At 45.2% G+C, this 223,048-nt stretch overlaps 4 protein-coding genes and 1 pseudogene across 7 annotated transcripts; 4 read left to right on the forward strand and 1 right to left on the reverse strand.

Moving 5' to 3' along the window:
* Nucleotides 1-58,066: 58,066 nt before the first annotated feature.
* Nucleotides 58,067-59,928, forward strand: HTR1D (5-hydroxytryptamine receptor 1D). The gene has a single exon (XM_037135937.2). It carries the CDS (start codon nucleotides 58,087-58,089, stop codon nucleotides 59,218-59,220), a length of 1,134 nt encoding a protein of 377 aa, XP_036991832.1. The 5' UTR covers nucleotides 58,067-58,086; the 3' UTR covers nucleotides 59,221-59,928.
* A 16,488-nt stretch (nucleotides 59,929-76,416) lies between these two features.
* Nucleotides 76,417-159,787, forward strand: LUZP1 (leucine zipper protein 1). 3 transcript variants are annotated; one of them, XM_037135995.2, is made up of 4 exons: nucleotides 76,417-76,643; nucleotides 135,495-135,600; nucleotides 151,191-154,375; nucleotides 155,953-159,787. In XM_037135995.2, the coding sequence occupies exons 3-4, from the start codon at nucleotides 151,310-151,312 to the stop codon at nucleotides 156,103-156,105; spliced, it is 3,219 nt and encodes a 1,072-aa protein (XP_036991890.2). In that variant the 5' UTR covers nucleotides 76,417-76,643; nucleotides 135,495-135,600; nucleotides 151,191-151,309; the 3' UTR covers nucleotides 156,106-159,787. The 3 variants fall into 3 exon arrangements, with proteins under 3 accessions (XP_036991890.2, XP_036991889.2, XP_053516185.1); XM_037135994.2 differs by lacking the exon at nucleotides 76,417-76,643 and adding an exon at nucleotides 82,084-82,168; XM_053660210.1 differs by lacking the exon at nucleotides 76,417-76,643 and adding an exon at nucleotides 115,019-115,170.
* Nucleotides 159,788-161,031: 1,244 nt separating this feature from the next.
* KDM1A (lysine demethylase 1A) lies at nucleotides 161,032-215,917 on the reverse strand. Of its 2 annotated transcripts, XM_037135996.2 has the most exons (20): nucleotides 215,433-215,917; nucleotides 207,144-207,309; nucleotides 197,022-197,081; nucleotides 192,427-192,560; nucleotides 189,646-189,724; nucleotides 188,935-189,027; nucleotides 187,927-188,033; nucleotides 186,316-186,397; nucleotides 185,368-185,462; nucleotides 176,420-176,562; nucleotides 175,942-176,032; nucleotides 174,248-174,382; nucleotides 173,511-173,584; nucleotides 171,999-172,110; nucleotides 167,380-167,512; nucleotides 165,789-165,976; nucleotides 165,276-165,390; nucleotides 163,197-163,324; nucleotides 162,431-162,577; nucleotides 161,032-161,558 (listed from the first exon to the last, which is right to left on the reverse strand). In XM_037135996.2, exons 1-20 carry the CDS (start codon nucleotides 215,793-215,795, stop codon nucleotides 161,373-161,375), a joined length of 2,631 nt encoding a protein of 876 aa, XP_036991891.2. In that variant the 5' UTR covers nucleotides 215,796-215,917; the 3' UTR covers nucleotides 161,032-161,372. The 2 variants fall into 2 exon arrangements, with proteins under 2 accessions (XP_036991891.2, XP_036991892.2); XM_037135997.2 differs by lacking the exon at nucleotides 197,022-197,081.
* Nucleotides 201,896-203,865, forward strand: LOC119042237 (40S ribosomal protein S20-like; annotated as a pseudogene).
* Nucleotides 215,918-219,687: 3,770 nt separating the features above from the next.
* On the forward strand, nucleotides 219,688-221,774 carry TEX46 (testis expressed 46). Its single transcript, XM_037135799.2, has 2 exons — nucleotides 219,688-219,879; nucleotides 221,577-221,774. Exons 1-2 carry the CDS (start codon nucleotides 219,688-219,690, stop codon nucleotides 221,772-221,774), a joined length of 390 nt encoding a protein of 129 aa, XP_036991694.1.
* Nucleotides 221,775-223,048: the final 1,274 nt, after the last annotated feature.

Consider the following 223,048-nt stretch of genomic DNA (forward strand, 5'->3'; position numbering starts at 1 on the left):
ATTTTGATCTTTTTTCCCACTAGTGTGTATTGGAGCACTCAGACTTGAAGAAGGACATGGGTAAAAAGTATATGGAACATTTTCTGACATTAGGATTATGACATCTCTTTAGTTGCATACTTGCCATATTCAATCTGAAAATTACTTCTAAAGTGGTATAAGTTTTACCAAAACAATATTTTCATTCTGTTTAATTTTATAAACATAGCACTCATTCTTTTAATCCATAAGGTAAAAAAGATGGTTTCATGTTATTAGGAAATACTGAAGACTTGAAAGTATTTCCCCTCTGTGTGAAATCAACTGAATAGCAAATACTAATCTAAAACACATTTCAGCTTTATTAGAATCAGGCTTTACTGCTGCTTGGTCCCAAGTATTTTTTCACCTTCAGTTGGATATAAACTCCACATCATGTCTGTCTCATATCTGAACCAGGTGTGCCAAGTTCAATACTGCATGTCCTTATAGAAGAGCAGAAAGCCTTGGAAGTGACATATTCCTTTATTTGCTTCATAAAGTTGCTTTAAAAATTTTTTATTTTAATAAGCAAGATAAGCCACTTATTTTTAATTTTTGAAGTAGTGACAAAAAATGTTAACATTAATTTCTCTGTCAAGTGTTCTTTGAAAACTAGATTTCTGCATTTTTTTTTATAACTTGGAATTAAAGTTTGCTTAAACTCCATGTACTTGGAATAGAACTTTGTAGTGAATGATTAAAAAAAACTAGGTTCTTCTGCAAAATGAAAGTGAGTAAGAATACAGGTTTCTGCGTATGCATAATATATATTCTTTTTTATTCTGTTTTTAATCATCTTTAAGAGCAGGCTAAGGTGGCAATCTAGAAAATGAATATATTAAAAAATCCTACTTTTACATCTTGATTATAGTAAACTAATTTGGCAAGATCAAATTGGTTTCATTCAAGGTATCAGGTAGAACTATTAGTCCACTGAAGAATTTAATTAAAAAACTAGTGATACATTTGAGGTTTGTTTTTCTCTGATGTTTGGGTTAAAAGTTTATCCCCTTTGATTCATGAAATGCTGCAGCTCCAGTCACTGCACCCCACGTACCTGAGAGAAAGGTGGAGTCACCCCCTTGCAAGCAACCTCCATTTGCTGACAATCTGCCAGTGACCATGATTTCTAAGGTTCACTCTTGGAACCAAAGGCAAGAAGATAGGGGAGAGGGTGCTAATTAAATAACTGTTCACAACCTGCAGGTGATCATTTATATGAAAAATAACATTTTTACTACAAGTCTGCTTCTAGCTTCAACACTGATTTCCCCCCAGCCCTGCAAATTTCCAGAAGCGTAGCTCAGTGTCTTTTTCTAAGAAAGTAAGAGGGGAACGCCCACAGAGGTTGGGAGAAGAGGTTGCCAGAATGGAGTGGGGTCAGCATTAGGGAGGCAGGAGGTGCTATATGTAAATAAGTATTAAGTACTTCGTGGAGTGATTCCTCTGTGGTTCGCTTACAACTAACATGAAATGAGTCTCATCCCTTAAGCATGAGTTTGGGGGAAGAATGGGAAGCCAGCCTAGAGGTACAAATTGCGGCAGATGCTCTAGATCCAGGTAGCAGAAATGGCTGTGATGACCTTCAGTCCAAGAACAGCGGCATCGTCAAAGGACAAAGTCTAAATAATCATGAGTCTGATCCCCTTCACCATCATCAAGCAACTGATGGATAGGATAAGGCTCCATGAAGGACATTTTCATGGTTTTAGGTTGTCAAGAAAGCATATATAGAGAAATGGAATTATGATCAAGAATTTTTTTCTTCCTCCTTATTCTCCCAGTACACATCTCACAACTAAACTTACTTAACACTTTATTACACTCTTTTAAATGCATTTGCACGAGCTGAGGCTGCAGAAATCTCAATCGTGGAGATGGTTTACCCCTGACCCTTTGTTTACTACTATGTCCAGGGTATCACCAATTTGGGAGAGATACCACTTTGAGGTTGGTGGCCATTTTGCACCAGTGTTAAGGCTTAGCCTCCAGGTTCAGTTTTTTTTCTTGGCTTTGTCCCTGAATTGAGAACTGAGTGAAAGTAGGGGACAAAACCAGCAGCGACGCTCAAAAGATACATGAGTCACATGTGTTACCTCCTTTGAAAGCTAGATTATTGAGCTCACCTCAGTCAGGGACACTGAATGCTGAGTTTAAATAAAGCAGTAACATTTTATACTTTGACATTACAAAGAACCATGTAAACACTTAGAGGTGTATATGGATTTGTGGCCAGAGGAATAATGGCTGTTCTCATGAGAGCATATTGCATGTGATTCCTGATTAGCTTTCACACCATTGGAGAAGGACACACGAATAGCTGAAAGTAATTTAACCTGGCGGTGAGGCTACATGTTGATATCTTTGGAGTTGACTTCAAATGAGTGAAGAAAACGAAAACTAGTTAAGGCCTCCACTTTATCTCATGTCTAGTGGTCAACTTTTTATAAATCAGGCATAGAGAGAAACAAAATAATTCTCCAGATTATGAGATGATTCTTTAAACTGGTAGAACAGGTATAATGATGTTTTTCAGAGTTTTCTGCCCTCCACTTCTGATTCTATAAGCTCAGTTCAGATGTCAGTGAATTTGTGATTAAATATGTTAGATGACCTAAAAATTTGAAATACTAACCTCCAGTGTTTTGAAATGTAGGAGTCACAACTGTTCTTGGAGGTAAGATTTACCCTGAAAATTCATAGTGACAGATTGGAGAATGATACGTTTCAAAATACAAATCTTGAAGCTAAGAATTCTTGTTGGCTGTTAAAACAACAAACTGCTACAAACCGAGACACCAAAGAGCAAAAGACTTGCCAGCTCCTGTCTCTTCAATCTAATCCATAAGCATGTCAAGTCCTACAGCAAACACTTTTGCCTAATTTCCAGATACCATTTTAACACTTGTGCTCTTGGCCATGTTGATTAGCTTTCAGCAGTATTTTGGTTAGAAAAACTCAACATTTTGTCTTTATTCCAATATTTCTTTTAAACTGCAAACTAAATAGCCCAGCATTCATACAGCTTGTTCTCAGTCTCAGTTTTAATTAATTTCTCAGGTTTGTTTGTTTTCCAGGTCATTTTAAATGGTGGTTTTTTTTTTCTTAAACTGAATTTTGCTCTGTTATTTATAATGTGAAGAGTAGGTAACATAAGTCCCTCTTGCCCTTTGCTGTCAGAATCTTGGCATTAAAAGTTGTTGCTCTGTCCAAGTTGCATCCATGGATTTTTCTGGGATGGAAGGCATATCTAGTCCAGTGTTTATTTAATTGGACAGTGTAAGTAAGGTCACTGGCTCTGTTTACTGGACACCTAATTATATTTTGCATTCCTTACACTTACAGGATGTCAGTCCAAAAGTTGAAGTGGAGAGGAAAGAGGATACTTTGACCATATTTTGAAAACAAACATTTTGAACCCCCCCCGCCCCCCCCCCCAAAAAAAAAACAACTTTTCAGGACTGGATGTGTTCGTGATACTTTAAAAAAATTGGTTATAGTCACTATGTTCATCACTCATAAATTCGTATTCTGCCCTAGTTCCTGAAGGCAGTTTGATACACTAACTTTTGTTTTGCCTTTCTAGCTGCTAAGATAGATAATGATTATTGCCAAGTGCACATTTTTAAATGGTCTCCAGTGCGGACTGCCGAGCCCAGTGGTGGAGTGAGTACCTTGAGGAAGAATGTGTCATTTGGAGTCCAGGACCATTCAGCAAGGATAACTGCCCGATGATAATGGTCAGGATGCTCAAACTCGTATGGCATGCCGATGCCTTCTCTCCCGTTTCTCAGCGAAGCAAGTTTTCACAGGCTCAGCTCCCCTAATCTGTGTGCCCTCATCTCCATCCCTAATGGAGAGGTCTCTCTGTGCCACTTCTGGGTGTGAAAAGGAGTTGAATGTCAGTGTGTGAGTACAGCAAACCCATGGAATGATTTATGGGAAGCAAATTTGTGTGCTAACTCTTTGAAGTGTAGAAAGCGCTTGCTTTCAGTTTATGATTTTGCAAAGCAGCAATACGTAGTTCAGATTTGACTGGCCAATAGAAAATCAGTGAAAACAATTTGCCATTTTTAGTTTTCTTCATTAAATTTTTTTTCTTTACACATACTGCAGAATAAGTCAAGAATGCAGACTCATACTAAGTTAGTCAACTTGTGTCTGGCTTTTATGGGAATTACATCTTTTTTTCACTCAACATACATTAAAGGAACACAAAATTTTAGGCAATAGCAAACTAGTACCTTTAACTTAACTAGAAGTTGAATTTCATTGAGGAACAGAACTTGCAATTTTCACATGCTTTAAGGTGTGACTCATCCCTGTTAAAGTTGGGAGATTCAGCACTACACCCGGATCACTTAATTTTATGTCCTTCCCTGTTTACTGTGTCTGACCTTCAAGATTTCATGACCGATGCTGAAGTGGAAGCCAACCAATGCTGAAATGTGGGGGAAAATGACTGAAGAATGCGAGGGGAAGTAGGAATTCATTTATAGCGTTCCTAAGCCTGCTTTGTGTGTCAAGTCCGCTGCAGTAAGAGGAAGAGAACCGAGTTCATGGAAATTACCAGCTAAGCCTTGCATCTCTCTGTAATGTTTTTAGAAAACTCCAGGTAAGTGAGATGTCTTTTTTGGAGAAAGACTCTTAGGTATTTTAAATCCAATTGTTTCATATTAGTAAAGATGGACAGCGGCTTTATTCTGAGCCTCAAAAAGCCTTGCCCTTGCTGGGTGCAGTTCTTCCCCTTGTTGGGGAAGTGCAGTTGCTCCAGCCAACAGGGAGCTTTCCATCTGCTCAGCAGTGAGGCTGGAACTTTGAAGCATATAAAGTGCCAATTTTTGTTGTTTTGTGCTCAAAAACTTTGTTAATTATTTTGAGTTTTAATGTTATTCCTCACTATATCTATAGAAAAACTTTAAAAATGCTTCAAAGTTCCTACCAGATTACATTTGCATTATATAGTCAAATAAGAGAAATTATGGGGCTTTATAGGTCTTTACTAACATCACCTTGATTGGTTTTATAGGTAATTTTAAAATTACTTAAGTATTGCACACTTACATAATAGGCACTGTGTGAGGGCCTGGAATACAAAGATGGACTGGCACACAGTTCATGATCTCAGTTTATTTTTATTGACACAATGCAGATGGAATTCTCATTTAGGGAATTATCAAATGAGGCTAATTCCATTTCTCCATCAACAGTTCCTTCTAATTAGCATGTTAATCTGAATATGACTGATTCTGTTGGAAAGACCCTGCACACATGTGCACGTGTGTGTGAGAGATGATTACAAAACACTTCCTGTGTGCCGGTTACTGTTGTAAGCTGTTCACATTTTTAAAATCCTCATAACTACTCTATAAGTGTATTTTCTTTTGAGTCACTGAGACAGAGGAGTTATTAACAGCCCAATTTGCACAACTACAATCCAGGACCAGTATTTGAACCAAAATAAGTTGATTCCAGAGCATGCCCTCTTAATCTGTGTGTGATATTTATACACAGTACCTGTAGGCTATAAGTACCTATAAAACATTCCAAATTCTTAATAAAACTAAGTTTTTAAAAAGTGGTTTTAAAAAAGAAAAGTTTCAATAGCACAAAAAGGCTAAAGATGTAGTAATAAATTTTTCAGAGAACCGAAAATTCCCTTTCTTTGGCTCTAAGAGGCATTTTTCTTGATGACCTCCCCTCTCATAGCCCATCCTCCCAGCCCCCGGCAGATTTGTGTGCACATGAAAATCAGAACTGGGACGGACCAGAGCGGCTCTCAGTTACATTTTGTACTCAGAACCTTTATACTGTGCCCCCAGCTCACCCCTTGTTTCTGGACTGTATGTTTTATCTGCTAAATCATGAGAAAACACAGCTGCTGAGAGTTTTTCTAGGGTTCTTTTTTAAAGAATACATTAGGCTCTGCAGAAATAAAACCTGCTTTGAGAACCTCAGGTAGGTAAATCTGCTTCCTGTTGTATGCATAGTTTATTTGAAGCTTCTGCACCACTGTGCCCTGTTACATACTGTAAATCCATTTGGTCTTTAATAAACTGTTTTCTGAAGTGAGTGGTTTTTTGGTCTCATTTCCCATCTGGTTGTGTATCTTTGGTCACCTTATGTATGTTACTGTCACCCCTTCAAACAGGTTTAATAAGAGCCCTGGCCAGGTGGCTCAGTTAATTGGAGTTAAGGTTAAGGTTGCGGGTGTGATTCCTGGTTGGGACCCACGCAGGAGGCAGCTGATCAGTGTTGAGGACACCTACTATATACCTAGTATTACTGAGGATTAGAAGTATATATTTATGTAATATATAAATATATGAAATATCACATAATATATAAAAACTTGGATCTTAAGCTTAATGAAGGTGCCACCCAGTACTAAAACTTCACAAAATTTTAAAGGAAAAACTAGATGTTATAAAAATCAATGTGAACAGTGGTTGATTGTGTATCTTAGCAGTTGTGATGAGAAATCTACCTTAGTGAAACTGCATTAACTCTTCTGTGAATAGTGGAATAAATGAGAGACAGTTTTTATCATATTCCAGGTCACTGCTTCTCAAACTTTAATATATATGTGAATCACTTGGGGATCTTGCTAGAATTCAGAAGGTCTGGGGTCACCCTGAGAATCTGTATTTCTCTCTTTATCGAAATAACTCACTACTTTAAAGTAGTACAGTTTGACTTCTTTAAAGCAAGCAACTGTTAATGTCTTAATCAGGACATTTTTATCTTGCCACAAGAAACTGCACCCGTCAATAGTCACCCCTGTTCACCACCACCACCCTCAGTCTCTGGCAACCACTAACCTACTTTATGGCTGTCTGGATTTACCTAGTCTGTGCATTTCCTGCACCTGGAATCCATTATGTGGACTTCTGTAGCTGGCTTCTTTATGTTTCTGGGTTCACCCACGTTGTCATGCATGTTAGGTACCTGGTTCCCGTTTGTGGCTGAGGAAGGCTGCCCTGCGTGGACAGGCCGTGTTTTATTCATCAGCTGATGGACATTCGGGTTTTCTGCTTCTTGACGATCATGAATACTGCTGTTAATGAACATTCATGTACAAGGTTTTGTGTGGATGTGTGTTTTTGTTTCTATCAGGAATATACAGAAGAGTGGAACGGTTATATGGTAGCTTTAAAACACTGATGAGGTTTACTTTCTCAACTGGAATTTAACAGTATAATATTAACTTGGCACCATGTTGTACAACGGATCTAGGTCATCAACATTTTGAAGAACTAAATTTCTAAAGTGACTGTAGTATTTGAGTCAGCGTTTCTAATAATCTCCCAAGTAATGCTAGGTAGCAGGCTGTAGATTACAATTGGGTCCCTGTAAAGAAGACTGTGAACTTGGTTCAGTGGGCGATATCTGGCCAGCAGCAAAGGAGTAGGCTCCCACAAGGCCTTTTGCCTCATTCTAGCAATCATTGCACGTTAGTTGAAAGGCAGTTGTACATTGAGAACGCCTGTACAATTGGCAAAATATTAGTAAAGATCTTGGGTAGTTTACACAGTTCTGGGTGGCTCTTCAATATGCTGATGATAGCATTTGGGGGGGGAATGCATGAATGAAGAGCAGAATCTGAAAATCTATGCATTGCCTTCAGTTCAACAAATGTTTTGATGGGAAACACACACATGAATGGAAGTATACACACAAGTGGTTTAGTGCCTCGTGAACATTAGATCAAAGGAGAGCAGATTCAAGGAAGACCCTCAGGAGACTGGGACTCCAAAACCCAGTCCCATTATTCATTCAACTAAGATTTGACTTGCTGTGAAAGATTCAGATTCTGGGCTTTGGTTCACAGTTTGATAGGAAAGTCTAGGTGGGTAAAAAGCAAGTATAGTGCCGTGAAGTGAGAGGAGAAAAATATAGCTTAAAGGTCACTGGTGGTTCAGATGAGGTAGAGATGATTTCACTTTGAAGTAAGCCAGAATTTTAGAAATAGAAGTGTATAAGAAGGATGTATTCTAAGATACAGTTTTGTAGACTGGCCATCAGTTGTGGTCAGCTGCACTCAGTGCGCAGGAAAGTCAAAGGAGTAGGAAATAAGGGTGTAAAGATAAGTTGGTGCCTTTAGTGGAGGTGCAGGGTACTTGGTCTGGCCCTCGATTTTTACAAAGCATGTTACCTAATACACTCTAGGGCCTCACTTGTACACTCCATTGTTGGGAAGTGTCAACTGCCCTACAAACCGATTTATGGAGTACTCTTCAAAGTAACTGCTTTGGACATATTTTCAACCTCTTTGGCTATTTACAAACAAGAGTCTAATTGTCTTCCCATTCCAATAAATACAATTGCAGGACAAAATTACCATAAGTTACAGTAAACGAGTTTTCACATGCCTTGGGAATTCTTTGTGTTATCTATTGCTGCATAACAAATTATCCCCCAAATTTGGTTTATTGACTTAGTCTGTTAATGTAAGTTAAAGTTAACTTTAGGAATAGCTTTGGCATCAATATTCATACTAAAACAAAAAGGCTAAAAATTAACGAGCTGTTGGCCCAACCAAAGAATGAGATATTGATAAAGGTAATGGTGTACTTGTACATTTATACTTCTTGTTTGCAGTATATTTTGTGGCCACTCAGTGCAGAGCTGAAGCTGAGGCATCCTCATGTCAATTATGCTCCTGGGTTCCTTTCAGTGTGAGTTCTCATGTGTCAGTGAAGACAGGACCGCTGACAGTTTTTCCAATGATACACTCAGGAGTTTGATCCAGGGAGGATTTTCACATGTCTAATGCAAGAGGCATCATTAAAAGACTTCCCCTTACTCCTTATGTTCACGAGTTTATTTGCAGTGTGAGTTCTCAGAAGTTTCTGAAGGAATGTGGAAAAAGCAAAGATTTTCCAACACTGATGACATTAAATAGGACTTTACAGAGTCAAATTCTCCTGTCTCTTAAAAACTGAGAGACCGTTCAAAGCTTTCCCATACATGGTCACTACATTCAGGGCATCTCACGGTCATCTGCTCGGTAACACAACTGCTCCTGCTGTAAGATTTCCCACATTCCTCATACGGTGCTGAGACTTAGGGATTTAAAACAAACGCGGAATCACACCAAGGGTGGTGGAGTGGAGTGGTCTGGCTCATGGCTCCAAGAAGCTGCCTTCATGGGAAGGCTTAACTGGGGGTGGAGGATGCGCTTCATTTGCTCACGTGCGTGGCAATTCGTGCCAGTTGTGGGCAGGAAATCTTAGTTCCTAGCCCAGTGGACCTCTTTCTTGGACTGACTTCTCATGACCTGCAGGTACCTCTCACCCCAACATGAGTGAACCACGCAGCGAGCTTCCATTTCTACAACATCCCACTGATCACACAGGTCAACCCTGTTCAGTGTGGGAGGGGACCACCACAAGAGCAAGAATACCAGGAGGGGAGAATCAACTGGGACCCACAACTTGGGATAAGTTTAAGGCCATTTGCGGTCCTATTAAGTCAGGTTTATAAGGCTGGCCCTTGGTATGGTGAACTTAAAAAATGCTTGCTTGTGATTCCTAGTGTTTTTAATACTATATGCAGAGATGTCAAATTCGTTTTCACTGGGGATCACATCGGCCTCATGGTTGCATTCGAAAGACCTAACGTAATTTTAGGGCTGTATAAATGTAACTTCTCCTTAATAGAAGTGAGAGCTCGGCGCTGCCACCAGGTAGAAACAAGGTGCCGGCCGGATTCGGTCCGTGGGCCTTGTGTTTGCCACCTGTGCTCTACAGTGATTTCTCCAAAAGTATTTTGGCCTGAATGCAAATGGTCAGTGTATGTATAGCATTTTTTACAATTGGGTTGGCAGACATTTTTCTAAGATTCATAGGCTGCTTAATATCTACACTGAGGTTAGTTCTAATATGTTTTAAGTGTACATGAGGTGCTAATAAATATTTGTTCAACTGGCCCTGGCTGGTGTAGCTCAGTGGATTGAGCCTGGGCCTGCAAACCAGAGGATTGCGGTTCAATTCCCAGTTGGGGCACATGCCTGGGTTGCAGGCTGGTTCACAGCAGGGGACACATGAGAGGCAAACGTACATTGATATTTCCCTCCCTCTCCTTCCCTTCCCCTCTAAAGATAAATAAATAGAATCTTTAAGAATATATTTGTTCAGCTGAATTGATAAGAGTGAACTCTCTTTTGGGCGTCTTTGATAAGGGAATGGCAGGAATTAAGGATTGATTTAGAGGCAGGGGGAGGAAGAGTCAGGCATGACCACTAGGTTTCTAGTTAGATGATCTGGTAGGTGATAGCTAGGAACAGACCCGGGATCAAGAGGGGTGACAAAGGAATTTGATCACAATTAGTTTAATGTGTCTCTGGAGATACCAAAACGTTCAAACCTGCATAGTTGGGAGCTCAACGCTATAGAGAAACCTCCAGGAGAATTGGGGAACAGGAGCAACACGAAGCCCGAGGGAGAGGAGTTTCACGAAAGGGAATGGTCAGCAGAGAGATGATTGAAGTGTGTGCACAGAAACTCGCAACATGATGTCAGAGGAACAGCGGGGGGAGAGCAAATTTCTCGTGTGTTGAGTAAGTGAGAGATGAGAATGTGGAGTGGTGTAGACTCCTCTTTAACTGAAGGAGAGAAGCAGTAGAGAGGAGGTGATGGAGAAATGAAGCTTTTTTTTTTTTTTTAAGATTGGGAGGGCAGTTGAAAAGAGGAACGTTAAAACTTGTGGGGGGGGGGGTCTGGATGCTTGGTTGGAGCACCTTCCTGAGCCACCAAGGTGGCAGGTCTGTCCCTGACTGGGACACGTGCAGGAGGCAGCCAATGAAATGGGTGCATGGATGGGTGGAACAACAAGTCGACGTCTCTCTCTCGCCTTTCATTCTTCCCTTCCCCTCCCTCTCCACCTCCCTCCTCTCTTCCTCTTCTTCTATCTGTAAAAATCAATACATTTGAAAAATTTTAAATGTAATTGGGAATGGTGACTGCTAAAGCAAGGCTCCAGAGAAGATGGGAGTGAATGGAATGGAACGCCTTGAAGGAGTAGACCTTGGATGAGAAGACATTTCATCCTCTGAGAGTGGAGGGAAGAATATATGTTTGCAAGGTGAGAAGGGGAGATTTGAGAGTTTACCTTATTTGAAACTTGTTTGCTTTAAATACTGAAGTTTTCAGGAATAGCAGTTTCACTTTGTCTTAAAAGCCCACCAGGAGTGGAATGCAGTATTGGTTGCTGTGACCTCATGTGCCTGGAAGCCGCATCGCACTGCCCAGCCCCAAGGCCTCGGGCACACTTTGTAAAGCCCTCTGGGCTGGCCTCATCTACAAACAATGCACTAGGTTCTGTCTAGCTCCTTGTTACTGTGACCAGCCCATCCAAGTCGAGTTTCTCAGTAAATATGCTGTAGGCATTCAATTTGGCTCCCTAACTACTTTTGAGTATGTTTCAGTGATACCTTTAAATTACTCTGTATGGTATCAGGTAAGCCGTGTATGCAGTTTGGACGATGCCCTAATTTCTAGAAACACGAGTCTCAACTCTGTTGTGTGACTAGGGAGATAATCTGAGCTTCTGGTTTCTCTGACGAAAAATGTAAAGTGCGAGTCAATACCTACCTCATTTAATCTTCACTACATGTCTGTTATGTGTGTAAAACACTCACTGTGCTTGGAAACTCTGCAAAAATTTAGTAAATGGTAAGTCCAGAATTTTATATTCCATATCTTTATGTCCAGATATGTGCAAGAGTTCAGAAATTTTTAGATTGAAGAAGCTACTCTGGGGCATAGTCACTTACATATGATGTTTTTTCCCCAGCAGGGTCTGGGGCAGCATTTTCAGTCAAACACATTAATATTTCTGCAAGAAAAACATGATACAAATACAAGTAATTCTACATCAGTTTAGGTTTTTCCTCCAAGTGAATTTTGTACCAAACAGAAGATTTTTTTAGTTTTGCTTTTTTATAACTTTCTAGATTTTAGGATTGCCAATAAGTATTGTGGGCCTGCACTAATGAATCCGCACGTACTTATTAAGCCCTACTCTGTGGCCAGCTCTGCCTAGCACTGTGGGTATTACCTGCGAAAAATAAGCCTTGACACCTGTCTTCCGTCCGCTCTGTGTTGTCTGGACCATATTTAGAATCTCTCAGGTGCAGAGTGGAAAGAAGGGCCTAGGGTAAGTGAATAGGAAACTGGGCAAAAGACTTGAAGTATAACAGAAGATAGTTCAGTGATGACTAAACATGAAAAAGTACTGAACCTCATTTGGAATCGGAGGTGTGTATCAAAACCACAGTGACACACCGGCCACTCCGGTGAGCTGTGGAGAAAAGTCTGCTAATGGCAAATGTTGGGGAGAAACTCACATACACACTGCTGGCAGCAGAGTAAATTAGAAAAACCATTTTATAAAAAAGTTTGTTTCCCTGGCTGGCGTAGCTCAGTGGATTGAGCGTGTGGCCTGTGAACAAAAGGATCGAGGTTTGATTCCCAGTCAGGGCACATGCCTGGGTTGAGGCCCAGGTCCCCAGTGGGGGGGAATAAGAAGCAATCACACACTGATATTTTATTCCCTCTCTTTCTCCTTCCCTTCCCCTCTCTTTAAAACTAAAAATAAAAAACAACAACAGTTTGTCTTGCCTAGTGAATCTGAGGATACAGGCACATGTACCCCATAGCACGATGTTGCCCCTCCTTGAGCTTGTACCCGGGGGCAATGCATCAGGATACATATACAAGAATGTGATGAAAGAGACACAGAAGACTTGTAGGATTTGATTTCTTGGTCTGCATGGTGATTCTGTGGGTATTTGTAAGTATTAATAATCTCATACATTTGTGTTGGTGTTACATTTCTTGATCAAAAGCGTCTTAGAAAACATACAGGCTTTGGAGCTAGATCTGTGTCTAAACTTAGTAACTTTGTGATCTGGAGCAAAATGATTAACATCCTGCAGTATCGTAAGGGTTATTGAGGCTATTACAGTGCCTAATGGTGCTGGTAATGTATTGGGTTGGCGAAAAAGTTCCTTTAGCTTTTTTCCATATGATGGCTCGAGTACCACTTAGTTGTCTTTAACTTCATCCAAAACAATTTTGTTAAATTGTATTGTGACAGCTGTCATATCAGTGTGCATTTAAAAAAAAAACATCAAAATTGGTGAGTTTTGGTGCAACCATTTTAATATTGAAGATGGAAGAAAATATGCAACATTTTAGGCATGTTATGCTTTATTATTTCAAGAAAGGCAAAAATGCAACTGAAATGCAAAAAAAAAAAAAAAGATTTGTGCAGTGTATGGAGAAGGTGCTGTGACTGATTGAATGTATCAAAAATGGTTTGTGGAGTTGTGTACTGGACATTTCTCCCTGGATGAATCTCCATGGTCAGGCAGGCCAGTTGAAGTTGAGAGCAATCAAATCAAGACATTAATTGTGAGCAATGTTATACCACGCAGAAGATAGCTAACATACTCAAAATATCCAAGTCAATAAAATTATTGGTGAAATGAAAAATGTGTCTTTTATGGAAAAAACTAAGTGGACTTTTTGGCCAACTCAGTATTACAATAGCATCTTACTATGTACCAGCATAGTGCTAAGCGCTTTAAATAAATGACCCAATGTTATCTTTCTTCCATCCCTATAAGGTTGATGCTATTATTATTTTTTTTTTGTACACAAAGGCCCAGGGAGGTAATGTCAGGAAACTGGCCAATTTGCTCAATGGCCAACTCACCAAATTTACTTTTACTTCATCCCTAAACTTTATAATAACTCATATTGAAGTCAACAATTTTAATAACTTCTAAAACTATTTCAAGCCAGTTTCACTTGACCAGCTTTCATTTTAGTCAGTGTTTGAAGGCATGTTCCTTTTGTTTCTGCCCGAACTCCCTGCTGTTATAGCGGCTGCTGTATCCTGAGGGAGATGAAGTGGAGAGAAGCCTCTTTGCCCGGGGGAGAAGGCAGGAGGTCGAGCTAGGCCTGGGCTGCTGATCCCAGAGATGGATGTGTATTAGAAGACAAGAAAACATAAGATCCGACAACTCTGTGAAGTAGGGTAGGTAGGTGACAACCAGATAAAGCTGACTCAAAGGCCGTGATTTCCCCAAATGACACAACTAGTGAACTGACAGCAGATATCAGAGCCCAAACCTTTTCACTGAGAAAGTGAAAGTATCACCCCTTTGTGGGCATTCTTCTTTAATCAGAAAGCTGAGCACAGAGAATCTTACCCTAAGAAAGGAATTATTGAATTATTTTAAGGATGAAATTTCCCATGACTTGACCAAAATGACTATAATAAATTGCAACATTGTTACTATCATAGCATTAGCTAACACTTTCATCATGTTACATAATTACCATTTCCTGGGCCCTTTCCCCAAACAAGAAGGAAAAAACAAGAGTTGATAGGAAAGACAATGTTATTCCCCACTTTGACCACCAGGTGGCACTATTTGCACAGATTTTGGTTGCTCTCTGGACGGGAGCTACTGCCACCCATGTGTACAGGGTGCTCATGCAGCTGTCAGTAGCTCACAGAGAATTTGTCCTGAAATTTCAAAAATCTGTTACAAGCTTTGTTTTTCCCTTGGCACTCACTGTTTTGAACTCTGTGTGTCAAGGACTGAGCGTTCCAACTACATACATTTTACACTAGTCTCAGTGCTTGAGCGATACAGGCCCTGCCTGTCATTCAAAACCTTTAGCTTTCACTTTTAGGGATTAATTGGGCTTCCTGGCTAAAAAGACACTTGTTTAATTCTACCCTGCCTTTTATAGATGCTTGTTTTATTTTATATAAACACCTGTTAGGATAACAAAAACCAACTCCATCAAGTGACATTAGTGATTCTGCTTTTTTTTTTTTTTTTTAAGAAATTTCTTTGAGTTCCTTTTGACACCAAGATATATTTCAACAATTTCAACCCAGTTCGGTCCAAATCTTCTGCTTTAAACAGCTCTCAAGGACAGAGGTAAGAAAAGAAGGGAATTAACTTAGGGAGGACACTGAAAATATTCTTTTCTTTTTTTTCCTTTTCTCCCTTTCCCCACTACTTTTTCTTATGCTTTTCTTTTTTCCCTTTCCTTTCTGTCTCATTGTGATGTGTCTTTGAGTTTATTGCTCTGAGAGAGAGAGAAACACCGATTACTTGTTCCACTTACTCACATTCATTGGTTGATTCTTGTATGTGCCCCGACGGGGGATCAAATATGCAACCTTGGTGTGTTGGGGCGACACTCTCACCCACTGAGCTTCCCACCCAGGGCTATTCCAACATTTTATTATGAAACTTTCAAATGTAGGGAAAAGCTGGAAGAAGTTACAGTAACTACTCCAATAGAAAACACCTGGGTTCTCCCATTATTTTACAGTGCTTGCTGTAGTACATATCCGTCCGTCCTCCATCAACCAAGTCATCTTCTGTGACCCGCTTACAGACACCAGTAACTTACAGACATCGGTACACATCTACCAAACAATCAGTGTGTCATAGGCCTTTCAGTCTGCCTGCCAACATAGATCTTTTGGGTTTATGTCTTTTCTATGAAAAATACCGTGTACTTTCAATGAAGTTTAGTGGAAGTTTCTTTCACTTGATGAAAAAGGGTCTTAACTTCTTGCCTTGGTCCTGCCAAGCATCATAGTGTTTCTTGAACTATGAAGACTACTTGTTGGCCAACTTCCTTCCTTTGGGCCCATAGGATGGCCAAGGACTGGCTAGTCATTCACCGGTGACCATGGTAGGTTCATTGTCTTTGGCTAGACAAAGTCCTTAATAACCATCCCCACACTCCACACTCCCTAACTTGGCTTCTTCCACCTGCTGTGAGTTTTTTGAGTGAAGCTCTTGTTCCTTCCCACGTGGATTAGGGAACAATGTCAGTTTCCAGAGCAGAGTGTGTTGCTATGGGAACCTAAAGTTATTTGGAGTTGCAAAGTGATAGCAAGTAATCAGTGACACAACCTGAAACATTCCATAATTGTCCCTGGAGAATAATAAGGTAAAACGTTTTATTCTTAGAGGAGGGAACTTCTGTGCTTTTATGCTTTAGGGAGCTTCAGGGGTACAGTGACGGAGCTGCCAGGGGTTGGGAGTAGGCGGCTTCCGGTGGCTAAGACAGAGTCCTAGTTTTTCCTGGTATGTGTCTCTTACACAAGTTATTTTGTCTTTCTGCGGTACAACTTTCTCTTGAAAATGGGACATCATTTCGGCCTAGAGCTGAAAGGGACCTTGGAGCTCTCTAGAACTGTATGATTCTCTGAAACAGATGCTGCCTGCACAGCACTTACCAACTTTTAACCTCTCATATACCACTTACTTATCTATCATGTCCGTTGTTCACGGTCCGTCTCCCTCTGCTGGGACAGGGATCTCTGGTTTACCAAACACCTACTGTGTGTCTGGCGCATGGGAGGGGCCACGTGTTTGCTGAAAGAATAAAGGAATAAGGTTTGATTATATGGGAAATTAACAATGATGAATGAGTAAAAATTTATTGACTTAGAATCTTGGACCTCTGAATTATTTCAGAGGTTCAGTTAAATTCTTAGAGGTGGTTCGCCAACCCAAGAAAGTGGACTCATACTTTAGAAATATTTTTCATACTCTGGGGTGAAATAAAAGTTGTCTGGCCAGCTATTTTTGTTATATTTTTCTATAATTTCAAAGTTACAGAAAATGTACAAGAATAATGCAAGGGAATCCCTATAACCTCTGTTCAGATTCTTCAACTGCTTATGTTTCTCCCTGTGTGCTTTCTCATCCCCTCTGTGTACGTGTGCTTCTAAAAGTTGGGAGTAAATTGGAGACATTGTGTGCCCATAATCATAAATATTTCATGTGTATCTTTTAAGGCCAAAGACATTCTCTTGCATTACCACAGCTCAGCTATCAAAATCAGGAAATTGAACATTGATGGAATACTATTATCTAATCCACAGCCCATTTGTAAATTTCATCAAATGTCCCAATAACGTTCTTTTTTAAAATTAATTAATTTATTTTTGGAGAGAAGGGAAGGGAGGGAGAGAGGGAAAGAAACATCAATGTGTGGTTACCCTCATGTGACCCCTACTGGGGACCTGGCTTACAACCCAGGCATGTGTCCTAAGTGGGAATCAAACCAGAGATCCTTTGGTTCACAGCTTGGCACTCGATCCACTGAACCACACCAGCCAGGGCCCAGTAACATTCTTTACTGTTTTTACCAATGTGTGATCCTGGCTTGATTTTTACCAGTCAAGCCAGGCTCACACATTGTATCTAGTTGTTCGTCTCCTTTAACCTGAAGTTGTTCCTCAGCCACTCTTTGTGCCATTTTGAAGAGTACGAGCCGATTGTTTTGTAGATCGTCTCTCGATGTGGGCTGATCTGTGTTTCCTTGTGACTGAACTCGGGTCATAGGTGCATATTGAGCAGAAATACTGCAGGAGTGACCTCATGTCCTCAGTGCATCGTAACAGGAGGCTGGTTGGCAGGTCCCAATATCACCGATGTTAACTTGAACCACATGGTCAAGATCGTGTCTGCCAGGTTTCTCCATTGTCAAGTTACTCTTTCTCCCTTAGAAGTTACTGAAGCCCTGGCTGGTGTAGCTCAGTGGATTGAGCACAGGCCTGCAAACCAGAATATCGCGGTTCGATTCCCAGTCAGGGCACATGCCTGGGTTGCAGGCCAGTTCCCAGTGAGGGGACGCACAAGAAGCAACCATACATTGATATTTCTCTCCCTCTCTCCTTCCCTTCCCCTCTAAAGATGGATGAATAAAATCTTATAAAAAAAAAAAGAAGTTACTGAGTACTTTGTGGGGATACTCACTGAAACTACATTCCTCACCAAACTTTCACTCACTAGTTTTAGAATCATTTCTTCTATGTTTATTAGTTATCAGCCTACTATAAGGAAGAACTTTTTCTTCTACCTGTTCATTTATGTGGACTCGCAGGTTCTTATTTTATTCTATGGTTTATAATCCATCACTATCATTCATTATTATTTTTAAATGTTTTTAAAGAGTTTTTTAAATTTAATTTATTCATCTTTAGAGGGGAAGGGAAGGAGAGAGGGAGAGAAATATCAATTTATGGTTGCCTCTCTCGTGGGTCCCCTGCTGGGAACTGGCCTGCGACCCAGGCATGCGCCCTGACTGGGAATTAAACTGCGATCATGTGGTTCACAGTTCAATTCCCACTGAGCTACACCAGTCAGGTCATTCATTACTTTATTGCTCAAATTGTCCCAGATTTCTGGCTGGCCACTTGCCTTGAAAACAATTTTATACAAACCGTAGTTTCCAAGTATGATTTTTAAAGAGGTTTTTAAAGGTAGGAATAATTAAGTAAGAAGAATCACTTTGGGCAATTTTCAGTACCAAAAATCATCCTATGTAATGAAGTATGTTAAAAAATCAGCCCTGGCTGGCATGGTTCAGTGGATTGAGCCCTAGTCTGTGAACCAGAGGGTTGCTGGTTCGATTCCTGGTTGGGGCACATGCCTGGGTTTCGGGCCAGGTCCCCAGTACCAGGGCGCTCAAGAGGCAACCACACATTGATGTTTTTCTCCCTCTCTCCTTCCCTTTTCCTCTCTCTAAAAATCAATAAATAAAATCTTTTTTAAAAAATCAAGCAAGGCCCTGGCTGGGTGGCTCACTGGGCTGCAGCATCACCCCATGCACCAAAAGTTTGCAGGTTCAGTTCCGGTTAGGGGTCAGGGCACGTACCTAGGTTGCGGGTTCCATCCCTGGTCAAGGGGATGCCACGTGCGTTGCAGGGATGGAAAGCTTCTCCCTTCTCCCCTTGTAGGTTTTTCGGCTGGTGTGATAATTAAATTGACATAAGGCAGTTTAACAGGAAAAAAACAAAGTTCATGTATACAGGAGCTCCGTAAAAATATGAGACCCAAAGAAACAATACACTTATGAAGACTCAGCAAGACAAAGAAGTTTGGGCTTGGATGCCCTGGCCGGGTGGCTCAATCGGTTTGACTGGTGTTCCGTACACCAAAAGGCTGTGGGTTCGATTCCTGGTCACAGCACAAACCTAGGTCGTGAGTTCCATCTCCCACATCTGGGAGGCAACTGGTTGATGTTTCTCTCTCATATGGATGTTTCTTTCTCTTCTCTCTCTGTCTCTCAACTGAATAAAAATAAAACATATCCTCAGGTGAGGATTAGAAAAAAGTTTGGGTTTGAGGTAGAAAATTAGTGAAGAAGAGCTAGGTTTGTTCACATAGCCGTCTTGGCCTTAATTTCCTGATCTCTAGTGATAAGGGTGCTTCTACCTTCCCAGTACAGGGGGCACCATTCACACGGGAGACTTACCTCCTGCTTTCAGGGGGACAAAGCGGGGTCAGAGTGTCCCTGCACTGGCTGTTCTTTAGGTAACTTTATTTCAGAAAAATCAACATGGGAAAGTGACATATTTTGGGTTGGCATATTCTGCCGCTTTCAACACCATTTCCATCTGGATTGTGGCTTTGGCGGTGGCTTGGGAATTCGGTTAATTGTCACCTGCTGGTAGAAGTCTGAGAGGCGTTACCAAGTCGTACACCTGTTTTCCTTCCCTAAGGCACCTGGAAGCTGTCCTCCAGGGGGGTGACGGGGAGGGAGGCGTGGCCTCCCGCAGAAAGAAGGGACTGGGGCAGGGCACAGCCTTGAACTCTGGCCCAGCGTAGGTTTTCTCCAAATCAGTCTTTTGAGGGTTCGTGCTTCATTCGTCCTCAGTGCAACAAAGATTAAATGAAAAGCTTTGTCATAGTGTCGTGCTTGGGAGACAAGCCAAGGAATAAGGCAGCCTCAGCAAAGTGAACTGAGTTCTTTTTCCTTTCCCCGAGGGGGGAGGGGAGAACCTCAGGGCAGGGCACCTTTTGATGTTTCCTAATCCTAGGAAGCTTTCTCATGCAATTCGGGGCAAGGACAGGCGGTGGGGGGGCACCTTTGGCGTAATGAGGGCAAGAGCGGAGATATTGTTTCCCAGCAAACAGGACGAACACCAGAGTGCTAGGAGAATACCAATTTCTCATTCAGATTAGAACGGCAGGATCGCCAGGAGGAAATCAATTCTTTCCGCAGAGGCATGTTTGCTTTCAGATATTTATCACACTAGAGCTTCAGCCTGTGGTAGAAGCACCCACAGCTCTTTTCCCTCTCGCCCTTGGCCCTGGACAGGGATGGCCCAATGGGAGCCACCAAGGACAGAGAAGAGAGAAGGGAGAGTGTTAGGGAGCCTGAGCACGTCTGCGTGGGACACCCTCTCTTTGTCACTCTGGTCACATAATTCTAAAAGCTGAACAGTCTACTTTTTGCTTCCCATACTGTCTCCCCAGGGCCAAGAGAGGCAGTGGAAGTGAAAGGCGGCGTCAAATGCCGCCTGGGCGCGTCAGTGACTGGCCCAGGAAGAGGTCGCCGGCCTCTTTCTTCCGGTTTCATCACTCCAGCCCAAGGCTTCTCCACTGAGGCACTATTGGCATTTTGGACTGAATAATCCTCTCTTGAAAACCACTTTTGCTGATGAAGTGGTGGCCTCGGAGCTCCTCACCTGCACCAGCTCCTTGCAAAGGCCCGGGAGACGCTCTAACGTCTTCACAGGGTAAACATGTTCGTAAAATTGGCGGAAACAAGATCTTTTCACAGCAGTTCCTTAAGAGCACTCATGGTTTCCTTTTACTCCAACACTTCAAACCAAAATTTGTTTTTAAAATTCTTTATCCTTTTCTGAAAGATGGTCCCCGATGGGGTTCAGGACATACTGCCCCAAAATGTGGCACCTTGGCATACGAAACATTTTCAGTGGAAGGACTTTGAGACAAAGGCAGGAGCAGGACGGCCACTGCGCCCTCCTCCCCACTGCGCCCTTTGTCTCTGAAACTGGTCACAAAATTCTCATGTGAGAGGGGCCCTCCCTGTCCCTGGAGGAAGGGAGCGTCCTTCTCTCTGAAGGAAAGGGGACACCAGAAGAACCCTCAGGAGCAGGCCCTGGTTGACTATAATGATCTCATGTACCTTAATTTATCACATTTTACGTAACTGCCACCTTCATCAAATCTGCCATAAATAGACGCAGGTCTCTGAGTCTTCATTCAGGTTTCTTCGGGTCTTCATTTCTTTACGAAGCCTCAGTGTCACGTAGAACATATTGAGCAAACACACATGCTTTTCTCCTGCTCACCTGTCTTCTTCAGTTTCAGTTTTTGACCCAGCCTGGACTCTAAGAGGGTCAGGGAAAACGTCTTCCTCCCGGTTACCCTCCCCCACCCCAAACAGCCCATTTCGGGCCCCACATCTGACCCTGGAGTCTGACAACCCGGGGCTCAGATCTTGGCTCTACCCCATCCAGAATTAGTCTGGAGTTTTAAATCTCTTGGAGCCTCAGTTTCCTCATTTGAAAAATGGGTTTATTAATGGTGACCCCTCGTCAGAGTCCTGTAGAAACGAAGTGAGCGAATACAAGTAGCCCTCTGCCCAGGACAACGGAAGCCTCAATAAATGGGAACCATCGTGAAGGTGGTGATGTTTATCCATCCTGTTGGTGGAAATCAAAGGTGGTGACCCCCCCGAGTCAGGGGAAGGACCACCAGCTTCCCAACGATGGGAGACCAAGCGGACGTGGAGGGGCTGGCACACTTGGCCAGACCCACAACCCAGCCGATGGTCCAAGCTCTGCAACGGAGAATTACAGAGGGCAGAGGACCCAGCGCTGCCTTTGCGAGTGTCTTACTCGGAGGAGCCCCCCTTTTGATGAACCCCCAAGTGTTCTCTGGGCACTTACTTCATCTGAAGACCCCTGTTTAAATAAACACAGGGGGAGGGGCTTCACAGGTATCGGTATGGATTCTGTTTCTGAAACTGGAGGGCAGCTTCAGGGATTGCATGATTCTTTAAACACTAAGACACATTATATACATGTCCTTTGTGCGTAGGCTACATTTTGCAATTTTTGTTTAAACTTGAAAAGCATGCTTCTCCCCTGTTCCGGCCCCCGCTTCACCATAATCTCCTGGCCCTCGGTGTTCCCTGAAGTGAGACAGGCCTCTCTAGGACCCTTCTGGTTTTCACAGTGAATGGGAGTCTCCACCAAACTGCAGAGAACATTACGAGCCCTGGCAGCCTGTGTGAACGCCTCCCTGCTCCGCAGCAGAATGCACGTCTGTCTGGGCGTCTAAAATGGAAGCCTGACTGCTGGAAAGGGGGGCTTTCAGAGAGTGAGCGGGGCCTCCGGTGGTAGGAGAGAGTCGGCCTGGCCAGGGGAACTGCGGGGCCCTCAGCAGGCAGTGACAGCAGAGACAACACGTGCCATTCATATAGGACATGCGCTGTGCCCCAGATATTGCCCTGATTGGTCTTGTGCTTTGTCTCCCGTGGCGCTCCTGACAGCCCTGGAGTGGCACCGAGTGACGGGTCTCGTTCACGGAGGACCTTATGTGTGCCAGGCCCCATCCTGGGCATCTGATGTAAAACCTCATTTGGTCCTGACACTCTCTGAGGGAGGTGCCATTGTAATCCCCAGACTGCAGATGAAACAGCTGAGACTCGGTTGCCCAGGTGACAGGGGTCTGGTGCGGTGGAGCTGGAACAAGCCACCTGGCTCCGCGGCCCCTGCTCTCCACCTCTGTGCTCTGCCGTCTCCGGACACCTCCGAAGGAGGCACGGTCATTAGTTCTATTTTATGGACGAAGAAACCGAGGCTCTGAGAGGCGAAGTGACTTCCCTAAGGCTGCACAGCGTGTGAGTGATAGAGCCGGCCTTCAGTCCCAGGTTTCTGTGTGTTCGGAGCCCCACGCTGCCTCTGAAGGAACTTACCAAGGGGCCCCTGTGTGCCCAGCTCTGTGCTCGCCCAGCTGGGGAGACACGCGGTGGGGGGGCGGTGGCAGAAGTCCTGGCAGGCAGAACACACGGTGTCTCACCGTGAGACCTCAGGCAAGTCCTTCTCTGGGCTCCAGAGGAGTCCCATCTGCAAAGCCAAGCTGAGGTGGAGCGCTCTCTCACCGGTGGCAGGAACCGGTGATGTAGGGGAAGGCTGCGTGGGAGACCCGCAGGTGGAAACGTTGAGGGAGAGGCGGGAGGAAGGCAGCACTTCACTTGGTGGGAACCAACCTAAAACTCAGCAGTTTGAAGGAATGGGGAGGCGTGACTACTCCCTCCTCCTCCCTCCTACCTGCTTGCCCCGGAGTTACCCATCCCTGTACAGAACCTGCCGAAGATACTCATCCGACCTGGGTGGAAGCCTGTGACTTCGGAGGACTGCTGTGGCTCTCTTCCCTGCCTCTCTGACCGGAAGCATCTGTGGGAGGCAGAATGACAGGAGCACATGCTTTGGGGCCCAACCCATCTGCGTTCAAATCCCAACTCTGTAACTTCCTAGCTGTGTGGGCAAGTGGCTTTCCCTCCCTGAGTCAAAGCTTCCCCATCTCCGATAAGGGGATAATACTACCCCCCAAGCTTATTCCAGTGATTGACTGGGAGGATGTGGTCAAATCTCCTGGCAGTGAACATGGCGCGGTAAATGCCAGCTGTTACTCTTATTAAGCGGTATGAATGCTTCAATTCCAGCTAGTTAATTGAGCAACCGAAACATTTTCCAAGGCGGCAGACGCCCAGTGGCTGTAAAAACAGTCTGTGTGCTAAATTCTCCGCAGGATGCAATGAGCGTTAAATTAAACTAGACAATTCATGGATGCAGAGTGCTCGGTCCAACGTCTAGCACAGAGCGGGCCGTGTTCCAGAAATGAGACGCTCCTGATGTTTGTAACGCAACCAGCTTTCTTGTGCAGACTTTACACAGTTTCAGCACAGTTGGAATAACCGTGATCTGCAGAGGATTTTTTTTTTCAGGAATTCATCTCATGCTCCCTAGCAAGAGGCCTCTGTCTTGTGCAAGCACTTTATCTCTATCTACAAACCGCATTAGGTTCTATCCTGTACTGTCTTTAAAAAGTTACTTCTTGGCAACCTTGAATTTATAACTGGAAAAGGACTATGATTGCTGTAGAACCAGAGGTCTGGTGTGAGGTTGCCATGGAAACAACGGCACGTAAACTTTAGTTTACAACCCTCCCAGCCAAGTTATTGACCAGGAGGGAAGGGGAAAAGCTAGAAGCAATTTCCTCCAAAAAAGGAAGAGGAAAAAAACGACTAGGGAAATGCTGACAGGAAGAGAGATCTTTTTTTCTGCTCAGGGCAAAGGCAGTAAAAAGGGTCCTGCTTCTGATGAGGGCAGAGACCCTTGGAGCTGTCTTTCTTTTCTGGTTGTTCCTGCTGTGTGTGGATGGACATGGGGGGAGGATAGGTGTAAAGAAGAAGGAAAACCATAAAGCTATTTAGCGATCCCATCTAAAAGTATGTAGCCCTTTTCAAAAGGTCTTATATTTTTACGTTTGTTTTTTAATTTTTTAAAGCTTTTATTTACTTATTTTTAGACAGGGGGAGGGAGAGAGGGAGAGAAACATCAATGTGTGAGAGAGACACACGTCCCCAGCTGGGGACCTGGCCCACAACCCAGGCAGGTGCCCTGACTAGGAATCAAACCGGCAACCTTTCAGTTTGCAGGCTGGCACTCAATCCACTGAGCCACAGCAGCCAGGGCAAAAAGCTTATGGTCTTCACGGCTACGAGGACATCATTGGCCTGTAAGAAAAGCCACGTGTAAGGGCTGTGGTTGTGAAGGTGTCTTTAAGCCCAAAGAGACGTTTAGATATGCATCCTGGGAAGTCTCAGGCAGCTAAGAGATGAAGAGTGAGATAAAAACCTTTTCTGTGTCTAGCCAGAGCCCCACGTCCAGGTTAAGCTCAAGAGTAATAAATAATAGTTAAGAATTAGTGATATCTGGCTACTTACATGAAACTAATTTTTGTAATAATTGTAAATAAGTGTATGTATTTCATGGAATATATTATTACATAGAACATAACATCCTTCTAGTGCTTCGCTGGTTTTCTAAGTGCAAGTTTCCTCTGTTCCCCAGTCACCCCTCCCATCGGAGTCGGCAGCCAGCTGGCAAGTGTTCAGTCAGCGCCCAAGGTTTGCCTGGCCCCTGCTCGGCCTGCGGGTCCAGTCAGCAGAGCCCCTTCCCCCGTGGATTTTATAACCTAGGCAGGGAGGCAAGCAATCAGTGGAAAAATACATAATTGTGTTGTAAGTGTGGGAAATACTGAAAAGGACAAGTCCGGTGAAATGGAAGTATGAGCCTGAAAATCAAGTCCTGGAGTGTCGCTCATTGAGAACTTGAGCCCCAGAACTTCACCGGCTTTCTAAATCTAGCAGCTTTAATTAATTATATATTTTTAGTATTCGTGGTATGAAAGATATAAAATCAAACATGATCCTTGCCCTCGGCAAGCTTGCACGCACAGTAGGGGGACAGGCATGTGTTAGTGACCTGCTCACACAGTAGTTCTGTCATGTGCGAGCAGTTGTTGTGACCTCAGGACAGGGCTCGGCACGAACGTGTATTATCTCATTTAGACCTCCCAACACCCCCATTGTGTTGGTGCTTTCATTACCCCCGTGTTCTTCGTGGGAACGGAGTCACGGGTTGGTGGAGCAGCCAGGTCAAGGCTGCCCAAGGAGGGAGCGGTGGGGTGGGGACTTCAACCCAGGCAGGGAGGTGCCAGAGGCAACTACCGGGTGCTGGCCGCTGCCAGTCAGGGCAAAGCTGCCCTTTGAACCCGTTTTGCACAGAGGCAGTTGGTCGGGAACCTGGAAGTGTCATGCTGTGGAAATGGTGGGAACAGCCAGAATTCAGAAGGGGATCCTCACGATCCATTTCCCGGGGTGGGGGTTCATCTAGTCCCACCTCCTCGCCGCCCGTTGAGCCGCAGTTCCGGCCTGCGGCGGGGAGGCCGGGCATTAAACAAGTCTGAGGGCTGTGGGGGGAGGCCCGGGGTGCCCAGGTTCACGGGGCACGTGCTGGGCCTGTGTTCAGCACTGCAAGCGGAGAGCAAGCACATGTGGCCCTTGGAAATGGTCCTGGAAAAGGGGCGACCACGGGAGACCCTGGGACAGAGGGCAAGGTGGTGACAGCACTGCATTAGGGTCCCCGAAGGTCCTGCTTGTCGGTGACCACGGCGGGGCCTCAGGCAGCCATGCACCACCCGGAGCCTCAGTTTCTTCTCTGGCTTTCCTCTCTGCTGCCACCAGCTGATGTTCCGAACTCCCCGACCAATAGCCCAGGATGAGGAAATGGAGGCAAGGTGTAGAACCCTGCTCAGGGTCACGCGGCTGAGAAGGGCGGAGCCCGGACACCCGCCCAGGCCCTCCCCCCACCACCATGGCCCTCCCCATGCTCAAGGCCCAGCTCCCACGCCGACCAGCCTGCTCTCTGATGGTTTCCTTAAAATAGTCCCATCACACTGAAGTCCCCTCCTCCCCCCTCCCCTGCCCCTCCTTGAGGGCTGGAATAAGGTCCTGTCCCCTCATTCAGCCCAACCCGCCCCTGAGCACTCAGCAGAATGGGTCTGTGATTGATGGGTACAGCTCTCTCCCTGAAAAATAATTAAAACCAACTGGGCACCTGCAACTTCAGCTGCTGGGGTGGCAAGGGCTGCCTTGGTTATTTCTGAACTGACTAATGACTCTGCTTGTCTCAGCTCACTTGAAGTGTGAAGAGCAGGAGAAAGGGGGAGTCCCTGCCCCTGCCTCCCGAGGGACCCGGACCTCCGCGCCTTTGCTGAGCGGGGCCCTCCTTTCCTGCTCTGCAGGCTTCCGGACGGCAGGCGGTCTGCCTGGTTCTGAAGGAACCTGCCAAACGGGACATCCCCCGAAGAAACAGCCCTAGACACGCTTTCCCTCACACGCGGGCACATGCGTTCCCACGTGAGAGCCCCTGTGGGCACCCCTGCCCAGCCACACCCACGAGGGCCCACCGGGCCCACAGCACAGTCAGAGCCAGAGGCACTCGGTCACCCCGCGGTGCCTGAGGCCAGCGGGCAGACGTCGCCTCTGCCCGGAGCCAGGCTCCCCAGCAGCATCACCCCCATTTGCAATGGGGACACTGAGGCTCAGAGAAGGAAAGTCACCTGCCCAGAATGCCGTAGATAGGTCGTTCACGGCAGAGGTGGGACTGAAGACCAAGTCCGTCGGACCCTGGGGCTCTTCACCAGAACATCGGCCCAGGAGAGCCAGCAGCAGTGGAACCGAGCTGGCTGGAAACCCTACAGGGACTAGCCGCTGAGATTCAGCCCAGGCCGTCATGCTAGTGAGAGCACAGCGTTGCTGGGATGCCACTGGGGAGTGACTATCAAAAAGCCGCCAACTACCTCCTTCTCCCAAAATAATGAAAGTGGGACTCTCGGGGCCCGAGCAGCCGTCTGGGGACCACACACCTGGAGAGTCTGCCAGTGTCTCTCACGCCGGGCACTCGGCGGGCCGAGCCCGTGGGTTAAAAAACCCAGAGGACGAAGAAAGCAGTGTCCGTTCTGCCCACACAGACTCAGGACTCCAAGAGAAGTTCTTCCCGCCCGCCTGAGATACCAAGAGTTTGCATGAAAATCTTCCAGACCAGAGTCCTCAGCTTGAATAATTAAGCACTGCAACAAAACAAACATAAAAAAACAAAACTCCCAAAGCAATGGCAATTTATATATTTATTTTAATTAGAAAACTTATGTATGGCCCTGGCTGGTATAACTCAGTGGATTGAGTACTGGCCTGCAAACTGAAAGGCTGCCAGTTCGATTCCCAGTCGGGGGCACAGGCCTGGGTTGCAGGCCAGGTCCCCAGCTGGGGGCGTGTGAGAGGCAACCGTTTGATATACCTCGTACATCCATGTTTCTCTCTCTCAAAATAAATAAATAAAATCTTTAAAAAAAAAAAAGAAAACTTACCTATGGCCATTTATTAAAAAATTCTTTGTGTGTAAACAAATACATGTATGTATAGTGTTAGGACTTTTGTTTCTTCTGCTTTCTTTTTGTACAAAAATATTCTTTATTGTTCTGGAACATAGTTTTTTTTTATTTAACAATGTTTTATGGACACCTTTTGTATTTAGATGTGTCTATTCTCTTTTTAAATCCTCACCTGAAGATATATTGATTGATTTTAGAGAGAGAGGAAGTGGAGAGAGAGAGGAAGAGGAACATTGGTGTGAAAAACATTGACCAGTGGCTATGTGCACCCGACTTGGGACTGGACCCACTCACTACCTGGGGATGCACCCCGGCCGGGTACCAACCCTGCAGCCTCGGTGTGTGGGATGCACCCTGACCGGGTACCAACCCTGCAGCCTCTGGTGTGTGGGATGATGCTCCAACCAATGGAGCCACCTGTCATCCAGGGCTCTGTTCCTTTTAATTAAAGTTTTTTGGTTTTTTTAAAATATATTTTATTGATTATGCTATTACAGTTGTCCCATTTCCCCCTTCATTTCCCCCCATCCTGCATGCCCCCTCCCACCCACATTCCCCCCTTAATTAAAGTTTTAATAAGTAATATATTCACGTGGCTCAAAATTCCAAGAGTAATTCAAAGATGAGCTCACCTCCCACCCCTCTCCTCCAGGTGCCAGTTGATTCCCCAGTGTCAGCCAACATTTCTTTTTTTAAAAAAAGATTTTATTTCTTTATCTTTAGAGGGGAAAGGAAGGAGAGAGGGAGAGAAGTATCAATGTATGGTTGCCTCTCATGCGTCTCCTGCTGGGAATTGGCCTGCAACCCGGGCATGTGCCCTGACTGGGAATCGAACCGTGAACCTTTGGTTCGCAGGCCCGCACTCAATCCACTGAGCTACACCAGCCAGGGCCCAACATTCCTTTCTTGTGCATCCTTCGGGAGCTGCATTAAACATGGAGAAGCAAATGTGTGTGTGCACTGTCCCTCCAGTTTTACCTGCTCTCTGTACCTTGCCGCTTTCACTTAATACCATGTCTAGAGGTCATTCACATCCACATGCAACATTTTATTCTTTTTTAGTAGTTAATAATATCCTATGCTAAGCGGGTAGACTACCTTCTCCCTTCTCCCACTGTTGACCTTCAGCTTGCTTCCCCAGTTTTTTTACTCTTTTGCTGTTACAAAGAGAATGTCAGTGAATCTCCTGCACACCTCTCCCTATATTCTCAAGCTTTTATTCCCATCTGACAGATTGCTAGACGTGGAATTGCTGGCTCAAAAGGAATGCAGGCCTTAAATTTTGGTAAATCGTGCCAGATAATTTCCCAAAGGCTGTAGCAATTTGTAGCTCACTGACACTTCCCCCGTTTTATTCATTGTTAAAATGTTTGCCAATCCATGAGAGAAAAATAGCATCTCCTGGTTCTACATGTGTGTGCCCTCAACTTCCCCATGAGGTTGAACATCTTTTCATAAGGGTTTCAGCCGCTTGCAACCCACTTCTCTGTGTCCTTAGCCCATTTTTCTAGTGGATTCTCTGTTTTCTTCTTACTTACTTCATAGGACCATTTTCACACTGTTGTAGGTAGACATAGTTCCCTCTAATGTGTTATTTTGACTTTGTTTGCAGTGCCATGTGCCAGAGAGAAAAAAGTTTATTTTTTTGTGTGTGCAGTCAGATCTGTCGAGCATGCTAATTATTTTAAGGAAATTTATTTTTATCTTAAAAACATTTTTAATTTAGATGGCACATTTCAACGTGAGTGCTGATTTTGCTTGCTTGCCAGATGCTTTGCCATTGTAAGTAACGTGAAATAAAAAGTAACAGAAGTCCATTGCTACATCAAACCTTCTTACAATGGTTAGCTTCAAAAAACTCCCCCCCACCAGGTGATGATGACAATGTCAGTGATGACGATGACAATGGTGATGATGATGGACGACGATGGTGACGATGGTGAAGTAGCTAAGCAGGTGAGACAGTCACCCGAAGTTACTGGTGGCTGCTTTATTACGTTCGTGGGATGCCTATCGGAGAATGAGGCTAATGTGCTAGAAAAGAGAGCCTGGAGTCAGCTATACCTAAATGGTGCTATTTTTGGATTTTTTTTTTAGTTATGTGAGTCAGTAAGTACCGTCCGCCTGTTTTTTGCATAGCTCAGGAGTCTTCACTTGCATGCAGTACACTCAATAAATAGAAGTTAAACAGATAAATGCTTCTTAGCATTTGTTGCGCTCTTTGGCATACAGTAGGTCTTAATCAATCTTCATCACACGAAGGCCTCCAAGTAAGAGAGAAGAAAGCTTGTCTGCTTGGAAACAGAGCCAGGACGAAGAGAAGTCTAAGATCTTATGACAAATTGGGGGCTGCCTGTTTTCATATATTCAAGCCACCCATGGAAGCCCCCAAGAACCAGAAGGGTCTGGCCCGCCCAGGTGTGACCACCCTGTGTGAGACCACCCATGTCTGACTTCTAGGACAGCTCAGTCTCATGACCAGAGTTAGAGTGGAGGCAGGGGCGTTAACCTGGGTCCGTGGAGCCCCAAGAGACCCACGGGCAGAATTTAGACAGGTTACAGACTTAAGGGAAAAACACATTTGTGTTTTCACTACCTCCTATCTGAAAGTTAGTTAACATCACTTCGGCTGTGAGTGAAGGCAATAAACCACATACTATTAGCAAATCTTGTGGCTTTGGCACCAATAAAAATCATAGGTATTTTGTTATCATATTATGGTTATTTCAGATACCTTAAAATATTGCTTATCATCATCACGACTTTGAAATTGGAGTAGTTAGCAAACCAGACACCAAATCTTGTTATTTAATATGTTAATAAGGAAATACTATTATTAGCACTGGCTGGTGTAGCTCAGTGGATTGAGTGCTGGCCTGCAAACCAAAGGGTTGCCAGTTCAATTCCCAGTCGGAGCACATGCCTGGGTTGCAGGCCAGGTCCCTGATTGGAGGCACATAAGAGGCAGCCACATAGGAACGTTTCTCTCCCTCTCTTTCTCCTTTCTTTCCAAATAAATAAATGAATAAATAAATACTTTAAAATTTTTAATCAAAAGAAATACTATTATTATAATACCATAATACCATGAATTTTAAAGATATATATTTTGACAACTGTATTTCATTATAATTCATTTCCATTGCGATCCTCTGTATTTTTAATGCATTTTTAATTTTTTTATGCATTTAAAAACATGTTCTGAGGTGGAGCCCATAGGTTTCACCAGATTGTGAAAGGGGCCACAGCACACAACAGCCTGAATCCAGTTCTTAGCCTCAGTGAGCCCACAGTCTGCCCATCTGTAAAATGGGAACGTTAACACGTACAAGATTACCATGATATTTAAATGAAATCAGCACAATGTCTAGCCTGCTGCTTCCCGTCTGAAGGGAGATCTGCACGCTTGCTTCCCTTCCTTCCTTCCCGGCAGTTCCCAACGGGTGCGGCACAAAGCCCAGGAACTCGACACCAGGGCTTCCTGGGTTCAAATCCCATTTTTTCTGTTTTATTTGCTGTGTGATCTTAGCTTCTAAATCTGTCTCCTTGTCTTTAAAATGAGGTCATTTCTGTCCAGCAGTGTTACAAGGATGAACGAGTCTATATACGTAAAAGGCCTCACATAGTGCCTGATGCCGAGTAGGTTGCAAAAAATAGAATCTGCTAATCTCCAAGTCCCATCAGTTCCTGCTTGGAACGAGCTGGACACGGCCGAGCGTGTGCCCACGTCCCCCCTTCTTCGCCCGGGAACCACCTTCGTCGCGCTCTTCGGAGCGACGTGCTGGCATCTGGGCATTTCTCCCTGACTCTGCCTCTCCCCACACGACAAGCTCCGGAGCAGCCTGGTGCTGTCACGGTGCATGAAACACTTGATGGTCGCACCCCCCAGACCTTGGGTTGTGAATGGGGAAACTGAGTCCCAACGGCGCGAAGGGACTTAGTCAAGGCTGTGCGCATTTCCCTCAGGGACAGGGGTTGAGTTGCTGTCCTTTCTAGAAGTCGTTTCATCCTTTCTCGCCAGCCTGCCTACCCAAGGAGAACGAGGGAGGGCACCCTCTGTGTGTCAGGAACCGGTGGGTGAATCACAGTGAGAAATGAGCAAGGGCCAATTCTGAAGCACTGAATTGTGCCCGGCCTGCTGTTGGGAGCTGTGTACACATCATCTCACCCCACCCCTCACTTCCATTTAAGGGGGTATTACTATCTCCGTCTTACAGAAGAGGAAGCCCCACTCAGGGCCACATTCTTGTCCAAGGTCGCATCACTGATGCGAGGCATGGCCAGGGTTTGAACCCAGAGCTGTCTGATCCACCACGCCTGCTCTTTCTGCGAGGACATCACAAAGCTCCTCCTGCTTCTCAAGTTCACTGGAGAGCAGTGACGCTGTGATTTTCCGGTCCGGCTCTTGCGTGGGGTTGGCACTGCTCCAGCTGGGAGCCCCCATGCCGGGGACCTCTCCCCAGTACCTCACTGTGTCCTCCACCCCCATGCCACACGCCCATTAAGAGTTTGTGCCCCCCGCCTGCTCCATCTGGAGCCCAGGTTCAAGAGGAGCCCCGGTGCTGTGCCAACCTGCTGCCCACTCCCCGAGAGCCACGGTCACTCTTTCTCAGGTTACAGGGCCCAGAGACCTGCTAATTGTGTTTGTGTTTGGGTTGATTTGTAGTTGTGCTTAGCAGGCATCCACACCCCCCACCACGACAGCAGATGGGCACTTGTGCCTTCCAAAGAAACATAATTAAGGCAATTTAGCATCTTCCTCCAAGGATGCTTTTCCTCCTCCTCCACCAGGGAGGAAATGTCTTTGGAGCTCTTTAGAATGTTTGAGATTTAATTCAGCTTTGCTCACAGCTGGTCCAATCCGGGGGAGGAGGGAGAACTAAGGAGGAAGATGGGGAAGCAATTTTTTGTCCAGGGCATGGGGCAGGTGGGGCGGAGGGACCGGGTGTGGGGGAGGGGCAGCTTCGTGCTTTGTGACTTTCCTTAACAAATTTCACAGGGGATCCTGACTCAAGCCAGGTTGGGAAACCTTTGGTTAAAAAGTATCTTTTGCATTACTGGAAATGTATGTATGTGCTTAGTTAGTTAGTTAGTCTTTGTAGAACTTTAGAGCCAGAAGTTACTTTAGTAATTTCCTTTTTATAATGTGGAGCATAAAGTTTGATGTAAAGTAGCTTGCTCAAAAGCTTCATAACTCACTTTTCTCTTTCTTTATATCTAATCGTACAAGTTACCTGCCTGTAAAAATGCCAACAATGTATTATATGTAAGAGAGTAAAAGGTGATGCTCCCTGTACTTGCCCCATCTCCCCCCACCCCCAGCCCAGCTGACCACTGTTAGCAGAGTTGTGTGATTCCTTCCAGGTTACTTTTCTAGCATTTATGTGCATTTTTATAGTTTTGGGCACATGAATGGGATCACATATGGTTCTGTAACTTGCTTTTTTCCACCCAGAGAGCTTATCGTATCAATACAGAGATCTACTGGGTTTTTCAAAAATGCTCTACAATAGCTCATAATGTAGATATGATAGCTTTTATTTCACCAAAAGGAATGCAAAAAAGCACTTTAGTTCTCTTCACTTTTTTTGCATTATGATAAGTATACATCTGTGTGCATGTGGAAGAGTATTTTTATTTTATTTTATTTATTGATTTTAGAAAGAGAAAGGAAAGGAGGGAGGGAGAGAGAAACATCAATTTGTCGCTCCACTATTGATACATTCATTGGTTGATTCTTATATGTGTCCTGACTGGGGATCGAACCTGCAACCTTGGCGTATGTGGACAACCCTCTAACCAACTGACATACCCAGCCAGGACTTGGGAGAGTATTTTTGTAAGGTGGTACTTAGCAATGGAATTTGTCAAGAATATGCTTCCTTAAACTTTCGATAGTTGCTGCCAAGTTGTCCTCCAAAACAGACTGTCCCGACACGCACGTCTCCCAGTAGTGACTAGGGTGCTGTTCCCCGACATCCAGGCCCAAGCTGGATGCTACCGACCTTTTAAAACTTCTCTAGTCCGATGGGTGAAAATCAGTTCTAATTTTTCAAAATTGTCTTTTGAGTGGATGTCTATTTCTACATGGAATTTGGAGGTTCTTTATGTTTGAAAAGGAACCTCTGAGACTTTAAAAAAAAAGATTTTATTTATTTACTTTTAGAGAGAGGGGATGGGAAGGAGAAAGAGAGGGAGAGAAACATCAATGTGTGGTTGCCTTTTGTGTGCCCCCTACTGGGGACCTGGCCTGCAACCCAGGCATGTGCCCTGACTGGGAATTGAACCAGCAAAACCAGCAACGCTTTGATTTGCAGGCTGGCACTCAACCCATTGAGCCACACCAGCCAGGGCCCTGAGACTTTAAAAGGGTGCTTAGGAACCTCAAATGTGGCTGTCAATTAATTCTCCCCATCAGAAAGTTCCCTTGAGTTTTAACAACTGTCAAACTGTCTTGTCTTTGGAGAGACAAGAGCTGCTCTTCCCACAATACCTGAGGGTTAAATTTGGAAGCAGCATTCGTGTGTTAAGTGTTATTTTTTCCGAGCCACTTTTTAGAATTAGATCTGCCTTCCAGCTTAGTCGGGTCCCAGAGGGAGTGGTCTGATGGACAGTAAAGTCACACAGCTGGCAGCTGCATGGACTGACTTACAGCATCAGCCCGTCTCTCTCTGCTCAGTTCAACACTGAGAAAGAACCCACCACCTCCCAGATTTCTCTCTGTGACTAGAGTTGCACAGAGCGGCAGAACCCTTAGGGAACCAGGGGTCGTAAGCATCAGGGATACAAAGGGGAAAAAGGCAGGGAGGCAACTTTGCGGAGCTATGTTGGGGCCAGGAACACTGCCGGCTCTTCTCTCATCTCTTTGCATCTCGGCTCTGGAGCGGCCATCCCTCACTTCCTATGTTACACTTTTCATAATGCCCCCCCTGTGAATCTCGATCTCGTTGGCTCCCCTCCGTCTTATAAGAGCAGATGTTTCAAGTTCCATCTTATATTTGGAGAAACAGACTCAGGCTGAGTGGCATGGGCCCCAGAGCCAGCTGCCTATGTCGAAGTCCTGGTTTTGCCAAGGTCATTAGCTCTGAGACCCTGGGCAGGTTACCAACCTGTCTGGGCTGCTTCCTCCCCTGCAAAACGGGGATAACAAGTACAGACCGCATGCATCTGTTGGGAGCTTTGTATGGGAAGTGCTCCGCAACGCAGGGCCTGGCACCCAGCAAGCGGCTAGCGGGGGCTCTCATCTTCTCCCAACTCTTCCCACAGAGACCTGGGGAATTATTTTAGTTCCCTGAGCCTCAGAATGTTCACCTGTCAAGTGGGGGTGATAATCCCCTCCCCAAAGGCTGTTCCTCACCACCCTCCTGGCCTCAGCCAACTCTCCATGTTTGATGTGGTCAGAGGGGTGCTGTGCTGGAATGCTCTGTTGCCCCAGGACGAGGACGGGCACGCCCAGCCTGCGGAGGGCCACAGGGTTAGCTGAGGGTGCCTTCTGTGTCCAAGTCGGCCCTGCTCCTCTGAGAGCCATGGGCTTCTCAGAAAAAGTCCTAGTTGTTCTTCTCGCAGCTTCCCCACAGTCACCGCTAGAAATCAGGTTCACACTTCCTGCATCAGGCTCCTGCCTGGTCTTCTCTGGGGTGGACCCTCATCTTCATCCTTCTGACACCCTAGTTCTGGAGCGTTTTCCTCCTCACATACCAAAGGTGCAGTAAACCTTTCAATTCAGCGACTGTCCAAGTACCTGGTTTTTATTGAGCACTCACTGTGCACCTGGCACTGCGCTGAATACCTACAGGCATCATTTCTTTTGTTCCTCGCAATACAGGCAGATGCTTTTATTACGCCCATTGTGCAGACGCGCAGGGAAGGAACCCATCCAAGGTCACATAGCTGGTAAGTGGAGGAGCAGGATGTAAACACTAAAATCCTCACCACAGTCCTGCAAGGTTTTATATAATTTTACCCACCCAAGAAACGCCTACTGTGTGTCTAGCATGTGCAGGCACAAGCCTTGGTGCTGGAACAGAGTGGCAAACAGAAGAGACAATAGTGGGGGAGACGGATGGTAAATAGAATAAAAAGGTAACATCAGTAAAGTGCTAAGAAACACATAGGACAACAGGGTAAGGAGATAGAGCACCACGGTGGGGGGTGCTGGGGAGCACCTCCTCGAGGAAAAGATGGCAGAAAGGAAGAATGAGTGAAGGGAGGGAGAGAGGAAACAGAGGTCAGAGAGGTGACGGTCTGGCTGAGGTCCCCTGGCAAGAATGAAGGGCTGGGCAAATGGGAACTCAGACCGGGGGCCGTGTTCTTTTCTCTGCTTCTTGCAGCCTCTCTTCCTGAGAGATTCCTAGGAATCTCAGCTGGGAGTTGAGATATTGGGTTCAAGGCTCCTCCTGGCCATCTGCAGGCAGAAACATCAAAGTCATTCTCAACGGCTTTGTCACGACTTAAACCGAGACACTAGAGCAGCAGCCCCTCTCAGGGCGTGGGCCTCCGCCCACAAACCACTGCAGCCCTTTCAGCTGAAGTGACTAATTAGACTAAGTTGAATGTTGCCTCAAAAAAAAAAAAAAATCAGAACTGATGAGTGAGTCTGTCCCCATCCCGTCTGTGTTGGTCTTGCTGAGAGTTAGAAGTCAAGGACGATGTGTCCTCCTGGCAAATGGCTGATCCTCCGGCCTGGCCTAAGAAGTCTCAGTGGGCAGAGAGGTAGGGAGTGACGTCAAAGTCCTTCCTGATGAATCCTGGGGATCTGGTGGTGGCGTGTTAGGTGGGTAGGGGAAGGGGGGCTTCAGATTGAACAAACATTTAATGAGCGGCCAGGACCAGGGGGAGGTGTTTCTGTATCTTGTTTCATTCAATTTTCGTAATAACCCATTGATGAGGAAACGGCAGCTCGGAGAAGGGCCACCAGCCCAAGTTTGCACAGCCAGTGAGCGGCCGGCCCTCCTAACTCTCAGACCTTTTCCTTTCCTCTCGCACGCATCGTCTCCCTTCTATTTTCCAGCCCCCAGCTCGTTTATCTCCCCTACCCCCAACATCTGCAGAAAGATGGTACTAATCTCACTGTGCAGGAGGACCATGCGACTGCATTGGCGGAGCTGTCCCATTTTACAGATGATGCTACTGAGGCTGAGGGAGGTGTGGGGCTGGAATTCGCACTCAGGCCCAGGGACTTGCCCCTGCACCCATCAGCCCCAGGGAGACAGTTGGAGTGGTATGAGTGGGGACACTGGGACTATCAAACGTCGCCTATTGCCTCATCTGGCTTAATCGCCTTTAAACTTGCACCACAAAATCTAATCCTTCCCACTTTCTGTAGGGAAAGATTCTTGGCTTGTGGTCAGAGCAAATGTCCCCCGTGAGCTGAACTTCTCTGCTGTAGCTTAAACCCATCACAGGTCAATCCAGTGAAGAGAAGCCCCTCCCGTCCTGGCAGGCACCAGCCTCCGCGCCGCTGTCCCCTCGGATTTCTGTTCCCTGGGCGAAGCAATCGAGCTCTTAATTAAATTCTCTTGTCAGAAGTCAAGCTTGAGGAAAACAAACAGAAAAACCTCTCCTGTGGGACCAGCTTCCTCCCCACTAGCTCGATGCTCGAGAGAGCAGCGAGGCTGCCTGAACACCCACCCGCACGGCACCGCTCCCAGGGAATTTCCGGTCGGTGCGGTCCTTGGCTCAGCCCCACCCCGCCTGGAGCAGAGGAAATTGTGATGGGACGTGTGGGATGTTATCAGCAGCTCCTGCTGTGTTCCAGTCAGGAGTGAGTCTCTGGGCTCCAGTGAAGGAGGAAGAGGAGCAAGGGGAGACTTCAGAGACCAGGAGTAGGGGTGGCAGAAGGCAGCGAGGCCATGTGGGCACTTGTCCCCAAGGACAGCATACACCTGATCATATGTACCAGTACCTCCTCCCCCTAAGTGACTCCCATTCTCCCCTGGTCGTACACTAAAGGACTCAAGGAACCATGGAGAGCTGGAGAGAGCACTGGACTTCGAGTCAGGAAGCCCAGGGTCTAGTTTGGATCTGTTACTAACTCACCGTATGATGGTTAATCGTAAACCAAGCAAACTGTGAGATTACATGTTAAGCGTTATGCTAAGCCCCGTACATGGATGATCTTATTTAATTCTCACAAATTCATCCTTTTCTTTTTCCCAAAGAAACTGAGGCTCAGAGAGGTTACTCGACCAACCCAAAATCACACAGCTGGAAAGTGCTGGAAAGCTGAGATTTAAACCAAGTGGCCTGGCTCCAGGTCCCCAGCCCCTAACCACACTCTCCAGTTAGTTCTTCCTTGCAGGTCTCAGTTTCCCCATCTATAAACAAACAGGATTTATATACTTGAACTCCTGAGACCCTTCCAGGTCTGACAATCTGTGCTTTTGTCAACATTCAGTGTATCGCCGGGCCCTGGGCTGGGGATACAAAGCGCTAAGTAAGGCTTCTTCGCCTCTGTCCTCGAGTTATAAACTCTTCGAGAGAAGAAACCACATCTTCATTATCCTGGCTCACCTCACGCCACTTCCCACAGGCACCTTGCAAAGGGAAGGTGCTCAAAATGTTGTTTGTTGCCTAGACGTGTGATTCACGGGGAGGAGCATGACCTTAGGGAGTTGGGTGCAGCTGAGGTCCCATCCTGTTACCACCCTGGCAAAAGAAAGTCACTTAACTTCTGTGTCCGTTGCTTCATGTAGCGGCAACACACGCGAGGACCTTCTCCCGGGGTCACGGCGAGGACGGAGCACATGGAGCGCGTAGCATAGTGTTCGACGCATGGAAAACTGCTCCGTCAGCGTCAGTTCCTTTCCAGATGAACTCTCTGTCCTCCCCTTCACCCCGTCACTGGCTGGTGAGAGCACATGCTGGATTTGCCATCCCAGCGTCAAAGCTGGGAACCGATTTCTGCAGCTGGGGGCGGGTATCGAACTTACGGGGCTGGGCCCTGCGTGATGAGGAAGAAAGCCGCTTCTCTGGAAAGGCACCCCCTGCAGTCTGGTTCCCGTGCAGGCCCTGCTCCTCCCCGGCACAGATGGCCCCTCCGTCTAGACAGCTCCCCCCAGAAGAAATTGCCAAGCACAGGCTGTCTGGTGACAAAGTGTTCCCCAGACACCGGTCCCATGACACACAGTTCAGTCACCCGGTTCAGAAAAGAACAAGCCTGCCAGCCACTTCCCAAGCGGAGGGGACTCTGAGGGAGCAGGGGTGGCCTGGCAGCTTCTTCTTTCGTTCATCTGTGTATCCAGCCATCCGCCCATCTTTGGTTAAATGCCTACCATGTGCAGGACATGAGCATACCTAGGTGAATAACAACGCCTACCCTTCCCAAACTCATCATGTTGGGAGGTGGACACAAAACAGTTATGGAAGGTTTGGCATCCCAGCTACAGTCAGAGTGACAGGAACTCTCATGGAGGGCTTGCTGTGTGCGGGCCTCAGCGCTGTAGACTTCAGACGCGTGATTTTCTGTGAGCCCCATCCGAACTCCGTGAAGTAAGGACTGTTATTGTGGTCATTTTACACACGAGCCCCCTGAGGCTCACAGAGCTTAGAGAACTTGTCCAGGGTGGCACAGCTACTGGAAAAATCAGGATTCAAACTCAGTTTAATCATTGCATCGACACTTCCAACCCCCACTGTGCCCTCAGACTCCCAAGGAAGGAACCTCCACTCCCCTTCTGGGGAAACAGGAGGGACCCCGCAGAGCAGGGGGTTTGCAGAGCGGGGCCTTGAGGGATGCGTGTTGGTACACCAAAGAAATAGGAAAGATTCTGGAAATGAAGGGGACTCTGACCAATGGAAATGAGGGTCAGAGCTTCTAAACAAAAGGGAAAGCGGCAGCCAGGGCAGGGGGTACAGAGTGGGGACAGACTGGGGAGAGGCTGGAATGCCAGGGTGAGGGAGTTGGGACCTCTTGTGGAGGGAATGGGGAGGGACTGAGATGTCTGGGCAAGGGATCCATGTGCTCTAGGGAGCCTGCTCCAGCGGAGCATGGAAGATGGTTTGGAGGGGAAGGGAAGCTGACCAGGGACTTGCCCCGGGGTTTCTTCATTGTGGTAGCAGGGATGGAGATCGTGATGGGCCTGCCGATTGAAGCCCATATGGGGATATCAGAGTTCAGGGTACCGGGGAGTGTAAACCTGCCCTGTCCCATCATGCTTTACTCAAAGCCCTTCCCTGGCTCCCACGGCTCTCAGGATAAAGCCCCTGGTCCTTCACCTGGCACGGAAGGGTCTTCATGAGCTGGCCCCTTCCTGCCCTCCAGCCTCATCTTGACCCCTTTCCTCCACTCTAGCAACAGCTGCAGACCAAACTCTTCAGCCTCTGTGCCTTTGCACACGCTGTTCCTTCTACCAGGGAACTTCTCTGCTTCCCTTGCCCCTTTTTTGCTCAGATGCCTCCCACCCGCCCCACCGTTCAAGGCCCAGTCCAGGTGTTCACCTTGCCCACCTCCCAGGTGGGGCGTGCTCTCCTCTGCTACCTCTGTCCCTTCTCCCTCACTGGGCTGTGCTTAATTGCATGTGGTTTTTTTCTTCCCTGAACCGTGAGCTTCCTGAGAGTGGAGACTGTGCTGAACACATCCGTTGGCCCAGGGTAAGGGCTGAGAGGCTGAAGTGAACCTTCTCCAGCAGACCCCGCTTTCTGCTTAAACCAACTTCGCAGTGGCATTTACCACCTTGAACGGCTTTTGCTGTCAAATGACGAAAGCTTCTTAGAACGTAGTGAGATGCTGAGCGAGGCCTGCCCTCTCTCCTGTTTGTTCTGCTGCTCATCCCTGGTCGGGGCAGCTTCTGGGGCTGCGGGGTCTTCTCGGTGAGGACACAGACCCAGGGTGCGTCTACATTTGCCCCGCCATGTGCACTTCCCTGCTGCAGGAGCCTGGGCTGGGCCCCTGGCAGCAGCCGCAAACGCGTGGGCTGTGTAACAGGACCCCTGCCCTCTTCCTCCTCTAGGCCTGCTCACCTTGGGGCATCAGCAGCAGTCCCTATTTTGGGACATGCCTGCATTTGGCATCGCTCAATCCCTCCTATGTTTTCTTTGGGAAGAGAGCCCGGGGCCAGTGTAGAGTGAAGAAGGCTGAGGCATGGCTGCTGATAACTCTTGTCTCCTTGCCAGCGATTGATTTGCCTGGGATTTGCACTAAGACAAAAAGAACTTTTGCATTATTCATGATCATTGATCACAGCCTCCCAAAAAAGAGAGAGGCCGACAGAGAGGAAGGCTGCGGGCCAGTCACCCTCGGGTAAACCAGAAGGGTGGTGAGGTGCGGAGCTAGCAGGTCGAGGCCAGGTGGGCGGGGAATTCATGGGGCAGGACGCAGGGACACTGAGGGGCTGCGGAGGTTTGGTGTGCCGAGTGTCGAACAGCTGTGCGGGCAGTGGGTGCCGCTGGCCTCTCCTACACCCAGCTCAGGAGATTCCACAAGAAGTACCGATCACTTCACAATGACAAGAGGGTGGACTCATCAAGAGGACCTAATCTTACTAGCAGGTGCACCTAACTACGAGGCCTCAAAACACATGAAGAACAGGCTGACAGAAAGCCCATAAGGACCGAGAAGGCCAGCTCCACCTGAGCCGCGGGAAATCTGGACACGAGACGCACCCAGCTTGGTGCCTCTTCAGTGGACATTTCTCACTGTTCCTCTTTGTGCTCAAGTCTCTGCATCCTGGTTCTCTGGAGCCAAGCAGGCTCATCCCAGCACCCCCAACACCTGCTGGGACCTGGGGTCTTGCCTCCCGGCTTGGAATCTGCTGTTTGAATGAGGTAGGGAGCTGCCCCTTTCCCTGCCTCCGACCTCAGCTCCTGCCACTCACTCAGCCCCAGAATGCACTGGTCCCTGCCCCCTCAGGGTCTCAGCCTGCTGTCCCTCACTTGGAAGTTGTACCCCCACATTTCCGCAGGGTCCACTCTCACCTACTGTATTTGCTCAGCTGCCACTTTCTCAGCGAGACCCCCTTGACCTCCCTGTTCAGTGAGTCCCCTCCCTGTCCCTCTCCTCCCCCCCCCCCGCTTTCCTTTCCTTCGTACCACTTACCTCTATAAACGTGTCCTAAGTTTTACTTCTTACATTCGTGTAAGCTCCACTGGGTCCTACTTGCTCTGTTCTCTGCTATACCTGCAATGCCCAGAACATACCTGATACACAGTGGACTGAGAGATGCTTGGTAAACGAATTCTTAAAACAACAGCCAGGGATGATCACAGGGGACAGGGTCGGGTGGCAGAGCCTAGGCTTTCCCCAAGGGTCTCTGGGCGTGGCCCACGTCTCACCACCGGCTACTCCAGACCCAGGCCACCCTCCCTCCTACAGATGGGGCGGGGGCGGCCGCGAGGGCGGGGGGTGGGCCCTAGGAGCGCCTGCGGGACTGGGACTGGGACTGGGAGGGGCCGAGCCTCGCTCCAGGCGGGCGGGGGCCCAGTGGCGAAGAAGCGTGGCGAGGGAGGTGCTGGGGGGAGGGGAGCGAGGAGGAGGAAGAGGAGGAGGAGGAAGAGGAGTAGCGGGTGTAGGGAGGGGAGCGTGAGCCGGTGCTGCAGGGCGCTGCGAGGGGTGGAGGGAGTGCGGGAGCGCAGGGCGAGGGCCGGAGAGGGCCGGGGTGGCGGGCAAGGGGAGGGGGGCAGGGGCGGGCGGCGCCTAGGAGCTCGGCCGAGGTGACCGCGGAGATGAGGGGGGTCTCCGGCCGGTGAGACAAGATGCGGCGCGGCGCGAAGAAGCAGGATCCGGGAGGGCGAGCGGGTAAGCGCTCGGAGTCGAGTGCCGCCCGGGTCGGGGCGCGCAGGGGCCCCTCGCGGCTCGGGGTCTGGCCAAAGGAGCCGGGGCTGGGAGAGGGCGCTTGGGCTCGGGCCTCGGCGGCCCAAGGCGTCCCACCTCCCGGAGCCTTCGGATGGGAGGCGCGTGGGGACGAGGGTCCCGGAGGAGTAGCGCAGTCCGAGGGGAGCATCTAGGAGCGTCGTCCAGAGCCCCACGAGGGAGGGTGGGCCGAGGCTGCTCTCGGACGAGCTGCACAGGGGCCTCCTGTGCGCGCTGGGATGCCCCGTGTGGAAGCAGGATCTAGTGGGGTGGGAGGGGCGCCCCCGGGCAGGGGGCTGCGACGCCCCCGCCAGGCCCCTGCGGCCCAGGGACGACGGGGGCTGCCCCCTGCAGGCCAGGTCGGGGTGCGGCCGTGGGACCGCCCTTTTCTTGAGGGGAGTTGAAGGAGCGTCCCATGTGGAGCCAGGGCTTCCAAACCAGAAGCCCGGGGCGGGGGTGGGGGTGGGGGGAGCGGGGCTGACTAGGTCACTGCATCTCTTAGAACCCCAGTTTGCACATCTATCAAACGGAGGGGATACTGCTCCCCCCCGCATGCGGGATCGGGGGGATAAATGAGATGCAGAATGGATGGATGCCTTTTTATAAACTGTAAAGTTCTATGCAAATCCTAGCTAATTACATAAAGTCAGAACTGGAAGGACACTAAGAAATCTGCTTTATTGCAGATGTCGAGAGTGAGAATAAATCTCGTCCAAGGTCACACTGCTTGTAAGAGAATATAAGACTCAAGTTCCCCCACTACCCCAGCCCTGGGGAAGTTCAAGGACTAAGAGCAGGGGCTCTCAGTCAGACTGGCTGCCTTACAAGCGGGGCTTGGCTGTTTTTTAGCTCTGTAACCTTGGGGAAGCCCTTAACCTCTGAGCTTTGATTTCCTGCCATGTGAAGTGGAGATAGATGTGCAAATCAAACGGGGTCGTTGTTCAGCACCGCACCCGTGCAGAACCGGCCGCTCAGTCGTTAGTGGCCGTCCCTGCTCTGGGTGGCAACGGCAACCCTTCAATCCCTTTCAGTCTCTTTCTGGGACTCGACTCCACTGCTTTCTTTTTTTCTTTATTTAGTAATATTTTATTTATTTATTTTTAGAGAGAGGGGGGAAGGAGAGGGAGAGACACATCAATGTGTGGTTACCTATCACGAACTCCCTACTGGGGACCTGGCCCACAACCCAAGTATGTGCCCTGACTGGGAATCAAATCGGTGACCCTTTGGTTTGCAGGCCAGCGCTCAGTCCACTGAGCTGCACCAGCCAGGGCTCCCGTGTTTTCCAATCAGTCGCTCATTGTGGGTCTCTGCTGTTCCTTGGCCTGCACAGCCTCTGGCCAAGGTCTCTGCTCTCCTTCTAAGGACGTTGAGGGACGCTTTACCAACAGAGCAAGCAAGCAAGCAAGGCCACCTGGGCAGATGGGCCTTCTCCAGCCGTTGGTCCTGTCCAGCTGGTGGGGAGAAGTGAGTGGTCTTTGTCATGGAGGCACCCAGGAGAGCCAGGCCCTGGAGGGTCGCATAGGAGTGAGGGAGCTGGCCTGCTGGACATGGCTGGTATGACCTGGTGCCTGCTCTGCTCCCCACGACGCCAGGGCCAGAAGCACAGAGGTGCTTCCTCTGAGTTTGTCACTTACCTTGTGGATGAGTAAGTAGTGAAGGGAGAACTGGGTCACCCCTTCTCTTCCAGGCTGCAGATGGATGACCGTTCTTTTTGGCGGCTGGTGTGTGAATATGTTCAGAATCTCAGGGCCGAGAGTTCCTAGGACCTAAGAAGTTCCTCTCATCGCACAGATGGCCCCTGTCTGAGGCCCACAGAGGGGCGGGGGTCTACCCAGGCCACCAGTGTCCTCCAGGAAGCTGAGTGCAGCAGACACTGTTCGATCTTTAACTTTCTTAGCAGCCACTGACTTGCTGACCATTCCTTTGCTCTGGGAACACTCTCTTCCAGCTCCTGCAACTTAATATTGTCTATTTTGCCAACTGTGCCTCTGTTTTTGCAGGTTCATCCTTTCTACAGCCATTAGCAACTCTGCTCTCCCAGGCCCTCCTCGCTTCTGCTAGTAGACACTCTCCCTGGGTGGTCTCATCCACTGGGCTTGAGTGACTACCTCTGTGTGCACATGACCTCATAAATGTGTGTCTCCAGCCCGAACTCTCCTCAGGCTGGTGGCCGACAGGTGGCAGTGCCAAAATAAGCACGAAGCAGGGGCAACATAATAGAGGATGAGAGCTACTTTATGTTGGTCAAAGCTTCGCCTAAGAGGTGATATTTAAGGGGAGCGCGTGGTAGGAAATGAGGCCAGAGAGGTGGCTGCCTGGGGGGGTGGGGATCCAGCTAACACAGGGCCTAGTGGGCCACGATGAGACTTTGGATTTTATTTAGACAAGGGAGCCAATGGAGACGGGACAGAGAGAGTGCCGTTATTTCTCCAGGGCTTGTTTGAGCCGTGGAGGAGGAGTCGCTCTATATCCAATGTGGCCTACTGAGCTCCTGGCAGGGAGTAGGGAGGAGAACTCCCCAAGGAGCTTCCAGCCACAGGCACAAACCAACCTCCAGTCAGGAGAGGGCATACAGGAGGGAGACTTTGCAGCTGGCTGACTAGGGAAGGCTTCCTGGAGGAGGTGGTTTTTGAGAAGGGCCTCAGAGAACAGAAAGCAGATTGCAGTAGACATGAATGAAGGGGAGTGGGAAGGGTCACTCTGCCAGGCAGAGGGCAAGCCTGTCAACCTGAACCGAGGTACAAATGCCCCAAATGTGTGTAGAGAAGTCGGGGAAAAGAAGACAGGGCCTGTAGGGGAATGAGAGGTCAAGCTAGGGAGGGAGTCCAGTCAGTTCAGAGAGCAAGGCCCTGGCCTTGGCCATGTACTTGCTGTGGGACCCTGAGCTGATCGCATGAGCTTTCTGAGCCTCAGCTTCCTCATTCATTAGAGAAGTGGAATTGGTTAAATGCTGAGTGAGAGAGGTAGGGCTGGGCTGTTGGGAATGGGTCAATAAGCACATCAGGGAGGAAACAAGGGGGGACTGGTGTGGAGGAGGAAGATGGTGGCTCGAGTGAGGTTGGGGCGCCTGTGGGACATCCAGGAGGAATGACCGAAGGACATCTGGGGGCCAGAGGTACAGAGGAAGGTGTCAAAGGTAAATCTGTCAGTGTTCTTTCAGTCATTCTTTGAGTAAATCCTTACCGAACCACTGTAAGTATTAAGCCTAAAACACACAGCCATGAAGGAAACCAGATCTCTGCTCCAGGAATGTACCTTCTTAGGGGTGAGCGCCCCACAGCATAGACGGCAGGCTGTGGAGAGACGTGCATGTTAACCATAAACGCGAAGCGCTTTATGGACAGCGGGGAGGGGCTGACCCTACTTGGCTGGAAGGCGTGGACTCGTTTCAGCCAGGAGGAGACAGTTGAATTAGATCGTGGGGTTGAAGCTGGAACTGGATGGGTGGATGAGGGGGAAGGACACGCTACACGGAGGGCACTGGGCTTCCTAAGACAGGGCACACCCGTCCCTCCTTTCTTCTGGAAATCAAGTCCAACAGGGAGACAGGCAGTCAGCATGTGAGCCAAGTGGAGTGGAGTCCAGTGTTATGCATGATAAGGAGACCAGTGGGGCCCTGGCCAGGTAGCTCAGTTGGTTAGAGTGTCATCCCTATACACCAAGGTTGCAGGTTTGATCCCCAGTCAGGGCACATACAAGAAGCAACCAATGAATGCATAAGTGGAATAACAGATTGATGTTTCTCTCAAATAATAAATAAAAAAAATTTTTAAGGTGACCCACATGGTGAGGAGGAAGGAGTGATTTCTACCATTCCTAGGGTCCAGAGGAACTGCGAGAAGGTTGAAAGAGACAAGAGGAAAGGCATTCCAGCTAGAAGGAACAGCCTGTGCAAAGGCTCAGAGGAGTGAACCCTAGAGTTTTGCAGGAGGAGGTCTTGGCCATGCTGGAGATGGGCTCCTTTGCTGAATGCAGGTGAATAGGCAGATGAGAGGGAAGGGCCGGACTGTGCCATCTCGGGATCGGTAACAGTGGGAAATGAAGAAATAGGATGTGGGGTGCACAGAGGGAGGGGTTCTTCCAGCTTCCTTCCTGTGGAGTAGGGGCCATTGACCCCCATCTCCTCCTCACTTGCTGATTCCGTTTGTGTGCCAGGGCTCTGCTTCAAAGCCACTTTCAGAGGGGGTCTCAGGGTTGCAGCAGGTTACCTGTCCCTCCTACCTTCCCAAGGGCCCCTTTACACTCCTGTGTCACCCTCAATCATGTCTGCGACCCCAGGTCCCGGGAGGGTTTTCCCCAGGGCCACTGTAAGTCTTCCTAGGAGCAGGGTCCACATTTGTTTGCTCTTGCCAACAACACATGGCTTTAAGTAAATCGTGATCAAATGGACGAGGCAATGGCTACTGAAATGGTTGAGGCTCAGAGAGGCTGAGACACTTGCCCAAGGTCACAGAACTAGGAAATGGCCGAGCTGGGAAGCACTCGGCCTACCTGACTCCCAGACTTGTGCGCCTCATCATGGCTGACTGTGCCTCCCAGCAGAAAAAGCAGATGGTGAATAGAGGATTCGGATCCTATAAATGCTAACAAATGCAGCGTTTAATTTCTAGGAAATGAATTCCTGTTGTTAGTACCCTGTTTATCCAGTCCGGAGAAGACAGCCTCTCCTCTGTCGTGAAAATGGTTTCCCTCATCAGCTCAAGTGCTCTCTGGAGACTCAGGCGTGCAGCATCTGGTGGCGAAGGGCAGGAGCCCCAGGCCCGGATACAGCCGTAGAGGCTTCTCGCGGAGTGTGGGGGTCCGCCCTGGCAGCCCGCTCCCGGAATTACTCTGCCGCCAGTGTGGAAACTCGGACGGGAGGGGTGTGTGTGTGTGTATGTGTGTTGCAGATGGAGGCGGATTTCAAAATTCCAACAGCATATGGTGTGAAACGGCCATGAAAGCCCCTGGATACTTCTGTCCTTCACCTCAAGGTCCTCCGCAAACTGGAGGCCGTGGAAGGGGCGCTGATGGTAATCTGGAGACCGGCCCTGCCTGTAACTCCCGGTGTGACCTCGGGCCAGCGTCTCACCCTCTCTGGGTCCCTCTCCCTCTCGGTGCCATGAGGGAGTGGGACTTGTACAGGACCTCTCTGAGATCCTTCTTAAACCGTGGGGTCGCATTACTATTGCCCCCTGTACAAGTAACTCAGTGGGGTCCGCGGGAGCTTGTTAGAAGTACAGGATCTGGGGTCCTGCGGTTTCCCTGCGGCCCCCAGGCGCTGCTGTCTGCGCCTGTTCAGCGCCGGCAACCACGTTCCCTTCTGTGTGGGCGGGGCTGAGTGCGGAACGGAGGTGTCCGCCCACCTTCCCTCGGTAAAAAGAGGCCCTTTCAAGTGGGAGTGACCAAGCCTGGCAAATGACAGGTACCCAGCAAAGATTTTTTGAATATGTGCAGGCATGCGTGGGGCAAATATGTGTGGAACGAGGAAGGGAGTGGAACTGACTTTCCTCAGCGCCTTTTGTGGGTGGTGCGTCGTGGAGTGGAGCAAGGCCAGGTGCCAGTCCTGGCTTTGGGGATTTAGGCGAGCCCTCTCTCCGAGCCTCAGTCCCCTCCCCTGGGAAATGGGAATAATAGCAATGATGGGACTGACTTCAGAAGTCAGACTGAGATGAGCTGATATAGCAGGAGCACTTAAAACAGTGTCGGGTACATAGTAAGCTCTTAATAATGTCGGCCATTACTTTGCAGTCACTACTATTCCAGCCCCTGACGGTGTCGAGCCCTGTGCGGCCTCAACTCCTTTATCTGGATGGCGTCGAATTCCCTGAGAGCAGTCTCGAAATGACCGCTAGAGGGCGATACCACCCCTGTTGAGAAACACTGGTTCTAGAGCAGCGCCATCCAAGAGACATATAATGCAAGCCACAAATAATATTTTATTTAATTTTTTAAATCCTCACTTGAGGACATGCTTATTGATTTTTAGAAGGGAGGGAGAAAGAGGAGGAGAGAAACATCGACGTGAGAGAGAAAAGAAACATCAGTTGGTCGCTTTTCATACGCTCCCCAATGGGGACTGAACCCACAACCTAGGCATGTGCCCTGACAGGGAATTGAACCTGCAACTTTTGTGTTTGCAGGATAACGCCCAACCAACTGAGCCACACCAGCCAGGGTCACAAATATAATTTTAGAAAATTTAGAGATAGCCATGTTAAAAAAGAAAAAGTGAAGTTAATTTCGATTATATATTTTATTCAACATGTCCTGAACATTAACATGTAACATATAAAAACAATTAATGAGATATGGCACATTCGGTTTTGAACTAACGCTTTGAAACTCAGGGGCTTTAGCCCTGGCTGGTGTGGCTCAGTGGACTGAGCGCAGGCCTGCGAATCAGACAATCCCGGTTCGATCCCCAGTCAGGGCACATGCCGGGGCTGCAGGCTGGTTCCCTGCAGGCCAGTTCCCAGCAGGGGACGCACGAAAGGCAACCATACATTGATGTTTCTCCCCCTCTCTCTTTCCCTTTCCTCTAAAGATAAATAAATAAAATCTTTTTTAAAAAAAAGAAACTCAGGGGCTTTTACACTACAGTACACCTCAGTGCCGACATTTCAAGCCTTCAATGGCCACAGGTGGACAGGAATGGCTATTCTAGAGTCTCTCGGCTCTGGCTCGCATCCCAGCCACGCCATGTATTACCTGAGTGGTCTTGGGCTAGTCATTATACCTCTCTGGACCTCAGTTTCTTCATCTGTAAAGTGGGGATAATAACTTTGCTTCCCAGGGGTAGCAGGGGAGAATTCGAACCCTTTGCCCAGGTCCCCACAAGCACGGCCGCACTCTCTTGGCCATGGCTAGTCCATGCTGAGCCCAGAGTGGAGGGCCAAGGACATATACTCCTCCTTGTGGGAGAGGAAGGTGGTGGTGGAGGCAGCACGGGCAGCGGAAGCGCTGAGCCAAGAGGGATGCCGAACTTTGCTCCGTGGTCTCCGCAAGTCACCCACCCCTCTGGCATGAGCAATCTCAGTGGACTGGGTGACATCATTTGAAAAGTTTTTCCTAAATCATGGCTGCCTGGAAGGGGCTGTTAATTATAACTAACTAGAATTCATGGAGCATTTACTACATGGCTGGTGCTTTTTATTGAGCAGTTTGAGGCTGATACTGTTATTGTTGCCGTTTTCTGCTTGAGGAAACTAAGCTCAGAGATGTTAAATGACAAGCCCAGGGTCTCCATTTGACCAGCAAACCTGAGGCCTAAGGTTGTTAGGCCCTTAACCACTCCTTTTCCGGGTAAGCTTTTTACAAAGACAGAAGTGCCCAGACTACAAATGTGCAGGCTGACGCGTTTTCACAGAGAGAGCTCTCCTGGCTGAAGAACAGAGTGTGACTTGCACCCACGAGCCCCCTTATGCTTCTTCCCAGTCCTGCATCCCCTCCCCACAAGGGCTTCCCACTAGTGTGACTTCCGTCAGCACCGGTCAGTTTTTCCTGTTCTCATACGGAGTTTGAATCACACGTGGTGCCATCATGTTGAGCTGCTCACCTTGGCGAGATCTCACTTGTGTGGCTGTGTGTAGCGTGGAGCTGGGTCCCTTCTCAGGGACGGATAGTGTTGTGTCATATGAAGTTGCCCCAGTGGGTTTATCCGTTCTATTGTCAGTGCAGTTTTCGCTATGAGGTTGTTAATAGTGCCGTTGTCAGCGATTCTTGCACAAGTCTTTTGATGGACATACATGTTTTAGTTGGTTTTATAGCTGAGAGTGGAAGTTTTGGGCCAGAGGTTTGGCTACTTTGAATTTCCTACATTTTTCAGATTTTATAATTAGAGAAACTGAGGTGAAAGATTGACTTGCTCAAGATACTGATTAGATTTCCAAACTTGCCCTCAGATATAGATGCATAGATAGATAGATACATATACACACAACCCACCCACGTTAAAACTTTTCAGAGTTCTTCCCACATGTGTTATTTTACTTCACCCTCATGACAATCTCTGGCAGGTAGACGATACCCTGATTTTGCAGAGGAGGCCCTGGGCGGTGGAGAGAAAGATGAAACAGCGGCTGTGGGTGCACTTTATATGATAAGCACAAGAAAGGTTCCCCTGCAGATTTGGGGGAATCTTTCCCTGGGCAGGGCCCGCCGGGCCGGACCACGCGGCTTCCAGAGAAAGCCCAGGCAGACTCGAATTCCCTGGTGGGAGCTATCCCACTGCAGCAAATCTGCATCACAGGGCCTTGGGTTGGGGGCATGTTTATGTTTGTTTCTGTTTTCCTCCAGAAGGATGAGGCTGGCTTCTGAGCATCCATGAAACCCATCCTTCCCCTTTGTTTCTGGCTAAGTTTTATGACTTTGTTCAAGTCCAGGCCCTTTGGAAAGGGGAGCTGACGATCTCCGGGGGTGGGAGGCCTGAGCGAAGTCGGATCAAAAGGACCCCCGCTGTGTGACAGCCACAGCGAGGCCGTGTTCCCTCCTTCACTGAATCCGCACAGCAGTTGGGGAGAAAGGCGCTGCTACCGCAATTTACATCTGAGGAAGAACAGCCCAGGAGGTGAAATGAATTGCTTTGATCCGCAGTGGGCATTGCTTGGTGGGAAGGAATTGAGAATCCTTATTCTGTCTTATTTCTGTTTCTGGAACCCTATTGTGCCCATTTGAACTGGCCGGACTAGGAAAAGCAAGAGCTGGTACCACCGAGGTTTCCTGGGAACCGAGGTCACTCATGGACATCGAAGACTGGGAGGAGTATCCCTGGCCCAAAGGCTCGCTCTCCTTCCTCTCCTTCCTCTCCTAGGGCAGGTGGTTCCCCTCTCTGGCTGCTCCCTTCTCCTGCTTCTTTCTGCAGATCTGTTTCCTTTGTTTATTGGTGGCTTTTCTGCTCCCCCAAAGCCACTCGCTGTGGCTTTGGTCCTGGCTGTGGCTTGGCGACTCCAGCCTCAGGATGCTTAGCTTTCCAGTTGCTCCCCCTCCATCGTCTGTCTGCCCGGCTGCTCTCAGTCCCCATTCTAGATCCCCGAGAGAAAAGCTGCCTGGTGTATCTCGGCTCCCATAGCCATCCCAGTCCAATCAGCTGTGGTCAGAGGTGGCCTGAGGAAGAAGCTGGGGTTGGGACTCAGGTCCGACTGCCTGCTTTTCCCCCTTCATCCCTCTGCAGAGATGCTGCAGCTGAGGGATGCCTGGTGTGGCTGGAGTTCTTGTGATCCGGGTTCCAGGGGTGATGCTGCTGGGCTCAGGGGAGTTTGTGCTGCAGCTGTGATGGGCAGGGGAGAAGCCCCCTGGTATGGCTGATGGGTAGTTCTGACAATGGCCACCATTGCTCACTGGAATGGACAGTGATGCCTCGTTTCTGGTAGTGGAAGAGATCTTGTTGGGGACCTGGATATGACTGGATACATCTTAGAGGAACCTGAGAAGTCATCATTTACTACGCTGGGCATTTGGGTCCATGATCTTACCCCTTCTTTCTCAACTCTTGTGAGGCATGGATTAGCATCTCCACCGCCTGGAGAGCTTGAATGACTTACCCAATGGCCACAGAGAGAAAGTGGAGCCACAGAGATTGGGACCAGAGACTTCCTGACATAAAATGTACGCTTTCGGGCCCTGGCCGGGGAGCTCAGTTGGTTAGAGCATCATCCCAATATGCCAAGGTTGCAGGTTTGATCCTAAGTCAGGGCACATACAAGAGTCAACCAGTGTCCTGGCTGGTCTGGCCCTGCAAACCAAAGGATCACCGGTTTGATTCCCAGTCAGGGCACATATCTGGGTTGCCAACCAGGTCCCCAGTTGGGGGTGTGCAAGAGGCAAGCAATCAATATATCTCTCACACACTGATGTTTCTCTCCCTCTCTTTCTCCCTCCCTTCCTCCCTCTCTAAAAATAAATAAATAAAATCTTTTTTAAAAGGTCAACTACGAATGTATACATGAATGGAACAACCGATAAAAGTGTCTCTCCCTTCCTTCCTTTCTCTCTCAAAAAAGTATGCTTTCAGCCACTGCCCTCCATCTTTGTTACCATTATTACATGTGTTCAGAACTCCACAGTCGACAGCATATCACATACGCGATCTTACTGGAATCACCGAACACCTCTGGGGGGCAGCATAGCCAGGCATGTGTTCCCATTTTACCACGGAAGAAGCCGAAGGTCAAAGAGAAGTTGTGACTTGTCCTCAGCTACCCGGCTCCCCTGCCAGCAGTGGCAAAGCTGAGACCGGAATCCAGATCTTTGGGACTCCAATGTACCAATAAGTATTAATGTGTTACAATGTATCAACGTCATTGCTGGTAGTATGGTTCTTTTTAAATAACGTACAAAATAGTTGAAGAAAAACAACAAATATATCATTCTCTACAATAGATTATACGAGGTCTGCCTGGAAAAAGTCTAGTCATTGTTAATATAACGAGAATGGTTTGTTAATATAATGAGAATGGACGTCGATGTAACATGGCAGCCACGGCGAGTGGACTGGAATGCGCGTGCGTGAACAGTGACGACTTCACTGCCCTAGTCAGTGAGGGTGGTAGACGCTGCTGAGTGAGCATGTGCGCTGTGTGGCCCTTGCATTCCAAATGACTGAGCGAGTAGAGCAACGGATCTGCATCGGATTTTGCGTTAAGCTTGAACATTCCCCCGTAAAACTCTTTGGATGATTCAGAAGGCCACAGCTGTGGGCAACGGGTGATTGGCAGCTTCGTCACGACAATGCATCATGTCTCACAGAGCTTTTTGGCAAATCATCAAATCACCCAGGTGACTCAGCTCCTGTGCAGACCAGATTTGGTGCCCCGAGACTTCTGGCTTTTCCCAAAACTAAAATCACCTTTGAAAGGGAAGAGGTTTCAGATCATTGATGAGATTCAGGAAAATATGACAGGACAGCTGATGGCAATTGAGAGAACAGTGTGAGGTCCCAAGGTGCCTACTTTGAAGGAGACAGAAGCGTCATTGTCCTATGTACAATCTTTATCGTATCTTCTTCAAAAAATGTCTCTATTTTTCATATTACATGACTGGATACCTTCTGGACAGACCTCGTAAATACATATAACACGCGTACTAATTAAAGAGGAAAAATAAATATCCATGTACCTTCCACCAGCTTAAAAAAATACACATTGTCAATATCTTTCAAACTCCTTCACAGTTGTATTCCCACATCCTTTGCTCTCCGGGTTTAATTCTATATTTAACATTTTCTTGCTTTTCCTTATGGTGTTGCCATATGTATTTACATGTCTAAACAGTTTGTTTCTTCTCGCATGGCTTTGACCTTGGCACTCAGCGTGATGTTTGTGAGCATGCGTGCAGCCTGGGTTTACTCAGTTCTGCTTCTCCGCGGCACCGCGTCGTGGGACTAGGCCACACTCCGCTGTTCGGCTGCTGATGGGCGTTTGGTGGTTTCTTGTTGTTTGCTACTCCAGGCAGTGCTACCGTGGCCATTCTTTTTTTTTTTTTTTTGAAGATTTTGTTTCTTTCTTTCTGGAGAGAGGGGAAGGGAGGGAGAAGGAGAGGGAGAAAAACATTGATGTGCGAGAGAAACATTGATCCGTTGTCCCTCACATGCCCCTGCTGGGGACCTGGCCCACAACCCAGGCATATGCCCTGACTGGGAGTCGAACAGGTGACCTTTCAGTTCAAAGGCCAGCACTGAATCCACTGAGCCACACCAGCCAGGGCTACCTCAACCATTCTTGCTGCTGTCGGCTGAGGAGCTCACCCAAGGGTGCTGGACACTCGGACCTAGGAGCGAAACCACCGAGCCATGAGGTCATCACTACATATTTAGCTTTATGAGATAATACCAAAGTGTTTCCTAACCAGGTTTCTCCAACTTCTACTCTCCTGGTGGCAGGTGACAAGTCCCCTTGCTCTACACACCCTAACCAAACGACATGGCATCATCCGATTAAAAACGTCTACCTGCCTGCTGGGTGAGAATGGGCCCTCCCTGTTGTTTGAATTTGCATTTTTTATTTAGTACTCAAAGCGTGATGGGCGGGAGGTGGTTGATTGTAGCACTACAGTCTGTGTCCCCAGAGGTAGCCAGATTGTGGGAAGTGCCCCAACTCCCTTCGGGATGGGGAAGGACAGCAGGCAGGAGAGGAAGGCGGTGGCCGCCGAATGGTGTGGCCTCCTGCAGAGCCACATCCGGACGGAGGCAGTCCATCCTGTCCTTCTTCCCAAGGTGTCACCCACCAGCCTCTCAGGGCTGTCTGAGCCCATGCCTTTCACTGGAATGAGGTCACTGGAATTCCTGGAACCCGAGGAGTGACCGCATGGGTTTGTGGGGCAAGAACACCAGCTTCGCCCGTGAGAAATGACAGTGCCTCACTCGCCCAGACTGTCTGGAAGGAAGAAAATTCCGAACAGTCCAACCCAACTTCACATTTTTCATGTGAACCAAAGTGGGAGGAATCTTTAGCCAGAGGCTTTTGGGGTGGGGCAGGAGAGATCATATTTTCACTTATCACCATGGGATCCCAAGCCAGCTTCGCTGCTGGAGGCCCAGGCCCCTTGCGGCTTTTCTTCCTGAATCGACGCAGTGCAGAGAAGAATGGAAATTTCCACTCGGTTTTCCACTTCCACCTGCGGGACCTTGGGCAGGTGACCTCACCTCTCTGAGCATCGGTTGGCTCTTTGTCAGTAGGGGGCCGTGTTGCCCACTTCCCAGCTCCGGTGAGTCTGAGCTCCAAGGCCAGCCCAGTGCCCAGAACATCCCAACAGCCCCAGTGAGAAGGATTCTAACAATATTCTTCAAACTTTGGGAATATGTTGGAGAAGGTGCCTTAAGACTGGTTTCCTCAAATTGAGACTATTTTCCCTCCTCCAGGCAGATTTTTTTTAAGACGAAGCACCCACAATTTGGGGGAGTGGGAGGAAAGCTACCACATTACAGCTGTAGCTTCTTAATGTTTAAAAATAAATCAACAGACACAGGCAGAACCTTCCCTACAGAGCCCTGAGCCGAGCCGTGGGGAAGGGGAGTGGGATGGCAATGATTCCTGGCACCTCCTGGTACCCGTGGGTGCCAAAGGTTGGCCTTGTGGGAAGCCTCGGAAACTTCACAGCAGCCCTGGCAGCAGGCAGGGCGGCCACTGTTTGGGGGAAGCAATCTGAGACCCCGAAAGAGTAAAGGACTTTCCCAAGGTCATACAGGAAGGCTGCGAGGGAACAGGACCTAGAGCCCAGATTGCCCAGTGGTCCAAGATCAGCTCTGCCCTGGGCCTTGCTGCCTCCCAGCCCTGGCCCCAGCCGCCTCCTGGGCCTTGCCGTCTCCAGTCTCTGCACTCCTGCCCGCTGGTCTCTCTGCCCCTCTCTGACTGCCTTGCACTTTCTGACCCTCCAGGCCTTTGCTGTTGCCTTCTCAGCCACCGGGAATGCCATCTGTCTCAACCTGGACTAATGAAACCCTTGTCCTCAACGTAGCCAACCTGTGGAACAATGTGTAGCCCTTAAGAATGATGTTGTTGGGGTGATTTACAGAACATTGTTCCAAGTTATTAAGTTGAAAAATATGCAAACTACCAGACAAATCTATACGTAAGTGCAATGATCCCCCCCTTTTTTTTCGCTATAGTGCTCTCCCTTTTCTTTTTTTTAAATTTATTTTTATTTGTGTATGAGGGGAAGGGAAGGAGAGAGGAAGAGAAATATCAGTGTATGATTGCCTCTTGTGCACCCTCTGCTGGGAACCGGTCTGCAGCCCAGGCATGTGCCCTGACTGGGACTCGAGCCGCAATCCTCCGGTTCGCAGGCCTGGGCTTAATCCACGGAGCTACACCAGCCAGGGCGCAATGATCCCATTTTTAAGTACATATACATATTCTGCCTTGCCAGCTCCATTTCAGGGTCCAACATGTCTTCTCTAGGCTGTGGATGTGTCCAGGGCAGAACCTGTTTGCTAAGTTGAGCTGGAAGAAAGGAAATGAATTATAGGGTTTCCTGGTGCAGCTGTAGCATTCCACACAAGGCGGGGAGAGGCTCCATGGGAGTGTGGATGGGGCTCAGAGGTCTTGGCATTCCTCTCACTAACCCCGTGCCCCCAGGGGCTGCCTGCCAGGCCCCACGGACTTCAGCTGGGGTCATGCCGGGAATGGGCCTGCGCTGACTACTCTCTGGCTTGCCTCACTCTGGTCAGCAATACCAAGGTCCTCAAGACCCGGCAACCTGCCCAAGTGCGAAATACGGAAACCCAGGTTCAAGACCAGAGGGGAAAAGAAAATGAGTCTTCAAGATTTGCTTGGGACTACATTTGCTGGTTCTATTTGGAAGGCTGAATGTATTTTCTGAATTTGAACTTTCACTATGAAAAATGTTTAGGGATTTCATTTATTGGCTTAACAAGAAGGTATTTTGGGGGGTGGTGGTGAAAAGTCAAGCATGCTTACTCTAGGAAGTTTGGAGAAGTCACATGAAAAGAAGGAAAGTCACTTCCTGACCAATTTCAAGAGGAACTATTGTAACAACTTGGTATCTTTCCTAGCTTTTTTTTTCTGTGCAGTTATTTTGTTTAGTTTCCGTTGAATAAATAGAAGGATTTCTGATTCACAATTTACAGAGCTGATTTCCTGTACTTGTAACAAGGCCGCTGTGATATTTTGCGCCCCCTGGGAGTTGCGGGGGTGGGGCGCATTGCCCTCCCCTGTGTTCTCCTGACACTTCTGAGAATGCCAGCACTAAGCAGTATCTGTTCATCTTAAAATTAATCTGAAGCGTCTAAACTGTCCTGCTAGAACTTAACTCTTTACTTTGTTTCTTTTAAAAACTCTAGAGCTCAGAATACGTGCCTTCCTGGATGAGCTGGCCTTGATCTGTTTGTTTTGCCTTCCCCCAGCTCTCCCATTCTTTGAGTATTGGTAACTGGAATGTTTTTGTCTGTTCAGGCTCAAAACGGTCAGGGGGACAGGAGCCAAAGTTGAGTGCCTCATGATGTGTCAAGATGAACGAGGGAAAACTGCAAGCTGTTGACTGGACTTTCTCTCTGACTCAGCTGGGCATTTCCTTTTGTCTCCAGTTTTAAAAGCTCCCCAGAGCCCCCACCTGAAATCCCCAGTCGTCTCAGAGGAGGATGGGGGAAATTCTGAAGTTTTTGTTAAACACATGTACCTCATAAGCTTTGGAAAAAGCCAGAATGCCCGAGGCATTGCCCACACTGGTAAATGTCTGACACATTCAGCATGTGTCCATTGGGCTTGACCATTTGCTGGGCAGAGTTCCAGAACAGTGAGACATCCTGGGATTCATCCGGTGTAGGAAAGACCTTGAACCACCCGCTGGTAGTGACCTTAGTGCTCAATGGGGCCTCTTTGCTGTGGTCTGCTCTGAGCAATGGGCCCTCCCGTGCGACACAGGATGCCCTTGTTCTGTGGGCAAGACAACTGTGAAAGAGGAAGCCGTGCGTGTCAGGGCTGGTGGGAGAAGACAGCCACCTAGAATGTCCCCACGAAACCACTCAGTGGAAGGCCTTCTCCAGGAGGCCTCCAACAGGTCTCTCAATGCTACAGAAACCCCAGAAGTGTGGGACCCGGGGACACTCCAGGCCCTCCGGATTTCTCTCGTGGTGCTTCTTTCCATCATCACACTGGCCACAGTCCTTTCCAACGCCTTCGTGCTGACCACCATCTTCCTCACCAGGAAGCTCCACACCCCAGCCAACTATCTCATTGGCTCCCTGGCCGTGACTGACCTCCTAGTTTCCGTCTTGGTCATGCCCATCAGCATCGCGTACACCACCACCCGCACCTGGAGCTTCGGCCAAGTCCTGTGTGACATCTGGCTGTCTTCCGACATCACGTGCTGCACGGCCTCCATCCTGCATCTCTGTGTCATCGCTCTGGACAGGTACTGGGCCATCACCGATGCCCTGGAGTACAGCAAGCGCCGGACGGCCCGCCACGCAGCGGCCATGATCGCCGTGGTCTGGGCCATCTCCGTCTGCATCTCCATCCCGCCGCTCTTCTGGCGGCAGGCCAAAGCTCGCGAAGAGATGTCGGACTGCCTGGTGAACACGTCCCAGATCTCCTACACCATCTACTCCACCTGCGGGGCCTTCTACATCCCGTCCGTGCTGCTCGTCATCCTCTACGGCCGCATCTACCTGGCCGCTCGGAAGCGCATCCAGAACCCGCCGTCCCTCCATGGGAAGCGCTTCACCACCGCCCAGCTCATCACGGGCTCGGCGCGCCCCTCGCTCTGCGCGCTCAGCCCCGGCCTGCACGACGCCCACGGCCACTGGGCCGGCTCCGCTCTCTTCTTCAACCACGTGAAAGTCAAGCTGGCGGACAGCGTCCTGGAGCGCAAGAGGCTTTCCGCGGCCCGGGCACGGAGGGCCACTCGGACACTGGGGGTCATCCTGGGGGCCTTTCTGGTCTGCTGGCTGCCCTTCTTCGTGGCATCCTTGGTCCTCCCCATCTGCCGGGACGCGTGCTGGATCCACCCGGCCCTTTTCGACTTCTTCACCTGGCTTGGCTACTTGAACTCCCTCATCAATCCAATCATCTACACTGTGTTTAACAAAGAGTTTCGGCAAGCGTTTCAGAAAGTGGTCCGTTTCCGGAAAGCCTCTTAGTCTTGTTCGGTGGTGGCTCTTGTTGTCTTTCGTGTCCTGTGGCCCCGTCCGAATGGTCTTTTTCTGTTTTTCCAGGGATTTAGGTTCATCCTAGTCTTTTGGGTCCGGGCTCAATCCATAGATTTGTCCCGTGATCCCTTTTTTCTTTTGTCTGCTTGTTTCTGAGCCACCGAAGTCCGGGACTCCATGTGAAGGGGACAGAGACGGTTCGTTTCCCTTCGCGTATCTTCAGGATTCACCTGTCTGGGAAGAAACAGGACCCACAAGTTACCCATTGATGCACTTCTGGTGGAAAATGGACTGTGGGAAGACCCATCGGTCAGGGGCTTTCTGGTCTACCTAAGTGTTGTGTGGAACTCAGAGCTGGGTGGATGAGCTGGACGACTTGAATGGAAGGAGAATTGGGAGTCAGGATGGAGGCGTCTCCATTCCGTGCAGCACCTTAGTTGGAAAATAACACCCAGGGATTTCTTCCTGTGATTTCTCATTAGGTTGAATCTCCCAGTGGTTCATGCGTGGTGAGAACAGTGTGGAGTGGCAGGGGTCAGAAGCTGGGAGCAGGGGAGTGGAGTGTCTGGAACCCCATCAGCCACCCTGTGCCCCTCCCTCTCCGGTATCTCCGCACCCTGTGCCTGATGTTCTGAAGCTACAACGCACCGTCACTCCCCACTGAGGGAGGATGACGGCTGTGTACCCACCAAGCTTTGAGTGGACACCATTCTGAATTTTTTCCTGAATTTTCACATCCAGTTCTCATGAGAGATCTTAAGACGTGAGTCTTGTCAAATAAAAAGCATGAGACCTCATGATCAGCAAAGTCTTTGAGTAATTTTTCTTCCTCCACCTGGACGTAGAAATCTTTCCTTTTGCTTTTGTCTCCAGCGTTTATTGAGCACCTACTACATGCTCGGCCCTCGGCCAGAGCCCTGGCATTTGTCATCGCATGGAAGCTCATGACAGTGAGAGTCGGTGTAAGCCGATGAGTAGAGCCAGGGACCTGGTGCCTCAGTCCACATTGAAGGACTGACTACCAGTTCCTCACTGGGTCAATGCCTTGGACAGGTTTATTAGTCCCTCTTTGCCTCACTTTCCTCAACTGTAAAATGGCAACAATAGTAGGAGTGTCACTATATATTTTCATACAGCGCTTGGCACAAGAGCTCTTACCATTCTAGAGGTGCAGAAACTGGTGTGCCCCAGGTCAGGTGATGTAGAAGGAAGAGCTACTATTTACTGAGGGCCTGCAGTGCTCTTGACTGCATCTTCTCATTTACACCTCTTCCTCATTTCACAGGTGTGGGCGGACACTCGCCTTTAGTTAGGGAAGCTTTCCTAAAGAGATGAGCCTTCAGCAGACCCCCAAGAGATGAGCCCTTGTGGGATGGGAGGCTAAGGAAGGGGAGAGGCGATGAGACCTCTTTCGGGCCAGGGCAAAGGAGGATGGGAAAGATGGCATCGGGTGGAGAGAAGAGCAGGAACAGAGCCCAGGAGGCCTGCAATGCTCCCTGGGGTCTCTGGGCCCAGGGAGGAGGGGAGGCAGGAATATGGGATATCAAGGAGGAGTAGGGAAAAGAAGGATGCCAAGATCAGCGGGGGGACACGCGGAAGGGTCTTGGGCTGACTTTGAAGTTTCTGCAGGACATCTCACGGTGTGGGCCCTGGACCATCTGCATTAGACTCTCCCAGGGAGTTTGTTAACACTGGATTTCTCGTCCCTAACTGAGAGCCACTAAGACAGACTCTCTGGGAGTGGGGCCCAGGAATCTGCATTTAACACCAGCCTTGCTCCTGTGTCCTGCATTAAGTGACTTCTCTGCCTCGAAACTTTGGGAAGCACTGTGTTCGTGTCTTGCTCCCCCTGTGAGGCCCCTCCCCGCACCCAGAACCATTGCTCAGCATCTCACTGCTCTCCTCCACACCCAGCATGCTCTTTCCGGGAAAGATCAGTAATTGAGAGGCTGGACAGGGAGCCACATTCAGTGTGTCTCAGCAGTTAAGGACATAGGCCTTGAAGTCAAACACCTGGAGCTAGATCCCAGGTGTGCCATCTATCAGCTGTGTGGCCTGAGGTAAGTCACCTAACCTCTCTGTGCTCCAGTTTCTTCATCTTTTCTTACAAATATATTTTATTGATTAAGCTATTACAGTTCTCCCAATTTCTCCCTCTTTATCCCGCCTCTGCCCTGCAGCCTCAACCCTCCAGCATTCCCCCCCTTAGTTCATGACCATTGGTTATACATATAAGTTTTTCGAGTTCTCTGTTTCCTATACCTCTCCCTGTCTATTTTATGCCTTCCAATTATGCTTCTTTTTCCCTGTACCTTTCTACCCATTCCTCCCTTCTGCCTCCTCACTGAAATCTCTCCATGTGACGTCCATTGCTCTGATTCTAGTTGTTTGCTTAGGTTTTCTTTTTGTTGTTTGTATTTTCTTTTAGGTTCATTTGTTGATAGTTGTGAGTTTGTTGTCATTTTACTGTTCATATTTTCGATCTTCTTTTTCTTAGATAAGTCTCTTATCTAAGAAATTTCTTATCTAAGTCTCTTAGATAAGAGACATATAATTTCATTATATGAAATTAACATTTTATATAATAAGGGCTTGGTGATGATGAACTTCTTTAACTTGACCTTATCTGGGAAGCACTTTATCTGCCCTTCCATTCTAAATGAAAGCTTTGCTGGATAGAGTCATCTTGGATGTAGGTCCTTGCATATCATGAGTTCAAATACTTCTTCCCAGCCCCTTCTTGCCTGCAAGGTTTCCTTTGAGAAATCAGCTGACAGTCTTATGGGAACTTTTTTGTAGGTAACTGTCTCCTTTTCTCTTGCTGCTTTTAGGATTCTCTCTTTATCTTTAATCTTGGGTAACTTAATGATGACTCACTTTGGTGTGTTCCTCTTGGGGTCCAACTTCTTTGGGACTCTGTGGCTTCCTGGACTTCCTGGAAGTCTATTTCCTTCACCAGATTGGGGAAGTTTTCCTTTATTATTTGTTCCAATAAGTTTTCCATTTGTTTCTCTTCCCCTTCCCCTTCTGGTACCCCTATAATTTGGACATTAGAATGTTTAAAGATGTCCCGGGGGTTCCTAAGCCTCTCCTCATTTCTTTGAATTCTTATTTCTTCATTCTGTTCTGGCCAAATGTTTATTTCTTCCTTCTGCTCCAAAGCATGGATTTAAGTCCTGGTTTCCTTCCTGTCCCTGTTGGTTCCCTGAATATTTCGCTTTATTTCATTTTGGGTATCTTTCATTTGTTTTTTCATTTTTTTGACCAAGCTCAATCAGTTCTGTGAGCATTTTGGTTACCAGGACCTTAAATTCTCCAACAGATACATTGGCTATCGCCTCATTGCTTAGTTCTCTTTCTGAAGCTTTGCTCTGCTCTTTCATTTGAGCCCTATTTCTTTGTCTTGGCTCACTGGTCTGGTTGTTCTGGTTGACTGTTTTTTTGGTTCCTTGGTTGTCAGAGCTCCACGGAGTCTGATGTTCTGGCACTTCTGGTTGTTTATTGATTTTAGATCATCTGTTATCCTCCTTTTGGTTGTGCGAGGAAGCAAAGGGTTCCTACCTACGCCTCCATCTCGGCCGGAACTCCAGTATCTTCGTCTCTTAAATGGGGTTGTCTGTACCTAAGCCAATAGCTGTTTGTGAGGATTAAATGAGGCAACGATTGTAAAATGCTTCACACAGTGCCCGGCACATAAGTGTTCAGTAAAATGCCATCTGTTACTGTCTGAGAGCTCTGAGCCAATTACAAAAGAAACTCAAATGCCTCCTTTTCAGGGGACTTCCCTGATTAGAGCAAAGGTTGGTAAACCTTTTAAAAACAGATTTATTGATGTGCAATTCACACGCTCTACAGTTCACCCATTGAAAGTGGACGATTCAACGCCTTTCAGTGCCCTCAGAGAGCCATGCTCCTCACCACGGACAACTTCCATCGCTCCAGAGAGAAGCCCCGCACCCGCAGCCACCGTTCCCCGCCTCCCTTGCCCAGACGCTCACTCATCTGTTCTGTCTCTGGACTTGCCTATTCTGGGTATTTGGTACAAGTGGAGCCTTGCAGTATGTGGTCCTTTGTGTCTGGCTTCTCTCATTTAGCGTGATGTTCTCACAGTTCATCCTTGTCGTAGCACATTTCACTATTACGTTCCTTTTTATTGCCGGATAATACCCTGTTGCATGACTGCATCGCGCCTCATCTATTCACTGATCCACTGATGGACATGCGGGTTCTCGCCACTTTTCGGCCATTGTGAGGAATGCTGCCATGAACACTCTCGTACAAGCTTTTTCATGAACATCTGTTTTCATTTCTCTTAGGGACGTACTCAGGAATGGACTTGCTGGGTCGCATGTAGTCTGTGTTTACCCTTTTGAGGAGTAGCCAGACTCTTTTCCGAGGTGACGGCGCTGTTTTTCGTTTCCATTCCAATTTGTCCACGTCTTCGCCAGTACTCATTGTCGTCTTTCTGACTATAGTCACTCTAGTGGGTGTGAAATAGCATCTCACTGTGACAGCAAACTTTCGTTTAAGGGCCAGACAGTAAATAGTGTCAGGTTTACAGGTCATATGATCTCCATTGTAACCACTCAACTCTGCCGTTGTGAAAGCGTGAAAGCAGCCGCAGGCAATACATAAATAAACGAGCTTGGCTGTATTCCGGCAAAATTTTGTTGACTAAACTAGATGGCAGCCTGCAGGCTGGAAAGTGCAGAGGCCTCTGATCTGGAAGAGCGCCCCTCCCCCACACTATTTACCTAGCCTTTCTCTATCCCTTCCCTGGCTTTATTTATTTTTTTATTATACATATTACTGGTAATGATATAGATGTATCAATTCTTGCTTTTTGTCTGTCTGCCACTTCTAGAGGGGAAAGCGGGGATCTTATTTGTTAAGGTCGCTGTTTGCTCCCCAGCACATCAGTGTCTGGCATATAGTAGATGCTCAATAAGTATTTGTTGGGGTGACTGACTGAACAGAACACCATGTCCAGGTTTACATATGACTCATTCTCCATGTCTTTGTCTTTAACGTTTTAAGATAAACTGGCTCTGGGGCTAGAATCTCAGAAATCATGAGGTTTGGCGGCAGGTGGGCCCAAAATCAGAGTCAGGGCAGTTCTGTCCTAACTGTAGTGTAGGCAAGACTGATACAGGTTGCAGCCAAGAGGGGGACCCCAAAAATGGATTTGGAATGGGGTCCAGAACTCAAGGTGTCTAGGAATTATTGGAGAGACATATAGGATGTCCTCACCCCTTCCCCCACAGGTGTGAGTTGGGGGAAAGGACACATGGAGCAGGAACATGCGGGGCTGTTTTGTACAGCCACAGCGTCGCAGCTAATCCATGGCATGGTCATTTAACATATCTATAGCATTTGGAGGGTCACTTGGATATGTTAAATGGCTGTGGCCAGGCTTGGAACCAGGGGGATGGAAGTCACTTCCCCCCAGGATGTAACTGGGGGGCAGGTCCTCCGAGTTATAGCACCTGCATGGAAGCTTGGAGAAGATTGGCTCCAGGACATGGGACCACACCTGCCCAGACTCATAGTGGCAGCCTAGTAAACTTGTAATAATACAGGAATGCTGGCAGGTGTAACTGATTGTGGGAGGAGTTGGAAATGGGGGTACAGAGGAAGATTGGCTTGAGGATTTAAACCCAGACACAGCAGCCACTGAAGGGAGAACCACGTGGCTTTGCCAGAGTGGGGACCCCTGCAGCCAAGTGAAGAAGAGAGCCATGTGCTTTTGGCAGAGTGCAGATACCCTCTTGCCCAGGTGAAGGAGAGAACCATGTGGTTTTGGCCAGAGTGCAGACCCCTGCAGCTTTGGTAAAGAGGCCCATGTGGCTTTGGGGTGCTCCCTTTGGCCACGTGGCCTGGGAAGCAGGAGAGACTTTGCCTGGAAAAATGGGTACAAAGAACTCTTGCCAGTGGACCGTGAGAAGGTGCCACAGGACTTTGGATTAATTAGGCATCCTGCCTGGACAGCGACAGAGCCGATGGTGCCAGCGGCCTGGAAACACGGATGTGTGCTCTTTTCCTGAGATACGGTACCCTGAATTAGGGCAGGGGGAGAAGCGAGCGCTGTGTGTGTAGGTGGATATCCTAAAGGACTTTGATATTTTAATGAAGAGTTAGGTCACTACTTTAAGTCTGTATAGCATTAAATAAACATTTCCTTTCCTTTTCACAAATCTCTGGCATTGAGAGATGTCTTTCCATTTGGCAGTGGACAATCGAGCCCAGTAGGTGGTCCGGACAGTATGAGTATACCATCCTCCGGCATCCGGGCTCAGTGTGTCTGTTCTGTAACAAGAGGAGAGTGAGGGAGCTGGTGGACCCCAGTGTCCCCAGTGAGCTGTGGCTGGGGGTGCCCCCTTAGCATGCACTCAGCCACTCTGTCCCTCTGCTCAGACACCCCCTCCTGCACAGTCTGCAGTGACAAAGGATATGGAAGCTTTGGAGAAAGAGCAGCTGTTTTCTGATCTTCATTATTATGAACCAAAAACTGCCCATTTGGATACTGTGCCTGGAGAACTGCACGCTAATTAGGCCATGCGAAGGCCAAATTTAAAATAAACTTGCTATACAAAAATAGAAATAAAAATAAAAATAAAAACTTGTTTTCCCGGATCAGAGAGGAAGGCTCCACTGGGGAAGATTCTCTACCCTCCCCAACCCCCAACATCCTTGGCATGCTGCCAGTTCTTTCACACTTAGTCACACACACCCACACACACACACACACACACACACAGCATGATGGTGACAATATGGAAGCAGCGGGAGTGGAGCCTTGCCGAGGACAGGATTCTGCTCAGTTCTGCTCTATGTGAGTGTGGTGGACACAGCAGGTGCCCACCCCGTGGTCATCCACCTTCCTTGCTTGCAGAACCCAAGATCAGTTCAAATGGCAACATGAATTCTGATTGGTTTAAACCAGGTGGGATATTTCTATTCCTTTTACTAGGGACTGGTCAAGGGATAGACATGGGACCCACTTCTGGACGAAAGTAAGGAGACCACCAGGTCGAATTTGCCAGGGACTAAGGGGCTTCCCAGGACCTGTGCTAACCAGAAAAGTACCAGGCAGACCAGGACAAATTGGTCATGTAAGAAGTAAGGGGAAGTCTGGGGGTTTTGAGAAAACTGGGAAGTTTTGAGAAAGAGACTTCTTACAGGAAAAGAGAGACATGCAAGGGAGACAAAGGGCTTCCTGCTTGGAAGCAGCCCTGGGAGGATAGAAAGGCAGGGCAGCTGCCCTGTGGGTCTGCAAGGAAACACTGCGGATGCCCTGAGGCTGGCAGAGGGGAAAGAGCCAGCCCGGTTTCTTGACCTCGTGAAGTGGATGAGGCTCTGAAGCATCCCTGGGACTGCCTGTCTCAGAGTTCTTGTTAAGTGAGCCACATCCATTCTTACGGTTTAAACTCTGTAGGCTGGGTTTTTCTGTTACTTGCTGCTGAACAGCCTGACATACCAGAAGGGCAATCTCTCTCCTGCTACGTTGCCCTCCTGTAGGTAGGAGGGTGGCAGGGTTCGGCGGCATGGGGCACTCTCAGATTGGCACAGGCTTGAGGCCTTGGGCAGGGAGGTGGGGCCAGCTGAAGGTTGTTACAATGTGATAAGCAGCTCCTGTTCATCAGCTGCTTCGAGAAGCCACCCAGGGATTTCCGAGGCTGTTTTCACACTCCCTGAGGTCTGCAGGTTCCTCTGGCAGTGATGGGGCCCGTGGCTGTGGTTTGAGTCTAGGTCTGTCCCACCCAAAGTGCATGCTCTTTCTCTTCACAGCACTGTCTGGGCTACATCACCAGGAAGGATGCACCTCCTGGAACATTCTTGGTGACAGGGAGATCAGCGCCCACGAGACACCCAGTCCACCTCTGTCCGCACTGACTGCTCCTCCCACTGGGCCCAAATCTGACTTCCAGTACCTTCCTCCTGCGCATCCCGATTCTGCACTTCTGAAAACTGCAGGCTGGGCTGCGCCTCCTCAAACTGAGCTTCCCCACCAGCCTCTCTTCTCTTCACATAACTCAGGAAGGAGTGGCTCTTGAGGTCAAACTCAAAGCACTGAATCTTATATATATACACCCAGTGCTTTGAAGCTGGCCACACGCCCCTGCCCTCTGGCCCCTGATTCTGTGGCTGCACAATTGAACTCAAGGGGAGAACTTTCCACTGATCTACGCTGCATTTCTTTCTAAGCAGCTTTTGAATCCTGATTCCGGCAGCTTCTATGTGTGCTATTCCTCCCGGCTTTGTGGGGTCCTCTTAGTAAATGAATCCCAATCATCAAAGAACTATTCCCTCCTTCGGGGCCAGAGCCAGAGCCCTTGAACGACCCTCTGCAGGCTGGCATTGCCGAACATGGCAAGGACGCCTCCTCTGGCACAGCGAATGCTACCGGTCCCCTACCCCACCCTGACTACAGGGCTCTCTAGAGAAACAGAACCACTAGGATGTGCTTACACAGAGAAAGAGATTTATTTCAAGGGAATGCTTTACACGGTTGTGGAGGCCTAGTGCATCCAAAACCTGAGGGACAGGCTGCTGGGCTGGACATTCAGATGAAAGGGGACACGCGGAGTCCAGAGGCAGTCCGCTGGAGAACGGGGAGGAGCCTGCGCTCCTGACGAAGCCGCCCTCCTGTTCTGTTCAGGCCTCCCACCCAGTGGAACGAGGCCCGCCCAGCTTCTGCAGGGCCGCCTGCTTTACTCAAAGTCTACTGACGTAAATGTGCATCTCATTTACAGAAATATCTAGAATAATGTTTGACTGAATGTCTGAGTGGCCCAGCTATGGTGACACGTCAGATTAACCACCACCCCTCTCCCGCAGCCGGGCTGCCTTCCAGCATGTGCCACTCGGACCTCTGATCTCTCATCAGACTCTGAGCCCTGCAGAGACTCTCATTGATCTTCGTACTCTTAGTACTTGGCACACGGCCAGGGTTCAATTAAGGAGAGTAATAGCTAGCATTTATTGAGCTCTTACTGTGTGCCCTCAGTGTTTTATGAGCATTAACTCATTTAACCCGAATAAAGTTGTTCTTTTTATTATCCTTCAGATAAAGAACTGAAAGTCCTACGAAATTAAGTTATTTGCCTAGTGTCACAACTGCTAGTGTGTGGTGGAGTCGGAACTCAGGCCATATGCAGTTACACCCCAAATTCACAGTATTCACCCCGGTGGGTGTGGCCAGGGCCAAGGTGGCAGGTGGCTCAGCAGGGCAGCGCAAGGGAGTGGCAAAGCAGAGGTTTAGGAGTCAGACAGATGGAGCGCCCTATTCCGGCACTTTCGTTTCCTTGCTTAGTGCCTCTGTGCCCCTTCTGTTGTTGCTCTCCAACAACAATGCCGTGTGGTTGGAGCCTGGCATTGTGGCCTTCAGAACCGCAGAAGATGATTGAATGAGACAGGGCCACAGGTTACTCAAGACGGATTTTTGTTGAGCACCTACTATGTCCCAGGTACTTTACAGGCATTCTCGTGTTGAATCTTCACATCAACCCTGAGAGGAGTCCATGTCTTTTGCCCCCTTGACAGATGGGGACATGGAACTTGGAGCACTAATGAGTCGCCCCAGCAGGTAGAGATTATGCTCCTTTCCCAGGGGGGTCACAAACTTAAGGGCCTGCAGGGGCCATTCATGAGTGAGTGAAGTACACTGGGTGTGATGCAACAGGGAGACGCGGGGACTCTGGTGACCGGAGCTCACGTGCCCTGGCTAGAGGTGCAAGCCACTGCTCACCTCCCTCTGACTCCTGCCGTGCTAGAACGTGCCGGCTTTGCTGATTTTGAAGAGAGTAAGGAATCTGGATTCTCTGTGCCATCTCCTTATTTTCAAATGTTGACAACTAATTAAAAAAAAAAAAGGCCAAACCCAACAAAACCACTGTGCAAGGATGAAGTATGCCAACCACAAAAGAGCCTGCCAGGCAGATCGGGCCCCTGGGCCACCAGCTGGCAACCGCCCTACGCCGTTGGCTACTTTCTGTACCTGCTATGGCAGTTGGATCCTCCATGCAGCTCACAGGTTATCTGGGGACAAAGTGCACAAGCAATCGGAAGGCCAGACAGCCTGTTCTCCGCTGTGCCTGTCCTGTACTCCACCCTGGGCCCGGCCCCCTCAGCTCCCTCAGGTGCCAGCCCAGCCACCTTCCTGCCGCAGGAAGGGCGGCCTGTTGGGGGAGGGGAAGGCACAGTGCCTTGTTTACACTGCCACAGGGAAGGATCAGAGGCTAGCAGTCCCGAGCATCTGGGAGTCTTCTTTTTTTTAAGACCTCATTTTAAAAAATATTTTTAAAAAATGTATTTTTAGAGAGAGGGGAGGGGAGAAAGAAAGGGAGAAAAAACATCAATGTGTGGTTGCCTCTCACATGGCCCCCACTGGGGACCTGGCCTGCAGTCCAGGCATGTGCCCTGGCTGGGAATCAAACCAGCAACTCTTTGGCTCAGTGCTCAGCCCATGCTCCATCCACTGAACTACACCAGCCAGGGCTGCATCTGGGAGTTTTAAAACGACAGTGCATTCATTAATGGGCTTCACCAGGGCCCCCTGCATTTCGCTCCCAAGGGCAGGAGCAGAGATTCCAGACCTGGGGGGTATTAGATGGGAGGGAACCTTCAAGGTCATCCAGGATTACCCCCTCAGGGCACTAGCATTAGAGCAGCTGCTCACACATTTTGATTACTTCACCTCCTGATCTCCCACAGACTCAGTGACATGGGAACTATTATACAATTATCTCCATTTTGCAGATGGCAAGACGGAGGCTCAGAATGGTTGGATAATTTGCCAAGGTCTCACAGCAAATAAATAGTAAGGCCAAGATACAGAGCTAGGCATCGTGACCCAAGAGCCAGTATTCCCCACACCACCATCCTGAGCCACGCTGCCAGCTGTTGCTTGATTCCTCTGCTCACATTTCCCGTGACCTGGTGCTCACCGCCCTCCTGCTTTTTAAGTACAGCTACACTCGCCCAGCCTTAGCCAGGCCCTAAGCTGTGCACTAGGCATTTAAAAAACGCTTTCTATCATGCCACCCTCACCACAGTCCTGAGTGCCCATATTATACCCATTTTATACCTGAGAAAACCAAGGCTTAACATGTTGAAGAAACTTGCCCAAAGTTACAAAACTAGTTAGAGATAGGCTGAGATTCCAATGCAGATCTGTTCTTCAGCTCAGACTGAAAGCTCACTTATGTTTTGGTTTCTGTCCTGAAGAAGCAGCCCTGATTCCTAGTTCTCCCATCTCTCTTCCCCAGAGGTCCTCTTCAGAAGGTGGACGTGCCTTGGCCGAGTGGCTCAGTTGGTTAGAGCAGTGTCCCAATATGCCAAGGTTGTGGGTCTGATTCCCTGTCAAGGCACATACAAGAATCAACAAATGAATGCATAAATAAGTGGAACAACACGTTGATGTTTCTCTCTCTCTAAAATAAACTTAAAAAAAAAAAGCAGACACATTACCCCTTGAGTCTTTTTTATACCAGAGTCAATAGGCTGTTCAATAGTTCCTTCAACTATCCCTCATGAAATGTGGTTTTGTGGTCCCCCCGCCTCACCCCAGCCATAATTTTGTTCATCCTCCTATGAGTGAGTCACACTTTATTCATGTTCCTTTCAGTATCCCGATCCCAAATATAACAGAGGACGGGGGCAGACGTGGACAGGATGGCTACCACCTTCTCCACTGGGCACACAGAGCTATGAATGCAGCCCCAAACCCAACAAAGCGTCTCCTGTGTACCAAGCACTGGCCCCACACACTTGGGATAGAAATCGAACAAGCCAGCAACTTCCCCGTGTTCCTAAAATTTACATTCTGCCCACTGAGATAGGTTCACACATCACTTAGTGAGCTTTGGATAAAGGTCCTGGAACGTCAGAGGTAGAAGACCCAATCTCTATCTGCTCGGTTTCAGAGATGAGGAATCCTGAGCCCAAGAGGTGCAGTGACAGACCCAAGATCCCACAGTGAGACAGAATCAACCTCTGCCTTCCTCTGAACCTCAGGCGCAGGTGAGGCCTGGGGCGGTAGAGGGGGAGGTAGACTGGGACGAAAATGCCACCCTTGAGAATTTTGCTAAATGGATCAAATCTAGGCCTTCTTCCTCAAAGCTGTGGACAGAAATCCCCATATATTCCATATATGACCGCAAGGTGGCGCAGGAGCACCAGTGAAAGGCGCAGAAATCAAGGTGGGTGGGCACGTTCCTCATTCACAGTAATTTTCCTTAGCGAGTGAGAAAGAGGGATGGGCAGCCTGCTCTGGACAGCACGAAGGCGACTGTATGCATTATATGCATTATATGCATACACAGAGGTGGATTCTCCCTCAACCAAGGATGGTCGTTAAAACTTGGACACAGGCCCTGACCCGTGTGGTTCACTTGGTTGGCCGTCAACCAGCAAAGGGAAAAGCGGTCCGTTCAATTCCCATTCAGGGCATACGCCAGAGTTGCCGGTTTGGTCACCAGATGGAGCACACATCAGACGCAACCAATCGATATTTCTCTCCCTTTCTTTCTCCCTCCCTTCCCTTCTCTCTAAAAATAAATAAAATCTTAAAAATAAAAAAAAAAAAGCTTGGACACAGGTATCACACAGACTTGGCCAGAAATCCTGCAGCCACTTAATCACATCACCTCCCTGACACCCAGAGTGGCTGTAAGATAAGGTCCTCCCTTCCCAGGGTTCTCCGAAGAGCCGGGGTTGCTGATGGTCCCCCTTGCGGATGGGCTCCTTTTCCAGGTGGACGGTAGGTAAATCCTCCTTCCTGGCAGAGAAGTCTCCTTCAGGTGGCGGGAAGGTGAGGTTAATGGAATCTGACAGCCTCACAGCCCCGCTCAGGCCCCGCAGCTCGTCCACATCCTTGTTCATCTTACATCACACTGTGAAGGGCAGGGCAGGAAGAGCTCTCAGGCTGGGAACTGGAACGTGTGGGGCAGGGGGGGCCAAGGATGCCTGAGAGGAAGGGGAGGGTTGGAGAAAACGGGTTGGGTGCCAGGGACCACAGCAAGCGATTGACTTTGAACTTTAAACTGGGAGCAGCAGGGAGCTCCTGAAAATGATCCTGCAGGGGAATGACGTGGTTAGACGTGTTGAGAGCAATCACTCTGGCTCTCAAGTGGGGAGGAATGGAAGGAGGAGTGGAGGTGGGGGGCCTTGAGGCAGAGAGACCAACAAGGAGGCTGAATAAATAAGAGCTGCAGGTTGCACTGGGGTGATGGGAGTGGGGTCTGGTTTTCCATCCATTCAAAGCCTCTGATCAGCTAGAGGTACCATTAGTAAAACTTCTGTCTTGCCCTGAGATGGTTCCCATAGGGTAAGGGGCTGCCCTGGGGCCAGGCCAGAGGAGTGGGTGACCCAACATCAAGTGATTCCTAGAGGATCTTTAATGAAAGCAGACAGCCTAGGAAGAGAGAGGTTGGGTAAAGAGAGAGGCAAGATCCTAGGCCAGGTTGGAGGGGGGGCAGTGTAGTCCAATGGTTAGAAACACATAATGACGTCACACATCTCTTTCATGTCCCAGCCCTGCCACTTCTTAGCTATGTGACCAAAGATGGGTCACTTTGCTTCTCTGATCTGCAATTTTTCCAACTGTTAAATGCAATTATGACTAGGGCTCACCCCTTGAAGCTGTTGTGGGGACGGGACAAGGGAGTGTGCATAAAACTCACTCCGGTACTTTCCACCCAACATGTGGAACCCAATGGGGGGGGCTTCCAGTTCTCAATTCCCCCTCCCAGACAGAGCCTTTTGCTGTGGCACCACGGTCATCTTGCTCCAGGCCAGCATGGCTCCAAAGACAGGCCAGCTTCAGCTGCGTAGCACACTGAATTAGGCCAAAGGAGTTCCAGCCAGAAGCAAAGGATAATGATTTGGTCAGCCCCGGGTCACATTCTGGGGGAAATGTACCATTTCTCTTCTATATTTTGAAGCATTAAAAATTAATCTCCTTGCTCTGGGAGTCTCTGGTGAGATTCTGTTTTATTTCGTTGCTTTCTTTCTTATTTTGTGGGTGCTTGTGTAGGGCAATCGCCCCACAGTACCAGTTATTGTGGACAGTGTTTTGTGTGTATTCTTTTCTGTGATCTTTATGGCGACTTTCTTACGCAGGTACTACTCGTTACTGTCTCCACTGTATAAATGAAGAAGCTGTAGCTGGAAAAGATTAACGAATGTACCTGGGTCTGTGTAACTCCAGCCCCTTTGCTCCTCGTTGTGACACTTACCTGCCCTGTGGACAACCAGTGGAAAGGTACCCAGGGCCCTGGGTTATTCCAGCAACTTCTCCCCAGAGTTCTCCAGTGAGTAGGATGCCAAGGCTTACCTAGTCCAAAAACCAATAAGGGAAATAACCACATAACACAGGGCCCAGGAATTGTCATCAAACTCTTGCTGGGACACAGTGCATCAGATTAGTCGTGTGTAGGGGGTTCCTTGTGTATAATACATTTATCTGAGAGTTGAGTGCAGGGAAAAATTTGTCTCTCTGAAATCACTGGCCTGATTCTTCCAATCAGGCTACAGCAGTAGCTAATTTTTACACAGAATTTGCTAAGTGACAGACCTGCTGTAAGAACCGAATATGAGCCCTGGCTGGTATAGCTCAGTGGATTGAGCGTGGGCTTGCATAGCAAAGGATGTCGGTTCGATTCCCAGTCAGGGCACATGCCTGGGTTGCAGGCCAGTTCCCAGCAGGGGACACATGAGAGGCAACCATACACTGATGTTTCTCTAACTCTCTTTCTCCTTCCTTTTCCCTCTTTCTAAAAATAAATAAAATCTTTAAAAAAAAAAGAACTGAATATGCCTTAACTCACTTAATCCTCTCAATGACCCTAAGCTAAGAGAGGGGTGTTTATTATTATATCATCCCCATTTTTCAGATGAAGAAACAGAAGCATAGAGAAGTTATACAACTGCCTGAAGTCACATGATTAGTAAGAGCTGGGCTTCAAAAAACACAGTCCAGCTCCAGGACCTGCGTTTCATCACATGTTTACGACTTCCCATACGATCTGTATCTCATCCTGTTTCCCTCTTTGCTTTGACTGCCGGGAAACTCAGAACCCCGGTTTTTGCTCTGTCACAGCTGCTAATCTGAGAAAACTTAGCCTAGCATTTCTGCTATCATTAGTCAATTTTTCATCTTTCTTCTCTTCTTCTCCACTGGCCTTTGGCCCAGACTTTCATTACTCTTTCATTCGTTCTCTTTAATTATCCATCAAATAGGCTTTGAGGCTGCAATGGAAACCACCTCAAAACCATTTTGGAATAGGCAGGAAACAATGCCCCAGTGAGATGAACAGAGACTATTTCTGACCAGCCGAGCCACCTGGACACGGTCGGTGCCAGACGGATGTCTTTAGAGCATCCCCTGAATGATTGCCACCGAGCTCCATGATGTGGAAGGTAAAACAATGAGCCCACGTTAGTCCCAGTGGTAGTTGAGTTATGCTAACTGCTGTAATAGTGAAAGCCTGAGGTTGCAATACCTAAATCCAATAGAATCTAGTTCAACGTGTGCCCCATTCAGTCAAGTGACTGCATGAGACCCAGACTGACCAGGGCTCTGCCACATTCAACATGTGGTTTCCAAGGTCCCCCTGGGGTTGGCATCCGGTTGGCAGATGGGAGAGAAAAGGGAGAATTTAGAGAAAGCAGACACACTTCTTAACTTGGATTTGGAAGGGAAACATCTTTGTGAACAACTGACTTTGTTTTGACTCACAAGGAACTTAAAATTATTGTGCCACCCACCCTTGGAAAATGTCTAAGGAGACCACACAACATGTTTAGTGGTCTTCCTTCATCTACAGGGAAAACGGAGCGTTTATATTTTAGACCAAATGTATTTATCCAGCAGGGGAATGGGCCGTTATGGGAGAGAGAAAGTTCATCGTGATGGGAAGTATTCAAGCAGAGGCTGACTTTTCACTTGGCTAAAGCTTCTAGAAGAAGTCATGCTAAATACCTCCTATCAGTTATAACTTTGAGCTTCTGAGCTAGGCTCCAAGGTCATCTCTGAACACCTGAGCACCTGTTTTGTGCCAAGCTCTAGCTGGGGCTTTGGTGACCTAGGAACAAATGAGACAAGATGCTGCCCCTTGGGTTGCTCAACTGTAATGAGTTGAAGCAAGATATCCGGGAAGCAGGAGAGTAGAAGGGTCTGAGCTTTGGCAACAGGAGACTGGAGTTTAATTCCTAGCTCTGTTGCCTTGTGGCTGTGTGACATTGGAGAAGCTACTTGGCCTCTCTGGTCCTCAGTTTCCTTATTTATTTTACATATTTTACTTTTTAGAGAGAGGGAAAGGGAAGGGAGAAAGAGAGGGAGAGAAACACTGTGTGTGGTTGTGATTGTCTCTCACACACCCCCTACTGGAGACTTGGCCAACAACCCGGGCAATTACCCTGCCTGGGAATCGAACTGGCAACCCTTTGGTTCGGAGACAGGCACTCAGTCCACTGGGCCACACCAGCCAGGACAGTTTCCTCATTTATCAAATAGGTATAATATTTATCTTCATAGATAAAGGACTCAGTGAGTCCATAGATAAAGGACTCAGATTCTGAGGACTCAGTGATCAAATAGTTTTAGGGCATTTGTAGTACAGGTCTTCCTGGTATGTAGTAAGTACTTTATTTTATTAGCAGTAATATTTGTATGATGACCTTGGGTAAGTCGCTTTACTGTTTAAAGTCTCCGTTTTCTCATCCGTAGGATGGAGTTAATAAACTCACGCCATGGGGTTGGACTCTTGTGGGGTCCGGGCGCGGGGGGGGGGGGAGGGTTCCTGCGGTCTCAGCTTCCTCGTGGGGTAAGTGGGTCGCATCACACCAGCGGTGAGGATCGCAGACCCGCCGCCAGCACCGTTCAGGCACCGAGGAGGAACCGGAGTGAACAAGGACGCGGCTGCCTGGCTGCGCTCCCGGGGAAGGAGGTTTGCGCTGGGTCCCATCCCCCGGCCGGTCCAGCTCAGGAAACGCGGAGAGAAAGCCAGGAACCAGGCCTGCCAGGCCCCGCGGCCCCTCAGCGCCGTCCCTCCTCCCCCGTCCTCGACTGCAGGAAGCCGGCTGGCGGGAACGCCCTGCCGGGTGGGTGGGAAAGGCCGAGAGCTCGCCGCCCCGCCGGCTTCCCAGGCGCGGAGCTGTCACTGCGGCAAACGCGCCGCCCTCCCCCCCGCCGCCCGCCCGCCAGCGCTCCTGGTGCATTCTGCCCAGTAGTATTTCGTGGAAGTGCTGCAGCCCGATCCCTGGGCGGCCGGCCGGAGCGGAGAGCTTGTGTCCTGCAGGCGCCATCGCCCCCCGGCACGGAGCCCACGCCGCTGGGGCTGGGCTGGGGAGGGAGAGGTGTCCAGCCCTCTCTTTTGGGAGATGAGATGCTGAGGCCTGAGGAGGGTTTGTAGGTGAGTGGTCCAAGGTCATGGCTAGAAAACAACAGAGCTAGGATCAACCCGTGCTCTGTCTGGACTCTAAAGTTTGTGCCTGGGGTCTGTGGTCCTGATCCAGCTTCTTGAGGGGTTCAGGGGGGTCAGGTTCTTGCGGAAGTTCAAGAACAGGAGGTCAGAATCTGGGGGCTATTGATGGCCTCCCAGAGGTCGGTAAAGCCCTTGGTTTTGTGTGTAGCACGTTGTGTATTGCATTTTTGCTCAGAGTTTCAGAGGTGCCAGTGAGCCCAAAAGGGTTGAGAGCCACAGCTTTCCAAGGCCTGCAGGTTCTTCCTGCTGTGAGAGGGCCCGAGGCCCCTCCACAGTCAGTGCCATCTTGAGAGTGTCTCTGCAGGGCCCTGCTGTTACTCTGGAGGACTTGGAGTCTCTCCCAGGACCTTTCTCTGGGATCTTGAAATTCTTTCTGTGGGATCCTGGGGTGTGTCTGGGGATTTGAGGTCCCCATGGGGCCCTGGTATCTCTTTCTGAGGCTCTCAGAGTCTCACTCTAAGGAACTATGATCCTCCGTGGTATGAGTTCTAAAGCTGGGCCTCACGATCCCTACGAACCCACCGAAATTGCAGGCTTGACTTCTGTGCATTTTATACATGTAGTTTATGGAGAGGTTTCATGGATTTCACCAGATTCTCAAAGGAGGCTCCTAAACCCCAAAGCTAGGAAAAGCATTGCATTGGAGCATTCAGTGTTAGATAGACTTTGATCCCCACTCACGAACAAGAGTCACGGAAGTGTGAGATGTAAGAGATAAAAGGCAGTGTTGTTTAGTGGGTAGAACATGGGCAATGGAGTCAGGCATTCTGGGTTAAAAATCCAAGCTTTTCCCCTTACCATCTGTGTGGCCTTGAGTAATTTTCTTAACCTCTCTGAGCCTCAAATCCACCTTCTTTAGGAAGACTTCCCTGTGTCCCGGATTGAGTTAGGTCCACACTCTGTATCCCCGAACACCTCATAGCACCTGGCTTGATACTTTGTGGCACTTCATGCAATTGTTATGAAGTAATTAATCATGTTTCATGTTGTCTTGTCTCTCCAGACTTTTCTGTCTTATTGTTGTGCTGTGCCTGGCACATGTTAGGCTCTCAGCCATTTGTTGCGAAGTAAAGGAGTAAAAGGTTGGTGGGTTGCATGGCAGACGCTGCCCTGGGGGCAGAAGGGTCAGAAATGAACAAGCACCATTCCCACGCTTGAGGAGGCCCCAGACAGGTGGGGGGAGTACCATGAGTCCGTGCGAGGAAGACTCTCCTAAATGCTTTAATGGGCATGGGGGTGGGGGTGGGTAAACCCTAACAGGGATACAAGTCATGAGGAAAGCACCAAGAGACCCTAAGATGAGTGAGACTTAGACCTGGAAGAGCTGACCAAAGGACCTTTTGTGTTATGTGTTGCCACTTACAAAGCCCTTAACTTTTATAAAATATCCAGGTATGCCCTCCTTGGACAGAGATGGGGAAATCGCTGCTGAGAAGAGTTCAGTGACTTGCCCAAGGCCACCCAGGCCATCATGGCTGCCTGAATGCACAGTTCACTGGCTTCATAATTCAGCCCACGTTCTTCAGGAATTGGGCTTTGATGTTGTCAAGGTCTTGGTTTGTGTCCACTAGATGTGGCACTTTGAGCAGGTTACTTTATCTCCTTGAGTATTGTTTTCCTAACCTCATAATCTGTATGGGATACTAACTATAAAGTGTCCAGTACGATGCTTGTTTTATAGCAAAGGAGGTATAAGTGTTTGTTGAATGAATGAATGAAAGAGACATTGGTGGGTAGCCTGAAATTGAGTCGACTTAAAATCATGACTTTTGGGGGATCGTAGGGTGAATTTAGGGTGGTTTTATCCCTTTCCACTTTCACTTTCTACAAGTCCTGTGAGCCTTCATATTGGACTCAGTCACAATGTTATATCTTATTGTTTGCAAACCAACAAAAATGAACCAACCCCTTTTCCCTGATGACTAAGTAATAAAACCTCCTTATAAAAAAATTAAATTGCAGCCTTGGCCGGCGTGGCTCAGTTTGTTGGGCATTGTCCCTCAAACCCAAAATTTGCCAGTTCAATTCCCTGCGGGGGCGGGGCAACACACCTGGGCAGCGAGTTCCATCCCCTGGGGGAAGGCAACCAATCAGCGTTTCTTTCTCGCAGCAGTGTTTCTCACCCTCTCTCCCTCCCTTCCCCTCTCTCCAATAAAATAAAATATTTAAAAAATTTACATTGCAGAAAGATATAATGAGGAAAATGAAAGTGCAGATTTAGGCTCAGCAGGCTTGACGCTGACATATCATTATTCTTTGGGAGGTGGGGAAGGCAGGGGACAAGGAGCAAAAAAACTTTCTCCTGCTTAAAAGTATCTTCCACTGGCCTTGCCACGGCTCCTGGGAGTTCTGTTAGGAGTCTTGCCTTCGGCTGTAGCATTGAAGGCTCAAGTGCAGCTCAGGGCTGAGGAGGGGGCAGAAGGTGAGGATTTCTGGATAGCAGCTTTCCCTGCAATGGCATAAAGAGTGAGATGTGGCCTGTGGCACTTGCTGTGACTCAGATGCCCACTGCTGATTGGTCTGGTAGCTGCGTTTTCATCCCCTTCCTTCCCTCCTAGTGTCAAAGTAGAGTCTGTTTGGAAAGTTCCTGCTGCCGAATGGTGTCACCTCAATACATTTGATACAGAGGGGGAAAAAAACAGTTCCTGAGTTTCTGCTACACACACACACATACACAAACACACAGAGAAAAACAACTAAAAAGCAAGAAAGGTGAAAACCTATTTAGTTCGCTATATTTTATGCATGCATTAAGCATATATTAAAGTTATAACCACGGGATCACTTGTAATCTGCAACTTACTCTCGTCATTTAACAATACCCAATAGATACTTTTTCTTTTCTTTAAAAAAATATTTTATTTATTTATTTTTAGAGAGAAGGGAGGGAGGGAGAAGGAGGGAGAGAAACATCGATGTGTGAGAAAAACATCCATCGCATGAATCAGATCAGTTGCCTCGTACCCGCCCCCCAACTGGGGACCTGGCCTGCATCCCAGGTGTGTGCCCTGAGTGGAAGGAATCAAACCTTTGACCTTTGGGGTTTGCGGAATGAGTCTCAACCCATTGAGCCACACCACTCAGGGCTAGATGTATTTTCTTTCCTGTTCTTGAAAATCTACCTCATTCCTTTTACCAGTTGAGCTTCTTGAGCTCAGGACTATTAGTTAGCCCTGCAGCCCAGAGGCCAGCTCATGAGAGGCCTTACTGGGAGGACATCTTGAAATAGTTATAGCAGCCACCATAAACTGTCGCAAACTAGGTGCTGTGCTTTGAACTAAGCTCTTTCACATGTTATTTCATTTAATTCTCATGGCCACCGTATGAGATAGGGACTCTTTTTATTCCCACTTTTCAGATGAGAAACTGAGGCACAGAGACTTGGAAGTCCAAGGTTACAAAGTGGTAAGTGGTGGAGTTGAAATCTGAACCCTGATCTGTCCTGTGACAAAACTTTGGTGTGAATAAATGAATAAGTGGTTGATGCGGTCGTGCATCTTGGGGAGGTAGCTCTGTCTTCAGAACCTCCCCTGAAGTCCTGTGTTCTCTCTTCCATGGGTTTGCAGTGCTTGTAATCAGCATCAGAGCAAAAGGAAGGACTCAGTAAAGTCCCTTTTTCTGTCTGTAGCAATCCTGTGGCCATGCCTGCTTTTCATGGGAAGAAGCATTTTTGAATTTCCTACTCTAAAAATAAGCCTTAATTTGTTCAGGGCCCTTGAGGATCAGCCCAGGCATTTCAGGACAGCCATTTGCCTGTCCGCAGAGCAGGAAATTAATCAGAATCCCAAAGCCCTCTCCCTCTTCCCACAGGCCAGTACTCTGGAAACGCCCAGGGCCTTGCTGCAGTCCTCCTGGAGGATTGCGGAGATGCCAAGGGCAGTTTAACACAGATCCATCACTCTGTAAGGAAAGTGAGAGGAGAAAGGCATGAGGAAGAAAGGGAGAAATGGGTCAGCTCTGCTGCAAAGAATTTGCAGAGAAAACTCGCAGCTGTCCCCACCTTTGAGGAGTGGCAACGACAGAGATACCCTGGGGTGTCAGATGTGACTCTGTAGCATCCCCCTGGGGTCTAGAAACTGGAGCATCGGTTGCCTGTTCCAACCACAACCCTCTGCAGGGCCACTTTCAGGGAGCCTCTTTTTCCCTAGGATTTAGGAGTCTCCTGCTATCTAATGACTAGGAGATTACCACTAGGGGCGCTATGTTGTATTTCATGCTAGAAGAAATATTGATGATGATAAGAATAACAAAAATAAGAATGACAGCTGCATAGTTTGTGGAACATGTGTGGGCTCTGGCATCAAGGGAGGGAGGAAGTGCTAAGAAACAAAAGGAAGATCAATTTGATCCAAGTCGAAAATGTGCTCACAACCGGGTGAGAGTTAAACACAATGCCATGGATATTCAAAGCAGGGAGGGTCAACTTCTGGCTGGGGAAAACTAGGCTATGTTGAGATGAGACAGCAAGGGAAGAGAATGAGCAATGGGGCAGATGTGGGAAAGCAGTGGGTGTGCTAGAGGAAGTTTGGATAAACTCTACAGTGGGTATGTGTGTGTGTGTGTGTGTGTGTGTGTGTGTGTGCGCAAAGGTAGGAAGAGATCAGACCAGGCCAGGGATTTTGGCTTTATTACATAGGCAATAAGGAACTTACACAAGAGATGTCTCAAGAGACCAGCTGTGCTGCTGCAGTCGGAGAGGAAGCAGCCCTCAGAATATCTATGCCCCAGCTTGTGAATACAGCTCTGTGCCAGTACGTGGGAGGGCATCTACCAGGAGTCTCTGGCCCTGTCCTGTACCACGTCGGGTGTGGGTCTTGGGCTACCTTCAAAAGCGCCCCTCCCCATCTCTCTGGGCTCTAGGTACCTTGCGCATAACAGGTCCACAGGAAACGTGTTATAGAATTATTGGAGGGGCTCTTGAGATTATCTGGTTATCACTCCTTTTCATTTTAAAGAAGTTGAAAGTGAGGGATAGGAAAGGACTTGTCTAGGATCACACAATGAATTAATAGCAGAGCTGGGGACTGAAACTCATGCCTCCTTAGTCTAAGCAGAGCTCCTTTTCCACATTTGCTGAGTAATAGAAATAGCATTCGTTGAGCGATTACTCCATACCAGGCCCAGGGCCTTTACGTGGATTATCTCACTTAATCCTCACAACCCCTCAGAGAGTGCCCTTTCTTGCATGCAGGATATCTGGTCTCCCATTTTGATTTCCCACCGCGTTTGCAACTTGGCAGAGTCCAGTCCTGGGAAGGGGATAAAAGAACGGAGGGGGCGGGGCGAACAGGCCAGTCCCACCCCTCACCGAAGGCCCCGCCTTAAAGGACGCTTACGTCACCATTTGGGACCGCCCCTCATTGTCAGTCCCGTGGAGCCAGAGGAGGCGCCGGCCGCTGGGACCGGATCGCCGGAGCCTTCGGCTGGCGGGAGCGTGGGCCGGAGTCGCCAAGGTGAGGGGTTCGTGGTGGGGCGGCGGGAGCGCGGTGCGGGAGGCCAGGGCAGCGGGGCGAGGAGAGAGGTGGGCGCCTGGAGTGGATTGCCTGCCCCGCGGAGGAGTCGGGGCACCCGGGGGCGACGGGGCAGAACCGACGGGCGAACCGGGGGGAGGGCTTGGGGGTGTGCGGACTTGAGGTGGGGGAAGAGTTTGAGTGGAATTCTGGAGGAAGAACTCGGAAGGGGAAATCTTCGTGAGCGAGACCTTGAGAATGTTTTTGGAGTTTTTGAAGGGGGAGGGAAGGTTTTGAGAGACTTCGCGGTGGGAACGAGAATCTGAGGAGAAATGTTTGGAGCAGGGAGCTTAGGGGGGGAGGGCGGAGGAAGAGTTTTAGGGTTGAGTTTGGGATTCGGGTGGAGAGCGCGCCGGGCCGGGTGGGGGCGGGGAGCGGCGCGGCGGGGCGGTGGGCCGGGGCCGCCGGGGAGGGGGCTGCGCGGGGCCGGCGGGCACCCGGGGAGGAAGGAAGTGATCTTACAGGAAGAGCCAGGGAGCTCCCGAGGAGGAGGAGGAGGAGGAGGAGGAGGAGTAGGGAGGTCTGGGAGGGATCGGGCCGGCGTGCGGGACCGGCTGCGGGACCGGGCTGCGGGGGCGCGGGCTGGACGGGGAGGGGTCCCGCCGCCGCCGCAGCTGTCGGCCCGCCTCGCCGGCCCGGGCGTTCGGCGGTCTCACAGCCAGACCGCTGGGCCGGGAAGGAATTTGAGGCATTCGCTTTGTTTAAGTTGCCAGTAGACAGTCCTGAGGACTAATTAATGGTGGAATCTGCAGGGGACGCGGGCGAGCTGGGCCCTGGCGGACCCCCGCCCGCCGCCGCCGCCGCCGCAGCAGCGGTGAACTTTCCGCAGCGCACGCGGCCCGCCTCCTTGCGCTCCCCCACCCCTGCCCGGGCCGGGTAGGAGCCATGGCTTCCCGAAGCGCAAGAATGAAGTGCGGTTTCTGGGGCCGGTGGCTTCGGGCTTCGGAGGCTTCCTGCAGGGAACCCGGAGCCCCGGAGCGGCCCGGAGAGGGGTGCCGAGCCCGGTTTAGCGCTTTGTGAGGTGCCTGCGGTTTCTGTTCATAACCTTGGAGGAGGCTCTGTGAGCCGAGAGAGACTCTCTTGCTTGGGAGCATCTGTTTCTTCATCGTCAGCCCCTTTCCTAACACTGCAGAGCTTGTTGTGGCTTGTTTCGGAAATGCCGAGACTAGTGCTCACACTGGAGGGTGAGAGGGGGGAAGGGAATAGACGCCCCCAAAACGCTGCAGTGCGATTTCCAGAAAGACAGAGACTGCTTGCAGATTCTCCATCGCACCTTCGCTGACATGAATGACCTTGGGGAAAGAATTGTGTTTCCGAGCTCCTGGTGCCTTATCTGTCTCGGTTGAGGAGAAAAATATTCTCTGGACTTCCCTGCCTTTTGAAAATTTTGAGAGGTGCGGTGCAGTGATTTTCACAAATTGCTGCAGTTCTGGCCTAAGGAGCTGGACTAGTGTCAGAACCCGGCGGAATTCATATCATCGAGAAAGATTTTAGCACCTCAGATAAGGAGGGAGGGGTATGGATTTTAGGTGGACATTTCTCTTCTGAGAATCTGTACAGTATGTTCCAGATTGCTTCTGTCACTTTGTGTGCGGGTTTGGTGGCATTTGTGTGGTTAAACTGAGTAACCCCCGTAGAAAATTCACTTGTCAGAAATAATTATTTTGCTCAGAATTCCCCTTGGGGCAGATTAAGGTTTTGCTCGATTTACTCAGAAGAATTTCCCAGGTTTCTAAAATTAAATCACTTTTCTAAACATAGTGACTAAAGTTTGAGACACTGGAAATAGTGGGCTGGGAAGGGAGTCGATTAGAGTATGAACAAGGCAGCAAATACAGGTTCATCGTCCTCTGATTCCTAATAGGGATTGTGGATTAACCTTGATTAACAGGTATTTTCTTACTCTTAAGTAATTTAAGACCAAGAAAGGGAACTAATGTTGTTGAGTCGCATACTCTGTGCCCAGTAGTCGTGCTGGGTGGTGCATAACTCACATGGGCTTCACAATACCGGGAGGTGGTAGCTGGCATCTCTGTTTCACAGATGAGCAGACTGTGAGGATCATAAGGTAAAGTGACTTTTCACAAGTTTATATATGGTAAAAAATGGAGCTGGAATTCAAGCTTAAGTCTGTTTCTGACAGGGTTGTGCAACCTTTTGGTGTCTCTGGGCCACACTGGAAGAAGAAGAGCTGTCTTGGGCCACACATTAAGTATACAAACACTAACGAAAACTGATGAGAAAAAAAAAACGTCTTAGGTAAATTTATGATGTCATGTTGGACTTATTTGTAGTCATTCTGGACCATTTGCGGCCCATGGACCATGGGTTAGACCCCCCTGGAAGGTCCATTATTTCTGAGATTAGGCATACTGAGTTGGAAACCAGAGGGCCTAGATTCTAGGTCTTTGACTCAGCCACTGGGTCACTGTGGACCCTGGGCTAAGTCATTTAAGTCCATTTCTCAATGATGGTGCATTTTCTTCCAGCAGTGTTGTCAGCATGCTTTCGAGATGTTCTAGTTTTCTGGTAGAAAGACAAACATATAAGGCTGTGATAGTGGGATGGCCTAGACGCACTGGGTCCCTAATAAATTTTTTATGGAGTACCTGTTGATCATAGCTCGCATTTATATAATGGAAGATACTGGATAGCTAATGGTTCTTCCACTGTAGAGCCATCATTGAGGTGACATTCACAATCAGAAACTGAATCATTTTTCATGTAATAGGCTCTTTGGGAAGATGTCAGCTTATGAGTAAAGCATGTTATAATACCGGTAGGATCTGCAATGTCAAGCTGAAAAATTTGGTATAAACTTTGATGCATGTGATATTCAGTAAATATTTGTTGAATGAATGTGTGTATATCTTTTTTAAAAAGTCAGTTTTGCTGAGGTATAATTTACCTACAATAAAATTCATCAGTTTTAGCCCTGGTTGCTGTAGCTCAGTGGTTTGAGTGCAGACTGCAAACCAAGGGTCGCTGGTTTGATTCCCAGACGGGGCACATGCCTGGGTTGGGGGCCAGGTCCCCATTGGGGGCCATGGGAGAGACAACCACACATTGATGTTCTCTCTCTCTCCCTCCCTTCCCCTCTCTCTAAAAATAAGTGAATAAAATATTTTTAAAAATTCATCAGTTTTAAGTGTACATTACTATACAGCTGTGTAATCACCACTAATACTCTCATTAAACTGGTTAGTTTCAACAAATTGAAAAGTGATCCCTGGAAAATTCTTTAACTAATATTTAAAAATTTTTATTTATTTTTAGAGAGAGGGGAAGAGAGAGGGGGGAGAGAAATATCAGTGTGTGAGAGATACATTGATTGGTTGCCTCTTGCACACCCGCAATGGGGACCTGGCCTGCAGCCCCATTCAAGTGCTGTGGCTGGGAACTGAACCAGTGACCTTTTCGCTCTCAGGCCAGTGCTCGGTCCGTTGAGCCACAGTAGCCAGGGTGTCAAGTTTCTATATTCAGATTCAATGCTGGTACCATCAGATGAATACTAGAGTGTCTAGGTACCAAATTTGTAGGAAATAGGAAACCTTAGATCTTCAGTGATGAGGTGCATGAGGAGAATAAGAGAGGTGGAGATGGGAGCACTTGTCAAACCGGGAAAGACAGATTGAACAAGGTTACCATTACTTTTAGGATGGGGAATATATTGTGGGGAAAAATTACTCAAAGATTTATTAAAGAGTTGAACTGTTGTTCTTCTTCTTATTAATGTGAAATGGTAGTTCCTGAAATATAAAACATCTTTGACTATCCTTAAGAAGTGCTTACATGTTATGGCTGTTCAAATTCTTAAGGGTGGAGATGCTGTAAAATGATTGAAGGCCTTGCCCTTTCAGCTATGACAGAATATCCTTAGTTTATCTCTAACTTGTTTTAGCTAATATTGAACAAAGGGAATACATTAGGTAGAAATTGTCTTGCCGGAAGTCATAAGATAATTTTTTTTCTTATAATTTCATGCCACTGGACCTGCCCTAATCCGCTTTTATTTAAGTTTCTGTGTTAGGCAAAGCTTGAAACCTGTTCCTGTGCTAAGAAACCCCATTTTTACCTCTTATACCTTCTTGATTCCCTTTGTTCATTCTGTTTCTATATGTTGGCTGTTTTATAATCGTCTTCTCCCATTCATGAAGACTGAGAATGGAAATTTCTCAACCATCAGCCTTCCATATACCATTAGGGAATAATAATTAGATTAAAATACCAGTCTACCAACTCAGAATTTTGGGATATGATAGGGGGAAAATAATAACCATGCGAAGTAGTCATTATCCTCATTTTATGCACGAGGGAGCTGAGCTCCGAGCAGTTACTGCCAGAGCTAGTGAGGGGTACATTGATTTGAACTCAGGTGTGACTGATGCTCAAGTTTGGGATCTTTCTGTTTCATCACACTCTCTGAGGTGTTAGGGCTGCGGAGAGGGGAATGGAGGGCAAGGGAAGTGATTGAAAATACTATATTAAAATATAGGCCAAAACATAGCAGGTATTGTTAACCTATTTAGGCATTGCTGTTTTGACCCATTTCTTTCTTAATTTCTGGAAATGCCTCCTTATGTATAATGCCTTATAAAGTCTAAAGAATTTATAGCTTATCCTTTATTGCAAAATTCCCTTCCCAGATTTGGCATTTGTTCTTTCTTTTTTTAAAGATTTTATTTATTTGTTTTTAGAAAGAGGAGAAGGGAGAGAGAAAGGGAGGGAAAGAAACATCAGTGTGTGGTTGCCTCTTGCCTGCCCCCTGACTGGGGACCTGGCCTGCAACCCAGGCATGTGCCCCGACGGGGAATCAAACCGGCAACCTTTAGTTCACAAGCTGGTGCTCAGTCCACTGAGCCACACCAGCCAGGGCGGCACTTATTCTTTATAAATATGGAATTTTGTGTTCAAATGACTGATTTACTCCTCTTCCTATTTTATGTATATTGTCAGTCAGTCAAGACCCTGTATGTATTTGTAGATGTTCCTCTATTTCTGTTTTATCTAAATGGAGTAATATTTTTAAATGTATATTATATTAAAAACATTATAATTCAAAAACTTATTACAGTGCTTTGTTGACATATATAATGAGTGCGTGATATGTATAGAGAAACATATCGTAAGAATGTCATTTGATGATGTTGCCCTGGCCGGTGTGCCTCAGTTGCTTGGATTGTCATCCCGTTAATAGGTTCAATTCCTGGTCAGTGCACAGGTTGGTTCTCGGTCGGGCATGAGCAGAGAGGCAACCTGCCTAGGTTGCAGGTTCGGTCCCTGGTTGGAGCACGTACCAGAGGCAGCCAGTTCATGTTTCTTTCCCTTTCTCTCCCTCCCTTTCCCTCCCTCTCAAATCAATAAGCATGTGCTCCGGTGAGGATTAAAAAACACTTGGTGGTTTCTTCACAAAGTGAATATAGCCATGTAAGCAGCACCTGGAACAAATAAAATGGCATTACCAGTGTGTGGTAGACCCAATCTAATCTCCTTCCAGTTGCTCCTGCCCTTCCACCCTCCATGGTGACTTCTAACCATGCAGATTACTTTTATTTGTTTTTGTACTTTTGTAAAAATGGAATCATACAGCATATATATGTTCTTTGGGGTCTAGTTCCTTTTATTCAACCGTATGTCTGTGAATATGCAAACACTTTAAAAAATATATTTTATTTATTTATCTTTAGAGGCGAAGGGAAAGAGAAAGGGGTATGGTTGGCCTCTCATGCGTCCCCTGCTGGGAACTGGCCTGCAATCCAGGCATGTGCCCTGACTGGGAATCGAACCATGATCTTTTGGTCTCAGGCCCGTGTTCAATCCACTGAGCTACACCAGTCAGGGCCAAACACTTTTTTAATGGTTTTCTTTTGGGCTTGGAACAAAATATAAATTTGGACATTTTATCTTGGCCTGTAATGCGTGTCTGTAACCTGGCCCCTGCCTACCTCTCTAAGCTCATTGTCCATATGCTTTAGTCGAGGTAGTTTCTTACTTATTTCTCTTTAAACTTAGCAAGTTCTTCCATACCTCTGGGCTTTCATATGGGTGTCTCTCTCTTCTTTCTTGAAGACTCCCCTGCTCTTTGCCTGGCGGCCTTATTTTGCTAGTCCTTTCCCATTATTATTCCCTATTACTTGTGTCTGTTCCCTCCCTTCTTAGCACCTATTACAATTTATAATGATACATCTGCTTGAATGATTCTTATCTGTCTTCCCCACTGGACATCACAGGAGCAGGGAGCTCATTGGTTTTGGTCACCAGCGTATACCTAGTCCCTAACACAGTGACTTGACGTGTAGGTAGTTAATAAATATTTAATGGCCACATGCCCAAATCAGCACCTTTGTTCCCATTTTCTTTTGCCCTTTTCTTCTCGTAGGTTATTTAGCCAATCAGTCTTTTCCCTCCTTCAAGGCTCAGCTCAATTACCCGTCTTTGAAGACTAATAATAAACCTCTCTTTATGAAATTGTGACATGTATTGCTGATACCCCTTATGTTCTTGGTAAATCACACTAGCATGTGTCTTATCTAATTGGATCGAAAACATCTTTCTCAAAAATCTCAAAGCTAGTAATACAACACCCCTCGTACCCTTGGATAACTTGACTAGCTTGTATCTTTACCTAATTTGATCAGAAGCTTAGTGTGTCTTAGCTGGTGCTCCCCTTAGTTCCTTTCATTGAGACTCTCAGTAGAGTTTTTGATGATTGACAATAATGGTGCTTATGTGTAGGTAACACTTAATTTCTCAGGCTTATTAACATGGATTTTTTTATTACTAGAATTCTGCATAGTGTTTTCTCAACAAAGGCTGGGAGTGCCCCAGCTGCTTCAGGTGATATAAGAATAATTAAGGTATGAAAGTACAGGAGTCCAGTCCTGGTGCCACAAAGCCGATCTCCTTTGGAATCTGTCATTGGTAAAGAACGAACTATGCACAGTTCCTTCTTGGAAAGATGCTTCGTCACTGCTTCTCTAATGCTCTCAGATTGGAGTTATCAGCTGAATGAGCTACTAGGTGGTAACCTCATTGAATTATTCTGTTCAGTAACATCTTATTTAGATGTCACTAATGAAAAATTTACCCAATGAAATCTGTTCAAAGTCACCTTCTCTGACTTGCCAGTAAGCTCTCACAATGGTTTTTCTTCCTCTTTTATTAAAGGCAGAAGAATGTATGCACTAATTTTGTGTATGTATACTTTAAGCCGGTTTATTTATTAGAGAAGATTTTATTTATTTATTTTTAGAGAGAGGGGAAGGGAGGGAGAAGGAGAGGGAGAGAAACATTGATGTGTGAGAGATACATCAATTGGTTGCCTCCAGTTGGGGACCTGGCCTGTGACCTAGGCATGTGTCCTGGTTGGCAGTTCAACTGGTGACCTGTTGGTTTGCAGTACAATGCCCAACCCACTTTCTTGTGCGCTCCCTGACCTGGGATCAAACCCTGAACCTTGGCATATCCAGAGGGTGCTCTGACCATCTGAGCTACCTGGCCAGCCCCTTTGTGCGCTTTAGTGGTCATGTGGACTTTTCTGTTTTTTTTTTTTTTAAATACTGGTTGTACTGTTTTTTTTAAAAAATATTTTATTTATTTATTTTTTGAGAGAGGGGAAGGGAAGGAGAAAGAGTGGGAGAGAAACATTAATGTGTGGTTGCCTCTCATGAGTCCCCTGCTGGGAACTGGCCTAGCAACCCAGGCATGTGCCCTGACTGGGAATTGAACCTCGATACTCTGGTTCGCAGGCCCACGCTCAATCCACTGAGCTACGCCAGCCAGGTGGACTTTTCTGATAGAACCATATCAGACGATTTGGGGTAATTTGGTACATTTTTTTTTAATGGAGACATTGGGGCAGAGGTACTGGGAAGTTTCTGAGACACGGAGTAATTTTGTTACCTTTCAATACTATCCTTTTCTTTAACAACCTAGAAATATTTTATGAGATCAGCCTACTTGCTTTTTGACTTGTTACCCTAGGTCAGAATAAAAAGTATAGGTAGAATTAGAAATTTTCTTTTGAAATGTGAAGAGACAAATGATAAACTATGGGGAGTTGATTACACAAAAATTTTTTTTAGAATGGACTACAAAGTTAATACATATTTAGTTCAGTCTCCTGTACTTTATTTTATTTTATTTTTAATAAGATTTTATTTATTTATTTTTAGAAAGAGGGGAAGGGAGGGAGAAAGAAAGGGAGAGAAACATCAATGTGTGGTTGCCTCTTGTTCTTCTCTTACTGGAGACCTGACCTGCATCCCAGGCATGTGTCCTGACTGAGAATCGAACCGGCGACCCTTTGGTTCTCAGGCCAGCACCCAATCCACTGAGCCACACCAGCCAGGGCCCAGTCTCCTATACTTTATACATTAACAGTAGAATTGTTCACAGTGTTGGCCTCTAGGCATCACGAGATCTTGGGTATGTTTCTGAATCACAGATTTTATCCGAGTAAAGCTTTATTAAATGTGGTTTATTGTATTCTGATTCCTTAACAACTGGTTATTCCTTTGTGTCTTATTCTCATTCTTTGATCGTTTTGGTTAAATTACACTTTACCTTAGAAGGTTATTTAAAGCTCTGCAGTTCAGTCCCATAGCCTCAGAAAGCCCCAGTTACTCCATCTTTAATATGGTGATAGTGGTTGTGAAGATTAAATTGTTGAATGTGTAAAAGCACTTAGGTTGTAATGTTGGTACATGGTAAATATTAATCATTATTTCAGTTTTACCCTTCCATTCTTATTGACTCAAAGAACTGATGAAAAGATTCCTCTTTTTATTATTATTATTTATATTTCATAAAAGGAGTAACTTACACAAATTTAAGTTTAACAAATTGAAACAAATTTAAGCCAGGGCCAGTTTCAGTTTTTATCCACAATATCATTTTGCTGTTTCTGTATAGATCTCGTATGCTATTTCAGATTTTCAGTTTCATTGCTATGTAGTTTTATGGTCCTCTCTGAGGAGTATTTGTGAAGTAATATGACTGCTTTTTAAAAAAGATTTATTTATTTATTTATCTTCAGAGGGGAAGGGAAGGAGAGAGGGAGAGAAATATCAATGTATGGTTGCCTCTCATGAGTCCCCTGCTGGGAACTGGCCTGCAACCCAGGCATGTGCCCTGACTGGGAATTGAACTTCGATCCTTTGGTTCAATCTACTGAGCTACACCAGCCAGGGCAAGTAATATGACTGCTTTTAAAAACAAATATTACACTTTACGCCCAGGCTGGTGTGGCTGAGTGGATTGAGTGCTGTCCTGCAAACCAAAAGGCCACTGGTTTGATTCCCAGTCAGGGCACACACCTGGGTTTCTGACCAGGTCTCCAGTTGGGGGCATGTGAGAGGCAACCACACACTGATGTTTCCCTCTCTTTCTCCCTCCCTTCCCCTCTCTCTAAAAATAAATAAATAAATAAAATCTTAAAAAACACCCTCCAAATATTACAGATGTCCAAAATGGGAAGTAGTTATATATTTATTTTAATGAAATTTCAAACTGTAAAATAATTCAAGTATACTTCTCTTGAATTTGTCTTTAGAGCACATTGTACTTTTTTTTTTTCCAAAAAGATTTTAAAATTTCTTTTTAGAGAGACAGGGAAGGGAGGGAGAAAGAGAGGGAGAGGAATATCAACATACGAGATGTGTGAGAGATGCATTGATCAGACAGTTGGGACCCAGCCCACATGGAAGGCATGTGCCCTGACTGGGAATTGAACAAGCGATCTTTTGGTTCGCAGGCTGATGCTCAGTACATTCTTAATCCTGGTAATTCTTGTTTTGGGGCAGTTAGATTTAATATTTGGAGATAAGTCTGTTGAATGAAGTGAATAATCAACAGTGTTTTTGGTCATAAATGAGTTGTAATTTTAATAGGTGGAGACTAGGATTTCTGGGTGTGGAGGCTTGTCTTTGAGAGTCCTACAAATGGAGTTTCCAAAAGGTCTTGAGCGTTGGTGCCATTGGAAGAGTCTTGCTTTCCAAGATGACTTGAATAACAGTACTTGTGTTGAACCTCTATAAATAAAAATCATTGCTTAAGTAGAACTTGTTTAACTTGTGTTATGATTGAGTTGAAATCTCTCTAATAAAAGCATTACCCTGTAATAATGTCAACATAATTTTATTTATATCCTTAAAAGGTTTTGGGGGGTCTAAAAAAGAAAATTTTAAAGGGAACATTTTTAGTTTGCTGAAAGGCAAATCTATATAGGAATAGGTTTTGAATTAATTATTGAAAGGTGAAATGTATTTTCCTGACCCACTTACCAAGGCATTCTTTCTGCAGAGGCTGAAGAGTTTAGGTTGAAAAAATGGTATCATCCATCTTGATCTGACAGCATTTTCCTGTTTCTAAATATAAAGAAATCTCTAGTTTTATCTAGTTTCAAGTTAACTGGAAAAGGTAAATTCTGAGCAAGATAAAAGAAGGTAATTTTTGGTTCTTTAAACTTTGGAACAGCTGTCTTACAAATGTTCTGTCTTCCTCGTTACCTGGGGGTATTTATCTGATTTAGGCCATCTCAGTGATGATTCGTACCTCCTATCAGTGACTAAGCAGGTCAGTTAAGTCTTGAAATTGAAAATTCCATGGCCCTGGCCGGGTAGCTCAGTCAGCTCGAATGTCGTGCTGATGCAGTCAAGGCTGTGGGTTGGGTCCCTGGTTGGGGCACTTACATGACTCAGCCAATGACTTTTTACATGAGGGCAGCAACAAATCGATGTCTCTCTCAAAATCAGTACATTAAAAAGGAAATGAATTTTTTCCTAAGAATTTTAGTCATTGAGGACTAATAATAAAATCTAACGTTTCTTGACTATGTGGCAGCCACTGTACTTAAGCATTTTTCAAGTCTTTATTCACTCTTTCTCTGAACAACCTTGGGGCACATACTGTTATTATCCCCATTCAGAAAATGAAAATCCTTAAGCTGTGAAATGAATTTGCCCAGAGTCAACTTAGCTGGTGAATGTCAAGCTAGGATTTGCTCCTTTTTTAACTTTTTTGTTGAATTTATTAGGGTGACATTGGTTAATGAAATTATATAGGTTTCAGTGTACTGTTCTATAATACCTCATCTATATATTGTATTGTGTGTTCGTCACCCCAAGTCATGTCTCCTTTCATCACCATTTACCCCCCCATGTACCCTCCTCTACCTCCCCGCTGCGCCCATTGCCCTCTGGTAATTACCATGCTATTGGCTCTGTCTTGCTCTTTTTTTTTAAACTAAAAAAGCATATTTATTTTTAGAGAGAGGGGAAGGGAGGGAGAAGACAGGGAGAGAGACATTGGTATGTGAGAGATACATAGATCGATTGCTTGTCTTGAGCACCCCCCCTCCTTGGGACCTGACCCGCATCCCAGGCATGTACCCTGCCTGGGAATTGAACCAGCGACCCTTTGGTTCACAGGCCGGCACTCAATCCACAGAGCCACACCAGCCAGGGCTTTCTCTGTCTTGCTCTTGAACATTGCATTGTTCAAACCCAAACACACGATTTTATGAGCTGCACATCTTTAGGATCATTATTCACAAAGTAAGTGATGTCGACATTGGCTTATGTTCCTTAGGATAGGAAGAATGCCATTTTTGGATCTTAATAAACTTAAAGACAAAGACACATTAAATGTCTTTTAAAAAAGGGAAGACTATTAAAGAGTAAATAGAAGCTGGTTGAATGTAGAAGAGATTACACATATAGTTTGGCTGTTTGTATAATAAAGTACTGGTCCCTGGTAGGTTTATGTCAGGGATACCAGTTTTTATGCCTTCTTCCACAGCTAGCTGTACTGGAGCACAATGTGAGCTATTTGTAATATAATTTGATAGAATTATATACTTTCAAATATATGATATGTTGCAATGTTTTTTTGTAGGAACTTGAGGGCTGATGATTATGTTAGACATCTTTTAAAGACTAGATCGCAGTTCAATTTCAAAGAGACTGTCTGGCTCTTAGAGAAGTATGATGGAAAAATAGATGGGCAGGTAGTGAGGCAGTTCATGGAGCAGGGAGGAATAATAAGGTAACTGCAGGATAAACTTTGGGATCGTAAAGAGAGGTGGGAGGAGTGGGATTCTAGCAGAAGTACTGGTAGGCAGGTGGCTGCTCATTAGGTGGGTGAATGTAGAAGGGTGGGGAGAGTCTTGAGGGAGAAGTGGAAGGGAGACTGGAGCAGTGGCCTCAGTTACACTGTTGGTCAGTTTTACATCAAACCTAAAAGCAAGAATTTTGTTTATTGGGCACTTGTTTTATATGTAATTTAGGTCTAATGTGGAGAAAACAAAAAAGACAAGTGCAATATATAGCCCTTGTTTCTTCAGGAATTTAAAATTCTAATTTGGGAGATAGTACCTAGTTTTTGAGACAGTTTCATAACAATGGTGGGCCATATATAAATGCCAGAATGGTTAGAGCATTGTCCCAGTACTCCAAGGTTGCAGGTTTGAACCCTGCTCAGGGCCTGCCAACTAAGGGATCACGGTTCAATTCCCAGTCAGGGCACATGCCTGGGTTGCAGGCCAGTTCCCAGCAGGGAACACATGAGAGGCAACCACACATTGATATTTCTCTCCCTCTCTCCTTCCCTTCCTCTCTAAAGATAAATGAATAAAATTTAAAAAAAAAAGAATGAATGAATGCATTGGTAACTAAAACAATAAATTGATCTTTCTCTCTCTCTCCTCGCTTCCTCTCCCTCTAAAATCAATAAATAAAAAAATTAAATGCCAAAATGGGGGATGTAGACCCGTGGTTTTAGAGGTTGAGTTTCATAAATGAGTCATATTTCAAAAGAGCTGTTTCCAAGTAGGACATGAATATGAAAAATAACCTTCCCATCTAATAAACTTTTATAAACTATAGAATATTTAAAAACAGATGAGCAAAGGACATCATCTCAGACGAAAGGGTTTTTAAAAAATATTGAATAATTTAGCCTTATGAAAAAATATTTACTTTAGTATCTTTTGGCGAAAATGCCATTGAGTTATGGTATAGCGGTGACCTCTTTACGAGATCGCTTGTTGTGCTATTAACTTGTGTCAAAATGATAGGTTAGTCTGGGCTGAAGTTTGGTCTGTGAGGGCTTCATTCATAGAGGCAGTTTGACCAGAGTTTTACAATAAGATGGATGGATAGGGTTTGAACAGACAGAAAGGAAGAGGGTGGTTTTCTGGGCCAGGGCCAAAGCAAGAGCAAAGCTACTGAGATTGTATTATTGATCAGACCCGAGAGTACTTGTCTATTCCAGTAGAGTTTAGATTATGGGCTAGGGGGAGATAATGTCAGCAAGGTAATGCTCAGTCAGACAGTGAACAGTCTTGAAAGTTATACTGAGGAATTTGGACTTGATCTTTCCGACATTGGGGAATCATTGAAGGATTATAACTAGGGTAGTGACTTGATAAACTTGAAATTATAGACTGATTAATCAGAGAGTTTTATGTAGACTACTGGAAAGGAGACCAGTTAAAGATTTTTTAGAAATTTAGGTGTAAACACACTATCAGGAACTGAATGTAGGGATTAAAAAAACCCCCGAATATGTTGGATAGAAGTTTTGAAGAAGGAAGAAGAGACAGGACTTAATGATGACATGGAGAAAGAAAATAAAGATAACTTCAAGATTAGGAGATTGGTAAAACTAAGGCCCGTTTGTGATTAGTTAACTGAGGCAGGGAAAAGGGGCAAGACAGCATTTGTCTCAGATTTTGGGCTAACTGCTTTACATCCACATGCTTTTATAGCTCCATTCGAGATATGTTGAGAGTTTCTAAAATTGCTCTGGGGTTTGAACTGCGGATTAAAAGGTTTCTTTTATTTTGTAAGCACTCATTTGGGGAAAAAAAAAACAACCCAGTACATTTCAAACCACTAAATGTCCTGTAAGTTCTTGATTATGGAGATTGTAACCCTAATAAATAACATCATCATTAGATGGTAATCTCATTATCTAAGTGCAGAGGAATTTTTGGAATGCATTTGTTACTTCAGGAGTTTTTTGTTTAACTTGTCCTTTGTGTGTGGGGGTGGGGGTGGGGTGAGGAGAGTGAGGAGGGGAGGCTTAAAAGACCAAGTATGGTGTGTGGCTCTAGTTCTTAGTGACATTCACTTTCCTTTTTGGGTAATGTTCCTCATATCCTTTGGTAGAGCTCTCAGTAAATCCTTATTAAAAACAAAGGCCCGTTTCAGAAAACAGACGACAAACTGTTGAGACAGTTCAACAAATTGCTAGTCTTGGCAAATAAAAGTAGAGGAAGTTTCAGGACCTAGCTTTTGGGATTTGAAGATCGTACCACCTGGAAATGTAGTTGTATCTGTAGACTCAATGTCACGATACCTAATGCTGTTTGGGTATGTGCCTCTCTCTGTTCATTCCCCCATCATCTGCAGTCATTACATTTTTTAGCTTTTCACATTTGCAGTTGATGGTTGCTCCAAGCTCTCCCTGCTGCTATCACCTCCATAGTATAAAAGCTCTCAGCCCCACCCCTCTCCACTTCATTCCTGATGTTCCTTGACCAACTGTTTCTACTGGGTCTGGTAGAACCTGTGCACAAATGTGAGCAAAGTCCTGGGTTCTTAATCTTCTCTCCCAGCATTTGCTCTATCTTTTACCTAACCTGTAGCAGAAAACAAGATCTTTGACAAATACTGTTACTCCTGTTTTTGCCCAACCCCTTGGACAGCAGGGAACAATCAATGTATTTCTAGTCCTTTGCTGTGACTTGCAGATCATTGTTTTGCCTTTTTTTTTTTTTTTTGGCATGGCTTCTAATTTTTCACAGTCCCTATCATCTGCACTTTCCATTTCCCTTTTCTTTTTAAAGGTTTAAAAACTATTATTTTAAGTGTATTTATTAATTTTTTTGGAGAAAGGGAGATAGAGATAGATAGAGAAAAAGAAAGAAAGAAAGAAAGATAAAAAAAGATCAGTTTGTTGTCCTCTTATTTATGTATTCCTTGGTTGGTCCTTGTATGTGCCCTAACCCACAATCAAGCCCACAATCTTGGGATGTCAGGACAGTGACATCTAACTGCTCTATCCAACTAAGCTACCGGCCAAGGCTGCTCTCTTCATTTTCATTACTTTTGTCTGGTGACTTTCAGGATCCACGTGGATCACTTTTCTTCTCTGTCCATCTTGTAGTATCCACTTTGTCTTATCAACTATTACTGTTCTGTCTTGCATCTTTACTTCACTCTTTTTTAAAAAAAGATTTTATTTATTTACTTTTAGGGAGAGAAGGGGAGAGAAACAGATAAGTTGCCTCTCGCATGCCCAACAGGGGACCTGGCATGCTTGCAACCCAAGCATGTGCCCTGACCAGGAATTGAACTGGCAACCTTTTGATTCACTGGCTAGCACTCAATCCACTGAGCCACACCAGCCAGGGCTCTTTACTTTATTCTTCGCTGAGGCCTTCCTTTAGAATTGTAAATATACTGAGGTCTTTTCTATCCTAAAACAAATAAATAAAATCCCTCTGCCTTTCATCTCTGAATTATTGTCATTTAAAAAATTTTTACTCTCATTAAACAAAATTATTCTTGATTTGAGAGAGAGGGAAGGAAGGGGAGAAAGAGAGGGAGAGAAGCATCAGCGCAAGAGAGAAACATCATTGGGTTGCCTTTTCATCGTGCCCTGACTGGGGACTGAACCCACAACCCAGGCATGTGTCCTGATGGAGAATTGAACCAGAGACCTTTTCGCTTTGCGGGATGATGCCCGACTGAGGCACACCAGCTGGGTTTTAACTCTTAATTTTTTTTAAAGAAGAGTATTCTGTATGCAGGTTTTTCTTTTACATTCACTCATTCTTTAACACCTTTCCCTTCAAGTGTCTCTCCTTGAGTACTTTACTGTAAATGCCCTTTCAAAAGACTCAGTGCCCATGTATTCAGGCATTTTCATATTCTTTTTCTTCCTTAATCTCTCTACAATCTTTAAGCTATTGATGATCTTCATTGAACCTCTGTTCTTTGCATGAGTTAAAAATACGTGTGTTTAGCTCCATCTAGTCTGGTAAGACCATTTTATGTGGAACTTGGCTGGTTGTTGGACTCTGCTGTTCATCCCGTGGCCTGTCCTGACTAGCAGAGAAGGGGTAGAGCAGGCTGGCACCGTGCATCTTACAGTGCTCTACCATGCGGACTTTTAAGTAAATAATTGATTTCACTTGCCAGTCTTCCTGTTCTTTCTTTCCTCTCTCCTGATCCTGCTGTGGCTTTTGTATAAGATGGTATCTGCCTCATAGTGTTCTGAGAAGTAAATGAGTTCATGCAGAGGGCTTAGAATGGCCCAGAGTAAGCTTACAAATATTAGCTATTGTTATTATAGTATGCTTTTAACTTTTTCAACTACTTTAAATAACATTTCCTTCAAATAACATTCCAATGAGAGACGTAGGGTCTAGAGTCTAGCATATCGAATTCCGTTGTACAGATGAGAAAGCCACGGAGGAGCTGGTGGATTCCGTTCTGGTGTCTCAGGACACCAGAACAGAATTTAATGGAATGAAATTTAAAGGGTTGTTTAACCCTAGTCTGAGAGAAAGAAATGGCTTGGGATGAGTGTCATAACAGTCACTTCTCTTGTGTAAGTAGAACAAATCCGTGGTGTTTGGCATGAAAGTGGAATGAGGAGGAAGAACATTGCCAGTTACTCAGTTCTCGTCCTTGATTATCTTCCTGCTGTTAGGGGGGAGGCGGGGAGGATGTTGCTGTGTCATTCCTCGGCCCCAGTCTAGCCGTCTAGCAAGCTGAGAAACAGCATTTGAAAGGGTGTCAGTTTCGCTGGGAACTGAGAAAACAGCTTACCTTTTCTATGTGGGAAAAAAGGTAAAATGAGCGGGAGACATGAGCTACCTGTATGAGCTGTCGTTATCATGTGAATTGTCTCATGGATTTAACTCTTGAACCGTTTCAGCTGAATTCTGATCTTTTGTCTTGTGCCATTTCCTGCAGCCGTTTAGAGGCATTTTTAGGATCTATGTGCTTCTAGCTCTTTATTTTTTATTTTAATGACCTTATGCGGCTTGATGGCACTCAGCTGTCAGGACCTGATTTTGCTGCAGTGTGTACTGCATGATCTCCGCATCTCTGTAACCAGAACTTGGTCAGACTTGTCCTTTCCATTTCTTTGATGGAAAGTTTTCTTTGCGTCTCTCCCTTAGGCTAGTCTGCTGTAGCATCAGAGGCTCTTCTACCACTTGGGAAATCCTCCAGAGAAAGGAGTGTTGGAGCAGTCACCTCTGGGGGGTTTCTCTTGGTTAGGATTCCTCCATTTGTTAGCCTTCCCTTCAGGCTAGTACTTAGAAACGATGTCTTCGGCCACAGGGTACTTACTGTACCTGTCCGTGCAAGGGACTACTACTACTAGTGAGTGGAAATGCAGAGTTTGAAATCGGAAGCATATTGAATTAGACTGAATAATGATTAAGGGTGATGAAGCAATATAGCGGGTGGAAGAGAGCTTTAGGATTAGACATATCTGGATTTAATTCCCAGTTCTGCCATTTATGACCGGTATGAACCCCTGTTTTCTTTCTTTCTTTTTTTTTTTTTAAGATTTTATTCATTTATTTATTTTCAGAGAGGGGAAAGGATGGAGAAAGAGAGGGAGAGAAACATCAATGTGTGGTTGCCTCTTGTGCACCCCCTACTGGGGTCTTGGCCTGCAACCCAGGCATGTGCCCTGACTGGGAATTGAACCAGTGACCCTTTGGTTCAGAGGCCAGCACTCAATCCACTGAACCACACCAGGCAGGGCCCCCTGTTTTCTTATCTACAAGTGGAAGTACTAATAATACGTAGTTCTTGGTGTTGTTTTAGGGATTAATTGAGTTTGAATTTCTAACACTGAACAGAATGCATAGATACAGTTCTGTTACTAAAATGCATAGATATATACTACAACTTAAATTCTTGTTAAAATTGGATATTACACAAGAAGATTAAATGGATAGAAGAAGAAATAAAGAAAGCACTTGCGAAATCATTCTGGTTGGGGCACATGCTGGGGTTGTGGACCAGGTCCCCAGTTGGGGGGATGGGAGAGGTAATGGATCAGTGTATCTCTCACACATTGGTATTTTTCTCCCTCTCTTTTTTTCTTTCTCCCCTCTCTCTAAAAATAAATAAATAAAATCTTTTAAAAAAAGATAGGTAGTCTGGCATGTAGACTATATGTGCAAAAAAACAACTGAAGCAACTGAAATATAGGCAGTATTTCTTTAGAGGTAACAAATTAAAATGCTACCCAAGTCAACCAACTACAGCAATTCGTCAGTGCTACTTCAGCCCTCTGTTCGGGTGATTCTCGCTATGCTGAGCTAAAATACGTGCATTTCCAATTGTATTTTGCCCATGATTCATTATTTCCTCAGTTTATCTCATGGCCTAGTCTCTCCTTTTGTATACATAATTATGTACTACTCATTCTCAAAGATTAGCTTAAATTTCACTCTAAAGCTTTTTAATGACATTGTGACACTTGGTGTGTACTGATAACCTTTTTGCTCCCATTATGTGCTTGGAGAGAACTTCTGTTAATTCTTTAAAATCTAGTTTAAGGATTCTAAACACGCCTTTGCCTCTCTGAAACCTTTCCTGACTCCATAATAAATCATCTCCTTCTGTACTTTGTATATCTTTTGTCATTGCACTTATATTGTGTTATAATCATTTGCTTATCTTTGTCTACCTACAAAAGATTATAAATAGCATAAGAATAAAGTATCTCTGTATTCCAGAGTTATAGCACATACCTTGCTCAATAAATACTGAATTGAGACTTTGATACATTAACCTTGTATTAGTATTTTCTTCTTCCCAAGAGAGCATGAGTGGTGAGTTAACTTTCCACTCACACCAGCCAGGGCTGTCTGTTGATTTTTAAAGAGAGAGGAAGGGAGAGAGAGTGAGAGAGAAACATTGATTGGTTGCGCCTCTCTGTGTGCCCAACCTCTTCCCGACCTCTCCCTAACCAGGGATCAACCTTCAACACAAGGTGTATGTGCCCTGACTGGGGATCAAACCTGCAGCCTTTTGGTGCCTGGGATGATGCTCCAGCCAACTGATCCACTTGGCCAAGGCCATAGTTTTAATTTGTAATCATCTTTCCTTCAGGGACCAATTTTTAGCCTTAGGGAGTTATATTCAATCCAATACTATTGGTGTTACATTGCCCAACCCAGGTTCTCCGTGGTCACTTTGACTCTCAATGAAAATGATTTGTACTGGCACTGTGCCCATTTCTAACCACCTATTCTATTAATGTGGTTTTTCCAAATCTTGAGTTGAATGTGCAACTACCTTGGAATCACAAATAAAGCTTTCTCGAAAATTTCAAAAGATTCCACCTAAACCCCTACCCCATAAATAGGTACTAGTGTAGGCTGATGAAATGATATGAATAGTAGTGTATCGTATTCCCAAAGAGTCCATAGTCTTTTATATGCAATTTCATTTTTTATTTTTTAATCCTCACCTGAGGGATATTGATTTCAGAGAGGAAGGGTTGCGGGGAGAGAGAGACACATCGATCACTTTCCTCCCCTACACGCCCTGACTGGGGGTGGGGCCCTGCAACCTGGGTATATGCCCTGGCTGTGAATCGAACCCACAGTCTTTTTCAGTGCATGGGATGACGCTCCAACTAACTGAGCCACTCGACCAGGGCTTTAGATGCAGTTTCAAAAACCCAGAAGCACTTGAAAATGAAAAACATAACTTATTTCATGGCAAAACTTGATGTGAACTAAAGTGAGCCTATTTATAATTTTATTTATTCTACTTGATATGATTACTCATATATTTAACCATATTAATGTGTTTGCCTACTGGGTGCTGCCTTAGTCCCTATTATATTGTCTTTCCAAAATCTAAAAAACGTTGAATTCCAAAGTACATTTAGCTCAAAACAAGGAACTGTGGATCTGTATGCATTTTGTTGACAATAGTTCCTTGTCTCATGAATTCTTCAACTAAACTCCAGGGAGTGGAGTTTTTTTTATTAGACCTTCATTAATTAGTAATACCTGATAGCTAATTTCCACCACTGTTCTTTGTTTTCAGAAGAACATTGCTGTACCATATATTCATTAATATTGGGGAAGATCTTTTCTCTTGCGCTCTTTAAAATAGTTGAGAATTTCTTATAAATTCCCCCCTTTTTTGGGGGGGGAATTCTAAACCAACTAAACATTTGAGTGAATAGTATTATGAACACTCACATACTTCTCACCTACTGTATTTTTGAACTATAAAGACACCCCCCCCCCCAAATTTGGGAGGAATAATGGTTGTAAATGCTGCTGTTGAGTTCTGTTTACATTTACAGTGGTGAAATGTTATTTATGTTATTAAATATTCTACCAAATTTTTTGCTTCAAAAATTTTCCCCCTCTAAAATCTAGGTGTGTCTTATGGTGTGAAAAATATGGCATATCATTGATTCTCAAAGAGTTTATTCACAGATTCATGGGGGTCCCCAAGACCCCCTTTTTAAAAGAGTTTTTTTAAAGATCTTATTTATTTTTATTTTTAAAAAGATTTTAGATATTTTTAGACAGGGAGAGGGAGGTAGAGAGTTAGAGAAACATCAGTGTGTGGTTGCCTTCTACATGGTCCCCACTGGGGACCTGGCCTGCAACCCAGGCATGTGCCCTGACTGGGAATCAAACTGTGACCCTTTGGTTAACAGCCTGCACTCAATCCACTGAGATAACCAGCCAGGGAAGATCTTATTTATTTTTAGAGAGGGGAGGGGAGGGACAGAAACATCAGGGTGTGGATGTTTCTAATGTGCGCCCTCCCCTCCCCCAACCGGGGACTTGGCCCACATCCTAGGCGTGTGCCCTGACTGGGAATTGAACCAGTGACCCTTTGGTTCACAGGCCAGCAATCAATCTACTGAGCTACACATGCTAGGGCCCCAAGACCTTTTAAAGGAGATCTGTAAGGTCAAAACTATTTTCATGATAATACTAAGACCTCATTTGCCTTATTCACCGTAGGGACCTTTGTACCGATGATGCAAAAGCAATCAATGGTGGATAAAAAGGTGCTGATGCCTTAGCAAAAATCAAGGTAGAGGTGTCAGATTGCATTAGTAATAATTATGTTTGCAACACACTTTTCAGTAAAAAGTAAAAAATGTCAGCTTCACTTTCACTTAAGAGTGTCCTTGATTAAACAGGAAAAATTCTCAATTTTATTGAATCATGACCCTTGAGTCTACATGTTTTAATATATTATGTGATGAATGGGAAGTTGTATGAAGCACCTCTGTATATCAAGGTACAATGGTTTTTTGAGGAAAAACACTATTATAATTAAGTTGCAAGCTAAACTAAGCTTTTCTTATGAAATATCATTTGAGTATTTGACAGATATTTTTATTGGAAATGAATGAAATGAAATATGTTACTTCAAGGAAAATAACTGACAGTATGTATTGCCAGTGATAGAATTTGAAATTTTAAGGAAAGATTTTAGAATTTTGCCTATTATTTATCTGCCTCTGTGAGCTTGGGAGCTTCTTATTACATAAAGCTTTTAAAAATTATTTATTTTCTTTTATTTTTAAATTTTAATTGTTCAAGTACAGTTTTCTGCCTTTTACTCTCATCCCAGCCCCCCCCCCCCCCCCATAAGGTCTTTTTTGATGAGCTAGGTGGTGATATTAGCAAAAGTGATTTTTTGATATTGGACAATGAAATGTGTCAACATTTAGAAGATGTGCATATCTGTCAGCTTATCAGTATTTTCCAAATGATCAATGTATGATTTTATAAAATCATGCTTGGGTAAAGGATCATTCAAAGGGCAAAGTAGACTAATGGATTCTAATGTAACAGAATATGAAAAGTTCAAGTATATGGCTTCAGATTCCACATTGGAACTAACCTATAAGAAACTGCCACTTGTTGAGTTATGGTGTAGTGCCAGAGAATATCTCTCGTCATCTTAAAAGGCTATTAAAATACTCCCTTTTCAAGTACATATTGTCTGAAGTTGGATTATTCTCATATACTTCAAACAAAATATCATATAATGCTTGAATGCAGAAACACATATGCCTCAGCAGATGTTAAAGAGATTTGCCAGAGTGTAGAACCAGTGTCACTCTTCTCGTTAAATGTCTTGTTTTTGGAAATATAGTTACTTGTCGTAAAAGTATGTTAAGTTAATGAGCTTGTCATTTTAAATTCGATACATATTTAAAATTTTTTACATGGCAAATATTAGTAGATAGATATAACTAATAAACAAAAGCCCTTGGGGTCTTCATTAATTTTTAAAGGTGTAAAGTAGTTCTCAGATCAAGTTTGAGAATCGCTGACCCAGATTCACAAGTGTTAATATTTTGTCACATTTGCTTTATCTATTTGTCCAATTTTCCTGGAACATTTGAAAGCCTGTTGCATACATCATGGCATGTAACTCCTAAATGTTTCCACATTCGACATTGATACAACAATGTCTAATACTCATACATAATATCCCAGTTCTGTAAATGTTCTTAATAGCTTTCCCTCCCCTTTAGAATCCACTTTGGGATTTGTTGTTATATTTGGTGGTTACGTTTCTTTTAATCTAGAGCAGGGTTTGCAAACTTTTGTAAAGGACCAAATAGTAAATGTTTTTGGCTTTGTGGGCTCCTCTGACTCTTACAAGGGAAAATAAGCCATAAACAGTATGTAAATGGATAGACATGGCTGAACTCCAATAAAACTATAGTTTGAGGACTGCTGATTTAGAACAGCTCCACTTTTAACATTTTGTATGTGCCTTTAAATATTTTTTATTTTTTTACATTAAAAGATTATTTATTTACTTTTACAGGGGAAGGGAGGGAGAAAGAGAGGGAGACAAACAATTCATGTGTGATTAGTTGCCTCTTGCACAGCCACTACTTGGGGACCTGGCCCAGAACCCAGGCATATGCCCTGATTGGGAATCAAACTGGCCACCCTTTGGTTCATAGGGTGTGTGTGTGTGTGTGTGTGTGTGTGTGTGTGTGTGTGTTAGTTAGACATGTCAGTCTGTCCATTGATGTTAAGTTCTCTTTCTTCAGTGTAAAGGTGTACTTACTGTCCTTTGTAAGCAATCTGCAGGGTGTCTTTTAGACAATGTTACTATGCTATTCTCCTACTAAATGCTTTAGCATCCACCAGTGATGCCTGCTTGAGCCAGTTATACTTTGATGGTTGTGATTGTAGTTTATTTTTATTTTTTTCTATTGTAGTCAAGGCCCTGCCCTAAGTATTTTTTTTTAATTTCATTTATTTATCTTTAGAGGGGAAGGGAAGGAGAGAGGGAGAGAAACATCAATGTATGGTTGCCTTTCATGAGTCCTCTGCTGGGAATTGGCCTGCAGGGAACCAGCGTGCAACCCAGGCATGTGCCCTGACTGGGAATTGAACTGCGATTGTCTGGTTCGCAGGCCCATGCTCAATCCACTGAGCTACAACAGCCAGGGCTGTGATTGTAGTTTTTAACGTTTACTTTAATATATCAGCAATAAAAACCGAATTGTATTTTCACAATACTTATGAACTTAGAAAGCTCTGTTCACCTATGTTGTCACTGCAATTCTGTAGTGTAGTTTCCCTACGTAGACTGTCTCCCTGGGAGGGTGAGGCCGAAAGATCGGGTCTGCATGTGTTGACCCGACAGCTGTTTTCTGGAAGCCGTGTCCCAGAATATGGTGTCTGCGTCTTCTGAGCCCAAAGCTACTTAAGAAGAAAGGACATGCGTGGCCTAGTCTAGCCTGGAAGTTGTCTTTGCCTCGGGAAATTTTTTCTATTTCTTACCTTTTTTGTTGATATTTCTGGTGTTTTAGTGTTTCGGTTTGTGGATCCTATAATACATTCAGGGTGCTTGTGTCTAATTATATGTTAATGCTTGTATTGCAAATCAAATAACTAGTTACAGCTTAGAGAAATGCACATATTAATCTTTTAAGAGAAACTTTTCCCCTACCAAATTATGAAGAATTTCAAACTTACAGAAGAGCTAATGCAACCCTGGCTGGTGTGGCTTAGTGGATGGAGTGCTGGCCTGTGAACCAAAGGGTCACCGGATTGATTTCTGGTCAGGGCACATGCCTGGGTTGCTGGCCAGGTGCCCAGTAGGGGGCACTCAAGAGGCAACCATACATTGATGTTTCTCTTCTCCCTCCCTTCCGCCTTCTCTAAAAATAAATAAATAAAGTTAAAAAAAGAGCTAATGCAGTAGTCTAATAAATACTCTTACCTTTCACTTGGATTCAGTAATTGTTAACTGTTTACTTTGTACTTGTGTAGCTATAAATATTTGTATACCTGTATCCATTTTTCTTACTATTTGATAACCTGCAGATGTGTGACCCCTAGAATATGGGCACTCTGCTACATAAACACCACACCATTATCACGCCTTAAAAATTATTGTTGGCCCTGGCTGGTGTAGCTCAGGGGATTGAGTTTGGGCCTTCGAACTAAGGGATTGTGGTTCAGTTCCCAGTTGGGGCACATGCCTGGGTTGCAGGCCAGTTCCTGGTGGGGGATACACGAGAGGCAACCATACATTGATGTTTCTCTCCCTCTCTCCTTCCCTTCCCTTCTAAAGATAAATGAATAAAATCTTTTAAAAAATATTTTTGTAGTATATAATACTGGTCTCCAGACACCTCAAGGATTTCTTTTACATTTAAAAAATTTTTTTGAGAAATAGTCTTTTAAAGGACAATACTAGGTGAGAGACTGACATACAGAATGAGGCAAAAGTAGGTTTACAGTTTTGTATACACAAAACACAGTTTATTCTTGTATTATTTATTAATGATTGCATTATTTTCCATACAAACAGCTGTAAACCTACATTCAGCCCACGCTGTATAATTAAACAGTGAAGTGCTCTGTGAAGTCTCTGACATGAAAAATAACCACTAAGTTTGTGTGGTTGCCTTGCAGGTAACTGCGTTCAGTTCCATTTCATAGGTCGATAAAATGAGGCCATCTGACTTGGGAGAGGTTTCAGGGCTTTTTCTTCTACTTCTTTTATTTTTATTTTTAAAGATTTTATTTATTTACTTTTAGAGAGGGGGAAGGGAGGGAGAAAGAGAAGGAGAGAAACATCAGTGCAAGAGAGAAACATCGGTTGGTTACCTCTCGTAAGTGCCTGAGTGGAGACTGAACCTGCAACGTGCTCTGGACAGAAATTGATTTGGCGACCCTTCGCTTTGTGGGATGACGCTCAAAAAACTGAGCCACTCTGGTCAGGGGTTCGGGGTTTTTAGTTTATGATCAAGTGTTGGACTCTTCAGAATGTCAGTGGTGAACATGATAAATTGAAAAGTAAGAAAATTAGAATAATACCGAGCCTAGTGCCTGAATCATATTAGTTACTTAAAAAACATTTTTCACTTAGCCCTGGCTGGTGTGGCTCAGTGGATTAAATGCTGGCTTGCAAACAGAGAGTCTCTGGCTCGATTCCTGATCAGGGCACATGCCTGGGTTGGGGGCTGGCTCCCTAGTTGGGGGCGTGTGAGAGGCAGCTGCTTCCCTCTCACACAAGGAAGTTCCTCTCCCTCTCTGTCGCCTTCCCTTTCCCTCCTCTCCCTAAAAATAAATCAATAAAATCTTAATAAAATATTTTTTACTTAATTAAAGCCATAACTGAAAGGATGTTCCAGAAAAGACCATAACTGAGCAGTTACTGAATTATTCTAGTGGTTACTCTTTAGACGATGTGGGAGATGAAGCAGTAGAACACGATACTTATTCTCTCGAAGAGAACTCTAGTATTAGCTTAGAGCAAACACACCCTTTTCTTTTTGTTGTTCATGTTTACTGACTGTCTTCTGCTTGCCAGGTAATGTTACAGGCACTGGGATACAGTGATGAACCAGGTGACAAAATCCTTGCCTTCATGGGGCTGACGTACTAGTTGGGAGAGGCAAGCAGTAAAACGATCAGCGGGATAGTTGACATAGATGAAAATAAAGCAGTTTGATACAGTGGGGCAAAGGTGTCCCACGGAGGGGTATGTGCTCAGGAAATAAGGAGCAGATCATCCTGCCCAGAGAAGGAAGAAGGTAACGGTCGGTGTGCCGGGGCCCGAGTGGCAGGCTGAGGAATTCAGACTTCGGTCTGTAGTTGCAGTTGGTACTGCTCATAAATCTTACTTGTATGTTGGCCACTTGTAATCTAAATCTGTATATTCCCCTCATTTTTGTTGTCCACCATGTACACTTGTATTCTTTGAAATTCCGACAGGCCCGATCACCTGCAGATGCAAAATTGAATTGTGATTCTGGTACATGGTTTGTAGACAGGCAGAGAAATAAATGCAGAAAAGGAATGAACCAGGGAAAACAGTGTTTTAAAATTTTTATTTCTTTATCTTCAGAGGGGAAGGGAAGGAGAGAGGGAGAGAAATATCAGTGTATGGTTGCCTCTCTTGTGTTGCCTGCTGGGAACTGGCCTGCAACCCAGGCAATGTGCCCTGACTGGGAATCGAACCGCGATCCTTTGGTACGCAAGCCTGCGCTCAATCCGCTGAGCTACACCAGCCAGGGCCAACAATTTTTTTAAGTAATCTTATTTCCTTAGTATTTGATGGGGTGGGATTTGTATGTTTAGTAGATGGTGAGTAGTTGGAGGATTTTGGTGTTGAGTGAGGGTTTGGGGGGATGTTGGAACTATCAGAAAGAAAGCTCTGCTGGTGTGAAAATGTGTTGCAAGGTTCCAAACCTCATTGTCACCCTTATAATCTGGATTTTGATGGGACAATGCTCATTTATATTTGAGGGCTAAAAATAATGGTGAGACTAATGATGAGATTTCCTTATCTTGATTATTATTGAAAAAACAACCACATATACATATACACAATCCCAGTAGCTCCTTAACTAACTAGCTAACTCGTAAGTCATTCAGTCACTCACTGTCTCTCACCTACCCAAACCCTACTGGCTTTAAAAAGATTTTATCATTCCTTACCAATCTCATTCATAAAGTGCACTTTATGGCATTAATTAGGACCAATGCTATATATAGTCTTTTAAAATATATATATATATATTTTTAAAATTTATTTGCAGAGAGGATGTAAGAGAGGGAGACAAACATCGATGCTGGAGAGATACATCTGTTGGTTGCCTCTCACACCCCCCAACTGGGGCCCTGGCCCCCAACCCAGGCACATGCCCTGACTGGGGATTGAACTGCTGGCAGCCTTTTTGCTTTGTGGGATGATACCCAGTAAGTTGAGCCATACCAGTCAGGGCTGGATTAAAAAAATTTTTTTAAAGATTTTATTTATTTATTTTTAGACAGAGGGTAAAGGAGAGAGAGAAACATCAATGTGTGGTTGCCTCTTGTGCTCCCCTCACTGGGGACCTGGCTGGCAACCCAGGCATATGCCCTGACTGGGAATCGAACTGGCAACCCTTTTGTTTGTAGGGTGGCGCTGAATCCACTGAGCCACACCAGGGCTGAGTTTTTGTTTTTAAAACTAAACATGGACTGAGGAATTTGATCTTAGGCAGATTCTTGAGTTTGAATGAACATATCCTGTGTAATTCTCATGAAATCAAACATTTATCAGATGTCCAAGGTGTGGCAGTTGTAGCACAGAGGGTAGGAGATGCGAGGGGGAGTCTTAGAAATAAAAGTGTTACAGTGAAAAAGGCGAGAATTAAACTCAAGGAGACCTGAATTTGAATCCCAGCCTGCTACTTATTTATTAGTTACAAATTATTGGGTTGACCAAAAAGTCCATTTAGATTTTTCCATAGAATAAAAGACACATTTTTTATTTTCACCAATAACTTTTATTGGTTTGGGTATTTTGAGTGTGTCAGCTCTCTCCCGCTGTTGGCTCCTAGTGGGTATAGGCCCTGGGTGCTGCTCAGCATCGTCTGATAGGTAAGACAGCTCCACAGCAAAGAATTAATTACTTGGCCAAATGTCAGTAGTACCAAGAAACTTCACGAACCACCACTTTTGACACATTTGATCAGTCATAGTATCTTCTCCATACACTGCACAAATCTTTTTTTGCATCCTAGTTGTGTTTTTACCTTTTTTGAAATAATAAAGCATAATATACTGAAAATGCTGTGTATTTTCTTCCATCTTCAATATTAAAATGGCTGGACAAAAATTTATGAATTGTGATAAGTTTATTTTAAATGCATCCTGATATGACAGCTGTCGTAATCTGGCAAAATTGTTTAGAAAGGAGTTAAAAACACTAAGTACTACTAGAGCCATCGTATGGAAAAAAACATAAACATTTTGGCCAACCCAGTGCTTACAACTTCTTGGGGCTTCAAATTCTTCATCTATAAAATGGTGATAATGATACCTATTTTGTCGGTAGTATTTTGAGGATTGGGGTGATGTATATAAAGCATAGTATGTGCTTTATGAGATATTACTGTGCGTAGGCAAATACATAGACAAATGCGTGTGGTGGGAGGTAGCTGAGCATTGACAGGTGTCTGGCTGACTGATGCAGAAGAGTGAGGTGATACTGGCTGCCAGCACACTGTGTCTGCTTTTGTTGAAACTTGCAGCTCTCACACCAGTGTTTGCCAACATTGCATTCGACTCCTCACATAGTAGAAGCCTAGTCATTCCTATAAAGTATATGTCATTTGGAAACATCCGTAGGATGGACCTTTAACCTCTGTTGCTGTTTAGTGGGGAGGAAGAATCGAGTTACCACAGACTAGTGAAAGTCAAGTGGCAGGGTGCCGCTCTGGGTTGGCACCTAGATTTAGTTTCCTGCATATCGTAACCATCAAAAGGAAGAATTGCCACCCAGGGTGAAACCTTCGGCGACGGTGAGTATGGCAGAGGAACTGAATAGGATGAGAGACCAAGAACTTATTTTTCTGAAATAGCGCTTTATTCATCTGTAAACATTTATCAAGCACCACTGCATGCTGTGTACTGTTCTGATGCCAGGAACACAGTGGCAATGATGGGAAAGCCTTTTTTCTAATACTGCAGAGTTTATGTTCTAGTGAGGGAAAGTGTAAATAAATATAAAACACCATGAACCTCAGGGAATACTCACTAATGCCGTGGGAGAAATAAAACAGGAGAAGCAAGTAGCAAGTTCGAGAAGGGGTGCTTATTTCTAGATAGGATCTCACTTTTAGATAGGATGATACAGCAGACTCCTCTGAGAAGTAGCCAATGAACAGAGCCCAGCATAAAGCCAGTGAGTGACCTTCTAAGAAAAGGAGCCCCAAAGATGTGTTTTAGGAACCCTTAGAAGGGTCTTTGGAGGTGTGGAGGTAGCACTGACTTTAGAAGTTGTTTTCAGAGGTGGAAGGGAGGTTTGCCTTGTTAAATGATTGAAATTAGCCCCTATTAATTCTCAAGTGTCTGCTGTAGGGACAGTGGGTCTGTGCAGTTGAAAATTGGCCTGCGTGCCATCTTTCGAATGTACGCTGGAGGTTACACCACTCCAGGTGTCCAGGAGACCTGACAGTTGTCCCCCATCACAGTATATTTAACAGTAGTATAGTCTTTGGACTATTTCCACCAGTATATAAATGCAAATCTGTCAGTTCCACATGTCTGAGGACGGTATCTGGCAATCTGGAGTTTTAACAAGTTGTTCCCTATCCATTCTGAGGTTTGAAAATGACTGTTTGTAATCTTGTTGATAGAAATCATATTTATCCCAGGCTTAGTGGGTGGGCAGGCAAGTACCTGCTTATTTAAGAATCATTACTGACATGTAAATTACATTCATAATTTACATTGTAGCTTGCATTTCCTTTTGCTCGGTTTAATTTTTGGCTTTAATTTCTGATATACTGTAGCCCCCATATTAAGATATATTGATGAGACAGCAGAAAATGAAACTTTTGTCCTCTTTTGCTTACGTTATTCTGCATTTGCACCGTCAGCCTCATCCCTGGGAAGGAGCAGCCTCTGAAAGGAGGCCGGATCGGCTACGTAGTGCAGGCTGATGTGTTTTAGAAAAGAGCTCGCTTACATGCAGTAGTTTTTTGTTGCCTGTCAGTTGAAAATTCTAGTTATTGTGTTTAGATTTTTTAGTTTTTCATGGGTCTTCAAATTTGTAAAATGCAAAATGCTAAATGAAAGGGAAAACAGAGAGTGAGGATATTGAGAAGGTATTTAATCTTTTTAGTACCAGACAATGAATAAATACTAATTTGATTCAGGCAGGGGATGGCAAATTCAAATCATCTGTAGAGGATCCAACCAGATCCTTAAAGGTGTTACCGTCAACATTTTAGTTGTCACACTGTTGGGGAAAGTATGCATGTTTCCCCTGTGTTTAATTTTAGTGGTACCGCTGGTCATTGTCAGGTTCTGGGGAGACTAGTAAGCTTTCTGGCCTATCTGCCAGGACTCATCCCCCGGCCAGTGGCCAAGCTTACTTAAGACTTTTATGCCTTGGCTTTTTGGGTGCTGCTTGGACTACTGTCTTCCTTTCTTGGAAGAGGTTGAACCTTTTAGAACTTGAAAGGGCCTTAGAATGATTGAAAGACTATACTTTTAATGTTACTGTTAAAGAAACCAAGATTCACAGAATTGAAGTTTTCTTCAAGGCCTTGATACTGGAATATGAAGAAGCCCGGTAATGTGGTTTCCTTCAATGGGCGTGCAGTTGAGTCATCTTTGAAGCATGCGTCCCTTTCTCCCAAAAGGTTGTTATCTTTTCCGTTCCAGGGTTTCTTACAGTCATTCCATCCTGTCAGTGATTGGAAGGCCATATTAGGGTGTGAGTGGCAATTTATATCTTGCTTTTAGTAAAAATTATGTATAAATTAAGGTAAAAACTCTTGAAATGAAGGCATGTGGCGAGCAGTGACCGTTTCTGAGTCACACAGCAGAGCAGCAGGGGAGGAGAGTTCACAAGGCGTTGGCCTCTTTTCTTGGTACCACGTACAGGGTGGGGCAGAGGTTGGTTTACAGTTGTTTGTATGGAAGGTAATATAATTAACAAATAATACAAGAAAAAACGGGTTTGCGGACTCACAACTGTAAGCCTACTTTTGCCCACCCTTTACTTTCTTTTCCCTCCCTTTCCTTAGCCACTTCGCTCAGGTAAACTTAGTCATATGTGAGGTACAGTGTGGCATAAGAGGCGTGTTGGGAGTTTGGATTCTTAGGTCCAGCCTTGCTCCAAACCTCCATCTCCTCTCTTTGGGCCTTATTTCCGCCATCTTTAAAATGCAAGGCTGGACGGGGTAATCAACCCCCAAGGATCTATCTCTCCAGCTCGATACTCTGGTTTCATGAATCCTGGATTGGCCACCGCTTGCAGTTTGCTCTGACACACAGAATCGATTCTGCATTGGAAAGTTTACCACAACATACCTTGGGTGGTCTTATGTTTTTCCCCCAGTGGAATGTTTCTGAGAGTATGGACTTTATAAATAAGCCAGTTTTTATTTTTGTCTTAAAGAGACAGTAAAAGGTCAAAAGTAAGGGTGGTAGAAGACTTGAAAGTTGTGAGAAGTACAGTAGTGTGTATCCCAAGTAACTGTTCTAGAATAGCAAATGCTTTGTTAGATCTATGTAGGGCAGCAGTTTTCAGCTGGTGTGCCACAAGAGTTTTTAAAGCATGCAGTACCTGACTATTTCATAAGGGGCAACGACCTCTTTTCTGTTAGATTGTCAAGTAAGAAACAGCTACACATATCAATAGCCATTCATTACGAATGAATCAAAATTATACCTATTTTTTTTGTTTTATGGGCAAAGATATGTATTTTAATAAGTAGTTTATGTGTGCCATGTGATGAAAAAGGTTAAAAATTGCTGATATAGGGCGGCACCCTATTGTGGATTCCCCTGATGCTATTGCAAAGAACAAGGGGCTATAAAGAAGTTCAAAGTCCATAGTTAGTTTTCACCTTTGGGAGAAGGAGTGCTGGCTTACCCCAGGGCATGAGAGCAGGGAGAGCTACTGAGGACAGGATTTCTAACTTCTTTGGAACCCGCCGGTATGATTTGAGCCCCTCTTGGCTCTTTGTGACTAGAAGGGTTTGTTTCCCTTGAAATTGTCACTTCTATTCGGGAATAGACTAATGATGCTTGTAGGGTGTTCACAGCCCTTTGATTATGAATCTGTTCCCTGAGCACGCTTGCTGGCTGTATTGTAAGGTGGTAAAGTACAGTCTGGCTCTGTCCCTGCTGGAAACCGTTCACCCATGTGCTCTTTTCTTCGAAGTGGGTGGGGTTCCTTCCATTCCTGCCTGAATGAAAAGCATTTAGCTGACTTCCCGATCATGCCCTGACTTGTCCTTCATTTTTTCTTCGCTTTTCGTTATTCTTTGCTGCAGCTCAGCCCATGTCCCAGTTGTGTGGCTCTACGCAAGGCAAGAGCCACAAAGCTTTGTACATGTTTGTTATTGGAAAAGCAACTTTGTAAGCTCGAGTTAGTAAAGGGGTTTAGGTCTCTTGCTCTGTCTGTAGGATTAGGGTGAGGAGTGGGGAAGCTCTGGGGGCCTGGGCATACTTGGGTCTAATAAAGCACTGTAGATAAGAATTTGAGGAAATGGAACTTTGGGTTGCTGACAGAACAAAAATATTTGAGGAATGCCCTTGATTAGATAAATAGGTTATTTTTAGTTTGTACAAAAAGAGTAGTTTCATCAGCGCAGTGGAATCTTGCAGTTATGTTTGTAACCTAAACTAATCGGTTTAGGCTTGTGCCAGAAGAGTGTCAGGTGGCACGCTAATTTCCTCCTAACTTTTAGTATTTACTGCCTGGCTTAACTCCTGCAGTCCTGTGCCCGGGCCTCCCAGTGCATGGACTGGCAGTGTGGAACAAAAGGCGTGAGCTGCTGCTGCCTCAGATGCTCCTGGAGGAGGGAGAAGCTGTGATAGATCCCTGCCTTAGTGCCTGCTCGTGGGCTGTAGATCGCTGGTGTGGGTATGTTGCGCTGCTTAAATCCAGTGTCCCCTTTGGGACACCAGGCAGTACTTTGTGTAGAGCTGCCTTAGAATCTGATTGGCTGTTTTTCCCATTCACTTGGCATTCTCTACCCATCTCTCGCTTCTCAGTTGCATTACTCTGCCTTAAGGGATTTGTATTGGACCTTGTATTGGATCTATTTGTATTGGATTCGTATTGGATCTCGGTTATCATTCATTCAGCACACCTTTATTGAGTGCCCACCCAAAGGTGTGCCTGGCATTTTGGTGGGTGCTAGGTGTCCTTTGGTGTTTGTTTCTTAGAGACTAGATTTTATATGGGTTCATTCGGTTGAAGAATGCCAACTTGTTGATTACTTAAAGTACTATAATTTTTAATTTTGGGGAAGTTGGTTCGTATAAATTACTAGGTTGGTAAAACGTGTTTAGTGGTCAATTCTGGTTTGGGTGCTATATGCTCATTAAAGGGAGATAGACCTTCCTAAGATGTGACCTTTGCAGAATTTGCAGTGGAGTGGGGAAAACAAGAGACAGTATAAATCTTTGAAGAAAAAAATAAAACCAAGTAAAGACTAAGTCAGCTATACATAACTAATTACCTGAGTGCTACTTGGTCAGAAGATTTACAGCTCTTTGCTGGAGCAAGTTTTGCTTTTATTTCTTTAGCTTTATACACAAGGACATGAGCCAGCAGCTGTGAGTGTGGCTGTTCCGAGTTTTGGGATTTTTCTCCTCGGGCCTTAGTTTGTGCTTGAAGAACCTGGGCTGAGAACAAGGAAAACTGAATGGGTAGTCAGCTAAAGCAAAGCAGCGAGTGACCGGTCCTTCTCATTTGGGAAGGCCAGGGGGATGCGGTGGTGATGTTCACGTTTCTCCTCCTGGGCACTGAAGAAAGAGGCTGTACATGAAAGTCCTCCTTTAGTTCTTTCGGCACGCCTTAGGTCAGCACATCATTTAAAATGTGAACCTCTGGCCCTGGCTGCTGTAGCTCAGTGGATTGAGCACGGGCCTGTGAACCAGAGGATCATGGTTTGATTCCCAGTCAGGGTGCCTGGGTTGCAGGCCAGTTCCCAGCAGGGGATGCACAAGAGGCAACTATACATTGATATTTCTCTCCCTCTCTCCTTCCCTTCCCCTCTAAAGATAAATAAATAAATAAATAAATAAACAAATAAATAAAATAAAATAAAATGTGAACCTCTGTTTCTCCACCTATAAAATGGATTTAATAATACCTTCTCATAGAGTTGTGAGGATTGATTGAGATTATGGTGATGAAAGCACTTTGTATAATGAAATAATACTATATAGACAGTAGTTATTATTACTAGGAGGCATATTATTAAGGGTGAGGAGGCCTGGACTTTTGAGGCCTCTGGGAGGACATCTCTGAGGAGCCTTCTGATGATTCTCGGTGCCCTAGAACTTTGACTTCCTTTAGTTGGTGTTAATAAGGAAAGTAACAATATTCACTATTAATAAGGAAAATAATAATGTTCACTATTATTTGTAAGGGGTGTACATGTGGGAGATGAATTATTTTTTGATATAGATCTACGTATTTATACTTATAAGAACATAAATAAGGCATTCATAATGTTCAGCCATTTGCCATTGAACATTTGCTGAACCGTTTATTACTGTGTGCCACCTTCTATGCATGTGCTTGGATTCACGGGTGAAATACCTAATCCTGGCCTTTTAAGAGCTCAAGGTTCATGGGGAGAGATAAACAAGTAGGTAATTATGATACCGAATGATAAGTGCTGTGCTAGAGGTAAACCGAGAGTCTTTCCAAAGGACCTGTTCTTACTTGATTCCTTTCAACTTCCTTGCCAGACTTTGTTTACACGCGGGGAGGTCTGGTTTACCAGCTGTGAGGCCTGGAGGAATGAAGAGTTTGCCTGACATTGGGGCCATAGCTAGTCAGTGATAAAGCTGGAACTGACTAGCTTTACCGTCTCTTTCAGCTGTGTTGTCAGCATCAACTTGACTTTCCTCCCTCACCGGGATCCTTAACATTTCAGAAGTGCCTCTGTCCCTGCTTCACCACCTTTTCAAGCTTCTGTTCTTATTACTTTGTCTCACAGTTGCTATTGGAAGAATGGAAGTAGGAAGACCTGGGAGTCTTAAGATTGTACTTGTTGAGGTAGAAGAATGGTTCTTAGCATTGGTTGTAAAATTGAATTGTTTATAGTGCTTTTATAAAATAATGATACCTGAGATTCTGATTTTTTTCTTCCATATATGTTTATACATTATACACACAATTTTCCGAGATACTCAGTGAATTTTTATATATACAGTCATGTGATAACTACTCACATCAAGATAATGCATGAGCCCTTGACCAGTGTCACTCAGCTGGCTACGTGTCATCTTGCAAAGTGAGAGGTTGCCAGTTTGATTTCAGGTCAGGGCACATGCCTAGGGTTTGGTCCCCAAGAGTTAGCTGACTCATGTTTCTCTCCCTCTTGTTTTCACTTCCTTCCCCTCTCTCTAGGAAGGAAGGAAGGAAGGAAGGGAGGGAAAGGCATGAGATCAAGAACATTTCCCAAACTTCTAGAAGCCTCCCTCGTGCTACTTCCTCATTAATACTGGCTGCTCAAGTAACCACTTACTCTGACTTCTATCTCCAGTCATTAGTTTACCTGTTCTTGAATTTCATATAAATAGAATCAAATAGAATAGCATGTGCTCCTTTGGGTCTGGAGTTTTTTGCTCATCACCATATCTGGATATTCATTCGTATTGTGTGCAGTAGGATGTAGTATTTCATTGTTTGGATGTACCACAATTATTTACTCACTGTTGATGGGCAATTGGGACAGTTACGACTTGTGACAAAGCTCCCGTGTACATTCTTAGTCACGTATATGTCTTTTGGTGGACACACACACTCATCTCTTGGGAGACTAGGATTGCTGAGTCATATGTTCAGCTTTGGGTAGATGCCGATAAACAGTCTTGTGGTTGTACTAGGTGTGTTTGACTCACTATAGAAATTGGGTTAGTTGTCTGATAGTAGTGGTATTTGTGAAAGTGCCCAAGGTTTTTCTCATATACAGCCAGAGTTTAAAACTCTCAGAGTGTGTATCTCAGGAATATTCTTAAAGAGAAGGCGAAGGGGGGTAGGTCATAGAATATAAATAATTTCAGGGTGATTGAAGCTATCAGGTCAGATTAGATCATGGACTTTTAAAAAAGTATATTTATTTTTAGAGAGAGGGCAAGGGAGGTAGAAGGAGAGGGAGAGAAGCATCAGTGTGTGGATGCCTCTGACACGCCCCCTACCGGCGACCTGGCCTGCAACCCAGGCACGTGCCCTGTCTGGGCATCGAACTTGGTGACCTTTTGGTTCGCAGGCGGGCACTCAGTCCACTGAGCCACACCAGCCAGGGCAGACTGTGGACGTCTTGTATAGTAGGAGGAGGATGCGGCAGTAGCAATGGCTGTATATACCCCAAGGAACAATATGGGAATAGTTACTAAGTTTGTATTTGCCTGTTTCACTTTATTGTGCAAATCTTGTTTAGTAGGAACTTCAAAGATTGATTCTTTTTTTTTTTTTTAATAGTTTTTACAATCCTCACCTGAGGGCAAGTTTTTCATTGCTTTTTTTGTTAAGTGAAGAAAGAGGGTAGAGGAGAGAGAGAGAAACATCAGTGTGAGAGAGGAACATTGATTGATTGCCTCCCATATGTGCCTAAACTGGGGATCATATGCACCTGACCCAGGATTGGCCCCACAACCTAGGTATGTACCCTGACTGGGAATTGAATCCCACAATACTTTGGTTATGGAATGGTGCTCCCACCAGCTGAGCCACACCAGCCTGGGCCAAAGGTTGAATCTTTAACCTAAAAATCAGACTCTGACGGGAAGATAAGACTTCTTCCCTGTTGACATTCCTTTCTTACAGAACACTGCAGACCAGGGGTGTCAAACTCATTTTTACCGGGGCCACATCAACCTCACAGTTGCCTTCAAAAGGGCCGAATGTAATTTTACTTCCTTAACAGTTAAGGAGTAGTTACATTTATACAGTGCTAAGATTATTTTGGCCCTTGGAAGCCCCGCGGTGAAAATGAGTTTGATACCCCTGCTGTAGACGTGTGGTATGGACAGTAAGTGCAAAAAAATAAGAAATTAGCATTGAGTCAGTTTAACCAATACTTCATGAGTACTTGCTGTGAACAAATCTCCATGTTAGGTGGTGTGGGGACCATGCCTGGGTTGCAGGCCAGGTCCCCGGCTGGGGGCACATGAGAGGCAACCACACATTGATGTTTTCTTGCCTCCCTTTATGCCTTCCTTCCGTTCTTTCTAAAAATAAATAGATAAAATCTTTAACATAAAAAGAAAAGGGAATCAAGTGAAACAAGAAAGGATACAAAATTTTTAGCTTCAGGGACAGGAGGACTTGAGTTGGAAACAGGTCGCCTCAGAGCTTAGCATAGAGTAGAACCCCAGGACTGAGGACTTGGCTCAGTAAAACTGGCCCCTGAACTGGCCACGGGTGGGCTGTGTGTGTACCTATAACATAACATTAATCATGTTTTTGGCATACAAAGTACTTCCACACGCATTATTCTCTACATTATTGTAGCCGAGGCGTATTGTCATTTCTGCCTCCCAAATGAGGAAACTTCTCAGAGTGACAGTCATTTTACAAGGGTCACAGCACCAGTACATTGGAGAGACGAGACCGGGACTCAGGATTCCATTGCTCTTTGTGCTGCCCAGTGTGCGTGTGAGTGTGAGTGTCGGGTTGTTTCTACGACTAAAGACATTGACTTGAGACTGGTTGTTAAGCATGACTTACTCAAAGAATGAGATAAAGAGATAAAGCTGTGGCCACAGGATGGAACTCGAATGGGGGGAGGCATAGAACCTGGCAGGGGGCCTGACCATTTCTCCCGGCCCGTAGCAGCGTCCCTGCCTTTTCAGATGCTGCTGGGTTACACCTCTGGGACCACCTACCCACCCACCCATTTCTTTTAGCATTAAAAAAAAAATTTCTGCTGGAACTGGGCAAGCTAATTTCTCCAGATTTCTTTCTCAAGGGCTTCCTGGTACTTAGATGGGGGAAGTGCAATAAAATACAAATGTGCAGGGAATGTAAGGCTTAATCAGAATGGTGATGGAGCCCTGGCTGGTGTAGCTCAGTGGATTGAGCACGGGCCTGCGAACCAGACAATCGCAGTTCGATTCCCAGTCAGGGCACATGCCGGGGTTGCAGGCCGGTTCCCTGCAGGCTACTTCCCAGCAGGGGATGCACGAAAGGCAACCATACATTGATGTTTCTCTCCCTCTCTCCTTCCCTTCCCCTCTAAAGATAAATAAATAAAAAATCTTAAAATTATTTAAAAAAAAAAAGAATGGTGATGGAGAAGAAAACTGAATTAACATTTATAGAATATGTTTCACGTCAGGCCTTATGTTCTGAGGCACTTAATGTAGGTTTTCATATAAATCCTTATGTCAGTTCCATCACGTTTAGATATTATAATCTCTAAATACACTAGAAGAAACTGAGGTTGTGATGTTTAATCACCTACGCTGGTATGTTCCTGAATTACAGCGAGAACCCAGATTCCCTGGCTTCTGAGACCGCGGGTGCTGCCTGGGCAGCAGGCAGAGAGGAAAGGGAGTGTAGACAGAGAGAAAGGGAAGTTCTCTGGAGGCCATGAAATGGAAAGAAACTTCTTCCTAGGGGTAGAAATAACAGCGACTCTCTTTAGAGGTCAAAGGAGCGACCACGGAATTTGGCAGTATCAAGACTCTAATGAACGGTTTTAGTGGAATGTTGAGGGTAGGAGCCTGACGGGGGTGCACTGAGGGAATAAGAAGTAAAAACATGATGAGTGTAGGCAACTTTTTTCAGGACGTTTTGCTGTAAAGAGAAGCAGAGATGTTGGGGCTGAAGTACCTGGAAGGAGACCTAAGATCAAGAGGGAGTTTATTCTTTTTGCACCCCTCGCCTTTTTTTTTTTAAGATGGGAAATTCTAGAATGTTGATTCTCAGATGTGGCCTCTGGATCAACTGGGAATTTTTTCGAAATGCAGACTCTCAGGCCCCACCCCAAACCTACTGGATCAGAACCTGCATTTTAATGAGATCCCCAGCTGATTCGTAAGCACATTCAAGTTTGAGAAGCACTGTTCTGGAGGGCGGCTTCTCACGCCGCCTGTGAGGCAGGACTGGTTTTTTCCTAATCTGTCTGGGACCTACGCGTGGTACTGCTGCGTCTGACTTGCACGTCGCGAACTCTTTCCGTGACTCACTGTGAGTTTATCAACATCCTGACTGGTTTAGACCATGTTTTATAGGTTCACTGTTCATCTGCTTGGATGTCGTAACAATGTCATCTTGCTACAAAAATGTCTAAATGCGTAATCTCAATTTCTGTACTTCTAATGGCGTGTGAGCCAGTGCTGGTTTGTGGACCACACTTCAAGTGGGATATTTGTATGCTGAGGGGCATGAGTCTCTAAAGAGAGAAAAATGATGATGTAAGAGAGAGTGGGGATAATTCTAATGGAATTGGATCCATTAGAGATAAGAAGGTTGTATTTTACATGCCGAGAAGGCCTTCATTCTAACAGTAGGAAAAGCAGAATGCCGTTAACATTGTTGAATTTGGAGTTAGGAAGTCGGCGGTGTGAATGTTGCTTCTTGGTGACAGAGTTATTAAGTAAGAAGGACCAGAGGTTTTTGAGAGAAAGGTGTGAAGGAGTCATTCTGGACAGTAGGGAGGCGAACCAACCAGGGGAAATGTAGCTGGATTGCCGGCAGCATCGAGGGACCCGTTTGAAATTTGTGGTGGTACATTTAGAATACTAGTCAATGAAGAACATCTAAAATAATATTTTGTTTTAGAGAGAGGAGAAGGGAGGAAAAAAGAGAGAGCAAGAAACATCTATTTGAGAGAAAAAACATCAATTGGTTGCCTTCTGTATGTGCCCCAGGGGACCGAACCTGCAACCCAGCATATGCTCTGACTGGGAATCAAACCAGCGACCTTTTGGTTTGCAGAATGACGCCCAGCCAACTGAGCCACACCAGCTGGGGCTCAATGAAGAGCATTTGAAATCTTGCTCCCCGGCATATGTGATCAGTTTGGCTGAAATAAATTCTTATAAAAAAAAAGAAAAATATCCAGTCAGGGTAGTTGTATTTTGTTTAGAGACACAGCTTAGTTTGTAACTTAGCTGCTGTGGTGTAGGCCTGGAGAGATCGTCAGTTTGGTTTACCAAGGGCTGAAGTTTTACTGGTTGAATATGAAGAAGGGGTGGGGAAGGTAAGGGAGTTAAAGGTGTTTACAAGGTCCTGATTGTGAAGAAAGTGAGAACGCGGAGGTGAGGGCATGAATCAACACTTCCATTAAATTACTTTATTTATTTATTTATTAGATTTTATTTATTGATCTTTAGAGGGGAAGGGAAGGAGAGAGGAAGAGAAACATCAATGTATGGTTGCCTCTGGTACATCCCCTGCTGGGAACTGGCCTGCAACCCAGGCATGTGCCCTGACTGGGGATCAAACCACGATTCTTTGGTTCTCAGGCCCGCGCTCAATCCATTGAGCTACACCAGCCAGGGCACGTTTTTTACTTTTAACATGGGGAAAATACCTGTTGCAGAGTTGTCATAAAAATTAATTCATGGCCCTGTAGGGGTGGCTCAGTTGTTTGGAGCATCGTCATATACACCAAAAAGTTGGGGTTTGGTCTCTGGTCAGGGCACATGCCTGGGCTATAGGTTTGATCCCTGGTCAGGGTGTGGACATGAGGCAGTTTCTCTCTCACATCAATGTTTGTCTCTCTCTCTCTCTAAAGTCAACAGAAATTTATCCTCAGATGAGGATTGAGAAAAAAAAGATTAATTCATATAAAGTACCTAGGATGGTGCTTGGTGCCTGGTACGTAGCACGTGCCCTGCACGCACCCAGCATTGGTAGCTGTCATTTCCATCATCTTTCCTGGACCACAGAACTGGACTCTTTACTGATCTCGTCATCATTTTTACCTCTTTCCATATATTGTCCATACTGAACCCAAAGTGATCTTTTTGAAAGTACACATTTTAGCCTTAATATCTGCCTGACTTCCTATAGTTTTTTGGATAAAGGCCCAAATCTGTGTTGGCCTCCAAGGGCTTGCATGGTATGGCTGTCCCCGTGTGTCTCCTCCCGCGTCCCGTTGACCTCCCTGCTGTGGTCACACAGATGGCCTGGAGTTCCTCAACTCAGCACGCTTCCTCTTCTCTTCGGAGCGTCCTCACCACTGGTGGGAGGTCAGTTTCTTTTCATTGTATTTCATACAATTCAAATTTAATAGTATGATCTTTCATCAGTATTTTTCTGTTGCACTATACAGCAAATACCATGAAGGCAGGTCTTTTTACTTACTGTTTTATTATCTATCTATCTATCTATCTATCTATCTATCTTTAGAAGGGAAGGGAAGGAGAGGAGGAGAGAAATATCAATGTATGGTTGCTTCTGGTGCATGCTCTGCTGGGAACTGGTCTGCAACCCAAGCATGTGCCCTGATGGGGAATCGAACCACGATCTTTTGGTTCACAGGCCCATGCTCAGTCCATTGAGCTACACCAGCCAGGTGTTTTATTTATTTTTGTAAACTTTATTTATTTATTTTAGGGGAAGGGAAAGAGAAAGAAAGAAATATCAATGTGTGGTTGCCTCTAGTACTCCCCCTATTGGGGACCTGGCGTGCAACGCAGGCCTGCGTCCTGACTGGGAATCACAATGGTGGACTTTGGTTCACAGGCTGGCACTCTTTATCCACTGAGCCACACCAGCCAGGGCATCTGCTCACTGCCTTATCTCCAGTGTTTAAACTCAGAGGTTGATATTTGAATGAATGAGTGAGTGAGTAAGTGAATGAATGAATGAGCTAATGGGTAAACTACCCATCATCTTATGTTAGGTTTGTGATGTTGGAGCTGTGGCTCAGGACTGGCTTTCTTGAGGGTAAGATTTGAGAGATAATTCCTTAGAGAGGTGGTATGATGGTGAGGAGAAAGGAAAATTAGGGGCACAAATACCCAGGTGAAAATCAACTTATCAGCTGCCACTTATCAGCTAGCTATATGACTTCGAGCCTTTATTTCTTCCTCATTTATAAAGTGGACACAGTATTCTTTACCTGATAGGGTTACTGTGGAGACTACATTAGGTAATAAAAGCACTTTTGGTTCCTTTCTCTCCTAAGGCTAATTGCTGTGACTTGCTGTTTAATTATATTTGACATTGCCTGCTTTTACCCTTGTGGCACCGTGCTATCCTAGTGAGAGACTTCCAGAGGTTAAAGGGAGCTGGCATGCTTCTCTGATTCAGCCAGCTTTCCTAGAGCAGGTGAGTTACCCACGCTTTTCTTCCTGGTTCTTTTGCTAAACCCCACAAACATGGCCCAATTGCAGAGAAGCCTAGCCTCTCATTGTAGACTACGTGTTAGGAAAGAGAAACAAGCAGAACTGGGTGGCGGTCCTTGAGGGCCCGCTTTTAAATAGATCCTTCCATTGCAAGCTGGTCTTACCAGTTGTTTATTAGTAGTGCTTCCAAAGTGCTTGAAAGTTCTTAAATCCTTTCTTTCCAATTTCAGTCTTACTTATGCTTATACTCTTGGTTCTTTGTCAGGTAAGGTTTCTTTAGGAAAGTAAAGTTTCTTTCATGAGGTGAAAAAACCCCTGAAGTTTAGGGGTGGAATTACTGGATCCCAGTCCTGTATCTATTTCTAGTTTCCTGAAAGGTTCACAAGTCTCTTAGTCTGTTTGTTCATCCGTCATATGGTGGGTGAGGAGCATGGGGAGGATAAGTGTATCTGCCTTTTCATCCTAAAAGTTACACGGATAAAAAACTTATCCTGGGGCCCTGGACAGGTAGCTCAGTTGGTTGGAGTGTTGTCCTGATACACCCAAGGCTGCAAGTTCTAGCCCCGGTTAGGGCACATACAAGAGTCAACCAATGCATGTATAGACAAGCGGAACAACACACTGATGTTTCTCTCTTTCTCTCTCTCCCCCTATTTCTCTAAAGAACACTAACGAAAAGATGAAGTTCACAGTTAAATAAAATAAAGCTTAAAACAAAATTATTCTGGCAGACTTAAGAGCAGAAAAATGTCATTTTAGCAGTCCTCCATCATAGATAGATATTGGAATTTGCTTTTAACATAAATTTGAAATGACTGATACTTTTAAATTAATTTATTCTTTAAGAAATTTGAATAGTTGTATACATGTGAGATATTCTAAGGGTAATCAAACGTACTGTTTCCTCGCCTGCCTTTCGAGACCTATTATTTACAGTTTCTTTAAAGGCAGATGGAGATAACATGGGTAAAGATGTCATGCATATTGTTTTTTTAAAGTAATTTTTTATTTTGTCAAGTACAGTTGATATACAATATTATTACATTTATATAACTTATGACGTGATCACCCCGAAAAAACTAGCACCCATATGACCCCGTACATAGTTATGACAATATCATCGACTGTATTCCCAGTGTTGTCCTTCACATTCCTGTGACTATTTTGTAACTACTAATTTGTACTTCTTTTTATTACTATTATTTATTTTTTAGAGAGAGGGGAATGGAGGAAGAAAGAGAGGGAGAGAAACATCAGTCAGTTACCTCTTGCATGTGCCCTGACTGGGAATTGAACTGGTGACTTTTCTCTTTGTAGGACGACACCCAGCCAACTGAACCGCACCAGTCAGGGCCAATTTGTACTTCTTAATCCCTTCACATTTTCCACTCATGCCCCAAACTCCTTCCCCTCTGGCAACCATCAGAATGTTCTTTTATATTCCGCTTTTTTGTTTATTTTGTTTTTTCAGATTCCACATATTAGTGTAATCATGGTATTTGTCTTTCTCTGTCTGACTTATTTCTTCAGTACGGCACCTGCTGGGGCCGTCCGTGTTGTGGCCGATGCGAGCTCCCATCCTTCGTAATGACCGAGTCATGCTTCATTGTATATATGCACTACTTCTTTATCACTTAAGTTGCTTCGGTATCTAGACTACTGTCAGTAATGCTGCACTGAATATATGGATGTTTGTGGTTTAGTGTGTGGGTTTCTTTGGATAAATACCAGAAGCGGAATCGCTGGGTCCTTCCTTGGTCTCTTGTTACAGACTGTTTTAAAGTATGTTTTGTCTGGTGTAAGTAGTGCTACCCAGCTTTTTTTGTTTGTTTGCATGTCGTGAGATATCCTTTTCCATTCCTTCACTTTCAGCCTATGCGTGTCTTTCAGTCTGAAGGGCGTCTCATGTAGATAACACATGTTAAAGGTCCTGTTTTCTTATCCATTCAGCCACCTTTGTCTTTTGATTAGAGCGTTTTATTCATCTACATTGAAAGTAATTGTTGATAAGATGTGTTTATTACCATTTTATTGTTCATATTTATTATTATTATTTTTTTACCTTTGGAAAAACGGCTCTTTAACATCTCATATGATACTGGTGCAGTGGTGATGAACTCCTTTAGCTTCGTCTTGTCTGGGAACCTCTTCTGTGTCCTTTATTTCTAAATGACAGCTTGGCTGAGTAGCGTATTCTCAGTTGCAGGTCCTTGTTTTGCATCACTTTGAATATTTGTTGCCAGTGCCTTTTGGCCTGCAAAGTTTCTATTGAGGAATCAGCTGACAGTCTTGTGGGAGCTCCATTCTAGATAACTAACTGCTTTTCTCTTGCTGCTTTTTAATATTCTCTCTTTGTCTTTAACCTTTGCCATTTTCATTATGATGTGTCTTGGTGTGGATCTCTTTGGGTAAATATTGTTTAGATGGGGTGGTGTCTCAGGGAATCACCAGGGCAGGGCGAACAGTGTTAGCCAGGTTGATGGAGACTCAGCTCTGATCCCTGCGTGCTGGCTCTGTGTTGGGAGGACTCAGCAAAGGAACAAGTGGCTTCTGCCAGCTCTTCTGTCTGTGAGAAAGCTGCCCCTCCAGCCCTTGTCCCAGAGCCAGACAGTTCAGTTCCTGATGCCTTTGGAGCTGCTGCACTGGAGCTGAAGCTCAAAGGGAGTGAGTCTGAGGAAGTCTGAGTACAGGCCCTTTAAGAGGAACACCTGGGACTCCAGAAGCCTTCCTTCGCACTCAGCCACAATCTCTGCTGCTTTTCACAGCCGGAAGTGAAGGGGACTTCTCTTCCTGGCTCTGGAACCTTGGCTGGGGAGTCCAGTCTGGGGCTGGGACCCCTCGCTCTTCAGGGAGGACCTTTGGAGCTACAGCCCAGATATCCCTCCCAGTTTTCAGCGCCCACACGTGGGTGTGGGACCAACCGGTTCTCTGTCTCCGCCCCTCCTGCAGGTCTCAATGTGGCGTCTTCTGTGTGTCTTTAGTTACGGGACTTCTGTTCAGCTACATTTTAGGCAGTTCTCATCGTTGGTTGTTTTGTAGATAGTTTAGTTGTAATTTTGATGTGGCTGTGGTTATATACTCTGTTCTCTTGACTAGAAGCTCAAGGCGTCACACATGTTGTTATTGGAAAGGATCTTGGATGTCATTTCATCTGACTTTGTTCACCTGATGACACTGAGACCCAGAGAGTGTAAAAAAAGACTTTTTCTGAGGTCCGACAGTATGTTAGTGGCAGAACTACTGCCTCACCGTTTTTTATTGCACTTGGGGACGCCTCTTCTTCCATTTCCCACTGTAGTCAGAGAAGAGCCCTTGCTCTGGATTCTGGATTCTCCTCCTTTGTGGGCGGGTGGGTGGGATGCGGGAGGTGAGAGAAAAGGTTACAGAAATCGACATGTCTTCTGCAGCTCATGCCTCTTCCTCCACTTTCTCCTAGACTGTCCTGAACAGCCAAGTTACATGAAGTAACTTGGCTGTGGGAAGCTGGTCAAGGATGGCATTCAGAGTAGCCGCTTTTACCAACCTAGGTGACAGTGGGTCACCAAGTTGCTGGCACTCGTCAGCCCCAGACCCACAGCACTGATTTGTGGGGGCAACTTTGCCAGCAAGTCCCCCTGACCACCACAGATGAAAGTAACACTACCAAGACATGATCTGCTTGGGGAGGAGAGGTGGCCAGTCTCTCAGAGGAGAAAGGCCAAGAGCCCCTTCCTCAATGGCTTTTTTGGGTTGTAATACATAGGAATACAGGCAGCAAGGATCAAACAGTAGATGACATTTCGAAGAAACCTGAGGGCTTAGTCTGAGTCAGTGTCTGTCAGGTAAGGGAGTTGCAGAAACTTTGGGAGACATACTCATTTCCTGCTTGGACCCTTATCATATGAATGAAAGTACTCTTAGCAAAGCAGACTTCACAGGACTTTGTGAATTCTTTCTTATGCCCGATCACCCCGATCCGCTCTAGCCGGCAAGAGGCTGCACCGCCTCCCCCATTACAAGTTTTCAGGGTTAAGTGGATTAGAGCCAGGAAGCGCTTCTCCCAGAGGACATGGGGACTCCGGCTATGTCAGAATAGCTGGGGGGCGAGGGTCCATCACTCCCTCTTTGTTGCAGTCCCCCGAGTCCTTCCATGATGGCCTCCCAAGTGATCGTGTCTGGCTTAGGCTGCCCCTCCTCTGAGGGGTCCTGCCTGTCTCTGACTAACTGACCAAGTGTTGGGGGAAGGGGATGAAGCAGAGGCAGCGTTTGCTACCAGAGACAAGCTTTGTCTCCTTGTGGCTTGCATTCTGGAGGTCACTCACTCAGTCTTAGCCATGGAGGGGGTAGTTACAATTCCTGACACCGTGCAGAGCGGTTCCCAACAGCGATTGATCATTCCCACCCCATCCTGCCTGTTTACCAGATTGGCTTTTGGGTAAGAGAGCGCATAGGGCGGAAAAAGATTGAAAATCCTTCTGGCTTTTTTTCTGAGCAGTCCTAAGGATGCTACCTCAGCCATTCTAGGGGGAAAACAGCCGCTTCCTGTTTCTCAGTACACACAGTAGGGCACTAGATTTGATTTCTAGGACTTTGGGTATTGTGGTTATTTCAGATTTAAATTTTCATCCTACCCCCGCATTTTCCATCCTTACCTTTCTTACTGCTTATATCTGGGTGACCTCCCGAGGTTAATTAGCAGATAAGAGGCGGCCAGGCCAACAGAATCGTAGGTGGTGATTTCTCTGTCATCCCGAGTCACTTGGGTTCTCCCTGAGATCAGTTTTTCCAATGACAGTGAAGTCGTCCTTGTGTTTGCTCAGCTGAAGGGTCTGAGGGGCCGGTGGTTCTGGAGACGGCACATGACTCCAGAGTCATTTCAGTTTCGATAATTTCTATTGATCTGTCTTCAAGAGTCACTGATTCTTCTTTCTATCAACTCCATTCTGTTATTAAGCTCATTCAGTGAATTAAAAAAATTTGAGATACTGCTTTTCTGTTCTAAAAATGGCCACTTTGAAAATGTACACTTGAAACCTATACAATCTTATTAACTAATGTCACCCCAATAAATTTAATAAAACAGAAAAACATAAAGTTGCCACATTAAACAATGTTCAGTTTCTCTGCTTAGTATGATAGCTGTTTTAATATCCTTGTCTGATAATTCCAGCATCTGGGCCATCTCGGAATGGCCCTCTGCTGATTGATTGTCTTTCCCCTTGCAGAAAGGTTTACTTTCTAGTTCTTTATGGAATTTGAGTTCTATCCTGACCATAAGTGAAGGTGAATGTCAGATCGTGGAGACTCTAGCTTCTGTTGGTGCTTTCATTTTCATAGGCAGTTAATTTGGTTGAAACGGCAAACTCTCTTACCTGTGGTAGGTGGCAGTTCAAATTTCTGTCTGGCTCTTTTGTCCTTTGCTAAGATCCTTGGATTCTACCCTGTGCCACATGGTTCAGGGGCCAGCTAGAGATCGGAGCAGAGTTTACACACAGAACCTGGGACTCTCCACTCGTGGCTCTCTCTTACTGGCGGTGGCCGCTCTGTCTTCGGTTCCCACGGACAGAAAGCCTGGGGTTTGTTTGTTTTCTTAATTGTAACTGTGGCTGGACAAAGAGCCTTAGGTCAAAGCTCTAAAAATGGGAAATTCATCTCCTGCTAGTTCCTTCTTCTAATTTTCACCTATCCCAAATCTGCCCGCCTTTGCTCACTTCAGATAGTTTAACATTTTTTATTCAGGGCTTACAGTTATCTGTGGGAAGATTATACTGGAAGCTGAATTACCTACTAGCCTTGTTACCTTATCAAAGTGTTTTGGGGACAAAATTAATACATAGTTAAGAAAACTTTAATCTTTAGCAGTCAAATGAGGATGAGCTGATGTATTTCTTTTTTTATTTTTGGTTTTAGAGAGAGGGGAGGGGAGGGAGAAGGAGAGAGAGAGAAACATCAAGTAAGAGAGAGAGACATTGACCATCCGCCCCCTGCACGCACTCCAACTGGGGATCAAACCCACAACCCAGGCACGGGTCTTGACCAGGAAGTGAACTGGCAACCACTCAGTGTGTGGGATGATGCCCAACCTACTGAGCCACCAGCCTGGGCTCTATTTTAAAAAAATATTAGCTGAATTTTTAAAAATTTAATCCTCACTGGAAGACGTGCTTATTGATTTTAGAGAGAGGAATGGGTGTGGGGTAAGAGAAACATCGATGTGAGAGAGAAACATTGATTGGTCCCCTCACGTATGTGCCCTTACTGAGGATCAAATTTGCAGCCTAGGTACGTGCTCTGACCGGGGATCAACCCGCAACCGTTTGATGTACGGGACAGCACTCCGACCAACTGAGCCACCTGCCAGGGCTGGGCCGCTGGATTTCTTCAGTGTGGCTTGTTAATGATCTCAGGTGGACTCAGCCATATTCACTTCAACTTGCTTTGCAAGTTTGGACGAGTCAGTCTCTTTTTCTCTCTGGGACTCACTGTCTCCTCTGGAAAATGAGGCAGCTGGACTCACCGTAGTCTGTAAGGGGCCTTTCATCTCTCTTTCTACACAGACAGACACATGCTCACCACTGTCACCACCGATAGTAACACGAAGCACAGAAAAGATGCCCGAGGGAAGTGATGTGGGTGGATCTGTCAGGGTGGAAATCTCTCTGAAGGGGCAGCACAAGAGTGTTTACAGTCATCCTCTTGTTTCTGGGGACAGAAGGCTAGTTCGCTGAGGATGCAAGAAGTAAAAGACATTCAGAAGCAAAGGAAAGAAACCATTTGCTGCTTGCTCCCACCCCTAAGAAATAGGAGAGAATGTAGACAGTTGCAAACACATCAGGACCATGGGAGTTCCTGTTTGCTTGGTTTTTGGCTGTGCATTCCCTCCTATTTGAAGAGAATAGCCTCCTAGGCCCTACGAATATGCTAGCAAATTCGGCAGTAGGCGGTGGGGGCAGTACCTGTCAGTACAAGTGCACTTTCACTGTTAGGGCTGCAGAGTCTTTCGTGGAGATAGGTCAGACTTATGTGTCCACCTGAGAGGTCAGAATTTGTATGCGGGGGAAGCTCTAGTCTGCAGAGCAGTGTGTGTGTGTGTGTGTGTGTGTGTGTGTGTGTGTGTGTGTGTGTGCGCGCACGCGCGAGTGTGTGAGAGAGAGAGAGAGAGGTCAGTGGAGAGGGGGAAAGAGTCAGATGATGGGTGAGGGTGGGACAGGCAACCTGTGGGCCAGTTCTGAAGCTGTTTGAATAGCAGTCACACTTATTCTACTTAGAAAAGTCCTTTTAAAAGTGTGTGTGGCAGAAACGGAGATCACATGGAGGGTTATCAATGAGCGAGTGGGAGGGGGAGAGAGGGAGAAAAGGTACAGAGAATAAGTAGCATAAATAGTAGGTAGAAAATAGACAGGGGGAGGGTAAGAATAGTATAGGAAGTGTAGAAGCCAAAGACTTATATGTATGACCCATGGACATGAACTAAAGGGAGGGGTGCAGGTGGGAGGGAATGTGTAGGGTGGAGGGGAGTAAAGGGGAGAAATGGACAACTGTAGTAACATAATCAGTAAAATATATATTTTTAAAAAGTGTTTGTCCCCCTTGGACAAAACCAAGGGGGAGGGTGGAAGAAGCAAGGGAGGGAGGCAGGTTTGGAGTGGGTGGGGAGAAAATACAGACAACTGTAATTGAACAACAATAAAATAATTAAAACAAAAAAGTGGGTGGAAGGGAGAGAGAGCCAAAGCTTCTCCCACACTGACCCAGGACATCCCTCAGGTGCCGCCCCTGGTACAGTTCCTTTTTTCTACTTTTTCCCCTAGCTGTTTGCATTGCTTATCAATCATTCCTTTTCCTTCAGGTATTACTGGCTTGAGGCTTCAGGCTCTCATCTTTTTAAAAAAGCCATTAGAAAGCTATGCTTTTGTTATTTCTCCGTCTTAATTCCAGCCTTCCAGCTCTCTTGGGGGATGGAGGTAGGGATAGACCCTGCTGTGTGCACGTCATGGTATCGGCAGTGAAAGTGCGGACATCAGATCACAGGGCCCGGCAGGGAAGGCAGAGGTGGTCTGCCGGCCGTGGGAGGGAGGAATGGCCAGTTGCGATGGACTGGGAGGGGGGATAGTTTGAGTGGAAGAACACTTACAGAAGCTTTAGTTTTATCACTAGCTTAGCTGTCTTTCCATTCTTCCTCAAAACTAGGATAAACAGAATTTTTTTTAATGCTAACCATATATATTTTTATTTTATTAAATTTACTGGGATGGCCCTTGCAGGGTGGCTCAGTTAGTTAGAGAGGCGTCCCATATACCAAAGGTTGTAGGTTTGATCCCTGGTCAGGGTACACACCTAGGTTGTGGGTTAGATCCCTGATCAGGGCATGTTCGAGAGGCAGCCGATTGATGATGCTCTTTGACATCGATATTTCTCTCTCTAAAATCAAGGACCAGGTCCTTGGGTGAGGATATAAAAAACAAATTTATTGGGGTGACATTGGTTAATAGGGTCATAGAGGTTTCAAGTATACATTTCTCTGGTACGTGATCTGTGTGTTGCATTTGTACCCACCGCCCAAAGTCAAATCATCTTCCGTCATTATGCCCTTGACCTCCTTTACCTTTTACTGTGCCACCCTCCCCCCCCATTCCCCTTCCTTCTGGTAATTACCATACTGTTGTCTGCCTGTGTCTTGTGAGTTTCAGTTTTATATCCCACATATGCGCGGATTCATGTGGTTGGTTCTGACATTTCACTCAGCCTGATATTCTCAAGGTCCATCTATTGTTGCTGCAAATGGCAGTATTTCATCTTATGGCTGAACAGTATTCTGTAATATACACACACACACACACACACACACACACCATGTCTTCTTTGTCCAGTCCTCTATCGAAGGACACTGGGGTTGTCTCCATGTCTTAGCCACTGTGAATAATGCTGCAGTGAACATAGGGGTGTAGAAATCTTTGCAAATGTTTTTGAGTTTTTCGGGTAGATACCCAGAAGAGAGATTGCTGGGTCATATGATAATTGTTTTTTTTTTTTTTTTGAGGAACCTCCATACTTTTTCCCATAGTGGCTGTACCAGTTTACATTCCCAGCAGCAGTGAGTGGGGGTTCCCTTTTCTCCACAACCTCTCCAACGCTTGTTCTTACCTGTCTTGTTGATAATAGCCATTCTAACAGGTGTGAGGTGGTATCTTACCGTAGTTTGGATTTGCATTTCTGTAATAGCTAGTGAAGTTGAACATCTTTTCATATATCTGACGGCCATTTGTACATCTTCTTGGGAGAGGTGTCTACTCAGGTCCTTTGCCCATTTTTTAATTGGATTGTTTGTTGTTGTTGTATAAGTTCTTTTTTTAATAAATTATGTCTGTCTGTCTATCATCTGTTTTTAGAGAGAGGGGAAGGGAGGGAGAAAGAGATGGACAGAAACATTGACCTGCCAGAGAAACATCGATCTGTTGCCTCTCTCACGCCCCCAACCAGGGACCTGGCCCTCGACCCAGACATGTGCCCTGACTGGGAATCAAACCAGCGACTGTTCAGTTTGTGAGATGTCTGTCAACCCCACTGAACCACACCAGTCAGGGCTCGTAAGAGTTCTTTATGTGTTTTGGATGTGCACCGGTTGTTGGAGCTGTGGTTTGCAAATCTCATCTCACATTCAGTTGGTTGCCTTTTCGTTTTGTTGTCTGTTTCTTCTGCGCCGCAGAAGCTTTTTAGTTGAATACAGTCCCACTCATTTATTTTTGCCTTTACTTCCCTTGTCTTTGGGGTCAAATTTCTAAAAAGTTCTCTCTGACCCAGGTCCATAAGTGTAGTGTCTGTGTTTTCTTCTACATACTCTATTGTTTCAGATCTTATATTTAGGCCTTTGATCCATTTTGGAAGAATTTTTATACAGGAGGACAAACTATAATCTGGTTTCATTCTTTTGCACATGGGTTTCCAATTCTCCAGCACTGTTTATTGAAGAGGCTTTCTTTTCTCCATTGTGTGTTTTTGGCTCCTTTGTCAAAAATTATTCGCCCCCATGTACCTGCCGTTTTATTTCTGGGCTCTGAGTTCTGTTCCATTGTTGACCAAAATTTGACCCAGACCTTCTACCTTCAGCAACTTATTTTACGGGTAAGATTAAATGGGTTAGTAGGCTTTTCAACTCTCTTGTAGAGAGAAGGCTCGTTATAAAACTGAAGGGTACGTTTGCAGACAGAGAAGCTCTATTTTTAGTTTTAATCAGTACTGGATTGTGTAGGGTCCTTTTGAGGACCCAGTCCAGAAGGCAACCCAATGAGACACAGCATGGTGAAGTGGCTTTTGAGGCCAGATAGACTTGAGTTTAAATCCTGACTGCCACTTACTAGCGAGCTGTAAGACCTTGGACAAGTCACTTGACTTCTTGTAATTTAGATTATCTATAAGGGAGCAGCATTATCATGTTATTGGCTTATAAAACATAACATATTACGAGGGCTGTGGTAGATAACCAACTGATGTTTGTTCTTACCCACCTTCTAGAACATCTTATTTTTAGTAGATTCCTGGCTTTAGTTTTAAGCAATTGTGTGACTCACCCTTTCCAACCTTTAGTTCCTTTCTTAAGACCAGGGCATTTAACGAGTTGATTTCTGAGATGCTTCCCAGCTGGAAGATGCCATATGAATTTTTAGGCCGTTGAGGAATGCGTGGGTCTGTTAATTTAAGGAAAGGCAGTGTGGTCTACGCTGGGGCTGTGTTATCTGAGAGAAAGGGGAAGTCCCTTGCCCCTGGGAAAGAGACAGCCAGCTTCCTCCAGAGCAGGCAGCAGCTGGACTGGGATTCTGCCTGGTCCCTTTCCTGACACCACACTGTCTGCGACAGCCTTCGGGACGGGCCTTTGGCTCAGCTTGCTCAGCCTTGGTGCGATTCGCGTTTTACCCATCTCTTCCTTCCTTTTTTCATTCTGTACAGGTCAAGAGGCAACTGCCATTGAAAGATAGTGAGTGACTTTCCAGGACAAGAACCAATCGAGGGGAGCGGCCAGAAGCATCGACTGAAAGCTTAAAGTACCTAAATGGTAAGTATGTTGTGCAGTGAAACCACACTGATAGAATTGGGTAGTTTATGAAGCCTGCAATTTTCTCACCATTAGGAGAGAGGGAGGAAAGTCACTAGTCGTTTACGACCATTATGAACCATATACTATGCTGAGTACTTCACATGGTTTCTCGTTTAATCAGCCAGCCAGTCTAACAAAGGAAAACTCTTGCACGAAGTTGCCAGCCTTCAATAGGCCTGGCCACTGTTTATCGAGTGCTTACTGTGTGCCAGGCCCAGCCCTTTACGACATATGTTATCTCACCGCCAGGTAAGTGCTGTTATTATCACCATGAGGGGATGAGCGTGGAGAGGTTAAATAACTTCTCCGAATTCACATAGGCAGTAAATGGTAGGACTAGGTTTCAAACCTAGATTATTTTCATTGTACTTTTAACATCTCTCGAGAAAGTTAATTTTTTAAAAAAAGATTTTATTTATTTTTAGAGCAAGGGGAAGGGAGGTGGAAAGAGAGGGAGAGAGACACCAATGTGTGGTTGCCTCTTGAGTGCCCCCTACTGGGGACCTGGCCCACAGCCCAGGCACGAGCCCTGACTGGGAATGGAACTGGCAACCCTTTGGTTCACAGCCCACGCTCAATCCACTAAGCTACACCAGCCAGGGCAGAGAAAATTAATTTTTGGTTGAGACAGTGACTGACTTAACCTTAAAAAGCAAAGCAAAGTAAAAAAAAAACTTCACTGGATAACTAGCTCCTTTCCCTAGGGTTCTGTGTGCCAGTATTTTATTGGTTGATATCGACCACGGCCATGGAGCGTACTAATGAAATAAAAGAAACTTGAGCAGTGAGTGTGCAAAGGGTCTTAGCTCCAGGGCAAGAGTTGCATTTTATTCCAAACAAGATGGGGGCCACTGGAGAGTGGACACAGGGGTCTTGGTAGCCAGTGCAGTGGTAGCTGGTTGATGGAGAAAGCTTCTGGGAAGGTGGAGTGATCTGGCAAGCAGAGAAAGGGTCTGGGAACTGGGGCTCGGCGTAGGAGTGATTGGACATAGGAGAGGAAGCTTAGTGAGCGACACCTGCACTCCCGGGGTCGCCCCTGCTGTGAGAGGGCGTGGTCAGGGGTAGCATTCCACAGCCTCTCACGAGGGAGTGGGAAGTTTTAGGCCAGCTCTTGCCCTGTTAATTGGTTTGGGAGTCTTGTTCTCTTCCTTTCCCCGGAGCATTTTTCCTACCGCAGGGTGGTTAGGTGGAGTGACAGCCAGTGCTCCTTTGTTCATTGATCTTTCTGATGATACTTTAGTCTCTTTCCACTGGAGCACCAGTGTTTTTAAACATTCTCGGTGAATTGCGGGAGAGGAATAATCATTTTCATCAACCTTACTCCGCATTCCTATTATGCATGGATTATTATGCTGTATCCCGGAGCTTATGTTCTGATGGTGAAACTGACCACAGTTCTTGGAAATAGGCATACGGCATTAAACAAAATGGAAAAAGTCCTTGCTCTCAAGGATCCTATTCTAATGGGAAGAAATAGCTATAAATAAGTGAATAAATAGATATAAACAAACAGACAGGCACAGAGATGAATAATGTCCGGTAGGTGAACGTGCTCAGAAGCACAAAAGCAGGGTAAGGGGACTGTGCTGGGGCGCCGAGGGTGCTCCTTTATATCGGGTGATCAGAGAAAGGCCTCTGATGAGGCGATATTTTAAGCCTAGGTCTGAAAGAAGCGAGGAATCCAGCCTGGGAGGTATCTGGGAGAACGGCATGCTAGGTAGAGAGAACAGCAAGTGAAAAAGCCCTGGGGCGTGGGTGCGACTTGTCACAGCCGAGAGCCCACAGGGAGGCCAGTGTGCCGGCGTGGGGGAGGAGGGAAGGGCAGTGGGAGAGGAGAGCGGAGCAGTGAGGGACCCAAACCCCACCTCGCCTCAGGGCCAGCGCCAGACCTTTGCAGTGCGTTCTGAAGCGAGGTGGGAGCCACTGGAGAATGGAGAACAGGGGAGTGACGTGTTTTGACTTAGAGTTTAAAGTCTTATTCTGGTCGCTTTGGGAGCATGGACTGTGGAGGGTGGGGAAAGGCAGGCAGTGGCGGAAGCAGGGAGAACAGGAAGCTTTCGCAGTGGTGAGTAAGTCGTCCAGGGAGGGGTCATGTGGCTGAAACTAGGGTGGGAGCTCAGACCAGCGGGTGGTAGCGGTGGGTAGCCGGCGAGTAATGGATTCTGGATGTATTTTAAGGGCAGAGTTGGATTCCAGTTCCCCTGCAGAGGTGTTGGATGTATCTGGAGTTAATGTATGTCCAGGTCACATGGGTTTGAGGCTTTCATCGGGAACTTGACAGTGATCCCTGGTAAAAGTCTAAAACTGTGTCTTTTTGTTTCCTTGTTGCTTTCAGTTTTATTTCCCACATAGGAATGAAATCATACAGTTCTTCACTTTTTTGTGTCTGACTTATTTCCCTTAGCACGATATTCCCAAGATCCATCCATGTTGTCATAAATGGCAGTATTGCATCTTTTTTTATGGTTGAGTATTGTGTATATGGACCACATCTTTACTCAACCCTCCATCAGAGGACATGTCGTTGTTTTCACGCCTTGGCCACTGGGAGTAATGCTGCAGTGAACGTAGGGGTCCATATACCTTTATGAATAAATGTTTTGAAATTTTTCTGTTAGAAACCCAAAAAGGGGTTGTTGGGTCATGTGGTAATTCTACTCTTAAATTTAAAAAAATTTTTTAAAGATTTTATTTATTTATTTTTAGAGAGGGGGAAGGGGGGCAGAAAGAGAGGGAGAGAAACATCAATATGTGGTTTCTTCACACGTTCGGCACCTGGCCCACAACCCAGGCATGTGCCCTGACTGGGAATTGAACCAGCAACCCTTTGGTTCACAGGCTGGCACTCAGTCCACTGAGTCACACCAGCCAGGGCTATTCTGAATGATTTGAGGAACCACCAGACTATTTGCATAGTGGCTGTACCAGTTTACATTCCCACCAGCAGTGAATGAGGGTTCCCTTTTCTCCACAACCTCTCTGATACTTGTTATACACCTGCCTCGTTGATGGTAGCCATTCTAACAGGTGCGAGGTGCTATCTCATTGTGGTTTTGATTCGCATTTCCCTAATAGCTAGTGCGGTTGTGCATCTTTTTGTACCTCTGTTAGCCGTTTTTAAGTCTTGGGAGAAGTGTCTGTTCAGGTCCTCTGCCCTTTTTTTTTTAACCCTCACCCAAGGACATTTTATAAATTGCTTTTTAGAGAGAGAGGAAGGGAGAGAAACATTGATGTGAGACAGAAGCGTTGATTGTTTGCCTCCTGATTTTGCCCAGACGGGACACATGTGGCTGGCCCGGTGACTGGACTGGCAACCTAAGCATGTGCCCTGACCAGAAGTCGGACATGCAACCTTTTGTTAAGTGGGATTGCTTGTTTATGTTGTTGAGTCGTATGATCTTTATATATTTTGGATATTAACTCCTTATTGGAGGTGTTATACTTAGTAATTAAATAGAAATACTGAAAAGGTGCTGCGTTTTTTTTTAAAGATTTTTATTTATTTTTAGAGAGAGGAAGAAGAGAGGGAGGAAGAGGGAAAGAAATATTGATGTGAGAGAGAGAGACCTGATTGGCTGCCTCTCGCACATGCCCTGACTGGGGACCAAACCTGCATCCCAGGCGTGTGCTCCGACCAGGAATCGAACCAGCTACCTTTTGCTTTGTGCAATGATGCCTAACTGAGCCACACCAGTCAGGGCAAGAGCCTGAGGTTTTAAGACAGGTAATTAGAAATAGTCAGGAGGAAGCTGCTTAAAAATAGTTCTCCCATTTTCTTTTACTGGTTTGGCCAAAAAGTCCATCAAGGGATTTTTTTTCCCAGAAGACGGCTCTAGTAATGCTTTAGTTGTCTTTAACTTCATTTGAAGCAATTTTGTTAGATTGCATTGTGACAGCTGTCGTATCAGTGTGCATTAAAAAAAAAACTTGTCAAAGTTAGTGAATTTTTGTGCAGCCATTTTAATAATCAAAATGAAAGAAAATAATGCAACATATGTATTATGCTTTATTATTTCAAGAAAGGTAAAAACGCAACTGAAGCGCAAAAAAAAAGATTCATGCAGTGTATGGAGAAGGTGCTGTGACTGATTGAACATGTCAAGTGGTTCGTGAAGTTTCTTGGTGTTATTGACACTTTGGCCAAATAATTCTTTGCTGTGGGGCTGTCCTATGTATGCATTGGAAGATGTAGCATCACCCTTGGCCTCTACCCACTAGAAGCCTATAGCAGGAGACAGCCAACATACTCAAAATATCCAAATCAATAAAGTTACTGGTGAAAATGAAATATGTGTATTTTATTTTACACCCCCCCAAAAAAAAACCCATAATGGGCTTTTTTGCCAACCCAATAGATCAGGGGTTGGCAAGCTGATCCACAGGCCCACTGCCTGTTTTGGTAGGTAAAATTTAATTGAAACGTAGTATGCCATTTGCTTATATATTGTGTATGGCGCTTCACACTGCAGTGGCAGAGTTGAGAAGTTGGGACAGAAACCTTAAGTTTTACAAAGACTAAAACATTTACTAAAAAACTACGTCGTATGTTTATATGAATACTGTCCGACTTTACAGTAAGTTTTCCGACCCCCCACTTTAAAGGACCATTTGGAACAGGAAGTGAATCACAGCAGCTGTTGGGGGATGGGGTGGGGTGAGTCTGATTATGTTCTGTTTCCGAGCTTCCTGGCCCATTACAAGAAGAGCTGGCCCCCAAAATGCTGGATAGGGCCACTTGAAACTGGGCTCAGGAACTTGGGCAGAAAGAACCCCAAATGAGAGACAGTTGGCGCTGTGCTTTCCAGTGTGAACCGGAGCTGAGCTAGACACTGGTGCGCGTGTGTGGCGGGGAGGTGCCCGCATCAAGGATGGGACTACTCTTCCTTCTTTTCACTTTTCTCTGATTTCTGAGGTTTACTATAAACGGTTTCCTTCCCAGACCCCACCCTTGGGCACAATTAATCACTTCTTCTGGGCAGTAAAATACTCCGACCAAAAACAGGGTAAAAAGAGGGATCCAGGGGTGGGTACTATACTAGTTTAGATGGTCAGGGAGGCTTCTTTATTGTTGTTTTATAATTGGTTCTTTCTGATTCCTTAAAGGCAAGGGTTAGATCTTAAGGATCTCTCTCTAACACTTGGTGAAATGTTGTGTGCATCATAGATGTCTACTGAATAAATGAATTTATTTATCCCTGGCTGGATACCTGGGCAAACATAATGAATAAGAAATGTGGGAGGTACTTTGTGGGTGGTCCTGGAGGAAAGAAAGCATTTCTTTCTCTGGCTAAACTTAGGGCCAAAAGGTCAGAGATAAATAACACTCTACCAGGTCTGTAAGAAGTCCATCCATCGTTGATATAATGAGAATGGTTTGTGTGGCATGGATGGAACGTGGCAGCCCAGGCTGAGTGGACTGGAATGCGCGTGCGTGAACAATGGCGACTTCACTGTACTTAGTGGGGGTGGTAGACGCTGCTGAGTGAGCATGTGTGCTGTCTGGCCATTCCATTCAAAACGACTGAGTGAGTTGAGCAACGAACGTGCATTTAATTTTGCATTAAGCTTGAACATTCCTCCGTGGAAACTATTTGGATGATTCAGAAGGCTGCAGTTATGGGCAGCTGGTGATTGCCAGCTTCGCCATGACAACCTGCCTGCTCATGCATCACCTCTCATGCAGTTTTTTAGCAAAACATCAAATCACCCAGATGACTCAGCCCCTCTACAGCCCAGATTTGGCACCCTGTGACTTCTGGCTTTTCCCCAAACTAAAATCACCTTAAAAATTTTTTTTATTTATTTTTTAGAGAGAGGAGAAGGGAGGGAGGAAGAGGGAGAGAAACATCAATGTGTGGTTGCCTCTCACATCCCCCAAGTGAGGACCTGGCCTACAACCCAGACATGTGCCCTGACAAGGGATTGAACTGGCAACTTTTTGGTTCACAGTCTGGTGCTCAACCCACAGAGCCACACCAGCCAGGGCTGAAATCACCTTTTTTAAGAGAATAGATTTCACATCATTAGTGACATTCAGGAAAGTGTTACAGGGCAGCTGATGGTGATTGGGAGAACTGTGAAAGGTCCCAGGGTGCCTGCTTTGAAGGGGGCTGAGGCGTTATTGTCCTATGCCTATGTACAGTGTTTTTTGTATCTTGTATCTTCTTCAATAAATGTCTCTTGTTTCTCATATTACATGGCTGGATACCTTCTGGACAGACCTTATAAACCCAGTTTTGGTTCATTTCCTTGTTTTCCCTGGGTAGAAGCTTGATCTTAGCCGGTTGCTATTTTTAGGAGGATTCTGCCTGGTGAAACTTACCTTAGGTATGCGTAGGACTTTCAAAGTGCATTGGCTGATTTTGTTTTTTTTGCTGTGAGGTAGATACCTTGTTGGTATTGGTCTGTATACAGTCAGACCTGCTCACTTTGTAAAAACGCTTAAGAGTTTGTAGGGAGGTGACCGTACACAATGGGATGAATTCTGTATAGAGAAACCACAGTGTTTACTTCTAAGTCTTAGTTCCTTAATTTTGAAAATAAAGAGATTGGGTCAAAATAGGTGGTTTGATTTTAAATAAAAGTGGCGAAACTATTTCTGTACATGTGTTGGCGAAGCCCAATATGCTGAGAAGCTAAAATCATTGTGTAACCACTATGCTGTACACCTGAAACTAATGCAAAATAGTATTCAATGTGAACTGTAACTGAAAAATAAAATTTAAATTTACGAAAGAGGCTAAAATCAGTTGCTTTGTTTAAGTGCAGTTTAGTTTAGAAGGTCCACGTACTCCAACCTTCTCCCTTGCTCTCTTTCCCGTAGGTGATCCCTGAGGGGGTTTGCTCAGCCCAGTGTGAAGCCAGTGGACTAAATGACTTGTTAGGTGTTTTGGCTCTGAGCTCCCCTTCTAAGGAGGGGAAGAAGATCTAGAAATATTTTCTTCTGCAGCACTCGGCACAAGCACTCGGCACAATAACTAGAAGTAGATACCTGCGGACAGTGGCGGGTTTGGTTGTTTTTTGTATTTCTGTCCCATTGCCATGGCACAGGCCCGAACGCCAGAAGGGCTTTTCCCCGTGGACAAAGCGCCGTGACTGAGACCTTGTGCGTGTGGCACGGGGCCCGGGGCGAGATCACGGAGGGAGGGCATCATCTCGGGGCCTGGGGCTCCTGCCAGTTGTTTTCTCCTTTGTCATCCACCTGCAGTGTCAAAGGGCCGACCAGCCGCCTGGTAGTTAGGGGCTTGTTCAGCCATTCATTCATCAAATTTTAAGCATTAGTTACGCGCTAGACTTCCTGCGGGGTACTGAGGATACAGTGGTGAATGAGAAACAAGCTGAAGAGACACAGGAGCAAGTAAAACTCGGCTACAGTGCTGTAAGTGCTGTGATGGCACCTGTCAGCAGACTTGGGGAGCAGAGGCCTACGGTTTGGGGAAGGAGGAGGTGTTGTCTGAGGTGGGGTTTGAGGAGAGAAGGAAGTGAAGTGCCAGTCAAGCCGGGAAAGGCCCACAGCGCTGAGAGCGAGGCCTGGGGGTCTGCAGGAGAGCAGACCTGACGCGGGGTTCCGAGAGGAGGCCGAGACGACCAGGTCGTGAAGGACCCGTGCGCCGTGTCGGGGAGTTTGGGCTTCACTCTGAGAACAACAGGAAATGGGAGAGGGTTTGGAGTAGTGGCGTGTGTTGATAACCCCTTTCCTTATATTTCCAGTAAGTGTTTGCCGTATGTTTCCTGGGTTTTCATTTCTTGTGATGTACTTGTTGATTCATATCAGTCTTGAACAGGACATGTAAAATCAACACTAAAAGCCAAAGGAATAAAAAAGCAGTATAATTCTTGGACTCTACTAATTGAGAATTATAATTTGAGATGGGGCCGAACTAAAGTTTAACATTTTCCTCTCTGAAAAACAAATTTATGAACACTGTAGTATACATTAGTATGAATAAGATAAGTTGAGGGGAATGTTTCCGTTTGGGGTAAGCTGGTTACGTTAGGAACACATTTATTGAGATACAACTTAAAGATGACGCATAGTTCATCCCTTTACAGAGTTCAGGTTAATGGCCTTCTAGCAGGTTTATGGGGTCGGCTGTTTTGCAGCACTTGTGGGGGCATCAACACCCTTTGTCTCCAGTACCTGCCGCCAGTGCAGATCCTTTGTAATCAGCGAACGGCCCGGACTTAGTTTAGTCCCCCACCCCCTCCACTCTGTGTATAAATTGGTAATTTTTTCCCCCTCACTGTACCACTAGGCAAAAGTAAAAACAAAACAAAAACTTTTTGTATGTGGAACTCACAATAGGAAAAATGGTTGGAACGAGGGAAAGGGTTTCTGTTTTATAAAACTATATAACTTTGGGGTAGTTTTCCTCATCATTTTTGAGGAAGTGTGTAGGCTGGGAAAAGTAGAAGGGGAGACCAAAAGAAGCAAAGGTGACAGAGAAAGCCGAATGTAGGGAGGCGTAGTAGTGGAGGGGATTGACCAAGGAGGGGGCAGGAGGCGCGCGATTACCGGCCTCGCTGTTTGAGTTGAGCAGGGGCTCCATCTTGTGGCTCTAGCCTTGAAGTGCAGTCAGTGGGGGGGGGGAATCTTGGGTTCTGACCTGAGTGGCCTTTGGCATCTCCGCGAATTCCACTTAAGGTTGTTTCTCTTTTGCCCTGGGTTTTCTTGTGGAATCATTGTTGAGGCAGTTTTCCTCTTGCCAATAGTGGCAGTTTTCTTGTATGGCTTAAATCTCTAGTTTTAGATGTACCCTTAGATTATTGACTGTAGAATCTCTGTTCTTTCTAATATACGCACAGTGCTATGAATTTGTCTCTAAACATTGCCTTTGCTATACCCCACAAATCTGTTGTATTTTCATTTTTATTCAGTTCAGAATATTTAAAAATTCTCTTTGACTGATGCATTTAGAAGTGTGTTGTTTAATCTTCAGGTATTTGGGGGCTTTCCAAACTGTTTTTCTGGTGTTGATCTCTAGTTTAATTCCACCTTGGTCAGAGAGAATAGCATGTATCATTTCTCTTCTTTTCATTTCATTAAGTTGTGTTAAGAATGTGGTCTATGTTGGTGACTCTTCCATGTGAACTTGAAAGGAATGTATATTCTGCCCTGACTGGTGTGGTTCAGTGGATTGAGTACCTGCCTGCAAACCAAAGGGTCATGGGTTCGATTCCCAGTGAGGGAATGTGCCTGGGTTGCAGGCTGAGTCCTCAGTAGAGGAGGCACAAGAGGCATCCACACATTGATGCTTCTCTCCCACTCTTTTTCCCTCCCTTCCCCTTCTCTAAAAATAAATAAAAATCAAATAAAAGAATGTATTCTGCTATTGCAGTAATCTATACATGTCCTTTATATACAGTTGATTGATGGTGTTTTTTTCCTTCAAAAAGGTTTTTTTTTAATTTTTTTCTTTTTTCCCCTGAATATATATTTCATTGATTATGCCATTACAGTTGTTCTGTTTCCCCCCTTCATTCCCCTGCACTCCCTCCCCCATCATTCCCCACCTTTAGTTTATGACCACGTGTCTCAAGTTCTTTAGATTCTATATTTCCCCTACTATTTTTACCCTCCCCCCTATTTTCTACCTACCGTCTGTGCTACTTACTCTCTGTACCTTCTCCCCCCTTCTCCTCCTCCCACTCCCCTGTTGCTAACCCTCCATGTGATTTCCATTTCTATGTTTCCACTCCTGATCTAGCTGTCCTCTTAGTTTGCTTTTGTTTTAGGTGTGGTTCTTAATAACTATAAGTTTGCTGTCCTTTCACTGTTCATCTTTTTTATCTTCTTTTTCATAGGTAAGTTCCTTTAATATTTCATATAATAGGGGCTTAGTGATGATGAACTCCTTGAATTTGCTCTTATCTGAGAAGCACTTTATCTGCCCTTCCATTCTAAATGAAAGCTTTGCTGGATGGAGCAATCTTGGTTGTAGGTCTTTGGATTTCATGACTTGGAATATTTCTTTTCAGCCCATTCTTGCCTATAAGGTCTCTTTTGAGAAATCTGCTGACAGTCTGATGGGAACTCCTTTGTAGGTGACTGTCCCCTTATCTCTTGCTGCTTCTAGGATTCTCTCCTTCATTGTAATCTTGGCTAATGTAATGATGATGTGCCTTGATGTGTTCCTTCTTGGGTCCAACTTCTTTGGGACTCTCTGAGCTTCCTGGATTTCCTGGAAGTCTATTGCCTTTGGCAGATTGGGGAAATTGTCTTTTATTATTTGTTCAAATAACTTTTCCACTTGTGGCTGTTCCTCTTCCCCTTCTGGTACCCCTGTAATTTGAATGTTGGAGCGTTTAAAGATGTTCTGGAGGTTCCTTAGCCTCTCCTCATTTTTTTGAATTCTTGTTTGTTCATCCTTTTCCTCCCCCCCCCCCCTTCCCCTCTGGTCACTGCCCACTTGTTCTCTATTTCAGTGTCTTTGTTTTTATTCTGTGTTTGGTCATTTTTTTCTTCCTTCTGGTCCACTCCCTTGATTTGAGTCCCATTTTCCTTTCCATCACTATTGATTTCCTGTGTATTTCCCTTCATTTCAGTTAGTTTAGCCTTCATTTGTTCCTCTAATTTGTGACTAAAATCAACCAGTTCTGTGAGCATCCTGATCACCAGTGTTTTGAACTGTGCATCTGAAAGTTTGGCTATTTCTTTGTCGCTTAGTTATGGGCTCTGGGACTTTTGAGTTCTTCTTGAGCCATGTTTTGGTCTGTTTGCGCCTGTTACGTATGAGGGGTGGAGTCTTAGGTGTTCACCAGGGTGGGGCCACCCAGGTCGCTGGGTTGTGACGCTGAATGTGGGGGCGGGGTCAGAAAGGAAGCAATGGTGGTCCCCTCTGCTGCTTCCCGCCACTGGGGCCTGTGCGTTCTGTCTCATTGCTCGATCCTTTGCTGGTTTATCTGCACGCGAATGTGTGACCGTGGTCAGCCCTCAGTGGGTCTGCCCACTGCTACTCCACACCTGGGATCCGCCCACGGATGCCGGTGCGCCTGGGTCGAGCGCCCGGGTGGGTCCGGTGGATCTTTCCTGCCGGACCCGCTCTGCTGCTGGCTCTGCCCCTCTTACCGGTCTGGCTGAAGGGTTCATTGTTGTTGGACTTCCGTATAGTTCAATTTTCAGTGTTTTGGCTGCATATTTTGTTACTAAAACTTTATTGTCTTTAAACTTGGTTGTGGGAGAAGGCATAGTGTTTCCACCTACGCCTCCATCTTGGCGGAAGTCTGTTACAGTGATTTTTGATCTCTCACATTTCCTTTTTATTCTTCCCTAGAATTTCCACTTCTTTACTGACATCACCTGTGTGTTCTCACGTGTTACCTACTTTTCCATTACAGTCCTCAGCCTGTTCTTCGTAGTTGTTTTAAATTTCTATCTTGGTAATTCCATTGTCTGTGCATATGTGAGTCTGGTTCTGATGCTTGCTCTGTCTCTTCAAACTGTCTTTTTTCCTTTTAGTATAGCTTGTAATACTGAAGGTCCTACACGATGCCCTGGGTAAGAAGAACTGAGGTAAAGAGGTGCTTTTAGTGATGTGTGGTGGTAAGGTGTAGGGTGAAGGAAGTGTTCTGTGGTTCTAGGATTAGGTCTCAGTCTTTTAGTGAGCCTGTGCCCTTGGTCTGTGAACTTCACAAGTGCTTTTTATTATCCAGTCGTCATCCTCACGTGCCCGCCACCACTACCCACAGCCCCGCCCACCCCCGCCCTTTGGGTGGTTCAGGATAGCTAGAGTGGGCTGGAGTTGGGTATTTCCCTTCCCCAAGTGGGACGCTAGCTGAAGCTTCCCCGGCCCCCGGGTCAGTTAGGCTCTGATAAAACACCAGTAGATCAGACTCCCCCTCCTAGAAGTGTTTGGAAATGACATTCTTTCATCGAGTAGCAAGAAAGGAACTCCAGGGGCCCACAAGTGGGAGGTTGTGGCATGGTGAGCTTTTACTGTAGAAGTAGAATCAAAGAACTGGGTTCCATCGCTTTCCATCCTGCCTTGGAAAAAGTCCAGTTTTGTCTTCAGCAAACCCAGTGCAAGACCAAGGTCCAAAAGTTCTGTGCCATTGGTTCAGTCCAGTCCAGTCTTAGTCACCACCCAGCTAGCTTAGTCCCTGTTCCCAGCTGTCTCTGTCTGTGTGCCCGCTGGGCTGCCACAGGACCCAGGCAGCCCCTAGGGCCACAGGGCTGCTACCGAGAGAAAATGCAGGAGTGAATGGGCCGAGCGTGTTACCGAGCTAGAGAGAGCGAGCTCTTTAAGTTTGGGTTATATTATCTCAGGCTCGGGACGGACCAGGCACTCTTTCAAACTAACCAACCTCCCAGTCTTTCACAGGCTGCATTGGGGCTTCCCCTTAACCTATTTCCTAGATCTGTTCTGGGGTTCTGTGTCCTGTAACTGATGTGATCCTTTTCCCAGGCTAAAGACTCCCCTTATGGTAGCCATCTTAGCTCCTAATGTGCATGCCTCATAGTAGAAGTACTGTCCCTGTGTCCTTTTTTTACTACCTGGCATGTGCCCAGCCGAATAATTTCTCCTAGGTTTCTTATTCCTTGCCCCCATAGTCTGGGCAAATGGACCTGCTGTACTTGGGGAGAGTAAAGAGTCATCCTTCCCCCCACATGGGGCCAAGGCAGGTTAATCCCCTTGCTGGGGTGACACTGTCATCCTCCGGGGTGTCTGTGAATGATGCACCTTCCTAGTGAAGCAGGCTTGTGCTCCCTAGTTCATTACGCTTAGTAATATCTGATTCCTTTTGCTCCCTTCCTTTAGTGCTGTCTAGCTACTTAGGGGAACAGAAACACAAACATGAGGAGTTTTCTCTGCTCTTCACTCTGAGAGCCTGGTACAGCTCCTGGAAGGTCAGCTCACAAAGTGTGGTTGGTGCATCCCCTCTAAGACCGGGGTCCCTGTTGAGAGATTTCAGCTCGCAGTTCCCCACACAAAGCCTCTAGCAATTTGTCAGCTGCTGGTTAAGTTTTCCTGTGGTGGTGCTAAGGCCCTGGGGGGTTTCTGCTGGGGAAAAGGGTGATTTTCGGTGTGCACTTGCCTGATTTTGGGGCGAAGGAGTTTTCTCTGTGACCTCAGTTCTCATATGGACCTAAGAGGAGTTGTCACTTTTCAGTGCGCCCAGCTTTTTACTTGTTTGGACAAAGTGGTGACGTCGAAGCTGCTTACAGGCTGGACTAGAAACTGGACGTCTGCCTCACCTGCTTATCTAGGCATTTTACTTTTTTCCTGCCTTAAATGTTTAAAGTTATTTTTTATTGTGGTAAAAAAAAAAAGTAACAAAAATGTATCTTCTTAAAAAATTTTAAGTGTACAGTTCTGTAATGGGAAGTACATAGTCACATTATGCAACCAGTTTTTATCTTGGAATGAAACTCTGTGCCCATTAAATGACAGCCCCCTGTCCCCCTTCCCCCAGCAGCCACCGTTCAGCTTCCTGTCTCTGTGAATCTGTCCTGGGTACCGCACATCAGTGAAATCTCACAGTATTTGCCCTTTGTGACCGAGTTTTTTCACTTAGCACAGTGTCGTCAAGGTTCATCCATGCTGTGGCATGTGTTGGCATTTTCTTCCTTTTTAGACTGAATAATGTTTCACTGTAGGTGTATTTCACATTGTATGTATTCATTCATCTCTGCGGACACTCATGTCCGCAGGTGTGTTGCTCACACCTTTGGACTGTTGCCAATAATGCTGTGAACATAGGTGTGCAAATCTCTTTGAGATCCTGCTTTCAAGTTTTTTTGGTTATACACCCAGAGTGGAGTTGCGGGATCATATAGTAACTCTATTTTTAATTTTTTGAAGGACCGCCACACTGTTTTCCGCAGTGGCCGTACCATTTTATTTTCCCACCCACAGTGCACGAGGGCTCTAATTTCTCCACGTCCTCACCAACACTCGTTTTTGTTTTTTGATAGTAGCCATCCTGGTGGGTGTGAACTGGCACCTCAGTGCGGTTTTGATTTGCATTTCCCAAATGATTAGTGATGTCGCACATCCTTTCATATGTTTGTTGCCATTTGAGTATCATCTTTGGAGAAATTTGTACTCAAGTCCTTTGCTCATTTAAAAATGAGGGTTTTAAACCCTGTCCTGCCCTTCCCGCCCAGTTGACTTTTCTTATGAGTCAGTGCTTGTTTGGGGTAATTTATTTGCTTACCCTTCCTTCCATCTCCTGCTTTCCTCAGGTGGTCAGTCCTGTGTTCTGAAGCACAGTCAGAAACAGTTCTTTCATTGAGGGTCTGTTAATAACGAACACTGAGGTTTTTCTTTTCCTTTTGTTTTCATCTGGGCGCAGATTTAATTTTGGTTGGGAACTTTGCTTTCTGAATATGAAGCTCCATTCTGTGTTTTTCATCAGCTCTTGAAAATTCTTAGCTAGTAGCTCTTCAGATACTGCCTCTCCCCCATTCTGTCTATTCCTTTTGCACTACTCGTTAAACCCATTTTGGGACCTCTTTTATGTCCTCGCTATGTCTGCTGACCTCCTGTTCACTTTTTCAGTCTCTAATTCTGTGCTGCCTTTTGTAACTTCCTCACATCTCAACCACTGTACCCTCATGTGCATCTGTTTGCTAGTTTTCTTTACATTTCTAGCAATTTTATTTGGTTAATTTTAAAATCCCCTTTGAGACTTAAAATCTCGAAGGACCACTCTTTGTTGATAGCACCTTGTTATTGTCTCCTGTTTTATGACTTTAAATATTGGAATATTCGTAATTTCTGATCTGTAGCCTATCTTACTTCAGTTCTTGTTGGTATAAACCTCCCTGTTCACAGTAAGAGTGGTCCTTCCCTGCCCATTTTGTAGTTCAGTGGGACTTTATCGTAGAATGAACTTGGAAGGGAATCTCTTTCTAGACTACTTTTGTTTACCTCTGGTAGCTTTCCCATGGATAGTGTCAGGCAGAGACCATTTCTGAGTTAGATTCTCAGTGAGACCAAGTCACCCTAGACTACTAGGCAGTGTGGGTTTGAACTGTGAACTACAGTGAAGGCAGGCCTGAGGTCATAAATTCTCCTGGCACACTAGCCTCCCTTTCTGCCTGAATAGATCCCAGGTCCTGTTTTCTTCCTGTGTCAATAAGGTGATTTTTTTTCATTATTCTACTTCTCTGAAGCTATAGTTCTTAATAATCTTAGAATTGTTTACTGCTTTGCTACCGAGAGCTTTGGCTGCATTAGCTCAGAGCAGTACTAGGGAGAGAGATGGGGGGCATCATATCCTTATTTTACAGCTGAGTAAAACCGAGGCTCCTTACGTAATGATTTATAGAGAAGTTAATGACCCTCCTGAGCTTATGCACGTGGCACATGGTGAAGACTGTCTCAGCCCACTGTGTCTTTCTGCCATGATACCATTGGTGCCACTGATACCATTAGGCTGAAACTAGAGATCAGTTCATTTTCAGCCATAAAGAACCAGGCTTATCCTGCAGGTTTATTCAAATTCCTGCTATGTTTCAGGCACAAGAATTGCATATGGGAGCTGGGAGTGACGTGCAGATTTTTTACCTGCTGCCTGACATGCTTTCTGCTTTCCTTCTGCAGAGTGATAATGGTCTCCAGCTGCCAAAGAAGGCTGTGGATGCCAAGAGAAAGGTAACCGTTTCTCACCCCGTTGAGTGGAACTGGATGCCTCTAGGAGCCCGCACTGGCTGGCACTGAACATGGCCGAGTTCACAAACTACAAGGAAACTGCCTCCAGCCGCCACCTGCGCTTTAAGTTACAGAGTCTAAGCCGCCGCCTTGATGAATTGGAAGAAGCCACAAAAAACCTCCAGAAAGCAGAGGATGAGCTCCTGGATCTCCAGGACAAGGTGATCCAGGCGGAAGGCAGCAACTCCTGCATGCTGGCCGAGATTGAAGTGCTGCGGCAGCGAGTGCTGAGAATCGAAGGCAAAGATGAGGAAATTAAGAGAGCGGAGGACCTGTGCCGGCTGATGAAGGAAAAACTCGAAGAGGAGGAAAACCTCACCCGGGACCTGAAATCCGAGATTGAGCGGCTTCAGAAACGGATGGCCGAGCTGGAGAAGCTCGAGGAGGCCTTCAGCAGGAGCAAGAATGACTGCACCCAGCTCTGTCTGAGCCTGAACGAGGAGAGAAACCTGACGAAGAAAATCTCCTCCGAGCTGGAGACGCTCCGGGTCAAAGTGAAGGAGCTGGAGACGTCCGAGGACCGCCTCGATAAGACCGAGCAGGGTCTGGTGTCCGAGCTGGAGAAGCTGAAATCCTTAACTCTGAGCTTTGTCAGTGAGAGAAAGTACTTAAATGAAAAGGAGAAAGAAAACGAGAAGATTATAAAAGAGCTCACTCAAAAACTGGAGCAGAACAAAAAAATGAACCGAGATTATACAAGGAATGCTTCTAATCTTCTGGAAAGGAACGACCTGCGGATTGAGGATGGGATCCCCTCCACACTGCCATCCAAGGAAGCAAGAAGGAAGGGCGCTCTGGACTATCTCAAGCAGGCAGAGAATGAAACAAGGAATAAGTCTGAAAATGAAAAGAACCGAAATCAGGAAGACAATAAAGTCAAAGACCTTAACCAAGAAATTGAGAAACTGAAGACACAACTCAAACATTTTGAGTCTTTGGAAGAAGAGCTCAAGAAGATGAGGGCCAAGAATAATGACCTTCAGGATAATTACTTAAGCGAACAAAACAAAAACAAACTCTTAGCCAGCCAGCTGGAGGAGATAAAGCTACAGATCAAGAAACAGAAGGAGTTAGAGAACGGGGAGGTGGAAGGGGAGGACGTGTCCCTGTCCAGCAAGGGCAGGCACGAGAGGACTAAGTTTAGAGGCCACGGGAATGAGGCACCTGTGTCCAAGCACACGGCTCGGGAACTGTCCCCTCAGCATAAGCGAGAAAGGCACCGAAACAGGGAGTTTGCTCTTAACAATGAAAACTATTCTCTGAGCAACAGGCAGGTTTCCTCTCCCAGTTTCACCAGTAGGAGGGCAGCCAAAGCTTCCAACACAGGGGCAGGTACGGACAGTGGGACCCAGGAGGCAAAGAGAACCGAAGACCGATTTGCACCCGGCCCCTCTCAGAGCGAAGGGAAGAAGTCCAGGGAGCAGCCGTCGGTGCTCAGCCGCTACCCCCCAGCTGCTCAGGAGCACAGTAAAGTCTGGAAGGGCTCTCCCAAGCCAGGTACTGAGAGTGGGTTGAAGGGGAAAGTCGAGAAGACAACACGAACATTTAGCGATACCACGCACGGATCTGTTCCCAATGACGTCCTGGGTAGAGCTGACAAGGCTTCTGACACCTCCACCGAGGCCCTGTTCGGCAAGAGAGGGCAGGTGCCTAGCAATGGAAGTCAAGGAACTCAGGCCGCAGACTCGGGCAGTTCTAAGACCATTGGAGCCCTGGCCTCATCTCGAAGATCTTCCTCAGAAGGCCTCTCTAAGGGCAAAAAGGCTGCCAACGGCCCAGAGGCTGATACTAGCTCCCCAAATTCCAAGGCACCACTTTTATCAAAGTACCCTTACAGCTCCAGAAGCCAAGAGAACATCCTTCAGGGTTTTTCAACCCCAAATAAAGAAGGAGTTGATCAACCCATAGCAATTGTGATGGAAGACAGCAGTCAACATGAAGCCCTAAGGTGTCGAGTCATCAAATCTGGTGGCAGAGAGAAGCCAGATTCAGATGATGACATGGACATGATGTCTCTTGTTACTGCCAAACTGGTAAACACCACCATCACCCCAGAGCCAGAGCTCAAACAGCCCAGCTCTAGAGAAAAGGCCAAATCCCGAGGGGGTCTCAGAACCTCCCTGTTTGAGATTGATAGAGATGTTGGGACAGAAAGTGAATCTTCGAAACCTATCAGAGCCTCCACCAATCCCGCGGAGTTCCCAGAGGCCAATGGTGCGGGGGTAAAAAGTCAGAGGCCCTTCAGCCCCAGAGAGGCCTTGCGGTCTAGGGCCATCATCAAACCTGTCATCGTTGATAAAGATGTGAAAAAAATCATGGGAGGATCCGGAGTGGAGTCCACACTGGAGAAACAGAAGTTCCCCTCCAAACCAGGGCCAAACAAAGTTACGAGCAGCATTACCATCTATCCCTCCGACGGCAACAGCCCTCGAGCCGCCCCAGGTGAGGCCCTGCTGCGGGAGAGGCACACGGCCACCAGCAACATCCAGGTTGGGCCGCCAGAACTCGCAGCAGTTAGCAACCATGTCAGCTCCCCCTTTGAGCTCTCTATTCACAAACACGACATCACCTTGCAGTTCACGGAAGCTGAAAGAATGGGAGACGGGCCCCTGAAGAACAGGCCGGAAACAGTGGTCTCTCGGAGCAGCATTATAATCAAGCCATCAGACCCCGTGGAGAGGAATAGCCACGCACCCCCTGCAGAGACAGTCAGGTGGAAAAGCCATAGTGCCCCTTCAGAGGCGAGCCCTTCGGATGCCAGGCACGTTACTGTGCGGAACGCCTGGAAGGGCAGGCGGGATTTGAACTCTTTAGAAGACCCCCCGACTCAAATAGGTAAAAATGCGGCATCTGCCAATGCCTACACCCAGAGGTCTTCCACAGACTATTCAGACCTTGAACAGCCCAGGTCCTACCTTTGCGAGCTGGGCACTCGAAGGGTAGGAAACCCAGGGGATGCCCCTGAGCTCTCTTCCAGAAGGACCCAAAGTAGCCTCACTGTGTCAGAGGTGCTCACTCGGCAGAATCGGGCAGGAGACGCTGTCACGGCTGCCGCCTGGAACCACTTGGCAGGCTCGGTAGGTCCCTGTCTTTCCCTCTCTCCAGTCTGCCGTCCCTTTCCCCTTCCCACTTTTCCCCTTTGCCTCCTCTGTTCTGGCCTGTGTGACTCGGGTTATGGAGGCAGAGCGGCTGGGAAACACTGTATAGCTCTGAGAACTGTCGAAAATGAGGTAGGTTTGCCTTACCGATAAAGTACCTTGAGGAAGGTATTTGATTGGCAGAGGAGCGTGAATTTCCAAAATCCTTTCCCCAGTTTGTCTTCATGTATGAGGGCCTGATGAAAAGGGGAGATCTGTGCTCCTCTGTGCTCCCATTTGCAGAGTAGCCAAAGGAGCCCCCCCTCCGGCTCCACAGAGCAGCAGCTGGAAGCACAAGCAGCAGCAGCCGCCGCCGCCGGGGAGCTCTGATGAGGGGGAAGCCCAGGGTCCTTCCCGCAGAGCGGGGATGGGAGCTGGGGAAACGGGCTCTTGGCTGTTTCCATTCGGACCGCGGCTCTCTTGCCAGCTGCTGGCACAAAGGCCTACTTTACAGACTTTACGCCTGCGTACCTTTTCGCCCCAGACACCAGCTGAGCCCATTGTGTCATCAGTGTAAGGGCAGGGCTGGCTCATGTTCACTCGGTACAGCATAGAAAAACCCAGAAGCTCCTCCTTGAGGGTCACACTGTCAGAACAGCTTCTGAAGGGGAAGCCCCCAGGAATATCCGTTAGATGTGGCACCTGTGAAAGGCAGGTGACTATATGTTCACTTGAAAAGCCCTTAAGTCTTTACAAGGTACTTAACATTTGACAAAGCACCTCCCCGCCCACTAACCTCATTCGGTCTCCCCAGCAGCCCCATCAGGCAGGTGTTATCCCCATTTTTTTTTTAGATGGAGAAACTGAAGGTCACACCCAAGTGAATTACCGGAAGAACTAAGATTTGAATCCAGGATCCCTGTCTCTCAATCCTACACTCTGCTTTGTACCTGCTGCTCTCCTCACTCACACTTGTGTCCTTTGATTGCATTTGCTTGGGAGCACCAAAGCAAAACATTAAAAGGCAGAAGTCTGGTAGAGGAGCAGTGGGGAGAGAGCTGGACATTTAGTCCTCGGAAGTTTGCTGTCTGAGACGTGAAGGGGGTACATGATGTTTACCATACGGTATGGAGAAGGGAATGAGCTGGGAAGTAGGAAAGTGGGAAAGCGCTGCCCGGCTCCCGTCTCAGCACGCATCTTGTGAGCCCACCTAGGAGGTGGCTCTCACCCTGAGAAGCCTGCAGCCTGTATGTTCAGAACTGGAGCACTGCTGGCTACTATTTAGGGGTGCCCTGACTCCTAGCCCTGTACTTTGTAGGGCTTCTGTTCAGTTGTGAGCCCCCCACTCTACCCTAGGAGCTCCCGGCAGATTGGGAGTTTGTCGGCTACCCTGATTTCCAAGGATTTTTGTATTGGCCTGTCCTTGGGGAAAATGTATGTCTGCATTGTGCTGCGGTCTGTCTGTGCGGCACCTCCCTCCATCAGGCTGGAGCGGACCTCTGGGGCGTGGAGTGAGGGTAGCTCTGTCACTCACCGTGTCATCCTCCACAGCTCACTGTTGTCATTTCTTGGCGCAGGAGGAAGACGACTGCACACATGGTGTCTACAGGCGGCTGCACAACTCCCTGGAACGTTCTGAACTGCCTGTGAAGCAGGGGCTGGCAGAGCCTGGGCAAGCACAGGCCGAGGAGCGGATACGGCCAACCAGGCCCTGTGCGGAGGACAACTGAGCCAGCGGGCCGAGGTCTGTCGTCGCCTCTGCTCCGCTCCTCAGCTCTCCCACCTGCCCTTCCCATGAAGGTGGGATCCCAGGCCAGTACCAGGCAAGACACCAGGCCCTGTCTGGGAGACTGTGGCAGGGAGCCAGGCTGTGGCTCAGGTCATTTCTGCAAGTTGGCCAGAGGGGATCAGAAACTACAAGCTGGACAGTCACCTAGGCTTCCCTGATTGATGCATGAGACCTCCTTGTCCCTGTCCTGTCCCCCAGGTAGAATGGGCCACTCTGGTCCCCAAATAGGGAATGATAGAAACTCCTTATATCCCCACTGTACAACTGTAGCCCCTTCCTTGTGGTTAATAGTCTGATTTCTCAGTCACCTTACCACATCCAGTTTGCTCCTTTGTCCGTCCTAGGGGCCTAAGTACCTACATTAAGACTTACCAGCCATCAGCTCCTTTCAGGGGCTTCCATTTCTTGCCCCTTTGGAGTTCCTCAGACTTATTGAAGACATTTGTGTTGCCTCTAATGGATTATGGGACTACACTTTAAATTGAAACTTCTCTGACTGGCCCCTCTTGCTAACCACTGTTTTCTGGGGGCAGAGTACATGGGTACCCACCCACCTGTTGGAATGACATCATCTGTCCCCCAACCCCAGCTCTCAGCTCACCTTCCAAAGGCACCTGGAAATGCACAAACCTCATGCATCTCCTTCCTCGGGCACCAGTAATGCTGCTGGCATTGCCTGCTCCTCTCCTGTGGCTGGAGACGTCATGCTGACTGTTTCTCCACCTTTGGAAAATTCCCAGACTAAACTGGGCCTGACCCAGCATACTCTGCCTTCTAGGAAGCGCCCAGCAAAGGGGAATGGGGACAGGAAGAAGCGCCTCCCCTTCACTCCACAAAGCAATAGTTCCATGAAAGGCACGGACTTTGTTCCTCCTCCGTCTCCCACGGAGGAGGCAGCGCACTTTACCAGGCTGACGCATCCCTGCAGAAGTGGGCCCGTGGTTTCTGCCAGCCCTGACTTCTCGGGAGGAAAGGCAGCACGTGCCCGTCAGGGCCCCAGATGTACACAATTCCAAACGCAGCAAACTTTGCAGGAAACCACGTAAATAAAAACCGATTCGTTTACTTAATACCATTCACATGGGGAAGTTAAAGAACTTGTGACCTTGGCACTGCTTTTCTGTAGCATTCTCTCGATTTGAAGAAGGGATCCCCTTCGCGGTAAAAGAGCAGTGCAGCAGGAGTCAGGAAAGCTGGATTTCCTTCACGGCACTGTGCTTCGCCGTGGGTCCCTGTCTGTGAAACGGGTCCTTTGAAGTGGCTGGTTCCGAAGGGGCCTCGATCTGGCAGTCCGAGATTCCTGTTTCCATCATCCCACTGCGGGGAGGTGATTCTCGTTGGGAGGGGCCACCCAAAGGGATCTGGGGAATGTGTCCTCGGTGCCCTTGACAGCCCTTTTGGGCCCTTTCTGTCATGAGTTGGAGCTTTGGCCTCATTTTTCCAGTCTGTAAAGGGAAGGGTCTCTGTGATTAACGGTCTCTGTGGCCCTTTCTGGCACCAACACCTTGCCCACCACCACGTGGTATCTCCTGGCTTCCACAGTCCATAGCACAAGTGGGTGTGCCTCCTGTTCCTGTGCTTCTTGAGTCACTTCCTCTGCCTCCGCTCAGCGTGGGAACCAGTGTGCACCCTGCCTCTTCTGCACCAGACTTGGCAGTCCTGGGGTGGGGGGAACACCTACCTTACTTTCGCTGGCAGGGATGTTTTGCTTGATTCCATTTTCTGGAGTTTTGCCAATCTAAGGGTGTTGTCCTGTGGCTTGCCTTTCCTTCACATTGCTGCCTCAGAGGTTTAACTTCAGATGCTGTTTTCAAAACCTCTTCTACTGCTTCTCCTGGTCACTGGCCAGACACTAGCTTGTTCAAGGCTGCAGCCTCTCACGTAGCCTCCCTGCCATTTTCCACGGTTGGCAACCCTGACAGTCTGAAGGAAACCGACCTCTGTGGAGAGGAAAAAAAGTCTGTGGCTCTTCTCTACTGGTGGGAACAGAAGGGTGCCAAGCCATGCCTTCGAAGAGCTCGCCGATGTCATCGGAGCCCTGGATTCTGGTGCTGTAGCTCCTGGTGCCAAAGTCTGGATCTTTCCACACTTCAGCAGCATCAACATCTGCCACTCCCCATAATGCTCTGGGGTAGAGGGACTGTTGTAGTGCCCTCTTGCTGGGGCTGCTGTCTTACAATCCGAGTGCAATAGGGTTTGATTATGTTATTTCAGGATAAATACTGTTTCATCTGCACACTTCCTAGAACCTCTGTAAAGCATATTTTAAAGAATGTCCTCAGCATTGCAGAAAATACCATTTGTAATAGCCCGTGAAGGCTGGATGCTCAGTCACCCTGGGCTTCCAATGACTGGCAAGGCTGGCTCTCAAATTCCAAAGTAGGGAGGCACGTTTCTGAAAAGCAACTTAGGTGAGACCAGCTGGACTTGGGCCTCACCATCAGGGGTCCTGGAAGAAACATCCAAAAAAGGGGGAGGCCTGGTAGTTGAATAGTTCTCTAATAAAGCCAAATATTCCCTGTCCCAGCCAATAAACCCACTTTTATGACAAGCCTTTTCTGCAGCTTGGCTCAAACTCTCCTAAGTTTTACTGGCAGGTGGATGGTTAGGGGAGGGTCCTAGTGAAGTTGGGGGGGGGGGTGGTAGCAACTCCAGAGCTGCCTGGTTGGAGGAAGGAGAGCTGGCTAAATGCCAGGAGCTGCTCTTTCACCTGTCCCTTACCACTCTGATACGAAAAACTGGGGAAAGCTGCAGGGATGGCAGGCAGGAGGAAACCATGGCTGTTTTCACTTTTGAGCGGCAAGGAAAACAGTTACATGTGGGTTAAAGGGATCTGCAGGGGGGGCCGTGGGCTCCGACCTTCGCGACAGGCAAAAGCTTGCACGTAAATCAACCCCCTCTCATGGGGTGTGAGAGGGTCTGTATTGATCTTGGACTTGTCATCCTGGGGCAGTTTTAGTTCTTGACATTATAGTGGGTGAGTGCCAAGTGCTACCACTTCCCAGTAAAGGAACAGGGACCCAGCCTCTCGCCCAGTCCCTAGCTGCCTTTGTTGGTGTGGTTTTTGTTTTTTGAGACTGCTTAGAAAGAGCTGCTTTTAGGGATTACCTTTTGAATACCCCGAGTGGGGAACAGGGTTCTCCTCAAAGCCTCATAACCGAGATCATAGGAAAGGGGCCCTATTTTCCTGCTGCTTCACAGCTCAGAACATGTACTGAATGGAATGTATTTTTAAGAGAATAAAGTCTATTTTTTTTTTTGTATTTTAAAGATTGGGAGGGCTAGGGAAGTAGCCCTCAAAAACTGTTAATACATTATAGGCCCCTTTTACTAAGGGGCGTCAGTATCTGGTCCACACTTACTTGCTCAGGCAGGTGCTCGGGTCTCACCCCTGCCCCTTGGAGTCCAGGTGCAGCAGCTTCTACACTCCTGCTCCAGGCACGGGACCAAGGAGGCCGGAACCCTGCTGCTGGAAACCAGGGCAAAGCCATGAGCAGTGACTCAGGGCTCCTTGGGTGCATGTGTAGTTGAAGCTGCCTGTCTGCATGTATCCTCTGGCTCTAATGCTGTCTGTTGGCTCCGCAGCACAATATGTAACCAATAAAGCTCCCTAGTTTCCATGTGCTCTGTGTGTGAGTCAGTAATGCCATCTTTGTTGATGTCATCTCTGCATATAGCTGTTTCCTGTGCACCGGTTCAGCTAGTTTATTTCACTTTAAAATTCTCAGCCAACTACCAGTGCTGTTAAGGACTTGGAAACACAGCCAAGGCTTAGTCAAGGACACGCCTAGAAGCCAAGCTGAATTGGAGTTAGAATTATGTAGCTCCTATTTTATTGGTACATTTTAGTTTTAGGCTTTGTTGTCACACACAGAACAATGGTCTCACGCTGCCTATGCCCTCTACTGCATTTAAAAAACAAACTTAAAAGCACTGCACTTACCACTCAATCAAACAACTTAACTCCCCTTCCCTGGCCCATGCTCACAATATTAATGGCAGAGCTGGGCTCCACAGACCATCCACTTTCCACCGTACGCTGGTCTCACCGTTAACCTCAGTTACACCACCACCCTAATCCTGGTGTGCAGAATTTCCCTGCTGCTGTCATTTCAAGACGAGAAAAGCCCTCTCCAGCCAGACCACCAACATACGTAAAACCTCACTTAGGGAAGGACTGATTGATAAAAGTAAAATCCAATTTCCAGAAGCAAATGACACGTGCATTTAGTCTGTTAAGGGCCCTTGGCAAGAAGCAATAGACACACTTCCTTACAAGTTTTTACCTTAAGTGGCAAAGGGACTTCGCAGATGCAGATGTGATAAAGGATTTTACGGTGGGGGAGATCTGGGTGGGTCTGAAATGAAGTCAAGTATTCCCATCAGAGGGAGACAGAAGAAGGACCTAAGGAACCCAAGATGGTGATACCAGAGTGATGTGCTTTTAGACAGGAGGGAAGAGCCACTAGCTAAGGATACAGACAGCCGCCAGAAGCTGAGGCACACGCCGTGGGCGAAGTATAGAGAAAGCCAGAACGTTCTGCCAGAGGCCCATGCAACTTCATGCTGTGTTTTACCTTGAGAATTCAAAGTTGCCCAATATCCATATACTTTACCTGCTGCTTCACACCTCTGGCACACGGTCACTCACAAGCCCAGTGGGGAAGTCTAGCCCTGCAGACAAGGAAGCCCGTGGCTTCTACAGGGCCCCTCTCAGCCCATCTTTTGACCTGACCAAACCATTTCCCCCTTTATACAGACTTCTTCCTCCTGGGAACATGGGTAAAATTAGCATCTCTAAAGGAGCGGCACCACTGTCTTGTACACAGCTCTAACCATAAGGGCACAGGAATAAAAAAGATAAGACTAATTTTATATGAAGTTTATTCTCAAAATATTTTTAAAAAAACTATCACACACCAAGAGACTAAGATGTTCACTCATAGTGCTTGTCTGCCTCAGTCTTTGACGGACACACGCCGCCACACGAGTAAGTGCCTCCCTCTCTAGCTCTACGTCACGCAAGGCAGGCAACACCGCCATCAACACCAGAGAAACCTCTGCCTGGCCACCTGGCCAGCATGGACTTCATCAGTTGATCGGGAGCCCAGATGCCAGAGTGAGTTTTTCAGGAATCTAGTATTGCTAGAAGAACTTCGCTTACACAGCAAAGGACACATACATCGGCCTCTTCTGTCCGGATCTGTCTCATATGCTTGGTGACTGCTGTGCAGGGACCCCCGGTGTGGCCTGGCGGGGCAGGGTGTACATGGCTCCCAAGAACTGGTCTGCAATCCTTCCTGCTTCTCGAAGCCCACTCAGCAGAGCACCATGGACTGTGGCTGGGTAGTTACGGATTGTATGCTCTCCAGCAAAGAAGAGTCTTGGAACTGGCTATTTCAGGAAAGAAATATTGAGAGAAAATCAGCAGGTTGCAAATACACCTCCATTCTTCTGTCTGAACGGCCAAATTCCTGTTGGCCTTTGAAGCTGACTCCCCCCACCCTCTGCCCTCTCCCATCATTTTACCAAAAAGGGTCTCCCTCAGTCGGCATTTTCTTAGAACTGAGAGGAGTAGGAAAGGGACAGTAAAGCTTAGTCCAGCCACAGTTGTAGAGTGATGCTTCACTGCCTCTGTTCTTATGTACAAGTTTAACTCTGGGGGACACCCCGTTCTCAAGCTTCCTTTGCTTCATACAGTACCTGCTGAGCAGGGGTGGGGGGGTGGGTCCTCACTGCTCTGACCCACGGAGAACACAGCATGTGTTCTTACTCGGAAAGCATTTGCCTCTCAGTACAGACGGGCCTTATTTGCCACAGGGTCCTGAGGAACATTCGCTCTTTGAAGCCAGGCCAGGCATCCTCTAGACAGGGGCCCAAGGTCACTTCTCAGGGGCGCACCCTGGAGGCCCCTAGTGTTGGGACCCGAAACAATCCTATCAGCCACTACAAAATGGTGGGGGGTGGGGTGGGGGGGTTAAAAATGTTTGATTTTGATAGGAACCAAGATCTGAATAAGGAAACAGTTATTAGTTGGTTTATACTCTGGATTCTTTCACTTTAGACTCATTCTGCCCAGATTTATAAAGTCAAAACGTGAGAAATCTGACACGATGACACGGTGTCCCCTGTTCCTCTGCTCTGGGTTATCTGAAAGGGTCCAAGGACAGGAGTAAGTCTGGAACAGTGAGAGGCATCTTTTGCCCTGAGATCCTGGAACACGAGCCCCTTCCCATAAGCCCAGGTACAGTTTGTCAGTTCCTCACCTGTGGGGCGCCAGGAATGGAGGGGCCGGGAGTGATGGGCTGAGCCATTAAATCATAGTCATTTCCAGATGACCCTGCAGCTACGTAGGAATAGGAGCCCCGAGCCCAGGGGTCAGCACGCCAGCGAGACACCACAGTTTCCTTGGGCTAAAGAAAAAGCCACGAGCAGAAGTTATCACTAGAGGCCAAGGACAAACCAGTAATCTCTGAAAGGTGGAAAAGCCGTGGTGAGTGGGGATGCAAGTGAGAGAGCTGGAGAGGCAGCAGACACGAGAGTGAGCCCAGTGGTGAATGCTGTTGCTTTAAAAGGTGCAGCAGAAAATGCCTTCAGAATGCGAGGAAGCCTCCATGTTGTACCCTTGTCCACGAATCCACAGATCTACCTAGGACTTAAATTCTCTTCTACAAGTTCACACAAAGCATTAATATGCCTCTTCTCAAAGGAATCTGAGGGTCTGTGTGTCAGTAGGCCTAAAGAGTAGAAAAAAGTTTCAAAAGATTCTCTTCAGACTTCCCCGAAGGAGTCCGGCCGCTTTGATGGACAGGTGGTGTGGGATGGAGGTGTGAGTCCCAAAACAGAGAACAGGCAAGCAGGCAAAGGCAGCCAAGACTTTCCGAATCCCACACTTACGGCACAAACTCCAAAACATAAGCATTCATGTAAATCCATACACCCTTTTCAATTCTGGCTGAGTGTCCTGACCAAGTGCTGTGCTGCAACCCAGGAGAGTATGTCAGACCCTGCGTGCCCCGCCCACTCACTCACCTGGGGCACTGCACTGCTACCGAAGATCCCTTTGAGAATGGCCAGGCATCGGCCCACAATCACATCGTCGCTTATGTTTTCCATGATGCCAGCAGCTTCTCCTGCCACCAGTGCCAACAGTATTGGAGCTAGGGGAACAGAAAGGACAATTCCAGGGTTTTCCTACAGGCTTCAACCAAGAACCCACAGTATTCTTGGTGCTCTGATAGCCAGTAAGTAGACCATGTACCACCTGTGACAAAAACAGCTGTTTCTGGCACAGCAACGTGAAATCTATCCCCGGAAGGGAGCGGGCAAACTTTAGTAAGTGAAGTGTGACTCATGTACTTCATGGCTTATAACTCTGCAGAATACGGAAGTCCGGAAGATGTAACTTCATATCTTGTTAATGAAAGAATACTAAGTATCCCATTGAGGCAAACAATTCCTAGCCCTGACCAATGCAGACAGCCCATGACAAGGGGCGTCCTTTCAGCTAACCCAGGCCCCGCCAAGCCCAGCGCCACCTCGACTCACCCGTCTGATAAACACTCATGCAGCAGATGTATGTGACAGGCACAGGAGTACATGCTGGGGTGCACATGCTATGAACTAGACTATATAGTCCATAGATAAAGAGACGCTCAGAATAAGTAACCACAGATATATAATTATGTATGTAACAGAAGCTCCTGAAGAAAAATAACAGGACGCAGAGAAAAGGCAGAGAATTTAGATTTGAAGCAGTGGAGGTATGTGTATCTTGGGAGTCCTCTTTGAAACAGTGACATTTAGGTGAGGACGTGACAGGCAGAGTAAGCCTCACTGGGAAGGAAGAGAAGAAGAAAAATAAAAACACTCCAGGTACAGCACTTCCAGGCAGGGGCCCTGAAGCAGAAAACAGCACGGTGCACTCCAGGGCCCTAGGGCAGCGGCAAGGGTGCCTAGCGCCCAGGGAGTGGATGGGGTAAGAGGGATGAACAACGAGGAAGCTGAGGGACAGGAGGGCCAGATTAGCGGGGCCTTCTTAGGAATGTCTGCAACAGAAAGCCCCTCACAAGACAGAAGGGGGGGGTGGCAAGGGGGGCAGTTAGTGCCTGCTGGCGACTGAACAGGTGGGAGGGGGAGGGGCCTGCACTGGGAGGTGAGCGGAGAGAGGCGGTGAGGCCAGCACGGACAGGACTCTGTGGCCTGGGCGGGGGAGGGATGTTGGGCAGGGGAAGGATGTTGGCGGTGCCTTCCGACACTGCTGCGCATGTCACACATGCTCTTCCCGCGATGAGGTGGGGCCCAAATATACTTTTTAAACCTCTGTATAGGATTCAGAGCAATCCAAACGCAGGAGAACGTACAACACAAGACAGGAGTTTCATAAATACACTCTAAGGTGATCAGAGACTCCGGGACAAGTCACATATGAGACTGGGACTAAGGAATACAAATTCCCTCCAGGAAGCCTCTCTGGGCTTGCCCCTCCTGGTGGGTTGAGTCCTCCTTCTGTGTTTTCCTGTGGAGCACTCAGGCCACCCCATCATCTACCGCATTTTGCTGTGTATAACGCACACTTTTTTACCCAAATTTCTGAGGAAAAAACAAGGATGTGCATCATACATGGGCAGTACTAATTCCATGGCTACAGAAATGCTTGTAATTCTTCTATGTATGCTTTTGTTTTCAAAGTATAACTTTAGAAAGCAGTAACAATATCCATTTGCAAAATAATACCCTGCAATGAGAATTGGTTTTGTTTCTAAATATAAATAAATAATTGAATTTTAAAAATTAAAATGAAGTATTTTTTTCCTGAACGTTTGGGCCCAAAAACATGGGTGTGCACTGCAGGCGGGAACGCACTACGCACAGCAAGATACGGTGCCACTGCTCTGTCCCGAGCCTGCCGGCCTCCTGTGTGTCCCCGCAAGTCACCTGCGGGCTCCCTGAAGGCAGGTTCCCCCCGCCATGCCCCCAGCACCGATAAGGGATTTTGCTTGTTGAGTAAATGAAAAATCAAGACATATATCTATGTGAGAAAAAACAGAATACTCCTAATTCTCTATTCCTGCAAGGACATGAGAAAACCTACAACTGGACAGCACTCACCTTTATAGAGGTTCCAGAAGAGGAACAGCTCACCCCGGCTGGCAGTCGTGCTGCCCACGTGCCCGAACAGATTGACACTCGGGTCCCAGAACACCCGGTCGAAACACAACACCACCTGCCAGAGAGAGGGAGCACCCGAGCTGGTGAGAGCCCTGCAGGGATATGGCTTTACGCACAGCTGTGCCTCAACAGGAAGTACTTCTTCAGACCTTACTTAAATTTCTTCTGATCTGCTCTTAACATAAGCCCTGAAATCCCGATTATAAACATATTACTTAAGACGACATCTAGAGCTCTCTTTTCACAGGCCTGGGTTTGTAAAGTGACCCCAAACACGAAGTCCTCAGGAACTTTAGGTATAATTAGGCGATGAAGTGAGGGGATGGACAGGCCTCGCTCCACAGCAACTCAGAGAGCGCGGCAAAAGGCACGGAGACGCAGACCCTCCCTGTCCGAGCAGAGGCGGGCAGACTGGATTTGGGCAGGGGCGTGAGAGGTGCGAGGGCAGGTTACCTTGTTCAGGTTGCCGAACCCCATCCTCTGGACTGCGGACGTTTTCCACTCAGGAAGCGGCGGCACGAACTGGACAGCCGGTGGCTGCTGCTTCAACACACCCAAGGGGAGGGTGCAGAGAACCGCGTCACATTTATAAATAAACGTCTGGCTCGTGGAGCGCGTGTTCACAGCTATCACTTCGCACCCTAAAGGGGTTCGAGGGAAAAGGCTTTACTAGTGGCGGGAATGGCACAGATAAGGGGGCCGAACACTCAGTGCACAGCAGGCTGCGTACGCCATCCCAGTTCATTCCTCGTCCAAGTCTATGAGGTCAGTTCTACCCATTTTTCATAGAAGAAAACTGAGGCAGAAATGAAGTAACAAAGGTAGTAAGTGCCAGGATTCACACTCTAGGAGTCAACTTCTGTTCTTATCTTCACCAACATACTACCTTACCTTTCTGGTACACTATGACCTTCTGGACGAATGAATAAAAGGACCTGATCATTTACCAAAGCTAAGTAAATTTAGACCAAAATTCAGAGTAAAATGTCCCAATAGAACCATCACCTCCTCTGCTGTGGGCAGGCGCTCGCTCTCTGAAGGACCGAGAGAAAATGATACCGGAAGCTGGCAGCATAAACCTAAGGACGCAGCTCTGAACCGTGGGGACTGCCGTTCTTAAGAATCCGTGGGCTCAGACTTGACCACAGAAAGACACTGCAGCTAGTTAATGTTATGTATCCTCATTTGTGCTGGACCTTTTCTTCATCAAGTGCCTATCTGTGCACATAAATAGTGCAGGTAAGTACGAGATCTCAGTACACGCCCGTTTTCCATGGTCACGGAATTAGAGAAAAGGCCACCAAGCCACTCTCCCTGTTCATCACCGGCATGCAAAGGGCTATTTCAAGGCTGCAGATCTTCCCACCACCGTCAGTTAGAAGCTGCCTCTGAAGGGAATTTAAATGGAAATCTGTTTCAGCGGCTTAAAAAAAATACTTGTGGTATGATCTTGGAAACTCTAGGGCAGGGGCCACGGAGGGCAAGAGCAGTGGCCAGGCACCATAAGGAGGTCCAGGTCATTAATTCCAACGGTGGGCTGGAACGCAGGTTCTCGGCACTCTGTATGAAAGGGGCCTGAAACCAGCAATGACGAGCACTGAGCCTCCTGCCACAGGAACGGGGCAGTTGGAAGTTAACTTAATAGCAGGACTGCACTCAGGACTAGAAAGCAGCCTGAGCCGTTCATCCATCTGAACAGGAAAAGCCAGCGTGGATCCGAAGGCCAAGATGCAAGATGGTGAAATAAACAGAGGTAGATCCACTGGACACTTAGGGGCCCAGATTCTGGTATTTAAGTCCATGCACAATTTGGAAATTAAAACCACCTCAATTTTCTGGTTTATACAATGATGAGGCTGGAACTTCCAAATACTCTATGGGCTCAATCCTTTGGTAAATGCAAATTTTTTAATTCGGAGTAGTAGTTTATAAGACATTCTATCAGGAAATGACCTAACACTTTTTGTACAGGTCCAACTCAGTAAAGGATCAGTACTGTGTTTCGGAGTTAAAGATTCCTCTCCGCAGCAGAGCAGCAACCCACCTGAAGCCGTGTAGCGGACCTGCCGAACCGCTGTATTCAACTTAATGTCCAGGCCTTCTGCTAAAGCCACGGGCACACAGGAGTAGCCGTTCCTCACTGTCAGGTGGCTGCCGGTGAACTCGAAGTCATCGTCCTACACAGGAGAGCAAAGGACCTATTCTCACATTTTCTTAGTGTGACTTACGCCCTTTATACTGAGTTCTGTAAAATAACCCTGAAAGCACCAGTTGGCGGAAACTGTCAATACCCTAAGGTAGAAATTAAAGAACAATCACTCCGTATTCAGCCTCGGATGCCCCAGGAAACTGAAGGGGAAAGGAAAAGAACGTCAGAATGCCCACACGGCCATCTTTGGGCAGTGAAATCAGGGCAGTTTCTTTTTCTCTGAGGTAGAGTTTTTCACACCAGGTCCAGACTATTCATGAGTGATGGAAGAGGGAAGGAAGCTGAGTCAGTACATCCACACGATTAGACATCTATGTTTTCGTTTGGTTTTGAATGCGTTACAGACTTGGTGGGATATCAGAATTGCTATCCTGATCGCATCTTCTTTTACCGAAGAACAAAATCGGTTTCTATTCCTTAAACTTACAGGTTTTAAAGTTAAGGAAGACCCCAAAACTAGAGACAGTTGAAGTAGAGTAGGCAAAAATTGGCCCAAGGCAGTTAATATAGTAAAGTCAAGATTTGGCCTCAAAGAATTCCCTGAATAATCTATCTATCTATCTATCTATCTATCTATCTATTTGCTTACTTACTTATTTACTTACTTTCAGGAAGAGGGGTAAGGAGGGAGAAAAGTGGGAAGAGAAACATTTTCTCTCCAGTGCCCCCATCTGGGGACCTGGCCCATAGCCCAGGCCTGTGCCTTGACTGGGAATCGAATCAGCGACCTTCCGCTTTGCAGGACAACACCCAACCCACTGAGCCACGCTGGTTGGGGCCCAAATGATGTTATTTCTTTGAATTTACTGAAAATTCTTTCATATAGAGAAACTTTTGAGACAACACAGTACTTCCAATTTCAAGAAATTCCTGGAGAAAACGTACCACACTTCTTAGGAATGAGAGAAAAACACGGGCTGGCAGCAGAAGCCCCTCTGCTCCTCAGTGCCTGATGGCCCATTCAAACCACCCTCGTTAGAAAACGCAACACAGTAGTAACACATGGACACAGACTGACACTCTGATGACAAATCAGTTCCTTGGAAGGTTCTAATTTAGCATTTACATGCAAAACCACAAAGAAACTAGGAACTAACAAATCCAATCCTCACTGTAATTCAAATACTAAAGAACATCAAGGTATATTCTAAAGATTATGAGTCAAAATAATCTTATTAGGAAAACGTAAAATAGAACTATATAAGTAAAAATGTAATATTTACTTACACACTGTCAGACTTGATTCTGATTGAAGTCTGAGATTTAGAGACGACTGGTCCATTCGATTATTTAAGAAGCCCCATGACTTCTCACCAGTTCAAAGGTAAACTGACCCTGCCATACTTAATGATGTGACAAAAGATCAAATCACGTTCAAGGGTAACAAGACAACATGAAGGGGACTATCCTCCCAAGTTGATCTATAGATTCAATGCAATCCCAATAAAAATCTCAGAACTTATTTTTATTAGAAATTGATAAACCAACTGTCAATTTTACTGGAAATACAAAAGACCAAAAATAGCCAAACCAATTTTAAAAGAACAGGACTTCCGCCAAGATGGAGAAGTAGGTGGAGGTTCCACCTCACCTCTGTGCACAACCAAATCTAAGAACAACTATTTTTAACAGCAGTCACAACCAAGCCACACGGAAAATCGACAATACGGAGTCCAAAGGACAACTAGATACTCGGCTAGACGGGTACGAGGAGCGAGGCCAGCAGCGGAGCAGGTTAGCAAGAAAACATTCCCGGGGCGGTGCGCGCAGGCAACCGAGGGCGCTGATCGCCAGCGAGCTAGCTGCCGGAGCGCACAGGGAAGAGGCACGGTGGGTCTGTCGGTCGCGCGCGCATTTACGCGTGGAGAAACCAGTGAGAAGGGAAACCCGCGCGGTGCAGCAGGCTCGCAAAATTAGGATCGGATAAGCAAGCCCGAGGCGTTTGAGTGACTGGATGCGCTGGGCTAGCGGAGAGGAACGCCATTGCTCCCTCTCTGACCCCGCCCCCCACACACAGCGTCACAAACCAGCGACCTGGGTCGCCCCGTCCTGGTAAACAACTAAGGCTTCGCTCCGCTCACTTAACAGCACGAATAGACCAAAAAATGGCTCTAGGACAACTTAGAGCCCCAGAACCGATAGACCTAAGTGATGAAGAAATAGCCAGTCTTTCAGATGCACAGTTCAAAACACTGGTTATAAAGATCCTTACAGAACTGGTGGATTTTAGTCACAAATTAGAGAAACATATGGAAGCTAAATTAATTGAAATGAATGCTGATACAAAAGATACCAATAGTAATGGAAAGAAAATTGGGATTCAAATCAAGGGAGAGGACCAGACGGAAGAAAAAAATGATCAAACAGAAAGGAATGAAGAAATAAGAATTCAGAAAAATGAGGAGAAGCTTAGGAACCTCCAGGACATCTTTAAACGTTCCAACATCCGAATTATAGGGGTACCAGAAGGGGGGAAAGGCACAACCACCAGTTGAAAAATTATTTGAACAAATAATAAAGGAGAATTTCCCCAAGATGGCAAAGGAAATAGACTTCCGAGAAATCCAGGAAGCTCAGAGTCCCAAAGAAGTTGGACCCAAGAAGGAACACACCAAGGCACATCATAATTACATTAGCCAAGATTAAAATGAAGGAGAGAATCCTAGAAGCAGCAAGAGCTAAGGGGACAGTCACCTACAAATACAAAGCAGTTCCCATCAAACTGTCAGCTGCTTTCTCAAAAGAGACCTTACAGGCAAGAAGGGGCTGGAAAGAAGTATTCCAACTCATGAAATCCAAAGACCTACAACCAAGATTGCTCTATCCAGCAAAACTTTCATTTAGAATGGAAGGACAGATAAAGTGCTTCTCAGATAAGACCAAATTCAAGGAGTTCATCATCACCAAGCCCGTATTATATGAAATATTAAAGGAACTTACCTAAGAAAAAGAAGATAAAAAAGATGAACAATGAAAGGACAGCAAACTTATAGTTATTAAGAACCATACCTAAAACAAAAGCAAACTAAGAGGACAGCTAGATCAGGAGCAGAACCATAGAAATGGAGATCACATGGAGGGTTAGCAACAGGGGAGTGGGAGGAGGAGAAGGGGGGAGAAGGTATAGAGAATAAGTAGCATAGACAGTAGGTAGAAAATAGGGGGAGGGCAAGAATAGTAGGGGAAATATAGAATGTAAAGAACTTGAGACATGTGGACATAAACTAAAGGGGGGGAATGGTTGGGGAGGTGGTGTGCAGCATGAAGGGGAATGAAGGGGGGAAATAGAACAACTGTAATGGCATAATCAATAAAATATTTTTGAAAAAGAAAAAGAAAATTTAAAAAAAGGCAAGCTGTAATCTGGTAAAAAATATTTGTAAAACATGAATCTGACAAATAAGTTGTATCCAGAGTTTAAAGAACATAATGAACTCTCATTATGTTCTTTAACAATTTAACAAGAGGACAACCAAAATTTTTAAATGGGCAAAAGATAGGAAAAGTCTTCTCATCAAAGAACTGACATATGAATGGTCAGTAAGTACATCGAAAATGCTTCACATCAGGTCATCAGGGAGAGGGAGACGCAGAGGAAAACCACAGGAAATGTTAGAATAGCTGAAGCGCTAAAAACTGGCGGCACTAAGTGCTGAGGATGAGGATGGGGAGAAACCAGAACCCCATACATCGCTGGTGGGTGGGAATGCAATTTGAAAAACAGTTTAGAAGTTTCTTATAAAACTTTATAAAAATCTACTTTCCATAAGATTCAGCAATTTGACTCCTAGATATTTATCCAAGAGAAAGACATGGACCAGCTTCAAGCTCATACCAGCTCCAGTCAGTCGCTGCCAGACGTGGGAATGGCCCACAGGCACCATCGAAAGGCCCATCTGTGACATACCCATATAATGGACATATAATGGACTTAACAGTAAAAAGGAACAAAATACTGACACACTCAAGAATGATGAACCTCAAAAGGGCAAGGGAACCTTTAAGGATGGTGAAATGTTCTCTTCTGGACAAAGACCAGAATTTGGTCTGGACTAATTTGATTTAGTCCAGATTTAGTTGTGGTGGTTTGTGACTATATAGTTTGGCAAAGCTAAACTGTTCACTTAAAATGGGTGAGCTTTGCCCTGGCTGGTGTAGCTCAGTGGATTGAGTGCGGGCCTGTGAACCAGAGTATTGAGGTTTGATTCCCAGTCAGGGCACATGCCTGGGTTGCAGGCCAGTTCCCAGTAGGGGACACATGAGAGGCAACCATACATTTATATTTCTCTCCCTCCCTTCCCCTCTAAAAATAAATAAATAAAATCTTTTAAAAAAATGGGTGAGCTTTGTTGTATGTAAATTATCTTCCTTAATAAAGCTGTTTAAAAGCACACATACAAAGTTTAGCTTAGGAGCCCTTTTCAAGGCATACAAGTAAATGATCATTTTTTTACCTGATCCCAATGTTTGAGGGAGAGTGTAGACAGAGGTGTGGCATTAGCAAACTCAAGGTTTGCAAAATGCCAATCAAGTATCTGTCGGTCTCTTGACGAGAGATACACGTCACTGCAAAATGAGAACAAAGAAGCACAAGGTTATTAAAGGACTTTACTAATGTGCTCAATGGGCTGATGTGGGTTATCTCACTGAGTATGTGACCATCTAAACCTGGCACTGTTCCTTACATGAAGTTCTAGGTCAAAAAGTAGAACCTGATCTGTCTTATTAACCCCTTCAGTCATGTGCCTAGGGCAGTGCCAAGTTCACGACATAAAGCAAATTACAATCAGGCCTCATTTGTCTTGGGAAAAAAAGACCTTTTTTATATGGTTACTTTGCATTATGAAAGTATATTCATAGTAAAAATTTTTATTTTATAAAGAAAGCATGGACCCTGGCTGGTGTGGCTCAGTGGACTGAGCAAGGGCCTGCGAACCAAAGGATCACTGGTTCAATTCCCAGTCAGGGCACGTGCCTGGGTTGTGGAACAGGTGCCCAGTAGGGAGCACTCAAGAAGCAACCAAACATTGATGTTTCTCTCCCTCTTTCTCCTTCCCTTCCCCTCTCTCTAAAAATAAACACATCTGAAAAGAAGAAGAAGAAGAAGAAAGCATGGGCACTCCTGACTGTGGGACAGAGCAGGTGTATCTGGAGGCCAGAGCAGCATGGAGGAGCACAGTGTCAGCACGTGAGTGTCACCATCAAGACCCAACAGAAATAACAGTGTCACACGTTCCTACTCCCTAGAACTATGGGAATTTGAAGCAGCAACACCTTCGAGGCCACTCAAAGACGATGATTCTGATTTGCTACACTTTCATTTGAATACCAGATTTTATGAAGACTATCGAAGGCTCTGGGACAGTCTCACACACTGAAACGAGAGTCGGGGGGGATTTAGGAGAAGCACAGGTGACCACTGAACAACTCGGGGTAAAGGGCACCCACACTGCTCTCTCCAAAATGTCTGGATTAGCTTTTGACGACCCTGAAACCTAACTGCCACTGGCCTACTGCAGACAGGGAGCCTCACCAATAAGATAAATAATCAATAACACATATTTGTATGTTATATGGATTATACACTGTATTCTTACAATAAGAATACAGAGAAAAGAAAATGATAAGGAAAATATGTACATATTACTTTATGTACTCATGACATATTTTTCTAAGTTTTTCTAGATTTCTAGGCTACACAGTTGTCTGAACGTTTTTTCAAACTGTTGAAATCTCCAAAAAAATTCCCAATATATTTACTGCAAAAATGCACACAGAAGTGGCCTCGAGCGAGCGGTTCAAACCCGTGTTTTCAAGGGTAAACTGCAGTCCACACGCACAAATACCTTCCATCCCTTCAACACTGTGCAATCCACTCACTGGCCATGAGTAAACCATGGTTCTTGGTAACTTAACAGAAAGGACAGTAAAAGCTGGCTCTCTGAACATCTGTCTGCTTTTCTTACCTTGGGGGGTTGGCTTCCAGTTCTTGAAGTTTTTCTTCTAGCTTTCCTTGTGTTTCAGCTAACTCATCATATTCCTGATAAAATTAAGAGAACCAGTTGATCGGGACACGTCAGAGATCCACCTAGTTTTTATTCCACAAAATGCAAGGTCCAGACCACTTCTTTACCCACGTCGTATCTGCTTAAGGCTGGGTCAGGGCTCAGAGATGGGTGTTTTTGGAGGCAAGCTATAACTGAGCCTGGAATTAAGACTGGGGTGGGGGAAACAGTGACTACTTCCTATGCATGTACCGCATCCCCAGACAGAGTAAGCACTGTAGATACCCTATGGGTGAGTTAGCACGAGCACCATGGCACAGATGAGGCGATCAGGGAGCCCGAGGTCACGTGGCTAGGCGTGGCTAGGTCACAGATTTCAACCAGACAATGGGACTCCAGACGCCTTAAGTCCACGCTCATTATCATTAGGCTAAACTGTCAGCGATAAAATATACCAAAGGCTAAAATGAGATGTAAGTAAGCTAAAGGATGAGATTATAAAAACAAAGTAGGAGTTCTGTAGAAAAAGTCTATCTCAGACCAAGCTAACCCATTAAAAATAAACCCCACAGCTCCTGTGTATCAAACTGTTTTCTTCTTACTATAAGCGCCTGTGATTGGCTAGTGGCTCTCTCCTTTCCAGAGTTTCTCAGGATTCCCAGCAAAACCAACCAGGCACTTGGGCACGCATACCACACCTTGCACAGGGCGGTCAGGTCCCTGTGTTTGCTTTTCACTAAGAACTCTGCAGTGATGTCTCTGGGTGGCTTGACTTCAGACGCCTCTTTGTATTGCTGATGGAGTTCTTTAATTTTCTCTTTCAAATTTACCATCTAGAAGGTAAAAACACAGATTCACCACTGCAGACAGTGACGTCATTCATCTCTAAATCCCATGCTTTGGCTCCTTGCCTGGAATGCTATTATACCGCGCCAGGACAGGTCCTTAGGATTCTTAAACAGCTCTCTACACCAGGACGTTTTAGAAGGGGGGAAATCCTACATGGCTTGATACACATGTATCACATCACGAGCAGGTAAGTGAGACTGGTTCTGTCTTCCAAAACAAATGGGAGAACTAGCAGTGTCCCATTAATTTAAAAAATTATACACACATGTACAAATTTAATTTCCAGGGAAAACAAACTGCCATGATTTGTTTTTTAAACACATGAAATGTCAAGTCATCACACTAAGCACCCAAGGAGCCATTCCCGAGGTGAGCCGGGCAGGTTGCTGGCGGCACCACAGTGGACGGGGTGACGCGTAAGCTCGGGACAGGCCCGGCCACCCTGCCGGCCCCCAGCTGCCCTCTCCGTCTTGTCCACACGCGATCCCGACGGAGGGGCTGCACGCGTCGGGATCGCGTGTGGACAAGACGGAGAGGGCTGGAGGCCTCTTTGTTCGGCAGTATGAAGAACTGAGACACAGTGAGTGAGGCAGGAGTCCAGGGGCACAAGATGCACCCAGATTTTGCACGAGAACCCCGACACGTAGGGGCTGCCCCACCTCGTATTTCCTCCCCGGGCTGGTGTTGTATTTGAACTGACAGGATGAGGAGAAACGAAGTTTCCTAGTCTGGCGCCAGGGCTCTGGACGGTGGCGGTAAAAAGCCCTCAACAGACACAACATTTGGCACAAATGAAATAACCAGGGCAATGAATTGTTGTCCTGGTTGCTGACTGTTGGTCCCTGTCAGGGGAAGCTTGACCCCTGGACGGATGGTTTCCCTTTCATCCCAGAATTCAGCAGAGGTCACTGGGTCAGCTTTGCAAGAGCCAAAGGGAACCAACCTGACAACGGTTTACGAGTAATGCCACACTGAAGACTGACAGATAAAGTGGCCTTTTTTTTTTAAGATTTTATTTTTATTTTTAGACAGAGGGAAGGGAGGGAGAAAGAGGAGAGAAACATTGACGTGAGAGAGAAACATCAATCAGCTGCCTCTTGTACGCTCCCAAATGGGAACCTGGCTTACACAACTCAGGCATGTGCCCTGAGAATCAAACCTGCGACCTTGCAGTTTGTGGGATGATGCCAACCCACTGAGCCACACCAGTCAGGACTGAAACAGTGCCTTTGGCCAGTCGTTTTTCTTAAAAGTAAAGAGTCCCAGGGCTTTTTAAATCTCTAAATTAAGAAGGGGTGTCTGACATACAGCCCCAGCATGGCTATGAATGTGGCCTGATACAAAATTGTAAATTTACTTAAAATCGTTTTCTTCCCGCTCATCAGTTTTCATTAGTGTTTGTGTGTTTAATGTGTGACCCACTACAACTCTTGGGCCACAATGGAACAAGTGTCTTCTTCTTCCAGAGATGCCAAAGACCGGATACCCCGAAGGCTTTTCCCCCTAGGTACTTTAGCTACAAGGAAAACAGACAGAATTTCACCTTATTAAGAAGCTCTTTCAATTCCTCCTGAGTTTTCACTATCTTCTTCCAATGTTCAATCTGCTCATCTTTGACGTGCTTTTCTTGTAACCTAAGAGAGACAATCGGTGTGACATACTTTGTGACATAAGACTGGACAACTTTGTGACATAAGACTGGTATCCACCAAAAACACTCAAGAGTATCAAGTATCAAGGCCCACGAAAATTTCTAATACTTTGGAATAAGAAAGTTAGCAGGTGGCAAGTTATTTTCTAGGCTGTTAAATACAATTTAATGCCATAAAAGTGAATTTCAGAATTGAGAGGGGCCTTACATATCACATAATTATTTTAAATGGTCTTACTTTCAGATTTAACTGTTTCACATAAGAGTAAGTGGAAATTAGCTCAAATGAGACTTGATGGAAAACTTAAAACAAAAGAAGCAAATCTCTAAACAGAACTCACTAGACAATAAGTAGTGTCAGAGTACTTACTGAATGACAACTTCCAGTGCCTGGCCAAGGGACACAGGCTTATTATTGAGGACATTGAAGTCTAGCTGATGACTAAGGTAAGATGTAGCTTCTAGCAATCGGTTAAACTCTTGCTCTACCATTTCATCTTTCTCTTTAGGAACCTGAAAATCCGAAGTATAGCAGAGTTGGTCCTTATGAGACTAAACATAACCATCAATGAAAACACAAATGCCATATGATTAAAAGGTCAAAACATGTATCTCAAAGGGAAAACCTTTGAGGACAATGATTCAGACTTTCTTTTCTATGAAGTGGTCAGTCCTACTAAATGAGATATGAAATGTTTTTGGCACTGTTATTTCTTCTCCCGATCTTGCACTCCGAGACGGGACTCAACCTCTGTGAGCAGCCCCTGGGTTCACACTGACGCTGGCTGAAGTTCGGTGGAGTTGACGTGCATTGAGGTAAGCTGGGCGGACATGCAAACAACAGCTAGAACAGTCCCAGAGAACAAACACTGTGTTGAAACACCTGAGGACCTTCCAGAAAAGGGGCAAGATGGACAAACAAGAAGCCTGAAGTGTCTGCTTCCCCTCAAAGACAACAGAATTTAAGATGGGAGCAGGAAAGACAGAAGTGAAATTCATGGTTATTAATAAGCTGTTAATTTGCAGAGTGATGATGTTTTAAGGCACCAGTTACATTCAGAGTTGAACTTCTGAAGCTCAGAGTATAAGTGCCTGAGGCACAGGTCTGCTCACTACCGTGGAGGAAGAGAACAGACTGCAGAGCAGGTCGTCAAGCTGCAAGACCATCATGCTCCCATCCCTGCTGTGCCCCTGCCTACTGATACCACCAGCAGACATGAATCCCTCTGCTGCTGCTAAATTCAGCCCCAAAGTAATTCATGACGGCAGTGCGGGGAGGCAAAAGCATGCCTAACGCAAGCATCTCTTGCCATAAGCTGGGCATCAACTGGGAAATAAGACTTAGAATGTGAATTCCACTTTACAGTCAACCTAAAACTGGTAACGAGAAAATAAAACATTAAAGTTCCCATAAACACTACGGCCAAGGACGTGATCCTTTCCAAGCAGAGGTAACTGATTATGGACAAGATCATCACAGTAAGACTCTACTTCTTAGTTTTTGTCCTTTCCAATTAAAAAGATGCTTTTGACGCACAAACCTCTGCCCCTTCACTGAAAAATCACACAAGTGAAACTGTAAGAGCCATGGGGTGGCAAAAAGAATGCAGCAAGAAGTACAACCTACACCAAAAACAGAAAGGGGGAGGGACTGCAACTGTCCCTTAAAACTGTAAATATGATGGATGCCACAACTGAGTCAATCAAAAGTGTATTTTAAAGCATCAAGTTCCAAAAGATCACACATAGGAGAGACCAGGAAATCTTTATGAATTAGAGAATCCTCCTAAGCCCCAGAAATAAACTCCCCCCAAGAATCTTCTGGCTTATGTAGAGAAATAAGGCAGAGAATTCGGCTTTGGATGCTTGGTGACATTTATGTATTGGTGCCTAGGATTCAGGGGAGCAAACACTTAGGACCACCTATCCAACTCCACGGCCAAAGAAAGGCACTCCTGGTGACAGCTCTACCTGTTCTGAGTACACAGCTATCAGAGCTGATGAAAGAAGCCATCTTGCCGGGAAGTTCATTTCCTTGCTCATCAGTTACTTTTCCTCATCAATGTGATGGTCACGATGCTTAAAGCAATGCTGAACTTGTGCTTGGTGGAATTCCTGTAATGAGCTACAAGATGGTTCTAGAAACTCTAAATTTGGTGTCCCTTTAAAAGAGGCAACAATTACATTTTCAATGAATATCTACAGCTCTGAAATCTTTTTTTTTTAAATTGAAAAAAAAATCCTCCCTCGAGGGTATGTTTTTGGGTTTTGTTTTTTGGGTTTTGCTTTGAGAGGGAGGAAGGGGGAAGAAAGAGAAAGAGAGAAACGTTGATACGTTGCTTCCAGCACACACTCCGACTGGGGATCAAACCTACAGCCTTTGGGGCACAGGGTGATATTCCAAGCAACTGAGCCACCTGGCCAGGGCTATAGTCACAAGATCTGAATGGATCAGGGACCCCATGTGCATGACCGCTCTTCCTGGAGTACGAAGAGGTGGTATTCCTCCTCTTATGGGGCTTCTGAAATGCCTAGCAAGGACACGCGATAGCAGCAAGAGGGACCGCAACACATACGCCTCTCTGGTAGGGCAGAATGTACCAACACACGAGTGTGCAAATGGTACAGATTAAAGCTTTTCCAGTGTTGACTGGATGGCTTGCTACAAACAAACTTTAATCTTCGCAGCTAGAGTGACAGTCACATAGGGAAGCTCATACTGAAAAATACGCAGGACTCAGGCTCAGAAACTGGCATCCAGGGTGGGGAGCGGAGAAATATTTAAAGGGACACTGTCAAGGTTACTGGGACCAAATTCGACCTTTTGTTTCTTCCCTGTGTTTGCTGAGCCGCCCACTTGACTCATTACACTTTCCCCTTTAGTCCACCCATAACCCCCACAGAAACCCCAACTTTTTACATGCGCTTTCAATGAAAAAACTGAGATGGCACCAGCCCAACATACAGGTGCAAATCTACAACAAACCAGTGTGAATGTGTGATGGAGAGGACCTTTGGAACAGAGAGACTTAAGTTTTAAGCTTTTAATGGGTTACTGTAAACAGTGAGGAGAATGATTTAAAAAATTATGAAAAGAATACCTTGACAGTGTCCTTTTAACCAGTGCAGCAGAGAGAGAAATAAACTGTCAATAGCAGCCCACGAGCCAGGTCAAGTCCCATTTTGCACGACGGCAGTAGAGCCCGGCCCCACGCACAGCACGACAAGCCCTCCGCCAGCTCAGAAGCGCAGCCGCCAGAGAAAGAGGGAACAGACTGCACAGAAACCCAAACAGGAGAGTCAAGGCAGAGAGACGGGCAAAAGAAGGCCAGTGTGGGGGGGAGGGTGGGGGCAAAGGGAGATGGCATCGAAAGCAGTGAGGAAGAAAGCAAACTTAATAAAAGAGACAAAGAAACACACACCACTGACGAGAACAACGATGAACAGAAACCAACCCAAAAGGTCGCTGCCACGAGTGACAGGCACTGGACGACACGGCTGCACCCCGGCACACCGCCCTCACCCGAGGCTCCCTCGGGAGGCCGTGAGAGCAGGGGGCAGCCAGGCCCACCGCGCTCTGCCCACGGGACAGGCATGTTGCCAGTGAGAACAGGGATAGCTTGGAAACATTTATTTTTCCCCATTAACTTTAAAATTCCCCTCTGAAATTTAACATTTGGAAACCAGTAAATAAAACACTTGTCTATTAATCAATATCGACTGGGCAAAAAATGAAATGTGTTGTTGATATCTTTAAATTCTGAATCTGTCTCTAAAATTAAGCTATTAGATATGTACTGTGACACAACCAGACAATGAAAAGAACATGTGCAAACAAAAACCTAAGCTCCTAACTATCTGTTTCAGGTCCCCCTTTCCTCTCGGTGAGAACCACAAATTATGGAAAGGAGTTGAAATGCTAGCAATCTCTAAACACAAGAGGCAATAACTTTATTGCCATTCCATTCCAGGTTCTTAAACTGCATCTTGGGAAAGAACTTGGCAAATGGTCACAAAGGGTTAAGCACCATGTGAGCCAGGAGCCAGGGTTTCCGTATGGCAACACAGCCAGAGCAGGTTGCAGCCAACTAAGCATGGGGGAAAGGGCCTTTGATAGTTTTCTAGTGAAAAATTTAAAAGGATGCCGTTTGAAACAGATTGTGATACAACTTATCAAAGCCACCTCATTTCCCTACAACAGGCTCCAGATAAAATAGTTCCTTCAAGAACAAGAAAACGCGGTGAGTCTCACTGCCCTATGCGGGTACAATCCGATTGTCTGGGTCCTGTACACTACACGGAGCATCCCTGAACCTGGCTGAGGGAGGGGCAGCCTCTGCACCTGACCCGTGCAGAATGAATTTTTGGAGAGCCAGGCAACTCTCTGGACAGGATCCCCGATCCTGCAAGAAGTCATCTCAAAGAAAGAACAACTCGCCTTAGTTCTACCTCTGGCTGCCTTCTACCACCACAAACTCTTTAAGTCTTCAAAAGCATTACCTCACGTCTAGTCCGTGTTAAGTTCTTAAGCAGCAGAGCAGAATGGAGCTAACTGCAGCTAGGTTACGGGTTCAGATTCAGCCACAGAAATCCTCAAAAAGAGTAACACATTGCAAAAAGCTGTAATGGCCAAATCTGGCCAACAGAGGCCACAGTTGATCTCTACCTCTCCCAACCTCTGGCAGTTTTACTGTGATGAAACAAAAGATTAAGATTAGTTTCTTTGGTAAAACCTGGAAGAAGAAATGTACATCAGAACAGTGTCTAATTCAGATTCCCAAATGGGTAAGGAAAATGAGATACAGCTGTTACCCCTAAAGGGAGACTAAGAACAACAAGCATGTCCTCAGTCCAAATAAAATGTAATGTCATTCTATAAATGAAAGCTGTTACCTTTAAACTCACAGGGAACTGTTATGATAATGTGAATACCAGACTTCACTAACACGTGACTGGCTATGCGGGGAGGGCACGCACTGGCCATTCTGGCACACAGTAGCAGTGCTCTGTAAATTCCTGTTACACGAACAGATTGATACAGTCTAGACAGGCAAAGTTAGCATTATAAATACATTTGAGGGGAAAATACCTGTTTGCAACTTCAGGAACATTAAAGGAAGGTAGGAGATTTTTTACATTTATAAAAAGCAGGGACTGGCGGCCATGATTTTAAGGATAGAGAAAGAATGGCTTCAAGTACCAAAGATGTTTCTACAAAGGAGGACAAAAGCTGAAAACGCCAATAGGCCCGTGTCAAAAGCACAATGCCCTGAGCACCGCTCTCCATGAACACAAGTGAAAACCGGCTCCCTCACCACAGACACTAAGCATGTCCAGTCAATGGCTTTTGTAAAAGACCTGGCACCTGTGACCTTTCCAGTGTTTTCTTCCGTACAGCCATTCGAGAAAATCAGTATCTGTTTTTCCAAGTGGTTTCTGAGTCTTCGGATCTCATTCAGTAACAACTCTAAATGTCTCATTGTGATGCAGAATGCGAAGCATGGTAGGAATGTGGTTAGGATACCTTTTATTACTCAAAAGAAGTAAAACCCAAACCAGAATCTCAAGTTCCTGAGTTACTGGCTGGGGTACAGGAGATGCAGAAAACATTTAGTCATTTCCCCCACTCCCCCATCAATCCATGTTTGGAGTCTCCTTATGGGTGACTCTCCAAACGTTCCTGAACTATTTATGACCCTACTTCCCAGCCTTCTCCACATTCACTCAAAGTTGACTGAAGTGTAGTTCGGAGTATAACTCCCTCATCGGTCACACCAAGGGAGGCTGCTATAGTAACTTTGATCGCTTCCGTAGCTAGAAGACACTCCTATTTATAGGGTATCCTGTGTTAGAACCAAATAGGGAAACCCCTGTTTTAGTACCCAGAGCCATAAAATAAGCTTTCCCTGTCAAAAACACACACAGAAACTAAATATCCTAGCTGTCAATGCAGGACTAGACAGAACAGAGAAGTAAACTTTCAGAGGTTCTTGGGATTAAAACAAGACAACAAAACAAAAACCACCTGCTATGTATTTTTTTTCCCACAGCAGCAGAATGGCTGAGTCTGGTGACATGTCCTTAGGAGAACAGTGCAAGGGGTGTTTATACCTCTGGGTCAGTTGGCCGCTGGCCTTGAGAGGATGAGAATCTATCTCTATGCACTAACAACAGGGCCATCACATTGCCCTCTTTTCCACTAAGGCGGTCCACAAATAACAGATGAACACAGCACCCCCCAATTTGACAGTTTACTGATGAAAAACCGATGGCTGGGTGAGCATCCATCTAGGTGGGCCTCACTGCCTTCTGAGAGCTGCTGGTAAAAGAAAGCTCTTTGAAAAGGAGACCCTGCTGATGCAGTCACACAGCCATCAGAGTTACACACACTTACCCCTGTGCCCCACCTTCCGTGAAAAATCAGCCAGGAATAAGCCCGAGAATGAGACAGAACCCCAGGCAATGGATCCTGGCTTTAAAACTTACAGACTTAATGTAATGACCTTAAACAAACATTTGTCCGACCTTCAGATTCTTCCCCTGCTAAATGGGAGAATGAGTCAACTCACCAACTTAGTCCTTAAATTTCTAAATTGTGGTTACAGGCATAAATTAATGGGGCTCTAAGTTCTTACTCAGTACTTGTCCTATAAACTAAAAGCCAGTCTTCAGGTTAACAGCTGTCCATTCATACTCTGAGCAGGACTACTGGGAAAAGTCAGAAACATTAGTACCCCTTCTTAGGTTTAACTAACTTAAGGCAAGTAGAACTCAACACTGCAAAGAATTTTACCCCGAACTTGAGAATGCTGAAAAAACCTTCCTTACTACTTGGCTACTGCACCAAATAGAAATATACTAACTTGGAAAACTAGAAAGATCAGAGTTGAATGACAAGTACAAGTTTACTTGAAAAAATAATCCTAGCACACAAAATGCTGAAAACCACCTACCTGCTTACCAGATGCTTACTGCAGCACTACTCAAAGGGCGCGTCCCTGGTGAGATGAGAAGCTCATGCCAGAATCTAAACTAACACACCACTTCTTTCAATGAGGATCTGGCTACCAACAAAAGTCATCATCTGAACGAACAGTGTGGTTAAAGATGCGGTTTATTTCCACTCTGGAGCCAGTTATGAACCTCACCCCACTGTGGCAACCAACAGTTCACAGACTGGCATCTGGTTAAAGGCCACACTTGAGGGGAATACTGGTATACTATTTAGAAACAAACTGGTATACTAGTTTAAACAAAACTTTTTAAACAATATGTTAAAGCTTATCTAATACCAAGGAAAACAGACAATTTCTCTGGATATCTCTACCAAAAGAAAAAAAGCTTTCCTTTTACTGTTAAGACTAAATGAACTCAGGTGCTCTACACTCAGAAAAATCTGAGTAAAAAAGCAGTGTCTCAACGATCAGTGATACTCTTTGGCTTGGATTCCATTGCTGCTTGAGGACTGAAGCAATATGCACTCCAGAGGCCTCGCTTCCTCAATTCAATTCTCTAAACCACTGCCTGTCTACCTAAAACACCTTTCTGTCCAGGTTACTTCCCCTGCACTAGCCCTTGTGACGTCCCAACCTACAAATCAGCCCAGTAAGCAACAGCCTCCACCCCAAACTTCGGCTTTGCACCACCAGCCCTTCACCAATGTGTGTGGTCCCATACTCCTTCAGTGACTTCTCTTATACTTTCTCCTGTCTCCATCCAGTGCCCTTCCCTCCACAGCCACGTGTTGAAAGTCCTCACCCACCTGCACAATCGCTCTCCTTCCCTCTGAATCTCTCCCTGCCACTCCCCTTCCACCTCCAGAGATGCTCTCTCTGCTCTTCAGTAGCAACTGATCCTTCTACTTAACACTGGCTAATCTGCCTTGTCTCTGTGTTACTGGAATGTGTGTGAGTAATATGCTTGGGTGGCAAAATGATGTTGATTTTAATGAGTTATTATTACTGATGCTCTTGAGTTCATAAGGTGTCTGGAGTCACTAGAACTTAAGCTCCTTGAGAGCAGAGAATACACCTTTGGTGCTGAGAACAGGGCCTACATTTTGGCAAATGTTCAACAAAAACTTGTTGACTGACTGTGATTTGTTTTAAAATACTCAGACCCAAAAGGGGCCTGGACAGATGAAATAAGACTGGAATGAAAAAACAGAAGTCCATTATAGTATTCTTTCTACTTCTGTTCTCTTCTGAACACTTCCATAGTAACACGCTGGGAAATACTTATTTGTGCAAAAGCCCCACTGCACTGTGGCATCTTACGTAGCGGGGAGTGTCTTACTTAACTCTATACCCTTTGTAGGTCTTTGCAGAGTACTGAAAATGTACTGAATTGTTGAGTTAACCTCTACTTCATCATTTTTCATCTCTCATTCTGTTTTGTTAATTCTGCCAGAGGGTGCCCCCACCCCACTCCACCCCCCAAAAAAACATGGGAGGAAATTTAGATCCAGAATGGAAAAGATGGGAACCAAAGGCATTCCTTGAAAGCCTGCCGTCTCTGATATGAACCGCACAACACTTCCAGGTATACAGGAAGAGATTATAATGTCCCCTGGGACCTAAAATTGGAATCTTACCCCTTCTAGTAACAACAGCTAAACTGCCAAATACAAAGCAAATCTCCTCTTCCTCGGAATTGTGGACACCCTTACTCCTGGTAGGGAAATTGATAAAACTTCTGCTGAATTCAAACTTTTGAATTTGACTCACCCGTAGAAATTAGACTGATTTACACAGTCTAAGCCTATCATGTAGTTGTCGAATTACTATCATTTTCTCATACTGAATATCCCTTCCATGCTACTGCCATACTAAGTAAAGGAAGCTCCTATGCATCGGGGTCAACAAATACCAACCATAGGCATCAGCTAAGTACCTCCATTTGGCTACTAGCCCATTAAAAACTTGGGCCTACAAACACAAAACTGAGGCCCCAGGGAGCACACAGAGGGAAGCGCGGGGGGGGGGGGGGGGGGGGGGGGCACAATACAAAGGAAGGAAGAATCAGGTGTCACTTACACAGGTCTCTTGGAGTCAGTGGCCACAGCTAGATAAAAAGATTAACTGTCCAGCTAGCCTTCATTAAATGTCTGAAGATTAATGCTGAAACAGGCATATAAATTTGCATATATGCAATATTAATCCTTTCCTGTGTAGCTCGGAAGGAATAATCAGAAAACATCACATCATTTCTGCTCTCAGTTTATATGTGTATGTGTGTATATTCACCCACACATTATCCTCAAAATTGTTTTCAACTGAACCAAAAAAACTTGGAAAAGTTCTGTCTATCCTCACTTACAGCCTGTCCGTTGGCTTCATAGAGCGGGCACTTCTGCTTGATCTTGGCCAGCTCCATGTTCACCTGCTTGCTGACGACGGCCATGGGGTTCCCTCCTGGAAAGGACCCAGACGGTCAGATTCAACACACCCAGGAAGAGAGAGCAAAACCTCAAAGCAAAAATACTTTTACTCAAATTTAAAATACTTTAAGCTTGTGTATCATACACCGAACAAAAAAGCCCAAAGTAAAACAAATGTGTAAGTATAGAGCAAAAAATTACCTGTAATCCCGCAAAGTTAGTTAACATTACAGATCCTTCTAGATATTATGTGCAAAAAATTTCAGACCTACACATATACAAAAGGATCCTAACACATATTGTTTTGTAATGTTTTTACAATTTAACAATAAACTATGGACATCCTTTCATGATGTCTAGTTCTCACATGTAACAATTTCATCTTCCAATCTCTGGTTTCTAACGTTCTTCTACACTACATTAAAAATTCTCTGCCCTGGCTGCTGTAGCTCAGTGGACTGAGTGTGGGCCTGTGAACCAAAGGATTGTGGTTCGATTCCCAGTCAGGGCACATGCCTGGGTTGTGGGCCAGGTCCCTAGTAGCGAGTGCCTGAGAGGCAACCACACACTGATGTTTCTCTCTCTCTCTTTCCCCTTCCCTTCCCCTCTTTCTAAAAATAAATAAAATCTCCAAACACAACACGGTCCACTTATCTTTCTTAGGATAATTTCCTGGAACTGGATCTGCTAGGTACAAATGTCTGCACATTTAAACTTTGTGCATGCTGATATATCCTTTCAGAAAGACTACTTGTCACTTTCTCTCTCACTAACACTAAGAATAGTATCCTAAGCCAATACATTTTAGGACTGCATCTATAGCTTTAAAATATGAGTCTGAAAATCTTATGAGTCTCCCAGGTGTATTACAGCACAAAGCCACTTACCCAGACCCGTGACTACCATGGCTCCAAGATCAGCTACATAGTTTCCTTTGCGAAATGTGGCAACTCGTCCACCTACACGATCCTGTTTTCAGAAATTAAATGGTTAAAATCATCAATTCTATTTTAACCATAAGAACCTGGCATGGAACCACCCCAGGCTTCTGTCTTTTATAATTAAAAAAGAAGGGTATAGTTTAGAGTTTACATGGAATGCAGTAATAGCACTGTGGGCATAAAGAGCAAATGAAGTTTAAGTGGAAGACTATTTGAGGGAGAGGTAGGTAATGAATGACATACAAAAGGTATGGAATTATAATGTGAAGTAGGAGACAAGTTGATAGTCAGAAGACATATTTAGTCCTAACTACTACTCTCTGTCCAGCTGTGTCTACTACCACTAATGGACAGGCTAAGCAAGGATCACGCGTATTGAAAATATGCGTTACAAAATTCCAACACTAAATGCCATCTTTCTACCACTGAGTTCTGACTCTTGCCCGCCAGTGCCCAAAGTCAGCTGTGAACGATCTGATAGATGACTTCTTTGACAAACAGTTCTCCAGAGCGGACCCATGTCCAGGGCAGAGTGTCTAATGAGCCAAACAATATCTCATTCCTGCCAACAGGCCCAAGTTTATCTCTGCTCACTAGGGATTTTCAAGTAGGGGGTAATGTTACTTACTGTAGTGACATTTCAATCATGGATAAATATGAGCATACAAACTCCAAGCAAGCAAGCAAGCAAACTATCAAAACAAAACAAAAACCTGTAAACTGGACTACAGCTCCACAGGGGGGAAGGGTCATAATTACCCCATTATTCCTCACAGCATTTTCAGCACACAGGACGCAGAGGGTACACAACTGTTCTTCTAAATTAATAAAATATTTTTAGCAAGACTGTATCTGAAACTGTTTACTTTTAATTTTCCCATATTTGAAAAGACTATTTTTAAAAATAAGCAATTTATAAAAAGCAATTTGGACTGCACTAAACATCTGAAAGCTTCTATAAAACTTGAGGGTGCTTAGGGTACCCCGGGAAGTGTCTCTTCAAACAGTGGAGTCCAGGGAGGCCTGTAAGCCACTGGAAGATAACTAAATCTTGAACTTCACTCCTGAAAACAATTCAAAGAGTCGTGTCCTAAGGCGGTGTTCTTTTTTCCACTCTGTGCCTTTTCCTCCTTCAGTTTCCCTTCTCTCTCTAGGACTAATGAGGAGAAAACCAGTATCCCGACTTCATCGGGCCGCAAACTATGGCTGCTGCCTGAGAAGCAACTCCTTTTCCTTGACTATCAAACAAGGAACATGGTTTACTCTGTCCCACTGCTGAAATACTGCCTCCTGCAAAGGATGTGTGTCCATGTAGGCATGACCTGCAAACATCCACCAAAAGATACATGGATCATTTACAAACTCTAAATCCTCAATGAGCAGTTTTTCAAGCTTTACTGTCAAAAATGCTTCCATGTAAGTAACATTATCCAAATGCTTTGAGTATTAATACCAATCAATTTGGTTTAGTTCAGGGAAGTTGGTTTATTAATTTGCAATAAATAACTTCCTTACATTTCCTTTAGGTCAGGTTTCTAACCCTTCCAAAATTCTTACCCTTGCTTCCAGAAGTGTGACATCCATTCCGAAACTCTGTAGCTGACGAGCCGCTGCCAAGCCTGAGACTCCGGAGCCTATAATAATGACCTTTCCTGTCTTTTTAGCTAAAAGCCAAAATGAACGAAAATCAGAATGTTTTGTTGTAGGTCTGAATTTGTATTTATGGTGTTTTATCACGAAAACCTCAACATGTCACAATGTCTCATAAAGTAAACAATTCAGACGGTTATCTTCAAAATACAGCAACTATCTAAATACAAATTAGCAAATACATAAAATTTACAAACTTTAATTCGATATTAAAAATTTATCAATGAAATCCTTTACGTTGGGATTTAATTTCTCACTTTTCCCAGTCCTGTGCTTCAGGGTCTGCGGCCCTTGGCTAACTTACTATGAATAAGCTGCTTCATTACCTCACAGTCACACGCGGGCAATCTGACCGGCCATCCTACTCACCCTCAAAGCTATCTGAGCTCTGGTTCTACACTTTTCAGTACCCCTTTTGGAAGAATTATTAAAGCATCAAAAATAAATATATTTTAAAATAATAAATAAACACATTAATTCTCAAAATACCCCCATCTCCTGGATTCCTGGCAGACATTATCCTGGATCATGAAAGAGGACTTTACAAAAGAAAACAGTATTTATAAAATAAAAATGCAACCTTCAGCAGTATAAAAAAACTGGTCAGAAAGGGAATATCTCAAACCTCCTGCTTTCATAAGTCACTTCTCTCACTGTTAACAAATTTTATATTTTAATTGAGTTCTTAAATTGGAAGTCTAGTACCTCTTACTAACTACCTATCAAACCAGAAATTACAGGAAGTGCATTTATGAAGAGATTTTAATTTTGACTAATATGATAAACTTATTCTGGGAATATTTTGACTCCAAATATAGATTTAGAAATCAAAATAAGATGCTAAGAACTCTTAGAAATAAAACTGAGCCTAGACGTATAACTCAGAATTATAAAGTGCACTGGCCAGGCCCTTACTTGGTAGGGGCTTGATCCTCTTGTAGATGCCGAAGTTGATGAGCCCGTGGCGCTCCAAGTAACTGTGGACTCGGCGGACGAGCCCAGTGTCACCTACGGAACAAACAGGTTTAAGAACACGTTCACACTTTTAGCAGTTTAAATGACAAGTTCTTTAACTCTTCTCTTTTCCCATCACGAAGTCATTCTATACATCTTGTCCATAAGCTTCAGGTCATGTTACTCTTTTAGAAAAGTAATTCTTAGAACTATGAGTCTGTGAGGTAGTACGAAATGCATATCACATAATTAGGAATTCAAGAATGACATTCCATTACAGGTGAAATGAAAGCCAAAAGCAACCCTTTTTAATGTAGTATTGTGCTCATTTACTTTGGCAAAACCTTTACAGGATTTTGTTGGTGGCAAGTGGAAAATGGGGAAGCCAGAGACCCAGTCAACTGAATGCCAACACAGTACTCTATGGATTAAAGCTGGACATAGGTCTGGGGACATTATTAGCCATCTCTTCAACTCATTCATCTGTCAATGCAATTTAAAAACCAGGCGAATAATTACAAACATACAAAATAGCTTTTCTATAAGGCTCATTTTTGCAGAGTATAAGGTGAAATAAGATGAAATATGAATCAAAGGAACCATGAGGCTCCTGGAAGGAAACATCAATGTTTACAATCTAGTCCGACACTAGCCACTGGGCACATGACTTACTGTTGTAAGGTGCTTCTAGCTGTTGTAGAGTAGCTTCTAAAGTCAGCTGTATCTTTGGATTATCCAACCACAACTGCAACTGTATAGAAATGATAGAAACTGCATTACATACAACTAGACTTATACCATTTGACCACTTTAAAATATCCTTTTAACTTTTAAGGCTCCAAAGTGGGCTTTCCTTTAACTGAAAACAATGAGGGTTATATTCCTGACAGAGAAACTAATGAAACACAAAACCATGTCGAATGAGCAAATTATTGAAGAAACTGGGAGATATTTAACCCGAAAAAAAAACCCAAAAAACCCAAAACCAAACCCAAGTAACTTGCTGAGATCACACAGCTGCAGGTAGGGAGCAACTGGGATCTAAACCTGGATTACATGACTCCAGAGACAGTGAGTAGGTGAAATCCACAAAAAACAAATTATTGGTTAGATATACAGAGGTGGGGAAAAAAGAGATGCCAAGGAACACTCCTCAGCTGTTGGCCTGCACAACTAAATGAGTCAGTATGCCATTCACTGAAAGAGAAGATAATGAGTTTAATCCCAAGACAACCCAAACCCTGGCCAGGTAGCTCAGTTAGTTAGAACACTGTCCTGATACACCAAGGTTGCGGGTTTGATCCCTGGTCAGGGCATGTATAAGAATCAAACAATGAATGAGTACAACAAGTGGAACAACAAATGATGCTTCTCTCCCTCTCTCTCTAAAATACTTATTTGAGGCAACCATGAGGAAACTGGGGATCAGAGGAGAGTTATGGTCTACAGCAATTTGTGGGTGACAACTGACGCCCAACCTAAGTGTAGAAGAGGGGTCCTGGAGGAAGAACTGGAGACAGGAGAGACCTTAAACAACTCCAGTGAGTTCACATAATGGCCTGTTGCTCCAAGGGTGAGCCTACAAAGCAGTCAGAGACAACAACCAGGGACACAGGAGAAAAACCATAACACTATATTAAGCTAAGGGTGTTTAAGAAAAAGGGAGCCCTGGCTGGTATGGCTCAGTGGACTGAGCGCTGGCCTGCGAACCAAGGGGTTGCCTGTTCAATTCCCAGTCAGGGCACATGCCTGGGCTGCAGGCCAGGTCTCCAGTGGGGGACACATGAGAGGCAACCAAACACTGATGTTTCTCTCCCTCTCTCTCTCACCTTTCCTCTCTCTCTAAAAATAAAATAAATCTTTAAAAGAAAAAAGGAGTGGTCATTTATTTTAGATACTGCTGAAAAAGCAGTAAGATGAGAAGTAAAAAAATACTGTGGTGCAATTAATGGGCTCTGGCGTTTGCTCTTCAAAGTGAACATGTATCTTCAAAATACAAGAGTGACGACGTGCTACCAATTTAAGCCTCAACTAAAACCTAACAAAGACTGTTCCACACACAAGTTCCAACAAAGAGGAGATTTGGTCACGTGTATAAATCCAGTTAGGAAATATAAACAAATTCATGTGCATCTCTACTTCTCTCTGTGGCCACTGCCAGGAGAAAACGGAGTTCCTCGGGGGCACCCTGGGCCCCGGCTCCTAACCCCCGACAGGAGCTGCCTCCTCCCTCTGCCCTGTGAGATAAAGCTTGGGCCATCAACAAGCACCCCTCAGATGAAACAAGGACAATTTTGTCTTTAAAAACCCACTTAAATCAAATGTTCATATGTTATACACAGATGTGGATTCAATTACAGGCCAAATCAGCCTCAGAAATACAAAGTAAGAATTTTCCGCTTCCTTTTTAAAAAACCTGTTTTTTCTTTACAAAAGAGAACTATTATTATGTAACTACAAAAACCCAGTATAACCTACCAATCATTGTTCTAGCCAAGCAATCCAAATTTAGCAGTAATTTTGCAGTCTAACAGCCAAAGTAAAAAAGTTAGTGGTGGCTGAAAAGCAGGTACATTAAAATGACATCTCTGAACTAAATTTAAAATAGCTAAAATTATAACAAAAATTTGCTTATCATCCTAGAGTACAACGAATGTGTTCTGAATAGTATTTTGCCCTCCTCTACTCTATGGTTAAAGAACATCTGATGAATAAAGGATATGAAAGAAAAACTCACTGAAGAAATATAAACAACTAATAGATGCGAAAAAGCAGTAAGTCTAAGTAATCCAAGAAATGGAAGGTAAATGAAATCATTTTGGTCAAGTACAGCAGCACAGATTATTATCATTTTAGCAACAAAAACAGGGGCAGGTGGGAGCGTCCCTTGGTTCGGCCTTTTTGGGGAGCAGTTTGGCAATGTGCACCAGAACTGAGGAAGTGTCTACGCTTCTTAGCAAGGTCGTGTTCCTTCTAGAACTCTATCATAAGGAAATAACATACAGAGAGAGAGTCTAAAAAATATAAAAGCAGTCCAGACCTCAATAAATATATGACAAAAATGGACATTTAATGTCCAACAGTTAAATTAGGACTCAACGGTCAGACAAAATATTATACAAACATTAAAATTAATTACTTAGCCAGAGGAGGAGTTTGAACAAGGAGAGTAGAACAGACTAACTGTTTCTCTTATCCTGAGATGGAACGACAAAGTGATTATAAAAGTATTTTTTTAATGTGTAGAGATTCTTGCTGTGTTTATGAGGTTATGAGGAATGAAGGGATTCAAAGAATGAGAGCAAGTAGGATCTCAATTTTGTAAAAACAAGAATTACATACACATCTTTAAAAATACCTAAAGAAAAAAATTAACTAATTTCTACCAATGGTTCTCTCTTTTCCTATTTTCTATAAAAGTAATTTTACAATGAGCTGGGAAAAGGAACTCACTGTGCGGTTTCTAATGAACAGAAAGACCTTCTGGGTCTGCTGTGGCCCACTGATGATGTCTGGAAAGCAAGCTGCCTCCTGAGAGGTCATCCGGTCATGAGGAAGTCTGCTCTGGAACGCTGCGCCCTCCACACCTAGCAAAGAAAGCAAAGGACTTCTGGGAAAAGTGCAGGAGAATATTGAGTTAGGGATAATGATTAGGCTTCTTTTTGGCCTGAAGAACCTCTGTAAAGCTTTGCTTCATTCATAGTCTGCTCTTACCTCCTTAAAAAAAAAACTGCTCAAAAACTAAAATACCCCTATAATTTAGTCACTCTTTTGAGCTTAACATTCCAAAATTAGAGTTTACTGAATGAAACAATACACTTTATAAAACATAACAAGGCACTGAAATATTTTTTGTTAACAAAATAAGCTAATAATGTTGGAAAATACACTATTAAAATTAGTATCAATGATTGTCTACAATAATTTTAGAACTGAAGAACCAGAATAAAGGAAAAATATACAAGAATGAAAAGCAAAAGAGGCTACAAAGTGAAAAACACAATCACCTGCCCTCTTTAAGGATTAGAGGAAGGAACATGAAGATGAATTTAAGATTTAATAACCAGCAGTAAAAAATACACAATCTCATCAATGGCACCATCCATTAGTTCCCACAATCCAATGCTGGCCAGCAGTGAGAGAAGTTAAGCAGACTACAATGATGAGACAGAAGAAAGGAAGGGATTTACCTTTTCTGGCAGAAACATTAGAAATAGTTTACCACATACTGCAAGTAAAATATGTTAATGCCTTTACTATATAGTACATATACATGTAATGGATACAAGGTCTGTCCAGAAGATATCTAGCCATGTAATATGAAAAATGGAGAAATTTATTGAAGAAGATACAAGAAACACTGTACAAAGGACAGTGATACCTCAGTCTCCCTCAAAGTAGGCACTCTGGGACCTCATACAGTTCTCCCGATTGCCACCAGCTGCCCCATTGAATTTCTCTAAATTCAGCGACAGTCTGAAATCTGTTCTCTTTCAAAGATGATTTTAGTTTTGGGAAAAGCCAGGAGTCAAATCTGGGCTGTAGCGGGGCTGAGTCATCTGGGTGATTTGACATTAGGCAAAAAAACTCTGCACAAACCATGATGCATGAGCAGGTACATTGCCATGATGAAGCTGCCAATCACCAGTTGCTCATAGTTGCAGCCTTCTGAATCATCTGAATAGTTTCCATGGAGGAATGTTCAAGCTTAACGCAAATTCTGATACAGATTCTGATGTTCTACTCTCAGTCACTTTGAATGTGATCGACACACAGGACACATACTCAGTCAATGGTGTCTACTGCCCCCGCTGACTAGTGTAGTGAAGTCATCACTGTTCATGCATGCGCATTCCAGTCTACTCTCCTGACTGCCAAGTTACATTGATGTCATGCAAGCCATTCTTGTTATATTAACAATGGCTGGACTTTTTCCTGACAGACCTTGTATATATATATATCTCATATTCTACAAGTAAAATATATGTTATTTTGAAACCCTTTAAATTGGATAGTAAACTGATGTTTTTATATGCCGTAATTAAGTACAACTTTATAAGATGTCCTTAGAAATACATTTGCATAATATTTTACTTGTATTTCTAAGATCACTTTATGAAAATATACTTAATCACCAGCTTACGAAATATCAAAACAATTTACAGAGTTTCAAAATTTAATACCATTGAAATAATTATATATAAGTAATGAAACAGGCCCCAGATATCCATATTTAATTATTTTAAAGAGTTAAGAAGCTGGAAGCACTGATAATGAAAGCAAAATTAAAGGAAAGGCATTAGTAAGATTAGGAGCACAAAAAGAACCAGGCAGTTCGAGGCTGTGGCTGAGAAACACAACTAAGCTACTTAGGTATTCTTGCAAAGATGTCCAAACACGACGCTACCGAGAAAAAGCAGCAGCCAGCAAGGGCCGAACAACGCGCCTCATGCTAAAACAGGCCGCACTCGAAGAAGCACTGTCTTGGAGACAAGGAGAGAGACCTATATAGTAGGTAATGAGGGCGCAAGCACTGTGTTCAAGTTACTAAATCAAATCAACAATCCTCACATTTAATGAATCCCAACCTAAAATTAAAGAATGTCAGAATAGTTAATTATCCCTAAAGAAAAACATCACCAGTAAAAACCATTTGCTGAGGGTGGGCATGAGACTAAGGCAAGAAAAGGAGAAATGCTGACTATCAGGACACAGGCTATTCTCAGTCACGTGGAATTCTCTAACACAGGAAATTCAGCGTCGTTGCCTTTTAAAATGCAGTCATGCTAACAGCGCAGCTGCCCTTTCCAACAGCCTGACGAGCTCGACCATTCTTTGAAAACAGCAAAGTAGTTAAATTATTCAAGAGAATAACCAAGACCTTTCTAGATAGATCGACTATAGAGGCAGAAATGGGGAAGAGGAAAGGTGAAGACATAGGCCTCCCATTCCATGAAACCCTTCCCCGCCACCCCAAGTCCGATGTGCTGAAAGCAGTATCTTGGGAGGAAACAAATACAAACATTAACAGAGAAGAGAAGAGGCCTCCATGAGTTATTTGCTTTTCTCCTGCCCCCGCCCCCCATAAAGTAGATAAATTAACTAGGTTTGTTTCTAGCTAAGGAGTGAAAACAAAAACCTGATAGGATCTATATTTAAAAGACTAATTAAAATCAGTACATTATAGATTTGACATATCCAGTTCTATAATAGTTTAAAAATAAAAAGAAGAATGAGGGAAAGGAGAGAAAAGAAAAAAAAAGGAGGAAAAATTGTATGATTTCTTATGCTCTAGATGTTTTATTTCAGGGTTAAATGCACACTTTATGTGATTCTATTAGGGAAGGGGTAATGAATAGTCTGTGCTTAAGAAACAAGCCCTGTGCATTCTCACTCCCCCAACTGCTGGCGTAACCCTGGTCAAGTCACTGACCTTCGTTTCAGGTCCTAATCCATCAAACAGGGCTGATACAATACTGTTTGTCTAGGAAGCCAGACAAGATGACCGCAAGTTCCCTTCTCACTTTTAAGACTCAGGATGTATATACCAACTGGATTTGAATTTTAAAAAGTCAAGATATGATCCTGGTCCCAAGACACTCGTGAGGGTCATTTGGTTTTATTAAGAAAGAATGTTGATTACCTATAAGCATGTTTCTAATGCTGACTGATCATCGATCATTGCACAAAAGCACGCTTCTGAACATGACAAAGATCTGAGGGAAGATCCTGAAGCGTTTGGAATCATCACCGCCATTCCTGCAAACACTTGAAACTCATGTCCTACTAATATTAAGTCCGTAGTGTCACAGTTTTATATGAAAGTTTGCTTTTAGTTCCAGCCAATACAATGTACTGTTTACTAAAGCAAAAGCAAAAATTTATTCACATAAAAACAAAAAGCAACAAGAAAACAATGTATTTCTTCCGAGATTAAATCTCTAAAGGCCACCCCTGCCCCTCAACAATTCCATGCAAGATCCAGTTGTGCATCTTTTGGTGAAAACCATTCTTGAAGGTCTGACTCTGAATGAGGATTTTAACTCCTCTAAGGCTGCCTTGTACTGGTTATCAACAGCCAGTCCTTGGACCAGCATTTACAGAAGTCTGCTTCTAACATTCTGGATCCTCTATGTGCTAGTTTCTGTATTAACACTGAACTATCATTTGTTCCAAGAGAGTAAATACAAATACTCCCTGGACCTGCCGTACACAAACTACAACAGGCAAATAATTTTAAAGTAAACTTAACAGTTGAAGAGTGACAAACTCCAAAAATAAAGTAGTATCTATTCCAAGTCTATCAAAATGTAAAACCAGCCTTGACACTGGAACACAACACATTCTTTAAGAGGCAAAGGATGAAATCCACAAATACTACTTTGGATTCCTGGACCAAACTGTTAACTGTTCCAAATGGGCCCGAAAAATCATTTAACCCTTTATTTTTTCCTAGAAGTAAAAATCTCCTATATTGGTATGAAAATAAAGAGCATGTTGAGCAGACGTTTTTTAAATTTAATTTTCACGTGGGAAACAAAATGTTTAAACTGCAAAATAATTAACTATGTAATGTTAACTGAAAAAAGTTTACCCGACTCTGTCAACCATTTCTTAAAAGAGTCACTTGCCTGCATTAATTCCTTACTTGTCCTAGAATGCCTGTTCTTTTTTTCCTTTGAGGAATTTCAGCCTATGGATTCTCTTCTCTGTGTATACAATTATATTACTTTTTAAAGGTCCCATGACTCCTAACTCTGTAGTTTGTATCACGTTTACTGTTAGTATAAAGGCTGTTTTGAAAAAAAAGTACCCGCCATCTCCTTAAAAACACAAAGAGGGAGGGCTGAGATCGGCCTGAGGACTTCAAAAGGTTTTGCTTGCCTTTGTTCTGGCTACACTCTCCTAATACTACCCTGTCCTGCGCGTTAAATGTCCCTGCGCTTCTGGCTAAAATGTGGATACCACAGCCAAAAACACTTGCAAGCATCAATCCCTGACTTGGCGGCTCTTGCTACTAAGTGGCAAGCATCTAACGCCACCCTCACCTGATGCTTGGCCGTCTCCATACCCTCCAGAACTGTCGTCTTGAAGTCCTCCTGCTTGCCCTGTGGAAGGAAAGAGGAGAACTCAGGGACCTTACTCCATAAATTGAGATAATATCTGGACATAGAGGCCTAATAGTTGGCGACTATGGAATTCACCACCAACTAGTAAACCCGTATTCAGAGAGCTCCTTCTGGAATCAAGGCCCAGGGAATCACATCATAGTCTTCAAAATGCCGATCAGGAAACTTCACCTTTACACACTGATTCTTGTTGAAAGGTAGAACAAAGTACATAGTTTCTAATTGCTATATCCTTGCTGCCAGTCTTATTTAATAGTCAAGGTTGGATTGGGGGGTGGGGGAGGGATTCCCAACATCTTTTACTACTTGTTGCTACACTGAGAATGGATGTGAGACATGGGCCCTAGGATCTAAAGTTGTATCAAGTCAGCATCCACTCAGTACCTTTCTATCTAAACAGAATACATAGGACAAGAAGTAAAAGACTTTTAATTTTAATGAAAAATTCTCCCCTTGACTTCAAAGCAGGATATGTAACAAAATAATGCAGTTCCAAAAAGTGTTTTATTTACTATACATACTAGACAATGTGAGATCTGAACATGCCGGTGATTTCTCAGTAAAACGTTGAAACACACCACACAACGGCATGCTGTCACATGCCAAGTACTGAAGATAGACAAACAAGGCAGGCAAGGTCTCGGCACCTCACAATGAGCCTGCTAGGAAAACATCCTCACCGATTAACATGTAGAAAGAAAGAACTTCAAGAAAAGTATCACAGCTTGAAAATTCAATCTGACAAAGTCAGAATAGACCATCTTCTGGACTTTTCCAAAATCTATCACCAAGACGGATGTCATGACCCTCTTACACTCCTAGCCACCTGTGCACCACAGAAAAACGCAGTGTGGTCTTTGGAAGACATGAAAAGACCACCTCCCAGTGATCTTAAAAACTAGACAGGCTTCACGTGAACATTTTATTTTAAAAGAATCTCACCTAGACAGCAGATTAATTATCCTACCCTTTGAGTTGAAAGGAACAGTAAAGTGACACTAACACAGCACCGTTACCATGGTTTAAGGTCTGCGAGCCTTAAAATGCCAACTGCATCATTAAGTGTATAAAGATATTTAGGCAGAAATGCCTTTGACGAGGTAAGAATGTATTGCTAGAAGGTATATGCTCTGCTTTGAAGGTAGAATAGAATCTCATTCTGAAATTATCTCGCTATCTCGCTAAAGGATAGGTTCTAAAAGCTTATGCTTCTCAAAGAAGGCACAAGGCATGAGATTTGTTGTTAAAGCCTTTGGAAAAAGGCATATAATTATGAAGAGATGACTCCAATTATATAATCCAATCTGCAACTTATCTTGAAAGCTCAGTCCCTACACTTAAAATTTTACTTTTAAAGTTTAAATAAAAAATGTTCATTCTGCCCTGGCTGGTGTAGCTTAGGTGGATTGAGCGTGGGCTGCAAACCAAAGGGTTGCCAGTTCAATTCCAAGTCAGGACACATGCCTGGGTTGTGGGCCAGGTCCTCGCTATAGGGAGAGTGAGAGGCATACTGATATTTCTCTCCCTTTCTCTCCTTCTCTTCCCCTCTCTCTAAAAATGAATAAATAAAATAATAAAAAAAGAATTCTTTAAAAAAATGTTCATTCTTGGTAACTTCCAGATTTGGTCATTAAAAAAAAATCAAAGTTAAAAAAATTGTTGTCATTATTTGGTTTGGTTCCAAATAGAACCAAGCTTGATTGGAAGATTGAACTGTATTTTATAAAGGGAAGAGAGGAGCTCAGAACAAAAATATAAATATGGTTTTCAAGAATAACATTTAGGCATTAGGAATAATACAACTGTCTCTCAAATTATATTTCCTAGCTTGGAAAAGAATTAAAGCAATGTCCTGTCATGAAGGCATCTGACCACTTACAAAAATAAGTAAATAAAAACAAAAACCTCTTTCAAGCCAGTCATTAAGTCTGAATTATTTTATCCTTCCTTCTACCATTTTCCTTCTTTTCCTGCCATTTGCCATGCATTCTGCTAATTAGCTTATTTTAACCTAGAGGTAGCTCTTGACTGAGTTTTTTTTCTTCTTTCTGTCACTGGTACTTTAAATAGAAATATGGATTTCTTACCCCTGACTTACATGCTCAAAATGTTAACAGGCTGCTCTTTTACTAACTGGTAGGGCAGCCTTTTTATAAAAATACTGTTATTTGGTAAAAGATGTAGGAGACATATGAAAATCCAAAGTTTAATTAGGCGGGGAAGCAGGAGAAAACCAAGCAAGAAGTTGATATAAACACGTGAGAAATAATTGAAAACCAAACAAAAAGGGCTTAATATTAATAAGCAAAGGAATAAGAGACTCATCCCTCGACTTGGTGAAGGTTTACAACACATCTGGAAGTGAAGATGAGGCTGCTTTTTCCCTCTAATCACAACACACTCATGAGTTTTCTGAGGGTGCCACTTCTCCACGGACATCTAAAAACATCATCTTTATTGTTGGTATAATTGCTAGATCAATTCTTCATCACTTTCTTAAAAACAGCACACAGACAGCCCTGACGGGTGTGGCTCAGGTGGACGGGCATCATTCTGCAAAGTGAAGGGATGTCAGTTCGATTCCCTGCCAGGGCACATGCCTGGTTTGGGGGTTTGGTCCCTGGTTGGGGTGCATACAAGAGGCAACTGATCCATATTTTTCTCCCTCCCTTCCCCTCTAAAAATAAATTTAAAAAAATCTTAAAACAAAAACAAAAAACAGCACACATACAAACATTTGCAGCTAACTCTCCATCCAGGTAGTGTCTCAGATTAAAACGTATAAAAATGCTATGTTCATTTGCTCTTTGGGCCTTTCCAGCCTAGGACTCTGCTTCTGACAGTAGCACAGTGACATGGAACAGAAGGCAAGTACCATGATCTTTTATGAGTTCAAATTAAAAATAGGAAATGAAAATATGCAAAAGCAACTTTGGGGTTTTATTTTTGGTTTAAGTATACTTTATCGACTATGCTATTACAGCTGTCCCATTTTTTTCTTCCATTTCTCCCTCTCCACCCTGCACCCCTTCTCCCACCAGCATTCCCCACCTTAGTGCATGTCCATGGGTCGTACATATAAGCTCTTTGGCTTCTCCATTTTCCATATTATTCTTAACCTCCCCCTGTCTATTTTGTTATTTGTGCTTCTTATTCCCTGTACCTTTTCCCCCATTCTTCCCCCTCCTCCTCCCTGCTGATAACCCTCTATGTGCTCTCCATTTCTGTGACTTTTTCCTGTTCTAGTTGTTGGCTTAGTTCATTTTTGTTTTTGTTTTTTAGTTTCAGTTGTTGATAGTTGTGAGTTTGTTGTCATTTTGCAAAAGCAACTTGCTAACATCACCTTGATCTCGGCACCTCTTCGCAGACTTCCTTTTGTTTTCATCCCCCCATCGCTCACACACACGTGTGCACATAGTGAAGTGTGAAGAAGAGATCCTTAATCAGGTTATTTGTGCCTGTTTTCTCCAAACTGGAAATGAAATCCTCTTTCAGTTGTCCTCTAGTAAACCTTCTACAACCCTGTTAAGTAATTCTTGAACATTTAAGTATTTTAGTTATAGTCACATTACTGGATCTTTTCTCATCTTGATTCAAATTCTTAAGATACCACTCTCCCAGAATCTTAAAGTCTATGATTACTGTCAAATACTTTGGTTGGCAGGCAGGGGTGTTAGAATCATTAGTCTGTTTTCTCAGGAACATACTGACCAACATTTTGACTAGTTTCTTGCAATCACATTCAAATGGCTGGGTGGCTTGGTTGGTTAGAGCATCGTCCTGTGCACCAAAACCTTGTGGGTTCAATTCCAGCCAGGACGCATACCTAGGTTGCAGATTTGATCCCTGCTCTGGAGCATCCAGGAGTCAACCAATCAGTGTTTCTCTTTCACATCTCTTCTCCCCACCCTCCCAAGAAAAATCAATGAACATATCCTTGGGAGAAAAGTTTTTAAAAAAGAACATTTTTCTTCTATTTCACATTTATATATACATTGGTGTCTTGTACTAAGCTATAAATGATCTGACACTGGGGACTGTATGTTGTCTAGTTATATATGTCTTAGTTTATTTATAGTTATCTCTCAAAATAAAAAAAACTGTGTTGAACTAATCTAGATGACCTTATCAACCTGTCACATTTGTTTTTCTCAGTCCTCCAATGAGTTATTCTGGAACACAGTTCCAAACTGAAACACTATAATAATGCTTTATGTCCCCTCTCCCCCCCAAAAGAGGCAAGAAAATTAATCCAAGGTCTGTTTTGTAAATGAGGTCTCATTATACCTCTTATAATGAGACCTCAAATGACTTCAGACACTTATCTGACACTAGCAGGCCAAAATGGCAATATAAACAATTCTAGCAGGAATGAATTTCCCAAAAACTTTGACTAAATCTACCAAAGAAGGTCTCCTGCTGGGTATGAGAATGTTACAGCATTCTACCTTTCCTTTGGAGGTAATGTGAGTCAACTGTCATGGAACCTGGGAATAGCTTATAGCATGACAAAAAAATGATTCACCTGAACTCTGACTGTGTAACTATGCAATACTGCCCAACCCAGCAACTGCACAGACTATATGTAACCAGTACTGACTGCCTCACAGGGGAGACAAGGGTGCCTTATAATAAAAGAACTACAGTAATGTTAAGGACCGCTCTCTGAGGAAGACGCAGTTGCAGCTGAAACAAAGCACCGCCTTGTCTGCTCCTGCTCCTGACTCACCACTGTCTGCTCTGGGGGAGGGACAAGTCAAGCAACAAGTCCATCTGGAAGCTGCACTGCAGCAATGGCTTTAAAAGGTACCAGAAAGACAACTGTAGAACCAGTGGTGATGATTCACGGAATCAGAATTACTCTGACCAGCTGCAAAGTCTTTGGAGGAGGTGTGTGCTGACTTATCGGAGGTGCAAAGGAAAAGAATCTCAGAGTGGAAGGACCAGTTCGGGTGCCCACCAACACTCTGAGACTCACTGTAAGGATGGTGCCAAGATGGGGCTGGCTTCACATGAGGATTCACAAATGGCTCACTGACATGCATGGCCCCCCTGAGACAGTCGAACAGATCACTTTCATCAGGAGTGAGCCAAGAATCAAGGCTGAAGTCACGATGCAGATGCCTAAACTGACCTTTTTAATAAACTACCAGTTGTTTATATATTATATTATATTATATATATATATATATATATATATATATATATATATATGCCACTGTACAAATATTGGAACCACTGATTTTCTTTTTAAACTAAGGAAATCCATGCTCAATTCTTCTCTGGTCAAATTCTATCACACCAAGCTCCAAAGGATAGTCCAATAGATTCTGTCATCAGATTTTTGTTTTACTGAATAAACAATTCACCAAATTTTTGGTCACTGATCTTTTATCATGTGGATAATTTCATGATATCAGTGTTTGTAATTAAATTTCATTGAATTCTAAGCTAATTATTTTACCTATACACATACATTTTGTATATTTTCTATAACTTAGTATTTTTACTAACTCAGGTTACATCTCCTTTTATGTGATTTTGAAAAATACTTTCAACCTACAGTATGACTATTACATGAACAGGGCCCCCAAATTAAAACCACACCAATTTCTGCCCTGGCTGGTGCGGCTCAGTGGGTTGGGCATCATCCCGCAAACTAAAAGGTCGTCAGTTCGATCCTAGGTCAGGGCACATGGATGGGTTGTGGGCTAGGTCCCTAGTTGGGCAACCAGTGGATGTTTGTCTCACACATTGATGTTTTCCTCCCCCTCCCCCCTCCTTCCTTCCCCTCTCTCTGAAAATAAATTTTAAGAAAATCTTTAAAACACACACACATAAACTTCTGTCATCCCAATCTCTCACAAATGATTTCTGTAATTTGTTTACTAGCCTGTATCTCTTTCAAACACACACATCCAAAATTTCCATGCAAACAGAGAAGAGAGCAGGTACTTCCTTTGGTTATATTCTTACAAGAATTCTTTTAAGGATATAAACGGGAGATAAAGTGATTCTCCCCATAGTCACTGAATAAAATAGAGTATAACACAGAGCTGTCCCTGATTAGCTAACCATATCCAATAACCATCTCTAGTAAAATTAGTTTGAAGAGTAAGCCAATAGTTTAAAGAAGTCTTTCAGCTTCATTAGAGTATTAGAATCTCATGAGATTGGAAAAAATACACATACAGACATACACTTTTTTAAATTTAGAAATCTACTGACTTGAAGAAGTCTTGAGAAAGGTATCTGAGTAGCCCGTTTCAAATTTCATTTCATGTATTTAACACTTTTCATAAAAATCTTAAGCCTTATACAACTAAGCTATTTCTAACCAAAAATGCAATGTATCTTCACAAACCAGAGTTCTTAAAGTTATCCAATATGAAATTTAAATCCAAGAATTACAAGTGAGGTTTTTCTAGAAAATTTCAAGAAAGCAGTGCAGAAAAAAAATAATGTTTTTGTATGGAAATAAAAAAGCTAAGTGCTAGCATATCAGTTAATATAGTAAATCCTCACTGAGGAATAGTCTAAGGTACACAGGATAACAACTGAGTTAAGGAAGGAAAAAACAGTGTCTCCAATCAAAGGGGCAATTACTCTAGACCAGTGGTCCAGCTGAGGCTTTCCCCTGTTTTATAGGTGCCCCCATTACACAGCCCTACTGATCACTGCCAGTTCCAAAGACAACCTGTTCAGGTTTGGTTGCCATGTCCTAAAAATAAAGAACACTTTTATCTTGATTGAAAATTACTAGGAAACCAAACAAAACCATCATTTATTAAAACAGATATATTAAACTATAGAGTAAATACAAAAATACATAGAAATTTAGGTCAATTTTAAAGATAAGGAGCAAAAACACATTATTTCCCCATGTGACTACCATAGGACTACACGCCACTTTCAGTTAACGAAAATTGACAAACCTAAAAACAATGTTTAAGCCTGAACAGAGAACGTCTTCCCAATTAAATCCAAACAAACAAAAACCCCAAACTTCATTTCTACAAAAATTCAAGACTGATATTGAGAACATTTTTCTAGTGACACAAATCCATTGAACTTGATGACCAAAATGGCCTAAGTCATCTGTGCAGTCCCAAGTCTTTTTTACTTCCTTAGTTCACCTTCAGAGGTCAGATGGATTTTTCCAAAACATGTGTTTTGGTACATCAACCTTCACTCAAAATAACCTCAGTGCTCCCCTGACCAGATCTTCCCAACGTCTCAAAGGAAATCAAGCCCTAATTCCCTAGCCTAGTAGCCAAAGCTCCAACCTTCCCCCTGACTCCCTCTTAGAACTTGCCTAGAAGAATCTTCCCCAGTCAAAACGTTTGACCCACTGACTTCAAAAGACCTTGAGGTTTTGTAATTAAGAACGGATTTTATTCTTCTTAAGATTACACTGTGAAAAGCAAAACAAAATTTTCTAAACAAACCTAAATATCGGTAAGCATGAAGTGTATCCACGCCTTACTTACACAGTTTAAGGGAGTAACAATTTCTAGTTATTACCTAAAATGAGCTGAAGGAAAGATGTGGTAAAGAACCAGACCCTGGAGGGGCGGGCTGGGATGGGAGTAAAAGACAGGAAACTGTACTTGAACAGTAATTAAAAAAAAAAAAAAAAGAACCAGACCCATGTCTCCTCTCAAGATACTAAGATATCCACATGGCAATGCTCACACCCAATTTCTGAATAAAAACTGAAGTGGAAGAACTGGTACTGATAAGACAAGAGATCTGGAAACTCTGGACAGTTTCTAAACACTTGCACTCACCTGATGATATTATGTGACTCAGCATCAGGGCCCAGTCTATTTCTAAACTGTGTAAGCTAGTACACTGTGTCACTACTTTTCTGGGTAAAGTACTTCCCTAATTCACCCTAAATTTTTTTAAAATTTTAACTGTTTTGAAGAAAAAATCACTTTATTTTCATAATGACATATTATATTAGCAAGTTTTAGCTATTATCAACATATCTCTGAGCATAGTTGATATCCTAAACTTAATAAACAAAACTTTAAATGTTCTCTCAAAATACTCAGAAATTTATACTAAACCACTGGATTAAAGTTAACCAGAACATAATAGCATAAAGACAGTTTCCCCAAAATTAAATTCCTTTGTTAAGAGATTTACTTTTTGTGGAAACAGTGCCTGACATTTATGGAAAAAGATAACAAACCAACCAATGACTGACAAACAAACAAACAAATAAATAAATAAATAGCTACTTTCATGAAAAAGAAAACACCAACCTGAGACTCGGTTTAAACTTTTCAGAAGACAAACAAGGTTTGCATGAACCTGGCATCTATGGTGCATCAGTTATTCACTGGAGACCCTGACAACTACACAAGAGAGGAGAAGCAGCGAGTCAGACCCGCTGCTGAGTAACAGAGCTCCTGAACTAGGACATCAGCGGCTTCTCGAGCTGTAACAGCTATGAAAAGGTTCATCCCCCTGTATCTCATTAGCAAGCCTACAGCAAAGGTAAAAAAAGAAAAGCAGCAAGAATTAAAGAATACAGAAGGAAGGGAATAGTCCAGGAAAGAGCTAGAGATAAAGATACTAGGGAAGAGAGCTAAATATAAGTCTAGAAAGAGGAGGCAAGAAAACCAACAAAAAGAGAGCAGGTACTGAGGTACCGAGAAGGCTGCATTTGCCTCAGGGACGTCGGTGTGCAGCTAACATGCTACTCCCAATAACCTGTCTGAGAAGTCATTCTAAGAAAGTTTTAGGAAAATCATTCTAAGAAAACCTCATTTCTGAGATGAACTGAACCCAGAATCTAATTATCATTTTATAAATGTTCTCAAACCACATTCTTTTATTATACTTTATTGAAATTACTATAAATTATAAATTTTCACAATCTGTTTGGCATATTCTAAATCTAAGTTTAAATTAACACCTGTCCTGTAATCCTAACAAATCACAAATCAGTATGGGTCTGGTGATTTATATAATACCACAGAGAAAAACCCTAGGAAAAAAAAGTCTAAAACAAATGATAAAACTTAGCAAATGAAATACATGTGTGCCATAATCTGGGTACCTATGAAAGTCATGCATGATATAACATATGGGGTCTGAAATAAGTATTTTGCTTTTAAAAGGTTCAGGACTAAAAGAATTGGTAAGGTGAATGGGCCTGGAGCTACTGGAAATATAAAAAGTATTTTAGGAAGAAGGATATAGTAAAAATTTAAAGGCAAGAAAAGTTAATGAAATACCACTAAGGGCATAAGATAAGAAAAATTAATGAAGATTCCACTTTCGCTCCGTCCCTCCAAAACAGACGGGTGTCCCTGATTGGGCTGGTGTCCTCCAGCAGCACTCAGGCTATGGGGACGTCAAGGAGAATTCTTTAAAGACACTCGAAGCTCTGACTTCAACACTCCACACTCCACTACGCTTTCCATGTTGTAAAACCACCGTGTGAACTGAAATCTCTCCGGAGCCTTTTCTCATACCATTCCTTTGACTGGAGGGCTCAATAATGGAACAATAATCGGTACTTGGTGGGTCTTTTCTTTTTTACCTCAGATATATTTTTAAATTTTTCATCAGAAAAAGACCCTTCTCAAACTAATACACACCACACCATGCAAGTTTTCTAACCCCTTGGTAAATGCGTAATGTAGCCAGAATAATTTCTAAACCATTCCATCTCTAAATTCTGAATCAGAGTTATCACTGAGAGGTTTGGCTCTTTGGATCTGGCTTTCTCTATGTTTTCTCTAATTGATTATCTTCTCCAACTTTCCAAGTGCCTTACACTGACTGCCACTAGCCCTCCACCTCCCCCACTTTCCCTTTCCTTCTACATACGTACCGACACACATGAAAATAGTATCAGTGCCACTATGTACGTATGTACGCATATATGTGCCTATATACACCCACTAAGACACACACAGTATAAACCAAAGATGAAGACAAAAATCACTGCAAAACAGGAATAAATCCATTTATTCTTATTTCTAAGATAGAACAGAACTGTGGTCCATTATTACAACTCACCAGATGGCTCCTCAGGCTCACTTTCATTCTCTTCCTCAGGTGGGGCTTGCGGAGGTGGCGGGGGAAGCTTCTTCTCCTTCTCTGCTTTGGCATTTCTCTCTTCTTCTGAGTAATACTCATCTTCTGAGAGGTTGGCCAAGCTCTCATCCATCTCTCTGTACTCTACCTATATGGAGATTATACCAGGGAAAGCTAAATACAGTGAACGTCTAAAATCAGGGACTCAATGTGGAACCATCAGTCAATGTGAGTTGCTTTTTAACTTTAAATTTTAGGGGAAACAAGCAAAAAAACAAGGCACAAACCAGCTCATGATAGGTTAGCTACTAAAAACAAACTCTCTCATAAAACAATCTTGTGTCAGTTCATATTTAGCCCAATATATAACTTTTCCATCACAGCACTGACATTTAGATCAATGGCTCCGAGGCTGTTACAACTCTTAAATATATTTAAAAGCTGTGTGTGTATCATGTTCACATACTGCAAATTTCAAAAAAACAAAAAAACCTAAAATAACCCCCCAGTTAGGCAAAAAATATGAGTTAACTAGAATATTAAGTCCGTCTAATGCCATGCCTGTACTTCTAATGACTATTCTTTGGGAAAATAGTAAAAAAATGCCAGAAACCAAATGGGGGGTGGGGTGGGAAAAGGAGATAAGGAATAAAAATTGCAAATAGGAACAATCAAATTAAATTATGAAAAAGTACATTTGCTTAAAAAAATAACTGGTGGCCTAAGAGAGTTGATTGAGAGCAAAGAATTCTTATTACAACAAATTAAGGAGTAAGTGACGGGGAAACAGAGGCTGCAGTCTCACTAATTCACACTCAGGTTATAATGGAGACACCAGGTAATAAACAGAAAGAGGAAGCAGTCTCAGTGAATGTTTTATCGGCAGTAAAGCAGCTTAGGATGGGGAAGATTATTAAGGACCTGTTTGCCAAAACGTTGGTGTTACAGTCATCAACCCAGAACGCTGTTAAACTACCACTGTTAGTCCCACCCTATTTTAAGTATTTTAGTTTTACTGAAAATAGGGACTGGATTAGAAAATGGAAACAAAAATTAAGGATAAACTGAATAATTCTGGCTCATGCTCTAAGAATCATATTTAGCACAAGGATCTATCAAATAGTGAACACTGAGTACATGGTGCAATGGAAAAATGGTTACGAATGACTATCTCCCTGAGCTTAATAAGCTGAAACTCCAGTTGCAAAAAGACCCTAATCAAGTAACCATCTTATTTACAATAAGACCTCCAGCCATTTCAACATTAACCTACTTGACTAAGATAAACAGTAGAAACAGACCTCAGGACAATGGGTAAAAATCAACAGAAGGTAAAAAAGTTTCAAAGAGGGCGAGGGATCAGAAAATGTAATATATGCTGATGGTACACCATTTCCTTTTCTCCTTTTAGCCCTCAACAGTGCCTAACACTACCCCACCCCACCCCCAAAAGTTAGTCCTTTAAACCCATCTTATCCATTCAGTCAGTGATCACTTACTAAATGCCTACAATGGAACTGGGCAATGTGCAAATTCTGAGACAAACACAAAGAATGATAAACCTCTCTACTATAGTAGTTCAGCTGTTCCCAAAGGATGTTTCATTAGACATTATGGCCTTTGAAGGAAAAAATGAATCTAAGTTTGGGAAACACTAATCTTTACAAAGCTCCCAGGGTCATAATGCACATTAAAGGTACTGAGAAATTTGCAGGAAAAAACAGTATTTTATACATTGTTTAGTCTACCGTTTTGGCGAAGGAATAACTATTAGCAAGGAGTACACTTGGAAGAGACTGGTCTTTTGGTTTTTAAGAAAAAAGGGATTAGGAAAATACTTAGAGAGAGTAGCAAGGCTATCTGAAGGTAGTACTTAAAAAACAGCAGAAAAATTGTGTTCCACAGAACCCAAGGACTCTTTGGGATTTCACTTATTAATTTTTAAAGGACTTTATTTATTTATTTTTAGGGGGGGGAGGGAAGGAGGAAGAGAAGGAGAGAAACATCAATGTGTGGCTGCTTCTTGTATGCTCCCTACTGGGGACCTGGCCTGCAACCCAGGCATGTGCCCTGACTGGGAACTGAACCAGCAACCCCTTGCTTCAAAGGCCAGCACTCAATCCACTGAGTCACACCAAATGGGGCTCATTTATTAATTTTTAAATGTATTTTTAAAACAAAAATATACATTCATATATGCTCATGTGTTATCCAAACCATAACACTTTAGAGACCACCACCACATGAACTTGTACTGCTTGGGTGACAATTTTGGAAAGACCCAAGAATGAAATTTCTTCTTCCATCTCTTTTCAACTGAGTGTCCTAGGACAGGAAAGCAAGCTAAACAAACAAAAACAATTTTTTGCTGTACTTATCAATCCATACTGCATCTTTATATTTCATAAATAAAATACAGAAATAAAATTGGATTCTGAGGCTGAAATAAGGCTGCAACTACTGTGCTTAATTTGGCTATCAAAATAGCCTCATCTTCTCAAAGACTGACAACTAAAATAAAATAAATTTAAATTTCTGCTCTGGCTGGTGTGGCTCAGTAGACTGAGCGCTGACCTGCCGCCCTAAAGGTTGTCAGTTCAATTCCCAGTCAGGGCACGCGCCTGGGTTGCCAGCTAGACCCCCAGCTGGGGCCATGAGAGAGGCAACTGACCACTGTTTGTCTCACACATCATGCTTCTTCCCTCTCTTTCTCCCTCCTTTCCCCTCTCTCTAAAAATAAATAAATAAAATCTTTAAAAAACTTTAAATTTCTTAATACAAAACAGGTAAGTAATATTTTATTTAGGGATTCTGCATAAAATTTTATTTTGTAAAAAAAGAATTTCTCTACTTAATAAAAAGTTTTAAAACCATCTGAAAGAATCACATAAACTCTAAAAAATAAAAACTATTCCCTGAAAAAAGGAATACTTTGAGCAGAAAGGCCTGGGAATCTCTCATCCCTCAGTAAATACTTACAACCAAGGGCATAAAGATGTCCCAGCTGGAGGATTGTGTCAGTAGGGTAGTTACTCATACCTTTACACGGACAAGTTTCTCTTCTACACTCTTGCTATAATGATTCAGTCACTGCCCAATCACCTTAAACCTGTCTTTTGTTTGTGTGTTTTAATCTTTCTTCCTGTTAATTGACCTAGAGTATAACTGCCAGATTAATTTTCCAAATCTGTGATGTTTTCAGGTAGTTTAACAGAGGAACACCAACCTTTTCAAACTAGGGTATAAACTCTCTGGCTCTAACTAGTCAAACTTACTTCTAATCGTTTTCTAACATACTAGTCAAAAGGTCCTCAATGCTGTTTTACGCACCCCTAAACTCACCAAACTCCCTAAAAGCTACTCCCACCTTTTCTTGTTAACCTAAAACCTAAAATCCAAGGTCCACCCCCTCTGCATATTATTTCCTAACTATTCCAAACACGGAAATAAGCCTTCCCCTCCTGTGAATTCCCACAGCACTATGAGCTGCACCCCCCAGTCCAGTGCAGTGCTGTCTGATGAAAGTTTCTATAGTAAGGGCAACGTTCTGCATCTATGCTTCCGATAAGAGAGAACTAGCCACATGTGGCTACTGAGGACCTACCACGAGGCTATCAGTATTTAAATTAAAATAAATTCAGCCCTGACTAATGTGGATCAGTGCTGTACTACAAACCTGTCATGGTTGGCTTCCCAGTCAGGGTACAGGCCTGGGTTGCAGGCCAGGTCCCCAGTTGGGGGCACATGAGAGGCAACCCATTGATGTCTCTCTTGCACATTGACATTTCTCTCCAGCTCCTTCTCCCTCCCTTCCTGTCTCTAAAAATAAATAAATACAATCTTTAAAAAATACTTTTTAACTCAGTGTCCTGAGTTGTACTAGTCACAAAGCAAGCATTCAATAGCCACATGCAGCTAGTGGCTACCACACTAGACGGCACAGATCTAATGTCTGGTTCTCTACAGCCCAGACACGACTCTACAACCTGAACACTACTCATCACTCCAACGTCTCTTATTCCTAGAAAAAACTCATTTTCAGTTAAATTCATTTGTTCACTGTTGCAATATTCAGTTATCCACTCTGGACTCCCTGTTGCTTCTCAAACCACTTTGCATTATACCCCAAGCATTTTTCACTTTCTAGTCTTCCCTGATATTATTTCCTAACTATTCCAAACATAGGAATAAACCCTCTGGTAGTACTTTTACTACTGGGTACCTACTTACTATATGCCAGACACTGCAATAAGCATTTTCTTTACATTGTATCTAAATGCAAAAGCCTTACAAGGTATAATTTATTTGCCTGGCAAAAATGAATCATAGAAAAAAACTTTACCTCCAATAAGCCCATCCTTTTCCAGAATACTCTTCCAAAATTCTGCCCTTTGTCAAAGTCCAGCTGAAGGCCACCATTCCTGAAGTGTGTGGTGTCCCTAAAGTCCCAACCTAATCTATCAAATTCAAACCTTAAGTATGTTCCATAACGTTAATGCACACATTCAGAGGTGAACTTATTCAAACACCAATGAAACAAGACTCAGGGTCCCCCAACTGAATGGATCCTTTCCAATAACCTGAACCGAATTTTGATTACGTAAATATATATTTTCTAATGGCCCTGGCCTACAGTAGCTCAGTGCGCTAGGCATCATCCCGATACACCAAGGCTGTGGGTTCATCTGGGTCAGGGGACATACAAGAATCACAGCAAATCAATATTTTTTCTCTTCCTCCCTCCCCCCCCTAAAAATCAATTTTAAAATTAGAATATAACTTAAAAAGAGGGTCCTCAAAACTGAATAAGCTCCCAAGTAAAAAAAAAATATGTATGATGGTCTGTCTGGAGAAAATCCAGCCATTGCTAATATAACTAGAATGGTTTGTGTGACATCGACATCAATGTAACCTGGCAGCCAAGGAGAGTGGACTGGAATGTGTGTGCATGAACAGTGATGACCTCACTGTAGTAGTCAGTAGGGGCAGCAGAGGCTATTGACTGAGCATGTACACTGTGAGGCCACTGCATTCAAAATGACTGAGCAAGTAGAGCAATGAACTGCATCAAACTATGCATTATGCTTGAATATTCCTCCACAGAAACTACTCAGATGATTCAGAAGGCCACAGCTATGGGCAACTGGTAATTGGCAGCTTCATTAAGACAGCATGACCACTCATGCATCATATCTCATACAGAATTTTTGGTGAAACATCAAATCATCCAGGTGACTCAGCCCCCCTATAGCCCAGATTTTGCACCCTGTGACTTCTGCCTTTTCCAAAACTAAAATCACCTTTGAAAGGAAAGTGATTTCAGACATTGATGAGATTGAGGGAAATATGATGGAGTAGCTGATGGTGACTGAGAAAACTGTGTGAGGTCCCCAGGTGCCAACTTTGAAGGGGACTGAGGTGTCATTATCCTATGTACAATGTTTCTTGTATCTTCTTCAATAAATTTCTCCATTTTTCATATTACATGGCTAGATACCTTCTGAGCAGACCCCTGTCTACACTTCGAAATTTCTGAAGCAAATGTCTGCCTGCAGTGGACCCAGCTTGCTTTTCACCCCTATGGGTAGTCTACTCCTGGAAATCTGTGTCCTTTGGCTCCCAAGACTGGCTATGAGTAGGTCAGTGTTCCCAGTTTCTTACTTCCTACTTGCTCCCCCAAATAAACACATAACCCATTTCTTTTCAGAGTTTCAAAGCTCATCACAATGGAAAAATAGGCTAATAAAAATTCAAATAAATACAGGTGAACTAGCAAAAAATCTTACAGCATGTTCCAAACTGATCAAGAGTCTCAATGCAAACACAATCGAAATCTCAGCTGCCTTATTTGTAGAAACTGATAAACTGATCCTAAAATTCATATGGAAGTTCAAAGGACACTGAATAGCTAAAACAATCTTTAAAAAGAACAAAGTTGCCCTGACTGGTGTGGTTCAGTGGATTGAGTGTTGGCCTGTGAACCAAAGGTGCACAGTTCTATTCTAGGTCAGGGCACAGGCCTGGGTTGAGAGCCTAGGTCCCCAATAGAGGGCCCCAGAGAGACAACCCCACACTGCTGTTTCTCTCCCTCTCTTCCTCCCTTCCCCTCTGTCTAAAATAAGTAAAATCTTTGTATTTAAAGGTAAATTTTATGGTATGTGAATTTACACACACACACACACACACACACACACACCCCATAAACAAAAACAAAAAACACCTGTTTTTAAAAAAATACCACACGCCCTGGCTGGTGTAGCTCAGTGGATTGAGCGTCTGCTGGGAACCAAAGGGTTACCAGTTCGATTCCTGGGTTGCAAGCCAGATGCCCAGTAGGGGGCACGTGAGAGGCAACCACACATTGATGTTTCTCTCCCTCTCTTTCTCCTTCCCTTCCCTTCTCTCTAAAAATAAATAAAATCTTAAAAAGAAAAATACCACATGGTTTCTGGACACACTTTTCACTGAAACATAAAATTAAAACCCTATTGGGTTTCTGTCCTCTACTTCACTGAGACTTGGGAGTTGCTAACCTGTGCTTTTCTAACCTATGCTTTGGTAGAAGTCCCCCAAAGCCGTTTTTTTACTTAGCACAGGGTATTCTTGGAGAGAGATCTCTCAAGTGGGCAACTGACTCTAAGAGCTCTAGACTGGGTAATGCTCATCTCAAGAAGCTCCTCGTACCTCAGCTACAGGATTCTCCCTGCCCCTCAACCCCCAGCCCTAAGGAAAAACCAACCCTCCAGACACTTTGATTTCAGACCTCCAACCTCCAGAACTGAGAGATGATAACATTTAAGCCACACAGAGACACACACACAATTTCCTCATACTGACTTGGTATACCCACTTAAAAATTATATACATGTAGCCCTGACTGGTGTGGCTCAGTGGATTGAGCACTGCCCTGAGAAAAAAATAGTTGCTGGTTTGATTCCCAGTCGGGGCACATGCCTGAGTTGTGGACCGGGTCCCCAGTTGGGAGGGGTCCCCAGTTGGGGATGTGTGAGAGGCAATCACACATTGATGTTTCCCTCCCTTCCCCTCTCTCTGGAGGTGGATAAATAACATCTTTAAAAATATATAGAGAGAGATAGAAAACTTATTACATGCACAAAATTATATGAATTGCATAATTTTAAATATTACTTAAAAATTATGTATATACAGTTCCAATTATTTTCAACTGGACCATGACATTTCCAGAAAAGGCCTAAGTCTAAAGTCTGTGCTCTACTTGGGGCAGTGAACACATAATACAATACACAAGTGGTGTATTATAGAATTAAACACCTGAAACCTATCTAATTTTATTAACCAGTCACCCTGATAAATTCAGTAAAAACGACAAATAAAGTCTGTGCTCTAGTACTGTCCCTGCACACTGCAGGTGTCCCATGTGGTCCTTTGTCTCAGAGGGAGACCTACCTCATTCCCGTTCCACCCCTTAATGAGCTCTGTGACTTTGGGTAAGTTGCTTAAAATGTGTGCCTCTGTTTACTCATTACTAAAACGGAGCTGGCAATACCTGCCCCTGGGTGTCCAGCAAAAACAAAACGTTGATGATGCTCTAAACACAGCACTTGGCACCCAGAGACCTGGGATGACTATTGTCTGTGTGCACACCACCCTGTGACAAATCTTTCTTCCCATGGTTGTATCTTGAGTAACTGGTATCAGCTCTCTTAATCAGCTTCATCTGCAAATATCTACGTGAAAAGATCACTGAGAGCATACAAAGAAAAAGGGGGAAACTCCTAGCACACATCAAGGGCTCGGAAAAACGTTCCTTTCTTTTCGGTCTCTTAACGGCTAAGGCAGTTTCGTCAGCATCACCCTGCGGCCCCGAAGTGCTCCCGGCTGACACTCCGTAAATACTGCTGAGCAGCTAGCTTCCAGGCACAGCTGGGAACAAACTAGCGATGTACATCTCCAGCAACGCAAACCATAACTCCACGTCAGGGAGCCATTTTTTCCCACTCGGGAAAATGCGAAGGTGTACAAAATGTAACCAGGGAATCGGCCCGCCCATCAATGCCCCCTTTCCCAGGAGGGCCCGGTCCCAGCACAAAGACCGCCTTCAACACAGGCAAAGACCCTCCCCTCTCACCCAGCTAAAGGGAATGCGGGGTGGATCCACTGACTGGGGGTATCTGGGTGGGCGTGGGGCTTCAGGCCCAAGACCGGGGGAGAGGGGTTGATGGGGGCTGGACAACCTCGGGGAGGCTAGGCACTGGGGTATGTGCTTTGAGGGAGGGGGCCGGGCCTCACCTTCGCCCGCTTGCGCCGGCTGGTCCGTCGCCCCTCCGGAGTTTCTGCGATTCCTGTTTCCATGGGGGTCGCAGATCCAGGCACGACTGTAGGCCCGGCCTGAGGTGCGGCGGACCCTGGCGGCTCGACGAGGCCCCCGGGCGGCGAGGCCCGCGGAGGTTCCTTCTTGCGAGGAGTACGCTCCCCGGCCACTCCCGACGCGGCCTCTGCAGGGCCGGAGGGGCCCCCCGGCGGCGCGGCCACCTCTGAGCCGTTCTCCGAGCCGGCCGCGGCCCCGGCACCGGCCTCCGAGCCAGCTGCCGCCGCTGCAGCGGCCGCCGCCGCCGCGGCCGCTGCAGCCGCCGCCTTCTTCCCAGACAACATCTCGGGCCGCCTGGCTGCCGACAGCCAAAGGGGCCACTCAATCTGTGAGTCCGTGGGTCCGCAACGACCCGGCCTCGCTCACTTCACGCAGTCCAGCGCCACCGCGTACGCACGCGCAAAGCGCGCTCCCGCCTCGCGTCGACAAAAGGCTGAGGCGCCCATGGCCACGCCCCCCCTCCCCCCAGCTGCCATAGAGCGGCGTTCTGGTGGCTAGAGCGGCACCGTGGCAAGGAGCGCGATGCTTTTCTAGAGCGTCCCCTTGGCCTTTAGAGTTGGCCCCAGCACCGTCCTTGTCCTAGGGCTTCTGGGGAGACTGCACCTCCGAGGGCGACCGTTTCATCTAGGGACTTGGGCACACTTATAAATTTATTCACTCATTCATTCACCGCTTCATTTGTCAATTCAATCCATATTTATTAATGCTTACTACGTGACAAGGGTTTAATTATGGAGTTCTTGCTTTCAAAGATGGTGGTGGTGGTTTATTCTTATAACTCCAGGAATCCTTAACTGACCCAATTCTAAAACAGGTTTTGTGTTCTTCAAGCTTATTCCCACAGAACTATAATTGCTTTTTCACATGTCCCTTCAAAATATACTGTAATTTTCAAAAAAATGATTTCATTTACACGAAGTCTGAGAACTGGTAAACCTAATCTCTAGTGATAGAATCCAATTAGTGATTGCCTGGGAGGAGTGTGGGGGGTTGACTGCAGAAGAGCAGGAGAGAACTTGCTGGCAGTAATGAAAATGTTTTGTATTTTGATTGGAGTGGTAGACACATTAGTCAAAACTCAGTGGACTATACAAGTAAAATAGATATGTTTTATTTTATGTTGATTGTAATTCACTGAAGTTGATTTTTAAAAACTATGCAAACAAAAAAGCAAAAGCTGTGCAAAAAGTTGTAGTCACAGGACAACACATGGCTCAGCTGTGAGCTACATTGGCATAGGAACATAAGCAACGCATATTGTTTTAACCCAACTGATAGAATTATACTGAGAGAATGGAGAAAAGAGAAAGTTTGTGGAGGAGAGGGATGAGCGGTTGAGAGGGAGGCGGTGAGGTGAAAATGAGACAGATTCTGCACGGGAGCTAAATGCTCATCTCCCATCATGAAAAGATAATATATAACGTCGAAATTGAGAAATCAAGAAATAGCCCTGGCTTGGTGTGGCTCAGTGGATTGAGTGCTGGCCTGCGAACCAAAGGGGTGCTGATTTGGTTCCCAGTCAGGACACATGCCTGGGTTGTGGGCCAGGTCCCCAGTTGGGGGCATAACGGAGGCAACCACACCTCTTATGTTTCTCTCTCTCTCTAAAAATAAAATAAATAAAATCTCTTTTAAAAAGAAATCACGAAATAACAGTATCCGCATTCTATTTGGCTATATCAAGATAAATTCCAGAAGTTCAATACCAGCTAAAAAAGCTGGAATTATTTCTCTACATCATAGAACTTGAGGGTGGGAAGGGGTGAAACAGGAGACTGACGCTTGTTTGTTCTATATACTGTGGTTTTTTTAGTTTTAAGTAACCAAGGCTCTTTTTATAACTCATCCAACTCCTAACTTTCTACTTAGCAAGGTCAAAAATTATGAAATTCTACCAGTGCTGAAGTCATTTGCAAGTAATAGTTCATAATCCTATAGTTCTTGAACAAATCACATAATCCTACATGAGTTGTTTAACGTATTATTTGTTAAAACTTAAAATTAGATTTTTAAAATATGCATATGGTTTGACCCAACAAAATTGCACTTTTAGGAAAACATTCTCTGGAAATGTTTAAGCGTGGGTACAAAATTTTAACTTCAATGCTGTTTATCTCAAGTTATATATAATAACGATCAAGGAGAACTACACTAAAGGCCCCAAAAGTGGTGACTAATTGAATATATTAGAACATCATAGCCATTGAAATTGATATTTGAACATTAAGAACTTCCATAAAGAATAAAGAACATATGTCAATTTACTGATTTTAAAGAAAGAGAGAATCATTGATTTGTTGTTCTACTAATTTATGCATTCATTGGTTGGTTCTTATATGTGCCTTGATGGGGGATCAAACCCACAACCTTGGCATATCTGGTCAGTGCTCTAATCAACTGAGCTACCGGGCCAGGGCCAAAGTTTGACTGACTGATTTTATTATTCAGAGAAACAGCAGGATGATAAAGGAGAATATGAAAAATTGCTATATTTAGCCACTGCTTGGTGGAAGATCGAATAGTGCAATAAGATTGCAAACTAATTTTAAATAAGGAAAAGCTAGATAATGTCTTACAATTACATAAAAACTAAACTTTGGGGATTATCTTTTCTCTCAGACAGAACTCATTTGCACTTATTTGCTCTCCCAAAATATCATTTGCAACTTATCCATTTTCTTTCCAGAAATACAGGCATACCTTAGAGATACTGCAATTTTGGTTCCAAACCACCATAATAAGGTGAGTACCATGATAAAGTCAGTGTAATCTTTTTGCTGATGGAGGAAGTGGCCTTCAGTTTGTGAAAAATGCAACACCTGTGAAGTATATAAAGCAAAACACAATAAAGTGAGGTAGGCCTGTAACTAATTTCATTTTCTTAAATTGTGTTAAAATACATATAACATAAAAGTTACCATCTTAATCATTTTTTATTTCTTTATTTTTAAAGATTTTATTTATTTACTTTTAGAGAGAGGAGAAGGAAGGCAGAAAGAGAGGGAGAGAAACATCAATGTTCGAGAGGTACGTGGATTACTTGCCTCTCCTCCCCACTCAGCTGGGGACCTGGTCGGCAATCCAGACATGTGCTCTGACCAGGGATCGATCGAATCGCAAGCTGGCAGCACTCAATCCACCGAGCCACACCAGCCAGGGCTTAACCATTTTTAAATGTACCGTTCACTAGCGTTAATTACATTCCCATGGTTGTACAAATAATCTCCAGAACTCTTTTCATCTTGAAAACTTCTGTATCCATAAACAGTCTCTCTCCAACACTCCCCTGCCCCCCCCAGCTCCTCCAACCACCGTTCTATTTTGTCACTACAGACTTGAGCACTCTAAATATTTCACGTCAGTGGAATCAGACAGCTTTTGTCTTTATGTGACTGGCTTATTTCAGTTAGCATAATAGCCTCTAAGTTCACCCACATTGTAGCATGTGTCAGAATTTCCTTCCTTTTTATCCGTTCGTCTGTCGATGGATTTTTGGGTGGCTTCTGCCTTTTGACCATTGTGAATAAGGCTGCCACGGACGTGGGTGTGCAAATCTCACCTCAAGACCCTGCTCTAGGTTGTTTGGGGTACATATTCCCAAGTGGAATTGCCAGAGTAATTTACCCATGTTTTATAAGTTAACATCTGACTCTACGGAGTGGGAACCCTAATCAACATTAAAGAGTAAGTCAAATAAAGTTACTTTCTCCTAAAGTATCAGGTGACTGACAGGTGGGCCAGCTAGAGAATATTCTAGTATTACTGTGAACAGACTTGCTGTAAAGTTTTAGCCTTATTTCCAAATTTTGGGTGATTTTTTCTTTGTATCTCCCTCCCTATGAGAGTAGGGGTTGTGTTCCAGACTGTTTTATTCTCAGTGGCTACGCCCAGAAGTTCTGTTGAATGAATGAGGCATCACTAAGGCCTACATCACCTGGCTCTTGTGAGGGCATTATGAGATGATGCTTGCAATCGGCCTGTCAAAGTCTGACACCTAGTGACCGCTTAAGACATAGGAGTAGTCAGTATTATTGTTATGTGGCAACGGGGGAGGGGTGCTGCTGGGGGCCAGTCATGACTTACAGGACAGGGCAGCCATGACTCCTGGAATGGAGGCAACTGTCCCAGAGAGGGAGCTGAGGCTGGGTCTTGGGGCCTGGGTGCCACCAAGCCAGAATGCTGGAAGAACTAATATCTCTTTTTAGGAATCTCCACGACATACTTGATTCCTCAGGTGCCATTGGAGCATTGGTGGCTTGGCTGATCAGCTATAAGCCAGTCTTGTTTGGGTTCCTATTCCTTCTGCTGTTGCTTAGCAACTGGCTGGTCAAGTATGAACTGAAGCCCACCTCCCCAAAGTCCCAGCAGGTGAGCAAGAGGAGCCTTGAGCTTCAGCTGAGGGTCAGGGGATATTTCCAGCTAGACTGGGGCTTGGGGAACAGGGAAGGTGTCAGAATAACGGGGCACTACTGAGGAACCCCCGACTCTGGCCTGCGTCCCTGCTCTGCAGCTGCCTCTTGGATGGTGAAGCCCCAAACACAACCTACCCCAGGCTTCCAGTGCCTCGGCTACAAACTTGGGACAATCCCACACTCTCCTACCTCAGGTTTGATGTGCACAGGCTTTGGCAACAGTAACAACTCCTTTAAAGGAAAAAATGAAAATGGATAAACTAAAGACACATGTAAAACATAGGTACATCTCTAAAATATAACAATGACGAGAGAGATGTGCACAGATCATGACATACACAAATCTAAAAATATGCAAGACAATGTCCTATCTTGTTTATGAATGCACATACTTAGTGAAATACATTAAGGCAGGATTTTTCTTTTTAAAAAGATTTTCGTTATTTATTTCTAGAGAGAGGGGAAGGGAGGGAGAAAGAGAGGGAGAGAAACATCAATGTGTGGTTGCCTCTCACACACCCCCCACTGGGGACCTGGCCTACAACCCAGGCATGTGCCCTGATTGGGAATCAAACCCGTGATCCTGTGGTTCGCAGGCCAGCACTCAATCCACTGAGCCACACCAGCCAGGGCAGCGCAGGATTTTACAACTTTCACACGATTGACATTTCAGGCCGGACAATTCTTTTAGTGAGGGACTGTCCCGTGCATCGTTGGATGTTTAGCCCCCCAGCCTCTACCCATAAGATGCCAATAGCATCCGTCACCCATTTTGTGACAGCCACAAATGTCTGCAGACATTGCCAAAGGTCCCCTGGGAAGGGCAAAATAGCCTCTCGTTGCAAAGCACTGCTACTAAAAAAAGTGCATGGAAAAAGCAAACACCGAATTCAGGATTGCAGTTGAGATGAGGTCCAGGGAGGGAGGGGGACACTCTAGGAGAGGGACCCCCGTTAAGTTTGTGGTATTTTATTTCTTAAGCTGCTGTGGGAACGCAGGTATTTGCTGTAATCGTTACTTTTTTTTTGGTATGTCTGAAATATCTAATTTTTAAAGGGCTGTAATCGTTACTTTTTTTTTGTATGTCTGAAATATCTAATTTTTAAAGGGCTGTAAAGACCGGAAGTTTGTAGCCGAATCCAAAAAGAAAAGATGAAGTATCATTAGGCTCAGCGAGGGGGCAGATGCCTGTGGTCTCTCCACTGAGACTGGGCAGCCGGGGGACCTGGAAGGGCCCGCCGGGACTCTGGTCACGCCGGGAAAGCGCAGCTCCGGAGACATACATTTGGGTTAAGGGTTTACGTTCTTTGCGAGCGCAGATCGGCAGCCCAGTTATTTATTCCTGTGAGTGTGTGGGTCTCCCCTGCAGGCTGGGTGATGCTGAGGCAGGGACCTTCCCTCTCTGTGCCCCTGCACTCTCACCCACAGGACGCTCTCCTGGCGGCTGGTTGTGAAAGTGAAGGTGTCACTTACAAACCCTGTGGCATGGGAAGGGGGAGGTTATCACCATTAACCAGACTCTCTCTCCTCTTTTCCTGTTGGTGGGGAGCTTAGGAAGAGGGAGAGAAACAAAAGACCCCCGAAGCCAAACCCAAGGGCCCCGCCATGAACACGAGACAACTCGAGAGACTGCACGCCTGCTTTGCTCTCCAGGACAAGATCCTCGAACGGCTGCTGGTCACTGAAATGAAGCTGCAGGTCCTAGAAAACCAGATGTTCATCTTATGGAATAAACTGAGCCGCCAGAACAGGTGGGGCCGGCGGCGGACTCGCCCCGGGGGACAGCACAGACTCAGGGAGCGCGAGTCCATCGTCTCCGTCCTCTCGAAGTGCACGTCCCACTCCCCCTGACTCGGGCCCTGAGCCTGGGTGGCCTCTTCCACTGTTACCTTCACTCAGTAAAACCCTGTCGGACAGAGACTATTGGATTTTCTTAGTGAGTCACAACGCAGGAGAGGACAGAGGCTGCAGGGTCACTGACCGGATCAGCCACAGAGCAGCCTGCAGGCCCTAGAACCGGGCCCTTTGCCCCTTTCGGCGGGACTCCCAAGCCCTGGTTCAGGGCCCTGCGCTCCTGTCCGCCTGGAGCCTTACAGGGGCCTCCCCGGTGCCTGCCCCGCCTCTGGGCTCCCCCTGGCTCTGCACCCAGAGGCCCGAGAGTGTTCACAGCCTGCTCTCAGGCCGACGTCTCTCCGTGGTTGGCAGAATAAAACCCACCCTCTCTACTCGGTGTTTAGGCGTCTGTGACCCGGTCCCCTTTCCAGGCTTTTCCCTCCCATTTCGCACCCTCACACGCTTTATACTCTGCGTGGGGGCTCCTTGAGCGTCAGTTGTGAGGGTGTCAGCTTGGTGATTTCTGTCATAGTCGTGAACCGCCTGCATGTTTAACTCAATGTTGTCCCTTTAAATCTACTCTTTCTCCCTAAATAAACTTATGTGTAAGGGACATGATGATGACACAAATGATTTATCTGTAAATCAAAAACGGCATCATTTGCCTGAAACGGAACTTCAGTGTCAAAACAAAGATGACAGTAACAGAGCAACGTGATTATGTTCCAGCCAGAGCTGGGTTGTCCTCTGAAGGACCGGACACTGTGAATTTGGGGGTAAAAAAAGAAGGTGAGCAAGTGTTAGCCCTTAAAAGACATGCTAGCACCAAGCTGAGACTTTTCTCCTTAAGGGGAATTGGAAAGAAAATCGCTACCTCACTGTGACTGCATGCCTGGTTGGTGTCCCACTTAAAATCACCTCTTTCCAGCCCCAGCTGGGCAGCTCAGTTGGTTAGAGTATTGTCCCGATACACCAAGGTTGTGGGTTCGGCCCTCAGTCAGGACACATACAAAATCAACCAATGAATGCATAAATAGGCGGAACGACAACCCAATGTTTCTCTCTCTCCCGCCCTCCACATTCCTCTCTCTAGAATCAATTTAAGAAATTTATAAACAGTGTAAAAAAATAGTCCTCTCTCTCCCCACATTGGATGCTAACCACACCGGACGAGTGGCCATCCCCCAGATGCACCCGCCTCTCTGCTCACATGGTTTCTTCCCCTGGAGGCCCTTCCCTTCTCTTCTCTGCGATTAAGGTCTCTACTTCTTCCAAAGCGACCACCCAGAAAG

The sequence above is a fragment of the Artibeus jamaicensis genome, unplaced genomic scaffold, assembly GCF_021234435.1.
Source record: "Artibeus jamaicensis isolate MK-2021 breed Jamaican fruit bat unplaced genomic scaffold, CSHL_Jam_final scaffold_847, whole genome shotgun sequence".
NCBI classification, from domain to species: Eukaryota; Metazoa; Chordata; class Mammalia; order Chiroptera; family Phyllostomidae; genus Artibeus; species Artibeus jamaicensis.

What these genes read in the sequence shown, in the direction of transcription:
- HTR1D (XM_037135937.2), top strand. Translation starts at nt 58,087, where the DNA reads ATGTCCCCACGAAACCACTCAGTGGAAGGCCTTCTCCAGGAGGCCTCC.
- LUZP1 (XM_037135995.2), top strand. Translation starts at nt 151,310, where the DNA reads ATGGCCGAGTTCACAAACTACAAGGAAACTGCCTCCAGCCGCCACCTG. An exon ending in GGAACCACTTGGCAGGCTCG is followed by an intron (nt 154,376 to 155,952) that starts GTAGGTCCCTGT and finishes TTCTTGGCGCAG; the next exon opens with GAGGAAGACGACTGCACACA.
- KDM1A (XM_037135996.2), bottom strand. Translation starts at nt 215,795, where the DNA reads ATGTTGTCTGGGAAGAAGGCGGCGGCTGCAGCGGCCGCGGCGGCGGCG. An exon ending in CCCTCAAACATTGGGATCAG is followed by an intron (nt 167,513 to 171,998) that starts GTAAAAAAATGA and finishes TCTCCTGTGTAG; the next exon opens with GACGATGACTTCGAGTTCAC. An exon ending in GGTTCGGCAACCTGAACAAG is followed by an intron (nt 165,391 to 165,788) that starts GTAACCTGCCCT and finishes TCTCTCTGGCAG; the next exon opens with GTGGTGTTGTGTTTCGACCG.
- TEX46 (XM_037135799.2), top strand. Translation starts at nt 219,688, where the DNA reads ATGCTGGAAGAACTAATATCTCTTTTTAGGAATCTCCACGACATACTT. An exon ending in CCTCCCCAAAGTCCCAGCAG is followed by an intron (nt 219,880 to 221,576) that starts GTGAGCAAGAGG and finishes TTTGCTCTCCAG; the next exon opens with GACAAGATCCTCGAACGGCT.